The sequence below is a fragment of the Myotis yumanensis genome, unplaced genomic scaffold (assembly GCF_028538775.1).
Source record: "Myotis yumanensis isolate MYYU_CA2020_CCGP unplaced genomic scaffold, mMyoYum1.0.hap1 SCAF_3, whole genome shotgun sequence".
Lineage (NCBI taxonomy): Eukaryota > Metazoa > Chordata > Mammalia > Chiroptera > Vespertilionidae > Myotis > Myotis yumanensis.
The window spans coordinates 83,153,071-83,418,416 of record NW_027223754.1 but is presented as its reverse complement, the minus strand read 5'-3'; the positions used below and the strand labels follow the sequence as shown (position 1 = coordinate 83,418,416).

The 265,346-nt window shown below is 39.5% G+C and overlaps 2 protein-coding genes, 1 non-coding gene and 1 pseudogene across 5 annotated transcripts; 3 read left to right on the top strand and 1 right to left on the bottom strand.

Annotated features, from left to right (window-relative positions):
• The first annotated feature begins 29,268 nt into the window (after positions 1-29,268).
• Positions 29,269-139,405, top strand: EPSTI1 (epithelial stromal interaction 1). 2 transcript variants are annotated; one of them, XM_070407458.1, is made up of 12 exons: positions 29,270-29,521; positions 51,227-51,285; positions 53,422-53,505; positions 56,643-56,716; positions 57,380-57,463; positions 71,995-72,068; positions 96,382-96,475; positions 103,175-103,207; positions 105,744-105,827; positions 127,558-127,631; positions 132,217-132,316; positions 138,885-139,405. In XM_070407458.1, exons 1-12 carry the CDS (start codon positions 29,352-29,354, stop codon positions 138,891-138,893), a joined length of 939 nt encoding a protein of 312 aa, XP_070263559.1. In that variant the 5' UTR covers positions 29,270-29,351; the 3' UTR covers positions 138,894-139,405. The 2 variants fall into 2 exon arrangements, with proteins under 2 accessions (XP_070263560.1, XP_070263559.1); XM_070407459.1 differs by lacking the exon at positions 103,175-103,207 and having other exon boundaries at positions 29,269-29,521.
• On the top strand, positions 43,507-43,801 carry LOC139005051 (COX assembly mitochondrial protein homolog pseudogene; annotated as a pseudogene).
• Positions 139,406-164,282: 24,877 nt separating the features above from the next.
• LOC139007726 (U6 spliceosomal RNA) lies at positions 164,283-164,389 on the top strand. The gene has a single exon (XR_011470891.1). It is a non-coding gene; the product is annotated as a U6 spliceosomal RNA (small nuclear RNA).
• Positions 164,390-218,774: 54,385 nt separating this feature from the next.
• FAM216B (family with sequence similarity 216 member B) lies at positions 218,775-245,184 on the bottom strand. Of its 2 annotated transcripts, none has more exons than XM_070409017.1 (4): positions 245,093-245,184; positions 242,148-242,260; positions 234,051-234,171; positions 218,775-223,801 (listed from the first exon to the last, which is right to left on the bottom strand). In XM_070409017.1, exons 2-4 carry the CDS (start codon positions 242,244-242,246, stop codon positions 223,617-223,619), a joined length of 405 nt encoding a protein of 134 aa, XP_070265118.1. In that variant the 5' UTR covers positions 242,247-242,260; positions 245,093-245,184; the 3' UTR covers positions 218,775-223,616. The 2 variants fall into 2 exon arrangements, with proteins under 2 accessions (XP_070265118.1, XP_070265117.1); XM_070409016.1 differs by having other exon boundaries at positions 242,148-242,254.
• Positions 245,185-265,346: the final 20,162 nt, after the last annotated feature.

Below are 265,346 nucleotides of genomic sequence, written 5' to 3'. Positions count from 1 at the left end.
CTCGCAGCCCACAATTCCTTTCAAGGTGCACGAATTCATGCACTGGGCCCCTAGTAAAGTATAAGTGTTGGGGAGATTATGAAAATGAAATTAAATGTTTTGAAATGACTTGATAAAAGCAAAATTTTTTTTAAAGCTGCCAAATGGTGAACATGGGAAAAGAATCATAAAAACTGAGTGTGATTCTATACTGTTTACTTTTAAAATGTCTTGTTCCCCCTTTATTTTAAACAAACATTTAGAGGTTAGATTATTACTGAAAAAAATTCGAGGCAGAATGAATCAGAGGACACACACCAAAATAAAAGGCTCTTGGCCCTGCAGATATGCATAGATTCCATGAATAGCTATCTTGTATGTTTTTGTGGTATTAAAATGTCATAGGGGGCAGGGAAGATGGTGTCATTAGAAAAATGTCTAACAAAACTCCTTAGGTAGATGATAAAAACAAAAGTTTATGTGATGTTTAAAAAATAATGTTTAAAGTATGTATTATGATTCCAGTTTTAATTGTTTTTTTGTTTTCTTTTCTTTTGTTTTTATTAATCCAAAAACACTATCCTGGTCTGGTCAGAAAAGAGAGCGCTGCTGTATGACAAAGTGCAGAGGCACAAAGGAGAAGGGGTCTGAAAAGACCGAGGAAGGAGTCAGAGAAGATTGTACTCAGGTTGACCATGGCAGGATGAATACAAATTTGCTGGATTGGTAAGAATGAGTTAGGCTTGGGGGAGCAAGGTTTGAGAAATCATTGTATGTAAACAGGACTACCAGTAATTCAGTTTTACTAAAGCTTAAAGTATAAAGAAGACAATAAGGTTGGATAAGGGTAAACAGATAACCAGACAAAGGCCAGATATTGAACAGCTTTATTTAATAAGCAAAGGCATTTAGAATTTATCCTATAGATGAAGGCAAGACATTAAAAAATGTCAAATGTGATAGTGACATGATCAGATCTACATCCTAGGAAAGTCATTCTGGTAGTGAAATGGGAGTGATCGGCCAAAACTAAAGAAGGATCAGTAAGAAAGTTATTGCAATTCTCAGTGTGACCAGAATGAAAAGGTCCATTTACCTACATGTATCAAAGCCCAATAATACATGAACAAGAGTTTTCAGCCCGCCCCAAAAAAAGAATTAATTGAGGAGATGGCACCATGCCTGGAGTCACAGGTAAGCTAATGCCCAAAGACCTGGCTCCCCAGTGGCTTCTAGGGGATGGATTATACAGTATAGGAAAAAAATCATTAGTCATGTGACTAAAGGAGTAGGGTCATGATCTCTACTGATTGGTAGGGTAGTAGGTAATTGACTATTGTGTCTGGTCTTTATGTCAACTATAAAGTCTTTCTGTCTGATTTCTCAAAAGATCATTCTACTTTCCTCTGAAACTAAAGGACAACTGAGGCCAAGATGTTATCTTTAATTTGATTAAAAACTGTCTTGGTAGTCAATAGACCCAGAACCTTGCTTCTAAGGCTATTGGATGCTTACCAATATCTCATTGTCCTGAGGGCTCAATGATTAAGCAAGGGAGAGGGAGGTGGGTGAGTCAGGGTGCTGGGCAAGGCCAGTTTAAGTCAAAGGAAAAATAAATAAAAGGCCAGATTAAAGAAAACAAGGTTTCTTTGTATTACATCTGAGTGAGGGATGTTGAGGCCTAAATTAAGGCAGTGGCAGGGAATAGCAAGAATTAAGGCAGTGGCAGGGAATAACCGTTATTGGTTTCCTTTCCACACTCAGTTTCTCTTGGCTTCACCCAACAAGGAGCCAAGGACTGACTCTGTCCCCTATGGTCAGGGAGAGCCCTGATTGACAAAAGCCAACCAATGCATCCCATCATTCTAGGCTGGTGTTTGTTTTATGGATGGGCATTTACCCCTTCTGGAAAATTGGGTTTATAGGAAAGGTTTGCTGGGTGCTTCCGGGAAAACAGCTTCATCTCTCTTCAGCTGCACATGAACAGCTGAAGCTCTAATTGTGGTTGGCAGTCCTTTGGCAATCATGGTGACTGTTTAATTTATCATCCAAAACTAGGTCACATTTAAATGAAACATAATACTATAAATTATTATATTAGGGCAATAGATGTAACTGGGATTGCCCTAGCAAACCAGGATATATGGTGCTCCTAGTTAGAGAGATGGTCTTAGATAAAGCAAACACCATTGAAAGTCACAAAGGTATTTTAAATAAATTATGAAGTAAAAATTCCCATTTTAAAAATTTCCCTTTAGTTGTGTATTTAAAACTCTAAGCATTTCAAAAACAGTATAATGAACCCTCACACACCAAATCCAGATTCAACAATTGTCAAGATTCTGCAACAATTTTTCTATTTTTTAATGAGTATTTTAAAGCAAATGAAGATATCATGTCATTTCACTCTTAATAATTCAATGTGTTCCTACTAAATATGAACATTTTATATTACACCACTGTAGACCCTATTAAAAATAAAATTCAACTGAGTAAATGTGAAGATCTAATTTGCTTTACTAAGTGAGTAATAAATTGGGCAGCATCACATCTAGCAACTAGAAGGGTGCTCTGAGGGTTTGTACAACATGGAAGGTTTTCATAGGCAGACAGAGGGTGGGACTACAAAGTTAAAAGAGTGTATTTTTACTGACAACAATATCTTCCCTTAGGGGAAGGCAGGGGGTTTTATCAGGCAGATTACTTAATTCTCATGGATCAGGAAATTTCAGACGGAAATTGGTTTAAAATTCCACTCCCAAGTGAAGCAGAAATGCAATTAGGTTGATATCATGATCTTTTAGGACAAGTGAAGCCATTTGGGGCCTGTGGCTTTTCTTTTTAACATACCTTACAAAAAGTATTAATAATAACTTTTTGTGTTACTTAATAACCAAGTTCTTATCTAAATTTCTCTGATTGTTACAAAAATAAACTTAAATAATTGGTTTGTTCACATAGGATCCAAAGTCCACAAAATGGCAGTTGATGTTTATGTCATTTTAGTCTCATTTAATCACAAAAATTCCTTTCCCCACATTTATTCATGCCCTTAACTTGTTGAAGAAACTGTCACCCAATATTTAAGCTAGGTTTTAGTTGTGTTTTCTGTATTTGCAAAATAAGCATTCTAGAGACAGAGAAGAGATGGAAGTCAGGAGAGTGGGGTTATGGAAACCAAGGAAATTTCAAGAAGAATGGAATAGTGAAAAATGCCAGATACCTACAGATAAATCAAGTAAGATAAGGATAAAATATGCCCACTGAATTTGACACTGTTAATCTGAGCAAAAGGAGTTTCATCCTTACTAGGGAGAAAGTGATTATCACCCATCCCACATTCTAGAATATTCTAGAATATATTATTTTTTAAAAGATATAAGGAGAGCAGTATGTAATCCTATTTCTCCAGGTATAGTTATCAGAGCGTTTACACAGCAGGAAGAGAAGGAAAAACTAGCTAATTTGGATTTTATCATCAATCAGATGATTAGGTTTGGAAAATGACTATCTCACTTTTGGATATTCAGTAAAATGTTCATGAACTTGAAATAGGAAGACAGTGAAAATCTCTGCTTTCCCTTAATATTTCACTAAACTACCTACAATAAGGAAACACAGCTGATGAGTGGTTTCAGGCAGGACTTTATTTCTAATCTTACAGGAGATTTAAAAGACAAAGAAAGGAACTTAAAAGTCAATAGGGGATAAGCCAAAAAAAAAAAGTGTTCTCACCTTTAACTTCAACATGCATTTTCAGTTGCAGTTGCCTGACTGCCAATAGCTGGCAAGCTGGCTTTGGCCTATGTCAAAGGCAGTAAAGTAAGTGCCATTCATGGGGTTGTCATGGAAAATGGGTATCTACATTATGTAGATTTGCCTAACGGTCATCCAGAGCAGCATCTTCTGCTCAGGTGCCAGCTAGAGATAATCCCACGAAAGAAAAGCTGGCATCAGTACACACATGTGATTTTCTGGAGCCAATTTACATTTTGTGCTTTTGTCCATCTGAGCCAAAACAGCACAAACAATGCCAAACTCAGTTTTCTGATTATTTCCAGGCTGATTGAATCTGGCACATGACATGGTTTTATCTAATTAACCCACATGTGGTACAAAACAAAAACAAATTTGAAATGGAAAGCTCTTTCCATTATTGAAAGACTGAGGTGAATATATAATTATTTTGTCCTTGTTTCTCAGCCAAATTTATAGTTGAGAGAGCTCTTTTTCAATAGATAGCAAAACAAGTTTTGTATATTACCTGCCTATTTTAATTAACATGTATGTTTCATATTTTCCCAAATCCAGCCCTTCTCTTACTCTCTCTGCCGCAAAAGGGAAGAAAAATGTGTCAAAGACATGTTCCCCATTATAGTGTAGTAGGTAGTTAGGCATGATAGGCCAGGTGCAGGGAGTTACCGGGAGGGGGGGGGGGGGCGGGGAGTCCTGGGTGCCTAGCAACAGGCAAAACTGTAAACCCTTGCATGACCACTCCCTCAAGCATAAGCCCCTGGAAGATGATGTCTAGGCTACAGCTGTGTTTCAGTTCCAGGCCCATAGAAGCTGCACAATCAGATGGAGTGATGCCATGGCCAACATTAAGACCAATCAGTGGAGACAATGAGGGGGCACACCTGGAAAGCTGGTGAATTATATTGGGACTAGAGGCCCAGTGCACAAGGAGATAATAGACTAACTAGACCTTTAATTCTGATTGCCTTTCACCAACTGATTTATTAATTAATGCCTGCACCTTAACTCAACAAGGTCTGTTATCCATCTTAATACAAATGGAATCTGAAATGGCTGTAAACAATGGCCAACTATAATGGATGCAGAAGCCCAGGCCAAACTCCTATGGGATTCTTATTGCCACTCTCAGCTTTGGAAACTTTTAGATGGAAAATGAAACTTATGATTGTATTTTATTTTATTTATTTTTTAAATGACTGAGCCTTTTGTTTAGGCACTTTAAAAAATGTTTTCTTTTCTTTTTTTGAGAGAGAGAGAGAGAGAGAAAGAGAGATATCTATGTGAGAGAGAAACATCTCTCGGGTGCCTCCTTCACAACCCTTCTGGGGATCGAGCCCACAGCCAGAGGATGTGCCCTGACTGGGAATCAGACCTGCAACCTTTTGATGCATGGGAGGATGCTCAACCAACTGAGCCACACCGACCAGTGTGACATTGAATTTTAATAGCTCAGGCACCCTGGCTAAATCTTAAACTAAAACTCTTAATAGTTTAACTGGCTGGCATAGGAACTATTCTTAATAACATTCAGGTACTTCCACTGGGAAATAAATGGATCATATTAAAAAATAACAGTACATAGGAAACTCATCTCATTGTCAGTCATGAAAATCAAAGAGGTAAATGGTTATGCCCTCACTTTATGAAATTCTAAATTCACCAAAACCCGATCTATTTACCCCAATAAATAATAATACATGATACATGGGGGAAAGGGATGTTTTGTTGAGAAGGATTAAAGAATTTCTCTGTGATTGGTAAGTAACTTCTATTGTAATCGATAGTGCTGTAATTGGCTAGTTATTAATAATAGAATCGGAGCAAAGGAGAAGGCCAGACATTATAGGCATGTCATTTGGGCTTCACCAGGAAGCTGCAGCTTTGCGTTACCCAGGAACCACCAGCCTATTTATTCCTTGCAGAAATGCTGGGGGAAGGGATCCAACAAAGAGAAGATACACACATGCCCAGTAAAGTTGGGGTGACATAGAAAAGGTACTTATCTATCAATCACACCTGGGAACAGAGATGGGTGTGGCTAGAATGGGCATGGCCACTGCAAGCAGGCAAAAATTTAGGAATACACAATTTCCTAAACAAAGGAATCCTCTCTCTGTTGCTTTTGTTGCCCTTGACTCTTGGTTTGTGGGGCTCTTCTGCTCCTACTTCCTTGCAATCGTCTCTATGGCCCATAGCCATGTGGACCCCATATGCAATGGACTAATGGACTACAGCAGGGAAACACAAATTAATCTAGCCTGGTGCTGGACTGGATCCTGCTACAACATGGAAAGGAAACTCTGGACGCTGGCTCTGATTTTAGCTCTACTGAGGCCACAGCTACACTTCTTTTATGACTGGACTATGGGAAATAGGATTTTGGAAACCCAGGGGTATAATTCCACAGAAATAAAGCTTTCTGCTATATCTCATCCTCCAGTGGGGGCCTCCGGAAATGCTTATTCCAGCAGCACCTCAAGAATCCCACTTCCACAAGCAACTGTGGGAGACGAGCCCCTCTCCTATCCTGTAATATAATGACCCTAAATTTATATTAAATGCCACAGGAATATCATACAATATTGAGGTTATTGGTAAAGTAACTTTGAGGCTAATAAAACTTAAAACAGTATTAACACTGAAATCAAATGTACTGGCAGATTGAACTCAATCTTGTCCATAAAGTTATTTCTATGGAAACTGATTGGCCAGAACTTTTAGATCATGAAATAACTAAAATTCTTTTGTACATCGGGCAGAACCTATCATAAGGTACAGATGTCAACAGATGAAGGAGGAAAACACATTATTAGTTTGATAAAAAAAAAATATGATGATGTATGTGAAGGGTTCTTTATTTACTCCCCTTAAGCTCAGCCTTACTTAATATGTCACATTATGTTTCTAATTTATGTTATTGAACCACTGTTTTTATGCCTCTTTTGTTATGTAAATGCTATACTAGATGCATAAAGTAAAAAATTTACTTGGATGCATAGAGTAAAAAATGAACTTGCAACATGATAGCTCACAGTTTAGAAATGATCCAGATATTTTTAATAATGAAGGCCCATAGGACCTGACCACCTCCCATTTACCTATCCTTTCCCTTATGGGAAAATTGGCCCGTGGTCATAGTTTTGCCCCATCCCCAATGGTCCATTATTTCAACAAGACAAGACCGACACTGTGACTTCCTAGGAGGGAACCTTCCTATCACCATGGAACCACATTATCCAACTCTTTGGGGTGGCAAGAACCGCACCAGCTCTTAGACCAGTGGGGTCAGGCCAGACTTGGGTTCAGCAACCTTGGTACATACTTGAGTCTAGCTAGGAAAGAATTCAGAGCCAAGACTCAAACTATAGGAGAACATTTATTTGGAAAATCACAGAGGTAGAAGAAGTAATTCATAGAAGAAATGGGCTTAGGAAACAAGTTATAGAGGCAAAGGAAGGGCCCTTGGAGCTCAGAAGTGAGGAAGGTAAAGGTGAGGCTCCTGGGGGATGCGGGAAAGGGAAAGGTGTGGGAGTGCTCCCAGGAGGGAGAGTGAGTTGGGTCCTCTGTCCTAAGGGTTTTAAGGGTGAGATTTAGGGGAGGTCCCAGGGGAAGATGTCATTAGAATATTCAGCAGCTTTTCAGGTGTGTCCTTTCAGGGTCTGGGTTTCCACTGATTGATTCATCAGTGGCAGGGCAGGGGAGACCTTATTTAAGTAGCTGGTCCTGAGGTCAGCCTTGGCTTTGCTTGTCTGGGTTTTGTTTTTCTGGGCCTGGAGCTGAAAACACAACTGGGGCCCAGATGTCACTAGTATCTCTAGGGAGGAAAGTTCAGGGGGTTCAAACCTCATGACCAGGGATATGCTAGGGGAGGAAAGGTTACCCTGGAGATGAGGTCCCACCCTACAATTGTCCTTTGCTAGGCACACAGGCCTTTTTGCCCTTCTTTACCTGGCCCATTATCCTTGCTCTGCTCATGTCTGTCTGTCTGCCTACCACACAACCAAAAGGTTGCTCATCAATGAATCTTCAGATTGATTTATGACCAAATGGGCAAACTGTGAGCAAAAAAGGGGCTACCTGACAGACTTGACAAGTTCAGGGATAACTGGCTGTCATGGCCACCATGGGTGAAGAGGTCTGGGTTTAGTGTATGATAGAGTCTGGGCAGGTGGAAACTCAACCAGTGAATCTCTGTGGAGCCAAGGCTGAAGAGAGATGACCCACATGGTGAATAGATTGGTTAATATACGGGGGTTAATCAAATAAGTAAAAATCCTGGAGATAAGGAATCATTTTACACTAGAAATTATTGATTTTTGAAGGTAGGATATGAAAAAAGGGAGAATAGAAAAATGTGCTATTTTATCAGAATTAGTGTAAACTCATAGTTTTATATTTATATCAATTTCTATTTGTATAGGTTTTCTATTGCTATTGTGACAAATTATTGCAAACTTAGTGGCTTAAAATGACACCCATTTATGAGCTCATAGTTCTGTAGGTTAGTGTGGATGGAAAGGGGCCACATACGAAAACTTGACAAGCTCTAGGAAGGCCTGCATGGCAGCCTTACAAGCTCAGAGACCTAAATAACCACCTAAGATGGTCTAAAATAAAAACTTTTTAACTAAAAGCAGTTCATGGTGGGTAGTCATGTTCTAAGTCAGTATTTTTCCCTAACAAAAGTCAATCTTTACCCTAATTGAGTCTGTTTATTGTCTTTTTGCATCTACATAGCATACCTTTGGAATGTCAAAGTAATTTCCCTTTTTTGGGACTTCTCAAAGCACAGGTACAGCATCAGAGACCACAAATCCCTTCATTGTTATTGTTATCATGTTAATTGTTGACTGTTAACTATACTGTATTCACTTGTCTAAAAGAAGTGTATGTCTATCATTTTACTTTTTGTCCAATCCCAGAGGTTCCCCCCACCAATCTATCACCAATCACCAATAGATTTCATGTAACCCACTTATGTCTTCTTTTTTATTGTAAGATACACTAATAAAATTAAGTGCATGAGTGCCATTCTCTTGAGCTTAATCTCAATCCGTTGAGTTTTTGCTTTCCAGCAATTGTCATCAACTTGGCTCAAATAAACTCTTAAAAATTCTCTACAGGTTTGAATGTTTCTTACATTGATATTAGAAATCCAAGGAGCGCTGTCTGGGTTCTATTCTCAGAACTCTAGGTGTTGGTCAGGCTGGGCTTTTCATCTGGAGGTCCTGAGAAAGAATTGGCTTAATCCAGGTTGTTTGCAATTGTAGGACTGCAGTCTCTCTTTTCTTTCTGGCTGACAGCCAGGGCCATCCTTAGCTACTTGAGACCAGCTACATTTTTCAAAATATTGCCCTTCCATCTTCAAGCCAGGAACAGCATGTCAAACCTTGTGTTTCATGTCACTGACTTCCTTTCTGCTTTCTGTTAAAGAAAACTGTTTTTAAATGACTCACCTGTATAGACCAGGCTTACCTGAATAATCTTATTTTAAGGCAAATGACTTAGAACTTTAATTATATCTGTAAAATTCCTTCACAGCAGTACCTACATTAATGTTTGATTGACTAAAAGAGAACCAAGAATGTTAGGGAAACTATCTTCAGAATTCTATCTACTATACTATTTGTCAATGGACCAATATATATCTATATGAATACAGATAGAAGTAGATATAGATGTATGTGTTTGTGTATATATGTATATACATTTATTTCACACATACACACACACACACACACACACACACACACATATATCCTAAATATGTCTTCTGAAAGCCTAGAAGCAATGATACATCAGTAAAAAAAGAGCATATCTTGTACCAAATGTTGGTTTCTAGATACCAGTCCCCACTAAAATGAATCAGGGCTCCTGAGAGAAATGGACAATTCCATGGCTGAAGCAGGGAATGTACAAGATTAGCCTGGAACATCTTGTTATACCAGAAAAAAAGAAGTGCTATGTCCATATCTGTCATCCACATACCCATGGAAGACTTGCATGTGATTTCACTATATTTGTTATAGTCTGAATATTCGTGTCCCTCATGCACCCTCAACTCACATGTTGAAATTCTAACCCCAAAGATGATGGTATTGGTAGGTAGAACCTTTGGGAGGTACTTAGGTCATGAGGGTGGAGCCTTTATGAATGGCATTAGTGCCCTTTAATAAAAGATTCCACAGAACTCCTTAGCCCAGTCTGCCATTTGAGGACACACAATAAGTCTGTAACTCGGGGGAGGGCACTCACCAAACCTTGCAGACTTTCAGCCTCCCAAACTGTGACCAATAAATTTCTGCTGTTTTTAAGTCACGCAGTCTGTGGTATTTTGTTATAGTGTCTGAATGGACCAAGATGGCATCTTTTAATCGTTATCCCTATGCTGCATAAGTTTCCTTTAAAATGCCCAATGTGATTAAACAGAGCTAGGTAGTGGAGAGAGCAGTAGAGAGTCAGATGAATTAAATTTGAAGCCTATTTTGGAACTAACGAAACAGGTTAAAGTGCTTATCAATATGAGACACATAGTAGTAGCCCAGTAACTCTGTGTGTGTGTGTGTGTGTGTGTGTGTGTGTATGTGTGCATGCACATATGCATGTGAATAATTCTGAGTTGCTTACTTTACCTTTAAAATTCATAGATTATGTCAGGATAAATAATGAGATACCAACTGTAAAACTCCTTTTTAACCTCTCAATCCTCCTTTAGAGAACATTTATATTACCTGTGAAAATATCACCATTTCACAAATACATGCTACAATACTACTTGCAGATCCAAATTGTGGAGTATGCTATTGTTAACTTGTTAAATAATAACTATAAAAACTCTTTATAATTTCTAGTGTAAAATGATCACATTTGGTTCCGAAAACATGTAAAAGCAAATGGGTAGGACAGATTTACAGAGAAGGAAATTGAGGTTCAGAGGAGTTGAGTAGTTTGCTGAAGATCATGTAGCTAATAAGAAGAGACAATATGGATAACTTTCCTGTTTAAAATTCATACAATACCAGTGTTAGTCATCCCTTAGAACACAATTTAACATTCTGACCAGAATTAAACATCTGGTTTGAAGCACAGATTGTGATGGTGCCTGAGAACTAATCCACCTATTACTATTTATAACAGCATATATTTGCTTAATTTATTTTCCCAGTGGTTTAAAATTTGACCTTGGTATTTCAAAGCCCAGAAGCACATTTTTCTTGGATTAAATGCACCCTAAAAGGAAATAACAGCATGATGATCCAAGGCCTTTTGCCTCAGGGGAAAAAAAGCATTGCAGGAAAACACAACTACTAGGAAATGTGGAGTAAAAAACATTGTGTTTTCATTTGGGTATCCGTTTTGTTTTGTGGTCAGATTCTTTGTGAATATGTGAGGCTTTGAGAGAAAATATGTTGAATTGCTTTACCTAAATTGAGTCCCCAAACCTCTATCTAATACTGACATAGAACCTTTAGCATTTTACTTATTCTTCCTACATTATAGTCACGTTACTTTATGAAGAGCAAAATGGTGATGTGGGTTTGCCCTTCAAAATACTTTCATTTTTCACCACACTGTGTCACAAAACCCATTTTGTGGATGTGACATTCTTGCACTCCAGCAACAAGATTTGTGTGTGACTTCTCAGGGTCAACTGCATAGGGTACAAAAGGAACAATAGTCTGACAAAGCGACATACTAGAAATGTGTTTGGAAGGAGTTCTGAAAGCACTGTATAAACAGCTAGAAATTTCTTACATCAATAAGCCATTTTTATATTCTCACTTTTCCCACATCCTGAAAATTGTCAGGTATTAAATTCAGTACCATAGCCTAGGTTTGAGTGCATCCTGTGTGTATATTTCCTTATTCTTTGCTCACAAACTAGCTGATGATTTTTCTGCTATCCTCCACGATATCTACTGTATCACAAACTACAAAAAAGCCCAAATTGTCCTTCTGCTTGCGTACAGCCCGATGTTCTGAGAAATGACATACTAGATGCAATTTACAATATACAAAGAGTACACAGATGTCAAATTATATTGTACACATGAAATTTGTTAACCAATATTACCTCAATAAATATTAATTAATTAAAAATATGTTCAAGACCTCTTTATACTTTGTCTACTATTCACCCTTCTAAGATGTCATACTATTACAGGTTAGTAACTTCTCTTTAAAGCAGCTGTTCTCAACCTGTGGGTCGCGACCCCTTTGGGGATTGAAAGACCCTTTCACAGGGGTCACCTAAGACCATCGGAAAACACATATATAATTACATACTGTTTTTTGATTAATCACTATGCTTTAATTATGTTCAATTTGTAACAATGAAATTGGGGGTCACCACAACATGAGGAACTGTATTAAAGGGTTGCGGCATTAGGAAGGTTGAGAACCACTGCTCTAAAGTCTTCTTGAGCACAAAGCAAAGAGCTGCTCCTAAAGGGGCTAGTAAGGGTAACTTATTAATTGTAGTGTCTTTCATCTACAGTATTAAAATAATGTAGTGTTTTTTCATTTACAAGGCTGATTCTCAACCTTGGCTGGGCACTGCAATCCCTGGTAAGCGTTTAAAACTCCCAGTGTCCTGGCTGCACCCCAGACCAACTGAAACAGAATTCTGGAGCAAGACCTAAGCCTCAGGGATTCTAAAGCTCCCCAAGTGATTACAAAATATAGACAACACTGAGAATCATTGAGCTAGAATATAGAGAGCTGGATTACCAGCTGCTAGTCAACAGCTTTTCTACCTTGTCTAGGACCATGCTCCTGATGGACTTGAGATTTAGAGGTTCAGGTGAGTCTGTTTGTTCTTACACTCTCAGTGTTGACCCATGCCTCTGGGACATTGGGTTAGTTAGATAATATCCATGCATTCTTACTAGCTGACCAGCCCCAGCCTGGACCTGGAGTGATCAGGAAGATCATTCTAGTTACCTTTTAATGTCTTTTCTTCTCTTCTACCATAGTAATAAAACTACTTCTATAATTTAAAGCTAGGAACAGTGACACTCAAACTCTTTTCTACCTAAATTCACTTGCTAGTAATCTCATCCAATCACTTGGCTTTCAATACACTCTGTTGGCTGGTGAATTTAAAAATTTATATCTTCAGTCTGGATATCTTCCCTGAACCCATACTCATACTTCAAGAACTTAACCCTCAACTTGGATGTCTAGTAGACTTTTAAAACTTAACACATCCACAAGTGAACTCATGACAATACCTCCTCCTCAACACCCCGACCAGAAATCCCCCTTTCACAGTCTTCCCCAAGTTTTCTGATAGCAACTCCATCATTCCAGCTACTGATACCAAAAAACATTGACAACATCCTTGATTCCATAACTCATATCCAATCAGTTTTTGTTCATTCTACTTTCAAAATCCTGTCCATTATATTTTTAAAACCTATCAATTATCTAGAAATTTCTCACTACTTCTACTTCTGTCATGCTGTTTCAAGACACCATTATTTCCCATCTGGATTATTGCAATAGACTGTCAACTTGCTTCCCTTCTTCTCCCCTTGGTCTCAGTCTATTTTTCTTTTTGGACTTTAAATAAATAATTTTTTATTTTTAAATTATAGTGGATGTACAATATTATATTAGTTTCAGGTGTACAACCCAGTGATTAGACATCATATAACTTACTAAGTGATCATCCCAATAACCCACCTTATACCATACATACTTATTTCAATACTAGAGGCCGAGTGCATGGATTCATGCACCAGTAGGGTCCCTCGGCCTGGCCTGTGCCCTCTCACATTCCGGGATCCCACTGGTGCATGATCGGGGCTAGGGAGGGACCGCAGGAGGGTTCTAGGACGTGTCCGGCCCATCTTGCCCAATCCCGATAGGGGCTGATTAGGCCAATTGGGGCCGTCTCGCCCAGTCCTGATCAGGGCCCATCAGGGCTGGGGAGGGACTCTGGGAGGGCTCCAGGGTGTTTCTGGCCCATCTCACCCAGTCCTGATAGGCCAGACCCCAGCAGTAAGCTAACCTACCTGTCGGAGCATCTGCCCCCTAGTGGTCAGTGCACATCATAGCTACTGGTCAAATGGTCACTTAGACTTTTATATATAACTAGAGGCCCGGTGCACAAAAATTTGTGCACTCGGGGGAAGGGGGGGGTGGTCCGCAGCCTGGCCTGTGCCCTCTCACAGTCTGGGACCCCTCAGGGGATGACCACCTGCTGGCTTAGGTTCGCTCCCCGGGGGATTGGACCTAAGATGGCAATCAGACATCCCTCTGGCAGCCTGGCAGCCCTCGGGGGATGTCCACTTGCCAGCGGGGAGCAGGCCTAAACTGCAGTCAGACATCCTTAGCGCTGCTGAGGAGGCAGGAGAGGCTCCCACCACCACCACCGCTGTACTGGCAGCCATCAGCCTGGCTTGTGGCTGAGCAGAGCTCCTCCCATGTGAGAGCACCCTGACCACTGGGGGGCAGCTCCTGCATTGAGCGTCTGCCCCCTGGTGGTCAGTGTGTGTCATAGTGACCAGTCATTCCCAGTCTTTCTGCTGTTAGGGTCAGTTTGCATATTACCCTTTTACTATATAGGATAGAGGCCTGGTGCACGGGTGGGGGCTGGCTGGTTTGCCCTGAAGGGTGTCCCGGATCAGGGTGGGGGTCCCGCTTGGGTGCCTGGCCAGCCTGGATGAGGGGATGATGGCTGTTTGCAGCTGGTCACACCCCCTTCAGGGTGGGGGTCCCCACTGGAGTGCCTGGCCAGTCTGGGTGAGGGGCTGAGGGCCATTTTCAGGCTGGCAGGTGACTGAAGCTCCCAACCTCTCCTTTTTTCTTTTTTTTTTATTCTGGGATTTTATTTACCTTCTATGGCTGTCACTGGAACTGAGAGCTGGCTTTAGCTCTGAGGCTCGGCTCCAGCTCTGAGACCTCGGCTGCTGAAAGCAGGTATCTGGGTTTGTTTGGCTTCTATAATTGTAACACTGTTGCAGCTCCAGGTCTGAGGCCCGGCTGGCTGAAAGCAGGTTTCTGGGGTTTGTTTAGCTTCTATAATTGCAACATTGTTTCTTAGAGTGTAGCTCAGGGGCCGGCAGTGGCAGGTGGGGAACCTTGGCTTCCTCCATCACTGGAGCAAGCAAGCCTCCTGTTCGCTTCAGCTGCCTGGCTGCCGGCCGCCATCTTGGTTGGCAGTTAATTTGCATATTGCCCTGATTAGCCAATGGGAAGCATGTCGGAGGTACGGTTAATTACCATGTTTGTCCATTATTAGATAGGATGATTAGTAACCATACTAGAAGCCCAGTGCATGGATTCGTGCACCGATGGGGTCCCTCAGCCTGGCCAAAACTGGCTTTCCTGAGGGGTGCCAGATAGTGAGAGGGTGCAGGCAAGGCTGAGGGACCCCACCAGTGCATGATTGAGGCCACGGAGGGACCGTGGGAGGGCTCCAGGTTGTTTCTGGCCCATCTCACCCAGTCCTGATCAGCCAGACCCCAGCAGCAAGCTAACATACTGATTGGAGTGTCTGCCCCCTGGTGGTCAGTGCTCATCATAGTGACTGGTCCAATGGTCAAAGGGTCAGAGGGACAATTAGCATATTAGGCTTTTATATATATAGACTCCCTATGCTGTACTTTACATTCTGTGACTATTCTGCAGCTACCAATTTGTACTCCTTAATGTGTTGAGTAACACTCCCTCCACGTTCTGCGTGGAGTAGGGTTCGGTACCTGAAAGAGGAGCCGCACAGCAAATGAGAGAAAAAGACAGGAGATTATTTTGCAATATTGGGGGACCAGGCGGGCAAGTCCCAAAGGACTTCCACCCATGCTCAGGCTGCTCCAATCTTTTATTGATCTGGAGTAGCCCTTAGGGTAAGGAAGTTTCAATGACACACAGATCAGCAGACAATTTCCAGGAGTAGACAAAAGTATCTGATTAGCTCATCAATAGATTTCCGGGAGTATCTGATTAACAATAATCAACAAGGATCTACATAAGTATCTAAGGAATTAAGGGAACTAAGGTGGGGATGCTTCAACTATTATTACCTAAATTAACTGAGTGGTTCCTAGATTAACTGGGTGGTGCACAGTCCTGACCTTTGCTAGGACTTTCAATGGCTACTAGCTTTTGGGGAGGTCTCTGTCTAAACTCAGCTAGTGAAGACAATGAATGGACTCCGGCATTAATGCCTTCATCTTTTTCATCCATCCCCCAAGCCTGCTCCCATCTGGCAACCATCACAATGTTCTCTATATCTATGAGTTTGTTTCTGTTGTGCTTGTTAGTTTATTTTGTTTTTTTAGATTCCACATATAGGTGTAATCATATTGCATTTATCTTCCTCTGTCTGACTTATTTTACTCAGTACAAAACTCTCTAGGGCCTAGGCCCATTCACGTTGTTGCAGATAGCAAGATTTTATTCATTTTTATGGCTCAGTCATATTGCATTGTATATGTGCACCACTTCTTCTTACCCACTCATCTATTGATGGACACTTAGATTGCTTCTATAACTTGTCTATTGTAAATAATGCTGCAATGAACATATTGATGCATATGTTTCTTCTATTTCATGTTTATGTTTTTTTTTGCTAAATACCACAAGTGGAATTGTTGGATCCTTCTTTGTCTCTTACTATATAGCCTTTGTCTATTTTGTCTGGTATAAATATTGCTACCCCAAATTTGTTTGTTTTTTTTCACTTTCATAAAATACCTTTTCCCACTCCTTTAGTTTCAATCTGTGTGTCTTTCAATCCAAGTAAATCTCTTGTAGATTGCATATGTAAGGTTCTTGCTTTTTTGTTGTTGTTTGTTTTTAAATCTACTCAGCCTCCATATCTTTAGATTAGAACATTTAATCCATTTGCATTTAAAGTAATTGTTGATAGATATGTATTGATTGCCATTTGATTATTCATAGTTTTGATCTTTCTTTTTCCTAAAGAAGATCCATTAACATTCCATATAATACTGGTTTGGTGATGAACTTCTTTAACTTTTTTTTTTTGTCTGGGAAGCTCTTTATATGTTCTTTGATTCTAAATGATAGCTTTTCTTGGCAAAGTACTAGTAATCTTGGTTATATAGGCTCTTGCTTTTCATCATTTTGAATATTTTGTGCCAATCTCTTCTGGCCTTCTAAGTTTTTGTTGAGAAATCAGTGAAAGGAACTCCCTTGTAAGCAACTAACTGCTTTTTTTTTTTGAAGATTTTAAGATTCTCTCTGATTTAATTTTTTGTATGTTAATTATGATGTGTCTCGAAGTGAACCTCTTGAGTTCATCTTGTTTGGGACTCTTTGCGTGCGCTTCCTGGACTTGTATGTCTATTTCCTTCGCCAGGTTAGGGATGTTTTCTGTCATTGTTTTTTCAAATAGGTTTTCAATCTTTGCTCTCACTCTTCTCCTGATGTAAATGTTTGTACCCTTGAAATTGTCCCAGTGGTCCCTTATAGTGTCATTATTTGTTTGGATTCTTTTTTCTTTTTGCTGTACTGATTAGGTATTTTCTGCTTCCGTATCTTCCAAATCTCTAATTTGATCCTCTGCTTCATCTATTCAACTATTGATTCCATGAAATGTATTCTTTATTTCAATTCATGTATTCTTCATTTTTGACAGGTTCTTTTTTATGTTTTCTATCTTTGTTTTATATATATATATATATATATATATATATATATATACAATTTTATCTCAATTATACAAATGAAGTTAGGTGTGGGAAATTGAAATGAAACAGTATGGTAAAAATAGCAGAGAACTGAAAAATCTAAAAAGGAAGTGCACCTAAATCATGAAATTTGATGTTCACTAGTGTTTCATCTTCAGTTTTGATTGATACTTGATGCTTTCACATTTCAAAACTTACTTTGAAATCAGGATGACTATTCTGAAGAGATTTCAGCACCAGCATTAAGATTTGTACATTCAGCTGGTTTGCAATTATGTTTCCTATCTCTTTGTTGAAGTTCTTACTAAGTTATCCACTCTTCCCCTAAATTGATTGAGCATCCTTATTTTTTTTTTTTATATTTTAATAATTTTTATTTCTTAAAGTATTACAAAGAGTATTACATATGTCTCCTTTTTTCCCCCCCTTGACATTTCCCCGGCCCCTACCCCCCCGCCCCCCCCCCCCCCCCCCGCCCCGTGTCTTGTGTCCATTGGTTAATCTTATATGCATGCATATAAGTCCTTCAGTTGGTCTCTTAATCCCCCCCCGCAACCCTCCCCAGGCTTCCCACTGTAGTTTAACATTCTGTTCAATGTTGCTGATTGAGCATCCTTATAACCAGTGTTTTGAACTCTGCATCTGGTAGACTGTCTTGTATCTTGTCTTCATTTTGTTTAGTTCTTTCTCTGGAGTTTTGTCCTGTTTTTTTGTTTGTTTGTTTTTGTTTTTTCATTTGGGACATGTTTCTTTGTCTCCTCATTTTGTCAACCTCCCTGTGTTTGTTTCTATGTATTAGAACTGCTATGTCTCCCGGGCTTAAAGTGGCCTTATGTAGTAGGTGTCCTGTAGGCCCAATGGCAAAGCCTCTGATTACCAGAGCTGGTCACTCCAGATGAGTCCCCCAGTGGGGTATATACCCTCTCATTGTAGTTGAGCCTTGATTGCTGTTAGTACCTCAGTGGGAGTGTTTACCCCCAGACTGATTGGCTTCAAGGATTGGCTATGACTACCATGGAGGTTCAGATGTGTAAGGGCCGACAATAAAGAACAGGACTTACATTATTTGGGCTCTGGTATCTGGCATGAACTACAAAAAGAACTTCAGATGGCTGCTACTTGTGCTGGGCTTAGCGGTACCCAGGAGAAACAAAGCTGTGAAACAAAGCCATCTGCCACTAGTGCTGGATCTGGGGCCACTTAGAGAGTAGTATCGGGCATGCTGAGGACAGAGGCTGCTTGTTTTTATTTATTTGTTTGTTTTGGTGGTGTGTGTGTGTGTGTGTGTGTGTGTGAGTGTGTGTTTTCAACCACAGCTTATATTCAATACCATTCTGCACCAGTTTCAGATGTACATAAAATTGGTTGGACCATGAACTCTACAGAGTGTTCCCCAGCGGCCCCAAGCTCTCACCTAGCCCTGCTATCTTGACACTAATGACTATATTCTCCACACTGCAAATGGAATCTCTGTGGCTATTCTGCAACTACCAATTTGTACTGCTTAATCCCTTCACTATTTTCACCCAGTGCTCGAATTCCTTCCCATCTGACAGTGGTCAGTCTGTTCTCTATATTTATGAATCTGTTTCTACTTTGTTTGTTTATTTTGCTCATTAGTTTCCACATATAAGTAAAATCATATGACATTTGTTTTTCTCTGACTTGATTGGCTGCTTGTTTGAGAGATTTTAGGACAGTCTGAAGCATGAGTCAAGACAGGCCATTTGTATGGAAAAGCCACTGGAAATGGTTTGGGTAGGCCCATAACTTGGGTTGGGTGGGTCTCAGGGTGGGGCAAGTAGTGTGAGACAGGTTGATGGAGACTCAGATATGGTGTCAATCTGCTGGCTCAGTTGGGGAGGGCTCAGCAAAGGGACAATGCCAGCACTTCTAACTGGGAGAAAGCTGTCACCCTGATGCCAGATAATTCAACTCCTCCCCATATGTCCCCAGTGCTTTTTGAGCTGCTGTCCCAGAACTGGAGCTCTGAGCAAGTGACTCCAATTAAGTCTGTGCATGGGCCCTTTGAGAGAAATGCCTGATTCTCCAGCTACACATCATTTCACATAGCCACAATCCCTGCCAGTCTTTATAGCCAGAAGCTATGGGGACTTCTCTTTCTGAGAAGTCTGTTATTGGGCTGGGATCTCTCACTCCTTAGCAGGAACTTTCTCAATCAAGATACCTCTTCTGATTTTTAACTACCACACATGGGTGTGGAACTTGCCCATTGCATTTCTCTGCCCCGCTTACCAGTCTTGATGCAGCTGCTTCTTTATATCCGTAGTTGTAGAATTTTTTCAGCTAAATTTCAGGGACTCTGAATGATGGTTGTTCTGTAGTTTACTTGTAATTTCTATGTGGTTCTGGGAGGATTTGAGTACTGCATGTACCTACACTGCCATCTTGACCAGAACCTTCCTCAGTCTATTCAAAAGAGTCATTGGAGGCCACCTTGGAAGCCAGTTAACACAGTATGCCTCCTGGTCCTGAAAGATTCTTATCTCTCCCACATACAAATATACTAACCTCCTCCCAAGGCTCCATGAGTCTCATCCTATTAGAGCATCATCGAGGCTCCTCACATGTACTAGTAGTTCCCCCAGTATATGCAACATAAAATGGTGAGATATGCATAGGACAGCCAATATAGATACTATATTCAAAGGGGAAAAATGGGAGGCAAATAGGTGCCACTGTATAGCAATTCTGAAATCCATCAAGGTACAGACTGGCACTTCCTTGATTAGTACTCAAGGCATGGGAATAATTCTTTGTGGCATTTGGTTATGGATCTGGGCTCTAAGTTCTGCCCTTTGAGTCATTTTTCTCCTTTAATGAAAGGTAGCCTCTTTGTGCAGTTGTACAGTTTTCTAGACTGATTTCTGTCAGTGCAGATTTCTGTTTATTTTGTAACGTAGCATGCTTTTATTCCAAACTGGTGGTGTTTCTACAAATACAATTCTCTTAAAAAGTCTGAGGGTACTTTTATGAATCTCATTTGAGTTTTTTTATTGAATAAAACACACCTATACTTTTGTATACTTTGGGTTTCTGCTGACACTGTTGAAGGAAAGCTTCTAAAAATTTTATTCTTTGACTGAGTGATTCACTGAGATACTTATTTCCTTAGATCATTCTATGTTAACAAAAGAATTAGCAGTCACTTTTTTAGCTTCCTCTTTAGATAAGGCTTTCTTGATGGTGCTCTGAATTTATCTCTTCCAGGAGCCATTTTTTTAATTATTATTATTATTATTAGCATAGTTTGCCACTTAGAGAAGTTGGGAACTTTTAAGTGGAGTAAGTCTGGCTCTGCTTTAAAGAATAATCTTTCATTTAGGTTATCCCTCCCCTTTCACATTTTATTACATGCAGCAAGCGTAAATTAGGAAGGATCTTCATTCTGCCTGGAAATCTCTTTAGTTAGTTCACTCAGCTCATTAGGTACTCCTTTCCTCCCTTCCTTCCTTCCTTCCTTCCTTCCTTCCTTCCTTCCTTCCTTCCTTTCTTTTTCATTCTTCAAGTTATACTTTATTCTATTTTTTATGTGATTTTTAAAAAAGTTTTACTTTTTAAAAATTTTTTATTTTCAATTACAGTTTACATTCAATATTATTTTGTATTAGTAGGTATTTTTCTATTTTCTATATTACCATAGGTAGTGTTGCTAACACAGATCCCTTACTCTTCAGTTCCTGATAAAATTTTCTCTAGTCTTTCATGGGTAGCCCCCTCAAAGACTATTAGGTTTCTACTAACAACCTCTTTAATATTCTTAAACTTGTGTCAACATTCTCCTCAAAGTTCTTCCTGCTTCTGCCCTCTGATCAGTTCCAAAGCCAAGCCCATATTTCTTTTTTCAAAAAATATATATTTTTATTGATTTCAGAGAGAAAGGAAGAGTGAGAGAGAGATAGAAACATCAATGATGAAAGAGAATCATTGATTGGCTGCCTCTTGCACGGCTCCTACTGGAGATCAAGCCTACAACCTGGGCATGTGCCCTGACCAGGAATCGAACCAGGATCTCTTGACTCATACATAGGTCGATGCTCAACCACTGAGCCACAACGGTGGGTGCCCATATTTCTTTTTTGTTAGTCTGTACCACACTTCCAGGTTATAAAATCTTTCTTAGTTGTCTACTGCTACCTTATAGTTTACTCCAAATTTGGGGTAGGAAGCAAGAATCACTGGAGGTCATCTTGAAATCTGACTACCACAGAACTTGACAATATCTAACACACTACACATTGTACTTATTTACTTTGTTAATTACCCATCTAGAATGAAAGCTTCGTTGTGTCAGAGCTTTTTGAGGATTTATTCACTACTATAGCCCCAGTGCCTGGAACAGTGCCTGGTATATTCTAGGTATCCAATGAATATGTTTTAAATGACTGAATTAAGATTATATTTCTTGGCCTTTATGTAATTAGTTTGGCCATGTAAATTTTGACCAGTGAAATGTGATCAAAAGTGACGAGTGCAATCTCTAGGTTGTGCACTTAAAGAAAATGGACTTGTCTTCCAGCTTCCTTTTCTCCCTGCTCATTTGCTAGATTATTTATACATTAGGTGCAAATAAGGGAAACACCCTAGAGTAGTAACAATAACATATGGAAGCCTGAACCCTTGATACTATACAGTCACTATGCTAGCCATGGCCTGCATATGCCAGGACTGGTAACAGAGAAAATTTTCAAGCTGCTTAAACCACAGTTACTATGAGTCTCTGCCATTGTAGATTAGTTACACATATAGTTTAACTAGTATAAGTTACATAAGTGAGGGGGGCCTAAATAGAAATACAATAATACCTGAAAATAGCTCGAGAAACTAAAATAGTGGCCAACTAGTACCTAGAGAATAACAAATATAGGTCTCCTCATATATAATCTCACATTGTAGGGTATACTACAATTTATTCATCTGTTGCTGATAGGCATGTGAGTAGTTTCTAGTTTTACACTCCTATGAATTAATGCTCATATAAACATTATTGCACATGACTTAGTGGACACATTTACTGTGGATTGGCTGGATATGTAAAGGCTCAGCTTTAGAAGATTGTGCCCAACAGTTTTCCAAAAAGGCTGTACTACTTTACAAGCCCACTAGCAGACCACGGAATCTTACTTGTTTTCTTCTCTTTCACTTTATACATTCTGTTAAGTGTGTAAAGGTATCTCATTGTAATTTGCATTTCCCCCATGACAAATGAAGTGGAGCTCCTTTTTATATATTTATTAGCCACTTAAATATTTTTCTTTCTGTAAAGTTCTTGTCCAACCATTTTGCCCAGTTCAATTTATTTTTTTGAGTTTAAATAATAATGATTACTATATTGAGTATACCATGTTGGATATGTGGTACTAAGCAGTTTGTACTTAATGTATACAACAGTATTCGGTAGGTCTTATTACTCTTAATCCCATCTTACAGTTGAAGACTGAGCCCATGAAATGTTCAGTAATTCACCCAAATTCTCAGTTGTAAGTGGTAGAGCCAAGATCTAAACATGGGCCTATATGACAGCCTAAAGTTTGAATGGCAAACCCTTGGTAGAAAACATACAACTCACTCCCTTTCCATAGATTGCAAGTAACTTCATTATCTTAACAATTTTAAGGGATTCTCTTACTGGCACCGTAAGAAAAGTAGCCACATAGTTGGTGGGCTGCTGAGGACTACTCAGAAGAATCTAGAACTCTAGCCTATGGTGTCTGTGGGGAATTCCCACCCTAATCACACTCCTGGAGGCATTCAAAGGTCATGGGAATTTCAATATGACTCCTTCCCCAAGTCAAATGAAATAGAACCCAGGTTTTAGTAGTAGAAATGAAACTCTTGTCAGCTTCCAGAAGATATTAGGGTTGAAACAGTGTTCCAAAATGTCTATGGAGTGCTCAGTGCCTTCTAGTTATGCCCCCAAAAATCCCAGCTTCACTGGGGACTGAACTCCTAGGTATTTATATGTTGGTAGGTGGAACTATAAATATTGCGCTTTTTTCTATTCCGAAATGGATTTCAAGATAAAACACACTAAGGATACAACTCTGTAATGTTTTAGCAATTGAAAGCCAAGAGCTGCTGAAATTGAAGTTAAGAACTCTTTTAGGACAAATTTAAGTATTATTAGAAAACATATATAAAGCTCTCCCATTTCTTGGCATCAAGGTGCAATTTATGATCCACTTTCACATGTTATCTCATTTGGTGCTCACAGACCCCTACAGGGAAATTGGACAGGTGGTGTTATTATGATTAATATTTCCATCTCACAAATGAAGCCACCAAAGCTCAGAGAGTTTCAGTGGTTGCCTGAGCTCACAAAACTCTTAAATGGCTCTTCCAGGGCTCAAGGTCAGGTCAACTTTTTTCTTCTGCACCACTCATTCTCTTACATACCTGGTGACATTTAGAAAAGACTGAATGCTCACAAAAGAGTTGGCTTAGAGATAAAACATCAGAACAATTAGGAGTTTCCTAAGAGGGGAATTTTTGGAAAAGGCACAGTGGTTGGGTAAAACATGAGCAGCACTGAGGAGAGTTTCTGTTTGACTCATTTATCACCGCTAAAGAAACCATTCAGGGGAATCTGACAGTCTTCAGAAGTTTTTCCAAACTCAGGGGAAATTTCTTTTATCCCTGCAGCCAGCAGAGATCTGTGACAGCAACTCTGCAGTGCTAGAACCCAGAGATGGAAGCATCTGTCTATTCCTCAGATGTGAATTTACAAACAAAGAGATTGAGTCACCTTCCAGAGGATAGGAAGTATTGGAAGCACATTTCTACATTCCTCATGTCCCCAAGTGACAGTACACATTGTCATCAGAAAAATAGAGGGAACAAATGAACATCTTAAGTAGAATTCTTTATCCAATGCTATAAAACTTACTATTTTAGCACTATTAAAGAAAAAAATTCTAACCAAATTAGTGTTCGCTATTTATGAAAATTTGACAAAATCATTTGATCATGTAATTATGGAGAAGAATATTGGAATGTTAATGTTGATTTGATAGGTTTAGAAATTTTGACATACTGTTTTGGAAAATAATGCATGGCTGTTCATTGTGAAACTCGTAATAAATGAAAAGCATTCCAAATCCTGAATTTTTAAAAAAAAAAATATTTGTCAAAATCATCTTTCAAAATGTGAATTTGGACTCAGACCTAAATTCAAGTTCTGGTTCTGCCACTAATTTGTTAGACAATGCTGGCAAGTCACTTGACTTTGATAAGTTTTTGATTTTCCATGTCTAAGATGAGTAGCTAGCTAGATGAACTTAAACATGGATTTAAAGTAACCAGGTTCTGTCTGTTTCCCATTTCGGCTGTAGGGTCTGAAAGAGTGAGTGGCATGCCAAAACCGGTTTGGCTCAGTGGATAGAGCGTCAGCCTGCGGACTGAAAGGTCCCAGGTTCGATTCCTGTCAAGGGCATGTACCTGGGTTGCGGGCACATCCCCAGGGGGGGATGTGCAGGAGGCAGCTGATCGATGTTTCTCTCTCATCGATGTTTCTAACTCTCTATCTCTCTCCCCCTTCCTCTCTGTAAAAAATCAATAAAATATATTTTTTTTAAAAAAGAAAGAGTGAGTGGCATATGCTTATCATTCACTAAATATTTCTTGCATGAATTTAAGGTGACTTATAGTTATAGTATCCCAAGGTTTTATGTTATAAATTTGAAGAATTTCTAAAGAATATGAAATTTTTAAGATACAAATATGCATACACACACACACACAAACAATAAAATTAGACGATGTCAAGTATTAGGGGAATTTTACATTACTCCTTTGTTAGAAGAGGAAAAAAAGCTTTAAAATAACTGCTATCCTTAATCTGCTGGATTAGTCTAACTTTTCACTGCAGAATCAAATTTAAGGAGGCATGACTTAGAATTCTCAGAAACTGTTTTCATTGAGATATTTCATTCATACTAATGAAGGAGTAAATTAAGGCAAATAATATACATTTACTTCCTTGAAAGAAAAGACACACTTGGATATGTTAACCTTAGACCAAACTGATAAAAGGTTTTGTTTGTTTGTTTGTTTTTGCTTTGTTTGTTTGTTTATTTATTTATTTATTTATTTATTTTTATTTTAGCTTAGCTCACTGGGCTAGCTGAAATTGGTCATTGTTGTCCTGAATACACTGTAGCCATTTTCCATCAATGTCTCATTTTACACTTTCCTTTGCACACCTTTTTAAATCATTTTCTTTAAAAAAATGTTTTTATTGATTTTTAGAGAGAGAGGAAAGGAAAGACATAGAGAGAAATATCGATGAGGTATGGAGCCTGCAACCTGGGCATGTGCCCTGATCAAGAATTGAACCAGTGAACTCTTGGTTCATGGATTGACGCTCAACCACTGTACCACATTGGCCAGGCTTTGAATCCTTTTCTTTTCACTCAGCTTCCCTCTTCCTTAACCAAATTGTTTTTGCTCAGATTACACTCCTTTACCTAAAGGAATGAATACATGGTTAATTCTTAGAGGTACTTATAACTTAAAAGAAAACCATTTCCTAAACTAATCTCCAATTGACCAAATTTCAGCCAATTTAACAATCTCACTGGATGACAGGTGTTTCTCATATCCCATATAACATATAGGCAATAGTCTGCTACAGTGGCTCTTCAAACTTGTGAAGCCATGCAACTCCTGTTTTAAAAAAAAACAGGCAGTAGTCCAGTTGATAGAGGAGATTCAGATTAAAGTACTTTGGTGGAAGCAGGGGTGGGAATCCAGAACCTTCCCCACTCATCCTACTTCTTTCTCCAGCCATTGCTGTATAGTGCTCCCCCTCCCCACCACCCCAACAACCCTGGTAAAAGGCCAGCCCTTGCTCTCACATCAATGCACACACCAAGTGAGAGAATGGGTGAGTGATATATAAGTAGGCAACTTTCCAGCAGCCTAAAGGAGACTTTAGATGCGTACTGCAATAATAAATCACATTCACATTTTTTATCACTTTGAGAATGTGGTGAAAGGAGAAGTGAACAGAATAAGCAACTTAGGTTTTGCCTATTATTCTCTATTTCTATCTTATGTTTTCAAGTTTGGTGTATTACATGGTTGTGTTGTAAGATAAATATGGACAACTAAGTGTATTCCTGAAGTCAGTAATGCTATTACTAACTCCTTTAATATGAATGGTTTTCCCTTAATTTGGGTTTTCCCTTCCTAGTACTTTTAATTTAATCCAACCACTAAAACAATTGCTTTCTCCTCTGAAACAAAACTACCAGTGGTGTTTTCCCAGGGGTAAAGATTTTGAAGATGGCCTCCGGAAAGACCACCCAGATCCAGTTTTTTTTTACATTTCTCACCCTGCAGGCACCTCTAACCCAACAGTTTCCAAACCAAACTCTTTCACATTCACTCAAAACCTGTCCCTCCTCTTGGTTCTGCCAACGATCCATTCACAAAACTAAAACTTTAAAGGCGCCATAAAAACAGCACCATTAAATTACAGGGGCTCTAATATAGGCATATTATCTGTCAATCAGAATTTTTCACTTCAGCACTATTGATGTTTGGGGCAGGATGATTCTCTGTTGTGGGGGCTGCCCTATGCATTGTAGGTGTCTCACAGCACTCCCAGCAGTCTCCTCTAGGCTGCTGGAAAGTTACCCGCTTATATATCACTCACCCATTCTCTCACTTGGTGTGTGCATTGATGTGAGAGCACGGGCTAGCCTTCTACCAGGGTTCTTGGGGGGCGGGGAGGGGGGCGATATCCAGCAATGGCTGGGGAAAGAAGTAGGGTGAGTGGGGAAATAGGGTGAGTGAAGCAGCCTGACCTCCAATCCCTTCTAGGCTTCAGGATAGAAAATGCTTCCAGGCATTGTCAAATGTCTGCTGGAGACAAAATAAACTCTATTTGAGAACCACTAATGTGGATTGTGTCTTTATTCCTCACAATACCCAACAAAGGAAGTATTGTAACTTCATTCCACATTATAGAGATGTGGAAACTGGGTCTCTGAGAAATTAAGAGACTTAGCCTTGGTCATGTGTCTAGGATGTGGCAAAGCTGGGTCAAAGTACTGTACGAATGGTCTCCCCTTCCCTCTGGGCCTCTGTTGCTCAGTTCTCCTTTGCATCTATTTTTTTCTCCTTCTTTTCTTTTTTTAAAAAATTTAATTGTGTTAATTTTTCACTGGGGATGTCTTTATTTTGCCCCCTTCTTTCTATTTCCCTTAGCTCAGACCTGAATTTTTATTACCTAGATTATAATAACTGGGCTCTTATCTCCCAGATTTCAGTTTTAGTTTCATTCTCCCTTTTACATTGCTAGCAGATAGATATTATTACATAACTGCCCCATTGAAAACCTTCCCTGTCTTCCACAGTGCCTATAGCAGTGGTCTTAAAGGCAGTCCCGGCACCAGCAGCATCCCCTGGAATCTTGTTAGAAATGCAAATCCTTGGGCCTCATCCCAAACCTATTGAATCAAAAACTCAAGGGTTAGGGCCCAGAAGTCTCTTACAACACACCCTCCAGGTGGTTCTGATGCTTGTAAAAGTTTGAGAACCCCCGGCCTACTTGATAGAGCTCTAATGCCTTAGGTGCCATGCAAACCTTGGACTTCCTTCCTTCCTTCCTTCCTTCCTTCCTTCCTTCCTTCCTTCCTACACCCCCCCCCCCAACCCTGCCCCCTGTTCCTTGCCACTACCTTCCGTCCTCCTGTTCTACCCATGCATTTACCCTGCCTGTGCTTTAATTTCATTCTGTCACCAGCTGTCAAACATGTATTTCTATTCTAAGCACCATCATATAACAAGGCAATCCAGCTCCTGAATGGCTTGCAGGCTGGGCTGGGTGCTCCAGCTACCCTACTCACGTGGAGTTAGGTGTACATCCTGCCATTTTAAGCCACAAACCTCTGCCACTGTGTCTCCTTCCTGGTGAACTCCTATGTCTTTCATGGCTCATTCTCAAATGTCCATTTTTCTTGAATTACTCAGGCTAATCCCCAGTCTCCCTGAGCACTCACTAGCTTCACCACATCCTCTTGTTATTTCACTGTTCCCTGGTGGCATTAGCTTCTGTTTACCTGTCCCCTAGAATACAGGTTATGTGAGGGAAGAGCCTCCTCTCATCTGTGTATAGCCAGCTTTATGACCAGGGTGATCAATCCAGCACACATCAGAATTCTCTGAGAGCTTTGTAAAAATGCCTCAATGTCTACAGGTGCAGAATCTTGCAAATCCATATTTTAAAAAATCCCCACACCGTAGTTGAATCACTGCACAATGTCTTGCACAGAGCAGGTAGCGAATCAACATTTATTGATGTCTAATCAATTACTTAGCAAGCTTGCCTGGAGAATCATCTCTGCCTACCCCTCAGCTTGCTTCTCCCGTTGTGTGTTTTCTCTGCTTTTGATTTCAGTTTCCATTTCCTTTAACTTCCAAGTACTTGCACAACAACCAAAGAGCAGCCATCACTGATACAGGCAAATCTTTGCTTAGATGATTGTAAATATTGACCTAATCTCCGGCATCTGAAGGTCTGCAGTCTCAAATACCCAGCAGTAACCTCAAATTAGGGTTACCTGTTCAACAGTCCCTCAAGTACCTCTCAGGATTCTAGCCACCTTGCGGCTACTCACTCACAGAAGAGTTACCTTTATTATCCTCTCAGGTTGGTTGTGAGACTTTAACCAGGCTCCCCTGTAGAGGCCAAGTCAGCTCAAGTCAGCACCGGGGCGGGCGCGGCCAGAGCTGGTACCTGTGATAAGTAAGGTTGGGGGTGCCAGACTGGAGCACGAATTGGGAAGGAAATCCCCGGGGCGGGCGCAGTTTGCAGCTGGTAGCAAGAAATCGAAACTCAGCTGTTAAAACCGCTGCCCCTGCTCTTCGGAATCGCATCTCGAGACTCGCTTAGCGTCTCCTGCAGCGGGGCCGGCCGCGGACGGAGCCATGTACACCCACAGCAGGGCGTTGGGCACCTCCCCCGCCTCCCGCCCGGCCCGGGACCCCTCTGTGCGGCGTCGGGAGCCGGACCCGCTGCCAGGCCCGCGGCAGGTTTTGGAGGCGACTCCTCCGGAGACCCCTTCGCGGGACGGACCGGGGCAGGCGGACCAGAGGCTGTAAGTTTTACAACACCCCTTGGAGGGGCGGAGAGGGCAGGAGCCTGACCCCAAACTTACCCACCGCAGACACCTACCTTCTTCATCAGTACAGTTTGAAACCACAGGGGCCCAATAACAGGGTTTTTGAGAGAAAGGAAGTTCATTTGCCTAAACAAAAGCACATGTAAATGGAATGTGTGAGTTCTTTACATATTTATCTGAGCCCCTATTCCTTTCAAGACCAACAGTCTCCTGATTCTGGTGACTGGCTCCAGGATTGAAATACTGGGCGTGGAAAAACTGCCTTGGCTTCTTCCTAATTTCCAGGTAGATACTCGTTAGAAAAAAATGTCTTACTGTATCAAACATCGGTGCCCTAAATGCTGTCTCCACATCAGCTGCAAGGTCAGGGAGAAGGGGGCACGCGCCAGGGGTTGCTCCCAATGCTGCCTCCCAAGGAAACTCGCAGATAAACTAGCCACGTAGGACCAGAGGAGTTGAGGGAGAGAGTGCGGAAGTGAGTGCAGTTCCTGTCCCTGACATTGACAAGTGCTCTTCATATTTACTCTTGATCTTTGGTTCAGGGACTACAGTTGGTATCCTGGAAACATTTGTTATGCAAAGTGTCAGCGGTTCTCTCTTTCTGCCCAATAAAATGAGCTTCTGTAACTCAACAGTATGATTTGTAAAGACATTATTGCTTTTGAAGTGCTGCCTCTGTGAATTGGAATTGTCTGAATGGCTTCATTCCTAGTTCCCTCTTTTCATCAACTTCCAGTCACATGAAAGACAAATGCTGGTTGCTAAGGAACAATATATAACCTTATGACCAATACGCAGATTTTCTTTCATCCCTTAACTTTAGGGAGAATTCATAAGTACCAGGCTTTTAATATTATTCAGTTTAGGGTTAACCTTAGTTGAGGTAGATGAGCTAGGTGGTTTCAATGCGAGATTGCTACATTTTTCTCCTCAAATAGAAGCTCATTAATTTCAAGTAACCTACATCTCCTTAAGCTGTAGCATTTAATGTACCAGAGGTCATGGGCATTTAGTTTCAGGTTGATGGTAAACACCCTCTACATGCTTTGTTTTCTATTAAAAATCATCTACTTAGGTACAAAACAAATAAATATCCAGTAAAATATTGGGTGCTGATGGCCTTATATTCATTGAACATGTTTATCGACCAAGTGCTATGCTCTTATCCTGAGGTGCAGTGTTTGTGCCTTGTAAAAGCATACTGACTTGAAACACCCACCTACTCACATATAAATATAAATAAATAGATTTTAAGGTAGTCTCTTAAAATGATTCCTGAGGACCGTTACTAGTAGACTCCAAGGCAAGGCTGAGTTCTTGACTGTATTTGGATTTAAATAGTTGCAAGTATATTTACTAATTCACACTGGCTTTCCCACTTATTTTTAGTTGGTAATTTTATCTTGTCTTTAAATATAACAAGCTATCTACACAGAACTAAAGAGGAAAAAGTTCCCACAAACTTCTAATCCAAAATAATTTTTTACCCTTCCTTTCAGTAGTTTGCTTCTTTGTGAACATCTTACTCACTTATTCATAGCTACATAAGTATAAGACTAAGGCCTGGGTTTTTCTGGAAGGGATTTTTACCTTGCTTTACCCAATTCTCAGCAATAGGCTCTTGCCTGTGATCATAACATAGGCAGGTTCACTTCATTCGGATACTTGAACTACACCTGGAAGTGGCCTTTTGATGCTGTTGGAAGGAAAGACATACTGAAAATGAACCCATACTTTGGAATTTTACTAAACAGTTAACTTTAACACATGTATGTACAAATTCAGTTTACCTTAACATATTTGTAGCCTGCTTTATACTACAGGAGTTTAAGAACTGTAGAGAGTTAGAGATGAGCAGTATTAATAGCAAACACATGTTGTGCTTAGTATGTGAAAGTGCATGGCATATATTAACTCTTTCAGTCCTCACGGCAACCCTATAATAAGAGAGGATTTCTAACTCTGGATATTTAATTAAAAATATAGGGACAGATAACTACTCAGCAAAAGACAGGCACTAAGAAGCTTACAGTCTAACTGTTGGGGCAGACACTTTTCAGATAATTACATGAATAATTCTTTACATGTGTTATAAAGGAAATCCAGGGCCTGAGCTAGACTTGGGAGCAGGAGGTGATGTTTCAGTGGCAAGTCCACAGTATAATTAGGAGTTGTGTGGTTTTTTTCTTCTTCTTACAAATATGTCATTCCAACAACAAATAACTACAATTCAATTCAATCCTGACTCTAACTACTCAGGGTTAGAACAGATGCCACAAATTAAGGGTTTACTGTCCTAAGTCTGCCCCTACTTTAGGAGCAAGCCACAAATGGGGTCCCCAGGCTACCAACATTTCTTCCCAGCTGACTACAAATTTGGGGTTCTCATCACTTTTCTCTACCTCTAGGTTCAATAATTCACTAGAATGAATTACAGAAATCATGGAAACTACAATATTTATGATTACAGTTTTATTATAAAGCATATAATTCAGGAACAGTCAAATGGAAGAGATTCATGGGGCAAATATATGTACAGCTTCTATACCTTCTCGGTGTGGGTCACCCTCCTAGCACCTTGTGTGTTCAAGCTCCCCAAGCCTCATTTTTCATTCAAGAATTTTTATTCAGGCTCCACTGCAGCATGATTGATTGATTATATCACTGGATAGTGTGATTGAGCTCAATGCCCCAGGGGTGGAGGTGGGGTGGGGAGTGGACCTGGAACTTCTAACCGTTAAATCACGTTTGGTTTTTCTGGCAAACAGCTCCCATCCTGAAGCTATCTAGAGGCCCCCACCAGGAGTCATCTATTTCTTTAGCATATAATCCAGGCTTTTGTTAACGTAAAAAAAAAACCATTCAAACCCGTAAATAATTTTTGTGAGTGTATTTGAGTCAATCTGTTGACAATTGCTAGGAAGCAAAACATTGAGATAATGCTCCAGAGAATGACAGGTTACATCTATATTTATACATTGCAATCAAAGGAAGGATGTAGGTGGGTTACATGAAATCCATTGGTGATAGACTAGAGAGGCGAAAGAAAGCAAAGTGGGGGTGGGGGTAGGGGGCATGGGGGGAACCCCTGGGATTGGATAAAAAGTAAAATGATAGACACATACTTAGGTGGGTGCAGGAACAATTAACATGATAACAATGAAGGAATTTGTGGTATCTGTCCTGGAGTCCAGGCACATTAGGTTGTGCCCCAAGAGGTCCAGCAAAAGGGAAGTTACAAGTTACCCAGACATTTCAAGGGTATGTTATTTTAGATACAAAAAGACAGATAGGCTCAGTTAAGGTAAAGGTTGACCTTGTCAGTGAAGATCCCGGCCTAGGATGTTACTACTCACCATAACTGCTTTGAGTAAAGCTTAATTTCAGACCACCCTTTGTGGTTACTTTAGGGCTCTGAGTTTGCAAGACCGCCATGCAGGCCTTCCATGAGCCTGTCAGGTTAGCATGTGGCCCCTTTCGTCCACACTTTTATCATTTGTAATTCCAATGATTTTAGGAGCTCTATGCCAGAAACCAGGAACAAAGACTAAATATTTATTTATTTTTATTAACAACAGGAGTTTAAGTAGCTTCTGTGACATCCAGGGAAGCTTGCTATGCAGGTCCCCATCAAAAGGACTTACTGTGAAGGACATAGCCAATTGACAGCCTCTGCCGCCACCCTTTTGGATCCATTACACCGGTGGTTCTCAACCTTCCTAATGCCGCGACCCTTTAATACAGTTCCTCATGTTGTGGTGACCCCCAACCATAAAATTATTTTTGTTGCTACTTCATAACTGTAATTTTGCTACTGTTATGAATCGTAATGTAAATATCTGATATGCAAGACGTATTTTCATTGTTACAAATTGAACATAATTAAAGCATAGTGATTAATCACAAAAACAATATGTAATTATATACGTGTTTTCCGATGGTCCTAGGCAACCCCTGTGAAAGGGTCGTTCAACCCCCAAAGGGGTCGCGACCCACAGGTTGAGAACCGCTGCATTACACCCTTTGCTCTGAGAGCACACTTATTCTGCACTCTTCCCAGCCAGTGACTGAGCATTACAGGGTACTAGTGCAAGCCCATTCCTGCCCATGTGGAACTCCTCTATTGGTCAGCTTTTGCCAGAAGACTCACCATTGATGTACCCAACATCCTCAGAACTGTATAGCAGCAGTGTGAGGCTCTTCTCAATCTCCCCTCTCTCCTTTCATAGATATTAGACCTGCTCATGTTCTCAAGGCTTTCCCTGCCTGCTCCTGCTTATTACCCTTTTATCCTTCACAGGCACCCCCCTCCCCACTGAAAATCTCTCATGTCTAATCCCATCTTGATGTATTTTTGATGTCGGCTTCTGGGAGAACCCAAACAGACAGAGTCTTTAAGATGCACCTACCCCTGACCACACAGCTTCCACACTGTGTCTGATGGACTGCTTTATATGTGTACTGGGGAAACCCACTCCTTTTTCTCATTTCCTGCCTTGGAACTCGGGGGACATTCCCTAGCTTTCCTTAACTTCAGTACCTGTTTTTGGTTAATCCTCACCCGAGGATATTTTATCCCATAGATTTTTTAGAGAGAGTGGAAAGAAGGGGGAAAGAGAGAAACATTGATGTGAGAGAGAATCGACTGGTTGCCTCCTGCATGTGCCCTGACCAGGGCTGGGGATTGAGCCTCCAACTGAGGTAAGTGCTCTTGACTGGAATCGAACTGCTCTACCCACTGAGTAACCTAACTAGGGCCAACACTTCACACAGCTCATTGTGCTACTGGAAAGGAAATAACCCTGGTAACTAATACTCTAACCAATGAGCCACACAAGCCAGGGCTCTCATGGATGTTTCTATCTCTCCGTCTCCCTTCTTCACTCTCTAAAATCAATAAAAACATATTAAACTAGCCACATAAAATAGTCTTAAATAGAGTTCAAGCTTGTACAAATTTATGAGAGCCAATAAGAACCGTTTACTGTTTCTCCTTCACTGCAATGCTTCAGATTTCTCTACAGTCTCTTCATATGACTGAGAAAATAAGCTTTGCCTATAGATGCTAAATAGCATGAAAGCATCAGGTTATCCCTTTTCCCTGGGAATGGAGAGCTGAATAATGCCAATGTTCCCTTTAGTGCTCTGAAACAATAATACACAAGGAGAGAAACATCTGTGATTGATTCTGATGAGTACTCTTCTTCTTTTTTTTAAATCCTCACCTGAGGATATGTTTTCATGAATTTTCAGAGACAGGAAAGGAGAGAGAAAAAAACACACCCTGACCAGGGATTGAACCCACAACCTAGGTTATGTGCCCTGAGTTGAATCAAACCTGCAACCTTTTGGTTTAGGGGACAACACTCCAACCAACGAAGCTACCCGCCAGCTGAGGAGTACTCTTCTTGATGGCTCAATATCGGTGGCTATTCATTAGGGGGCTATTTAACCCAGTCTCCACGTAGGACTCATAAGCATTCAGGAAGTTTGTAAGATAACAGGTAGTATTTAACAATACTATTTAATGATTTTCTAACTTTATGATAGTGATATGGCTCAACGATTACCAGACTCTACTACCAAACTAATCAGTGGAGCTCTGCCTATTTAACTTATTTTTGAAATGAGAAATGCGACAAAGCATTGCGATACTTTGGTAGCATAGAGTGAATTAGCAGTGACCTGAAATAGTTAAACTGAGTACCTTGAAATGAGTTGCAACCTGAAAGAGTTAATCTGAGAGACTAAAACCAAAATAAGAATCAATAATGTAAACTTTTATGTCTGGAACTCTAAATCATGTGCTAGACCTTGTGCTAATCATATTATATACTATTTAAAATTTTTCTCTTCACAATAAAGACATTGTTACTTTTTAGATAAATAAACTGAGTTGTGAGAGATTAATTGATGTCCCAAGTCTCAGAACCAGCATTCAAACAGGAGTCTACCCACCACAGGCTGGATCCTGAACATGATGTAGAGCTGGAGAAAGGAGTGGAGTGCAACTAGTTAATTTCCTATCAATTATCATATGTTCACATCAAGAAAATAGAACTCCTATAGGCTAGGGGTACTATAGAAACAGTAATGTGACATTTGTTTACAGCTTTCAAATGATTTGGATAGAGAAGTAGTTTATAAGAGCAAATTTTCTGTGGGATTCTTGCTATATGTGATAAATTCTTGACATTTTTTTCTTTTTCTTCATTAAAAATAAATTTCTTTTTAGTGGGTTACTACCTACAGTTTGAAAAGCACAGTTCTATGCATGGCAGAAGACATTATTGGAGTGAATGGAAATAAAAGCCATTTTTGTTTGATTAGATCAAATTTACTTTCCTGTTTATGCGGGAGGGTAGAAATCATGGTCCTGCTTAGAATGAATTTCCAACTCTCTTGCACTAGATTCCGCTCCTCAGTATGGTATGAAATTGCAGCCTGCCAAGTCTTAGGGAGTAATCATTTTTATTCAAATATAATATCACCAAAAATGAGTGGGCATTTCTCAAAAAGCCTTTGACAGCTGAAACAGTGAAACAATAAATCAACAGGATGATGAAAGCTTGAAAACATGTAACACCTATAATAATCAGTAGATGTGTAGCAGAAATGAGAAAAAGAGAAACAGTTCAATTACACAGTAGGTTACTTACTTCAAAGTCAGTACAGTGCTGTAAGGTTATACATATTGTTAAGGTTAATTGCATCTATTCAGAATGTATTTAAATCTGAAACAAAAGCTTTACAGGAAAAAAAAATCAAAGGCAGAAGACCACATTTGAAGTGTCTGTTGTATATCAGAGAATCAACAGATGATGGTTCCTTTGTTCTGTAATGTTTGTAATCCCTCCACCCCCATATAAACACTTAAAAGGCAATCCATTACAGTCTTGAAAAACTGAAGACATCTGCCATCATTAAAACTCTAGGGCTAGTATTGCCCAGTGATTGTTTTACTATGGAACCAGTGAGAGCAGAAATTCTGTGCTACCTAATCTTGTAAGAAAATGTGAGCCCTAAATCTTTGAATATATTTTTCATTTCAAAATCTTTGGAATATTTTTTCTTGATTATAGAAGTGAAGTCATATCTGCTTGTTACAATCACTCAAACATTGTAAAAATAATATAAAGTCCCCTGTAATTCTAATCCTTAGAAATCAACACTTCGAATATTTTCATACAAAGACATTGTTGTTTTTAATGTGTAGGTTGTGCTTTTTGACTCTTTTATGCCAAGTAGGAAGTCTTAGGACCATTATACCCTTTGATTTCTACTGCCAATAGGAGGTGACAGGTATAAGAAGATATGTTCCCTTTCTAATCTTTATTTTAAAATGTGATTGCTCTCTATCATATAGGCAGATACTGATTTTTTACATTGGTTTATTATTTATTTGCACAAGGAAACAACTCTAGTTCTAATAGCAGAATCTTGGATAATATCTCCTATGTGGTACTATTTCCAAAAATGTTTAACCTAAATATTTAATTGTGTGGGAAATCATTTCTCAAATTCAGATTGTGAGGCATTTTATAAATTCTGTAAGACAATTTACCTGGTGTATTGATCAGGTATACACACACACACACACACACACACACATACATACTAGAGGCCCGGTGCACAAAAATTTGTCCACTTGGGGGGTCTCTCAGCCCGGCCTGTGCCCTCTTGCAGTCTGGGACCCCTCGCAGGATGTCCACCTGCTGGCTTAAGCCCGCTCCCCAAGGGATTGGGCCTAAGCTGGCAGTCAGACATCACTCTGGCAGCCCGGGAGCCCTCAGGGGATGTCCACTTGCCAGCAGGGAGCAGGCCTAAGCTGCAGTCGCAGTCGGAGATCCTTAGCACTGCTGAGGAGGCAGGAGAGGCTCCCACCATCACCGCTGTGCTGGCAGCCATCAGCCTGGCTTGTGGCTGAGCAGAGCTCCCCCTGTGGGAGTGCACTGACCACCAGGGGGCAGCTCCTGCATTGAGCATCTGCCCCCTGGTGGTCAGTGCGTGTCTTAGTGACCAGTCATTCCCAGTCGTTCTGCTGTTAGGGTCAATTTGCATATTACCCTTTTATTATATAGGATAGAGGGCTGGTGCATGGGTGGGGGCTGGCTGGTTTGCCCTGAAGGGTGTCCTGGATCAGGGTGGGGGTCCCGCTAGGGTGCCTGGCCAGCCTGGGTGAGAGGCTGATGGCTGTTTTCAGGCTGGCCACAGCCCCTTCAGGGTGGGGAGCCCTACTGAGATGCCTGGCCAGCCTGGGTGAGGGGCTGATGGCCATTTTTAGGCTGGCCACAGCCGCGGGCTGGAAGCAGGTATCTGGGATTTATTTATCTTCTATAATTGAAACTTTATAGCCTTGAACGGAGCTCAGGGCCAGCAGGGCAGGCAGGAAGCTTGGCTTCCTCCATTGCCGGGGGCAACCCAAGCCTCCTGTTTGCTCCAGCTCTGTGGCCGCCACCATCCTAGTAGGGTTAATTTGCATATTTGCTCCTGATTGGCTAATGGACTTGGCTGGTGGGCATGGCTTGTGGGCATAGCAGAGGTACGGTCAATTTGCATGTTTCTCTTTTATTAGAAAAAAAAATATATATATGATTTATTGTAGGGTGTTGGCTCAGTGATGGAGGCTAAGAAATCCCACAACCTGCCATCTGCAGGTGGAAGACCCAGGAAGGTGCAAGGCACAAGCTTGAAGGCATGAAAGCCAGAGAATGAAGGTGTCTCCCACTCCGAGTCTCAAGGCCCAAGAGCCTAGAGCAGTGGTCGGCAAACTCATTAGTCAACAGAGCCAAATATCAACAGTACAATGATTGAAATTTCTTTTGAGAGCCAAATTTTTTAAACTTAAACTATATAGGTAGGTACATTGTTATTAACTTAATTAGGGTACTCTTAAGGCTTAGGAAGAGTCACACTCAAGGGGCCAAAGAGCCGAATTTGGCTTGCGAGCAGCAGTTTGTCAACCACGGGCCTAGAGCACTGAGGGTGGGTGAGGATCTCTGTGTCAGCTCGACAGGCAGGCAGAATGGTTTCCACCTTCCTCTGCCTTTTATTTTTTCTATTCATGAAGGCCCTCAGTGGATTGGATGATGTCCACCCAAATTAGAGAGGGGCGTTTACTCAGTTTATCGGTTCAAATGGTTATACCTTCCAGGTAAATCCTCACAGACACATGTGACCCAGTTAAGTTGACATATAAAATTAATTATTACACCTGGACTCTTCAAAAATAAAAGTGATTAGACTGTAGGAGTCTAAAAGAATGCCAAACCATAGGAGTGTATATTTCATGATTGGATCTCGGATGCAATAGGAGTAGGGAAGAATATAAAAAATTGGAGCAAGTTAGAAATTTAAATATAGACTGAATACTAAAATTTCTGGGGTATGATAGTCCTATCATGTTTAAGGAGTACTGTTTGTTCCCAGGAGATATATGCTGAAGTATTTAGGGGTGATGTGTCATGACTCTGCAGCTTACAATCATATGGTTCAGAAAAAAAAACAAATGAAGAAGAGGAAAGAGAAAAAGCAATGTAACAAAACATTAACAATTGGTAAATATAGGTAATAGATATGGGTTTTTATTTTCCACAATATTTTAATTTTGCTTATAGGCTTAAAATTTAAGATTAAAAGGTGGGGGAAAGTAACTTAGATAATATCCTAATGTTCATGGTACCTCTCCCTCTTTTGCCATTATTCTTTTGGTATCTGGATAAGTTAAAAGAAGGCTTGTCATGTAGCTGTATATTTAAAATTTGTACAGTTTACCCTGGGATCAGAACTGTGCTATTTTTAAAAATATATATTTTTATTGACTTTTAGAGAGAGAGAGGAAGGGAGAGGGAGAGAGAAACATTAATTGCCTGCCTCTTGCACACCCCTCACTGGAGATTGAGCTCACAACCCGGGCATGTGTCCTGACCAGGAATCAAACTGACAACTTTTTGGTGCACATGGCAATGCCCAACCAACTAAGCCACACTGGCCAGGGCAGAATCATACTATTTTTTATAGTAGAAAACTGTTTAGTAATCTTTAATGAGATATTATTTATCAATACCATTTTGTTTCAGTGATTCTTATTACTCCTGGGACACAACAAAGAAAAGGAAAGAATCAGGAACCAGGATATAGATGTGAGAGTGAAGAGCCAGAACTAGGGATGTAAAAATATAATCTTAAAAACTATATATATATATATAAAACCCTAATATGCAAATAGACCAAATAGCTGAACAACCAAATAACTGGTCGTTATGATGTGCGTTGACCACCAGAGAGCACATGCAGAACATGGCGGGCATCAGCTGTGGCGGGATGGTGGAGCAAGGGTGCCAGACCAAGGCAGGGCGCCGGTTGCTGTCATCAGGGCAAGCCTCTGGTGGTTACTGAAAATTCTTTGCTCACGTGTGCCATGGTCCCACCTGGCACTCGCACCCACTGCCAGCACTGGAGCTGCCACTTGCACCTGCTACCATCGACTTCCCCACTCACACCTGCCATCAGTGGGGCCAGCACCATCAGCGCATGGGAGTGCGCGGCAGCGGGAGCAGGGCTGCTGGCAGACAAGAGACTGGGGGCTGCAGTGGGAGGGGTTGGGCAGGGGCATGGAGGATGGGCCAAGACCCACCACTGTGCCCACTGCAGCCTTGCAGCCCACAATTCCTTTCAAAGTGCGCGAATTCATGCACTGGGCCCCTAGTATTACATATATTGTAGAAGAAGCAGCAAAGGATTCAGTCATAGCATGAAAAAGGAATGTATTAAGTGATTCAGGACCAGGGTCTATATTGTATCTATAATAACAAAGGCGTAATATGCTAATTAGACTACCTCCCGGACATCATTCCAGATGTCCTTCTGGATGAAGCCGTGGTGGTGGGTGTTGAGGCAGAGGCAGTTAGGGGCTATCAGGCAGGCAGGCAGCGAGCAGTTAGGGGTGATCGGGCAGGTAGGCAGAGTGGTTAAGGGTGCTGAGGCAGGCATGCAGAATGGTTAGGGGCGATGAGGCAGGCAGTCAGAGTGGTTAGGTGCGATCAGGCAGGCAGGCAAGTGGTTAGGGGCGATGAGGCAGGCAGGTGAGTAGTTAGGGGTGATCAGGTAGGCAAGCAGTTAGGAGCCAGTGGTCCTGGATTGTGAGAGGGATGTTCGACTGCTGGTTTAGGCCTGATCCCTGCAGCAGTCGGACATCCCCTGAGGGGTCCCAGATTGCAAGAGGGTGCAGGACGGGCTGAGGGACACCCCTCCCCTGTGCATGAATTTCATGCACCAGGCCTCTCGTGTATAAAATAAGTTTATTAAGTTATATATGTTACATATAACGATTATAATTACATACAATAGAACTTATATCCTCAAATAGGTGTCTTAATAGCTAGCTGTATTTATTTGTTTTTCTCCTATAAAATAAGTCTGAAAATAGGTAGTCTAGGGCTGATATAGTACAATTGGTAGGCAACCATAATAGAACATTTATTTCCAAGCATTGTTTTAGTTTAAGAATTGAGGAATGTTAGGCATAAGAGCATAAATTGATTATGTAATCACATTGTCTCTGGTTTTGGAAATGTAAATAAGATATTTAAATGTAATCCATATTCCTGTAGAGGACTGATTTTAGAGGACTATTCGAGTTTTCTTTTAGATATTGTGCTGTGCAAAGCTTTGTGTTTTATACTTTGTACATCCTGCAAGATTGTTTATAATAGTTAACAATTGACACAACTGAAATGGTAAAGTGAATAATTATGTTATGATACATCTATGTCATGAAATATTATGGAGCCATTTAATATTAAGCTTGTTTCATGTATAATTGGGAAACCACTTATAAATGAAAGCAGAATACAGAATTGAACTTAAGATATGATTACAACTGTACAATAACTTGTACAGAATATAGGTTGGGCTGAAATGTACCCAAAAAAACTGTAATTGAGATCTCTAAGGGGTGGGATTATGAGTGACTTTTAAATGTTTTAAGAATATGCATTATTTTCAATGAGCTTATGTTTCTCAAAACTATGTTTTTACTAATTTCAGAGAGAGGAAGGGAGATGGAGAGAGAGATAGAAACATCAATGTTGAGAGAGAATCATCAGAATTATCAATCAGCTGCCTCCTGCATGCCCCTTATTAGGGATTGAGCCTGAAATCCAGGCATGTGTCCTGACCCCTGACTAGGAATTGAACCATGACCTCCTGGCTCATGAATTGACACTCAACTACTGAGCCACACCACTGGGTCATATGTTTCTTTTAAAATCAGAAATAAATGATGAATATCATTTTAAAATGTTCTATGTGAAAATTAGATATAATTTTCTATGTCTTGAAGTTCTGATTTTTTCCTTTAAGTTACAGATAAGATTGAGGAGCTTTGCTTTAAGTTATAGATAACCTTGAGGAGGCTATGATGTAATTTGCATACATAATTAGATCATAGCCTTTTAGTTATAATAAAAAAGAAAATGTATAGCCCAGGTTTTTATGGAAATGCCAATTTCCTTTTCATTCAGCTATCCTTAAAAAGAATGTTAATCTTGCCCTGACTGGTTTGGCTCAGTGGATACAGCATCAGCCTGCGGACTGAAGGGTCCCGGGTTCGATTCCGGTCAAGGGCTTGTAACTTGGTTGCGGGCACATCCCCAGTGGGGAGTGTTCAGGAGGCAGCTGATCGATCGTTGCTTCTAACTCTCTATCCTGCTCCCCTCCTCCCTGTAAAAAATCAATAAAATATATTTTTTAAAAAAGAATGTTAATCCTAAATATTCTGTTGGTAAAGACAGCCTTTCTTGGACTTCTTTCACTTTGATATGTCTTGCTGGGTATGCCAGGACTGCATCCCTGACCATTTATTTTTTATTATTATTATTTTTTACAGAGAGGAAGGGAGAGGAATAGAGAGTTAGAAACATCGATGAGAGAGAAACATCGATCAGCTGCCTCCTGCACACTCCCCAGTGGGGGTGTGCCCGCAGCCAAGGTACATGCCCTTGACCAGAATTGAACCCGGGACCCTTGAGTCCGCAGGCTGATGCTCTATCCACTGAGCCAAACCGGTTAGGGCTCCTGACCATTTTTTAATCTGAACAATTTCTCAGAGTTGTTATGCAGCTGGGAACTTTGAAAGATGCACCATACTATTCCCCAGGACAAGGACCAGTCTTGCTTACTTAGTTGATATATAAATGGCAGATCCCCAACTCAGTTTTCCTCAGCTGTAATGCAATCACAATGTTGCCCCCATAAGACTTGGGGCCAGAGGGAACAGATGTAAATATGCTGGTGTTCATGTTGCCTGCTATGCCGTGAGTATTAAGGTCCTTTGTTTCTGACCTAGGAGTCTCATGACTTCTGCCAGCATCCAGGTTAGTTTTTTGGGTTAAGATTATTTTGTCAGTAAGGTCAAATCAAATCCCCAGACCTATATTGATATATTTTGAAAATATGGATTTCTTATAGTTATTTATACTGAGGGAGCAAGTTTATGCATTTTGCAAGTATAACTATCAGTTGGACCCCATCTCTACTTCCATCATTGATTGGCTTCTGATGTCTAAAAGATGATGAATCTCTATAATATTGTATTTTATATACATTCTTTTTATCCTTAGAGTGAATCTTTCTTGCTTTCTTTTTTTCCATAGCTTTTATCACTTATGTGTTTTAAGTGAAGAAATTTGACATTGTTCAGGTCCATCCTGTAAAATTGTTCAGGCTGCTAACTGCACAAACTTGCTTGGCTAGGGTGGTAATTTGGAGCTGAAATACAGTTGACCCTTCAACAAGAAATCCACATACAACTTTTGACTCTATAGTCAGCCCTGTGCATTCATGGATTCAACCAATCATGGACCAAAAAAAAGTATTTTCGGCCTTCCTCTGTCACCGAGATGGCACTTGACCCGGTAGGATAAATCCTGAGAAGTGTGTTTGCTGGGTCACATGAGCAGCATCTCAGTCATGTCAAAAAATATATTTTTATACCTAAAATAATGAAAGAAAAGGCCTAAGAGAGATGTTCTGAAGAAGTTCAAGATTTGACCAAATGTTGCAAGGAATGTGAGATCCTATGGTAGTAAAATGTTGGAAAGAAATTCTGCATTGAAAGGATGTCTAATGGCTTACTGTAATGATCCTGCCTTTTATGGGGAATGCAAAATGGAATACCCTAAGGAAAGGGAAGAATTCAGAAAAACTGGAATTCCTAAGAAGAAAAGGCTATAGAAATGTCCAACAAGCATGTAGGCAAATATTTAAATGATAGATACCCAGTATCTCTGTTCATAGAAACTATAATTACCTAAAATAATGGACTCAAGGAAGTGTGCTTGCTTTATTCTAAATTATGAACATATTATTTTAATCTGAAATAAAGATTTTCTAGTTAAAGCAAAACAAAACAAAAAACAATGACAACAACAGTATTTTCAATTAGAGGTGGGATTCCATGCTTGGGAGTGCAAAAATACTGTTTTTTATCTGTGATTGGTTGAATCTGTGGATGCCAAGGGCTGACTGTTTTTATTGAAAAACAACAATAACAACAACCATATATAAGTTGACCCATGCAGTTCAAACCATTGTTGCTCAAGGTTCAACTGTATATACCAAACCATGTGTGCGACATATTTTTCTCATTTGTCTAAGTTTACTGTGTCTCATGAAGCCATGGACCTGCATAGGAGCCCTGGTATGGATATGTCTGTGTGTGTGGACTTCTTTCTAGTTTCCACAAAGGCACCCCATCTACAGAAGCTCTGATGACCTGATGATCCCTTGTTTATTTATCTTTTCCCTTTGAGTATCTATTCAGCTCTTGAACAGAAGCTGTGAGTTATAGAACTAACCAGCTTCATATCAGCCTCTTGGGTGTGCAGACAATGTTTTCGACTCTGTGCATTCTGAAACCAAAGAGCATTCACGAGTCTTTCCACACGGGTGGTGTGGAGTGCTGGATCAGGGCTAGTGTAACAGACTTAGGGGTCAAGGATGATTTACTCGGCCTGATCTTGTTATTTTATGTTTCTTTTGGGAATATGATGTGTTTATAAAAGAACTTTTGGAAGCTTGAGTGCTTCAGGTTTTGACTGATGCTGGCTAAAACAGTAAGGTTCAGATTCCTGCATTGAAGATCATTTAGTAAAAACCAATATGGAAAGCCTTATCTAGATAATAAGTCTCTATCCAGTACCTTTGATTAACCAAATCATTCTTTTTTACAATTTCATCCAAGGATAAGATTTTCTTAAACTATGAAAACCTCAAACCATTTGTGTATAGGACAGCAGACTATGTCTATTCGTCTGCTTGAAATTACGTTTGTAACAAATCTTCTACCTCTTTCTGAATTTTTGCTCTTGGCTATGTGTGTGTGTGTGTGTGTGTGTGTGTGTGTGTGTGTGTTTTAAGTCAACCAGTATTGTTCTTAATTAGAAATTTAAATTACATCTGCAGTTTCTACACACCAGGATATATATTTATGTAATACTATTAGACAGCCAGGATATTTTTCATAATTTCAACATGACATTTTTTCATAGAGTGCTTATTGATGAGGCTTCATAAAAATTGTGCAAGAATGTATGCAGGAGAAGCAGTTGTGTAGCTCAGGAGAGACCTCACAAAGAAAACATTTCTTGAATATATTTATTTATTTTTTTATGGTGCAGGAAAAAATTTTTTCTTTTGTGCTATTCTTTTATATGTTCTCCCTTAATATATGTCACTGATATGTGCTGTTGGAAAGTGAAAACAACCTTACAAATTGAGAAATTCCATTAAATTTCAATGAGGTAATTAAGGAAACTCATTTTCAAAGATATACATTTATTTCAGTAGCTTGAATGTTGCTTAATCAGGAAATGACCAGAATACTAAACACTGAAAGGTAGGTTGTGCTTGTGTAGATCAGTCGCTTCGAGAGTCAGACGGTTGAAAGGGATGACATGGAGGTTAAAACAGCAGAGGCCCTTGTTGTGGGTGGAAAATAATTGGCTGAAAGCATGAATAAGTTATATGTTATTCATGTCAAGGAAAAGCTAGGAGAAAAGGGATGAATATTTGTATCTACCAAGGCATTACGCTCTGCCATATGATATAAAAAAACAAAAAGCAGATCCTTAGATTTATGCTCTTCTTCCTATTGGAAGTAAGAGGAACAGAAGCTCAATTCATCGGCAGTGCTTTCTTCTGAATATTACCTTTTAGACTTGGCATTTTCAGCCAATAAAATATTACTAAGGCGGTTGCTAAGAAATTCACTAACATAAAACATTTATTACTAGGACCATTGTCCTTGATCTTGGGATTATATTTAAGTGCTTTCAATTAAAAACCTCTGATTTGTGGCTAGACAATTCTTTTCCTCTTTTCACAGCCCTCTACCATGTCTGGGTATCCGTAGCCTACACATTGGCCACAGATTGACCATAGTCCTATTTCTAAGACTAAAGATTCTAATATGATGTTATTAGACTTGAACTTAATCAGATTAGATATTGTAGAATGAAATCTTTAAAAAAACATATTAATTTTACTTCCCAAATCTTTTGCAAAATTTTTATGCCAGAGACCCATGGAGCTTGGAAAATTCTCTACGAAGCTGCTCTTAGCAAAGTCTTAGCAAACAAACTTTTTTTGCCATTTTTAGAGCCTATCTTTTAAGCCTCCATTTGCTATTCTTCTCTGCAGTGTTCTACCCCTCTGGGATCTCTGACTCTCCTCCACCTTGGATCTCTCACCACTTCTTTATCTCACTTTGATGGTTGTTTGGATATCCTTGTGGTGTGTTCTCGTGGTTTCATGAATTGTTCCTTGCTGGGGTCCAACCCCAGCAGGTCCAGGGGTCCCCAAAGGTGTGGACAGAGTCGGCGAAGAAGGAATGACACGGAGACAGCCTTCAGTTGATCAGCAGCCTAGTCAGGACCTCGAGCCAGGATCTCCAGCCAAGTTCTGGTTAGAATCTGATGTTTATTGTCTTGTTACATCTGTATTTATACCAGTTGATTTTAATCCTGTCAATTTCTATTGCAAAGGTTAGGGCATTTCTTATCTCCATTCCAGGGAGTAAAGATGATGTAGCTTAACTACCCACCTGGCACTTAATTAAGGGGTTGTATCCCCTCCCTAACCTCAGGGAAAAATCCCCACCTGGGGAAACAACCTTTCTCAGAGAGGTGACCTTGGTTAAAACACATGGCACTAAGGAGAGCAAACATATTAAGAACAATATGCTATATATGCCAGGTCCCTTGAAGCATATGCTGTGCAGATGTTTCTTTCCTGCAGCGACTGTGTCAAGCAGCAAGGATGGACCGGCTTCTGGCAGTTCCTGACTAAAGCATAAGCTCTGTTAAAGTGGTTGGTGTCTGTGTTTTGGTATTGTCCCTAACACGACAAATCTATAGGTGCTCAGTTAAATTAAGTACACTACTTTGTTTGGAAATCTATCAAGAGGCTGAAGTTGCCCTAACCGGTTTGGCTCAGTGGATAGAGCATCGGCCTGTGGACTCAAGGATCCTGAGTTCGATTCCGGTCAAGGGCATGTACCTTGGTTGCAGGCACATCCCCAATGGGGAGTGTGCAGGAGGCAGCTGATTGATGTTTCTCTCTCATCGATGTTTCTAACTCTCTATCCCTCTCCATTCCTCTCTGTAAAAAATCAATCAATATATATATATATATATATATATATATATATATATATATAAACGCGGCTGAAGTTATGCTTTCTATATTGAGCTGAAGAGTTAGCTGCAGACACCTAACTGGTCTGAGTCAAAAGTCCTGGGTTTGCACCTCTGCACTATTGCTTAAATAACCCATGATCTTTAACATATGTGTCCTTATCAGTGGTTTCTTCATCCCTAAAATCCCTTTTAGTGCAGATGTTCAAAGTCAGCTTGATTGATCTATAGCAGTGGTTCTCAAAGTGTGGTCCCTAGACTGAGAACACCAGCATGACCCAGAACTGTTAAAAATGCAAGTTATCAGACCCCACCCCAGACCTACTGAATCAGAAACTCTGCACTTTAACAAATCTTCCAGGTGATTCTGCTGTGCACTAAAGTTTAAGTATGACTGGTTTGCAGTATAGTCAAATCCCTGGTATGATGAGAAGCTCTGTACTACAATCTTAATGAACACTGAGGATTGTGCCATCATTTCATGGTTGGTGTGTAAATCCATTATGTCATGTTTCATCTTTAAGACTCTGCAGAATGGCTCACTTTTGTGTCATATTCAAGTCTGCAAGGTACTATCCACAGAATTGTAGCTCTCAGGCTCCTATAAAATGTTGGCAATTGAGGAGGGAAAAAGCTTTCTTAGGGTGAACAAAGAATATGCAGTGGACAAGGGATTAATTTTCAGCAGCAGCAGCAGCCTCCTAATTTTGTATTCATAACGTTGCATGTATGCTAGGCTACACATGCAACATCTGCTGATATACATTAGGTAATTGGGCATCCAGCAACCCCATTTGTATGCAAAGGTGGTTGCACACCTCCATTTACAAGTCTAAAATTAAAGCCCAGTTTGAAGCTGGCTGAAGGCTCGCTGCTAGGAACAGAAATAGATAAGGAAGAAATGACTTCCGTTAATCAGTGCTTTTGGCCTCTCCTGTTCAATCTTTGCTAATTTGTCCTTTGAAATTGTACATTCTGTGTTGGATAGAGAGACTTCTAAGATTATCTGTTTTTTGTTGTTTTTCTTTAAAGAAAACCTACATTTATAACTGGTTGTGTTTACACATAGCATTTTCCCTAACACTGTAACCACATGTATGCTACAGTCTGTTGCTGAGCTATATTTTTGCTATATGAACTACTCATGCCCTTGTGGAACCACATGGATCATCTCAAAGAAGAGACACCCAACACAGACTCACAGACTGGGTGTTGGCATAATTTCATTTTAATTCAGCCCACATCCGTCAAGTAGCTAGATTTTATTAGCGTTTTGCCAGAGGCTGGGCATAAACATATCAATCAAGCAGTTTCTGCCCTCAAAAGCTCACAATATTTTAACATCTTCTTGATATCCCAGAGTTGAATATTTTTGCATAAATGAAGTCTTCTCTGATAATCTCATGAATTGAAGTGACTCTTTACTTCTCTGAGCTCCTGATTATGCTCAGCCAGTGTCCCAAGAAGAATGAGGTATCCATGCCTGAAAGACTCAGAGCTCAAGCACAAGACTGTGGTCAGTGACCACTGAGATGGGTCATCAAGAAGAGATGGCTGCACTAATTCACACCCTTATGTTATTTACAGTAGCCAAGATTTGGAAGCAGTCCAAGTGCACATTAGAGGATCAGTGGGTAAAAAAGCTGTTGTACATTTACACAGTGGAATGCTACTTGGCAGTAAAAAAGAAGGAAATCTTACCTTTTGCAACAGCATGGATGGACCTGGAGAGTATTATGCTAAGCAAAATAAGCCAGTCACAGAAAGACAAGTATCATATGATTTCACTTATATGTGAAATCTAATGAATAAAACATACTAACAACAAACTAGTAACAGGCTTATAGATACATAGAACAGACAAACAGCTGTCAGAAGGGAGTTGAGTTGAAGGGCTCAGTAAAAAAGGTGAAGGGATTAAGCAAAAATTAAAAATGAAAAAATAAAACCCTCATAGACACAGACAATGATATGGTGATTACCAGAGGAAAAGGGGGTGAGGAGTGGTAGAAGATGATAAAGAGGGGGGATAAATGATGATAAAAGGAGACTTGACTTGGGGTGGTGAACACAATACAATATACAAATGGAGTATTATAAGATTGTACACTTGAAACCTATATAATTTTATTAACCAATGTCACCCCAATCTAATCTAATAAAAGAGAAACATGCAAATTGACCGCACCTCCACTAAGCCCCAAGCCAAGCCCACCAGCCAATCAGAGCGACTATATGCAAATTAACTCAACCAAGATGGCGGCCGGCAGCCACGAAGCTGGAGCGAACAAGAGGCTTGCTTGCCCCGGCGATGGAGGAAGTCAAGCCTCCCGCCTGCCCTGGTGGCTGCAGCCTCTGCTCAAGGCAACAAAGTTTCAATTATAGAAGATAAATAAATCCCAGATGCCTGCTTTTAGCCAGCCTCCACTGGGAGCTTGGGTGGCTGGGGGCCATGGCCAGCCTGAAAACGGACATCAGCCCTTCACCCAGGATGGCCACACCCTCATAGGGTGAGGGTCCCTGCTGGGGGGCTTGGCCAGCCTGCAAACGGCCCTCAGTCCCTCACCCAGGCTGGCCAGGCACCCCAGCGGGGCCCCACACCCTGAAGGGACTGTGGCCAGCCTGCAAACAGCCATCAGCCCCTTACCCAGGCTGGCCAGGCACCCCAGTGGGGACCCCCACCCTGAAGGGGTGTGGCCAGCCTGAAAATGGCCCTCAGCCCCTCACCCAGGCTGGCCAGGCAACCCAGCGGGACCCCCACCCTGATCCGGGACACCCTTTAGGGCAAACCAGCCGGCCCCCACCCATGCACCAGCCCTCTATCCTATATAATAAAAGGGTAATATGCAAATTGACCCTAACAGCAGAATGACTGGGAATGACTGGTCACTATGACACACACTGACCACCAGGGGGCAGATGCTCAATGCAGGAGCTGCCCCCTGGTGGTCAGTGTGCTCCCACAGCGGGAGCTCTGCTCAGCCACAAGCCAGGCTGATGGCTGCCAGTACAGCAGTGGTGGTGGGAGCCTCTCCTGCCTCCTCAGCAGCGCTAAGGATGTCTGACTGCAGCTTAGGCCTGCTCCCCACTGGCAAGTGGACATCCCCCGAGGGCTCCCAGGCTGCCAGAGGGATGTCTGACTGCCAGCTTAGGCCCAATGCCCTGGGGAGCGGGCCTAACCCAGCAGATGGACATCCTCCGAGGGGTCCCAGACTGGGAGAGGGCACAGGCCGGGCTGAGGAACCCCCCTGAGTGCACAAATTTTTGTGGACTGGGCCTCTAGTCATAATAATAAAAGGCCAGAGGCATCATGACCAAAATGACCAAACAACTGGTCACCATGAAGTGCATGGAGCACCTCTCGGTCCCTCCCCCATGGCCCACAGGCTCCAATCACAGCAAGGCTGGCAGCTGGTGGGCAGGCGGGGCAGCAGGTGGGTGGGACAGTAAGGCAGGCCTGGCAAGATGAGAACGGGTAGGTGGGGCACGAGCGTGGTAGGGTGGTGGGTGGGTGGGGCTGCATGATTTCGTGTGCTGGGCCTCTAGGAAATTCAATAAAAATAATGTTAAAAGAGATGGCTGCATTGCAAATGGCCCATATTCACAGTTTGTGGGAACAAAGAATGCATGAGTGTTTCTTTTACTCCCAATATGGGCCAGTCGTGTGGAAGAGGATGGCCATCTAAAGCCACCTCAAAGAGATTTGCTCATGAGCATCACCTAGAGGAGCGGTGGGTCCCTGCAAAAAGTTTACCAGGAGCCAACAGTGAAGCAGTCACTTGTCACTCTGCATTTGTTTTCCTTTGACAACTAGATTGTAAAGCTTCTGGAGAACAGACCTGGGTCTTAATAGGAAGAGTACCTTCCAAAGCACATATTTGATGGTGATGATAGTAAATAGTGTATCGGCAGGAAGAATGTTTGGTGGTTTATAGGCATTAGTAGTTTCTCATGATAATAAACAATTTTTCCCTCTTCATTCTAGCATAGGTGCCTACACCTTGATAGCACCAAATGAAAACCGAAGAAAGCAGATACAAAGGAGTATGTATATTTATTTAACATTCAGAAAGCTTCTCATGTTCTTATAGAGTATAATTGATTTGTTTTGGTCTAAAGTATTTTTATTTTCTGATTTGAATATACTCACTAGATCTCATCAATTTTTTTCTTTAACTTCAGCAGTTTTAATTCTACCTTTTAAAATTATATACTGTTAATGCTTCTAAACTTGTTTCTCTAGGCTAAAAGCAGAACTCATTGCATGATTATAAATCTTAGATTTCTGTTGAGCTTAAACTGTTTGCCAATAGACCTTTTTCTCGTTCCTGTAAAGTTGGGCTGACTGCAGATATTTTTATAGGACTACTAGAGGCCCGATGCATGAAATTCGAGCAAGAGTAGGCCTTTGCAGCCCTGGCTGCCTCTTGGCCCCTGCCCCCTGCCTGCACCCACCTTGGCCTGGCACTGCTTATGTCTGCCTCCACACAAGTTCCCTAGTTCCGTGGAGCCTCCTGATTGATTGCCCCCACCAATCACCCCCCAGCTGGTGGCCTGGGCCTCCCTCTGTGGGGCTATCATGGGTTGATGGCGGGCCCCCTGACCAATTGCATTGCACCCACCTTGGCTGGCCTGGCGCCAGTGCATGTCATAGCATGGTCTTCCGGAAGGTTGTCTAGATGATCTTTCTGCTGTTTGGTCGTTCGGTCGATTTGCATATTATGCTTTTATTATTATAGATGACTACTTTTGAGATAGACAAGTTATATACTTAAAATAATTATGTACTTGAAATAACTTGTCTCTTTCTTGATATGTTTTATCCCTTCATAATGAAATTATTTTTAAGCTTCTGTGCTCCCATACTTTTGTAACTATCACAGTCTACTCTGTTATTTTTATCTGTGTAAAGTAAGTATATTCAATTCACATTGCTTATAGGTTCTGCAACTTCAAGTGAAACAATGTATAATAAAACCAATTTTACCATAGGCTACTTGATATAAACAAAAGCTAAGTTCCTATGGCATCTCATCAACATTATAATAAAACAACATATTGGAGGACCTGCTGTACTTTAATTTTTTTTTTTTTTTTTTTTTTAGATTACCACATCTTTGAGGAAGGGACCACACTGTACTCATTTTTGTGGATATTAAGATATTTAATTGAATTGTACAGCAAAATAAATGCTGTCATTTAAAATTATAGCATTATACACTCGAGTTGGAAGGAGAACTAAAATTTAGTTCACAAGGAAGTTACGAAGCTTGTTCAAGTCAATTGTGGGACTATCTCCTTTATTAGATCTTTGTAGGAAATTTAATTTTATGATTAATGATGGACATAAGAGAACAACAGGAAAGCAAACAGCTCTCCTCCTGGTGGTAAAACTGGAGGTTTCCTTTTAATATTCAGTGCAGAATATGACAAATGCTGCTATGTAGTGAGTGGGCACTGCCAACAGTTGACCAACAGAATTCCAAATGTTTTGGCATCTCACAAGCGTTTGATTTAAATACTTAAGTCTCAGTGTGCTCCGGATTTTTGAGGTGTTTCAGAAAGTTTTTTCTCTAATAGTTAAAAAATGTTATAAATGGACATTTGGAACAATCAGGCCTAAGTGGAGATTCGGGCCTGCATTGGAAGTACTGAACTAGTATCTCTGGCGCCCCCTGCTGTCACTGAGTGTATTTTGGGGAATGAGCACTGCTCTCCCAAGTGCCAGAAACCAGAGCAGGGTTGCCCACCTGCAGTGCAGAGCTCTCACATTGTATAGTTGCAGTAAGATTTGGGAACACTTAAAATAAAGAATGTGGGCATCAGAATTACTTGGGAATATATATTTACCTATGCGTGAAAAGCTCTTATTGACATGATTATTCTAGTTTTGCACACATTCTCTAGAATGGGAAGAAAAAGGAAACTCTTTTATTTTAGTAGGAGTTCAGGTTCTTTTCCATATTTGAACCTCCTATGCAGAGACATTGCCACAGAGGTGGGCCCAGGGTGACTTCAAGGGGTTAGGACTGAGTGGTGTCTTCCTTTCCCGGATATCTCATCCACCCATACCTGCATGTATTTAATTGCCCTCTAATGGTTGTTTTTAATGCCCTAAAGGGATCAGTTTCCTTTTAACATTCTGATGATTGATGACTTTATATTTCTCACTTGACTTAGTTGCTGAGAAAGAGCTGGAGAACCTGGAGAAGTGGAAGGAGCAACATAGAGCGAAGCCAGTTAACCTGGTACCAAGGAGGCTAGGTAAGCAAGCAAAGTGGTCATCTGGATAGAGGAGGACAGGGCATGTATCAATCCTGTTAGCACCTTGCCTACGTCTTTCTTTCACTGTATCTTACAGGTGGTTGGGTCACTGTGCTTCTTATAATGGAGTGCATTTAAAATGGAAACAAATATGCAGATATATTGTTGTTTCTAATTTTCTGCAAGTAGCAAACATATGATGCCACACAGTTATGTGGGAATAAAGTGATGACTTATTTGCCAAACAATTTAGAGCCTCTTAGATGATCAACTCTGAAGAAATCTTACCTGGGGCGCTGCGTATGCCCCATCACAGCACTAGTCAGGATGGGAGTAAAAGCTATCACAAGCATATGAATCATGGCTCTTGATGCTAATGGGGAAAAATGAATGGAGAGTCAATTCCAAAACTAAGACAGGAGTGAGCTGGGGGCCCAGTGGTCGGTATAAAGGGAAGCATCACCTCTGTTTGTATTCTACAGATAGAGACCTTTGGGTCTCTGACACATGCTGCCAGTGTGATGAATTGTCTTGGCTGCCTTTGCCAGTGTTTGAATCTTCCAATGGGGAGGCCACCTAATGGGAATCATTCAGTCTGTTTTTCCTTTTCTTTTCTAGCATCAGCTAAGAACTTAAAGGGCTGGGTACAGTTTCCACAGACTTTGTTAATACAAATGTGTCAAGCAACACCATACCTCCACTATGTTTCATGAAAAGGGTTTATCTTAAGTGTATCCTGTAAACTGAATAAGCCAGATGTGAGAGGTACAACCGGGAAACAGCTTTGTCCTTCCTAAGTGATTCCCTCAACCCAGCTCTGTGGGACTAGTTTGTCCCTTTAATATTTGGATTAGATTAGCTCTTTTTGATCTTTCTCAACTAATAAAGTTGTTCAGCTAATTCTAGGCATAAAACAGTGTCATTTAAGTAATTAATCTTCAGTCCTAGCTACTGGGCAGAATTGTTACTAATAAAGATTAGAACTTCCTCCATGCTCAGCCCAGGTATATTTAGGGTAGAAAGATAGCAAAGGAAATGGGGTATATGGAATTTTTCTCTCCAGACTGCCCTGTTTCCATATTCTGACCCTTCCAGAGTCAAAGGGAGAAGGGGAGGGAAGGGTGCTAGGGGTCTATAGTACCCTGATCCTGGTTTCTTAGTCTTGGTATATGCTTACTATGCATCTCCTCCCCACCGCCCCGGGGTCCTTGGAGTTCTTCAGATACCCTCCTTGCCTTCGTTCGTATTTGACCTAGATTCCCCTGGTAGAGATGATATACTTTCCTGCTGTCACCGTGGCTTCACCATTGGCTCTTAGTAGGTAGTCTCTCTCTGTAGGGCTGCATTTGTTTCTCTAGATGGCTCACATGGGCAAGTCCCTTTAGGACAGCTTTAGATGAACATTCTCCTTCATGACAACTCAGATTGGGAGTACAAGAAACACAAACTCTGGGAAAACAGGCCATTTGCCATGCAGCCACCTCTTGTTGATGACCCATTGAGTAGACAACTGACAACAGCCTTTGGGCTCTGACTTTTCTAGGCATGGGTCCACTAGGTCCCTCAGTCTCTTGAGGAAATGCATTTAGATCATCAAGTGATTTTCATTCAACGTCTCTTGTTCATCTTTAAGTGAAGATTCCTCCTTCCCCAAAGACACAGAGAAGATGAAATCCACAAAGACATCCTCTGATTTCTACCTCCCTTTGACCTATTCAACCCTTTTTATAGGCTGAATGTAGTTGTTACTACAAGTTTTCTAAACTTGTTCAGTTACCTCCTTGAAGATCCTGCTTAGGTATCCAAGTACCTTGTTTTGGATTTTGGAATGGTTGGCTACTATTGTCTTCAGACCTTAGCTAAGAAAGGACAGAATCTCATTTTTGACATATCTAGAAATTGCCACAGATATCTGTGTGGAAAGAGGCTAGGGGGTAGGAAAAAAAAGTTCCAGAGTGTATTAAACTTTATGATGATTTTTGAACAAAACCTGTAAATGCTTTGTATACATCTGACTATCTTCATTTATTTTTATTCTCAGCTCTTCCCCTATTCCTCTACTCTTTAAAATATTGGAATAGTTTGAGGAGATTCTGAAAGTGGCTGAAACATTATATAAAAGCTTTAATAGCCCTCACTTTTTTTTTTGTGGCCCTCACTTTTTCTTTCCCTTTCTTCCATCCCCCACAACAGAGATGAAAGGGCCCAAACCAAACAGGCTTTATATATCTTTTGGGACTCAGATGAGAAGTCCCTATGGTGTCTTTATCAGTTCAATTATAAAAACTATGGTGATGCAATTTGTTTTAATGTGTCTTCTGTGAGAGGGAATCAGAGAACTGACACGTTTAGTGACAAAAACACCAGAGAATTATTTCAAAGGGATTTTTCTAATACACATACCATACTTGCATAAACACTAAGAAATCCCTAAATAGCAATTCTTACTAGTAGATGATTATCAAGCTGCATTCTGGCCCCTAATTATTTTAGGTTTAAAGAGGGAGCAGGCAAATAATCTAACATTCATATATTTTTCATGAATACCTACAGAAAGAACAATAAATAGTATAGATTGACAATCAATTACAAATAATAATATTTCTACTGTACTTTTAAAAACTGGGTTATAAAGACCCCATATTTGTTTAGTGGCAAGAGCCCTGAGGGTTTCCTGAGTGTTGCCACTTGAATCAGGACAATCGGGTCAGAAGAAGAAAAGCAAGTGAAGCATCATTGATAATAATCCTTATCATGGTTAAGAAATGGTCATACTTAAGCAGAAGGAATGTTCTAGAATTTCCAAAACAAGCAGTATTTCTTATTATTTAGTATGGAGTTTGCGGCATGATTTCCATCTAAAGGAAAACTTGAATATTGACACAAGTGGAAAACTCAAGTAGGATTGTCCTGTTCTTTTAGGGATATGGTCTATCTGTCTAGCTCTGTCTATCTTTTAAGTGATGGCCATTATTTAATGTCTTATTAAGAAAACTGGTTATGTCCTTATTTCTAGAGGTATAAAAATGTTAAAGAAACTCATTGTGTAGTCATATCATGTATTAATTAGTTTTTGATGGCTGACATTTCAGGTTAACATTCAAGTTTCAACTTTGTGACTTTTTTTTTTTCCTTAGGTGGAAGCCAATCAGAGGCTGAAGTGAGGCAGAAACAACAACTCCAACTGATGCAATCTAAATACCAGCAAAAGGTCAGAATTCATCTCTTTTAGTTTAATTTTGGCAAGGAATTTGAGCACCAGCACTTTCTAGTAACTATGAAATAACACAGTAACTTACCAGAAACATAAAACCTTTCAAGCAATTGCAAAAGGGAACTCTCAAAGGCGAAGAAATCAGGAGCTGAAGAGAGATATATCTAGAATTTCCATCCAAGCCATACATTAGTCAGCAGCACCCCTGGTTCAGGGATTTTTTCCCTAGTTTAACTCTACTATGTTTTGAATATTTTGCTTTCAACAACATGGATTTGTTTACCGGATAGCAGTCATGAAAGTATTAAAAAAAGAAAATATTTAAGGTGCTTAGTGATTTTTTACAAGGCACGTCATGAGTTTTATAATCAGGGAAAATTATCTGCCCACTCTTTTTCCTCCCCAACCCAGATTGGGGGATGGTGGATGGGAGAAGACAGACGGAGACCAAGGAAGAAATACAAAGAGAAATTTCATAGGCAGGAGAAGTAGCCTGGCCAGTCTCTGTGCTCTAAGCACTTGAAATACCAACCTATAATCATGGTGAGGTAGAGCACAAACAATACTGTAATTTGCCTTTCATCATAATTTTGTGTTCCAGAGATTCAGACTGAAAAATAGTAACTGTTTTTTGTCCTCTGTAATCTCAATACATTTTAGCTAAAAAGAGAAGAATCTATAAGAATCAAGAAGGAAGCTGAAGAAGCTGAAATCCAAAAAATGAAGGCAATTCAGAGAGAGAAGGTAAGATAGTGGAGATGATTAGTTAATGTTGACTGAGGGTATTTTATGTGCCAGGTTCTCTTCTAGACATGGTCATGTATAAACTCATTTAATCCTCCCAATACGGTAATCCTACGAAGTACACATTATTCTTATTAGCCAAGTTCACAAATGAGGAAACTGACACAGCGAGGGTAGATAATTTGCCCAGGGCTCACAGCTGGTAAATAGAAGTAGGATTCAAATCCAGGCTGATGGGCCTCAGAGCTAGAGTTCTTAGTCACAACACTATCTTGACTCTCAGGCAAGTGATCAAAGTAGTCACTGTATATTTGGCTATAAGCAAAGCAGTTAGTAATAATGGCAATTAGCGGTGGACAACCATATTTATATCCAAACTAGAGGCCTGGTGCATGAATTCGTGCACAGGTGGGGTCCCTCGGCCAGGCCAGTGATCAGGGCCGATCGGGACCAGCCGGGAGCAGGGGGTGTCGGGAGGGGACACGGGAGATTGACTGGCTGTGGGAGGTTGGCTGTGGGAGCGCACTGACCATCAGGGGGTAGCTCCTGCATTGAGAAGATGCCCCCTGGTGGTCAGTGCGCATCATAGCTAATGGTTGCTTATGCTTTTATATATATAGATACTTTTCCAGGGTGAATGCAAAATAGGTGAACATACTCTCTTACTGATAGAAGAGAAAGTGTACATTTGCATTTCAGTATTAGGGATATGATCCAAACCTCAAAGTGTTTTTAGTGTTGATACTTATTCTGGGTTTGGGGAAATAAACCTCCTAAACATGTTCATTTGCTAGAGAAGAAGGAAGAATGTAGTGTTATTCTCCCTTACCCCTGTCTCCTACTCTCATTCCTCACAAAGCCCTAAGCTGTAGTAGGTTTTAAGTGCTGAAGGTTTAGGGGAAAGGGGTTGACTCATGATACTGACTACCAAGTATGACACCTGCTGCAGGTGTAAGTCATGGAAGCACAAGTGCTATTCCTGCTGTGTGTGTCTCTCTCCCCTCCTTCTTTTCTCTTTTTCTTTTAAAGATTGAGTGTTGGTCAAGATCTAAACCTGGTTACCAAACAATAAATATTTTTACCAGTTAGAGTTCATGAAGCCAAAAGCTGATGACTAAGAGAATGTGTGAGAGAATATGAGCCTTTTCTTCCCCTGAGTACCTTCTACCTGCTGGGGAGCAGACTGAGTTTTTCTTGGAAGTGTCCTGTTGTGCTATGTGACCTTGAGCATGCTGTACCCCTCCCTCAACTATTCCTGTAAAATGAGTCTATAAGTCCCACCTCCTCTTCTCCCAAGGCCCAGTAGCATCTGTAGATTTTTATGCTATATCTGTAGAGGTGTTGGCGCTGGGGAGGAGATAAGACTGGACTTATGCATGTGGAACTGTAGTGAAATGCTGGAGGTATAAGAAAAAACATATAGGAACTTGGTTTACAAAATTTGATTCAGTAATCTATTTCCAACTGATCAGCCATTATACCTTCACTGAAAAAATCTTTATTACAATAACATTTTTAACCCATCTTTCTCTCTTTCTACTTCTCTATTTCCTACTCTTTCTTTTTTTTATCCAACTCCCCTCCCCAATTTCCTCCTTCAAAGGAAGGTTCACACATTGGTCTTGTGCTTGTAGAGGAGTGTCCCCTCACATAGAACAAGTCTATGTGTATTGCAGGCAGAACTAAAAAATCATTAAATCATTACCTGGAACTGAATGAAGAGGTATGCAGATCCTGAAGAATTATTGTGTTGCAACCTCTTAACCTAAAAGTCATTTATTAGTTGTCATTTAATATCCAGAACTGACTGGCTTGTGGGTCATTTATAGCTCATTTCTTCACGGCTCAAGTAATATATACAATTTAGAAATGTTAGTGGCTGAAATGGTTTCCTTTAAAATTGAGTAAAAGCAGCATTTTCCTACTTCCAAGTTATACCATAACACTAGCTGTCCAGCAATCACTAACTATAGAAATTTTAATTGGGTTGGCTTTTATAATATGACTAGAGGCCCAGTGCACAAAAATTTGTGCACTCGGGGGGGGGGGGGGTCCCCCAGCCCGGCCTGTGCCCTCTCGCAGTCTGGGACCCCTCGGGAGATAATGACCTGCTGGCTTAGACCTGCTTCCGGGTGGTAGAGGGCAGGCCCAATACCTAGGCGCAGCCCCTGGTCAGGCTCAGAGCAGGGCCGATTGGGGAGTTGGGGCGCCGCCCCGTCATGCACAGAGCAGGGCGGATCGGGAGGTTGCCATGCCACCCTTAGTCACGCTCAGGGTAGGGCCGATTGGGGGGTTGGTGCACTGCCCCCTGTCACACTCAAGGCAGGGTTGATGGGGAGGTTGCGGTGCCACCCCCTGTCATGCACAGAGCAGGGCCGATCAGGGGGTTGGGGTGCTGCCCCCTGTCACGCACAGAGCAGGGCCCATCAGGGGTATTGGGGCTCCATACCCTGTCACGCACAGAGCAGGGCCAATCAGGGGGTTGAGGAGCTCCCCGCTGTCACTCACAGAGTAGGGCCGATAGGGGAGTTGGGGCACCGCCCCCTGTCACACACAGAGCAGGGCAGATCAGGGGGTTGGGGCGCTGCACCCTGTCACACTCAGGGCAGGGCCAATGGGGAGGTTATGGCTCTACCCTGTCACACACAGAGCAAGGCCCGTGGAGGGGGGTTGGGGCGCCACCTTCTATCACCCACAGAGCAGGGCTGATCAGGGGGTTGGTGCGCTGTACCCTGTCAAACACAGAGGCGCAGGGCAATCAGGGGGTTGGGGAGCTCCCCCCTATCAGGCACAGAGCAGGGCTGATCAGGGGGTTGGGGTGCCTTCCCCTGTCATGAACAGAGCAGGGTGGATAGGGAGGTTGTGGCCCCGCCCCCTGTCACACACAGAGCAGGATGGATAGGGAGGTTGTGGCCCCGCCCCCTGTCACACACAGAGCCACAGGGCGATCAGGGGGTTTGGGCACTGCCCCCTGTCACGCTGATCCCAGTGCCGGGAGCCTCGCTGTTCTGCTGATCCCGGTGCTGGGAGGCATATTACCCTTTTATTATATAGGATAGAGGCCGGGTGCACGGGTGGGAGCCGGCTGGTTTGCCCTGAAGGGTGTCCTGGATCAGGGTGGGGGTCGCCACTGGGGTGCCTGGCCAGTCTGGGTGAGGGGCTGAGGGCTGTTTTCCCGAAGCGAGTGACTGAAGCTTCCAACCGCTCCTTGTTCTCTCTCTTTTTTTTTTATTCTGGGCCAGCTTTAGCTCTGAGGCCTCGCAGCTGAAAACATTGATACAATGTTGCTAAAGCCCAGCTGAATGAAAGACAGTTTCTGGGGTTTTGTTTATTTTCTTATTTGCAACATAGTACATAGTTGCTTAGAGTTGTAGCTCAGAGGCCGGAAAGTGAGGCGGGGAACGTTGGAGTCCGCAGTCACTGCAGCAAGCAAGCCTCATGTTCGCTTCCAGCTGCCTGGCTGCCGGCCGCCATCTTGGCTGACAGTTAATTTGCATATACTCACTGATTAGCCAATGAAAAGGGTAGCGGTCGTACGCTAATTACCATGTTTCTCTTTTATTAGTGTAGACTAGAGGCCCAGTTGAAATTTGTGCACTAGGGGTTGTCCCTCAGCCCAGCCTGCACCCTCTCCAATCTGGGACCCCTCGGGGGACATCCCTCTCACAATCCAGGACTACTGGCTCCTAAGTACTCGCCTGTCTGCCTGTCTGATTACCCCTAACCACTCTGCCTGCCAGCCTGATCAACCCCTAACCACTCCCCTGCCGGCCTGATTGACACCTAACTGCTCCCCTGCAGGCCTGATTGCCCCCAACTGCCCTCCCCTGCCTGCCATCTTGTGACAATGTGGGGGCGCCCATCTTGTGACGACATGGGGGCAGCCATATTTTGACAATGTGGGGGTGGCCATCTTGAGATGTGAGGGCATGAGGGTTAATTTGCATATTACCTCTTTATTATATAGGATAACTGTAATAATTATTAGTATAAATTTGCCTGAAAGTGTGAGAAGGGAAGACAAGAGTTGATATATATGTTCTTTCCATTCAAAATGTGGTCCCAACTAGCAGCACTGGCATCATTAGTGAGAAATGCAGAATCTTGAGCCCCACCCCAGACCCTCTGACTCAGGACCTGCACTTTCACAGGCTCTCCAGCTGATCCTCATGCACATAAACATTTGGGGAGCATTAATCTAAACTACCTTACAAGAGAATGAGCAGCACACCCGGTCCTTGCACAGACTTGATTTCCTGGCTAATTGGCCTAGTGTTTCCTGTTGTATATAAATCTGTGGCTTTCATACTAAATGTGAGCCTATTCAGAAGCTTGCCTCAGATGAAAGAAAAATGGACATTAGCCATCTAGAAATGGCGTACTTCACATTGCCATGTGAAAATGGCCAAGGGAAGTGATAATGGCTGTACTTACGGAGCATTTGTTTTTAAAAATGCACAAAAACACACTCCTGGACACCAGCCTGCAAAATACTGTCCTCCTCCCCTGGCAAATGGCTGCTGTGCAGGAACTCTGAGCCAAGTAGAATCCAAGAAGCCCATGGCCACCTAAAAGCCTCTAGCTTGGCCTCAGGTCTTCAACCCCTTCCATTCCTCCTGGGTCTCTTTCTGATTGGTCAGCATCTGTGAGCGAATGAGGGGAGAGTAAACTGCAGTCTTTGCCAACACATGTGGGTGTTCTTTGGTCCTTAATAAGCACAGGGGTGTGATTGGCAGCCAGATCTTTAGCAAGTGGGCCCAGGTAGGTGGGGCCCAGGAGAAGTTAATTCTAAGGGTGAAGGGGGGACTTGCAGAGACGCTAGTATGCTTCAGTCAAACGTGTGTTCCCTAAACTAGAGTATGCTGGTGCTATGTAGTCTTCCCAGGTGTGCTGGAGCCTCCTCGTTCTGGTTCAAGAGAGTGGATGGTTACATTCTCAGAAGTTTTTTGAACTAGTTGGCTTTATGTTGGGAGCTTGAAACTAACCATGTGGGAGTATTTTCACCATGGAAAACAGTAAATAACTTTTCTCAGACTTTCATAATGCTCACAATCCACCTGCCTTCCTCCTCCCTGCTAGAGCCAGTTGTTAAGTTTATCAGCACACCACTGCTTAGTCCTAAATGAAACAAGTTCTCTCTACCCTCCCCTACCACCCACATTTCAAAGCCAAGCCTCAGAGAGCTAAGGAGGGCAAGGATTTTGTGAAGTATCTGCCACATTATGTGTCTAATACTTATTTATTTAACAATAGATTTAACCCATGTGGTAGGCAGGATATGGCCCCCTTCCTGTCCCTCCACATTCTGATCCCTGGAACCTAGGACTGTGTCATGTTTCATGGCAAAAGGGGATTAAGTTTGCAGGTGGAATTAATTTTGATAATTGACTTACCTTCAAATAGGGAGAGTATCCTGCATTATCTAGATAGGTACAATGTAACCACCAGGGTCCTTAAATTGGAAGAGGGAGGCAGATGATTGAGAGCATGGAAGGATGGGAGCAGGAGACAGGTTTAGCCTGCCATTGCTGGCTCTGAAGAGGGAGGGAGAGTCTCTCTAAGAAGGTGGAAAAGGCAAGGAAACAGATTCTCCTCCAGAAGGAAGGCAGACCTGCTGGCAGCTTGATTTTAGCCCAGTGAGACCCATTTTGGACTTCTGACCTCTAGAACTGTATGATATTAATAATGTCTGTTACTTTAAGGCACTGTTTGTGGTGAATTGTTCTAGCAGCAATAGGAAGTTAATACAACTCGTGTGGTTTTATAATGATGTATTAATGTCTCTTCCTGGAAATCTGTAAAGCAGAGAAAATATCTCTAAAATATTTAGAGCATCACAGTGGAAGAAAGTTATTAAAAATAATAAAACGGCAGCATACCAGATGCAACTGCTTTCTTTGCCACTGGATTTTACAGCACAAGTAGACGAGTTTTCATAAATCCTCGCAGCAGTGTTTCACTGGAATTTAGTGCTGTGGGAGTGAACCTCCACCATGCTTTCCCCTCATGATCACACTCATTTTTCTCAACTTTTATATTGCCCACAAACTTAAAAGTGAAAATCTTTCAATTCTATGTAAAAGACACTCCCTACCTCCTGGGTTCATCTTATTCTGCCTTCAAGCTACTTGTGCTTGAAATAATATTATAAAGTGCTATATGGTTTACAAATACTTTCCCTTAATTCTCCAAACCTCTTGGGGTATCATAACCTCAGAAAGGGCAAGAAAACAGGGAGAGATCTGAGTGGCATCCAAAGCCTTTCCTTGCTCTTTCCAATAAACCATGAAGTCATAAAGCTGATAAAATTATTTGGAGCACTGGAGGTCACAGTGTTTTATGCAGACAGTAGGAACTGTTATTATTTTTAATGTTATAAAGTGAAGTGGGAACTCACCAGGAAAAAATAAGGTGTACATATCAGATGCAGAGATGCATGCATATACATATTTTTAAGGAACCACATTTGCTACTTATGTCTAGGAAACTAGTAGTCACAAGGGCTAAAGTTTTAAGAACAATTTTAGGGGTAAAACTCACATTTAGAAAATTATTTTAACATTGTTTTTATAAACTAGGAAAACCAGCAGTTCCCAGCAATATGGTTCCTACATCATGTATTCCTTTGTGGTGTGTTGGTGTGGACATTAAGCCTCTGGTTGTTGAAATGCTGGAGGACTCCATGAATTAACCTCATAAAGTTGGGATGTTAACATCTCTAAAATGCTGATGTAGTACTAAGAGGGCAAGCTGTTAGCTTCTCTGTGCTTCACTTTCCTTATCTGTACAATGGGTATAATAATAATAATAATAATAATAATAGGTATATAATAATAATAATATAACAATGGGACCAGTTGGCTTAAAGGATACAATGACTAGCACTTAGTAAACACTCAATGAGGGTGCTCTAACCTAATTAATTATGCCTGTGAAGATCCCACTTCTAGGAATAAATCCCAAAAAACTAGAAACATCAATCAGAAAGGATATATGCACCCCTATGTTCATAGCAGCACAATTTACAATAGCTAATATTTGGAAACATTCTAAGTGCCCATCAGCAGATGAGTAGATTAGAAAACTGTGGTACATCCACACAATGGAATAGTACGCTGCTGTAAAAAGGAAGGCATTCCTACCATTTGCAACAGCATGGATGGACCTGGAGAGCATTATGCTAAGTGAAATAAGCCAGTCAGAGAAAGATAAATACCACATGATCTCACTCATTTGTGGAATATAGTGAACAACATAAACTGATGAACAAAAACAGATCCAGAACCCTAAGTGGTTTGGCTCAGTGGATAGAGCGTCAGCCTGTGGACTGAAGGGTCCCTGGTTCAATTCCGGTCAAGGGCATGTACCTTGGTTGCAGGCACATCCCCAGTAGGGGGTGTGCAGGAGGCAGCTGATCGGTGTTTCTCTCTCATCAATGTTTCTAACTCTCTATTCCTCTCCCTTCCTCTCTGTAAAACATCAATAAAAATATATTTTTTAAAAAAGAAAAAAACAGATCCAGAAATAGAGAAGCATAGATCAGACTGTCAAACCTCAGAGGGAAGGCAGGAGAGGGTGGGGGGAAGGGGGAGAGATCAACCAAAGGACTTGTGTGCATGCATATAAGCCTAACCAATGGACACAGACACTGGGGGGGAGGGGGGGGGGCGTGAGGGCACAAGGTGGGGGGGCAATGGGAGGGGGGAATAAGGACACATATGTAATACCTTAATCAATAAAGAAAAAAAGTAAAAAGGAAAAAAACCCAGTGGTACATCTACACAGTGGAATACTATGCTGCTATAAAAAAGAAAAAAAACTCTTACCATTTGCAACAGCATGGATGGACCTGGAGAGCATTATGCCAAGTGAAATAAGCCAGTCGGAGAACAATAAATATCACATGATCTCACTCATTTGTGGAATATAGTGAACAACATAATCTGATGAACAAAAATAGATCCAGAGACAGAGAAGCATTGAACAGACTGTCAAACCTCAGAGGAAAGGCAGGGGAGGGTGTGGGGAAGGGTTAGAGATCAACCAAAGGACTTGTATTGCATGCATATAAGCCTAACCAATGGACACAGATAGTAGGGGGGCAAGGGCACGTGTTGGAGGAGGGGGCAGCTGGGGAGAGGTCAATGGGGGAAAAGGAGACATATGTAATACTTTCAACAATAAAAATTTTAAATTACAAAAAAGAAGTGGTTTAACACTATAGCAGTTGACTTTAGTATATCAACCTCTTATGTTGAACCTCATGTGAATTAATTGGCTCAAGTTTTTCATTTCCACCAAGCTCATGTGAATAAGGTTGCTGGAGAAAAGAAACAAATAAACAAAATACTCATGGATTTTTAATTTTTTTTCCACACCAACTTCTAAGCTTCCTTTTCAGCTAGGTCTTTAACAATGCCTAATGCCTGACATTTTTCCTTTGCAGTTTAGGCTCATTTCTAATTACCAAGGTTTTCCTCCCTTTTTAAAAATCCTCTTTTTTCATGTTCATCTCATCCATCTGCCCTTCCATCTTCTCAGGAACCTTGCTGCTCTATCAGTTAAGCCCCCCTTTTCCCTGTCACTTTCTTATTTTTTTAAAATTTATTTTTGGAATCTCAGAATAATTCAAATCTCTCATCTTTAAAACAAAGTGTTTCTTTCTATTCTGGTTTGATTTCAACTCCTCCATCCCAATCACCAAGGCTCAACTTCTGAAAGCTTCTCTACCACATGTGGTTTCCATCTGCCAGTCTGTGGACTGACCCTAACAGTCACTGTTAGTGTTCCCAGGTGATGCTAAGCTTAGCTGGCTCAGGAACTCAGCTTCTTTGAGTCTTCACCTTTACTTCTTCCTTGGTGGGCTGAATTTGCCTTCTGTCTCTAGTACTTCATTGGTATTGATCTAGTCAAGATCACCAATGGTGCTCTTAATTGAAAAACCCAATGAAAACTCTTTAATTTCCTAACATATTTAAACTCTTTGTAATATTGTAATTATAAAATACTCTGTACTTTAAATTCCACCCCTCTAAAATGCTTCTGGATCCTTTTCTTTCACTTGTTTTTCTACTATTGATGTTCCACCAGGTCCATCCCTTGATCTTCTCTAATGTACCTGTGCCTATGCCACCCTATCCTTAAGTGGAAATCCCTACATTTCCACATACAAGGATTTAGTTATTGCTTGTGCTGATGATTTCTGAACTCCATATCTTCAGGCCAAACCATATTCTTGAATCCCAGGACCAGATATTTTACTGGATGCTTGATATTTCTCTCTAGTTGTTCCATAAGTATATCTCAAATCCAATAGCTTTAAAACTGACTTCATATATTCACTCTGATGCTCTTAAATGATATTCATCTGATACTATTCCCTTTCCTTTACTCATCTTATATTAATACTAGAGGCCTGGGGTCCCTCGGCCTGGCCTGTGGGGATTGGGCTGAAACTAGCTCTCTGACATCCCCCGAGGGGTCCCAGATTGCAAGAGGGCAGTTCTCAAGTGACACACCCTGGAATTGGGCTCCCTCTTCTCTGGTTCTGGGTGCGTCCCCCGAGAACTGCAGCTGCCAAATCACCGCAACTCGGCAGCTCCTGTGTTGAGCATCTGCCCCTGGTGGTCAGTGTGCATTATAGCTACCGGTTGGAGTGTCTTCCCTCTGGTGGTCATTGCACGTCATAGCTACCGGTTGGATGGTCGAATGGTTGGACGGTCGCTTAGGCTTTTATATATATAGATAGTCATACTTTATATTATTTCATTTTTTCCCTCATGTTGTTTCTATCTCCTACATTTTTTTTTCAGAGTTTGTCCTTTCTTTCCTATCCCGACTGCCTTAATCTGGGACTCATTATTTATGGCCTGGATTACTGTGAAAGTCATTCTACTGGTTTTTATATTTGTGGTCCATTCTCTGTGATGCTTTCAGAGCGAGCTGCTTAGTTTCCTGCTTAAAATAACATAATGGCTTATCTGCCTTTAATGAAGTCCAGACATTTTTTTACTTGGCATACAAATCCCTTTATAATTATCCATTTTTACTTTCTCAACCTTATCTTTCACCCATCTCATTACAAAAACCTTTAAATTTATCCAGGAGTACCTTGGAGTTCCCTGAACTGGCATATTCTCTCGTGCATTTGTACATTGAAAATACTATAAACCAGTGGTTCTCAACTTTCTGGTTCTTTAAATACAGTTCCTCATGTTGTGACCCAACCATAAAATTATTTTTGTTGCTACTTCATAACTGTAATGTTGCTACTGTTATGAATCATAATGTAAATATCGATATGCAGGATGGTCTTAGGCGACCCCTTTGAAAGGGTCGTTCAACCACCAAAGGGGTCGTGACCCACAGGTTGAGAACCGCTGCCTGTGGGACTGCCCTTTTTCTATTCAGGGCCACTCCCAGCCCAGCATTGCCTTTGTGCAAATTAGAAGTGATCCCCATTCAGACAGTCAGGTCTGCAGGTGCTCAGATTGGTGATAGAAGGCACCTTTGTGAAAAATAGAAAGACACCTCTGCTGCACTGAAGCACCCCATACTGTGGTGCTAGATGTGGTGAGCATAAAGCTGCCTCTTTTTCAGCCTTTCCAACCCTCTCCACTTGGCCCCCTCAGGCAGTGTGTAACCCATACAATAGAGTACAGTAGCCCTACTCCCATCATCCCCTTCTCTTGGAAAGCTCTTGTTTGTTTAAGATTGGTCTCTATCAAGAATATCTAGCTTTCATTAGACCCATGGTTCTCACCCTCTTATCCTATATAATAAAAGGCTAATATGCAATCGACCAAACAGTGGAATGATCGGTCACTATGACGTGCACTGACCACCAGGGGGCAGACGCTCAACGCAGGAGCTGCCCCCTAGTGGTCAGTGTGCTCCCACAGGGGGAGCACCACTCAGCCAGAAGCAGGCTCACGGCTGGTGAGCACAGCGGCAGTGGCGGGAGCCTCTCCTGCCTCCACAGCAGCGCTAAGGACCACTTGGGGGATTTCCGCCTGCTGGCTTAGGCCCACTCCCCATCAGTTGGACATCCCCCGAGGGGTCCAGGACTGGGCAGAGGTGCAAGCTGGGCAGAGGTTCCACCCCATGCACGAATGTTGTGACCCGGGCCTCTAGTATGATCATAAGTCCCTTGGGAAATCAGAAGGAGGCTATGAGCCCACTCTGTAAAAATGAGCATACTCCTAACCCACAGTTCATCCATGAATCTGAGGTTAGAAAGCATATTCCGAGTGTTATTCAACTACATAGTAGTCCAGCATGGGGTCTGCTACTTAGTAGGCACTGAAAGAATGTTTTGGGAACTGTTGAAAGCATTTCCCGATGACCCACTTTTGTGCTTTTTCTATGTGTTTGTATTATATTATTTGTAAACCTCTATCTTCTCATGTATTTTACATACTGCCATCATTGCTTTCTTGTCTATGTCCCCAGCTGACTTCTGAAATTTTTCAGAGTAAGTGCTGTTCTGTTCATATCTGCATTCCCAGCATCTAACATAGTATAGGAATATATTAGGCATTTGGTAAGTGTTTGTTGAGATCCAGAGATATTAAATGACTTAAGGTCACTCCGTCAGTGATAATGAACCTAAAGCTGATTCCATAATTTTTTCTTCTGGATCTCATGTTCTTAGATATTTTACATTTCTGCATTTGTGTATATATGTGTAAATATTTTTGGGTGATTCCTTAACTCATTGTAAAACTGAAAGAAATAAACAGTCTAATTAAGTCCGAGTATTTGGGTACCTGTACATTGGTAGGTATTGTATACAATTTTTCAAATACTTCAGTATTTTGCAAAATACTTCTCCTATAAACTTCTGAGGAGTAAACAGATCTTTGTTGGATGGAATTTAGCTACTGTTTTTTTTTGTGTGTGTGTGAGATGAATTCAATGATAATCTATTAATGAAGAGATTAAACAATTTTTAAATTTCTGATTTAGCTAAAGGAACCCAGCCTTGGTCTCTAGATTCTTGTGGTTCTTCTTCACTATTCTCAAAGTAGCATTACTAATACTGGTTTAATCAATACTACTGCTTGCTTGATGTCTTTTACCTTTCCCCCGCCCTCAGAGATGTAGGAAGTTCATCACAATTGACCACTTTGGGTTTCATGAGTCAGGACTTTTTTATAGATTGGGATCATATTTATTTGGTTTTATAATTCTCTATTAGTTTTTTTCCTAGAACTATGTTTCATTAATAATCCAATTGCCTTGTATCGTAATTGATTTGTATTGGCTGTAGTAAGTTTCCTTTGTTTTTTTTCTGAAACTGAAATCATCCACTTCACCTTTCAAAATGGGACTAGTAAATTGTTCTGCGTGAATGAAGAGTTTTATGGAAATGAACAATATGAATATTTCTACCTCTTTGAAAGGTAAAGCCAAACTGACATTGAGGTTTGGAAGTGATGATTTCTATCAGTTCCCTTTTCCAGGTCCTCCTGCTGGGCAAACCCAACTCTTTATATTAAAGCAAACACAGCTGCTCACGTCTCCCTTGGATTCAGTAAGAGATCAACCGAAGGACTTGTATGCACCCATATAACCATAACTAATGGACATAAGACACTGGGGGGTAAGGGAGGGCAGGGGCTTGTCAAGGGCGGGGGGGAAAAAAGGACACTTATGTAATACCCTTTGTAATACTTTAAGCGAAAGAAAAAAAAAATAAAGTTCAAATCAAAATCTAAAAAAAAAAATAAAAAATAAAAAAAAAATAAATTGTCTAGCAACACATTAAAAAAAAAAAAAAAAACTTCAAGTCTCTCCTGTGTTAGAGAACTTGTTTCAACTCCCTATTAACTTTGTTGTCTAGGAATTTTACTTGTTCATAGGCAAGATATTTTTTTAAAGACAGTTGTGTCATAGCAAACAAAAAAACACCAGTTCTTAGTTATTTAAGTTGGATTAAAAAATGTCAGAGCCATAGTGACAGTAATATCAAATATGAAGTTCTTTGTTTCTAGACTCTCTAAGCAGCCACTTTATTTATTTACTAAGGGGCCCAGTACACGAATTTGTGCACCTTGAAAGGAACTGTGGGTTGTGAGGCAGCGGTAGGCACAGGGGCGGGTCTTGGCCCATCTTCTGCGCCCCTGTCTGGCTCCTCCTGCTGTAGCCCCCCATCCTCTGTCTGCTGGCAGCCCCATTCCCTCCACCGCCGCTCTCATTCACTGAAGGTGCTGGCCCTGCTCACACCTGCTGACTGCACAGAGCTACTGAGGCAACGCCAGCAGTGGTTGCGAGCGGCGCCGGCACCGTCAGCAGGTGTGAGTGGCGGCCATTGCCCCGATCACCCCTCAGGAGCAGCGGGAGGTAGAGAAGCCCTCAGGGATGATCAGGGCTGGCAGCTGCTGCTCACACCCGCTGATGGTGCCGAGCGATTGGGACCGCCACCGGGCACTGGCAGTGGTTGTGAGCAGCGGCTCCGGTGCTGGCAGCGGGTGCGAGCACCAGGTGGGACTGCAGCATGGGAGCAAAGAATTTTCAGTAACCACCAGAGGCTCATCCCGATGACAGCAACTGGTGCCTGCCTTGGTCTGGCACCCCTGCTCACCTGCTCCACCATCCCACCATGGCCGACACCCGCCATGTTCCATGCACGCCCCCTGGTGGCCAGCGCACATCATAGCGATCAGTTGTTCGGTTGTTCCAGTTGTTCTGCGGTTCGGTCTATTTGCGTATTAGCCTTTTATTATATAGGATTTATTTATTTACTTATTTATTTATTTTTGTTTAATTTTTTTATTGATATCAGAGATAAGGGGGAAGAAGAGAGAGATAGAAACATCAATGATGAGAGAGAATCATTGATCGGCTGCCTCCTGCACACTCCACACTGGGGATCAAGCCTGCAACCCAGGCATGTGCCCTGATTGGGAATCAAACTGTGGCCTCCTGGTTCATAGGTTGATGCTGAACTAGTGAGCCACACTGGCCAGGTACCAAACAACCAGTTTATAAAAAGAGAATTCGTTTCTATTCAAGTGATGGCTTTTTAATGGCATTTTTCTGTTGATCTCTCAGCAGCTTTAAGTGTCTGATTCTAAGTCAGAATGGAGTTGGGTTGGCTCACTGAAAATCTTTTTCTGAATGTGTTAGTATATGTAAATGTTGTCTGAACTATTTAACCATTTATTATAATTTTAATTTAACATAGTTGGTGTGGAAATTTCATGTTTCCCTTAGAACATTTTAAAAACACTGCTTAAAATATAAATGTTGTTGTCATTTAAACTAAGGAATAAAAATTTGAAATACTGATTGTGTGATTATACCAATCAGGTTGAAAGAGGGGGAGCCAATGAAAGAACTGGTTTCTCCTGGCTTTCGGTGTAGTACCCACGGGCCGTGAGAGGGATGCCATCTTGGAAGCCCTGGTAGTACCGTATTAGACTATTGAGGCCGCTAAAGCCTAATGATTTTGGCCACTGGGTAACGTGAACACCATGATTCTGTTTAAGTTTCTCTAATAGATTACATTTTTATATTTATAATTTCAGAGCAAAAAACTAGAGGAGAAAAAAAGACTTCAAGAAAACCTCAGAAGAGAAGCATTTAGAGAGCATCAGCAATAGTAAGTTTATGCTTTCAGAGCTTTGTACCTTTATGACCGTATTATTCATTCTGCTAGGTGGTGGTAACTGTTCAAAACATCTGGTATTTGATTATTGGCTGTTATATTAATTACGTAATTGAACTTCTTCATTATGTAAGTGAGGTCCTAAGGTTGGAAATATCTATACTCACCAAGGTATTTTTTAGTAGTCATTTGATTAGAAATATTTCTGTTAACTCTAAGGAATTCTTCATTATAAATAACTTGGAGGGCTTTATTTTTTGGTGACTTGGGGTACTTCTGATTATATTGAATTCTAAGACACTGACATAAGGAAGCAGGTGTTTGAAAAAAAGTACCAACACAGAATCTAAACTAACTAGGCATTTATCTGATAGATTGAGGACTACTATACATGGGTATTTTTGTAGACAAGAATTGAGAAATTAATTAGCAAATTATTGGCAAAACTGCCAATTGGTGGTCATACACTAAGGTACTTTTTCCAGTGTGATTTGTGAATAACAGCAGCTAACACGTACAGGACAACTAACTACTGTGCTGTATGATGTAGATAATCCACTCTATTATATAGGCTTTAAAGATAAGCTTGTATGCTACCTCTATGTAGTTAGGTTACCTGCATACTGCTTAAAAGAGTAGACAAAACCAAAGGAACATATTTCCTTTGGTTAATTCCAAATGTGGTAGAATTCAAACCAAGCTGATCTGGGTTCAAAGTCCTAGTGCTATTTCCAAGATATGACCCTGGACAAAACTACTAAACCTCTTTGAACTTCATTTGAAAAAAAATTAAACAGGTTTGATAATCTCCCTACATAGGCCTGTGAGGATTAAATAAAATATCTTCTATAAAGGGCATAAAAGTGCCTGAATATTTTAGGGACTTGAAACTTTTTATAGAGGTCCTTGTTGAATGGGATCAGACAACTTTGATTTTGCCAGGACTGTGCAGAGATTTTTGGCCCATGAGACCTAGTCATTGGCCTCGCACACTTTTACATGGATTGCTCTCTGACTCCCTCCTCTCTTCTCTTCCCATCATTGTACCTCCTTTGCAGAATTTAAGGTTATTCTGGTGTTGGGGTGAGCATATATAACACCCTAAATCATGCTGCTCTTATAAGTACAGCGTGTTCTTGTTTTCTCATTTCATTGAAATTATTCTGCCTCTACGGTAAGCAGCTCCTCCTCGTTTTAAGACTCAAGAGGTAGGAACTGGGAAAGAACTTTGTCAGTGTTTCACTTGGCCCCTAAGCAAGTTAGGTACTTGGCCTCTACTACCCAGGCTAGAAAATGAACGGGGGATGAAATGGGGTTGGGTGGAAGTACTAATGAATGACATTATCTTCTCTAAGTTAAAATAGGCATTGCCGCCTTAGCCGGTTTGGCTCAGTGGATAGAGTGTCGGCCTGCAGACTGAAAGGTCCCAGGTTCGATTCCAGTCAAGGGCACATGCCTGGGTTGCGGGCTCAATCCTCAGTGGGGGGCGTGCAGAAGGCAGCCAATCAATGATTCTCTCTCATCATTGATATTTCTATCTCTCTCTTCCCCTCCCTTCCTCTCTGAAATCAATAAAAATGTATTTAAAAAAATAAAAAATAAAATAAAATAGGCATTGTCCTCATTTGAGACATAGAATTCACACCTTGTCTTTCCCTATTCTTCTTCTAAGGTAGTTATGTGGGTTGAGGGAGCTGGTAGAAAGCTAAACACCAGAAATTCTCTTAGAGAGATGGCAGAAGAGAGGCAGTAAATGAAGGGCTCTATTACTGAGCTTTATTTATGGGTAGAGAATAGATGAGAGTTGTAGCCTAGAGATACAATAAGAACAAATATATTTATCCTGTGGCATCCTAGTTTTACACTAGAAAAAGGGGAGGTCTGCTTACCAACGTGGGGTTGTAGGTAAGGACTGGGAAGTTGAATGAGTCCTTTTCCTAGAGAGTTTTAACATGGTAAGGTGAAGGATGAGCGATAGTTCCAAAGGACATGGAGATTGTGCCACCCAATTCCTTTCTTTCATAGCCCTCCAGCTTCTTGAATTTGTGTTTTACTGAATGCCAGAGATCAATCATCCTTTTTCTTTGAAGAAAAATGTTATACCTGCAGCTGCCTCACAACCATCAGTGGAGCTGAATTCAATTACACGCACATTTCACTCTTGATCTTTCTTCTGCTTATTGTGAAAGTCCCAGTTAACCAGGGAAAAGAGAAGTTGGCTAAAAATGTGAAGTATCTCAAATTGATTTTTAAAGCCTATTGAGAAACACAAGAAGTGTATATTTATGTTTTTAAAGAGTATTTTTAACTACCTTTGACATTAAAAAGACCAATAGTTCATGAAAGGAATGACCATTATAATAACTAAAAATTTGTCTAAGAGAGCTGTTAGAATTTTAATAGTGCAAAGATTTCACCAGGCTGTTCTTCATCTTCCTCCCACCTTCCTACCCCAAAATTAGATTCTCATAAAACTGTCAAATCAAAAAACACAAAATAGAAACACAAGTAAGAAATTCTTTCAAACTAGTCAATACCTCATGTCCTTACCATTTTCAGGATGCTGTGATATGTGGTTCAAATAGCAAACAAGGAACGTTTCTGTTGTTGTCCTTGTTTCTCTGTAGAGAAGGGTGATCATGGACTTGAGCAGACTGTAAATCCAAGTTGCTAGCGAAAAAGCTCATGATGGCATCTTGGGGCACCACCATGGGAATCTTAATGTGCTCTTTCTTAACACCTTGTTCCTGACTTCGTTCATTTGCTTCTGATTATTTTTAGTGTTGTCAATTATTTAGCTAACAGGCAGAAAACTAGGCTTTTATTGACATCCAAAGGGACTCTCCTGAGTGTAATAATGAAGGCAGTTTATTGAATGCCTGTGAGGTTGCTTTCTAATTGTATGCATTAATCTGCCCAGGCAAGCTGGCTGAAAATACCCCAGCAGATTGCACGTGCAGATGGAGCACACAGGATGGTTTTTATGAAAAGACCTCTGGAATGTACTTCTGCAGTACTCTCCTTTCCTTAAAAATCAAATGACTGTGAAAATTTCAATTGGCAGCTGAGAAGAGACCAGATTAATGGTGCATTAAGTCTGCTACTGTGGCTGGGACAGACTCAAATTTCACAATTTAGCGTTAGTTCTAGGATTCGTGAGCCTGAAAGTGAAGGGTAGAAATCGACATTTAACCTTGGTGTAGTTTTCACTATTATTTTTACTCTCTGTATATATTTACTACTTATAAAAAGTCAAATGTGGTACTTTTGAGGATGGCCTTTTCTATTATCAGTATTACTAGATTTGAGGTTTTGAAGCAACAGTTAATGAAACTTTTGTTGTGGATCTTTTTTATATCAAGGGAGGATATTGTGATTTAGGTTATTTAAAACATTAAGTAAAACCTTAGCATTAAAAGTTTTAAATGGAATTTATATTGAGGATTAGAGTCATCTTTTAATCATTTTTTGATGGATGTAGAAAAAGTTTAAATTTTGAGCCTATTTAACCAATAGTGGGGTCTCAGGTAGGATTTGTGGGGGGGTAGTCAGATGCATTTTGTGTGTGAGTGTTAGGAAAAACAATGTTTTCTTAGGGATTTGCTGAAAACATGAGAATTGTGCATCTTTTAAACATTTAAAATCTTAATTCACATCTAATAACCATTAAATGTAATAGGTTATACATTTGTGTAGTTTTTTTGCAAGTATAAAGTACTGCCCTGGGCAGGTGGCTCAATTAGTTGGAGCATTGTCCCATGCACCAAAAAGTTGTGGGTTGGATTCCTGGTCAAGGCACATACTAGGTTGCGGGTTTCATCCCCGGTCAGGGTGCATGTGAGATCCTTGGGTGAGGTGTTTTTTTTTTGTTTTTGTTTTTTTTTGTGCTTGGCTTAGTTAATTTAAATAAGCAAAGTAATAATAAGCTGCTGCTGTATCATTGGGGACCTGTGGAGTGTCAGGTGTACTATGCATAACATATATATTTTTCATTCGATTTTTAGATTAGCCCTACTAGGGCTATATCATCTTTATTTTACAGGTAGAGGATTGGGTAATTTAAATTGCTCAAAGTCACAGAGACAGTAAGCAATGTAGCCAAATCTTGGTCTAGAGATGTGAAGGGTTAGGGAAGATAGGTAATACCATCTGCCCAGGGTGGGGTGATAAGCACTGTAGCCACATGAGGGACCTGGGAGAAGACTTTAGGGTAGGTCAGTGCAGAGAGGAAAAACTTGGGCAAAGTTGACTTCTGTGTCTTCCTACCAAGATCTAAATTTTATCTAGCCAAAGGAAAACTGAGGAAGCATGTCTTTTCTGATTTTCCTTATGTGTGAATGACATCCTCTTCCAGGTCCAACACTGGGTTAGTACCACAACTAAACTTACTTGTAGGATACATGGGTTTTTGTGACCTCCCTGCCTATACTCTACTCCTAGGTACAGTTTCCAATATTTCTAGGGGAGAAGCTCAGTTCTTAAAAGCCAAGTTTGGAAAAATCTTGGAATCGAGCTCATTTCAAAATAGTTCCTATTTCTAAACCAAGTGCCCCCTTGTGCTGAGCCTGTGGATTGTAATGTGGGAAGTTTTTGCCATTGGAGCCATGCATTTCTTTTATTTCCATTTGAATAATAGTGTGATTAATTCCTAGGAGGCACATCTTCATCTATTTTAGTTTCTTAGAGCAGAGGAGCTAGACAGGTCTGCTGAATATGCATAACTAGGCCTCAAGTTTGCCTTCTAGTATGCTCACAAACTTCTAATGCCTTTCATGGGAGCTTCCAAAAGACACTTAAGGGCTAAATTGATCCCTTATCCATATGGTAGGCTTAAATCCAACCTCACATTTTATAATCCAAGTAAGGTGAATCAAAAGTCATGCTTTTCATAACTATCTTATGCTAATGAAGTGAACTAACTTATAGATACAAGAATTTTCTATTTTGCTCAGTATAAGACCGAACATTTTATGGGAAATCTTATCTGAGAGAGTCTCTGCCTCCTGAATGTTAAATCATGTTGATGGTAAGATCGTATCAAAATTTTCACCCACTCTCAGTCTTCCTGCTGATGTCTTAGTGCACCTGACCTCATTTTCATTCTGCTGCCACCACCTTCACATAGGTATTTATCACATGCCACTGCATTGTCGCTTCTGTGTCCTCGTCATCCTTTGGACTACGGGAACAGAGTCAGAACTGTCATTGCCAAGAATCTCCTCCTCTCTTCTCTTGATTGTCTTAAATGTTTTTTCAGATTTCATTTCCTAAAGCACAACTTTGGTCATGTCCCTACCCTACTCTAAAAGCCTCGATTATTTTCCATTTCCCATAAAATGAATTCTCAATGCCTTAGCCACACGTGGGCCACCTTAGTAAGAAGATGTATTAGAAATGACTGATAAGAAAGAGCTGGCCCTGGGTCAGGTGATGTGGAGGGAGGGTTTGAGGCAGCAGGGCTTTGCTCAGGAAGCAAGGGTAATTCTCTTTTGGTATCTTAATCAATCTTACCTAAAGGGAGGGGGAAGACGTGAGTGAGATTAATTCTGTAATTGATACAGAGGCAGTAGTCACTCATATTAGTCAGAATTTTGGGGTGTTTGTTCACTATTGTGGTTAAGAAAGGTTCATGGTTTGTTTGTTTTTTGCTCAGACATGTGATGGAATAGTCTTATTTTTCTCATGACCCATCACAGTCACAGAGTAACCTCTTTGGATGTTGCTATTGTATGAAATTACTTTCAACAGGAGAGCACGAGGGCCAAGCTCTGAGTGCCTGGCTGTCAGGGATTGTTTCTGTCTTTCTCAGTATGTAGTGAATAAATGGTAAAAGATAAAAGTTTATTTCAAAATCATTTCACTTAATTATCTCATCACTGGAACCTGGTATCAGTGCTACCCTCTTGGGAGGGCAGATCTGGGATTAGACTGCCTATCTGGGTTCAAACTTTAACCTCTCTGCTTACTAGTTGAAGAACATTATTTAACTTCCGTGAACCTTCATTTCCTCTTGTTTAGCATGGGGTGAGGCTAGAAATTGTTGCCAGTGCAAAAGAAGGTTAATCAGTATAATCCACGTTAGAAATCTAGCATAGTGCTTGGAGGACAAAGTGAAGCAAAGTATGAAGGGACCCAAACAGGCCAGCAGAGCAAGAAGTGAGAGAGAGCGATCAGCTGCCTCTGGCCCTTGCCCCCAAGGATAGAGCCTCAGAACTTGTGGACACAAGATCATTCACTAAGAAGGCCCCGGGGCACTAACAGTGCTCCTGATAAACACACTATCCCTGGGGAAATATGTTTCCCCCTCCCCCCAACACAAGCTATCTGCATCACCACGTTTATCAGTTGTATGTGAGTTCTAAGATCCTTACTGAAAAACAAACAAACAAAAATACCACAAAAGGAACTCTGGTCAAACAAATAATGCATCCAAGAAGGAGGAGGAGATAACATACCAGAACAATTCTGAACAAAAAAGACAGGGACAGTTCTGGCCAGTGTTGCTCAGAGGTTGGAGCATCTGCCTGCACACTGAAGTATGGAGGGTATGATTCCAGGTCCAGGGCACCTACCTGGGTGGCAGATTTCATCCCCAGCCCAGGTTGGGGTGCACACAGGAAGCAACCAATCGATGTGTCTCTCTTTTTCTCTCTCTCCCTCCTTGCCTCTTTTTCACTCTCTCCAAAAATTAGTAGAAAAAATATCCTTGAGTGAGGATTAACAACAACAAAAAAAATAGTGATTAAAAAAAGAAAGACAGCAACATTTATGGTCAAGCATATGATTGTTTTATATATATTTTTTTTAAAAAATTAAGAATCAAGATTAGGTCAAATTAAAATCATGAAAGATTTTAGTCCTAGAAGAGGCAGAAGGAAGAGAGTGGCATAGGAAGTAAATATTTGTTTCTTTGCATGAGTGAATGCTTGTAAATTGTAGATATTGATATAAAAACATATATAATTATATATTTTTATGTTTAATTATATATGTACAAACAGGATATATAAAATAAAGACTTTAGGAGAAAAAATACAACAAATGGCCGTAACCGGTTTGGCTCAGTGGATAGAGCCTCGGCCTGCGGACTGAAAGGTCCCAGGTTTGATTCCGGTCAAGGGCATGTACCTTGGTTGCGGGCACATCCCCAGTAGGGGGTGTGCAGGAGGCAGCTGATCGATATTTCTCTCTCATCGATGTTTCTAACTCTCTGTCCTTCTCCTTTCCTCTCTGTAAAAAATCAATAAAATATATTTAAAAAAAATACAACAAATGAAAATTTGATCATTACAACATAGGCAACAAGATGGGTGGACTTTTTATACACAATAGTCAACAATCACATAAAAGGCACATAGGCTAGATTTCCTTGTTAAAAGAAAAGCTCTTAATTGCATTAAAGAAAACTAGCTATATGCATAGAAAATAAAAATCTAGCTATAAGCTATGATAGGAGTTATCTATAAAACAAAATAGTTGAAAATAAAGGTATGGGCCCTATGTTCATAGCAGTGCTATTTACAATAGCTAAGATCTGGAAACAGGCCAAGTGCTCAATAGTAGATGAATGGATAAAAAAAGCTGTGGTACATTAACACCATAGAATACTATGTAGCAGTAAAAGACAGTCAGAGAAAGAGAAGTATCACATGATGTCACTCATATGTGGACAAAATACACTGATGAGCAAAATAGATCCAGAGACACTGAAGCATGGGACAGACTGTGGAACCTCAGAGGGAAGGCTGGTGTGGGTGGGTAGGAAGAGATCAACCGAAGAACTTGTGTGCATATATATGCATAACCCATGGACACAAATAATAGTGTGGGGAAGGTGGGATAGATGGGGTCAAAGGGAAAGAAGGGGACATATGTAATACTTTCAATAATAAAGATTAAAAATAATAAGTAACACACTAAAAAAATATGGAAAATATACCCATAAATGCTAACAAAAGGAGGCAGATGTAGCAATATTAATGAGACAAAATTGAATTCAAGATGAAAAGCAATAGGAGAAAGGATATTTTATGTAGATAAAATATATAATCCAAAAGATAATGTGAATTATAAATCTTTATCAATATAGATTTGAAATATATAAAACAAAACTGCTGAAGTCTATAAATAGATGGGTTTGCCAGATTTCCCTTTTATTTAACTAATTCTTCATAGAAATAAATAGATTTAATGAATTAAAAGGAACTGCTTAAGGAATATGTGATTTGAATAACAATAACTCCACAGTATTAGGTAGACACAGTTACAGTGTTGTAACCAGTATGTGAAAATGCATATTCCTTACAAATTCTGACTTAACTACCATACTACCATTGGCCATAACTAAGTCCTCAGACTCTCTTTAAATCCCAGAAAAAAGCCCAAATCCTAGAAAGTCACCAATCTTAAGAAAAATGTAATAAAATTAAATATTAAGCAATAAGAAATTTTAAACTCTATACACTTAAAATATTTTTTTGAATTACTTTCTGAAATGAGCTTTAGGGTAAAAAAATTGAAACCAAAAATTAAATTACAAATTACTTTGATATAAAATAATATAAAATTTAAAATATCCCATGCTAAAATGATAAACTGTGGCTATAAAGTGATTTACAAAAAGTAGGTTTTTAAAGTATTTAGTAAAAATGAAAATAAAAGAACAAAGCACTTTACTAAAATAGAATTATAACCATAAAATAAATAAAAATAAATAAGAGAAAGGAATAAATACAGAAAAATTTTAAAACATGATGAAATAGAAACATTTTTATGATCTATAAATTAAACTAAGCTTTTTGTTTCTTTGTTTGTTTTGAAAATTCTGATAGAAGAGACAAATTTTGATTTATCTGAGTAAGGGTTAGAGAAGAATTCCAAAGACACAAAAGGAAGCATAATCAAAATTCTGGAAGAAAAAAATACTATGCTCATTTCTAACTGTTTAATTAGGAAATGTGGGTGCAAAAATTATTTCCTGGAAAAATATATATGACTAGACTTGAAGTCTGATTAGAATAAAAACTATAAATGGAAGAGAAAATGTAGTTTGACCTTACCTAAAAAAGATGCTAGACCAGTTGGTTTTATCAGTGAGTTCTACCAAACCTTCAAAGAAAGTGATAGATTTTGTTTGAAATCATAAAGAAGGCAGCTTTCCAGTGCTTGCTGTTACTCATCCTGATTTTTAGATAGATAATTAGAGACAGTTTCTATTTCTAAGAAAGAAATAAAGAATTAAATATTGAAAAAGAAGAAAGAAGTGCCTCTGATTTTCTATCTAAAACCATCCCCAAGGGATCAACTAAAGAATTATTAAAACTAATACAAATAATTCAACTAACATGAATTAATCTCAAATTATATTCAGACATTTCTGTCTTTCCTATATGCCATAAAAAGTCCATTATGAAATGTAATTGAAAGAAAAATTTTATTTTCAATAACCATCCACACTATAAGACAGGTGCATATAAGTCTAATACATAGATGCATATAAAAGAAAATACCTAAAAGAAGATGAAAATAAATATATACCATCTATTTACTATAAAGGGTGGATCAAATCAAGGATGATATTTCCCTTCTTATTAATGTTTACATTAAACAGGACTTCTTGTGGAATTTGATAAACCAATTTTAAAGAGAAAATATTCAAAAATAGACAAACTTAAACATGAAAAATTGAAGTGACATGAGAGAGGCTTGTTGTACTAGGTATTATATATATACACAGTATAAAGATATGATAGTAACAAAGTGTTCTTGGCATTGTAATAAGTAGATTTATTAAATGAGAGTCTATAAACAGATCCCAAAATGGGAATTTAGTATTTAAGTTATTGATAAAAGGTCAAATCCATTTCAAAAGGACTGACAATTTGACAAGTTGTATTGAGTCAACACAATCAAATATAATGAAAAACGTGTAGAAATTTTTTGCTAAGCCTTATATATAACTCAGAAGCCATAAAGAAAAAGTACAGATTTGACTATAGAATAATTTAGAATAGACATCACAGTGAACAAGGGTACAAGTAAGTGATTGACTAGGAGAAAATATTTGCCTCAAAAGTAATAGACAAAGGCTTAATTTCACATAGAACTTTTACAAATTAATAAGAAAAAGACAACTCTAGAAAACTTGGCAAAGGGCTTGAAAAAGCAGTTAAGAGAGAATAAATATAAATCAATAAAAATATTCAGCCTCACCAATTACCAGAGAAACACAAATACAATTTTTATTTCTTTACACTGACAAAAACACAAATGAGTTGGTAATAGTTAGCAATAGGAAATATGGTTTCATTTATTCAACAATGAGCACCTGGCATGTGGTTAGCACTGCATTAGCTTAGTAGGTTCTAGGTGTGTGTTGTGAATAGAGAAAACATGGCTCCATGATCAAATGTGGAAATTCTGATAATAAACAAGCTAACAAAGAAATACATAGCATAACAGACTATAATAATTCCTATGAGGAAGCATAGTGGTAGAGATCAAGAATAATGGGACCGGGAAGGGAGAATCTCCTTAGCATGATAGGGAAGTCCTAACTCTGAGAAAATGGCATTTGCACTGAAGATAGAAGCATGAGAAGGGACCAACCATGCTGAGAATCAAGGAAGGGAGCACTGGGCAGAGGCACCAGAGGGAAGCTGGTGCCGGCAGCCAGGGGAAGAAAGGCCTACTCTTGCATGAATTTTGTGCATCGGCCCTCTAATATTTCATAATCTGAAAGAAAGTTGGCATATGTGAGTTGAAGTGGAAAAAGAAAAGAGAAAACATGAAGTTGACAAGTTAGAAAGGTGTCAGACATCATTCAGGCTGTGGCGCAGGGTTGAGCCTGGATTTTATTCAAGCCACAAGGATAAACCTTCAGAAGCTTTTTATTCTTTTAAAAGAAATGATTTCTCTGTTTTACTGTGTTGAGAATAGGTTTGAGGAGACAAAAATGAAAATGGAGGAGCCAGTACAGGCATAGCTTGTTTTATTGTGTTTTGCTTCATTGCATTTCACATATATTGTGTTTTCATCAACATTCAGGCAAGACCCTCCACCAACAAAAAGATTACAACTTGCTGAAGATGATGGTTAGCATTCTTTAGGAATAAAGCATTTTTTAATCCAGGTAGGCACTTGTTTTATTTTTTAATCCTCACCTGAGGATATGTTTTTATTGATTTTTAGAGAGAGAGAAAAGGAGAGAGAGGAAACATCGATGTGAGAGAGGAACATCATCAGTTGCCTTCTATACACACCCCTACCAGGGATCTAACCTACAACCTAGGTATGTGCCCTGACCAGAAATCAAACCCATAATCTTTGGTACACAGACAATGGCCCAACCAACTGAGCCACTGGTCCAGGGCTGCACATTTAAAAAAAATATTTTTATTGATTTCAGAGAGGAATGGAGAGGGAGAGAGATAGAAACATCAATGATGAGAAAGAATCATTGATGGGCTGCCTCCTACATGACACCACTGGGGATAGAGCCCAAAACCTGGGCATGTGCCCTGACTGGGAATTGAACCATGACCTCCTGATTCCTCGGTCGACATCCAACCACTGAGCTACACCGGCTCAGCTGGCTGAAAATTTTTTTATACATAATGCTATTGCACACTTAATAATCTGCAGTATAATGTAAACATAACTTTTATAAGCACTTGAGAGCCAAAAAAGTTTGCCTAACTCACTTTATTGTGGTGGTTTGGAACCAAACTCACAATATCTCTAAGGTATGCCTGTACAAACATCCCTGCGGTAGTCAGGTAAGAGTTGGCGGTAGTTCAGATTAGCAGTGATGGCGAACCTTTTGAGCTCAGCATGTCAGCATTTTGAAAAACCCTAACTTAACTCTGGTGCCGTGTCACATATAGAAATTTTTTGATATTTGCAACCATAGTAAAACAAAGATTTATATTTTTGATATTTATTTTATATATTTAAATGCCATTTAACAAAGAAAAATCAACCAAAAAAATGAGTTTGCGTGTCACCTCTGACACGCGTGTCATAGGTTCACCATCACTGGATTAGGGCAATGTCAATGCAGAGAAGAGTAATACAGCAGCCTCTCCTTATCTTCAGTTTTGCTTTCCTGCAATTTTGGAACCATGGTCCAAATTTTCAGAAATAAACAATTTGTAAGTTTTAAATTGCACACCATTCTGAGTAGTGGGATGAAATTTGGTATTATCCTGTTTCATTTGGCCTTAGATGTGAATCATCCCTTTGTCCAGCATATTCATGCTGATTATGTTACCTGCCCATTAATCACGTAATAGCTGTATAGATGATCAGAGAGAGACCACATTCATGTAACTTTTATTATACTATAGTATATGTTATAATAGTTCTATTTTATTATTAGTCATTGTTTTTTAATCTTTTACTGTGTCTAATTTATAAGTTAAACTTTATTGCAGGTATGTATGTTTAGGAAAAAACATAGTATGTGTGAAGTTGATAGTATCCATAGCTTCAGGCATCCATTGAGGATCTTGGAATATCCCCCATGGATAAGGGGGGGGGGGGGCGCTACTGTGTATGTTGCATGAAAATCAGTAAGACATTTTTGAGGATGAGGAAGAAGGAAGAATCACAGATAACTCTTAAATTTCTGACTTGATGTATTGGATGTATAATGGTGCCATGTGCTGAGATGAGGACTATTAGAAGATCAAGTTTTGGGAAGAAAAATATCAAAGGTTTGCCCTTGTCAGTTGGTTGGGCATCTTCCCGTACACCAAAAGGTTGCTGGTTGCTGGTTCCATTCCCAGTCAGGGTACATGCCCGGGTTATGAGTAGAAGGTGTGCAGGAGGCACCCAATCATGTTATGCTCTCACATTGATATTTCTCTCTTCTCTCTTCCTCTCTCTCTCAAAATCAATAAACTATTCTTTTAAAAAAGAAACATATCAAAAATTTGCTTTTTAACATGCTACATTTGAGATGCCTGGGAGATAGCAAATGGGAAGTTGTACATATGAATTTGGTGCTTGGGTGAGTAGGTAAGTAGGAGGTAGAAGTTTAGAAATTATGAGCATGTAAATATAAAGCCATGAAAATGAATAAAATCACTTAAGATGTGGTACATATATACAATGGAGTATTACTTAGCCATAAAAAGAATAAATCTTGCCATTTGGGACAATATAAGTATTATAGTAAATAAAATAAGTCAGACAGAAAAAGACAAATATCATAGTATTTTGCTTATATGTATCATCTAAAAACAAAATAAATGAATGAAACAGAAACAAACTTATAGATACAGAGAACAAACTGATGGTTGCCAGATAGGAGGGAGGTTGAGGGAATGGGTAAAATTGATGAAAGGGATTAATAAGTACAAATTGCCAGTTATAAAAATAGTAATGGGAATATAGTCAATATAGTACAACACAGGGAATATAGTCAATATATTGTAAATCCTACGTATTATGTCAGATGGGTGCTATACTTATTATGGTGATCATGTCATAAGGTGTATACTTGGCTAATCACTATACTGTATACCTGAAACTAATACGATATTGTATATTAGCTATAGTTGTTATGCCCAGATTTCAAGATTCCCAAGAAACCACATCAGGGAGCCAGCCAATCCGATGCAAAAGCATAAGAATCTGTATTTCAAGCTAGCTTGAGCTCTCCATCCACCAGACTCACTGACACATCGGCTAGCCAAGTGGCCAAGAGACGGAACCCTGCCTAGAGACGGGTTTTAAAGGGGGGGGTTGGAGTAAGGGGAGGAGAAAGGACTGTGCTCTGCCGATTGGCCAGGCGCAAGTCGATGTCTTGTTCCTGGGTGTGGCTAGCAGAGTCTTAGACTTCCGGGAAGAACCTTCTTGCCAAGTACGTGGCCAAGGTAAGATGGAGGACGTATCCCTTACCCTGGGGCAAGATGGAGGGCGTAGCCTTTACCCTGGGGCAAGGTGGAGGGCCTAGCCCTCGCCCTTTCAATAGTTAAAATTTTTTTTTTTAATATTTAAAAAAGAAAAAAGAAGTTGTGAATTTAAGAGACCCACCAAGTACAGAGGAGTTCTACAAATTAGAGTTTAGATAGATATGAAAGAACAACTGAGAGGTAGGGTAAATGAAGAGTGTGGTGTCTGGAAATCAAGACAGATGTGTTTCCAAAATTAGAGATGAGTCAATTCTCCATGGCCACTGAAAGGTCATAGGAGAAGAGGACCAGTGAATATAGCTGTAAGGATGTCATTTGTGATCCTGACAGGAATAACTTGGGTATGATGGTGGGGATGGAACCTTATTAGAACAGATTCAGAAGTAGAAGGAGATATGAAAATAGAGATGGCATTTATCAACTAACTATTGTTTTTTTTTTTTTTTTTTTTTTTTTTTTTTTTAAATATATTTTACTGATTTTTCACAGAGAGGAAGGGAGAGAGATAGACAGTTAGAAACATCGATGGGAGAGAAACATCGACCAGCTGCCTCCTGCACATCTCCCACGGGGGGATGTGCCCGCAACCCAGGTACATGCCCTTGACCGGAATCGAACCCGGGACCCTTCAGTCCGCAGGCCAACGCTCTATCCACTGAGCCAAACCGGTCCTGGCGACTAACTATTGTTTTAAGTAATCTGAGAAGGTGGGCAATGAAATGAGGCAGCAGCTGGATGGGGTTGTGGGATCAAGGGAATTTTCTTTTCTTTTTTTTTTACTTTTTTCAATTGAATTTATTGGGGTGACATTGGTTAATAAAATTATATATGTTCAGGTACAATTCTATAATACATTATCTGTATATTGTATTATGTGTTCACCACCCAAAATCAAGAAGGCAGAGTTTTCTTAAACTGGGCGTGCATGGTACTGATAGAAATAAATCAGTAGAGGAGGGAGAGGCTGGATAGAATGGAAATGGCAGAAGTAATAAAGACCTTGAAAAGATATATGTGTATAGGTTCCTGCCCATATGCAATCAATGGATTAGCTAACGGTTAAAAGGAGATCACTTCCTGTATGAGAAGTACTTTAAGTGAGGAAGTACTCTTTTATACTTGTGTTTTTAAAAGAAAATGGATGCAGAAACAGGGAGACTTGAAGACTTGGTTTGGGGAAGATAAAAGACCACGCTTTCGTTGTTCTCACTGAAGTATGAGGGGATTGTCAGATGAGAGTACATTGTCAGGTGGAACAGATAAGATATTGAGTAGAATTCACAAGTGAAATAGAATGTAATTATTGGGTGAAGCTGGAGTTCATGAATTTCATGTGAAAACAATTTGCCACACTACTTCTCCACCCACCTTCATACCTATCGTGCCAAACTGCTGCTACGTTATTTTCCCCAAGTTTGATTCACTTGCTCTGGGGCAAACCCAGAGGAGGCAGACAATTGACTTTATCTGTGTTTTTTTTTCCCCAGGCAAATATGATAGAGAGAGAGAAAGGAGGGAGAGAATTGAAGGCATTTGTAAAGGAAAGATTGTGAGAATGGACTATGCTATCTAAATTGTACAATGAGTAAAGAAAGGTGGGAAAGAGGAGGAAACAATGGTTTGGAAAATTGTTGTGGTGAGGTGTTTGTGCAAAGAACACGAATGCTAGAAAGTTCTGTCCAAGAGAAGGATTTTTCACTTTATATTTTGCAGGGAGGACATTTGTTAAAGACAGTAAAGTCTATGGTGTGACCTCTAGGAGTGTGGCTCAGGCAAAGTGAAGAGCTATTGAAGATGAGGATATCAGGAAATAGCCTAGGGCTGAGAGGCGGGAGGAGGTGGAACATATCCCTGTTGATGACTGTAAAGATAGAGGGGAAGGTCTTAAACAAAGGAGCAGTAGTTGACCAGATGGGTGGGAGATGACAATAGCAAAGAGGATGGTGCATCTGACGTCTGGATGTTACAGGAACATACATTTTTTGCAGGTGATGGGGGAACAAGTAATGATGTAGAAGCAGCATGGGGAGCAAATAGGATGTCTGCTTCACCTGTAGGCACTGAGGAATATGTGTAGTGTGAGAAGAAAATAGCTCCTTTTAGGGAACTATTTTAAGGAGATTTTTCTCTTTTACTTTTGGAATAATTTTCCGCTTAGAGAAAAGTTGCTAAATAGTACAGTGTTTTCCAGTAAACTTTTCACCTAGCTTCCCCTAATGCTATTATCTTATGTAACCATAGTACAATTATAAAAACCAGGAAATTATCATTGGTAAAACATTGTAAACTACAGGCTTTATTAGAATTTCGCCAATTTCTCCCCAGAGCTCTTTTCCTATTTCAGGATCCAATTCAGGAGCACATAATATATGTAGTGGCCATGACTCAGTCTCCTCCAATTTATGACATTTTTTCCTCATCTTCTGATCTTTTGTGACCTTGACACTCTGGTTAGTTACTTTGCAGAATGTACCTCAAATTCAGGTTTGTCTAATGTGTTCTCATGATTAGATTGAGGTTTAAAATTTCAGAACACTAAGAAGTGATTCTGTGTCCTCAGCATCATATCAGAGGGTACGTGATGTTAATATCCTTATTACTGGTGATGTTAGCTTCGTTTGGTTAAGGCACTCTACTGTAAAATTTTTGTTTTTCCCTTTGTAATTGATACTTTGTAATTGGGGAAGATACTTTAAGACTATTATTATTATTCTAATATCCTGTTATCCTCAAACTTTTCTCCACGGATATTAGCATCCATAAGATCTTGCCTGCAACAATTTTTATCTTAGAGTTTGCCTAATAGTGATTTTGTATATTAGGAAGACTTTCTGAAATGAGATTGGGATATAGAATTGTTGGCTCTTTTCATATCAAGAGTTTGCTGTCCCTGTGGAAGAATTTGGGAGGGTAGATGAGGGTGTGGACTACAGATTAGCAAATGTATGAGGTGGTACACAATAGAGAGACAGTGATGATGGGTGAGGTGGGCCACTTGGAGGTGACTGAGATAAGCAGAAATGTGTGGGACAGGATGGGATTAATACTCAGAGGAGGCAGGCTGTGGTTCTGAATTGTACTTTCATACAGTTAATTTTTGGTGAGAATATAAATTTGTATAGAACAGCTTGGCACTCACTGTCATGCATAGCTTAAACATATGTATATATTTATAAGTACGTCTACTAGAAGACAATTCTACTTATAGATGTATATCCTAGAAAATTACTCATACATGTGCACAAAGATGTATGTACCAGAATATTTTTTGGAAACAATATAACTATACATTAGTAGGAGTGTTTTAAATATATTATTTTTATCCATATTATAGAATGCTATACAGCTGCCAAATCAATAAGGTAGCTTACAGGATAATGTGGGAAAATCTCAAGGATATTGTTAAATAAAAAAGCAGTTTTGCAGAACCAAAAAATTATGGTATGTCAGGTATGAAAAAAATTCTATTAGGCTAGAAAAGGCTGTGGTTTAAAAAGAAATACATTGAATTTTAACTAACTTAAAGAGCAAGAAGTTTATGTCTTTCTTGTGGGATGGTCCAAGAACAGTGTTTGAGCCAGCAGCTGGCTTTCTCTCCTCCCCAGGCAATAAGCAACTTAAAGTGCAAGTAACTTCCAAGCTCATTTTAGGAGCTGCCACCAGACAGAAGGAGGGAACAGCTTTAAGAATCATGTGTAAGTTACTGATGTGTGTCACTTCAGGGTTGGCTTATACTTCTGCTTACATTTCATTAGCTAGAATTTAGATAGGAGGCCACATATAATTGCAAGGGAGGCTGGGAAGTGTAGTCTAGTTATATGTCCAGGAAGTTGAAAAACACATTTTGGAGAACAGTCTCTGCTTTACCTTATTTACTTCTGTCCCCATTCCAAAGTGAAACACCATTCATCATTCTAAATAGATTCTTGACAATTAATGGAAGACAGTCTGGAGGAATACATACCTGACAAGTCATGGTATTCACCTCTGGGGAAAGGAGGAAGGTTGAGAGGGATGTTAGTAGAACTTTTACTTTTTATTCTTTACACTTTCCTATTCCTATTTTCTGGCTCCATAATTATATTTAGGAATTACTTTTGTGATTAAAAATTACAGCATTAAAGACCAATTAAACAAGGGGGAAATAATTATTTAAAGTACTATGATTAACTATACAACTTAGCTCTCCCAATGTTACTACCTCACATTTATGTCTTGTTTCATACCTCTCATTCTTGTGATCTTTTAAATGGAACTCATGTATCTATTCATTTTCTCTCACCTTGCTAATTAAGGTCTTTTGTTCACATCCAGTATATGAAACTGACATAGGCAAAGTAGTACCTATTTAGATTATTCTATAACATGTATTTTAAAATACAAAGCAGAGACTGAGGAAATTATTTTTTACCTGCATGAATGCATGTGCAAGTGTAAGAAGGGTTATTGTTCACCTAAACCTTATGGTGGCAAAGTTCATGTTTGTGAAGCTATGCAAAATACAGGAAGAATGTACTGTTTGATAATACTTACACGGAAGATTCCTAAGACATGCTGAGGTTTTGTTTTGAAATGTGTTGTAGGATAAGAATTATTCATAAATCAGAACAATGTGGACCTGAGGTACTTATGCATATTAAATATCCATATGTACTACCATAATAGTTCTCAAGATCGCCAGGAGTGCTTTTAAGAAGCATTCCCAGATCCCACTGTAGACATTGAATTAGAAAGACCAAGTCTGGAGTCCGGTAATATCTAAGAAGCGCCACCGATGATTCTCATGCTGCCAGCCCCCCACAGGTCTTCCTCCTGGTGTTTTGGACATTATTGTTCTTTGGGACCCAGAATGGCATATGCTGAGCCTTACGCTAGTAAACACCACAGTTATTATTAGTGAGGTTAAATATCATTTCACATGGTTATTGCTCATGAGAAGCAATTAAGTATAGTGATCAAAAGCATGGACTCTGGGGCCAGTCTGCCCAGATCTGATCCTGGCTGTGACATTTAATTTACTATCTGTATTGTATGATTTTGAGCATTATATTAGTACCCTCACAAGGTTGTCATGAAGTTAACATATATAATGTGATTATAACAGGCTTGACACATAATAAGCGCTATACACATCCTAAGCTATTATTGTTGTTGTGTTTTTTTTATTAAATCTTTATTGTTCAGATTATTACATTTATTCCTCTTTTTTTCCCCCCATCATAACTCCCCTCCTTCCAGCTCCCACCCCACCCTCCGCCCTCACTCCCCACCCACTGTCCTCATCCATAGGTGCACGATTTTTGTCCAGTCTCTTCCCGCATCTCCCACACCCCTTTTCCCCCCAAGAATAGTCAGTCCATTCCCTTTCTATGCCCCTGATTCTATTATAATCAGCAGTTCATTCTGTACATCAGATTATTTATTCACTTGATTCTTAGATTCACTTGTTGATAGATGCATGTTTGTTGTTCATAATTTGTATCTTTACCTTTTTCTTCTTCTTCCTCTTCTTAAAGGATACCTTTCAGCATTTCATATAATACTGGTTTGGTGGTGATGAACTCCTTTAGCTTTTCCTTATCTGTGAAGCTCTTTATCTGACCTTCAATTCTGAATGATAGCTTTGCTGGATAAAGTAATCTTGGTTGTAGGTTCTTGGTACTCATCACTTTGAATATTTCTTGCCACTCCCTTCTGGCCTGCAAAGTTTCTGTTGAGAAATCAGCTGACAGTCGTATGAGTATTCCCTTGTAGGTAACTGAGTTTCTTTCTCTTGCTGCTTTTAAGATTCTCTCTTTGTCTTTTGCTCTTGGCATTTTAATGATGATGTGTCTTGGTGTGGTCCTCTTTGGATTCCTTTTGTTTGGGGTTCTCTGTGCTTCCTGGACCTGTAAGTCTATTTCTTTCACCAGGTGGGGGAAGTTTTCTGTCATGATTTCTTCAAATAGGTTTTCAATATCTTGCTCTCTCTCATCTTCTGGTACCCCTATAATTCTGATGTTGGTACGCTTGAAGCTGTCCCAGAGGCTCCTTACACTATCTTCGTATTTTGGGGTTCTTTTTTCATTTTGCTTTTCCGGTTGGGTGTTTTTTGCTTCTTCGCATTTCAAATCTTTGACTTGGTTCTTGCGCTCCTCTGGTCTGCTGTTGGGAGTCTGTATAATATTCTTTATTTCAGTCAGTGTATGCTTACTTTCTAGATGGTCCTTAATCACACCATCGAGGGTCTCATTAGATTTCCTGTACATCTCATCAAGTTTATCAACAGAATCTAGAAGCCTCTTGAGAGACCTCAAAAGTGTGGTTCTGAACTCAATATCCTCCCTTGATAATTTTGTCCCGTTTCTTTGTCTCCGCATTTTTTACGCTTTCTTGGTATACCCCCTAGTGGTCTTTGTGCGCAGTCTTGTTGTAGCTAAGCCTTGATTGTTGTAGTTAATACTAGAGGGATTTGACCTCCAGGCCGACTGGCTGTGATCTGTTGTTGTTTTTATTACTGCTAGTAATTGGGCTTCTTCCTCTGTGAATTAGGTTTCTATCTTTCGCCCACTTTTCTATTGGGTCATCTTTTTCTAATTAATTTATTAGCTCTTTGTATATTGTTCACATTAATAATTTTATTATTTTTATTTGTTTATAAATATTTTGGGGGGTTTTGCATCTCATAGTGTCCTACCATTTCTTTTCATGTATTAATACAAATATTTTCATGCAGTTATAAACTATAAATGAAATGATATTCTTTAGTGATTGAAATAAATATGAAATATGCTATTAGCTGATATACATAAACCAGTATAGCAACTATCTCTTCAATACTAGAAACCAACCTTGCTTATCTTTTCCTTTTTTAAAAATGAATATAAAGAATATGTAATTAAGAAATGCACAAGCCTGGACATGCAGAAATAAAATCACCTGCTCACAGACAGGTGGCCTTTGGGCCCACATTTGACCTACAGAGTTTTTTTGTTTGTTTGTTTGTTTGTTTTTGTGTGTGTGTGTGTGTGTGTTTTGTTTGTTTGTTTTTGTTTTTTGCTTGGCACAGTGTTAGCCCACAGTGTTTCAAAAATTTTTGTATTAATTGCCAACCTATTTCACATTAAAAGTTGTTAGCATTTTTATTCTACCTACAAAAACTAGGATCTGGCAATGCCGGCTGTGTCCCCATGGGGCAGTGACAGCCTGGAGCTGAGTAGCAGATGACCCCTTTCTAGGGAAGATCATGCTCTAGTTTGTCAAAATCCTCTCTTCTCTCTCTGGTCTCTCCAACACTGACCTGAGTGGCAGCTGCTATTTATCATTGAGTCCGAGCTCCTGTGCTCACTCCTGGCCCACTTCACTCCCTTTTGTCACCTGGCTACACCCTGCAGACTTCTGAGTCACTTGAGATGAAAGAAGGTAAAAATGCCCCATCTACTCCTAACAAGACAGAAGTACCAGGGTTTGTAACTGGCTTTTTTTTTTTCCTCAGATAAGGAGCTTTTCTAATTACGACTGTTTAGCTTTAACATTTTTATTAGAATGTTTTTATGTGCCCGGTTGTGGTGCAAAGTTGCCAGATAAACAGAGCAGCTAGAGAAAGGTGCTTAGCCCTGAGGTGTAGAGTGTGGCAGGTGCCTGACTCATAACCTCCTAAAGGTCTAAGTTAATTTTTTATTCCTTCTTGAACACTAAAACCCTAATGTTCTTTTCTAACCACAAAAAATAGCCTCATAGGAATTGTCTTTTGTAATTCTGTGCTAGTCAAATGATCCACAGACACACAGTCCACACTCTGTGGCCTTTTCTATATTTTTTGTCCTTTCAAAAGGTCAAATTTTTTTTCATTGATGATTCTCCATTAACAGATTTTACATCTTATGGAATACTAGAGGCCCGGTGCACGGATGAGGGGATAACGACACATATGTAATACCTTAATCAATAAAGAAAACAAAAGAAATTTTTTAAAAAAATCACATTTTCTTCTTGGAAAAAAAACAAACAAAAAACACCAAACATAATCACAAAACTTCTCACACTTAGAAAAAGTCAACAATTCCTTAATATCATTAAATATTTAAATGTCTAAAAGTCATATATATATATATGACTTTAAAGTTCGTGCTGGGGTTATCTCTTTCACAGGCAGCCAGTGGGGGAAAACGTATGGAGGTGCATGCCTGGGAAGTTTACAGTTATTTGGTCCTGGAAGTGGTGGTGTGCATCACTTCCTTTCACTTTCCATTGGTCAACACTCAACCACCTGACACTGTACTAATAGTAGAACAATACCAGTTAGTTTGGTAACTTGGAACTTGTCTTGTTTGCATAGTTACTTACTTGGGAGCAATCCACATTCTCCAGAGACTTCTCACGTTTCTGTGACAGTCCTGTGGCCCTGTCATTGTGATTTAATCTTGTGGCACAAGTGGGGCGGTGACATTGGCACAAGGGCCAACCTGGTGGTTAGATACCCAGCAAGCTTCGTGCTGGAATTGGCAGATAAAATGCAACTGTCAGAACACAGCGCAGGGCTGCCAGTCAGCTTGATCTGATGTTTCTTCCTTGCTTGTCATGGTGTTTCTTTTTCACTGCTTTCTCCTCTGGTTTGCACTCAGCTAAGGATATTCAGAAATCTCATCCAAACTTGTAGCAACTCTCTTCTCTTTATACTTTTGACTGATGATTTCATAAAGCTCCAGACACTGGGGCAGCTCCCAGACTCTGAGACTTCATTAGTCTCCTTGTCTATTCTTGGCAAGATAAGCAATCCTAGACAAATAGGAAGGCTGCGTGTCTCAACTGCCGAAGACTTATGTTTGTTAGGGTTATGTACATTATTGAACTTTGAGCTCTTTCTTTCCCAGCTCAAGCTTCTGAACTTGTTCAAATGACATGCTCTACTGAAATAATTATTTGAAATGATGTTGGCATCTCTGTTTAATTTCTAATTCCTTGTTTTGATTTTCACCCCACTAAATATCATTTATTTTTGCCAGGCCTTTTGTGTTTTCTCTGATGTCTATGCCCTAAGTGCTTGGTGAATTGGATCTTAGCATTAGACCTAAAATATTAGGGGAAAGTGAGGGATACCAGAAGGAAGGAAGCAGATAGGGAGCAGGCAGGAAGGATCTGATGCACAAAAATCAGGCCTTGATGAGATATTTGGTTGCGAATATGGAATAGAGGGGTAACAAATCCCATAGATAACATGGGGAAGGGACAAAGGAATGTAAATAAATCAATGGTAGGTAGAATGGTAGGTAGGATCAATGGCCGGTTATGGAAGTAAGGGCCAGGGAACAATTCTAGTATTCTATGTGTGATGTACATGAGAGGCAAAATCAGGGTGATGGTTTGTATTTTCTCCCCATTACCATTGATCCCCTCTATGCCCTCTTCCACTTCCACGCATTCACCCCTCAAACCCTCCCTCCCCTAATCACCACACTGTTGTTCATATCCATGAGTTTTCTCTGTCTTTTTTTCTTTTTTGCTATATCTCTTTCCCCACCTCCAGCCCCTGAGCTGTCTGCCCGCTCTCAATGTATGAGTATGTCTCTATTTTGCTTTGTTTCGTTTATTCATTAGCTTCCACATGTAAGTGAAATCATATGGTATTTGTTTTCTCTGACCAGCTTATTTCGTTGAGCATAATGTTTTCCAGGTCCATCCATGCTGTCAAAGAACCTCTCACTTACTCTGAGGACATGTCTAGGCCAATCTTTCATGTCAGAAATGCAGACCAGAACCACAGCACTTCTTACAAATCAAATGCAAGTGTGTGTGTGTGTGTGTGTGTGTGTGCGCGCGCATGTGTGTGTGCGCGCGCGCGTGTGTAAACAGAGGATCTATTTCTGCTTTCAGAATCCCAAAGAGGTCCATGATCGATAAATGGCTAGGAGTTACTGGATTAGAGGGTCTGTGTATCCTGAAAGTAGTTAAAACCATGCTGGAAATGAGATGACCAGGGAAAAGAAGGTGAAGGGCTCATGTAAAACCAGTGTGAAATGAGATATTATGAGGGATTAATGTTTCATTTTATAGTGAAGTCTGAGTGTCAAGCTTTAAATGTGCAGATAGGAAATTAGGGCCCCGTACTTTAGAATCTGAGAGAGCATTTATTTCCATGTCAAAGTACAGGAAGTAGAAAAATAAAATCATAGGTTCAGAATCTATTCCTATAGGTTCAGTTTTAGGACTTATACTTTTCAAACTAATGTTCTTCAACAATGCAGTTTTGTAATAGCATTTTGTTTCGATTTTCTACTGCACTCAAACTGTTCTACCTATGACACTTTTAGGCATCACCTAATAAAGCCTAGGCTAGTTTCCAAAGGCACAATAAATAATGATATCTCTATTTTTATGAAGACACTAACACTGACTTCTGTTTCTGCTAGCAAAACTGCTGAGTTCTTGAGCAGACTGGAGACAGAGTTGCCAAACAGAAGTACCTATCCAACTGCTTGCCATAACCTACAATCTTCAGCTTGGGTAAGTGGAATGCCATGCAGGGTGCTGTCTGGCATGGCAAAAGAGGCATTTAGTGAATGAAGATTAAGAGCATAGAATGACCTGTGAAACATAGAATATTGGCCTAATCTGAAACTTCAATTGTTGCAAGAAAACAGTGCACTTATTACCTATACTATGGGCACCTGGACTAAGTATACATCAGCCTTATAAAAACCTTTGATCTCACCCAGTCATCCAATCATCTATCCACCTCTCAAAGTTTTTTGTTTTGTTTATATAAGATCTACTGAGTGTCTACAAGTTCTGCCTAGAAGGACCTTTGTCAGGTGAAGGAGAAAATCATAGAATGCAAAGTAGTGAGTGTAGAGCATATAACAATTAGAAAGCTGAAGTTTTAAGATAAGTCAATAAAGTGAAGAGTCATTCCAGGTGTCAAGTGAAATTAATCCAAACAGAAGCAAGAATTAAGGTATAATATCAAGAAAAGGCATGGTTGTGTTAGGGAAGAGGAGTTTTGTGTAGCTGCAGTCTACGAGAGTACAAGTCTAGAAGAGCTGCAGTCTAGCAGGCTGGGGAGGTAGGCAGGGGCCATGAGCAGAGTTTCTCCACAGTGGCATTCTGGGTGGGATGGTTCATTGTGTGAGCTGTCTTGGATACTACAGGATGTTCAGCATTCCTGAACCCTAGGCACAAAATACTACTACCATCCCCTAGACATTGAGACATCCAGAAATGCCCCACACAGGAAGCTGGTGGTACTCCTGGTGGAACACCACTGCAGAAACATTCATGTCACATTGGAGAACTTGGATCTCATTCCATGAGGCCTAAGCTTTAAACAAGGAGGGTTCAAGGTCATGTACTTTAGCTGAATCATACTGGTAACCATGTGAAGGATGGATCTAGAGGAATAGGAAGGCAGAGAGGCCTCTGAGACTCTTCTGTATTAGTCTAGATGAGGAATGATGAAGACTTGAAGTAGAGTGGTGGGTGAGAGGATGGAGATGAGAGTGAAGTCAGAGAACTGCTTAGCAGGTGAAATTGGCAGGGCTTGGGTATTGACTGGCTAATTGTGGACAACAAAGTAAGTGTAATTAAGGATGAGTCTGGGAAAGGGTTATAGTTCAAAGAAAAGATGGGTTTAAGTTTTAAAAGGTCATCGTTTCCGGAATTTGGGCAGGTAAACAATGCATTATTAGAGAAACCTGATCTTCATCTTCTCACCCACCCCCTTTCTGGTTAGTGACCACATTTTAAAAAATGCCAGGGAACACATTATGACACTCCTTGGGAAAAGGCCATTTTACTCTTACTCATTAACCTTTAAGTGTTTGATTATTTATTTTTTTTCTGTTGCTAATGTGATGTTTCAAAGTGCAAATTTGCTAGTGTGGGCTCCTCAAGTCATATCAAATCTGTCGTCCTCTCCCCTCATTGCAGGGCTCTGGAGGAGAGGGCTCAGAGGCTGTGGGTAGTAGAGTTAAATCCTGTGGAAGGGCAGTCGTTGACATCTGTCCAGACACCCTGTGGCAGTGAGGCAGGGGAGGGAAAACAGGAGTGTGGAGCCTTACCAAGTGGATGTTTAGCTGCGAGGATGGTCTTGGTTTCGGAGCTTCCTGACCCCTGTGGTTTGAAACACCTGGCGGAACTGTGTGTGCTTGTTCTGTTGATTTTGGCTCAATTCTTCAATTTAACAAGAGCATCCTGAATTTTAAAACTGTTGTCCAAAGTATCAGTAATGTTTTGTCATCCAGAGCCTCATGTTTTGTGTATTGATGAGTGCATTAGTCACACGGTCCTGAGAAAATTGTCTTTCTTATGCTATTTACAAGTGGATCTGTCATGGGCAGGTAGGAATTTAATACATTACTATAGAATTATGTCAGGGAAAAAGACTGCAAGAAAATTCCTTTAGATGTTATACAAGAGAATTTCAGACAAAAGATTGCACAGTAAATTGTTTCCAGGCTCTGATTTGATGTTCCCTTCTTCCTCCTCTTCTAAAGAGAATAATAATTGTTAAAACTCTCATCCTGTTGTTCCACTGTCCAGTGGCCTCTATATCTTTAAAGATAAAGTCAAAATACCGTAACTTAATCAAACAGCCCTACCTGCTTTCTGCTCTCTTCCCCTCCAACCCTGCTCTCTCTGCAGTCCTAAAATCTAGGTCTTTTTCACTCCTGGTATGGTCCATGGTCCATGGGCATCACCTGGAGCTTATAGAAATCTAGACAAATCTCAAGCCCCACTGCAGACCTAAATCAGAACCTGCATTGTTAACATGGTCTGTGGGTGACTTGTGTGCACATTAATGCTTGAGGAGCACTTTCTCAATCACTTATGTCTTTATGGCCATATATTTTCACTACTTTAAACACTAAATGAAGCTTGGTTACTTTAATTTTTATCCATGTGTCACGTTCTTTAAAAAGTCAACACTTAAGGGTATATTGCCCCTGTTAGGCCTTCAATTCCACTTTCACTCCAACACTTTAAACTCTGTATTAATTTCCAATTGCTTATAAAATAAGTCAAGAAATTTAATGTGAGGCATGGTGACTATAGTGAATACTCTGTCATATATTTGAAAGTTGCTAAAGAATAGATCTTGAAAGTTCACATCACAAGAAGATGTTTTATAACAATGTATGGCGACAGATGGATGTGAATTAGACTTACTGTGGTGATTATTTCCCAATATATACAAATATTGAATTATTATGTTGTAGACCTGAAACTAATATGATGTGATATGTCAATTATAACTCAATAAAAATTTTTACATTGTTGCGGTAACAAATTACTGTATCTTAGTGGCTAAAAAACAACACACATTTATAGTGACAGTCCTGGAGTCAGAAGTCAGAAATGAGTAGGGATCATTGTCAGCAGGGCAGGTTCCTTTGGCAGCTCTAGCCGGGAATCTGGTCCGTGCCTTTTCCAGCTTCTCTTGGTCACCACCATCCTTTGGCTCCTCCGCATGTGGCTTCCTCACTCTGATCTCTGCTTCCATTCCCACATCACCTGCTCTGCACTCTTTGACTTTGCTTTCCTCTTAAAGGGCCCTTGGATTCTATTGGGCCCACCTGGATCATCCAAGCTCATCTCATCTCAAGACCCATAATTTCTGCAAATTCCCTTTTGCCATAGAAGGTAATATTCACAGCTTCCAGGGATTAGAACATGGACATTACTCATCCCACCATACTCCCCTAGCTGTTTCTTTTGTTATTTGACTCTCTATATCTGTTAATGTGTATATTGCTATCTCACGACTAACCAATTTTCTGTCTTAATAATAATTTATTTCCCCATTCATGTGTTTCCTTATTATGACAATGTAAATATATTCTCGCTGCCAGGCCAGTTACATTTTCTCTTTTTAAAAATTTCGCTTTATCTTTGCATTTTCTTAGTTTCCTTTGAACATTTGAATACTTTCCTTCAGTTCTTGTTCTGAAACTTTCCTTTCATAGAATTCTCAGCCTTGCCTGCACATTGGAATCACCTGGGGGGCTTTAAAATTCACTGACGTGTTGGTCATACCCTCAGAGATTCTGTTGCTCTGTGGCCCTGACTTCAGGGCTTTTAAAGTTCCCCAGGTGATTCTAATGTGCAGCCAATGATAAGAATCACTGCTTTAAAGTCATCTGGGGCAGCAGTCGCCAACCTGTGATCCATGGACCACTGGCGGTCTGTGAGATCCGAAAGGTGGGCAACCGCTGATCTGAGGAGTTACTGCTATTGCTTTCCTATGTTGGGTCCCCCGATGTCTGGGTCTCATCTACATTCTTGCTTTATTTTGTTTGTTTTGGTGGAGTATATTATTTAGTATCTTCTTAAGAGAAGATGCATGTTCAGGTCCTTGCACGTCTGAAATTATCTTTATTCACCCCTCATTCTTAGCTTGCAATTTTCTGGTAAGAATTCCATATTGGAAATAGTTTTCCTTCAGAATTTTGAAGGCATTGCTCTTCTAACCTTGAGTATTAGTTCCTGGGAACTCCAAGGCCATCCCAATATCAGTCCTCATAAGCAGGCTTTCCCCTACTTTTCCTGGAAATACTTTAATATCTTATTTTTATCTGGTATTCTGCAATTTCATAGGGATATGTCTTAGCGCGGGATCATTTTTATTCCTTTTAAAGAATAAAGGAAACTCATTTCTAGTTCTGAACGATTTCCTTGTGTTATTTCTTTGATTTATTTATCTTCATTTTCTCTTAATGGAATTTTTATTATTCAAAACCTAGGCCTCCTAGATTTATCTTCTAACATTTTGTAAAAAATATCTTTCTCCTCTAATTTATCTTTGACTAATCCCTCCTCCTCTTCTTGGCAATATTGAGTTAGAAAAAACCCCAGTTCTTTCTCTTCCTTGTGTCTCATTTGCTCTTACACCACCATACTCTCAACGCTTCTGACCCCAGATGTGTAGGTTTTTTCTCTCACAATAAGCAATGCTGGGACACCAGCTAGGTGCCCTACAATTAAACTCAACTGTGACACTACCTACCTGGATATAGTGTCAGTTCCCACAGGTTAAGGGCTCAGTCCTACAAGCCTACCTCCCCTTCAGGTGCCAGTTGCAACTAGTAGGTCCCCAGGTTCCTCACAACTCTGGTCCAGCATGGCTACAAATGGGAGGTTCCTTGGGCTTGCTTAATTTGCTACTGCAGCTTGCAGAACTCCGGGTAACACATTGTCCTGTTAATTAAGGATATAATAAAAATAAACAGCCCGATGAAGAGATACATAGGAAAGGTCTGGGAGGGTCCTGAACACAGGAGCTTCGGTCCCCATGGAGTTGGGGTGTGGCTACCCTCCTGGTATATGGATATGTTCGCCTACCTAGAAGTTCCCCGAATCCCCGTGCTTTTGAGATTTTTAGAGAGGCTTCCCCACATAGGCATTCCCAATTTAGTAGCTCCATATCCAGCTCCTCTGCCGTCTCTTAAGGACAGGGGGAGGTGGGACTGAAGATTCCAAGCTTCTAATTATGGCTTGGTTTCTCTGGTGACCAGCCTCCATCCGGGAGCCCTCCCAGAGTTGCCTCATTAGAACAAAAGATGCTCCTACTGCTCTTATCACTTAGAAAACTATAATGATTTTAGGAACTCTGTTTAAGAAATTTGGAGCAGATACAAGAAAATACATGTGAGATAAGAAAAAATATATTATCTTCTAAATATTTTACTGGTTTGTCTTTTGTGGAGGGAGAGGAGATATTTTTAATTGCCAAGAGCTTCTTTTTTCTGCATTGCTATTTAAAAATAATATTTTCTTGTTTCATGGATAAAATATCCACTTTCTGCCTCTCAGAGGAAAGTGCAGAGAGCATGAGAGGCTCACTGCTCAGTATGCTGGATTTCACAGAATCATTTCATTCTCAACGGGGTATCTGACCACTGCTGCCTCTGTTCCAGGCCTGCCTTGCTTAGTTTATGCAGAGAATACACTTTTGATTTCCTTTCAGGATTGGGAGAATTAGTACATGAATTTTCAGGTGGGAGCAGGCATAGGCATCTTCCCAGCATCCTTCAACCTTCCCTAATAACTGGTCCAGATACTGGCTTCTCACATTGATCTATGGAGAAGACTGGCTCCTTATGGGTGTCCTCTATCCCTGGCCAGCAAGTCTTCAGGCATGCTCTCTTCCTCTCTTAGTCACTTACCATTTCTCCATCTACTCTGTCTTTATCGATTGTTGTCTGGGAATACAGCTGTCTCTCAGTTTTTAAAGATAGAGTTTGTTTGTTTTATTTCCTCGTCTGTTTAGGGTAATTTTTGAGAGAAGAAAGGAGCATAAACATTTTCATTCCACCATCTTGAAATAGGAATTTAATGCTTATCATGGGGTGAATTGTTTCTTCTTCACCCCCAAATTTAAATTTAAAACCTTCAGCACCTCAGAATGTGACATAATTTGGATATTGGGCCTTTACAGTGGTAATCAAGTAAAAGTGAGGTCATGAGGGTGGGTTCTAATTCAATAGTAGAGGTGTCCTTATAAAAGGAGAAATTTGGCCACGGAGACGGACACAGAGGGAAGATAATGTAAAGGACACAGGGAGAAGACACATCTCCAAGCCAAAGGGAGAGGCCTAGATCCTTACCTCATGCAACCAACCTTGCAGATACCTTGATTTTGGACTTCCAGCCTCTAAAACTGTGAGACACCAAATTTTTATTGTTTAAGCTACCCAGACTATGATACTTTGTTATGGCAGCCCTAGAAAACCAATGCAATGTTATTTTCCATTTGTTGAAATTACCTTCCCCCCACTTAGTCTTATTCTAATTCACTCTTTAAGACACAACTTAGTGTCATCTACTTTGAGAAGGTGCCCTTGATCCAGTTTAATTAAATGTCCTTCTTTATAGCTTCCTCTTTCACAATACCTATCATGATGTACTATAATGACTGATCTTGTCTGACTTCCACCTTGAGGTCTGGGATTATGTCTTAACCATAGTGCTTGCACATACGAGGGTTAAATATTGTTTACTGAATACCTATATTATAAGCATAGCTTTGGGAGAGGATGAGTCAAACTGTGTATTGTAGTTGAGTAACAAAAATTTAAGTTTTAATATTACGTTAAATTCATATTTAATGTTAGAAAAAATATCTGAATACAATGATATAGAAATTTCTGGGATTTAAAACTAAGAAAAATAGTAATCAAAACTGATTCCTCCCTTGTTTTTGAACAGAAACTCCCTGTCCTGCCTAGGGATCACAGCTGGGTAAGCATGCATGAGGATTACAAGTAACTTTGAAGTCTTCATAGTTAAGGTGCCAGGTGACTTCCCAGTTTTAAATGACACTTTATGTGTCTAACCATTTTTTTTTTTCTGAATCCAAAACCAGGAGCCATATTCTGGTAAATGAACAAGTGGTTAAGTGTGTTTTTTTGTTTATTTTAAATATATTTTTATTGATTTTTGAAGGGAGAGGAAGAGGGAGGGATAGAGAGATAGAAACATCAATGAAAGAGGAACATCATGCATTGGCTGCCTCCTGAGTGCACCCCTACTGGGGATTGAGCACACAACCTGGGGAATGTGCCCTGGCCGGAAATCAAACCGACAACCTCTTATCGGTGCTCAACCACTGAGCCACACCAGCTGGGCATCAATGGTTAAGTTTGAAAGGAAGGTATACAAACAGAATTTAGGTTTCCCACTCAAATCATAATATCTGTTTTAACTAAATATTTTACTCCTTCTTTTAATCTCTTGAGTAGATGTACTCCCTTACCCCTCCCCCCAGCCCTTTTAGGTTTTCTGTGGAATATTTGTGATGAAGACTAGCTTTCGCTAAAAAGAAGAACCACTCCCACCTTCTGTCTTATCACAGTCCCCTTGTGTTTAGAAGATATACAAGAGAAAGTCATAGGATGTTTGCCCATCTAATGTAGCAGGGTTTGCATATACAAGGGCTTTCTGAACACATCCAGAGCTCCACTATTCTAATTAGTAGTGTTTTAGGTGATACAATCCCTCTCTGGCAAGTATGTCTTCTTATTTGATGCAATATAGGTTCTATAGTGACAGAAATGGGCAAATGAATTAAGAAGTGCTTGAGAAAAATTATGGTAAGAGGAAAGGGGGGCCCAGCCTACATAAGCTTTATGGATTGTTAGTCCAAAGAACAAGTCCTGAAATCTGCAGCCTGCTGCCATGATGCTGCTGGTGCTTTTATGAGAAAAATGAAATTTCCTGCATATTGGCTAACCAGGCTGGCCTCTCTGCCTTACAGAGGCTGGGCTACAAATCAGTGTGTGAGAGAGAAAGTATATGACCAGTGAACAGACAGAATACTTGATATCTCATAACTTCCAGAGTACATGGTCTCTATGCCAGTGTGTGGAAGCCTGGCATGGTGGGTCAGTGGGACTAAAGACATCCTGCCGTGTGTGCTGGCTCTCCTAAGGCTCCCCAGGGGTCCTAATTCAGCCAGATTTATGACTTCTGTGCTCCTTAACAGGCCTTGTTTTTCTGCTCAGAAACAGAAATATGCTTCAGGTACAGACTGGGGATGCAAAGACTTAGAAAGAAATGCATCTCTGGAATCCTGTGGTAGCAGTTACCAGTTGACAGGCTTTTTAACAGGATCCATTAATGAACAGTAGACATGTCAGTGCTTCTAAACTCAGTGTCACTATTGCTTGTCTCTGATATTAACTAATCAGCTGGTTGGAATATTCTTAAAAAATATTTAACTTTCCTCTATTTCAAAGCCTTCTCATTAGAAAAATTGTACACTATGTCGACTATCTCTGTGGGGATGTATGTATATATGTATGTATTTATTTTGCATGGGGTAATTTTGAGAAATAGAAGTTTAGTTTGAGCTGAGGAAAGTCATAGGGAATAGGCTAGAGAGGATAATTGGAAGCCATCTGATCGTAACATGAATGCCAGACCAAAGAGGTTAGACAGCCGTGAGTTGTAAGTCTCTTAAAGGGGTAATATTTACTTTTGACCGTGACTAAGAATTCGACAAGAAGGCTGTGCCCCAACCTCTGTTGCTCAAAAAGAAAAATGGTCCCTTATCTTTGCATCTAGTTACATTTCATGGTGGACAATTTCTCTCCTTTTTTTCATTCCCTTAGTAGTAGCAGTTTTCAGGAAAAGTGGCCCAACACAGTTCATGGTTAGCAGTTCTAAAGAAGCAATACAGATTTTTTTTTTATTTCTGCAACAACTTCTTCTCCCTCAACTTTCTAACAGGAAGGTGTAGCATTATTCACTTTCACAAAAGTGTTCTCCATGATTTATTAGCTGAGTTTCACAACTGTTCATTGAGAAAGCGAATTTGCCACTTTGAAACTTTAAATAAATTATTTTCTTTTACATTCTTTTTCTATCTCCCTTTCACCCTTGCAACTTTCTTTTTTTAATTTTTATTAAATTTATTGGGGTGACATTGGTTAAAAAGGTTATGTAGGTTTCAAGTGTAGATTTCTACCTGACATCATCTATATATTGCATTGTGTGCCCACCACCTAAAGTCAAATTTGAGGGGATATTTTTAAAACCCAAATTAAACAAGTATTTAGATCATATTATAAAATGTGCTTATACTAGCATTCTTTTTTATATATCCCAAGGGACATCTTCAGACACATGCATAAATAATTCAGTAGTTAAGTCTGTATGAAGAGTTTGCTGTATGCTTAGTACAGAGGTTGAGTTATTAAAACCAGATCCATGGTAGGCAGACTAGTATATTGTGGCGATGCTGTTTCTTCTGAATTTCCCCCCTATATCTTTATAGGCCAGAAGACAGGCTTATAAGGATTCTCTAAAGGAAGAAGAAAATCAAAAACTACAGAGGATGAAGGAAGAACAACATCAGAAGGTATTCTTAAGACTCTACTGGTCATTGCTAATTATTATTGACTTCTGACAATAGATCATTTCAAAGGGTTCCTGAACAGAAATATTTATATACATGAAAATCTTGAAAAATAACACAATCATTAATACTGAAAGGTGGATGTGGGGATGTTTTAAGAGTATGGTGGTGTGGTGGTGTGGTGGCTAATTCTAGTAAAAACTATCAGGATACTTTATCTCACAGGGCTACAGTGTGTCTGCTATAATTGGTACCAGCAGTTCATGGAGATGATGGAACACTTGTGAAATTCTCACTTACAGAACATCACCAATGACACTGACATTTTAAAAAAAAGATTTTAGAAAGAGAGGAAAGGGGCGGGGGGAGAGAAAACAACAACATCAATGTGAGAGAAAAACATTGATCTGCATGCGCCCTAACTGGGGATCAAACTCACAACCTAGATATGTGGCCTGACTAGAAATTGAACCTGGAAACTTTTGCTGTATGGGATGACACTCTAACCTACTGAACCACACTAGCTAGGGCAATACTGACAGTTTTTAAACTGAAGATATACATATGGTATTACAAATAGTGTCCAGATAATGTTGTAATGCACAACAGAGTGGGTATACACATTCATGAAAATGGCTTGAATATTCACTTAAAATGCACATATAATAAAACATAAAGATACTCTACACATGTATACAAATATGTGAGGCAGTCCAAAATTTTTGAGCCATAGGAATAAAGGGCAATGAATGCAGAAATTCCTAAGAAGAGTGCTGGAAAGGGCAATCCTCATTAGAATATGAAATCTCTGGCATGGTCACTGGAAACATTCAGTGTTCGGACTTGATGGTCAAACCTGCCTTTGATACATAGGCTTTGATAGGGCCAACAGCTCCTCTGCATGGGCTCAGAAGGACGAGGAATATCAGTGGTGAACTCCAAGGTGCCACTGCATTCCAGATCCTTTAAAAAAGCAAAATAAATTATTCAGCTAGTTGGAGACCATTATCTTCCCCATAATTCTTATTTTCCAACTTTTATTCTTACCATATTGGTGATTGGTATATCCTATCACTTCTTCCAGGATATCTCTCAAATCCATTTCTTCGATTTTACAATGAACTTGGATTCCTATTTTGATTTCCTTGATTTGGTTTAATTTGTTTCCATCCTTGTATCTTTACCACACAAAGTAATTTATTATAGTAATTGTGTGTGAAAATCACATTATGAAATAGACTATATGTACTAATTATTGTTGCTATAATTTGACTCCTTCCGACAATGATCAATCCCTTACTCAATCGGTTTCACCCACCTCTTTTGTGTCACTGACCTCATTTGTGCATGGTACGCAGTAATTAAATTGTTGAAAGAATAATGTAAATTGTAAATTTAGCTTCTATATAAGCTATGAAGAAACCATAAAACTTTTTAATTCCCTGATTTTTTTAAAAAACACAAACATATTTTTCTTTTGACAAAGGTCATATTGAAATGCACAATAAAATAAGCAACATTATAGTAATACTAGAGGCCCGGTGCACAGATTCATGCACCCAAGGAGTCCCTTGGTCTGGCCTGCAGGGATTGGCCTGAAACCAACTCTCTGACATCCCCTGAGGGGTCCTAGATTGTGAGAGGGCAGTTCTCAGGTGATGCACCCCAGAATTGGGCTCCCTCCTCTCTGGTTCCAGGTGCATCACCCAAGAACTGCAGCTGCCAAGTCACTGCAGCTCAGCAGCTCCTGTGTTGAGCATCTGTCCCCTGTTGGTCAGTGCACGTAATAGCTACTGGTCGGCTGGTCTCTTAGGCTTTTATATATATAGATATAAATTCTAGTAGTTAGCAAGTGAAAGCTAACTAATATTTTCAGTGTCTGTCAAGTGATACAAAAGTGTTCATCTGTTTCTATAATCTTTTAACTTAGTAACAAGTTCTGAAGTTGGAACAGAGGAGAGTGTTATAAAGTCAGTGTACATATGATTTATTTTAAAGTAACTTCTAGTGAATTTTAAATAGTGTTTTTTATACAGTTTGGTGTATATTTTTGGAATGTGAAAACCATTAAAAATAGAACATTTTATAAAGAGAATGCTCAACAGATTAGAAAATTAGATTTGGGATTTAATTTTCAGGTTGAACAATTATTTTAAACAATAAAAATTAAACTTTTTATTTCTTAATCTTGTTTTTTCTTCTGCAGTTAGACAAATATTGATACATACATATTTTTCTGGTTATTGATTGAACATATATTTTTCTTTGACATAAACTGTTTCTTTACTTACTGTTGCTTTCAGTAAAATGAATAATGTTAGCACATAGATAATTTCATCATAAGGGATTTAAATAACAGTAGAATGCATAAGGGTATTCATCATATTTTTGTTCAATCTGTTGTTAAAAAATGTTCACTAAAGGTGTTCCCTGATTGGTACAATCTGTCATTCCTTATCACATCAATGATTTAGCTTAAAAAATTATGAAAAATCATGTCTATGGTAAGAAGATATAGAAAACAACACATTTATATCATTGCATCTATTCATTTGTCTGTTCATCCCATTCATTTAACAAATATTTATTGAATCCCTGCTCTGGAGTAACTTGTAAATAGATCATCTAGGGTAAGTTGAGGTTACAGCACATTAATTTGGTTCTCTATGTCCCTTACTTTCACATTTTTCCATTACTCTAATCTCTGGGGACAGTAGATTAGCTTAAGCTTATATGTGATTAAGTTGCCTCTTCTAGAAATTTATTTATAATTACCCTTTTCCGAGAGAGAAAAAAAATGGTGGAGGCTTAGACGGACGTGTTGGTGCTTTGTCCCGGAGCAGATAAGGGCGAGCAGCTGAAACGGGTAACAGTCAGCCCAATCAAGCTAAGGAGGCTCAGCTGAGAGACAGTTTGCAGCCAGGAAAGACAGAGAATTCCTAAAAAATGGGGATGGTTAGAGATTGAGGCTGAAACCTCCCCCTGGGCGCCAGCGCAGCAGCGAGACCGCGCCATCTTGTGTAGCTGTTATCCGCATCCAGAGATCGGCTACTAACCCGGAGGCAACGACTCTAAAGCAGCGCGACTGCAAGAGCCCAGAGGAGACCTGCATCCCTCCACGGAAAGCAGATTCAAGCAACAGCGGCCTCCTGATCACCACACGCTCTGCCTGGGGAACAGTTGCTGTGTGTGAAGCCTCCCTCCACCAGCCAGAAGAGCCACCACAGCTGTGAACAGCACCCACCAGAGGCTCTGCTATCAACAGAGGAGCCGCTGCTACCACAACCGCCCAAGGAGCAACCACAGCCCGAGGAGCCACTGCCCCCCAGGGAGCAGCCATTGCCACCCAGGGTCCAGCCACTGAACAACTCAACAACTAGTCATGTCAGTGAGATCAAACATGGGTAGACAAAGAAACCCCCAAAGGAAAGAAAAGGAGGACTCGCCAGAAAAGCAGCTAAGTGAGACAGAGATATGCAACATGACGGAAAAAGAATTCAGAATAAGGTTCCTAGAGTACATGCACCAGATGTTCAAGAAGCAAGAAGAAACAGATGAAAAAATCAACTACTTATACAAGAAGCTAGAAGAAACAGATGAAAAAATCAACAACTTAAGTAAGTCCCAAGAAGAAATGAAGAGCGACATAGCTGCAATATAATTACCCTTTTCCCTCTATACCTTCAACATATTTTTATCCACTGACTGATACTTGTATTTTTCTAACTAATATGCTCACTCTTGCTATTTTAAAATGAAGAAACCAACAAACCCCTTTCTTGATTCTGTTATTCTCACATACATATATCACCTATTCTATTTCCACCAAAGTAATAAAAATAAAGACAAAGGCAATCTTACTGTAATCATATCTTTATTACCTACTTCATCCTTAATTCTTTATGTTCTGGTTTATATTCACTGAAAAATCTGGTTTATATTCTTACTAGAACAACTCTCTAAAGATAAAATCCCTTCTGAACATTCAATTCAGTGGACTTTTCGGACTCCCTGTAACTCTGTGACAGTATCTAACACCACTTTAAAGCTTTCCTTTCCTGGCTTTTTATACTCCATTATTTTGATTGAATCACCTCAGAATAATCTATTTCTGTATTCATTCACCTATCCATCCATTCATTCATTCTATCAACAAACATATATTGAACTCCCATTATATGTGCTGAGCCTTGTGTAGGATGCTAGAGCTTCAATTAAGAACAGATAGTCTCCATATACAAAAATTAACTCAAAATGGATCAAAGACCTAATTATAAGACCTGAAACAATCCTATATAATAAAACCCTAATATGCAAATCAACCAAAAGACAGGAAGGTGGGCATAATGACCGGTTGCTATGATGCGCACTGACCACCAAGAGGGAGGCGATCTGCGGCAGTGATTGGGGGCAGGGCCGGCCAGGGGCAGCACCAGGCCGCCAGCCAAGGCAGGTGCCAACCAGGTCCCCCCTCCCCCTCCCGATCACCCCACCTGCCGGTCTCTTCACAGATCGGCACTGATCGCCGTCCAGGCCTAGTGACCCTACCCTATATATTGGGAACAGTCTCTTAGATTTAAAAATTAAAACCTGACAATGCTATTCTAACACTGAAAAAACAGGATGATGCAGTGATGACATGCATGGACTCTGGCTTGCACATTTTGTGCTCAGCCCTTATTCTGACACTTACAACTGTGTGACAAAGCCAGTTACCTAATTTCTCTCTGCTTCAGTTTTTCCACCCATAAGATGGGGAAAATGGTACTACTGCCTCAGAAGGATCATGTTATGTACTACTTTTTATAATCAGGGCAAAAAAATGTAGCTGCCCTTACAACAGCAAGATGTCTTTCACCTGTATGTAAAGTATGGTCACTAGTGCATGCAGCATCCTGGATTGAGAGAGGGATGTCCGACTGCTGGTTAGGCACATGCTAGGCTGAGGAATCCCTCCCAACCCCTGGGTTTGTGCACCGGGCTTCTAGTAACCTATATAAAAAAAAAACATAGGTACTAAACTTATAAACCTTGGTTGTAGAGAAGATTTTATGAATTTGACCCTAAAGGCAAGGGAAATAAAGGCCAAAATAAATGAATGGGATTATATCAAACTAAAAAGCTTCTACACAGCAAAAGAAACTACCAACAAAATAAAAAGGCAACCAACCAAATAGGAGAAGATATTTGCAAAAAACAGCTCTGAAAAGGGGTTCAATATCCAAAATACAGGGTGGGGCCAAAGTAGATTTTGAATGCAAATAATACAATAATAGTACAAGAATAAATTCTGTGTTTTGCATACTCAGAATTGTAAACGTACACCCTGCCACACCCTGTATATAAAGAACACATACAACTCAACACCAAACAAACAGATGGCTTGAGAACTTTGAACAGACACTTCTCCCAAGAAGACATACAAATGGCCAACAGATATATTAAAATATGCTCAACTTCACTAACTATTAGGGAAATGCTAATCAAAAACTACAATGAAATACAACCTCACACCTGTTAGAATGGCTGTTATTAACAAGCAAGTAATAAGTGTTAGAAAGGTCTAATAAACTACCTAACACTACAACTAAAAAGAATTAGAAAGAGAACTACAAGAAAGCCCAGAGTAAGTAGAAGGAAAGAAATAATAAAGATCAGAGTAGAAATACTTTACATGGAAACAAAAATAACACAAGCCCAGTTGGTGTTGCTCAGTGGTTGAGCAACAACCTATGAAACAGGAGGTCATGGTTTGATTCCCAGTCAGGACACATGCCTGGGTTAGGCTCCATCCCCAGTGGGAGGCATCGAGGAGGCAGTTGATCAATAATTCTCTCTCATCATTGTTATTTCTACCTCTCTCTCTCTTCTTCCTCTCTGAAATCAACAAAAATACATATATATAAAAACAATACAAAAGATTAATAAATCCAAGAACTGGTTCTTTGAAAAGATAAACAAAATTGATGAACCTTTAGCCAGATCCATCAAGAAAAAGAGAGAGGACCCAAATAAATAAAATTAGAAATGAAATAGGTGAGGTTACAACTGACAGCACAGAAATACAAAGGCTTGTAAGAAAATACTTTGAATGACTATATGCCAATAAGCTGGACAACCTGGATGAAATTGACAAATTCCTAGAAAAATACAATCTTTCAAAACTAAATCAGGAAGAACCAGAAAGCCTGAATAGGCCAATAAAAATTGATGAAATTGAAGCAGTAATTAAAAAACAAACAAACCTCCCAGCAAACAAAAGTCCTGGTCCAGATGGCTTCACGAGGGAGTTTTGCCAAACATTCAAATAACTAACACCTATCCTCCTCAAACTATTCCAAAAAATCCAAGAAAAAGGAATACTTCCAAGATATTTTCACAAATCCAGTATTATCCTAATCCCAAAACCAGATTATTGCAGGCCAATATTCCTGATTAACCCAGATGCTAAAATCTTCAACAAAATATATTAAAAAGGCCATGTTCCATGACCAAGTGGGATTTATTCCAGGAATGAAAGGCTGGTATAATATTCCCAAATCAATAAATATGATACATCACATAAATAAATTGAAAGACAAAAATCATATGGTCATATTAATAGATACAGAAAAAGCATTTGACAAAATCCAACACACATTTTAAATTAAAACTCTCAGCAAAGTGGGAATAGAGGGGTCATACCTCAACATAATAAAGGTCATCTATGACAATCCTACAGCCAACATCATACTCAATGGGCAAAAACTAAGACCGTTTTCCCCTAAGAACAGGAACAAGATACTGATGTCTGCTTTCACCACTCTTTTTCAACATAGTACTGGAAATCCACAGTGATCAGACAAGAAGAAAAAATAAAAGGCATCCAAATTGGAAAGGAGAAGTAAAATTGTCATTATCCATAGATGACATGATATTATACATATAAAACCCTAAAGACTCCACCAAAAACTACTAGATTTAATAAATGAATTTGGCAATGGAGCAGGATACAAAATTAACACAATTTTTATACACCAATAACAATCTTTCAGGAAGAGAAACTTAAAAAATCTCATTTACCACTGCAACAAAAGTTAAGATACTTAGGAATAAAATTAAACAAGGAGCTAAAAGCCCTTTATTAGGAAAACTACAGAAGGTTGAAAAAGAGGTAGAAGATATAAACAAGTGGAGGAATACCCCATGATCATTGATTGTTAGAATTAACATCATTAAAATGTCCATACTGTCCAAAGTAATCTATAGATTCAATGCAATCCTATTAAAATACCAATGGCATATTTCAGATATCTAGAACAAATACTTCAAAAACTTATATGGAACCAAAAAAAAAAAAAAAAGACTCTGAATAGCTGCAGCAATCTTGAGAAATAAGAACAAAATACCAGATATCAAGCTATACTACAAAACCACTGTACTCAAAATAGCCTGGTATTGGCACAAGAACAGGCATATTGATCACTGGAACAGAACAGAGACCCCAGAAATTGATCCAAGCCATTACGCTAAATTAATATTTGACAATGGAGGCAAGAGCATACCATGTAGTAAAGACAGTCTCTTCAATAAATGGTGTTGTCCAACTTACACCATACACAAGAATAAACTTAAAATGGATAAAGGACTTAAATGTAAGACAGGAAACCATAAAAATTCTAGAAGAATACAAAGGCAACAAAATCTCAGACATATGCCAAAACAATTTCTTCACTGATACAGCTCCTAGGGCAGTTGAAACTAAAGAGAAAATGAACAAATGGGACTACATCAAAATAAAAAGCTTCTGCACAGCAAAAGAAACCATCAACAAAACAACAAGAAAACCCACCTCGTGGGAAAACATATTTGCCAACGTCATATCTGATAAGGGCTTAATCTCCAAAATTTATAGGGAACTCATACAACTTAACAAAAAGAAGATAAACAATCCAATCAAAAAATGGGCAAAGGATCTAAATAGACACCTTCCAAAAGAGGACATTCAGAAAGCCAAGAGACATATGAAAACATGCTCAAAGTCACTAATCATCCGAGAGATGCAAATCAAAACAACAATGAGGTACCATCTCACACCTGTCAGAATGGCCATCATCAACAAATCAACAAACGACAAGTGCTGGAGAGGTTGTGGAGAAAAAGGAACACTTGTGCACTGCTGGTGGGAATGCAGACTGGTGCAGCCACTATGGAAGGCAGTATGGAGGTTCCTCAAAAAATTGGAAATGGAACTCCCATTTGACCCTGTGATCCCACTTCTAGGAATATATCCCAAGAAACCAGAAACACCAATCAGAAAGGATATATGCACCCCGATGTTCATAGCAGCACAATTCACCATAGCTAAGATCTGGAAGCAGCCTAAGTGCCCATCAGTAGATGAATGGATTAGAAAACTGTGGTACATCTACACGATGGAATACTATGCTGCTGTTAAAAAGAAGGAACTCTTACCATTTGCAACAGCATGGATGGAACTGGAGAGCATTATGCTAAGTGAAACAAGCCAGTCAATGAAGGAAAAATACCACATGATCTCACTCTTTCATGGATAATTAAGACCATTACAAACTTTTGAACAATAATAGATACAGAGGCAGAGCTGCCTCAAACTGATTGTCGGACTGCAGTGGGAAGACCAGGGAGGGTTGGGGGACTGGAGGGAGGGGAGTAAGAGATCAACCGAAGGACTTGTATGCATCCATATAACCATAACTAATGGACATAAGACACTGGGGGGTAAGGGAGGGCAGGGGCTTGTTTAGGGCGGGGGGGGGGGGGGGGGAAAGGACACTTATGTAATTCCCTTTGTAATACTTTTAGCGAAAAAAAAATATATATACATATAACATATTGTAGAATTGTATACCTAAAAACTATGTAATTTTATACCAATTATCATGCCAATAAGTTCAATAAAAAAATAGAGATGATGAAAAAAAAAAAACCAAAAAAAAAAACAAACCCCCCCCCAAAAAAAAACACAGAACTTAATAAGCATAACCAATGGACATAAGACACTGGGGGGTAGGGGAGGCCAGGGGATAGTCAAGGGCGGGGGGGGGGGCGGGGAGAAGGAAAGGTATGTAATACTCTTTGTAATACTTTAAGCAATAAAACAATAAACAAACAAACAAACACAGAAGTTGGCTGGAGATACTGGCAAGAGAACCTGGCTATGATGATCACCTGAACGCTGCCTCAGTGTCATTCCTTCTTCGCCGACTCCGTCAAAAAAAAATAAATAAATAAAATAAAATAAAAAATAAAAATAAAAAAATAAATGGTGTTGTATGATACCTGAGAAAAAAGAAACTAGACCACCAACTTACACCATACAAAAAAATAAACTCAAAATAAATAAAAGACTTAAATGTAAGTCACAAAATCATAAAAATCCTAGAAGAAAACATGGAAAGCAAAATATCAGATATCTCATGTAGCAAAATTTTCTAAGACACATCACCCAGGGCATGAGAAACAAAGGAAAAATAAACAAATGGGACTGCATCAAATTAAAAAGCTTCTGCACAGCAAAAAAAAAAAAAAAACCAACAACAAACAAACCAAAAGAAAACACAAAAACAAAAAAAACAAACAACAATAACAAAAAAAACAGCATCAAAATGAAAAGGGAACCCACTCTATGGGAGATCATATTTGGCAATGATACATCTGATAAGGGGTTAATTTTCAAAATATATAAAATACTCACACAACTCAACATAAGGAAGACAAACAACCCAATTAATAAATGGGCAAAGGACCTGAATAGACACTTCTCCAAAGAGGACATACAGATGGCCAAGAGATATGAAAAAATGCTCAGCATCTCTAATTATCAGAGTGATCCAAATTAGAACAACAATGAGATACCACCTCATACCTGCCAGAATGGCTATCATCAATAAATCAACAAACAACAAGAGCTGGTGAGGATGTGGTAAAAAAGGAACCTTAGTACAGTCGGTAAGAATGCAGACTTTGTTCATAGCAGTGCAATTTACAATAGCTAAGATCTGGACACTGCCCAAGTGCCCATCAGTAGATGAGTGGATAAAAAACCATGATACTTTTACACAATGGATTACTATGCAGCTGTAAAAAAGAAGGATCTCTTACCCTTTGAGACAGCATGGAGGGACCTGGAGCGTATTATGCTAAGTGAAATAAGCCAGTTACTGAAAGACAAGCATCACATGATCTCACTTATATGTGGAATCTAATGAACAAAATAAACTGATGAACAAAATAGATTCAGAGACATTGAACCATGGAACAGACTGATGTGTTTCAGAGGAAAAGGGTTGTGGGGTGCAGGGGGCCAGGAAGAGATTAACTAACAAACCTGTATGCATAACCCATGAACAGACACTAGTGCAGTGAAGGCCTAGGGAGGGTGCAAGAGTGAGGTAGAGGGGGTCAATGGAGACGGGGGAGAGGGACATCTGTAATACTTTCAACAATAAAAATAAATTTAAAAAATAAGAAAGACAAGTGTTGGAAAGGTTGTGGAGAAAAGGGAGCCCTCATTCAATGCTGGTTGGAATGTAAACTGGTACAGAATAGAGTTACTGGAATAAGAATAGAGTTGCTACCCTGGCCAGTGTTGATCAGGATGAGAGCATAAGCCCATGAACTGAGGGGTCTCGGATTCAATTCCAAGTCAAGGGCAGGTACCTGGGTTGCACATTCCATCCCAGGCCCCTATTGGGGCTTGTGCAGGAGGCAACCAATAGATGTGTCTCTCTCGCATCAATGTTTCTCTCTCTCTATCTATCTCTCTGTCTCTCTCTCTCCTTTCCTCTCTCTCTTCCACTCTCTCTAAAAAACAAACAAACAAAAAACAATGGAAAAAATATCCTAGGGTGAGGATTAACAACAACATAAGAATAGAGTTACCATATGACACAGCAACCCCTCTTCTGGGTATCTACTGAAAAATTTGAAAACATTTATTTGCAAAGATATATGCACCCCTGTGTTCATTGCAGCATTATTTACCGTGGCCAAGACATGGAGACAACAAAAGTGTCCTTCACTAGACAATTGGATAAAGAAGATATGGTTCATATATAATGAAATACTACTCAGCCATAAGGAAAGATTAAATACTGCCATTTGTAACAACATAGGTGGATCTTGAGAATAACATGCTAAATGAAATAAGTCAGACAAAAAAGTTAGGAACCATATGATTTCACTCATATGTAGGATATAAAACTGAAAGCAACAAATGAACAAACAAAAAAATTAAATAAACAAAAAGTCATAGACACAGACAATACAGTGGTTACCAGAGGGAAAGGGGTTTGGGAGTTAGTGAAGGGTAAAGGGGGTCAAGTATATGGGAATAAAAGATGATTTGACTTTGGGTGGTGGGCATATAATGCAATATATAGATCATATATCATAGAAATGTGCACTTAAAACCTATATAATCTTATTAACCAATGTCAGTCCAATAAATTTAATTTAAAAAAATAAAAACAAACAACCAAAATAGAGGAGGTTCCTGCCCTTCTGAAGTTTACTTTTTAATGGAGGATAGAGACAATTAAAAGGAGATGAAATAAAACATTGCACTTTTAATTTCATAGCAATTAATCACTTTGCAATAATTCTGCAAAAGAAATAAATTGTGTCTTGTGATAACTTTAGAGTAGTGTATAAAATATTGTAGGTTGCCTAGCTTTCTCCTAAAATCCTAATTTTTTATTCATGTATCCACCCTAGTTAGCATGACCTGTGTTTCAGAGAAGACAGACACCACCCAAGTCCCAGGGATCCAATCCCAAATGGTTTAACCTTCCATTGGAATTCCAGTTTTCTTGACTGTGATTGGTTCAGCCATGATAAGGAAAGTAATTCCAACCAATGAAACTTATTGGAAGCCTGCCCTTTCAGTACAAATTTTCATGAATATGAAATATACTACTTTTCCCATTTAAAGATTTTCAGCTGGATTTCTTCTTGTCTTTCTATTTTATCTGACTCCAGGATTTTCACCGCTAGCTTATTTTATTAGAATGTATCTGACAATTTTTATTTCCATCACTTAATTTTAACCTCTCTGTGTCACTTGGCTTAAATTAAATTTCAAGTGCAAAAATGGCTGATTTTTTTTTACCTCATTTTACAGTCTCTTAATAGGTAAATTTTATAAAGTCTCATTTATTGTTACTACCAGTATATTTACACATATTCTTGCTACATAATTTACTTTTTAACTATGTATTTTGGTTTTTGTTTTCTTGACTCCTTGAATTTTCTCTGTTCCATTTATTTTCTTTTGCTATTTTCTCTCACCTCACCTCCTCATGATAATAAATTTCAGTGTTTTTGTTTTTAATCTTGTATGACCTACTTAATCTCAAAATAAATATTTCCAGTTCCAGAAAATTTCTATTTTCTTTTTACATTTCTTCCTGTATATTGTCTCTGGTCCCCATTTCTGGGATGGGTATCAAATAGACTTTGGAAATTGTAGATCTGTTTTCTGTATCTCTTCATTGTTTTTCTTACACTTCCTGTTTCCTTGGATTTTTCATTACATTCTGGGAGAAACCTGTAGATAGATCATCCTGCTTACTAAATAATTTCATATATTCTCATCCATCTTATTTGGCACATGTATTGAATTTGTTTATTTACCATGATTGCTGATTTACTTTTTCATAGCAATGTTCTGCATTATGAGTTCAATATTCATCCTGATTTCTTTATTCATAGTAATTATACAGACATTACATTTTCTATTTACTGTTTCCATTTTAAGTTTTATCTCTCATGGTTTTCTTTTTTGCTGTTGTTGTTTTAATTTATCTTTATTGTTGAAATTATTACAATTTTCTCCTTTGGGTTTTTTTCCCATTGACCCCCTCCACTCCGCACCTGCCCCTCCCAAGTCTTCACCACACTATTGTCTGTGTCCATGGGCTATGAATATGTGCTTATAAGTTTCCCAGTTAATCTCCCCACCCTCCATGCCCTCTGAAATTTGTCAGTCTGTGTCATGGTTGTATGTCTCTGGATCTATTTTGTTCATCCATTTATTTTGTTCGTTAGATTCCACATATGAGTGATAATCATGTTCTCATGGTTTTCTTAAATGTTTGGTGATTCTTGGTTATTGTCTAATAGTTCTTTGGGCGTTCTGCTAAGTGAGGTATGCAAGAGCTTGTCTTCTGGATGTGGCAGCCTCTTGTTTTCCTGTAGTCACTAGGTTCCTGGGACACTGTCCTCTTTCTCTGAGCACAGACATCCCTTCTCCATTCATTGTTCACCTTGTGGGCCATGTCAGTGCTCTCTCACGTGTAGTGTAGAGTGAAGAGAGCCCACTGCTAAACTGCTTTCAATGAAGTTCTCCAGCTGATCATCTCAAAACCCACATCTTTTGGAGCTCATTTGGAAGCACTGCTAACTCAGCAGCAGTTTATCCCACATATTTGTTTCTCGGTACAATTTGTCCTGTCTCCTTTCTAACTTTCAGGGATTAAAAAAAAACTTCTGGTAGGCTGATTCCACTCACTGGTTTTTGCATGGTTATTGATTTTATATAGTCATTTGAAAAATATAAATAAGCCAAAAAATAAAAAATATTATAGAATTCATAACAAATTATTGTGAGGGCACCTTATGAAGAATGTGTGCAAAGCTGTAGTCTGAGACATTGTATTCAGAAAGATCATAATTTTAAATCCAATCAGTACTAAAAAAAGAAATGGATTAAATATCCAGTCCAAGAATTTAGAACAGGAACAACAAACAGTTACTGAAGGAAGTAATTAAGATAAGAACAGAAATTAATAACAAAACTTCAAAAAACAGCTGTTATAAAAATCCAACAGTTTGTTTTTTGATAAGGTCAACAAAATGAGCAAGTCACTGGCAATTCTAATTAATAAGAGATTAATAAAAATGCAAATACACAACATTAGAAATGAGGGACTGAAACCATAGATATATTTAACTCTATATGACTATAGATAATACTATGCTAACAAGTTAAATATGTGAATTAAGTAAATTATTTTATAAGAACATATAAAACTCTAAAATAACTCAAATAATTAAAATATATAAAAACAAATAAAAATGCAAGTAATTTCTAAAGTTTTCTGAGAATTACGTTTCCCTAACACACTAAACTTGGGTCATTTTACAGTCAAGTTCATTGGAATTTACAAGGAACAGATTTTTTTCCTATGTTTTACAAATTGTTTTAGGGGGAGGAAAAGACAATATAATTTAGAATCAATATTATTTAGCTATCATCGCCATGATGTCACAACCAGATAAAGGGAGAAACTTATAGAGAATAACATAAAAAAATTAATTAATGGTACTTTTCTCTTAATTTATCATAGTAAAGTAAGGTTTATTCTAGGAATGCAAAGATCACTAACTATATAACTTCTTATATCTTATCATTGCAATAAGATAGGTCATGAGAGAAAAAAGTATTTGACTACCTCTTTAATTGTAAGAAAAGATTTTGGTAAATTTTAACCTGTACTATCAATTTTAAAAAACTAGTGAATTAGGAATAAAAACTTTTCTTAGCATTCATATAGTCTTCCAATCCAATAACCAACAGTGGACTCAGTGGTGAAACTAGAACAGTGACCAACACAAGACTAACTGCAGCCCCTCCGCACAGCCAGGATTGTTCTGGAAATTCAAACTCTCAAAATTATTTGATGAAAAAACTCTTTTCAGCTAAAAAAAAAATCTCTTAATATAAAATGGAACAAAGTTGAGGAAATGTTTTAGCCAACTTGATAAGGTAAAAATTAAAAAGGAGCTTTTCTAGTTATTGGAACTAAGTATAGTTATCTATGGATGAGAGCCATTCGCTTGCACAATCCAAGAGAATCAACTGAAAAGTGATTAGAACAAATGGAGTTAAATAAGCAGGAGTTGGTTATAAAATATATATTCAAAAATCAACAACTTTCTCACATATCAGCAAAAATTAATTAGACAATATAATGGGATAGAAAGATCTCATGAAAAAGCCACTATGTAAAAATTTGCCTAAAACAAAAGAAAACAAAACCCCTGAAGTTTCCTGCAATCCATGACTGTCAATTTGAATAAAGTAGAGATGGATGATGCACCAGAGTGGTAAAATTCAATATTGTAATTACTGCAGTTCTATCCAAATTAACTTGTGAGTTTAATGCAAATCCAATAAAAATTTCAATAGAATTTGAGGCAATTTGAAAAAATCTTTCTACATTTCAACTGGGAGAATAATCATGAGATTATAAACAAGAGGCGTTTGAAAAATATGGATAATAATTTGTGTGTTTGCTGGGGCGAACAGACCTGACATGATTAGCTATTAAAGTATTTCACACTTCCTTGTACTGCTTCTGGTGAGAGGTGAACTGAAGGGCTTTTGACAACATCAAATTCTGAAGCATTTCTTAAAAGTATTAGATCTTAAAGATGTATGTTTATTCTGAGGAAATAATGAGGCATCACATAAGATGCATGTACAAGGTGGTTTATTTTTTAAAATGATAGTAAATGGAAAGTTTGAAACCATTTGGTCAGCAATAGAGGATTTAAAGATGACATGTAGAATATTGTGCAGCAATTAATGCCGTGTTTTAGTGACATGGGAATATGCTCACCTATATTAAAATGAAAAAATAAAATAAAAATTCTGAGGGAGTTTGGAAATCTACCTCTTCTTACTGAACTGGTATAAATTACTTCATCTCTAAGCTTCATTTGTATGTCTGATAGTGATGTTATTACCTCATGACATCACTTCTAGGGTTATATGAGAGAAAGTATGGGTAGAATTTCTACTAATGCCTAGCACATGGTAGCTCTGTAGATATGACCTGAAGTGATGGTAAAGTATAATCTATGTGTATAAATTAAGACATAAAGGAAATTTGATGACATGTTAAAGAGCTTATCTCTGGGTAGAGAGTTTTTAATGAGTGATTACTGTTTTCTTTTATAGTTCTTATACTTTATACATTTTCCATGATGAATGATTTTTATAAGAAAAAAATTTTCTTTAAATAAGAAAGTTAATAGGATATATTTCTGGGTGCTATATATAGAACTGTATGATTCAATGATTGTTGAAGCTGGAACTCTACTTCCCTTTATATTGTAACTAGAGGCCTGATGCACGAAATTCATGCAAAGGGCTCAGCCCTCGCAGCTGTAGTGGCTTGCCTCAGCCCTTGCAGCCCGGCTTCATCCAGAAGGTCATCTGGATTGTCATCCAGAAGGTTGTTTGGCCATCTGGCCTAATTAGCATTTTATGCTTTTATTATTATTTTTTAAATATATATTTTATTGATTTTTTTACAGAGAATAAGGGAGAGGGATAGAGAGTTAGAAACATCGATGAGAGAGAAACATCGATCAGCTGCCTCCTGCACACTCCCCACTGGGGATGTGCCCACAACTAAGGTACATTGCCTTGACCAGAATCGAACCCGGGACCCTTCAGTCTGCAGGCCGACGCTCTATCCACTGAGCCAAACCAGTTAGGGCTATGCTTTTATTATTATAGATGACAGAACTAACAATAACAGGAGGGAAGTATCCTATATAATAAAAGGCTAATATGCAAATTGACCAAACAGCAGAATGACCGGTTGCTATGATGCGCACTAATCACCAGAGGGCAGGCTCTCAACACAAGAGCTGCCCCCTGGTGGTCCGTGTGTTTCCACAGGGGGAGCACCACTCAGACAGAAGCCAGCCTCTCCCGCCCCCTGGGGGAGTGGGCCTAAGCCGGCAGGAGGACATCTCCCGAGGGGTCCTGGACCGTGAGAGGGTGCAGGCCCGGCTGAGGGACCCCTCTCCCCCAGGGTATGAATGTTGTCTACTGGGCCTCTAGTATATTATAGATGCTAATTTTGACTCCCCTACTTTACCCATTAGTATTTATTTTCTTTGATTTGGTAGATCTTCTCAATTTGGGAGGTAGTTTCTAATTTTTCTCATAGCCAAAGACACCTTTGTCCTTCTGAGTGAAGGCATTACTGTGGGGAGCAGCAGAACCTAGACTTCTCCAAACTGTCTCCTCTCCCCTCAAAACTCTCCTCTATTTAAAAAAACAACAACAAAACATTCAAAGGAGGAGTTCTTTAACTCCCTGTCTCCACCGTCCTTTTCCCCTTGTTGAGTTGAGAGGACATCCTCTCCTGGGAGAAGTGTGTCCTTCCCGGGTGATGACACTTTCGTGCTTACATAAAGCATCAAGCTGAACCGTATCAGAACACGCCTCGCTGGGATTCAGACATAATTGTAAAATGACCCTATCCTGGTCTTCAATTATTGCACCACAGCCTTGCTGTGGAGCATGCCTTTCACTCTAGCCTCATCTGGTTTCTCAAGCGTCCAGCCCTGCACACACCTGTCTGTTGTATATTTAACCTTTGGGTAAATGGGAACACAGAAGCGATTTCTACAACTTCTATCAGGAAATGGTGACCCCTTTACTTCTTGCTGTCAGCTGGGGCCCCAGCACTGACTCTTGGTACTCACCTGCAGCTCCCCTGCACAGCTGCCTCTCCTCTGGCGAGGGCAGCCTCGTGGGGCACACACAGGCGGCAGCAGCAGTTGCAGTGTTGTCCTCATTTACCACGTACTACTGGCCAATGTTTACAGGAAGGTCTGTGTTTGGCATCTCCAGGATGATATTCTGTTTATCAAATTAAGTACTCTCTTTGAGTGGCACCCTTTCTGAAGGTAGGGAGTTGTGTAGAGCAGTGAGAAGACTTTCTTTCTTCTGGAAGTCTTCAGGGGCACACTTAAAATATCAAACAACACCCAAAAACATTTGCTCTTTATTTCTCTTGTTTGACTTCCTTCATATTTCTATGTCACACTGCTTGAAATTGTGTTCAGCAATGCATTTCTTTCTGTCTTGTATCGTGGTTGTTTCTGGGTCCGTCTCCCTCACTGAACTGTGATTTCCTTCAGGGTGGAGTTGTGTGTATTTGCATCTGTACCTTTAGCATGAACCTAGGTGTCTGAAAATGACTGGTGCTTATCAAGTGTGTGTAGAATGGGAAAGGACTTGACAGTGTCTCAGATGCTGTGTGTCATGACTCTCCTGCTCAGAGCATTTTGATTTTCTTAATGTCCAAAGCTCAGTCCTTGGAACAGAAACAACTTATTTTGTGTCTGTCCAACCAGGTAGTGCAGTTCTGTATGAGAATCCAGTAAATGAACCAGAAATATGCTCATAAGGCATGCGAATGCATCTGTAGAGGCAATTCAGCAGAACAAATCCATTAGTTGAAATTATTCTTCATGGTACCAAACGAAAGCCACCCTGTCCCTAGTAAATGTGCTTTGCTAGTTGTAGATTAATAATCCTGAGTGCAGCAGATCCACAGCTTCTCCTCCTGCCGTCTGGAGCAATGTTCTTGCATGATGAGGACGCATCAGCTCCCCATCCGCATTTCTCTCCTGCCCTGGGTGTTTTCCTCGCACCCGCCCTTGGCCTCTGTCAGAGGGTACTACTGCACGCTTCTCTCTCCCGTCCTCTTTTTTCCTCCCTGACACTTCTTAGCATCATAATGCAGTGCTCTGCTCTTTTACATCTTTAAGTATTAAAAACAATCCTTGTTAGGATTTTTAAACAGAGGAAAGCATAAAGAAACAGAAATGGTGTCCCACACAGATAAACCTCTGTTGATGATATGAGGAACTACTATATTCATGTGGTTTCAAGAGATAAATTGATATATGATGTTTACACTTCCTACCCTGCCCATCTACCCTCCATGTTTCTCTCCCCAGTGGTAATTCCAGTTAATATGTTAGGTGTGTTTTCCCATAAAAATGTTTTAAATATGCACACCAACATTAAACTTGAAATGGATTTATGTGTATCTTTTCTGTTTTCATAAAACGATCCCAAGAAAGCTGCTCTGAATCTATCTGTTATCATTTAATATATTGTATATTATTTATATGTCTCTATTGCTGCCTCCTCTCTCCCCATCTACCTTATTTTTATAACCGATGCATAGTATCCCAGTGTGTGGATGGTCTAAGTTATTGCACCAGTTCCTTATTAATGGGTTTTATGACTTGTACTTGAATTTTTACTATTTTAATAGTACAACTGTGATGGTATTTATAGAGAGATCTTTGAACACTTCTTCAAAGGATGTGTACATTTTACATGTTGATGTTATTGCTATATTGTCCTCCAAAAACTAAATTAGTTTTTACTACCTTAGATACTCCCCCAAAGTGCTTGAATGTACCTGATTATCAGAGAGGAAGGGAGAGGGAGAGAGAGATAGAAACATCAGTGGTAAGAATCATTGATTAGCTGCCTTCTACATGTCTCCTACTGGGGATTGAACCAGCAACTGGGACATGTGCACTAACCTGCTGGTTCATAGGTCAATGATCAATCACTGAGACATACTGGCCAAGCTGAACTGCTTCTTTAAATTTTTTTAAAAATTGATTTTAGATGGAGGAAAGGGGAGAGAGAGAGAAAGAGAGATAGAAAGAGAGAGAGATATGGGTTGCTTCTGGCACACACCTCCAACCAAGGAACAACCTGAAACCTAGGTATGTGTCCTGACCAGGAATTGAACCTGTGACCTTCTGGTGGCTGGGACCACCAATTGAGCCACACCATCCAGGGCTGTGAACTGCTTCTTCCTATCCTTTGGCTCTTATTGGTTCATATGGGGTCTTTCGCCACCTCCTTAGACCTTTCTTGAGCCTCTATCTAAAATAGTAACTGAGCCACTGAGCCTCACGTGGCTGGGTTGATTGACACATCTTCCAGTACAGGGAAAAGGTTGTGGGCTTAATTCCCGGTCAGGGCACATACCTAGGTTGCTGGTTTGATCTCTCGTGGGATGTGTGCAACCGATAGATGTTTTTCTCTCACATCGATGTTTCCCTCTCTCACCTCCTACCTCTAATCAATAAACATCCTCTGATGAGGATAAGAAAGAAAGAAAGGCATAAGCCAATAAGAACAAGCAGTTCAGGAGACTGCCATAAAGAAAATATATCAGCAATTTTGGAAGCTGAAACCTAGAGAAGGAAAAGTCAGAACTCATTTGCAAGAAGTAATCCCAAGGCAAGTCAGGAATTATAGGCACCTGGTACTTCTGATAGCTGGCATTGAAAAGAGGAGGGTGAATTGGAAGTCTAAAAGAGGAGCTCCTCCCCACCACATTGTAAGTTTAAAAAATAATAGAGAGAGAATTATAAGGGTGAGGAAGGAGTATGGTGGTCTACTGGGAGGGAAAGTTGGGGTTAGGATGGAGGTAGTAATAGAGCCATAAATCTTCCTCCATAGTAGGAAGTCAAAAGATAATACAATTGAAAAATAAGAGATAGAAGAATATGCATGCAATTAAAGAGATAATTGAACATGAAACCAACCACAGTACTGAAGTGATTGTGGGGACCAGGGGGAGGACTGTAGTAGTACTGTAACCTGGCAGACTTTTAAAACTATGTACATATATTATAGTGACAGAAATTAAGATGAAAGAGTGTTTAAGCTACTGTGAAAAAGTGAGTCTCCCTAGGACAAGAGTTGGCATTTGGTATTTAGTGAATGTGTGTGGAATGGTTGAATGAATATCATTCAATTATTTAGAAAACTCTCTAATTTTCCCTTATTGTTGGTGACATATTGGAATTAGAATTAAATAATCTACTTTAAGGATTGATGAGTAATGTATTTGTAATATCACAATATAAGAAACCAGTTTTTATTTTATTTTGGGAGCTATAGAACTTTAGAAGATCTTTGAATAAAGTTTTAAAAAATGTAAATTTCGACTTTGAATTTATTTTATACTTTTCATCAAGGAAATTTTGGAGGTTAAAATATACGTGTTGGTATATGTTTATCAAAACATGGCAGTATTTTCTATACCAGACAATCTCTCTGGCTCGGGCACTAGCATAGGACAGGAGCTTATAACCCTTCCCTTTGTCTTTTTCTTTGAAATGAGGTTAAAACTCAGTCTAACTCGTGGTAGGTAGTTGAGTATTAGAGAAACCCTGGCACCTAGTTCTTTGGATTAATACTGTAAACATAGTAACTGAGTTTGGAAGTTGTACCTCTTTCAAAAGGATAATCAGAATGTCAGAAGCTAGAGATTAAGTTGTAGTAAGGTGATCTCCTTTTCAAAGCACAGTATCTCCTGCCGAAAGTTCAAAGTTCTGCTAATATTAGAAGTAACTTGTCAATGATAGGTTGAATGATTATTCTCTAGGATGGAAAACATTTTACTAATGGAATTGCACTATAGAATTGAATCCAATATTTATTTGTAAGTTCCTTTGGATTTGTTGGGAAAGAGATGCTAGAGAAATGACCAATAAATAGTATTGTGTGGCATTATTTAAGGAACAAATTTGATTTCTTACTTGGTAAGACACAGGTAAGTTTGACTCACATTGTGATTCCCTCTGTGTGTTTTTTAATATCTTGATCTAATATCTCAAACATGCACATTTGGCTTTTTAATCTCACTATTTTACAATTGGAGAGCTATTGTTTGATTAAAGCATAATTATTTTTTGCTACCTAGTCATATAAGAAAATACTTTCACATGGAAATGGTACTTAAATAAAAGTTTCAAAAATGAAATATTGCATCTGCTAAGGTTAAACATGTAATTGATTTGGCTGTCTTCTGTGTAACCAAGTGAATTGAAAACCATATTTTAAAACTTTTCTTGTTCCTAGAGTGAATTACTGGAATTTAAGCGACAACAACAGGAGGAAGAAAGAATCAGAACCCAGCAGGATGAGCACAGGAGGTATAAATGGCTCATAGCGTAGCATCTTTGGTTAAAAACATTACCTATAAATTGCTTGCAATGTTTTAGGCAAGCACTATAGTAATATTGAATGCAGTTTTGAAATGCATATTATCTTTTATTCGAGGATGACAGCTGCTACACATTTGTGTGCGTACACATACAATACCCATTTTTTTCTGGATAGGTGGCATACATTTACACTAGAAAGCTGAATTGTGCTCTCAAGCTATATGTTTATTTAGATTATATTTCATTTGCTTGCCATGGAAGAAAGTATATTTTTTGAGATGATGCATGGCCATTTGTAGTATTGGTGGTGAAATACCCATCCTTGAATACAAAAGCTTGGGCAGAAACGGCCATAAAGTTGTTTTATATTGACTAACATATTAGGAAAAAACTTAAAATAGAACCAGTAAGGACTTTTTAATAGTGTAGGTATTCTCTATTCAGTACCCATTAAAATATCATGTTGGTGTTGGGACAGTGTTATAGCCACCATATCTGTCATTATTATGTTAGGATTTTCCTGAGGGGCACTTGGGTTATTGGAGTTTATTGCAGTGAGCTTGTGTGTCTTGGAATAACTTAATGCAAAGGCTCTCATGATTTAAAGGAGTAAATTCTTCTTTTGAAATTTAGTAGCTTCTTTTATATGTTTAAATTCCCCCTACCACTAAGGTGTATTTTTAATTGTGGCAGTTTCATTTTGTAAATGAGACTTTAAAAGGTATTAATAGAAGCTCCCAATACTGTAGCCACTGTGGATGGTGCGCCTATCCTTTTGACTGGATTATGTTGCTTCTATCGTACAGTCAAAATAATTGTAAAATGTCAAATGTGAATCCATGCATTCTCCTCTGCTTATAATAAGACATCAAAACTCTGATATATTGGTTAGACTATTTTGTTGGGTAAGGGGACACCATTACTGCTGCCTATTTTTATAAAATAGGCCACAAATTAGTTTAGTCTTTTATAGGTTAATCTCATTTTTCTCTTTAAACATCTTTCTATTAAAAAACCTGATATTATATAACACCAGTTGTTAGTATAACCAGTTATTTTTTTTGGATTTTTGAGGATTAATTGGGTTGTAAAGCTTTAAGCATCTTAAAGATAGCAGTATGTCACATTAATAAATGCTGTTGCTAAGAAATTAATCTTCAATAGGCATCCAGTAAAAATGCAAGTTATTTGATTAGAGGTGGAAAGGATTACTCTTTTTTGTTATCGGAACCTTGATCCTCATTCTTTAGGTTTAGTTCCATACCGCTGACTACTTAAATATTGGGGGGTATTCATTTTCTACATCTTATTTTCTCTTTCAATTGATTCCAGTTAAGTGTGGATCCAAATTCAATCCATGAAGAAATATCTCTGAATAATAAACTTAATAATCAGTTTAGAAATAATTGATCGAGTCTTTAACCACATTTTTAAAATATTCTGAATCAGTTTCTGAAAATAGTTGATATTAATTTTGTCTTTTAGAGTTTACAGTGAGCTTTTCCATGTTATCATATGAAAATACTCACTCAGTAATGTCTTTATGAATAAAATAGCTGTGCTCATTCCTGCTGTGGAGAGCAACACAAGCTGCATGGTCTGTGTGGAGGGGACATGTTAGCTTTTCTCCATGGGCATTCATTCTATTCGAGTAAAAAAGACAATGTGCTTTCTACTGTTTAGAAGTTCACAAAGCCAAAACTCAGGCCTGACTTTTATAATAGAAAGCTTGTGGGATTCCTCACAGGCTTTCAATGAATCCTGTCATGATTGAGCTTGAGTGCACCTACCTGCATCTGATTCAGTGTAACTTTTTGAGTAAGAGAGGGAAGTTTAAACTCCAGAGAGAAAAGACGGAGACCGTGGAGGTCAAGGACTTGAAAGGAACTGGACTGTAAGCTGAAAACTGGAATAAACTGAATTGATTTATTGAAACTTGAACCATCCTTGAATAACATTTTTTTAATCAAAATTAACCCTTAGAAGAAAATCTAGAGCATGAGTTTGAGAGCAATAAAATGTATGCACTTTCTAACATTAGTAAATAAAAATATATATTGGTACTTTTTTTTCCTATTTGAATTCTCAATAGAAATTGAGAAAAATAATATCTTTACCACCCATGATCTCTGGTTGACCGCCTCTGCTGTCCTAGTAATGGGTGCTCAATTGCATCACTTTGCATGGATGACAAGCCATCAGTCTGCACAGTGCTTGAGCGAATTGAGAGCAGTGGACAGTGAGCAGTTTTGCAGCCTGACTTCACCACCATTGGTAGTTTCATGATGCATCTGCAGCCACAGAAGCAGGCATAGATGAGGACCATGCACCTGGATAAATTATTCATTTACCTTTTACATATTAGAGCATGTGAAAGCTTTGTTCTCAGCACTGGGAATAGACTAAGCAAGGCAGAGGTCCCTGACTGCTTGGAAATTACAATCTGGAGGAAAGAAATAGAAGTCAATAATTTAACAGTAAGATTACTTTACACAATGATGCATACCCTGAGGACCACACCATAGTGTGATGTTGGAGAGATTGGAGGTGATAATTCCTCAAAAGAGAGGGACATCACAGGACAAGAGCTAGTCATGTGGAGACAAAACATATGGATGCCCCATATTTAGGCATAGGAGCAAATGCAAAGGTCCTAAAGGGATGAGCTTGGACTTTTTGAGTCCCCAATCACTGGAAGAGAATAATGTAAAATAGGGTAGAAAACATAGGCAGGAGCCAGAAGATACAAGATTTTGTAAGCCAGTGATTTTATTCTAAAACTAATGGAAAGTAATGGGAGGGTTTTAAGCAAAAGGAAGGCATGATCCCTTTTATGATTTAGTAAGCTGGTTATATGGAGAATGGATCACAGAGGGCAGGAGTAGACGCAGAAGCAGGGTGAGAGAGGATAGTGGTTTGGACTAGAATGGTGGTCATGGAAGAAATGGGTGAATTCCGGATGTGTTTAGTGGGTAGAGCCAACAGTACTTACAGTGGTTTGGATATGGGATGGGATGGGGATGTTGACGGAAAGCCCATCTTTGTTACTGGCAAAAAGGCTGGATAAAAACAATCCTAGGTTCCTGCGCAGGCCAGAATACCATTGGTTGTGTTGTTTAAAGGGGAGCAGGGGAAGCTTTCATTTTCTTAATATGCGCGTCTCCAGCTCAGTAAGATACTGTTCAATCTGCGTGCTGAGAGGTCCTGTAAAGGTGATTTAAACTTGAGCTCTGCAGTGAGCCAGGCTTTCCAGAATATGTCACTTGGGTAGATATTATGGTGAAAGGAAAAAACTTTTCTAGTAACCAAGATGTAACCAGTGCTTAGTGTGACTTGAAGTTGTTGAGAAAAAAGCAACCTAATAATCCAGAGATCCAACTGAGTCAACATGCAGTTGGCATTTTAGCTAGTTAGCCCTGAGCAAGCAGAGACAAGTAACCCTCCCCCACCCACCCCAAAAGCCCAGCCTCTGACTTTGCCACCCAGCAGTCATCATCTTCAAAGTTTCCAAACCTCCCACAGTCATGGACTTACAGCCACCCACCATGTCCACATTCTCCTAATCTTCATGATGGAAAAGGAGGTTAATGTGATGGGCCAATTTGCCTTTCCTCCCATAAATGTGTATTGAGTAGCTGCTGTGCATCAGGCATTGTGTTGCTAACAAGAAGCTCATAGTCTTAATGACACTATTCCTCAGTAATTTGCTGACAAGGGTACCTGTCACAATGTTTCTCCAGCCATCACCTCCCTGATTCAACTCATCCATACCAAGGCAACTCAGAACAGGCTGTTGTCTTTAATTTACTTTTTTTTTAATTAAAAATTTTGTTAATTAAATTTTTTAGTAGAGCAGGAATATCCAAGTCCATGACACAAATATTTAGAATGATTATTTATAAAGTGAACAACCAGGTAACCAGCTCCAGAAATAGAATATAACTATTACCCTACAGTTAACTTATATTCTGACCTTTATAGAAACCACTTGCCTTTCTTCATGATTTTGCCTCCTATGTGTTAAATTTAATTTCTGGAATTGGTTGCTGCAAGTATGTCTGAACATCGGCGAAAGATGTACCCATTCCCTCTTGAAAGTTCAGGTTCCCCCTTTCCCATACACTTGTCCCATTTTTCTTCTATTTTTCACTTGTGGGATTTACGTTAGCAAGACTGACAATGGGGTAAGGGCATGTGGGAGGGATGTCTGTCTTACAACAATAGTGTCGCAGAGCTATTTTTGATTTCTCTTCATGTTTTAGTTGTTGTGAGTTCTATCTTTCCTCAGTCTCTGGGGCCAAGAAAGATCTTGATGAACTGGTAGAAGATGGACCAGTGGAACTGAAATTAAGAACTGTGTCCCTCTGGCCTGAGCCACAACTGGCACCAGGTCCAGCAAAGGGCTGTTAACAGCATGGCATGTGGTTAATGTGAAAAGAAGTTTCTGTAGATTTCTTCTAGCTGAAGGGAGGAAGCAATCCCCATAGGCAGTCATACAGCACAATAGGCTCTCAAAAATCGCTCAACCCTGCAGCAGGCTTTTTACTTACACACATTTTTCATTGTTTTAAAGGGTAAATAATGCTTTTCTGGACCGACTCCAAGGCAGAAGTCAACCAGGTGGCCTGGAGCACTTTGGAGGCTATTGGAATATGAATGGTGGTAACAGCTGGGTGAGTTTTTCGTTTTCTCTTTAAAAATATCTTTCAAATTTGAAGGATAAAAACAGTGAGAATTTTAAAAATATGCTGTGGCCTTCTCCCCAGATATTTTTTTGTGCACTGTTCAGCTGTGTGATGGGCAGTCAGCCAGGGTGATTGCTGTAAATTCCACAATAGCCTCCGAGAGAGGGAGAAAGTCCTGACTTCAGCTCTGGCCAATTACAATAAAAAATGACACCTGCCTTGTTCTCACCCTGATTGCCTGGACTTCAGGCTTTTTATCACCCTTGGCCCAGACCCACAACACAAACAAATGAACTTTTTGTCTCAGGAAGATTTTAACTGAAATATGGTTATACAAATAGTAAGCATTCTTCAGTAATACAGTTTTTTCAGTGAAACTAGCATATCAAAGAAACTAAAGTTTATTTTTTCACTGTAAAATGATGTTTTTAAAAACCCTACAGCAAAAGGCACTTTTTGAAAATGAAATGTCCTTATAGATTTCTGTGAAGAAAACCTTGCCACTTGTAATATGTATTTAATGTGTTTTGTGTGCACCATATATTATTGAACCAGCACCAGGACTTTGGAATGCTGGACTACATATGTTTATGGGGTTTACAATGTGTATAGAACCAAAACTAACTACGCTAGGCTTTACAAGTACAATTTAATCGAAGCCCAGGTACATATGTATCTATTTTTTTTTTTAAAAAGGAACAGATAGAAATCCTTAAACTGGTAAAATACAGCAAAATAATCAAGTGCTTGCTGTAATGAGGTGACCCACGGAGACGACCACCAGGACTCAGATCAAAATTTAGGAGCCTTTATTAAGCTGGCCAGCAACTACAGTTACAGCACCCTGCCGAAGCAGGGGCTGAACTGCAGTGCTAACTGCAGGAGTTACAGCATTTTTATTTGCAAAATCCATAAAGTTACAAAACCTTAGTTCCTGACAGTACAGCATCATTACAGTGACTACCTTCCTATCTATGTGTTCTAGGAACAGAGAGCACAGCATGCTGGGAAGGGGCCATGAGACCATATCTCAAGGCCTGGCCTGATGTCAGCACATTCCTATCTATGTGTTTTAGGAACAGAAAGCACAGAGCGCCCCGTCTGGCCCAAGCGCCAGATATGCAGCCCAGCACACTTGCTGACTTGGAAACTCTAGAGAAAAATCCCTCTTTAATAAATACCTGATGGACAAAAGATCATTTTGAAAAGATAAGCTGTTAGGAATGTTACACACATGTTTTCTTAAAAAGCATCTAGTAGTTAAAATTGATAGATAGATTTCACAAATGTATATATAGTGAAGAGAACTGAAATCAGGCAAATTTGCAGAGAATGCATAGTGGATGTATCTATTTACCCATAATGTATGCTCATGTGTATCACTGTAGCATTCAGAAAAGAGGTAATATGGAAGAGAGAAAATAATCTAAACACACTGTTTTTGCATCATGTGTTGCAATTTACAAATTATTGACTTCTACAAATATGTGAGTAGGAATCATGTGGAAAATGGGGCACAGTGAGTTTAAGACATTATCCACGTTCATGGAATTTATGTTATGAAACGTGATTGAAACTCAGATTTTGGATAGGACTTAGAAACTTGCTGCAGATTTTCTCCTCTGCTCAACCATTCCCCACATTTAGAAAGAACCTAGAAAAATAGCTGAGATTGAGGGGAAGATGATGGGAAAGTAAATTAATACTGCATGGGCTGCTGCTAAGAGAATAAGCATTGGGCTTACCAATGACTATTGGTAGGCCTTCTGTAAGTGAGCTATGAACCTTTGCTTAAGTTCCTCACTGATTAAAAAGCTAGGAACACACCCTGGTCGGTGTTGCTCAGTGGTGGAGTGCCGACCCACGAGGAAGGGTTATGTGTTTGATTCCAGTCAAGGGCATGTACCTGGGTTACAGGTTTGTTCCCCAGTCCCGGTTGGGGCACATGGATGTTTTTTTAGTGGGGCAGGCATGTCCAAGTCCAAAATGGTTATTGGCTCTTCCCACATCTGAAAGAAATGTGACAGAAAGGTGAGAACTTCCTCAGGCTCCCAGCTCTAACTCCACATCTATCACCACCTGGATGCCTGCCCTTCCTTTGGACCAGTTTCTGTCTTCTCCACTGTCTGGGGGACAGTCATCAGGTGTTCCATCTTAACCAAAAAATTTCCATCAGCATAAAACACTAATAAATTATATTGTTATCACCTTTCCTCTTGATATTTCTTTGTTCCCCTTTAAAGCAAAACTTTAAGAGGTGTCTATTATTGCTGCCTCTAATTTCTCTCCTCCCACTTCTCTCATATATACTCTAATCAGGTTTTTTAAAAAATATATATTTTATTGATTTTTTACAGAGAAGAAGGGAAAGGGATAGAGAGTTAGAAACATCAATGAGAGAGAAACATTGATCAGCTGCCTCCTGCACGCCCCCTCCTGGGGATGTGCCCGCAACCAAGGTACATGCCCTTGACGGGAATTGAACCTGGGACCCCTGGGTCTGCAGGCTGACGCTCTATCCACTGAGCCAAACCGGTCAGGGCTCCAATCAGGTTTTAGACCAGCTGTGGGCAAATTAAGGCCCGTGGGCAAATTAAGGCCCGTTTGAAATGAATAAAATTTAAAAAAAAAGACCGTACCCTTTTATGTAATGATGTTTACTTTGAATTTATATTAGTTCACACAAACACTCCATCTATGCTTTTGTTCCAGCCCTCCAGTCCAGTTTAAGAACCCATTGTGGCCCTCGAGTCAAAAAGTTTGCCCACCCCTGTTTTAGACTTTACCAGTCCAACAAAAATGCTCTTGTCATGGTCATTAACAATGTCCACATTGCAAAATTCAATGTTTATTTCTCAAACTTTATTTTTTGACCTGTCAGCATCATTCGTCATGGTGAATCACTTCCTCCTTTTTTGAAACTTTCTTTACTTGGCTTCTGGGACCCTGTGCTCTCCTGGGTTCCTACCTATTTCATCAGCCAAATCTTTCATTCTCCTTTGCTGAATTCTTGCATCTTTTTGTCCTCTCAACATTGGAGTGCCTCAGGGATCTACTGTAGACCACCTTCTGAACTTTATGTTTATTTACTATCTTGGTGGCCTCATTTATTTTCATAATATTACATATACTACATGCTTATTACTCCCAAATTTTAATTTCCAGCCTACACCTCTTCCTTCAAACTCTAGTCTTGTATATCCATTTATTTACCCAACATCTCTACTTGCATATCTAATATATATTTCAACCTTAACATATCTAAAACTTAACATTTAATCCCTTTACCTTAATGTTCTATTGGCACTTTTTTCTGTTTGCATAATGGTGCAGCCCATTTCTCATATCCCCCCCACAGATGATACAGCAGGAAATATTCTTGAATCTTCCTTCAAAATATATCCAATCCAACAGCTTCTCATCACTTTCACCACTATCATCCTGCTTCCAACCTCTACCCATGCTCATCTAGATTCTTGAAATAGTCTCTCGGTGGTTTCATTGCTTCCACATTTCACTATCTAGAGTCTGTTCTCTATATGAGAATGACCCCTTTGAAAAAGATCAGATCCCGTCACTCTTCTGCTTAAAGCTCTCCAATGGCTCCCATGACTCTCCAAATATCTTGGAATAAAAGCCAAAGTCCTTAGAGGAACCTACCAGGTGCTACATGATCTAGACTCCACTTTACCCTCTGGGGCTCTCGTACGCTGCCTTTCCTCATTCTTCCTAGGCAGGCTTCCTTCTTGCTGTTCTTTGAAAAGTTGAGGACCTGGTTCTCTCACCTAATGGCCTTCACACTGGCTGTTACCGCTCCACTCTTCTCCAAAGTATCCATATTAATTGTTCTCCTTCAAGTATTTTCTTGAATTCCACCTCAGTGAGGATTCTTTATTCATTTATTTAGTGCTGCCACCTGTGCCTTTACACCTATTTTTCCCATAGCATTCTGTAATTTCTAACATAATTTTCCAACATCATTAATTTATATGTTTTGTTGGATATTTACTCTTACTCTCTCCCTGTGGTAATTTATGTTCCATATGCCATCAGAGCAGGGCCCTTTGGTTGTATTCCAAACATAAAACAGTGACTAGAACTTACCGCATGTGCAAGGAAACAGGTGGCTGTGATTGAGGGTCAACAAAACAACAAAGATTTTGAACTAAATGATGTGATATACTAAATTGCATTTTAAAAAGCTATGTATTAAACATTTGATGAAATAAATGTTGGATTTAAGACAATGAGCCAAAACAAGAGACAATGCCGACCAAGCAGATTTGAAAAAAGAACAAAACAACTTTTAGGAACAAAAAACATAGTCTTTGAAATTAAAGCACTCAGTGAACTTATCATAATAAAGGGAAAACAAATTAAGAAATAAACCATAATACTATTTCTCATCTATTATTTGGCAACCCCCCCCTCCTCCCCAAATGAAAGTTTGACAATATATTCTGTTCTCTCACACATTGTTGGTGCAAATTCAAAATGATGCAAACACTGTGCAGGTTGATTTATTACTGTCTTCCCATAAAATAGACATATTATAGCAGTTCTACTAAATTTTCTAAGAACAGATGATTTAAAATGTCTGAAAAGATTTTTCAGATAAATGAAAAGGAGGAAATATTCCCCAAAATGATTAAGCAGGTAAATGTAACTTTCAATCAAATTCTGGCAAAGACTATATAGGAAAAAAATTATAGAACAGTCTCACTTATAAACATGGATTTAAAAAATCACAAAATTTCGATGGATTCAATAGTGAAGTTTTTAAAAGGGATAATATGCCCTTATCAAATTGAATTTATTAAAAAATGCAAACTTAGCTTATCATAAACAACTAAACAATATAAAAATAAAATAAACAACAAAAATTCACCTCATAAATTAGAAAAAACACCATATAATCATTCACATCAATAGTTACTGAGAAAGCATTTGATAAATTTCAATACTTATTGTGGTAAAAACTTCAAGAAAACTAGGAATGAAAAAAAATTTTTTAACCCATAAGTCACCAAAAATCTATAATAAAGTATATCAATAATATTTTTGTATCATACTAAGGATTGAAAAAGTTTATAAATCACAGATGATACAGAATATTGACACTGATAATATCCATTGATCTTATTTAGATTTTCCCAGTTTTACTTTGTTGTGTGTGTCTCTGTGTGTGTGTGTACTTAGTTCTATCACATATGTAGGTCCCTGTATCCACCAGAGTAGGGAAGATTCTAAACAATTCTATCAACACAATAATCTTTCTCAATATTAGCATTTTATAACCACACTTATCTCCTTTTTTAGAATGAGTACCCATACACAACCCATACAGAACTACAAGACTGTCTTCATTTCTAAAATTTATCATTTCAAAAATATTAATATAAATGGAACCATATAGACCAGTGATGGCGAACCTTTTGAGCTCGGCCTGTCAGCATTTTGAAAAACCCTAACTTAACTCTGGTGCCGTGTCACATATAGAAATTTTTTGATATTTGCAACCATAGTAAAACAAAGACTTATATTTTTGATATTTATTTTATATATTTAAATGCCATTTAACAAAGAAAAATCAACCAAAAAAATGAGTTTGCGTGTCACCTCTGACACGCGTGTCATAGGTTCCCCATCACTGATATAGACACTTAAGCAGTAGGCCTCTGATAAATGTATGTTAGTAGACCAATTGATCTTTATTTTGAAATATTTTAAAATTTAAATCACATTCTTCTCACATTACTTAATATATATTTATTATTTGATAATTTAAAATTCCTCTTGTATTAAGAAATGCACTTTTTTTTTGAGTTCTCTATTAGTATTCATGATACACCTAGGGTGGGACATTTGAAGAAACACTTCAAGTGATCTTTTCTCTGATACCAGTAGGTGAGACCCTTTTGAATATGATAAAAATTCTAAATCCTTTGCCTTCAAGGACAGTTGAGTATTTGCCATGACCTATGAGACAACCTGAGATTTTAGTGTCCCAGAGTGTTAGAACAGTGCTAGTCTGAATCCCAGCTATAACTTGGTCCAACTCTCTGGATGGCTTGGTGGAGATTTCTTGACCTTTGCACATAGTTGGCAGGGAGGGGACTCATTTAATCAATCCCCTTTCTCAAAGTCTTCTTAGAAGTCACCTTCCTACTGCCTAATACCATGCAAATATACTCCATATTTTTCCATTTAAATTGCTCTGCTCCACACTATTAATCCTGTCCTTGCTGTAACTGGAGGTGGGTGACAATGTTTGTGAACATTATTATTTGGACCCATGTTAGCCAGCCTATCTCTAAGAACAGAGACGATGAGCTATCACTCAACAAGTCATTACATTGTTGACAGAGACTATTTTGTGAATTGGATGAACGGGACTCTAAAATTAAGTCATTTCATTGGGACTTTAAATCATTAACAAATAGTCACCTAAGCCTGATGTAGTAAGAGTGTTCTTCGTAGGAACTTTGTTGTGGTTTACAAAGGCTTTGAATTTTGTTTTGCTGCTTGTAGTAATTTTGTTTTCTTTTTCTTTCAGGATTTATGAGAAATGTTTACTTACATCCAACCTTTGTCAACTGACCTTGAAAACTGCCATGAGATGCTTTTTTAGAACTCAGTTTTATTCACCTTCAGTGCTTTTACCTCGACTTCAACTGCCCACCCACACAGCTGAGCTGCCGGGATGACAGGGTCTCCCTGTCATTGTTTATGTGTGTTTGCAGGAGCTGATTATTGAACTCATATTTAATCTCTACTGTCAGTGAAATGTTACAGTATTTTTCTAATTGGTTTTGCCTCTTATTGGAAGTATAATTACAGCAATGTTAATAAGAGAGAAAATGAGAGGATCATTTGATGCTTTCAGGTTACTGGGAGCTATGGGTGGGTGCTGTATGCTTGTCTCTCTAAGCAGCTAATTCTCAGATCAGGTTTGGGGAAGCTTTGGCATCTTTTTGGATTTTAATCCCTACTTTCTTAATTCACTGTATAAATATGAATAAAAGACAAAAATAAATCTTTTAATCTCTTTTAAACAAATTTATAAATAAATTTTGAACTACCTTTGCATACATGGTTTGGTTTGCTTTTATTTTTAATGAAAAGCTCTTGAGTTTTTCTCTCTTGAGGGGTCTCACTTTTATATTCTCCTTTATAATCCATATAGATAAAATATAATACTGTAATCACTATGAGATCGGCTTTGGTCTTGAGCTATTTACTAATAACTGTTCCTCTGGTTTTTCAGAGTGGGATAGTTAATTTCTTGAAAGGCCAATGTTTTTCTAAAAAGCAACTAGACAAAAATGTTGACACCACATGTATGGTATTTTGGACACTTGTCTTTGCTGTTTGCAACCTATTTTCTATTGCTTAGTCAGCTTTAAAAAAAATCTTTATTGTTGAAAGTATTTCATATGTCCCCCTTTTTCTCCCATTGACCCCTTTTGGCCCACCTGCCCCGGGCCTTCACCACCCTACGTCTGTGTCCATGGGTTATGCATATGTGCATGCAAGTTCTTTGGTTGTTCACCTCCCACTCACCCACCCTCCCCTACCTTCCCTCTGAGATTCCACAGTCTGTTCCATGCTTCTGTGTCTCTGGATCTATTTTGTTCATCAGTTTATGTTGTTCATTAAATTCCACATGTGAGTGAGATCATGTGATACTTGTCTTTCTCTGACTTTCAGTCAGCTTTTTTATCCTACTTTACAACCTTGAACCAGTTTGTAGACCCTTAAAGTACAAAACCCCAAGAATATTGATTTTCCATGCTGTATACTCCAGCCCCCTCCATATTATATAGAGAAAACATTGCATTAAGTCTTGGAATGAAGGTTGGATAAATGAATAATTTTTGCAGCTGGATAACTAATAATACTTTGCAGCATTAAGAGATCTTTTGTGTTTCCAATTGCTCTGTTGAAATTATCTTTCCATATCTCTGTATTCAGGGAAACATTGGGACTTCAGATTCTTGGGCCAAGACTAGGGGGCGGGGAGCTCTCAGAAACAGGGCAAGTTATAGAAAGGACCACGTTCGGTGGGAGTGGTGGTGGCAGAGGACAGATGGTTCACAGCTAGTTTTTCTGGAGTAAATAATGCAGATGCCCGTGGTTTCCCTCTCTCCTGCCAGCTGAAGCCACGTTAGTGCTGTTGACACTAATATCAAATGTTTGGTCCATTTGAAATCCTTGCCAATTCCTTATCCTGGGTTGGAAGCGCCTCCTAACTGATTATAAATGTGTGACTGTTGTGGGCATTTTACTGTTGTGGCGTGTGGCCATCTCAGTCCTGCACCTGCCAATCTGGCTGCCTCACAAGCCACTGTGGTGTTCAGGTGTTTGTGTCTAGGCTCAGCATTCCTTACTTACTGCTGTTTTCCTGTGTGCCACCAGGAACTATGTAAGGGAAAGGGATGCTTTCTTATTTCGGGGGCTCTTGGGAAAGTTGGAGTCAATTTCTCTTCCACCACCTGCTATATCCTGCGTTCCCTAACGAAGATATTTTGTTCAGGTATCCTTTTTCATTTTTAGAAACAGTTACATTGTGCTTCTATGGAGAATTATGACTTCATGGCCAAAATTATCTAGAATGTGAATGGGGTTGTAAACATCTTCCTTGAATAATTCTCTGTGTAGGTGAAAGTAACCAGAAAAGAATCAAGAGTTTTTTTGTGTGTGTAAGGGAGTGGACCATTTTGTTTTTCACATTTCATCTGCCCTGTTGAATCACTTAAAATAAAATTTGACTTGAGGGTAGCTCTATATAGGAACCCCTAATTCCAGTCACTATCTATCTCTATGCTTTTAAAGTTCTTTCTTTTTCTGAAAAAGAAAATATAAGCAAGACACATTGTTACAAAAGTAATAGCTGTTTGTTATAGAAACTTAGACACAATGATAAATAATTAAAAGAAAAAACTAGTGATTTTTTCATTTTTTTCTGTAGACAATCAGCATTAATATTTTGGTATGCATTCTAGATATTTTTCTATCTGTATGTGTGTCAAAAACCCTGCAATAAAAATCATTATATACACTTTCTACTGATCAGATGAGGACAAACACCTAGAATTAGAACTTATAGTTCTAATTGAAAACCTGTTTAGAGGAATTTTGATATATATAGTCAAATTACTTCCTAAAAGATGTCACCAATATCTATTACCACCATAAGTATGCCATATACTCTCCCCAATACTATTAGTGGCTATGCTGAGTAAAAATTGTCATTTGGAGAGATTAGAAATACATAACCATAGAGATAGTGAATATAAGCTTAATCTTAATTTCTAGGATATTAAACAGATGGGTCATGATTAGTTGGACCTTTTCCTGTGAAAGGGTGTGTTTGGAAGTGTGGCTGCCAGAGGAGGTAGCAGAGATGTGTTAGAACCGCTAAAAGGGATAAGAAAATAGTAAAATTGTGGGTTTATTTGTTTATTTATTTTTTACTTAGTGAGCTGGAGCATATAGTAGCTAGCTCTTTGCCGACGTGCATGAAATAAGATTGAAGTACCAGTAATCTGTAATTCATGTATATGATGAAAAAGTATGCCTTTCAGTTACTGTAGGATTACAGAGAAAGTCTGTTAGGCATTTCTTTCAGGAAGCGGCTCTGTGTTGAAACGCTTCCCTTTTTAAATATTTCATTGTTTAACAATGAAGTTTAAAACGGATCATAAAAAGAGAATTTACTTTCTCTCATAATTATATGCCCAAAGTAAGGGTTTTCATAGGCATAGCAAGACAAATGGAGGGAAATTGTATTACATTGATTGCCATGCCATTGTGCCACCTAATGGGGCAGAGGACACCGGGAGACCTGTGCTGCGACAGTCACATCCCCCAGGAGGCTGATTATTACAAGCCCCTTGCTTTGCTGCTCAGAGCTGGATGCAAGTGCCCACCCCCTCCCTCCTATATCCTCCCCCACAGAGCACTGCCTATAGCTGTGCTGTATGATTTGTTCAGTCATCAGAGGGAAGGCATTTTATTCTACACAAAATGTTATATGAGTGATCAACATTGGATTATGAACTGATTAGACATTTTAATTTGTATATTTTAGAAACCATAATAGTTCCAAAAAGGAGCAGAAATTGTGCTTTAATAATGAGATAGAACAGATAAGAGAGAAATATTTGAAATCAGACATTATGAACTAGGAAAAATCAGAAATAAAAATTTAAACATAATATTTTTATTCTTCTCTGTTTTGAATATGCACTATGGAGGCACAAAGATAAGTGGCACAGTTCCTGTCCTTAGGGAACAGAGCGATCAGGATTGCAATAAACAATCCCTATATCTCAATGGATGGTAATGTTTGTATCTTGCTTATGCCACACATCACACACAGATCAGCAGAAAATTCTGCTTATCCTTGTCGCTCAAGAACCCAGGCTGATGGGTGCGCAGTTTCTTCTTGTGTTTTCCATATAGCAAGGGGGGAAGATAGTGGCAGTTTCTTGCACTGGATGATTAAATGCTTTCACCTTGGAAATGGCACATGCTATTTCTGTTTATATTTTATTGGCCAGGACAAATCACATGACTATCTCTCACTATAAAGGGAAATAGAATTCTACAATGTTCCCAGAAGAGAATTGCAATATTTGTAAATAGCCCTAAGGACTACCCCCAAGAATGTACTTCTAGGTTAAAGAATCAAGACACAGGCACATAAAAGCTTAAGATTAAAGATGCACATATAAACGCAAACAATAGTAGAAGCCCAGTTCAGTTCAAAATTTATTAAAGGGATAACATATCCCAGCCACTGTGCTAGGCATGGAGACTATAAAGATGTAAAAATCAGCCACAAAAGAATTCTATTTTAAGATAGGGATATACACAGAGATAACTTAGGAAAGATATGACATAGGAACTGTGCAAAGCAATGAGGTAAGAAATGTAAAACACAGACTGATCACATGGGGCTTTGGGCCATATCAAGTAGCTTGGACCTTTGAAGGGTTTGAGCAGGGAATGGACCTGATTAGATTTTTGTTTTAAATAAATCGTGAGTGATCCATGGAAGATGGATCTAAGGAAGGCAGGGCCAGAGACAGAGCAGCTAGTTAGAGGTGATCACATCAGTCCTAGTGACCCAAGGTGAGAGTTCTAAGCGAGAGTGTTGAGTGGAGATGGGGAGAACAGAATGAGCATGTAGAGTTCTTAGGATATAACAAAGCAGGACTTTTATAAGTGACTGAATATAGATGGAGAGTGACATGTCAGATATGAGTTTCATATTTCTAGCCTGGCTGAGTGTATTGATGGTGATGTGACCACAGAGACAAAGTTTGTGGCATTTCAAAGAAAGGGGAGCCCTGGTGTGGTCAATAAAGAGTTTCAAAGACTATTGATATAAACTCAGGAAAAGTGAAATAGGTTATCTCTGGGCATCCTCTGATCTAACCAGAGTGAGAATGCAGATTCGTGTCTCATGTACTACTGGACCAGTCCAATGTCGAAAGTGGCGAGTGTCAGAGGCTGTGGCCTGCTGAGATGGAATTTAGTTTGCAGGAGTTTGTTAGGAAGTGCTCTTGGGATCACCAGCTCTGGAAGGAAAAGGAGGAGGAGAACTGTGCAGAAGGAGAAGCTAGCCTGTGAGGCAGCCTCGACACAGGCCAACTCCACAGGGAACTCGGAAGCTTGGCAAGGGGGCCAGACCTTTGTGCCTCCACATATACCAGTCATTGGACATAGGTACACTGGAAAGAGGTTGGAGCATGGTTGAGATGACACTTTATCTGAAGTGATTCTGATGAGAGTTGACAGCTGGGGTTTCCTGCCAGAAGCCTTTCTGGGCAGCTGGGAGACAAGTCCTTCAGTCCTGATGGGGCTCTGAGCGTCACATTACAGCAGCACACTTCTACTTCCTGTAGAAGTCTATTAAGTCCATCCTAGCTAACTCTAATGCCATGCATATCATCATCATCATCATCATCATCGTAACAATAAAATAATACATGACTTAAAGATTTTTGAATAAATACTGAAAAAATTAAGAGCTCAGACAACAGGTATAAACGAAGACTGCCTCCAGGCAAATCAGAAAAAAAAAGATCACCCTCTGGATAGTGGCTTTCAAGGCAAGATTTCTAGGAAAAAAGAACAACTTACATTTGATGGCCCTGAAGGTAAGATGCTGATTCAGTAATCTTTTGAGCTGACTTACTTGAATTTTCACTTGGGCTTCACTCAAATGCCAAAGGATTTAAGTCGATTGTTTAACCCATTTTTTTTCTAGAGTGTAGTTTGGCAGTGCTGTTTTATTTTCCAGTGTCTTCTTTCAAGTTCAGCAGACTGCATTTAATCACTGTGCCTGCTGCCCTGTCCTGATCTCTCAGCAGACCCCCCTGCCATCCAGGGCTCTCTGGCTGCAGGTTCCAGCATGCTCCATGCCTGATTATTTGGCTCCCACACTGCACACAGCCATGCTTTTTTTTTTTTTTTTAGCTGTGAGCAGAGAATTTTTCACAATTATAAAACAAAGAAACTCACCCACACCAGTCCTCACGAAGAGCCCAGGGAGCTCAAGCTATTCCAAATGGCTACAAGAGAGGCTGCTGCCTTTTTTTTTTTTTTTTTCATTATGAACTCAAACCAGGGTTGAGAGGAGGTTAACATACCTTTATTTAGCTTTCAATCATCATCACAGCTGGCTCACAGTGCTATGGACTTGTGAGGGAGGGAGACATAGAAGGAGCTCTGCACTAGTCATCAGCCCCTCTTAGCCCCTGTCATGGATTCTCCATGGATCAGGGCTCATTTGTCTTACCAGTCCTACCACCCAGGAGAGCGTCCAGTTCATAGTGGGTGTTCAGAAGTGTGTGCTTTTGTTTTAGGAATGTTCTCCTCTGCTGAATATGTGGCAGGATAGTAATAAGCTAGGAAAATTCCTGGACAAGTGGAATGGGGAAACTGAGACAAGAAAATTAAATAAGGCCAAACAGTTTGGGCAGCTTATAGCCAGCCTGTGAATCACAAGGCCTTAACTTCCCCAGGCAAGGTACTTGAGAGCAAATGGTTTATACCTCTCCTCACTAATCAGGGAATACATAGCTTAAATCACCCTGGCCTGGGAAAATAGAGAACAAAGACCCCATTAATGCCAATTGTGCCAGCTAAACCGAAGGACAGATGAAGTCTGGGGAACAAATAACAAAAAAACCAAAAACATTTGGATGGTATCACTTGAGGCAGGGGATACTAGGCAGGACAAATACCTGCTAGGGCAGGAGGAGGGGAAGGCAGAAAAAAAGAGGGAGTTTATCTCACCAACTGAACAAAAAAGTCAGCAGTCTTGGGATCTTCCAAGATAAAATCACCAGATGTTCCCAGAATTTATGAGAAAGTTCTGGGAAAAGCCACAACAATGTAAAAGAGATACCTTGAAATCTAATCTATCCAGCAGGGGAACCTTGAAACCTTTGGCGGGGGGGGGGGGGGGGGGGGGGGGGGGAGGCGGGGGGAAGGGGGAAGGGGGAGGAGTATAAAACCCTTAAACCCCCACCTGGCAGGACACTCAGACTAGCTATGTTGCCCACTTGTTCTTTATGCCAAGTGTATTCTTTTCAATCCTCACCCAATGATGTTGTTTTCCATTGATTTTTAGACAGAGCAGAACAGAGAGACGAGAGAGGGAGAGAGAGAGAGAGAGAGAGAGAGAGAGAGAGAGAGAGAGAGAGAGAGAAAAACATTGATATGAGAGAGACACATCAATTGGTTGCCTCCTGCATGCACCAGGGGCCAGGAATCGAACCTGCAACCAAGATACGTGCTCTTGATCGGGAATCAAACTTGCAACCCTTTGGTCTGTGGGCTGATGCTCTAACCACTGCTCACCAACCAAGGAATAACAAGTTTATTCTTAGTAAATTCACTTGTTTTGCTTCAACTGCTGCTTTCTTTCACTTGTCTGAACTTTTTTTTGAGACTGTGACAAGACCTGAGAGGGGAGAGCCCCCTTCAATTCTGATGGCTCTCTGATAAGAGATATAGCTTGTATAAAGAAAGAATAAAATAGGTGTGGAAAGGCTAAGGAGTTATAAATGTTTTTCATCCCACACTGCACATTCCTCTACCCCCATCACCCAAAGCACAATACCCTTTTTCTAACATTGTATCTTGCAACCTAGTGGAAATCTCCCATCATCATGTATCTACCTTAGGGGAATATTCTGTCTAAATTTGTTTGGACATGTATTCATACTTGGACCAAAATGTATAGAGTCCTGTAATTAAGAAGACCTAACTATTGCCTTTTCACAATTCTCTACTTCTTGTCATCCTGTGAGATGTATGTTGAATATTTTTTTCTGTTCTTCATGTTTCTTAATCCATCCTGCATAATTTACATTTCTTTGTAGTTGATTGTGCTGCATTTTGTGTGTTTTTAAAATATATTTGTAGTTTACTAATTTTCTCTTGAGCTGGTTACATCTGCTATAACCTACTTATTGAACTTTTAAATTTTTAATGAAAAATTTTTTGAAATAATTTATTAAAATGTAAACTTGTCCCTAAAACATTTTGCTGTGTTAAAAAACACATCAAATAACATGAATATTACCCTCTTAGCAAATTTTTAAGTATTAGCATTGTTAACTACAGGCACAAGTTGTATAGCATATACAACTAGAACTATTTTATCTTGCATAACTGAAATTCTATGCCCAGGGAATAGTAATTCCCTATTTCTTCTCTCCACATAGAAGCAGCCACTATTCTACTTTCCACTTCTCTGATTTTGAAAACTTTAGATATCTCATATAAGTGGAATTATGTAGTATATGTGTTTTGGTGACTGGCTTATTTCACTTAGCATTATGACCCCAAGGTTCATCCATGCTGTAGCAGATGACAGGATTTCCTTCCTTTGAAATACCATTGTAGATATATACCACATTTTCTTTATTCATTCACCTGTTGTTGGGACACTTAGGTTGTTTCCACCTATTGACCATTGTGCATAATATTTCTGGGGATAAGGACACATATGTAATAACTTAATCAATAAAGAAATTTAAAAAAAATAAAAAATTTAAAAAAATAAGGACAATCCAAGTCCAAGAGAGAGAGAGAGAGAGAAGATATCTTGAGATCCTGATTTCCTTTATTTTTTAAATAAATACCAGAAATGGTATTTCTGGATACTTTGATATGCTGGTTCTTTTGGTACTACTATTTTTAATATTTTGAAGAGACTATACTGTTTTTCACAGTGACTACACCAAATTACATTTCTTCCAATAGTGCATAGGGTTCCAATTTCTCAACATCCTTGCCAATGCTTCTATTTTCTGTTATTTTGTGTGTGGGTTTTTTTTTTTAGAATGTCCATTTTAACAGGTTTGAGGTGATACCTCATTGTGGCTTGATTTGCATTTCTTCAATGATTAGCAACGTTGAACATCTTTTCATATGCCTGTAGGTATTTATATGCCACCTTGGGAGAAGTGTCTACTTTAAGTCCTTTGCCCACTTTTAAATTAGGTTATTTGTTTTCTGCTATTGAATTGTGGATGTTTGTTAATATTTTGGACATTAAGTTCTTATTAGTTAGATGGTTTACAAATAGCTTTTCCCATTCTGTGGCTTGCGTTTTTACTCTGTTGATTGTTTCCTTTCTGTGCAGATTTTTAGTTACATGTAATCCTACATCTATTTTTCCTTTTGTTGCCAAATCCAAGAAATCATTGTTAACACAAATGTTATAAATATTTTCTGTATGTTTTCTTCTAGGAGTTTTATCATTTCAGGTCTTATATTTAAGTCTGTAATCCATTTTGTGTTTATTTGTGTGCATGGTGTAATATAAGAGTCTACTTTTATTATTTTGCATGTGGATATGCCATTTCCCCAGCACCATTTTTTGAAGATACTATCCTTTCTTCATTGTATAGTCTTGACACCTTTATCAAAGATCATATGACCACATATGCATGGGTTTATTTCTGAGATTTCTATTTTGTGTCTTTATGCCAGTGCCATACTATTTTGATTACTGTAGCTTTGTAATATGTCTTAAAGTCAGAAATGTGAGGCTTCCCACTTCATTCTTTCTCAAAATTGTCTTGGAATAATAATTTTTAAAATGTGTTTTGTTTTAATTTTTCTTCTTTTTCTAGTGCCCAGCCCTTTTCTTTTAGTTTCTATTCTTATTTTATAATCTCTTTAGGACTTTTTTATTAACTACTCTAGAACTTGTGGTGTTAAACCTACTGATGATTATTTCTACTGATTTTCTTTCAAGTGGTTTCATTCCTTGTGTGGTTTGTAATATTTTACTGTAAGTTCCTGTTTAACTGGAGTTGGTTTTTCTATGTAAGCCATGCACTTCTTTGTAGCTCAGTTTTGCATATATTTGCTTGAGCTTCAGGGATTCACTAGTACTAAAGCAGTTTTTATAATCTCTTAATTTGCATTTGTTATACTCATTGGGCATTGTAGCTTCTGATATCATATCTGTGTGGGGTTTCAATTTCATGAAAAATTAAACTCATTTTCCACACAGATTCCCAGCAATCTGCAAACTTTCTATTTATTCCATCCCCTGAGTTGTGGATGGAGTTTTTCTTGTCCTCTTTATCCGACAGGAAAGTCCTTTCAGGAATTTGACTCTATGCAGATTCATATTTTCAGCTTCCTGCCTCATACTGCCCCAGAGCCTTATCTCCTTTCCTACCTGCAAGGCAGAGTCCCTGCCCTTAGCATCCAGGGTTGATATTGACACCTGTGAACCATCTCATCAGATGTCAAAATTACCACTCTCTGAGTTCTTTCCATCATCCTGGTTTCTTATGGTTTTTCTCCATTCTTTGTTCTCTGCTTCTTTCCTTTTTTCCTTCCATCCCTTCCTTCCTTCTTCCTAGTTGACCATGTATTCTGTATTATTGCTCTATGCTTCCACCTAGCATTCATGTGTTTTTTTCTTTCTTTAAAATTTATCTTTATTGTTGAAAGTATTACAGATGTCTCTTTTCCCCTCCATTGACCCTCTCCACTCCGATCCCCCCCACCCATGGCCTTCACTGCACAAATTGTCTATGTCCATGGGTTATGCATATATGCATATAAGTTCTTTGGTTAACCTCTTCCTGCCCCCCTCACTCCTTCCACCTGAGATTCATCAGTCTGTTCCATTCTTCTATGTCTCGATCTATTTTGTTCATCACTTTATTTTTTTATTAGATTCCATTTTAGTGAGATCATGTGATATTTGTCTTTCTCTGACTGGTTTATTTCACTTAGCATAATACTCTCCAAGTGCATCCATGCTATCTCAAAGGATAAGAGGTCCTTATTTTTTATAGCTGCATAGTATTCTATTGTGTAAATATGCCACATCTTTTTTATTTACTCATCTGCTGATGGGCACTTGGGCACTGCTATGAACATAGGGGTGCATATATATTTTCTTATTGGTGTTTCAGGATTCTTAGTATTTTCAATATAAGCAATGGTATCTATGTGTGGTGGTGATGGTGGTAGAAGGATTCAAATGAATTTAGTTCATGTTTCCCAAGAAATTAGAGTGATATTTTAAAAATGAAATAGATCTTGTCACTCCTCAGGTTAAAGTTTGCCAATATTTTGCTATTGCACTTAGATAAAATAAATTCCAAGCTCCTTACTTTGGTTTAAAATATTCTATATGAGTTGATTCTTATCTCCCTTTGTAACCAGAGTTCAAGGTACATTCCACTTCATTCAAGTCAGTCTTTTTTCTTGCCTGACAGTCATTGTCCTAACTGTTCCTTCTGCATAGAATTCTGGTCCCTAGATTTTTGCATGGACATCTCCATCCAGACATCAAAATAACAAAATCAAAACCTTCCTAAAAAATGGTTTCCTTGACTGCTCCTTCCCTCTCATATCACCCCATTTCACAGTCTTCATGACACTTATCAGTATGTTAATTACTACTTTTAATTTACACGTTTATCTCTTTATTGTTAACTAGAGGCCTGATGCATGAAATTCCTGCAAGAGTAGGCTTTCCTTCCCCTGGCTGTCAACACCAGGTTCCCTCTGGCACCCGGGACCTGGGCTTTCCCCCAGCCACCGGCAGGCACCCAGGACCCAGCTTTGTTTGGAAGGACGGAAGGACTTCCAGAAGGATGTCTGGTCTAATTAGCACATTACGCTTTTATTATTATAGATTAGAAAGCCAGTCTAAGTGATTGCTGCTGCAGAAGGAAAGAAATAATCAAGGATGAATCCTAGATCTAGAGCTTGAGCAAGTGAATAGGAAGAAAATCAAGAGTTCTGTATTAAAAATGCTTATGTTTGAGATTCCATTCTTCATCCTGAGGGATAAATCAAGAAAGAAGTTGGTATAAAAGTCTGGAACTTAAGCACAAGTTAGGGACAGAGATATAAGTTTGAACATCATTAGCATATAGATAATATTTAAAACCATATGAATAGATGATGTTACCCAGGGCAATACAGAGTGTTGCTAGAAAAGAGAAGGTAATACATATTCTGAAACAATTAATTGGTGTGGTGTTGTCAGGGAACGCCATTCAATAGTTTATTTGATTAGCTTAACTCTTGCTTTTGTCAGACAGAGGTTTGCTGCACAGAATCTCTAGTGATGAAATTTCAGAGCAGGAGAAATAAACTTCCTCCACTCTCTCTCCAACAAGACTTGATTTCCCCAAACAAATGTACACAAGGATTTCATGAATATTGATTCTTTCGTTCTTTTCCATAGAGATGGATGTGAGGGGTTCTAACAGAGATGACACGTGGGTATTATTCAATACAAACAGTTATGTTAGAAATCTTTGGGAAGCTTTTTCTTGGCAGTCTCCCTGAAGGCTACTGGGAAGGTCCAAAAGAGAATTTTCTTCCCTCTTTAGTTTGGGGAGAATAAATTATTGAGCAACTTATTTGTACTTCAGAGGAGCAGGGCAATATTGTTAAATTTCTTCAGACAATTTAGTTCAAGGTGGGAATTAGGGGCTCAGATGTTTTGAGATATGCGATAAGATTGAAAAACAATCAGCTGTGGTCCTGGTAATAGAATGAACAGGCTCTCTGTCTGCTTTGGCTTCCTTGAGCCACAGATCACCACCTCACTTTTAAATCTAACTTGCGTACTGTTCTTGTTGTCTTCTACACTTATTTAGGCTATAAAAGGTTTGTCTAGAGATATAATTTTTGTGTGCAGATTATGTGACTGTCACTGTGCAATATATCCTTGCCTTTGCTTTATGATTTCAGTCTAAACAAAATTAAAGGTTCATAATCACCCTTATTCAGGAAGCAATGATGGGTATCTTAAAATTTATATTTTAATTAATCTTTTGTCAAGAATAGGACTGAAATTCCAAATGAGGTGCATTTTCTATAATGCATGTAGTGCCCCATCCTGAAATAACGATTGTTTTTGTCATTATGATATCCTGGGAAGACTATTGGAAATTAAACAATAAAAAACATGTGTTTGTACATGACATTTCATTTTTGGATAACCAGCAACCACAATTCCCAGGCATTGGGATTAGTGTATTCATCTCCATAGGTTTCCAGAAATGAAATGAAATGTCACCTAAGCAGTAGACACACTTCATTGCTATTACACCCCAAACTTTCCTCCAGTAAAATATTTTATTAAAATTAAATGAAAAACCAAAACCTGCACCATGGTTGTTCAAGCAGATTTAATAGGCTTTAGGATAGAGCACACCCCTGACAATTCTTCAGTGGATATTTTATTATGCACAAGACAGTTGTTTGAAGAATATTATATGATTTTTTCCTCATCTTTTGGCTGTGTGTTGGATCAATTAAATTGCACCTTATAAATTTCTGCTTAAAATATCTGAGAAATGGCTTTTGTTTTTACTTATAGGTGCAGTATGTACTTCCTAAAAATATTTTCCCACTCACTAAATCATCCTCTTCTTTCTTATCTAGTTGTTCATTTAGCAAATATTTATTTATGTGCTGTGTCTCTGTGTCCATTCTTACGGTGACTATTGTGAGCAAGACAGTCAAGGTCTCTAGGCCCTTCTGGAGTTTATAATTTAGCCAAATTGACAGATAACAACAAAAACAATAGCAACAACAGTACCTTCTCATACTTATTAAATGCTTACTATTTGCCAGATACTGTTCTAAGTGAGATTATATATTAAATAATTTAACCATTACAATAAGATGTGAGGTCTTATGAGATAGGTTCCATTATTATCCCCACTGTACGGAAAAGGAAACGGAGGCACAGGGAAGTTTAAAATATATTACCCAAGGTTACATAGCTAGGAAGTGGTACAACAACATAATGAGTGTTGTGATGTGGGATATTGTAAAAACAGAAAGTAGAGGCTCCTAAATTGGTGTCTTAGTCAGCTGGGGTTGCTATAACAAAATACTAGAGACTGAGTGGCTTAGGCAATAGACTTTTGTCATTGTGTCCTCACATATGAGGAGAGAGCAAAATCTCTGGTGTCTCTTTGTACAAGGGCACTAATCTCATCATGAGGGTTCCCTCCTCATGACCTCATTTAAACCCAGTTACCTCCCAAAGGCCCCATCTCCAAATAACATCACATTGGAGGCTTCAACATTTGAATGGTGGGGGAGAGGGCGATAATTCAGTCTATAACACCCAGTTTTAGAAATTTTCCAGGTCAAGGATTACAAAGCCCTTTCTAGATCAGAAATAATAACTAATGAATATGAATGAGACTTTGGAAAAATATATCTCTACTATATCCCAACAGCATCACAATAGATTATTATGTGACCATAAGCTTTTTAAGTCCTTTAAGTCTTGGTTTTCTCATCAATAATTTGGGAGGAAAGTTATACTGTTATACTTACGTATATATAGCATTTTTAGATGAGAATGGTCTATATTTCCATAAATGAATGCATATATGAATGGTGATGTGTTCATATGTGTTTGGGGGATGGGTCAGCAACCTTTTTGGCATATTATATGTGCAGCACTTTATTTTCAAAAGCACTCTGTAAAGTAGATGTATATTATCTTATCTGATCTCATTTTTACATGTGTAGAAATTGAGGCCCAGAGGTCAAGTTTCTTCTCCAGGGTCATGCAGTTGGTATGTGGCCAGGCAAGGTAAGGATTCCTGGGTCAGTGCTTTCCAACTCTTTGGTGCCAATAATGCCTGTTCTGTCTGATATGTGGGCTCTGAGAAAGATAGTTATTCTCTGCCATATGCTCAGCTGACATTTCATTTTGTTTCCTTGCCATCCATGACTACAGCACAGTGGGGCATGTTTCAGTGCATTTTTGAAGTATTGATCTCCAGTCAGTCCCATTCCAAATGCTACCACACACCCATTTCTATTTGCTCCACTTCAGCTCATGACATGATGCTACCCAAAGCTCCTGGTTTGTTCTTGCTCAGCTACTGTACAGATTTGCATTACTTTACTATAGTTACCAAGGCTACTGCTAGGAAAAAAGCTGAGTTTTAGAAATGTGAGGAGATTTTGCTTTTTTAAAAAAAACTTGAAAACAATCTGCTTTATACATGTAGAAATGCATGCATTTATATTATTTCATGTAAATCCACACATTGGGTCATATCAAAATGCCTTTTTTAAGTGAAATATTTTTCTTTATTTAATTATCTACTATTTCCCCACCCATATCACTCTCCACCCCTAGCTAGTGCATGTTTCTAATCTAGAATGTGCCCTTTGAAATAATTCTCAGTGCTCATAAAGTCATATGTAAACATACATATATGTATATATATGTTACATAGGTATATGTGATATATGTATGTGTGTGTGTATTTTACAAAAACAGATCATTGTTTTACAAAACTATGTTCATATTATTACTGTTTTTCAGTGTATACTTTACTTCATCTTGCTTTTTTCACTCGATAAGAAATCATGGAATTGCTCCAGGTCAACTAGCAGAACTCTAATTTATTCTTTTATTATGTTTACATTAAAAATGGAATATTGAAAACATATACAAAGCTGAAAAAAATAATATGATGTGGAGGGCATGGCTATAGGGTTAAGCCTGGGACTGACCTGTTGGCAAAGCCACAAACAAGTCCCAGCTTAGAGGGCACAGTCCTCTTAGCATAATTAGGCTTGACCTTATGACGCTCCCTAGATCTTATCTGGGTAGCTACAAAACAAGTGAAACTCACAAGAACATTGTAACTATGGTGACCACTACCTTGTTTACCTCTGGCTATAAAATAAAGGCTCAGCTTGCTGTCTGGATCTCTGTCTGTGGAAGATCCACCTAGACCCAGCTTATTCTCTCTGTCTTTTCTTCATATTTCATACCCCCCCCCCCCCCCCGCCCCTGCCCCTCAGGCTTGCCGAACCCTTGGCTGAGCTGGCTCGGCACAATCATGAATCACTATTACCCATCACCTGCTTTAACAATTATAGGCATTCTGTCAATCTTCTTTCATCTGTTCCACCCGGCTTTTTAAAATTTTTCATCTATTTTTTGCTGGAGTATTTTTTAAACAAGAAGTTTTTTTAAACAATAAGGCAATTGACTTGAAGGAAAAACTATCTAGAATTCATTTCTTTTAGAGTAATTTATCCCAACCTACATGCAATCGCTACATTCAAAAAAGTTATAAAACTGTCCTTGTTTTTATAATGATAAATGAAAAGCATTAAAATTCTCCAAAAGGATGTGAGGACCTGGCACCTCTCTTGTGAAGTTGTGAAGTGGCAGCCGAGGAGGGACTGAGTGCTCACCTACAAAAAGCCCAAGGAAGGAGTCAAGACTGAGAACAACAATCATATTAATTTGAAGGCGGCGGGCAGGATGGTTCCTGGTGCAGCTGAAGATGGAGAGGCATGCAGCTCTTAGCAAACTAATGAAAGCCTATTGTGAAGGGCAGGGTCTGTCCATGAGGCAGGTCAGATTCTGATTTGACGGGCAGCCAATCACTGACACAGACACACCTGTGCAGCTGGAAATGAGGTGAAGATCCCGCTGGTGAGTTCCATAATCAGACAGCAGGTGTCTACTAAAAGGGGAACCTGCTACTTACCCAGAACTCTGTTCCTCCAGGCCAAGAAGAATTCCCAGTTAGAAAACCACCATTTGGCTTCACAAGCGCAGACAGTATAGTTTTCTCTATTCTTTCATTTCCTCCTTCCCCTTTCCTTTATTGTACATTAGGTACAGTGGGGCCTTGACTTACGAGTTTAATTCGTTCTGAGACCGAGCTCGTTAAGGAGCTCGTTAACTCAAATTACTCTATCAACTCAATGCAAAAAATCTGCCGAGAGACAGCTGGTATCTCAAAAAACTCGTTAGTCGGGACACTCGTAAGTCAAGGCCCCACTGTACGCTATGTGCACAAGCATTTTCATTTTTTAAACTAAATGACTAGTGGTATATTTTGATGGACATCAAATGGAGATGGGAAGGGGGAAAACACTGGTTTTGTAAAAATGGTCATTTTCCCCATGGTGGCATGCTCATGCAGCTCTTACCTTTATTTTCCCAGTAAGTTATTTTGTTGGAATATGTAAAGCAAATCCCAGACTTCATGTTATTTTTATCCAGTAACCACTTCAGTATGTATCGCTAACAGATAGAGATTTTAAAAAACATAACCGTAATACCATTATCACTTCTAACAAAATTTTTGATAGTTCTTTAAAATCATGTAATATCTTGTCCATATTCAAATCCCATTGATTGCCTCAAAAATGTCTTTTTTATGGTTGGTTTGTTTTATGATGATTCAAATGCCAAACATTGCATTTTCCTGATAAGGCTTATAAGTCCCTTTTAAATTTACAGATTTGAATGCCTTTTAAATGTCTCTATTTATTAAAGACACTAGGTTATTTTCCTTGTAGAATTTCCCACCTTGTAGATTTGGCTTATTGTATCCTTATGGTGTCATTTCACACATTCTCTACCCCGTGTTTTCTTTACATACTCAGTTGAATATAGAAGATTGACTGGGTTCAGGTTCAATTCTTTTAGCAAGAGTATTCACTAGCTGCTATTGTGTATTTCCTTTTGCATCACCTTGGGAAAAACTGAACATTAGTTTGCCCACTTTTAGTGACACTGAGATTGATCAGTGGGTTGAGGTATGGTCAGTTTCATTTCCTCAATATAAACTTCCCCATCAACATTTCCCTAATGGTTTAGCATTCAGTATTGGACATAATCTACATTGATTATTTCACTCAGAGTTGAAAAATGATAATTTTATTAATCTATTATTGCTCTGCATTTATTAGCTAGAATTCTTCGATGAAGAACTCTCCCTTGTCCATCAATGGTAATCCCGAAAAGCAGTTTGTATAGGAAAGGCAGAATAAAGGCTTGATTCTTTTCTTTTCTTTTGTCAATTTTCTGAATAATGAATTGGTGCTGTAATAGCACCCAGTAATAATCAATTACATTTTTGGACTCATAGATTTTTATATCTGTGCTTTAGTTTATTGAAGTTATTGTGTGATTTGATGCCTAAAAGGCCCCATCCTTGGCCAATGGAAACCTCTTAGACTTTTGTCTTCTTTTGACAAAATCCCAGTAGTTTCATCTGCTTTCTGGCACAATAAGACACACTTGACTTACCCAGTACATTTTTTTACACCAGACCTAGATTGAATTGTTTCTCCAAGGAGGAATGGTCCCTTTAATTGGGAAATGATGTTTAGAGAGCATAATCTTGATTTTGGAAGTTAATTTATTATCTTTTTATGGCTGTATGGTACTCTATGACATTCCATGATATATTTAACTATTCTCCATTACTGGCATTCACTTTACTCCCAATTTTGCCAGATTCTGCCTTTCACTTGTAAAGGCATATAGAAGAAATGAGAAAATTGTTCACCAACATGCTATGGCCCTTGTTTTACTAACAGATATTGTAAGATTAAAAAGCAGGATAGTTGGAACTCTTAATAGAAATGTTGATAACTCAACAGTTCTTGGGCATTATGTGAGGACAAAAGGAAAATAAAACTCCTTCAGATAGATCTACAATTTCTCCTCTGCTTCCTGGAGATGATCTTTAACAAATGAAAAGCTGAATCTCTTCCCTCCTTTCATCCCTTGGTTGGAGAAGAATTTTCCTTCTCTCCCTTGATGATCTTAGTGGAAACTTATTTTCTAAAGATGCTTCTGGCAAAGGGATGCACACTAGCTCTCCAAGGCATGTAGCAGCTTGGACCTCTCATCCATTCTATATAAGTGTGGATAGAGGTGCAGCTGTGTGCCATATTGGTAGCACATTTTATTCTCACAGAGGGCATTCTGGCTTTCTTGATTCTATATTTCATTTCTTTGCCAATCATCAGATGGGTGCAATAGAGGAAACAAAATTTATGGAGATCTTTCAGCTCTGTGAGTAGCAATAACCATTTCTGGCTGGCTACAAAGTTCCCCAGATGCACCATGCTATATATAACCCTGACTTCCTAGTTCATTGTAAATTCAAAACACTATATAAACTCTGCAAACTTCTCAGTATCTACATAAAAAGCTCCTAGTAACACTCTTTAAGTTGATAATGATTATAAACTTTACAAAAAACTTTTACTGTAGTGCAATACATATTAGAGAAAAGTATGCATAAGTGTACAGCTTGATGAATTTCTACAAACTGAACACATATAACCAGCATTTGGATCAATCCTATATAATAATAGAGGAATATGCAAATTAGCCAGGATGCCCTTCATGACTGCTCAGCAGGAGGCATGCACAACAGGAGCAGGTGGGCGGGGACTGCCATCACCAGGAGGGCCTCCACCCGGCCTGCCTGGGGCAGCCCCTAGTGGAGGCGGCCCCCTGTGGTCCAACCCCAAGGCCACCTGGCCCAGGGGCAGCCCCTGGTGGAGGCGCCCCAGTGCTGCCCGGCCCAGAGGCCTCCTGGCCAGGGGCGCCCCCTGGCGCAGGCGGCCACCAGCGGAGGTGGCCACCAGCGGAGGCGAGTTGCAGGCCTACTGTGCTGCCCAGCCTGGAGGCCGCCTGGCCAGGGTTGGCCCGGCTCTGCTATCTTTAGTTTGTGGTTTCCAAGGAATCAGCCAGAAGGGATGATAAATCCTCCGCACACAACTCAGCCAGCGCCTATCTAGCCTATCTAAGCGACGGCTTCGTTTAAATCCAGCGTTTCCCACAGTGAATGACCCCAACCCTCCCTGGATCAGGCAGGTTACTGTGGAGTGCAATCTCCACACAATACAATGGGGGCCCCAGTTTTGTTCCTGGCCATCTCATGCACGTTGGCTCGGGGCAGCGAGCAACTCTGGCGAGCAAGCAGAAGGAAACCATGTCTGGCAGTCACTCCCCTGACACCCGCTTCAACATGTAAGAAGAATCAAATAAACCAATACAAACACCCCCCCACACACACACACCCCCAGAGATCCGGGACTGAGGGGCCTCCCGCCCAGGCATTGCATACCTGCTTCCCACCCACTTCATCCAAATGGACAGGTTAGGGGGTTAAGGGGAGGAGGAGGAATCTCGCAGGAAGGGGATCCCCGGCACCCGCACCCCTGCCCTCCCTCCAGACCTGATCTCTGGGAGCACAGGGCCTGACCCCGCCCCCAGCAGATTTGCATATCCCAGACCCTCCGGTGCTTCCAGGCACTGGGCATTCCCACATCTTCCCTGCCTCCCAGCCGCTGACCCTCACTGTCTTCTACCCCAGAAGCACTCTGTCCTCCCCAGCTTTCAGTCTTTATAGCCTAAATGCATGGCGGGCATAGTTGCTTCTCCATGGATTTTATTTGATAAGAACCCAGCAAAGTCGCTTAGCAAATGAGCTGCTCAGACTTCATCAGGGACAATGAATGACACACCTTACTTGGCTTTGATAGCACAGCAATCTTATTCTTTTATTTTTATAAAATAGATTTTTATTGATTTCAGAGAGGAAGGGAGAGGAAGAGAGATAGAAACATCAATGATGAGAGAGAATCATTGATTGGCTGCCTCCTGCATGCACCCCACTGGGGATGGAGCCCACAACCCAGGCATGTGCCCTTGACCAGAATTGAACCTGGGACCCTTCAGTCCTCAGGCTGAAGCTCTAGCCACCGAGCCAAACCAGCTAGGGCAAGCAATCTTATTCTTAAAGACTTGATTTTTGTCATAAACAAGTGCATTTGAATCATATCAAACCAATATACATTTTTTTAATGAAATGTCTCTTCATTTCTACTAATGCAATTTTACCTTAAAGCTTATGTTGTATAATCTATACTAATAAAAGGTTAATATGCTAATTAAACTGGACGTCTTCCAGACATCCATCGGACATCCTTCTGCACAAAGCCACAGTGGGGGGCTGAAGCAGAGGTGGTTAGGGGTGACCAGACTGGCAGGGGAAGGCAGTTAAGGGCAACCAGGACAGCAGGCAGAGGCGGCTAGGGGTGGTCAATCAGGCAGGCAGGTGAGCAGTTAGGAGCCAGCGGTCCCGGATTGAGAGAGGGATATCCCCCGAGGGGTCCAGGATTGGAGAGGGTGCAGGCCAGGCTGAGGGACACCCCCTCGCACAAATTTCGTGCACCAGGCCTCTAGTAAACATATTATAAGCACCCCAGAAGCATCTTTGTTATTGATTGATTTTTTAATGTGTTAAAAAACTTTAATCTTTTAAATTATTTTTTTAAATTTTTTCTTTATTGATTAAGGTATTACATATGTGTCTTTATCTCCCTTTGCCTCCCCACCCCCACACTCATGCCCTCATGCCCACTAACTGTGTCCATTGGTTATGCTTATATGCATGCATACAAGTCCTTTGGTTGATCTCTTACCCTTACCCCCACCCTCCCCTATCTTCCCTCTGAGGTTTGACGGTCTGATTGATGCTTCTCTGTCTCTGGATATGTTTTTGTTCATCAGTTTATGTTGTTCATTATATTCCACAAATCACTGAGATCATGTGATATTTATCTTACTCTAACTGGCTTATTTTGCTTAGCATAATGCTCTCCAGTTCCATCCATGCTGTTGCAAATGGTAAGAATTCCTTCTTTTTTACAGCAGCATAGTATTCCATTGTATAGATGTACCACAGTTTTTTAATCCACTTATCTGCTGATGGGCACTTAGGCTGTTTCCAAATCTTAGCTATGGTAAATTGGGCTGCTATGAACTTAGGGGTGCATGTATCCTTTCTGATTGGTGTTTCTAGTTTCTTGGGATATATTCTTAGAAGTGGGATCACTGGGTCAAACGAGAGTTCTATTTTAGTTTTTTAAGGAAACTCCATACTGTTCTCCACAGTGACTGCACCAGTCTGCATTCCCACCAGCAGTGCACAAGGATTCCTCTTTTTCTCTGCATCCTTGCCAGCACTTGTCATTTGTTGATTTGTTGATGATAACTATTCTGACAGGTGTGAGATGGTACCTCATTGTCGTTTTGATTTGCATCTCTTGGGTGTTTAGTGACTTTGAGCATTTTTTCATATGTCTCTTGGCCTTCCTTATATCCTCTTTTTAAAAGTATCTATTTAGGTCCGTTGTCCATTTTTTGATTGGGTTGTTTATCTTTCTTTTGTTAAGTTTGATGAGTTCCCTGTACTAAATGTTGGAGATTAAACCCTTATTGGCGATTTACTCCAGGGATGCAAGGATGGTACAATATCCACAAATCAATTAATGTAATACATCACATAAACAAATTGAGAGATAAAAGTCACATAGTCATATCAATTGATTCAGAAAACACATTTGACAAAATCCAACACCCTTTCCTGATAAAAACCCTCAGCAAAATGAGAATAGAGGGATCATACCTCAACATAATAAAAGCCTTATATGACAAACCTTTAGCCAACATCATACTCAATGGGCAAAAACTAACACCATTTCCCCTAAGAACAGGAACAAGACAGGGAAGCCCACTCTCACCACTCTTGTTCAACATAGTACTGGAAGTTCTAGTCATAGCAATTAGACAAGAAGAAGAAATAAAAGGTATCCAATTTGGAAAAGAAGATGTAAAATTGTCATTGTTTGCAGATGACATAATACTGTGCATGGAAAATCCTAAAGACTCCATCAAAAAATTATTAGACTTAGTAAATGAATTCAGCAATGTATCAGGATACAAAATTAATGCCAAGAAATCTATGGCATTTTTATTGATTGATTTTTGAGAAAGAGAGAGAGAGACATTGATTTGTTCCTCCACTCATTAATGCATTCATTGGCTGCTTCTTATATGTGCCCTGATCCAGGATCAAACCTGCAACTTTGGTATATTGGGATAATGCTCTAACCCAGTGGTCGGCAAACTCATTAGTCAACAGAGCCAAATATCAACAGTACAACAATTGAAATTTCTTTTGAGAGCCAAATTTTTTAAACTTAAACTATATAGGTAGGTACATTGTTATTAACTTAATTAGGGTACTCCTAAGCTGGCCTTTGCGAAAAACGTCCTCAATCTGATTGAGGTACATTCGCTGAGGTTGACCCTTTCCAACTCTCCCATCCACACTCGTCTTCTATACTTGTTTCGTCTATCTTTTGCCACCCGTGCGCGATTTGCAGATGCTACTAGCACTAACCACTGCACAATGAGACTGCTGACTGACCGGCTCACTCAGCTGGTGCATGAATCGCGCACACCTCCCCCGCGCTGCGTTTCCTGTCGCCCAACCAACCGACACCCCCCACTTCTTCTAATGCCACTTCTTCAAAATAGACTCGCCCAGGCCGAAAACCAACTTCTGCACATGGGCCACGAAGTTTCAATTGCACTGTACTGCGTGCCCGCAAGTGGTATTTTGTGGAAGAGTCACACTCAAGGGGCCAAAGAGCCTCATGTGGCTCTCGAGCCGCAGTTTGCCGACCACTGCTCTAACCAACTGAGGTACCTGGTCAGGGCCCCAGAAGCCTCTTGATGCTCCTTTCAGTGTCTCCTCTTCTATCTCCAAAGACAACTACTATCACTCTTTTGCATCTGGCTTAGTTCTCTAAACATTTCTGACATCTAGCCATATGAATATGTGTAATTGTAGGTTGTATATTCTAATTGTCTTATAGGATTATATTGTGTGTCTCTGCTACAAGTTATTTATTCATTCTCTGTTGATGAGAATTTGGGTAGTTTTGGGCTCTTACAAGTAATGTTGCTATCAACATTCTAGTACATGCCTTTGCTGTGCAAACACGTGGATTTCTGTTGGATATACACCTAGAAATGGATTTATGGTCATAGTGTATGCAGTATGCTATGCTTTATTAGATAATGCCAAGTAGTTTTCCAAAGTGAAAATAAAATAAGATTGTACCAATTCAAATACCCACCAGTAGGTATTAAACCTCACCAATACTTGATATTTTTCGTTTATATGTATATACTTTTGAGTTGAAAGATGTACAGAGTGGACTTTCTCATACCAGCCTCTAGGTTCTGTCTAATCTATCTATCTATCTATCTATCTATCTATCTATCTATCTATCTATCATCTATCTATCTAGATTAGACTGGCCTTCTGGCAACATCCTAATTTACTTCATTGATGATAGAGAATGAATCAGATGGATGCATACAGATTTACATATAATCATGGAGAAGAAGCCTATGAGTTCAGTGACTTTGGAGTAGTCAACTGTTTACTCCTGATGTTTATTATCATATACATTTTATAACAAAAATAAAGACAGTAAAAAAATATCATTCACAATCCATAACTGTGGATCATGCATATCACTAATAAATTTTCAGTTCCCTTGTTCACAAACATATCTAAATTTTATATGGTTGTAATCATAATGTATACATAATTTCATATTGTGCTTTTTTAACTGATGTTATATCTATAACTCTGTCTCATATTGTTTCAATATTTCTTTATTATATTTTTAGGTTGTTTCCAAAGTTTTACTCTTCTAGAGAGGTCTGTACAAAATATCTTCACCAACTTACCTTTCCTTTTACTTAAAAAAATAATCTTTTAGTCAAGTCTCTTTCCACCACCATTTATCACCCTTTTGCCCTCTTCCACCACCCCCATCTCCCTTTCCCTCTAGCAATCACCATAGGTTTTTTTTTTGCTTAATCCCTTTACTTTTTTCACCCAGCCCCCCAACCCCCTACCCCCGACAGCTGTCAGCCTGTTCTCTGTATCTATGAATCTGTTTCTATTTTGTTCATCAGTTTATTTTGTTCATTAGATTCCACATATAAGTGAAATCATATGGCATACATGTATGCCTTCCTGTAACTGGCTTATTTCACTTAGCATAATACTCTCCAGGTCCATCCAAGCTGTTGCAAAAAGTAAGATTTCCTTCTTTTTTATGGCCAAGTAGTATTCCATTGTGTAAATGTACCACAACCTTTTTATCCACTCATCTACTGATGGACTTTTGGGCTGCTTCCAAATCTTGGCTATTGTAAATAATGCTACAAGGAATAGAGAGGTGCATATATCTTTCAAATTAGTGTTTTGTGTTTCTTTGGATATATTCCTAGAAGTGGAATCACTGGCTCATAAGACAGTTTTATTTTTAATTTTTTGAGGAAACTCTAAACTGTTTTCCACAGTGCCCTAATTTTGGGGTACTGAATGCACAATGCAGTATGCAAATGATGTGTTATGAAGATATACACTTGAAACCTGTATGCTTTTATTAAAAATGTCACCCCAATAAATTAAATTTAAAAAGGAAAAAAAATAGAAACAAAATTTACCTTGAAGATACACCTTCATCAGTACAAAAATACATATGAACAAGGTACATCACTGTTTGTAATGAAAAAATACTGAGGAAAAACACTCAGAGGTGATTGGTTGCATAAACTACGATACATTCACACAATGACATACCATGCAACTATAAATAAAAACTAAAGAATATGTGAAAAAAACATAAAATAAAAAATTAATCATTTAGTTTAAATTTCTAAGAGTGTGATTACTGAGTAGAAAATTTATGGCTTGTGCTCGCTTTGGCAGCACATATACTAAAATTGGAACGATACAGAGAAGATTAGCATGGCCCCTGCGCAAGGATGACACGCAAATTCGTGAAGCGTTCCATATTTAAAAAGAAAAAGAAAGAAAATTTATGGCTCACTTTTTGGCTCTTAATTTATCATGTATCTTTCTTCCTGAAAGGTTTTCCACCATTTATACCAGTGGAATCCACTTCTTGAAAAACACAAGAGCTTAGATTTACTTACAACAACAAATACTTTGTTAGTTCATGAACAAATAAAATATATAGCACATAATAAAACTAAATTCCTTGCATTTGGAAGATTTAAAAGCTCGTTATTAGTTTTATTTGTACCAAATCTGGAATCCAAGTTTCTACCAGAAGGTCAATAGATAAAAAAATAGTGCTACAACCATACAATGGAATAGTATTTAGCAATTAAAAGGAAGGAATCGTTGACAGATGTGACAACATAGATGAATCACAGTATAATTATGCTGAGTGAAAGAAACCAGTCAAAAAAGATTAGTTACTGTGTGATTCCACCACACATATAAGACTTTATAAAATAAGAACTAATCATAGTGATAGAAAGCAATTCAGTGGTTTTTTGGGGACATGAGGTGGGGGTGGGGAGGAGCAAGAAGGAGGGATTACAAAGGAGCACCTGGAAATTTATTGGGGTGATGGATATATTTACTATCTTGATTGTGGTGATAATTTCATGAGTATATACATATGTTAAAACTTAACATTTACACTGCAAATATGTGCAGTTTATTATATATAATTATACCTCAAGCTGATTCAAAAAGTAAGATGTCTTGCCCAATATTTCCTTGAAGATCAATGAGGAGCATGAGTTGCTATTAATTTATTATTATTATGTATTATTGTCAGTTTAAAGGACACAATTAAACCCATTATACAACATAATAATAGCAAAACAAAGCAACTCATGTCTCTCATTTTTTATCCCCCCAAAACATATGTTCAAGTCCTAACCCCCAATGACTATGAATGTGATCTTATTTGAAAACATGGACTTTGCAAATGTAATCAATTTAAGATGAAGTCATTCTGGAATAGCTTTGGCCCCAAATCAGATTATTGGTGTTTTTATAAGAGAGGAGGATGCACAAACAAGACACATAGAGAGAACTCCATGTGCAGATGGAGGCAGAGTTTGGAGTGATGTCGCTACAAGCCAAAGCACACCAAGGACTGTTGGGAACCACCAGAAGCTAGGAAGAGGCCAGGGAGGATTCTTCCCTAGAGCTTTCAGAGTGGGGATGGGGGTGGACTTGCTGACACCTAGATTTCAGACTTATAGCCTCTAGAACTGTGAGAGAATAAATGTGTTTTTTGAAATTACCAGAAGTGATCATTTGTTACATCAAGCCTTTGGGAACTAATGTTCTTTTATCATTTAGTTTACTGTGATTTTTTTTTAAAGTAGGTAATACCTAGGGAAAAATGCAAGGTAGAAAATTTGTATTAAAAAAAATGGACTCGCTTTTGTTCTCTCCTTGTTTCTGACTGCTGTCCTGAAGCCAATATGTTAACATCACGATTTTATGTTAATATAGAAACATAGTTGTTATCAAAGTGTTATCTGTGGATGCTTGGTGATTCCTGAGATATCCCAATGGGTCTGTGAGGTCAAAATTATCCTAAATTTTGCTTTTCTTTTCACTGTTTTAACATTTGCAGTGAGAGTGCAAAAGCAATGGTAGGTAAAACTGTTGACATCTTAGCAAAAATCAAGGCAGTATCACCAACTGCACTGGTAGCCATTTTATTCTTGAGTACATGTCTTTTTAACAATCTATGTTATGAGATGGGAAGTACAAATACAGTCTTTCTGTTATATACAAAAGTGCAAAAAAAAACTCACAACACCTGTATGGTTGAGTTATGAACTGAACCAGCAGCTTTTCCCATGAATATCATTTTTATTTGATAGACAGGTTATTCAGATTATTCAGACTTGAATAATTGGCAACATGCCTTTTCACGCCCAGAGATCTCTTTCAAAGACAATAATCTTAGAGATTCTGTTTTCTTTACCAAGAATGACATGTCCTGTAAAAGTTTAAGCACAGGTCAGGCTCAGGAAGTCATAGGGATTCGTTTAAGACATGGTAGAAACCAGGCTCGCTTACCTTCCCACTACCTTCCCATTCCACTAAAAAAGACAGATGGCTATCCATATTTCATGCATCCTCTCCTTGAATCAGAGTTAATGCTGCAAAAGAAAGAAATTCCAGGTAGAAAAACTGTCAAGTCAGATATTACACAGCTACTTAATTTTTATTTTGTAATTTTCACAATCTGAGCAACCAAGTAGAATACATAAAGGAGACACTGGAAATGTGGCATAATAAAATTCATTTGATCAGGAATACAGGCATCCATGTTCTTATCTCCAGCTTAGCTTTTATTTTTTATTTTTTTCTCTCTCTTTCAGTTTTAATGTCAACTGTCTTCTGGGTTCAGCACTCACTTTGACAAAAGCTACATTTAGTTGCAAATTGAAACATGGTGCATAGCTGCTATGATTAAGGAATTCAGAATCTTATCAAATATATAGTGCCTTGAGGGCAAAAGGAAATGCTGAGGGAAAAACATTTCAATATTGCAATGTACAGATGAATGCCTGAAGTAAATATTAACTGTTATTTCTGCAAACTTTCCCACTGTTTCATATACTTCATTTCCCCGCATTTGTGAATCTACAACATATTTGGGCAACATTATGGGGTTTCTGCTCATGATGAGTCTTCTCTGCAGGCGCTGGGTCAGTGTTTGCAGCTCAGCTGGCTGGTTCCAGAGTAGAGAGCTCCTCTGATTTGATTCCACCCCAGGCAATGAAGGATTTTCAAGGTTTTCCTCTTAATATTTGGCTTTACTTGATAATCCTAGAGCATGCTGGGAAATCTCAGCAAGAGAAAAAATTTAGTAACAACAGGGAGGCCTGCTTGGAGAGTTGTGGGTAAGTATGACAACTTGTGAGTATAACTACTAATGGCTCTTAAATATTCTGCTTTTCATAAGGTTTTCCTTTTTTTAAAAAAAAGTATGCAGGCTTTGGAGGACAGGGGTTTTTAGAAAATGCAGTCATCCCCAGAAAGACAAATGCATGATTGAGTCATTTTCCAAGAGAGAAGCCTCTAGTCAGTAAGGTATGTAGAGCCATATGGTCTAGTTTGCAATTTAGAATTTCAAAATACAGGAGTTGGCAAAGGGTTACATGGGTTTTGGCCTCACATTTTTATCACCATTTTTCTTTCATATTTGTTGAGCATTGACATAGGGCTTGGCAGATGCAGGATAGACAGCATGCTATCTACCTCTGATCAACATTGGAGAAAGGACTCAATTCAGAAATAAGCTTTGCAGCCCAGAAGGTGGCTAAATCCCAAAAGCTTGAAGGATTTTATTGTGCAAACCAATTTCTCATGTGTTTTCATTTTTATTGTTTCTCCTTTTTTGTTGTTTGTCATTGTTTATATATGATCACTAAGACTGTCTTGGAAATGTTAGCAAAATGCAAGATTCTTATTTGGTCTGGGTGCTCCAAATGTGAACTGGCACCAAAGAGGCAGTGGTGAGGATGGGCCTTTGCACTGTGCACTGGGAGAGAGATTTCACTGACTGGGTAATAAGACTTTGAGGGAGTCTGTACTTAGAAACAGCCTTTCTGAACATGCAGCAAGTATGTGAGGTAGCTGCTCTGGACATGGAGGGAATCCAGCCAGAGGTGATCTGTGTACAACATGTCCCATAGAAGTATAAGAAGGCTTCCTCATGATCTTGTACACATAGGGCTAACGGATGTGACAGCTAGAATGACTTGGGGAGCTCTATCTGCTGGAAATAACTTCACCTTAACTTAACTGAATTCAGTTTACTTTATTAGGTTCTTATTAAGAAAATTGCATGAGGCTTGAATGTAATTAATTCTTGTGATTTAGATAATATTAGCCTCATTTTAAATTTTAGGAAAGAGAATTATGACAGTAAGTGGTTTATCCAAGTTCATACAATTGATTCTTCTTGCCAGGTTATCTTCCTTTTGAAAACAGAGATGACTTTCTGTAACAACAGCAAATCAATCTCTAGCCCTGATTAGTGAGTCTATAGCTTTCTTTTTTTAAAAACATAATTTTTTTCTAGAGTGTTTTTAGGTTCACCACAAAATTGAAAGGATACAGAGATTTGCCACATTCATCCTACCTCTCACACATGCATAGCGTCCTCCATTGTTAACATACCCTCCAGAGTGGTACATTTGTTACAATTGATGAATCTACATTAACACATCATTATCACTCGAAGTCCATAGTTTACACTAGGGTTCACTGTTGGTATGGTACTTTCTATGGGTTTGGACAAATGTATTATGATACAGATCCATTTTTATGGTATCATATAGAGTACTTTCACTGCTCTAAAAATCTTTTGTGCCCTAGCTGGTTTGGCTCACTGGATAGAGCGTTGGCCTGTGGACTGAAGGGTCTCAGGTTCGATTCAGGTCAAGGCCATGTACTTTGGTTGCCGGCACATCCCCAGTAGAGGGTGTGCAAGAGGCAGCTGGTCGATGCTTCTCTCTCATTGATGTTTCTAACTCTCTATCCCTCTCCCTTCCTCTCTGTAAAAAAAAAATCAATAAAATATATATTTAAAAATCTTTTGTGCCCTTCTTATTCATCTCTTCCTACTGCCTTCCCCATTCCACACCTGGCAACCATGATCCGTCTCCATTGTTTTACCTTTTCTAGAATGTCATATAGTTGGAATCATGAGATGTATCCTTTTCAGATTGACTACTTCCGCTTAGTAATAGGCTTTTAAGGCTCACCCATATCTTTCCATGACTTCATTTCTTTTTAGTGTTAAATAATATCCCATTGTCTGGATATATCACAGTTTATTTTTCCATTCACCTACTGAAGAACATCTTGGTTGCTTCCAAGTTTTAGCAGCCTTGAACAAAGCTGCTATAAACATCCACATACAGGTTTTTGGTGGACTTAAGTTTTAAACTCCATTGGGAGCACAGTTGATGGATCTTATGGTGAGACTATGTTTAGTTTTATAAGAAACCGCCAAACTGTCTTCCAAAATGGCTGTACCACTTTGCATTCCCACCAGCAACTAATGAGAGTTTCTGTTACTTCACATTCTCACCAACATTTGGTGTTGTCACTTTAAGATTTTGGCTGCTCTAAAATTTGTTTAGTGATTTCACTGTTGTTTTAATTTTCATTTCTCTGATGACATATGATGTGAAATATCTTTTTGTATGCTTATTTGTCATCTGTATATCTTCTTTGCTGAAGTGTCTATTAAGGTCTTTGCTCATTTTTTAATTGGTTTGTTCATTCTCTTGTTGTTGAGTTTTAAGAATTTTTAAAATAAATTTTGGATAACAGTTCTTTTTGTTGTTGTTAATCCTCACCCAATTCATTGATTTTTAGGGAGAGTGGAAGAGACAAGAAAAGACAGAGAGAAACATCGATGTGTTTAGGGACCAGAACAGAACTCAGGATCCTTTGGTCTGCAGGCCGATGCTCTATCCACTGGGCAAAAACAGCTAGGGCTGGATAACAGTTCTTTATCAGATATGTCTTTTGCAACTATTGTCTCTGTGGCTTGTTTCCTCATTCTGTTGACACAGAGCAGTTTTAAATTATAATTTTATTTCTTTGTTTTTAAGGGATTGATTTTCTAATTCCTTAAGTTGGACTCAGTTTATTTATATTCAGCCTTTCTTTTTCTCTAATAAAATTACTTATGACTACAAATGTTACTTCAAGTACCTCAAATTTTGATAGGTATTATTTTTTTTAATTGTTTTAAATTTTTGATACAGTTTCTTCATTGACTAACGAATTATTTAGAAGTATATTTTAATTTTTTAAATACTTGGACTTTAAAAATGTTTCTATCATTGATTTCTCATTTAATATTAAAATCAGAGAATGTAGATTATGATAGAATTCTTTGTAATTTATTTAGACTTTCCCTATGTGGTCAGTTTTCATAGATAGTTTGTGTACACTTGAACAGAATATTTATTCTCTAGCTATGTTCCATAAACATATGAATATGTTTAGTAATATGTATATGAATGTAGGAATTATTAATTGTATTCTTCAAATATTCTATAGACTTACTGATTCTTTGCTTGCTTCATCTCTAAATTACTGAGTGTCTTAAAATCTACTATGGTTGTTAATTTTCCCCTTTCATTCTATAACTTTTTGTTGTATATATGTGAAGGTATTTTATTGTGTGCAAACAGTTTTATAATTTTTACAGTTATCTGGAGAAATAACTTTTTATTAATATGTATAAGCCCTCTCAATTAATATAATGATTTTCCCCCTAAAAGCTTATTTTTGGTTTGATATTATTTTAACTACACCATATTTTTTGTTTAGTACATGCTTAATGTGTAATTTTTCTATACTTTTAATTTTTCTGTGGATTTTTGTTTTAGATGTTACATTTGTAAATTTTGTTTTAAAAGTGACTATTTAAAAATTATAGTTTAACATTTTTTTTTTATTTTTTAGTTGGGCAATTGAATCCATTTTCATATACTTAGATCTATATTTTTTTGGTCCTTTTTTGTGATTTTTGTTTGACCAAACTCATTTTGTGTAGTAATAAGTTTGAGCTTTTCCCCTTAAGGCAGTGGTTCTCAACCTTGGCTGCACATTAGAATCACCTGGGAATCTTTTTAAAATCCTGATTTCTGGGCTTCATCCTCCAGAAATTCTGTTTCTTTGTTATGGGGTGGGGCCAAAACATTAGTAACAAAGAAACAGAATTTCTGGAGGATGAGGCCCAGAAATCAGGATTTTAAAAAGATTCCCAGGTGATTCTAATGTGCAGCCAAGGTTGAGACCCACTGCCTTAAGGTAACTATAAATTATCAAGGTGTTTTAACTAGAAACCATCTCTGTTTTCAAAATGAAGATAACCTGTCAAGAAGAATCAATTGTATTAAACTGAACACAGTTTATTTTAACCTACACAGTAGGTTATTTTTACCTTCATTTTACATCTGAGGAAACTGAGCCAGATTGGTTGGTTGTCTGGTTTTGGGTCACAGAGCTATTGTGTGGCAAACATTAGATTTGAATCACAATCTTCTGAAATTGGACTCCAAGTCCACTATTCTTTCATGCTTCCATCTTGTCTACAGGATAAAGAGGTTCTATAATCTATGATGGAGTTGGAGATGACAGAAAAGATCAAAGGAGGAAGGGGACTCTTAGGAGGAACAAGAAAGGTGCACTGAGGTCAGAATTTTTATTGCCTTTAAAAGGGAGTTGAATGAACTTTTGAAACTAAACAACTTTTTGCATTGTTTTGTTTCTTTGATGTGATTTACTCATCAGGAAGTGATGTTTGCCACACTTTAAGTGGCATTTAAACACAATAAATTTTTGTATTAGTCATGGTATTTCATCTATGATGAATTGAAAGTTTCACAAAACCATAATTTGGGACAGAAGTGAGTGGTAATTTTGTCAGTTTTCTTGATAAGTAGAGAGATGAGAAGAATATTGTTGAACAAGTCTGACAATGAGAAGACCTAAGCACAAGTCTACATCAATGATTCACAAAAGACTCGTTTGGCAAGAATTTCTTGAGAATTTTCTTAGGGTCACTGAAGCTAGTTTTGGTAATGAGTTTAAAATTTGAGGGGAAGCAATGGCTTGCTTAAATGAAACTTTGAGCATTAATTGTCTAGAGAATGTGTGAGTAAGGGGTAGGGAGGAAATTGCAATTATTTGGGGGGATAGAAGAACCTATAAATTCAAACAGCCTGATTTTTCTTATGGATTCTATGAAATTTCAAGATAATCTTTCCTTCCACCTTAGCTCACTTCAGCAGCTTTCTAGACCCAGTGTTATGTTCCATTGTCCACGATGTAAAACTTTCCCAGTTGTGTGGAGGCTTCTGATAAGAGCTCTGAGCTTGAACATACCCTGAGATTCACATTAAGGTGGCTTCAGTCTCCTAGTTTTTCAAGTGTAGGTGATTAATGTTTCGATAGAGTAAGCTGCAAAATCGGTTTTCAAATTGAAATGTACATATTTTAAAAGTAAAAATCCTTTTAAATTGGCAAAATCTGCAATTCTAGGTCCTAAATGAAAAGGCTGAATTTCACTGTGTTTCACAGGTAATCTAAGTTACCAAAATAGGATGCTGATTGTTGATGTCCCTTCTGTTGTAGGATCACCTCTATTTTATATTAGGACTAGTGTACCAGTGCACAAAATTCGTGTACTGGGGGGGCAGTGTCCCCCAGCCTGGCCTGTGCCCTATCACAGTGCGGGAGCCCCATGATCAATCGCCCCAAAGAGGTAGGCCCCGCCCACCCATCCGGGGCTCCTCGATGGATTGCCCCAAAGAGGTAGGCCAGAGCCTCGGACCCCCAGGCCTCTGTGCCACATGGGGACCCGCCAGACCCACCTCCCCTGTGCCGTGCAGAGTCCCGGGACCCACAGGCCTGGCCGCGCGGAGCTGGGAGGAGGTGGGACTCCCAGGCAGGCTCTGTGCCATGCACACATCATCAAGCCAGCCCCACCAACCTGCACATGCCCACTGTGCACGCAACCATCTTGTGATGGTGTGAGGGCATCACATGTGAAGGCGTGACAACTACTTAGCCTTTTATTAGTAAGGATGGGAAGAGGGTATGGTCTGTGAGATATATCAGTTAAAAGATATTGCTTTTAACTGGTCTTCTATTCTTGTTCTGGCTAATTTATGTACATATTGCCATTGGAATAATTTTTAAGTCAGTTGAATCTTACAGATAAAGTGATAACTTTATAGTTTGTATTAAAAACTATTTCCCAGTCCAATCCCAACCTGTCATTCTGATCTCACCTCCAGTCCTTCATTGCTACCTCCAAACACCCCATTCACACACACAGGAAGTTTTAGCCACACATGGTATCTGCTCGCTCTTCTTTTGCACCTGCTATTGACACTGCATGAAATACTCAGGACTCTGTTTCTAACTTTATGATCTCAAGACCCAGATTAAGTATCATGTTTTCTTTTGAGCCATATGGAACCTACCTCCTATAGCTGCTCCCTCCTCTGGCTCCCAAAGCACATTAGAAATTCATCATTTGATGGAATTTACCAATCATAGCCTTGTATTACATAAGTTCAAAATATTGCAGCAGTGAACACTCACAAGAATAGCTACACAGGGATTAACGTTTCTTTTTCAGTTTACCGTCATTGCTTTTGTCACTTCCAATCTTGCTTCTACTTAGCTCTGGGGTGAAAAGAACAAAGAATAGAATTACTGACGGGGAGCCATAGACTTAAGTAAATAAGGGAGAAGGTAAAGATGACTAGTACTAAGGAGTTCCAGCAAGGAGAACAGGGGTTGTCTATCTGGGCCTGCTGTTCTCAAGTGGCCACCTGTATCCAGGGGATGCACAGAAAGTAGGCGTATGTGAACCAAAGATTCCCAGCATAAAACACAGTGTGCTTAAGTCTAAGAAAAACCAGGATTATATTAAGCATGTGAAAAAACAATAACCTTCCCCAAGTGTTGATATTTCTACAAACCTCACATTAAAAGATTCATTCAGTTTTTACTTAAAATTTGTATAAGTGTAGCAATCTGCTAACCAAAAATTTTTTAAAATATATTTTATTGATTTTTTACAGAGAGGAAGGAAGAGGGATAGAGAATTAGAAACATCAATGAGAGAGAAACATCGATCAGCTGCCTCCTGCACACCTCCTACTGGGGATGTGCCCACAACCAAGGTAAATGCCCTTGACTGGAATCGAACCTGGGACCCTTCAGTCCACAGGCTGATGCTCTATCCACTGAGCCAGACCGGCTAGGGCAAATCAAAATTTTTAAAAGATGAGCTGGTCAAGGCTATAGAGTAGTCTGGTAATAATAGTAACAGCTGCCATTTTTTTCCAATGTCTATTAAATCCCAAGCACCGTGAGGGATGCTTCACAATTATATTTTATTTTTATATATTTCATTTTATTTAATCCGCACCAAACACTGGTAAGAATTTAGAACTGATGCCCAAGCTGCAAAATAACTTGTTCAATGTCACCCAGTTTGTGAGTAGAGTGAAAATTAGAATTCCAGTCTTTCTGCCTCCAGGCACATGCTCATTCTATCATACTAGGTTGCCTCACCCAGTAACTTCTGAGAAATATCATCTGTGAAGAAATAAAGAGGCTCTCAAAAGCTGGACCTGCAAACAAACACCTATAACTCAACAGCAAACAATTCTACTAGTTAAAGAAAATGTATTTCAGAAGTCAATTTGGCATCCCTAAACACAAGCCTACCACACAGAATAACTGCAAACATACTTGAAATAAATGATCCGATGTAGTTATCTCTTGAGGGTTTTCCATCCCTGTCCAGCCCTACAGGAGCCTCTGACATCAGGCCAAGGGCACCATGTGAAAGTTGTGACCTGACACCTGTGCACGACTCTATCCCATATCACACTCTTCTCTCTGTTTCTCTTGACTTCCTGTTTCCTGTCCCTGTGCCTGGTCACAGCATTCCATGTACAACTTTCTTTATTGCATTCTAACACACTTCACTCGCTGCCTTACACAGGGATCTATGCCATCTTGGCATAGACTTGGTGATTCCCCTGACCTCTAGTTGGCAGTGCAGACCCAGATGACCTGGACAGATATGCCTGTAATCTGTTTATCTGAGAGTGATTGGAAGACTTCTTCTATCCAGATTACATTGGCTTATAAAATATTTGAGTTGAATGAATCAGGACCTTTGGTGAGCGGGGCCTTGCAATCTGCACTTGAACCAGCTTTCTCACTGATTCTCATGTGACCAGGGTTTTATAAGTACTGCCCTAATTTTGATGTGATCCCTAGGCAACCCTGTCATTTTTGCTTTCCTCTGCATGACACCCCACATGAGAGGACTCCTGGCCTGACCCAAATACACCATTACTCTGTTCCATTAGTGTGTTTAGCTGCAGGTTGTTTATATTGCTTGGGCCTTTTAGAAAATGATATACTGAGAGTGACCGCCTACCCTTTGCAATCAAAAATGTAATTTTTTTCTTTACTTCAAATATAACCTATGTTTCCCCAAAGCCTCACTTGTTTGTGGGTACAAATAAACCACACCTACCTAATACAAGACCTCAATTCCCTGCAAAATTCTCCCTGAGTATTTCTGAGCGGGTTGGGAGGTGCCTTGCAGGTGCTCTCAACCCCGTGTCTCCACGCTGTGCTGCTGGTCAATATGTGTAGCTTTTGAAGCCATTTAGGCTATGCCTCTGCATGAATCTAAGGCTGGTGGCCTCCCTGTAGACTAGAGATCTCCCTCTGCTCTCATAGCCTCAAACCCTCGGGAAACTAGGAGCGGGGCGGTGCCCCCAGGCATCCTGACCATGATGGAGCCACTCTGTGCTTGGCATAGAGGTGAGGAGGATGCTGTTTGCCTTCACTCTGTGTTGTATTTATTTTTTCCATCTAAGCATCACTTTTACTCTCCTGGGTCCTCAAAGTCCCTTATGAAACCATTTCATTCTATTTTTGAGTGTAGCTCCTCTCTCCAACAACCCAGACAAACACTAGCCTGTATTTCTAGCCCAGACACATCCCTGAATGCCCAGTAGTAAACTGTATACCCTAAACAAAACCTCTGTGAAAAATCTACTCCTTATAGCCCCTCTTACAAGCTCATCACACATCTCAATCATGTCTGAATTAGTGTTAAGTTAGGTTAGGACTCTTCCCGCTACCCAACACGCATGTGCTATGTTTCTGATTCCCACGATTCCAGTTTGAGAGCCACTATAAAGAATACCCTGTGAATAGCTTTAAACAAACTTAGAGTGTAGGATAGGCTGTCAGAGTGAGAGAGCCCAAACCATACTGATCCTGCACAAGTACTTATTTTCCCTTTACAATAGGACAACTGATATTTAATTGGAGGATATGAAAAAAGAGAGAGAACTGAACCACAAGCAGAATTCAGCATTCTAAATGGAACACATTCTTCCCCACCTTCTTGTTCTTTTACCATACAGTGCCAGCTGTCACCAAAAACTGTTTCTAAACCAATTACCTTTTCCTTATCAGAAGGGAGGATAAAATCTTAACAAAGGAACAGATGAGTGCATTGCCATCGGTTCTCATGATTCCATAACTGCTTTAGAAAGGAAGTTGCATCTTTGCAGAATTATTATCAATCAGCCTTTATTGCTTCAGCTTTCTTTATTGCATTCTAACACACAAAGTAATGAAAACATATAATAAAGAGAATAAAACACGCAATGCATCACTGTGCAGATATTGCAATCATAGCAAATCCAATGTAAATGCCCTATGGGGAATACTTGAGCCTTCCAATACATTGCTAATAGTTTGCATGATACTACATCACATTATTTATCTACTAAACCTGTCATGCTCTGCTAAATATCATGCCAACACCAACCCCAAATAGCACTGCTTCTTCCCATCCTCCAAACGGAAGGCATATTTCTTTGCTGTCACTAGTTTTAATGTTTTCAAAGAGTCGCTCCAGCTCCTGAATAATTAATGCATAACGATTGCTAAGCTACGGGTAGTTTACTATTCTAGCCCCTCTGGTCTTTGCAATGTTGCTTGCTTTAATATGCACTTCGAATTGGAACCAAGAGGTAGTAAAAGTCATTAAGACAGCATGAAGCTCAGTCAATAATGATTTACAGAGTTTAAAAGCATCTCGAATTTTTCATTCTTGGCTCTCAAGCCCCATCTGCTGCTCATTTCTGACTTGGTCTCCCTTTTGCCAATGCTTCTCTGATGACAGGGTTTCCACTTACTTAAAAGTGTCAACACTCAAGAGTTCAGATTAAGTATACACTTCCTCTGCAGTATTTCCAACTCTGGAAGAACATTGGCAATGACTAAATACATTTGGAATATTTTTTGTCAAATATACACGTCAAGCAGCTTCACGATCTCACACAGTATGGGTACTTATAGTAAATTTTAAATAATAATAGTTACAAGGGTGATTTACCCTAAGGACCATAGAAGGGACTTAAAAAGCTAGCTGAGAGGGCTTTAGAGAGAAGGAACAGGAACTTTCTCATGTTGAGGATGCAGAGTAAGAACATGAAGACTGGTGCTGCTATGTGCTGTTTGTGGTTTCTGCTCAATGAGATTCCTACAGATCAACTCAGACTTTAATGATCCCCATGTGCTATAAGCTGTTCCATCTCAAATGGCAGAGATGGGTTATTTTAGTGCCCTTGCCTGTGACCTGGAATGATCAAGTGCTCCAGAAATATCTAATGAGAAGACATGCTATGGCAGGGTAAATTCCCCTTGGGTGGGCATCAGAAACGAACTGATGCTTTGTTGCTTCTAGAAGGCCAATGACTCAAACTTTATTCTCCTGTTGTTTGGTCTGGGGATGAACATACATTATGCAATAGAAAATTGGTCAAAATATGTATGGGATGGTGGTAAATAAAATAATATGTTGTAAACACCATGCCATGTTAACCAAATTAACCATTTACAGCTTAATTGCTCAGTATCTTCTCTTGTAGAATATTATGTCTTTCCCTTCCTTTGGGAGTCCCTCAAATGTCCCCACTAAATAAAAAAATTAGAAATAAATATATGAAGGCCTTGAATCTAGTTCAAAAGATTGAAAAAAGATCTGAATTTGCTTATGGTAGAAGATATTGTTAATTCTTTAAGGTGGTTCAGAAAAGTGAACCCTGGTGACCTATATGTTAGCATAAGACTGAAAGGTCAAACTTTCTATTTCCTCTTCACCCAGCAGACCAAACCTTATGTACTGTAATTGGTGCTTTGCCCTTTCCAGCTCTTTAAACTGTTGCTAGATCTGGCATTGGGTTAAATGAATGAGACCCCTGTCATTGGTAGAGTAAATGGAAGTGAGACTAAATGTGTGCATTGCTCCATAACTGCGATTGGTTTGCTAATGAATCATTTGTCAGAGAAGGACGAGGTGGAAGAGAAATATCTGCAGAATGACCTAAGAAGCCCCCACAGTATGCTTGTAATTAAATAACAGTCTGAATATCAAAATCCCTGAGTACTTTGGAGAAACAAGACACGGACTACAAATCAGCATCACTTTTTATGACAGATTCAAGAACCCCATTGAGTCAGACTCCTCCACAGATTACAATGTGCAGTTCGACCACTGGATGCATTGTTGGTCTAATGGTTGGTTGCTGATTGCTATAATACAAGAGTTGGGGTGAAGGTATTCAGGGAATCTCAGGGGAGGACACAAAATGCTTTGGTTCTGCCCTAGGGACTCTCCTTACCCCATTGCTCTACCCCTCCAGGTGGCAGGGCCTCACTCTCTTTCCAGTTGTTTGTGGTTACTTTTCCTTGTGACTCAAGCCATTGAAGGGGTGTGTGTGTGTGTGTGTGTGTGTGTGTGTATGGGGTGGGGGTGGGGGAAGTTACTACCCATATCAGGTGGTTTGAATGGAACTGAGAAAAGGTCAAATGAGCTTCACTCCTGCTTGTCAGCTATGACCTGAGTGCTGGCTCTGCCGCCATGAAGCTCCCAGGTGGTAAAGCCAGACAGCCTCTCAATGGTCCCCCATTTCTGCACAGCTCTCTCCTCTTCCTTTCTCCCAAGAATTGAAATCATTTCCTGGACTGAGTGACACAGATACTGTTTTTCCAGATTTGTACCTACACTTTAGCTTGTCAAATAGGAGCGGTATCTTTAACCCTATTGTTCTCTCTCCTCTGCTTTAATACTTGAAAGCCTTAAGTTGGAGGAGACACCTTGTGGAGCATATGAAGAAATTCCAAGGAGGGAGAAAGTTGATGTAGAAGGGAGATTAAACACAGTTAAAAGTAAAAATAATGTTATTCTGCTATAATTATTACTAGATATGCAAATAACTCTCTAAAGTTTGTGTGACCATGGGTAAGTCATTTAACCTCTCTGTACCTCCTTTTTTGTCATTTGAAACAGGTATAACAATTGCACCTAACTCCTAACATTTTGAGTGTTGAAAGATGTAATACATATAAAGTACCTCATGTAGTCCTGGGCATGTCACATAGAGATTGTTAGGTCGCCGAAGGAGGAACGCACGAGGCCAGAGTGATGAGGGATTATGAATTTATTTGATCATCCACACACCAGGTGGCTGAGCCTGGATGGCTCCAGCACTCAGTGAGGGGAGTCCGCAGCTTTTAAAAGACTTTGGGAGGGATTTTTCTGGGCGGAGACTTCTTTATGCATACCCGGAGGGGAGAGAATGGAATGTGGTCACCACAAGTGAAATGTGGTCTTCAGCAAAGGGAATGTCCATAGTGAAATAACCTGAAAAGCCAGTTCCTTGGATAAGGTATCAACTCAATTGCTCCATCAAACCTAACAGAGATATGCTTAATGTAAAGGAGTGAGCCATTCTTACCACTATAGAGGGCTGTAAAATTAATATAACTTCCAAAGGCTCCTAGTCATGGTCAGGGATCAGGTCATATTCTTTTTTTAAAAAAAATATTTTATTGATTTTTTACAGAGAGGAAGGGAAAAGGATAGAGAGTTAGAAACATCGATGAGAGAGAAACATTGACCAGCTGCCTCCTGCACACCCCACACTGGGGATGTGCCCACAACCAAGGTACATGCCCTTGACCAGAATCGAACCTGGGACCCTTCAGTCCGCAGGCCAACGCTCTATCCACTGAGCCAAACCGGTTACGGCAGGTCATATTCTGCGAAACAGAATATGGGATTTAATATTAGGATTTAAAGTCAGAGGACCTGGATTTGAATCCTGGTTGAATCTCTTACTATTACTTGACTTTAGACCAATTTACCCAATATGTTTGTTTCCTGTGCTGAACAAATTATCACAGACTCTGTGGCTTAAAACAACAGAAATTTATTCTACAATTCTAGAGGCTAAAAGTTCCAAATCTGTTACGCTGACCCCAAATTAAGCTGTCAATAGGGCTGCGCTTCTCTGAAAGCTCTAGGGGAGAATCTGCTTCTTGCCTCTTCCAGCTTCTGGTGGCTACTGGTATTTCTTTTTTTTCTTTTTAAAAAATATGTTTTTATTGACCTTTTTAAAGAGAGAGAGAAAGGGAGAGGAAGAGAGAGAAAAAAACATCAATGTAGGAGAGAAACATCATTGGTTGCCTCATGCATGCACCCTGACCAGGTATGCAACCTGGATATGTTCCTTGACCAGAAATTGAACCAGCAACCTTTTGGCACACCAAATGATGCTCAAGCAACTGAACCACAATGGCCAGGACACTGCCGGCATTTCTTGGTTTGTGGCTGCAACACTCCAATTTCTGGCTCCATGATCACATTGCTTCTTCGTGTGTGTGTGTGTGTGTGTGTGTGTGTGTGTAACCTCCCTCTGCTTCCAGTTTATAAGAACCTTTGTGATTGTATTTAGAGCCCACTGGATAATCCAGAATAATCTCTCCATCTCGCACCCTTAATTTAATCACATCTACAAACATGCTTTTTCCTTATAAGGTAACATTTATAGGTTCCAGGGATTAGGACCTGATATTTTTGCAAGGCCCTTACTCTGCCTGATACCCCTGACTTCTATTAATGTAGCTATTTCATCTGTAAAATGGGAATAATTATACCTAACTCACAGGTTATTGAGAGGATTTATTCTGTAATGTGAAAATTCCTTATTAAGGCTAATGTGCTATACAATAACTGTTGAGAGAGATTTTCAAAAACCCATTTAGACTGTCGGAGCTGCAATATGCATCCCATGGTCCTGTGGCAAGGTGTAGCACACAGTCTTATGTCTTCAAAATGGTGTCAGGAAAAAGTTGATAATCATAAGAAGCTGTCAGCTTTTGCTCATTTCAAATACCACAGGCCTACTTTTTACTGGATACTCGTCTGAGGAATGAAATGACAAAGATAAAAAAGCCATGACCCTGAGGAACTCGATTCCTGATATATACCATTTTGTGTGCACAGACATAGAGTTTGGGTACCTTGTGATAGGTGGAATGATAGGATGATGCTGTGGTATGGAGTGGGCATGGAGGAGGCTGGGGCTTCTCCTCTTTATGGGCGGAAGCACAGGGAACACTCATCTTGTCTATAGATCTGGTCCCCCTGGGTTGCTTCATAGTCACAAGTCAAACAGATCATTCCTATGCCCTTTGGCTCTTGGATTTTGGAAGGGAATGGATGGCAATGTTGTGGAATGGGGTAAAGGCATGGACTTTGCTGCTTGACTTTTCTCCAAAGCTTGGGGGTCGCAGAAAGTTGTATTAAGGAGATGCTTTCAATATAGCACAAAGAGCCCAGGAAGGCTCTCTGTTCTCTTCTTCCACTTTCCAATTTAAACATGCCTGAATATTTAATCGTTAAACCAAATAAATTATGAAATACCCAGTGACAGCTGGTGGGTTTGATGGAGCTGGCCCTGGAAATAGATTTGTAATTCTGTTGTGTTGATGGGAAGGAAGATGTTGATCAGTATGTTCCTAATTCATTTTCATGCTAGCAAAGGCTGCAGCCTCATGATTTCCTGTCAGATCCCTTGTTCAGCTTGCAATAGAGGTAGGCATGGAAATGTGTCATTCATACCTATTGGGAATAAATGTTGTTTTCTCTCCCAAATGTATTGTTTCAGCACTCTAATTATTATACGAGAGCTGACAATTAGAGTTCTGGTTTCAGAGAAGCTGATAAATTATGCGGATCCTATTGAACAGACAGGGCATATTTATCAAAAGATAACAATTCCTGGCAGAATATTCAAAAATAGCAACTGATTGGCTCAGCCAAGGAGTTTTAAAGACACTTGAAAGAGGATGGTGTTTGGGGGAAGCCTCCATTGAAGAGGTGGGCCCAGAGCTGAGAGTGTTGGCAGTCCCAGGAACATAGTAAGAGTGGCAGGAATGTTGCTGATGTGCTTAGGGCAGTGATTTTCAACTGGAGTGCCACAAGAATTTTTAAAACATGCAATACCTGACTATTTAATCAGGAGCTCTGACCTCTTTTTTCCTTAGATAGTCAAATAAAAAAAAATGACAAGAGCCAATGCAACAATAACTTTCCAATGTGAATGTGGTTTTGAACCATAAATATGTAGGTCATAAAATAGAGTTGAATCTTATTAGTCATGTTGCATAATAAGGTTGTGTCTGATTGGTTAATTCTTGGTACCAGAAATCCTTATATACAAGTATAGGCACCCAATTTTTAAAAAATTCAATTTGGAGCAAAAAGTGTAGTTAATTACTTTTTTTGTAAATCAATCAATTTGAATATTTTTTGCCAACCCTTTGATTGGCCTGCAATATTTCTGTTGAGAAATCAGCTGACAGTTTTATGGGTGCTCCCTTGTACATAACTAACTGTTTTTCTTTGGCTGTTTTTAAGATTCTCTCTTTGTCTTTAACTCTTGGAATTTTAATTGTGATGTGTCTTGGTCTGGGCCTCTTTGGGTTCATTTTGTTTGGGACTCTGTTTCCTGGACTTGTATATTTATTTCCTGCACCAGGTTAGGGAAATTTTCTGTCATTATTTTTTCAAATAGGATTTCAATTTCTTGCTCTCTGTCATGTTGATATGCTTGAACTTGTCCCAGAAGCTCCTTACACTATTCTCATTTTTTTGCATTCTTTTTTTTAATGTTCTGATTAGCCATTTTCTTTTTCCTCATTTATTCCAAATTGTTGATTTGATTCTCTGCTTCATCTACTCAACTGTTAATTCCGTGTAACTTATTCTTCTTTCAGTTAGTGTTTCCTTCATTTCTGACTGGATCTTTTTAAAATGGTTTCTATGTCATTTTTTATGCAGTTTAAGTTCTCACTAAGCTCCTTGAGCATCCTTAGAGCCATTGTTTTGAACTCCAAATCTGGTAGTTTGCTTGCTGACATTTCACTTAGTTCTTTTCCTAGAGATTTCTCCTGTTCTTCCACTTGAGAACTGTTTCTTTGTCTCCAAATTGTTGTTGCTTCCCTGTGTTTGTTTCTATATATTAGGTAGAGCCACTACATCTCCCAAACTTGATAGAGTGGCCTTATGTGGTAGGTGTTTTGTAGGGCCCAGTAACACAGCCTCCCCAGTCACCTGAGCTGGGCACTTCAGGTGCGACCCCTGTGTGGGCCATGTGCACTATTCTGTTGTATTTGAGCCTTGGTTGCTGTTAGCACATCACTGGGAGGGATTTATTCCCAGGACAATCAGCTGTAAGGACCAGCTATGACTACAGTAAAGGTGCTGCTGTGGAGGGGCTGATCTTATGGAGCAGGCCTTGCTTCATGGGGCTTTGGTTCCCACCGAGTCTGCCCCTTGAATATGTTGCTCATGGAAGGGGTAGGGTTGTAATCTTTTGTAATCTTTTTTGAAGCTGTCCACTGGGTGCACTGGCTCTGGGGGCTCCTGGAGGTGCAAGGTTAAGCACCACTTGTGCTTTGCCTGGGGCCATTGAGCTCAAGCCACAGAACAATCTGTAGATGGCTGCTACTTGTGTTGAGCTTGGAGGTGCCCTGGAGATGCCAAGCTGCTAACAAAAGCCAGCCACTGCTAGTGCTGGGCCTGGGGCTACTTAGCAAGAGGTACACAGAGGCCAGATGCTGCTTGTTTGAGATATTTTAGGAAAGTCCAGAGCATGAGGCAAAGCAGGCCAATTATATGGAAAAGCCACTAAAAATGGCTTGGGTGGGCCAGAATGTTGGGTGGGGCAGGGTCTCAGGCAATCATCAGGGTGGGGCCAACAGTGCTAACCAGGTTGATTGAGACTCAGACATGGTGCTTGCCTGCTGGCTCTGCAGGGACTGGGCTCAGTAAAGGATCAATGGTCTCTGCCAGGACTTCTGTCTGGAATAAAACTGCCCCTCCAGCCTTCACTCTGATGCCAGACAATTTAGTTCCTTTCTACATGCCCCTGGCTCCTTTCAAGCTGCTGTCTCAGCACTGGATCTCAGGGCAAGTGAGTCTGAGTAAATCCTTGCATGGCCCCTTTAAGAGGAACTGCCTGGGACTTCAGCAGCACTCTGTCTCACTCAGCCATAATCACCATGGTTTTTACAACCAGAAGTTTTGGCAACTTCTCTTCCTGGCAACAGAACCCTGGGCTAGGAGTTCTGATGTGGGACCAGGACACCTTGCTGCTTAGGGGGGACCTCCACAGCCAAGATATTCCTCCTGATTTTTATCTGTCACATGTGGGTGTGGAATCAGCCTGTTTTCAGTCTCTGCCTTTCCTAACAGTCTCAATGTGGCTTCTTCTTTACTATGAATACATAGTTGTAGCACTTCTATTCAGATAGATTTCAAGTGGTTATGAATTATGGTTATTCTGTAATTTAGTTGTAATTTTGATGTGGTTGTGGAAGGTTTCAAGTACCATGGTTACCTCTGCCACCATCTTGACCAGAACTTAAGGGTATTTCAAAAACTTGCATTATATATTCTTTATTTGATTATTATTTCATATGAAACTAGAGGCCAGGTGCATGAAATTCATGCACTCAGGCGGGGGGGCCGTCCCTCAGCCTGAGCATCCTTAGCGCTGCTGCGGAGGTAAGAAAGGCTCCTGCAACCGCCGCTGTGCTCACCAGCCATGAGCCCAGCTCAGGGCATCTAGCTGAGCAGCGCTCCCCCTGTGGGAGCACACTGACCACCAGGGGGCAGTTCCTGCATTGAGCGTATGCTCCCTGGTGGTCAGTGCACGTCATAGCAACTGGTTGTTCTGCCATTTGGTCAATTTGCATATTAGCCTTTTATTATATAGGATTGGCATAGGTCAAATAGAGCTGTTTATTCTTTTTGCTTACTCTTGTTTATGGTGGCCTATTTCCTCATATTTTGTAATGCTTTTTAAAAATTGAATTTATTGAAGTAACATTGGTTAACAAAATTATACAGGTTTCAGGTGCACATTTCCACAACCCATCATCTGTACACTGTATTGTGTGTTCACCACCCCAAGTCAAATATCTTTCCATCACCAATTATCCCTCTTATACCTTCTTCCACTTACCCCATCACTCCAATAATTCTTAATCTGTAAAAATCCAAAGAAGTCTAGTCTGAGTGACTCTGGGGCATTTCCTATCTGTGAGCATTCAAAGTTAATTTGTCTCCATGACTCTTACTTTTTCTCTGATTTATCCTTCAATTATCTAATTTTTTCTTAAACTATTTCTACCCTTCTATTACACCTATACATTAAGTTAATTTCACCTCTAGAATTCTCTTTCTTTTTCATTTTTGAGTTCTCTGCTGAAGTTCTCAATCTCATCTTCTTAAACATATTAAGTATAATTATTTTAAAATAACTCTGATAATTCCATTATGATTTCACTATTGACCTGTTTATATTACATTTTATTTCCCTTTAATTTGGTTCACATTATCTGTCTTTGTGTGTGCTGGTTATATTTTATTTAGCACTAATCTTTACTTATAAAAATTACAGAAATAATTTGAGGCCTAGGGTAATTTTATCTTCCCCCAGAGAAGATCTACATTGGTTTCTGGCAGGACAGCAGGGATGTTAGCCATCCCAGACCACCCTGATTCAATTTCAGAGTTTCAGATGACTCAATGCTGGGCTTAAATCCATATGAGGTCCAGTTTATTCTTAAGTCATCTTTATTTGCAGAGTCTATTCATTTTGTGAATATACAAGTCCCCTCATTTGGTTCCCAGACTCCAATAAATATGTTTCTACCCCACAAGGTTGTCAGAGCTCTACTCATCTTCTCAGCTGTGTCTTTTTTTTTTTTTTAATATTATTTTATTGATTTTTTACAGAGAGGAAGGGAGAGAGATAGAGAGTTAGAAACATCGATGAGAGAGAAACATCGATCAGCTGCCTCCTGCACATCCCCCACTGGGGATGTGCCCGCAACCCAGGTACATGCCCTTGACCGGAATCGAACCTGGGACCTTTCAGTCCGCAGGCCGAAGCTCTATCCACTGAGCCAAACCGGTTTCGGCGAGCTGTGTCTTTTAATAGCAGCAGATAGCCCTAAAGAGAAAGCATCTCCAAATGTATGCCTCACTTAGTGGGGTTTCTGTTTTCTCCAGACCTTACTATTTAATTCCTCATTGCCCGGTAAGTTCTCTGAATACTTTTAGCATATATGCATTATATGTTTTCAAATTTTCTAATTGTCCTCAGTGGGAGAGTTGGTTTTAATGACCTACTCTGTCATTATCAAAAGGAATTTTTTTTACTTTAAAACTTGTTTTAAGGTCTACAGGAAATGTTTTCTGCCAACTTATTATGTATTTGAACTCATAATAACTAAAGTAATGTTAATATTAGTCCTAAGATGGACAGAGGATGAAATAATGTCTAATGGTCTGAACAATTAGCAAATTAAGAAGCCACCAATAGGTAGCTACATGAAATCTGTAGAGAATTCTAAGAAATTTCTGAACAAAATGAAACAAACATTTTAAAGAAAAGAGATAAACATGAACATAACAAAAGACATCAATAAATTTTCTGAAGAACAACATAAAACCAAGATAAAATTACAATAAACTTTCAATTTTTAAAAATATTAGTACTGTTGAAAACTCCTAGGGTTAATACTGGATAAAACTTTAAAATGATAGTACAACTAACTGTAACTTTGGAAGTGTAATTTTAGCAAACTTTTTTCCAAGAGAATTTCTTAATTTTTTGCTAAAATCTGTTCCAGATTTTCCACCAGTTCTCCATCAATATTGGTGGTTATCTGATATGCTAGTCTACTTTGTCTGCTTTTGTCTGGCTACTGATTCCCTTAAGTGTATTTTTATATAAATATGATATAATATATATATGTGTACTGATATAAATATAATGTGCATTTTTATAAATAAATTAATTGCATTATATATAAATACTCTATATAAGTATTTTATATAAATACTATAAGTACATAGTATTTATATAAAATGCAATTTTAAAAAATATATATATACGTATGCATATACATATATATTTTATTTGCATATCTATATTTAACTATAATTTCCTCAAAAGTTGAATCAGATTGTGAGCTTTCTAGCTCAGCTTACAATTAGTAGGAGGTAGTAGAAGGCACAGCAATGCTATTCCTGTGGACCATCAGTCAACAAACTGACCTTGGAGAGGAAGCTTCCTTACAGTTGGGTCTCCTTGGATCACAAGTATAAAGATGGGAGTCATTTGGCCCACCTGCAATTTTCCCTTCCAGTTCCACTGGAAACGGAGTCACAGGCCACCAGCAGCTAAGATATCTCAGAGAACTATAAAATATCAGACTTAGACCTTGGAATGAAAGAGAAGGAAGCCCTTGAGACCATGTTTAATTATTTCGCTCTCATCAGAGAAGTGGAGTTTAATGCCAGCTCTCTGCCCCAGACTTCCTGGGAGCATCCTCAGCCTCAGCGGCACTCCTTCGGCTCTGGCTGCTTTCTTACTTCGCAAGGGGAGTTTTTCTGAAGTCCCTTTCTTTTCAGAATCCTATTCTCTTTTGTGAGTCTATTTTTATGGTCCCAGCACTTTATCTCTTCATAAAATGTGAAGAACACTGGTGTTCTTCATTTTCCAACAATATGATAATGATGATGACAGCAACAATAATGACAATAACAATAGCTGGATCTATTTATTGAGCACTTAATAAATGGCACCTATATCACCATATGGCTTATATATACTGCTTCATTTAACTCCTTTAAAAATTTATAAAATGGTTTTTATTTCCCTTTATGACTATGAAAATTGAGGCTTAAGAAGGTAAGGATCTGTAGTTAGTAAGTAGCAGTGCTAGAATTTTAACCATTTTAACCTTTCAAAGAACACCTCTTCTTATTATTCTGGTACATTTTCCAAGTGAAAATTATGTACATATGTTGTGATAAATAATTTTTTACTTATATATTTATTTTTGTAATAGTATTTCAAGTAACACACTTAGTATTATATTTAACTAACCATTTAAAGAATCAAAGCCCAAAATGTAAAGATAATCTTAAAAATTTAGCATCCATTATTGCAAGACTTTCAATTTCTTCTCTACAACTAACTAGCTACAGAAACTTGAGAAAAATACATGACATTTCCAAAGGTCTGTTTCTCAAATGTATAATGAATGGAATGAGTTGGATTGTCTCTCTCTTCTTGAAATCAAAGATTTTTTGCATTTAAAAAATCATTTAAGTCAAATGACTTTCAAAAACACATTTTAAGAAAGTTATATTTTAATCTCTTTACTCAAGTAGAACTGCCCCCTTTATTTTTAAGTCATATTTTAAATACATATAGAGTGCTTTAAACAAGATACAAATTTTCTTATATAGATAACATTCAATTTTGGATGTTGGGGAAAATGTGTGTGGCAGACACTATTAGCTGCTTTCTTTCTATCTATTTATTCGCCTTTTTACCTCATGACAGAAACTTATTTATTTATTATTTATTTACTTATATATAATTAACATATAACTCGGTGTAAGTTTAAGGTGTACAAGACGTGGTTTGATACGTTATATATTGCAATATGATTGTCACTATAGCATTAGCTAACAGCTTCATCACATCATGCAATTATTATTTCTTTTTTGTGGTAAGAACAATTAATATCTAGTTGCTTAGCAACTCTCAAGTATATGATGCAGTATTGTTAACTATAAACACAATGCTGTGCATTAGATCCCCAGAGCTTATCTTCTAACTGTAAATTTGTACCCTTTGACCCCATGTCCCCAATTCCCCCACCCCTCAGGCCCTGGTAACCACCATTCTGCTCTCCATTAATAAAATGAATTTACTTCAGCATGGCAATGTGCCCAGCTATAAATTTTAGCTTCATCATCACACATCAAAGGGATGAGCATGTGGCATACTAGTACTGGGCAATAAAATCTAAAGTGACACTTTCTGGGAAGAGTTTGCTTTCCTGATTTAGATACCTCTCATTCTTCCTTCCTCCTCCTTGAAATGCTGACGCAGGTTTACGGAGCAGCAGCCATCTTGCAACAAGTAGACAAAAGCTACATGCTAAGAATGGCCGGGCAAAAAGAAAGAAGTCCGATCCTGATGGCAGTGCTGACAGGATAGTCGACTTCCAGATTTTTCTGTTACATGAGTGAATAAACCACCATATTCTAAGTCATCAATATAGGGTTTTACTGCCAAATGAGTTCATAACTGTTAAAGCAGGTATTTATTTTAGTCTACAACCTTAGAATGAAATATGAAGTACATTCCTTTTTTGTTCTCAATCAGATTTAATCTGCTCTGAGTGTCCACCTACCTGGTGGGTGGGAAATTCATCCTGTCATTTTTGTGATTCTCTTTTTGTCCTTTCAATAACTCCAGACATATGGGGCACTTAAAAACACAAACATGGGCAAAAAGCCAAATCCTTAGTCCACAGTGTCTACACTCACTCAACATTTATTTAGTTGAGTGAGTGTATTTGACAAGAGCTATATAAAGAAAGGGAATACACAATGAATATACCTTTAGCTACAAATGTGTTGTTGAGTACTTGTCTCCAGGCAGATTTGGAGATACCCACCATACCCACAGACTTACTCCCAGAATTCTTGGCCCTGGATCTCCTCACCAAGGTGTAGAGCCCTGGATTCAGGCATCCTTCAGTCTCTAATCTGGGCACTAATCTGGGTCTCCGCCACTAGTGGAAATATATAAAATTATATCCCTATACTTGTTCTCAGGACTCTTAACCTTCTCTGGGTTCTAGAAGTTTCTGCTTGGTCCAAGTCAAACAGTCTCTACCACTCCTCCCTCTATAGAAGTAGCACACTCAATTCTTAACATAATAGCAAACGTTTTTGTGCTATCCCACACAAAACTGTGGAAACTGAGGCACAGATGTCAAAGCTAACATCACTCAGCTAGTAAGTATCAATCGTAGAATCTGGGTGCAGATGGCCTGGCTTTAGTCCCTCCTCCTAACCACTATAATGTGCTACTCTCTGCCTGTAACACAAAACTTCACTTCTGCTCAGCCCTGGATATGAGCAGACATGCCCAACTCTTAAAAATACATCATACCTTTTTCCTGGGTGCAATAGAAGAAGGGGTATTAACTCTCAGTATTTTTTGTAAGAACTTAGTCTGTTATGGAGCAAATAAAAAAGAATATGTTGCTTTTAAAAAATGTGTTAACTTAAGCTCCCTGTGTCTTAGTTTTCTCATATTAAATTGGGATTAAACTATGACTTTGCCTCTATATTTTACCTCATCAATATTCAGTGGCAGGATAAAGAAAGTATTGTCTAAGAAGGTGTTTGAAATCTTCAGAAAAACCGGTGATGTTATAAAAAGAAAATTGATACAACAGCCGATACCATAACTGGTAAAAGATGCTCCATATTCAGTTCTTAGTAAAATATATTTCAATCTAGAAGAAAATGGGGATTCTGCCAACTGTTATTAGTGCTCGCCTGCCTCTTAATTGAAGCACACTCTTGGAAAATGTTGTATATATAATGGAGAAATATTATGCATTCAGCATAAGAATAAATATTTTTGAGTGGGTTAGACCCAGGGATTTTTTCAGTCATTCCACCATCTTTCTGGTTTATCAGCTCCTTTCTCTTTGCTAAGCAGTAACGGTAATGCATACATTTGCCTTTTCCAGTAAATCATCCTTTTATAATTTGGCTTTCTTTCAATCTCAGATTCCCATCAGAAGGGTTTTACCTCGAGGCATATTGCAACCAATTTCCCTCATAATTAATGCCATATCTGCCTCAGAGTCCATTTCAGCTCCCGAATGAAAATTGATGAGGCAGCCAACCACAAGTAAGGCTCACATACCACTGATTAAACTATCAGTCTAGTTTCTAGGCTATCACATTATAGTGCTGGATCATAACCAGAGGGTGAATTTTCTGATCTTTTGCAATGTATATTGCTCATAGTAAGTGTCCATAAATTGCCATTAGCAGATGAGGAGAGGGATTGTATATATCCCCTCTCAAATTCTACCAGAAAGACTAATGATTAAAGAGGTTTGTGTTACAGGGACTAAGATTGCACAGCACATGAAAAAAAAAATGTGTCTAGACTTGATAAAATGAGCCACAAACTGTGACAAGAACCTCTAGGAAAAAAAACTACCACTTAGGTGTTTATTTCTCATTCAGGTGGAGTGTAGATAGCTGAATCAGATAGCTGCATAGCTCTTAGCAAACATGGGGACCAAATTGTCTCTCCACTAGCCTTCAATTTCAGAGGTCAGAAAAGGAATGGGATTGAAGGTTGATATATGAGTAACTATTCACCAAATGGTGAGATCAGCCTTCATTCACTCATTTATTTCATTCATTAATTCACCCACTCACTTAACATTTATTTACCTATTTTCCAGTCACTGTGTGAAGAATGGGTACACAATGAAAAAGATATCAGCTCTGTCCTGGTGGAGCTGGTCCTTGTAGTGGAGGGGTGGCAGGGGATAGATAAGTAAGCAGATTATTCAATACAGGGTATTAAATGCTATAGGAGAAGTAAGCATGTGGTACTAGTCACGTACCCAGGGGAGTGTGTGTGTGTGTGTGTGTAGGGGAGAGAGGAGGTGGTGGTTGTGAAGGTTTCCTAGAGGATTCACTAGAACGCTCAATAGATGAAGATAGGTAGCCAGGTAAGAATCAGGGCAGGACAGGGCATTCAGGCAGTGAAAGCAGTTTAAGCCAAGTGAGTGGAGAGAGAGCATGACTTGTTTGCTAACTTTGAAAAGTTAATCAGGGCTGCAGCAAGGTGTGAGGAGAGTTTTGTCAAGGAAAAATAAAGACTAGAGGAAGGCTGCCAAATGTTCTTCCCTAAAAGGTGGGAACAGAGTGGAAATGGGTGCAATTATGAAAACATATGTGCAAGTGTGAGTACATATATAAATCTATCCTCCTATATAATAATAGAGAAACATGGTAATTAACCGTAACTTCACTACCCTTCCCATTGGCTAATCAGCGAGATATGCAAATTAACAGCCAACCAAGATGGCGGCCGGCAGCCAGGCAGCTTGAAGCGAACAGGAGACTTGCTTGCTTCAGTGACGGAGGAAGCCAAGGTTCCCCGCCTGCCGCTGCCGGCCTCTGAGCTTGCAGTTTAAGAAACATTGTTGCAATTATAGAAGCTAAGAAACCCCCAGAAACCTGCTTTCAGCCAGCTGGACCTCAGAGCTGGAGTTGAAACAGTGTTTCATTTATAGAACCCAAACAAACCAGAACCTGCTTTCAGCAGCCGAGGTCTCAGAGCTGCAGCCAAGCCTCAGAGCTAAAGCAGGCTCTCAGTTCCAGTGACAGCCATAGAAGGTAAATAAATCCAAGAATAAAAAAAAAAAAAGAAAAAAAGGGGAGGTTTGGAGCTTCAGTCACCCGCCAGCCTGAAAATGGCCCTCAGCCTGGCCAGGCACTCCAGGGGGGATGCCCACCCTGAAGGGGGTGTGATCAGCTGGAAACAGCCATCATCCCCTCACCCAGGCTGGCCAGGCACCCCAGTGGGGACCCCCACCCTGAAGGGGGTGTGACCAGATGCAAACAGCCATCATCCTCTCACCCAGGCTGGCCAGGCACCCCAGTGGGGACCCCCACCCTGAAGGGGGTGTGACCAGCTGCAAACAGCCATCATCCCCTCATCCAGGCTGGCCAGGCACCCAAGTGGGAACCCCCATCCTGACCCAGGACACCCTTCAGGGCAAACCAGCTGGCCCCCACCCGTGCACCAGGCCTCTATCCTATATAGTAAAAGGGTAATATGCCTCCCAGCACCAGAATCAGCAGAGCCACGAGGCCTCCCGGCACCGGGATCAGCAGAGCAGCGAGGCCTCCTGGCACCAGGATCAGCGGAGCCACAAGGCCTCCCAGCACTGGGATCAGTGGAGCCACGAGGCCTCCTGGCCCCTGGATCAGCGTGACAGGGGGCAGCACCCAAACCCCCTGATCACCCTGAGGCTCTGTGTGTGACACGGGGCGGGGCCACAACCTCCCTATCCACCATGCTCTGTTCATGACAGGGGAAGGTGCCCCAATCCCCTGATCGGCCCTGCTCTGTGCCTGATAGGGGGGAGCTCCCCAAACCCCTGATCATCCCTGTTCTGTGTGTGACAGGGTGCGGCACACCAACCCCCCCCCCCCCCCCCGCCATGGGCCCTGCTCTGTGTGTGACAGGGTACGGAGCCCCAACCCTCCTGATGGGCCCTGCTCTGTGCATGACAGGGGGTGGTGTGACAACCTCCCCATCGACCCTGCCTTGAGTGTTACAGAGGGCGGCTCCCCAACCCCCCAATTGGCCCTGCTCTGAGCCCAACCAGGGGCTGCACCTAGGGATTGGGCCTGCCCTCTGTAACCCGGGAGCAGGCCTAAGCCAGCAGGTCGTTATCTCCTGAAGGGTCCCAGACTGTGAGAGGGCACAAGTGAGGCTGAGGGACACCCCCCCCCCCCCCCCCCCCGCCGCCAGTGCACAAATTTTTGTGCACCGGGCCTCTAGTCTACACTAATAAAAGAGAAACATGGTAATTAGCGTACGACCGCTACCCTTCCCATTGGCTAATCAGCATATCCTTATGCAAATTAACTGTCAGCCAAGATGGTGGCTGGCAGCTATGCACTGAAGCAAACAGGGAGGCTTGCTTGCTCCAGTGACTGCAGACTCCAACGTTCCCAGCCTCACTTGCCGGCCTCTCAGCTGCAACTCTCAGCAATTATGTTGCAAATATAGAAGCCAAACAAAACCCCAGAAACCGGCTTTCAGTCAGCCAGCCGGACTGCAACATTGTATCAATGTTTTCAGCAGCGAGGCCTCAGAGCTAAAGCTGGCCCAGAATAAAAAAAAAAAAAAAAGGAGCGGTTGGGAGCTCTAGTCAACCCACCAGCCTGAAAACAGCCTTCAGCCCCTCACCCAGACTGGCCAGGCACCCCAGTGGGGACCCCCACGCTGATCCAGGACACCCTTCAGGACAAACCAGCCGGCCCCCACCTGTGCACCAGGCCTCTATTCTATATAGTAAAAGGGTAATATGCCTCCCAGCACCGGATCAGCAGAGCAGCGAGGCCTCCTGGCACCAGGATCAGCGGAGCCACGAGGCCTCCCAGCACTGGGATCAGTGGAGCCACGAGGCCTCCTGGCCCCTGGATCAGCGTGACAGGGGGCAGCACCCAAACCCCCTGATCACCCTGAGGCTCTGTGTGTGACACGGGGCGGGGCCACAACCTCCCTATCCACCATGCTCTGTTCATGACAGGGGAAGGTGCCCCAATCCCCTGATCGGCCCTGCTCTGTGCCTGATAGGGGGGAGCTCCCCAAACCCCTGATCATCCCTGTTCTGTGTGTGACAGGGTGCGGCACACCAACCCCCCCCCCCCCCCCGCCATGGGCCCTGCTCTGTGTGTGACAGGGTACGGAGCCCCAACCCTCCTGATGGGCCCTGCTCTGTGCATGACAGGGGGTGGTGTGACAACCTCCCCATCGACCCTGCCTTGAGTGTTACAGAGGGCGGCTCCCCAACCCCCCAATTGGCCCTGCTCTGAGCCCAACCAGGGGCTGCACCTAGGGATTGGGCCTGCCCTCTGTAACCCGGGAGCAGGCCTAAGCCAGCAGGTCGTTATCTCCTGAAGGGTCCCAGACTGTGAGAGGGCACAAGTGAGGCTGAGGGACACCCCCCCCCCCCCCCCCCCGCCGCCAGTGCACAAATTTTTGTGCACCGGGCCTCTAGTCTACACTAATAAAAGAGAAACATGGTAATTAGCGTACGACCGCTACCCTTCCCATTGGCTAATCAGCATATCCTTATGCAAATTAACTGTCAGCCAAGATGGTGGCTGGCAGCTATGCACTGAAGCAAACAGGGAGGCTTGCTTGCTCCAGTGACTGCAGACTCCAACGTTCCCAGCCTCACTTGCCGGCCTCTCAGCTGCAACTCTCAGCAATTATGTTGCAAATATAGAAGCCAAACAAAACCCCAGAAACCGGCTTTCAGTCAGCCAGCCGGACTGCAACATTGTATCAATGTTTTCAGCAGCGAGGCCTCAGAGCTAAAGCTGGCCCAGAATAAAAAAAAAAAAAAAAGGAGTGGTTGGGAGCTCTAGTCAACCCACCAGCCTGAAAACAGCCTTCAGCCCCTCACCCAGACTGGCCAGGCACCCCAGTGGGGACCCCCACGCTGATCCAGGACACCCTTCAGGACAAACCAGCCGGCCCCCACCTGTGCACCAGGCCTCTATTCTATATAGTAAAAGGGTAATATGCCTCCCAGCACCGGATCAGCAGAGCAGTGAGACCTCCTGGCACCGGGATCAGCGTGACAGGGGGCAGTGCCCAAACCCCCTGATCGCCCTGCGGCTCTGTGTGTGAAAGGGGGCGGGGCCACAACCTCCCTATCCGCCCTGCTCTGTTCATGACAGGGGAAGGCACCCCAACCCCCTGATCAGCCTTGCTCTGTGCATGACAGGGGGTGGCGCTGAAACCTCCCCATTGACCCTGCCTTGAGTGAGACAGGGGTCGGTGCCCTAACCCCCCAATCGGCCCTACCCTGAGCCTGACCAGGGGATGCTCCTAGGGATTGGGCGTGCCCTCTGCCACCTGGAAGCAGGCCTAAGCCAGCAGGTCGTTATCTCCCGTGGGGTCCCAGACTTCGAGAGGGCACAGGCCGGGCTGGGGGACCCCCCTCCCCTCCGAGTGCACAAATTTTTGTGCACCAGGCCTCTAGTATATATATAAAAGGCTAAGAGACCATCTGACCAGCCAACCAGCTGACCGGCCAGTAGGTATGATGCGCATTGACCACGGGGGGCAGACACTCAACACAGGAGCTGCCGAGCTGCAGTGACTTGGCAGTGGCAGTTCTTGGGTGACACACCCCAGAAACAGAGAGGAGGGAGCCTGATTCCAGGGTGCATCACCCAAGAACTGCCCTCTCGCAATCTGGGACCCCTGTGGGAATGTCAGAGAGCCAGTTTTGGCCCAATCACTGCAAGCTGGGCCGAGAGACCCCACCTGCCGGAGAGACCCTACTCACTCCTCAGATGCCCTTTGAGCTGCAGTGCCACCCCAGGTGCAGCCAGCCAGGGAGGGACTGCAGGAAGTTGGCTCCAGGGCGTGACTGGCCCTTCTTGCCCAGTCCAGCCCTGCGGCTACTTTCTAATTAATTTCCTTTCAATTTGCAGGAATCCATGCACTGGGGCACTAGTATATTGATAAAGGTATTACATATTTCATTAGTAATGTGTGCATGTGGAGTACGTCTCCTCTGACATATTTATTATTTTTTTAATTTTTTATTTAATATATTTTATTGATTCTTTTAGAGAAAGTAAGAGAAAGGGATAGAGAAATAGAAACTTCACATTGATGAGAGAGAAACATTGATCAGCTGCCTCCAGCCTGCAACCTGGGCATGTGCTCTGGTGGGACTCAAACCCTGATCTCCTGGTTCATGTACCAATGCTCAACCACTGAGCAACACCAGCCGAGCTTGACACATTTTTTAAAAAGCAATTTTAAAGATTAAATTCAGGACAACAGCAGCTATAAAACCTACCCCCAAGGGACTGTTTTTTACACTCTCAAGCAGAATGCTTTATGTCCAATTTGATCTGACTTTGTTTTATCTCACTAATATCTATAGGCAGTCTCTGAAGTAGTAGTAGAGCTGATACAAAAAATCTCAGAGCTCTTTCCTATTAAAGAACAACCTGCACTTAGTGGGGGCTTAAATCACTTTGATTTACTGAATTAAGAAGTTGATCTGCCCACCTTTCAAAGACTTGGCCATCTGGTCCAATTTTTCAGCTGCCCAGAACCACTGAATAACACAGCTTTTAGATTGTTGTCATGATCCCAAGGAGGGACCACATGTGACCAGCTTGTCAGGAATGCCCCACAGAATCAGTGGATTAAATTTTAATTAAATTTAAAAATATATAGGCTAAACAAATGGCTAAGTACTATTGGCTATGCTCACACTTTTTAATAAGCTAATATGTTTTCATAATTCGTCTTAGGTAACAAAACTATTTGTTTCAAAAATGGTAAGGTAATTTTCTAGCTATTATAATTCCTCAAACTAACTGATGACGATGACAGGAGTTACATGCCCAAGACAAATCCTAAGAGGAACACAAACAGAATCAAATGGAGGGATTTGGCTTCACCCAAGTTCCTCTGAACTAGAAATTTCTAAAGGTGTTTTGAGTGGCATACTGCTCTGTGTGCAGTTTTTAACTTCAAGGACATCAAAGTGTTGGAAGAGATTCAAAGAAGGATAATAAAACCCTTATGGGGCTGCCTTATGAAAGTGGGCTCGCCGCCTGAGAGAACAGAGCTGTTGAGTCAGCCCTTGCTGAGGAAGCAGTCACACTAGGACAACACCCTATCCATGGGACAAAGGCTTAGACCATTATTCATTGTCCTGGCTGACCTTGAGGCAGCCAGCCTGCCTTTGAGGGGCATGCTCAGAGCACAGAGACCTGCAGTGTGGTTTCTTCAAAGAGGGTTTAACTGCCCGTTTGCCCTGGACTTCGCCTGCTCCTTCCTTCCCATTTGGCCCTCAAACAATTGTAAGAGGAGGGAAGTCTCAGGATCTAGATCCTGATCGAGAGTAGATTAATGACTGCCATGACCGCTTCAGGACAGCGTGTACCTTCCCATATGCAGTGGATCCCAGACCACCTGCTGAGAAGGAGAAAGCTGAACTCTTCACAACAGCTGAGTCCATCACTACAAGATTTCAAAGCTCCAGGTTTTTTTCTTTCATTTTTATGTGTAAACTTTCCTTGATGTATTTGTTCCTCTGCATTCAACCAGCCACCAAGTCCTATTGCTTTGTTTCTTCTCCTAACTTACAGAAACAATTAGGCCAGGACTGGCAAAAGCTCCCCAGTACAGTTCCAAATTTATCATCTTTCCCTCATATGCATGAAGCTCCTCTTCATGGACCAAATTATAACAACTTCTCTTTACATTTGGAGCATTTCTCAAAATGACCTCCATCTGCCATCTCAATCTGACCTTTCTTTATGCCTCACAGTTACCCTGCAGTCTATCCTAATTAAGTGTCTTACCGCTCCCCAAAGCATCCCAGTTCTATTTCCCCTTGAAACTAACAGCAAGGGGAAAAGAGGTGTTAACAAATGAAATTTTCATATGAAGTTACCCCCAAATGGGCCTAGTGGTCATTTCATAAACTTGAGCTTTTAATATTTGCTTCTTTCACTGGGTGATTATTTTTACATTGTGAAGAAATGTTTCCTGAGTTCCACTCTTAAGAGCAAATGTCAGAATGGGAGTAAAGACCTTGACACCAGGTCCTGGACCCTGACACAGATGATATGAACGTAAAGAGATGGGAAATAAGACGGGAATCTACATTCATTGAATTCCCACTATGAGCCAGGCACTGAGCTAATGGTCCTGTGCATGTTCTCTCATTCAGTCCTCAAAGGCACTCTATGAAGTGCACTTTAGTAACCCTTTGTTGGGCTCATGCCTCAGGGCACCCAGAGAATAAATGGTGAGGGCAAGACTGAAACTGAGTGTCCTATGACTTTGGTTAAATGTAGTTTTAAATCCTAGTGCTCTCTCTCTCTCTCTCTCTCTCTCTTTCTCTCTCATATCTATGTATATAAAAACCAAATATGCTAAGTGTCTGACTGATTGGTGGACCGTTCAGTTGACCAGTCGACCAGTCACTATGACATACACTGACCACCAGGGGCAGACACTCCGACCAGTAGGTTAGTTTATTGCTGGGGTCCAGCCGATCGGGGAACAGGACTGGGGAGATGGGCCAGACATGCCCTGGAGCCCTCCCATTGTCCCTCTCTGGCCTCTAAAAATATTTCTTCTAATTAATTTCCTTTCAATGTGCACAAATTCGTGCACTGGGCCTCTAATATATATATATTTGATACCTAGCCTTTCCCCTAGATAATCAACAACCCCCTCTAGGCAGCAGAAGACAGTGACCCCCACCTGATTAACAGTCATAAAGTCCAGATTTCTGGCAGACTAAGGAGAACATCTTGACCTTAGTTATATTTCAACTCCTGAACCCAAAGGTGGAATGACCCCTTGGTTACTTTCCCATGAGACCCAACAAAGGGATATTGGAAAAGATCTCAGTGCTGTCCTCAAGACCTGAACAAATGATTTATTACCCTTACCTCACTTCCCACCAATAAACTCCCAGCACAATCCAGAACCCCCAACCCACCGTGTCTTGTAATTTTGTCTTAAATAATCTATAAATTACATGCCATTGGAGAATTTGGCTTTTAGTACTAACTTCCCAGTCTGGATTGGCCAATTCAACTTTAAACTGTTTTTTCTTTGTGTGCACAGGCAGACAGACCAAAAATACATTGAGATCCCAGTGACAAGGTCATACCTGGATCTACCTGGCCCCTAAGCTCATGCCTTTTCCATTATGTCACATTCCTTTTCAAGGACATAGAAAGTATGGGTGAGAGCAGTGTGGGAAGAAACAAAAGAATTTGTCAGTGCTAATCCAAAAAGTACTATATCTTCTTCACTGACCTCTGCTTTATTTCTTTATTTTTAAAGAGGATAATGACCAGAAAAATGAGTTAAGAGAAATTTACAGGTTCTACTTCATACCCATTTTTCTTAAATATCTCAGTCACTAGAAAAGAAACTATTTAAAAATCTTGTTCTTGATCTTTCTCAGGACAGATCATTAAGAACTTTTCTAGATTTCCAGTATTTTTATACTTTGTTTATTAGAATGTATGGATATTTTCTGTGTTTTATAATTTTATGATTACAAGTAAATTTTTAGTAATAAAAATTAACATCACCAAATGAAGCCCTTTTATGCATCCAAAGATGAATTTTAGGGGGGCAACTTACAGTCTTAGTAAGCCCTTGCCTTTTCCCATTTTAACAAGGAACCAAAAGAACTTAGAGTATTTGTTCAAACATAGGTTAGATCTGATGGCTCAGTATTTCCTTCAGGAATTAAAGATACTTCAGATGCATGTGCTAGTATTTTTCCTCATTTTTTTTAAAATTCAACTTTATTGTTGAAAGTATTACAGATGTCCCTCTTTTTTCCCCCAATGACCCCCTCCACCCCACTCCTGCCTCCTCCCCAGGCTTTCACCACACTTCCATGTTTCTTTATCCCACCCCACCTAAAAAAAACTTAGCTAGCAAAGGTTATATTTATCAAGTTCTGTGAGTGCCAATCCCAAGAAGTATTGGGAAAGCGTATTTGTGGAGAGAATGAGAGACAGCAAGGTTAAGGTGGGAGTGACATGGACAAGGGAAATTGAATGAGCCCAAGTAATTAAGGGTGAATCATAAGAAGCAGAACCTGTAATAGCAGAAAGCAGAGATTATGAGGAACAAGAAGACACTCCAAGTTAAAGATGCAACTCAATAAGGATAAGAATTAATTATATGTGAGCATTGAGTTTAGGGGCAAGCTGACTTATAAATCTGAATGGCTTCTGAGGTTGGCATCACTGGATCATAGCAAAGTACCAGAAACCATGCTTAAAATGATAAGGCGGAACTACTGAGAATATTTTAAACTATGAATGTATTACATGTAAATCTGCAAAAAAGTATCATAAACTTTAGAAGGATTTTAATAAAATATAGTTGATATTTAGATTTTACCAATGAACCTGTAAACATTCAGCTTTTTGCAAGTATAACCAGTTCCTAACTAAAGCATAGCCCAAAAGATCACTTACCACATTTCCAAAGGCACCAAACTGAAAGCAGGGCCACGTTCAGTGAAAGGAAATAGATTCCTGTTGCTAGATCATAGGATCCATGGGGCAAGGGTGCAGATGGTGTGAAACTATAAGGCTCAGGGAGCCACTGAAGGCATTTAAGCAAGAGTGTGCCTTGAGTAGATATGTGTCTACAATGTCATTTTGACAAGATAGCATAGAAATTTGCACTGGGAGAAGAATTAACAGCAGGGTAAGGTTAGTTAGGCACTTATCTCAGATGCAAAATTTAAGGGATACCAAAATCTCTAATAATCAAGATAAATAATATTTTAATGGGATGTTCTTAAAAATCAAAATTAGGGCAAAAATTCATGAAATAAAAAATCAAACTTTTAAGTTAAGAGAATCAGCAGTGACCTTGAACACAACCAGGGGAGGTTGGACAAATCAGAGGAAGGATTCAGAGGAAGGATTAGGTGACCAATATAATGTGCTGAAACAGTGAGGGGGGGCGGTCAAGGACAAAGCCCACATTTATGACTCATATGACACCGTCATCATCCGGGAATTCAGAGAAGTAGGTGAGGGCTATGAGTTTGTCACACGCAAGGTGTACATGGGCTATCAAATGGAGAAAATCCAACCAATGACTGGAAATATGGGCTGATATTTGGCAGAAGTCTGGGCTGGCTGTAGTGAGAGGGGCTTTCTCTCATGCAGATGCTATTGGAAGCTGAGTGTGTAGGTGAGCCTGCCAAGGAAGCAGGTGTATGGACAGAAGAGAGAGATGATGTTACTGAACATAATAATAAAAACCCATAGTAACATGTAGTGAAGCTTACTATGTGCTAGCCACTCTGCTGAGCTGTTTACAAATATTATCTAAAGAAATCTTTACAACAACTCTAAAAGATCTATGCTATTGTTATCCTCATTTTACCAATGAGAAAATGAGCATCTAGAAAGGTGAAATAAGCCATTTTGAGATCAGCAAGTTAATAGCAGAGCCAAGACTTTAACTCAGGAAATCTGAAGAGAAGAAGGAGGCAGCTTGGCTCTGAAGAGCAAGGACTAAGATTTTAATTCCCACTTCATGGTTTATAAGCTGTGCAGTTTTGGCCGACATGCTAATCATCCAGGAGTCTCTGTTTCCTCATCTGTAAATGGGATAACAAAGGCTACTTCATGGGGTTGATGGGAAGGGAGTCAGGAAATGTCAAGTGCCTGATGCATAGTAGATGCTCAGCATGAGCTGGTAAGCATTGCAATCCTTCAGAACATGCCAGGTCATGCAGATATTTAAAGGACCTTAGTAAAGAGGAGTTGAAAAGGAGAATAAAATGAATAGGTAAAAGCACAGCCAGGAGAGATGGAGTCAAAGGGAGGAAGGGAGTTTGGCAGGCCAGTGCTTGTCAGTCACTGATGTCCTCAGCAGAAGCAGTAGGATTAGTGGGGTGGGGGAGGACTTTAAATGATGGTGAGGAAGTAGAACGAATGAGCTAATGAACTAATGAACTAATCCCATGGATTAGACTTTGGGGAGTAGCTCTAAGTCTTTCCTCTGCTCACTCACTTTCTTGGCTCTGACGCTAGGTTCTGAAGGGAAGGAAAAGGAGAGACATTGGGTGAAAGAGACACGGAGGTCAGGAAAGGGACTCTCTTCACCCAAAAAACATCCCATGATGAAAGAAATTGGAGCATTTCTCCCCACTGAGAGGGTAAGTTCATGGAAAGTGAAAGAAAACATCAAGCTTAAAAATAATGTCTTTCCACTTAATATTTGAGCATGTTAAAAAATGCTTTTATATCCAATCTGACATGGAGCCTGTGGAGTAGATTAGGCAGGTAGAATCTTCAATTTATAGATATTAAAATGAAGACTTGGGAGATTAGAGATAAATTCAAAAATTGTCAATGTGGAGAGATTAACAGACTCCTTCTTCACACCAACTGGTGTGCAAAAATAAGCTGATTCTCTAGGTTAGCCATGAGAGGGGCTGTGTTCATAAGAGAGTGTTGCTAGTTGGGTGCCATGTAGTTGAGAATCCATGGGATGGAGGAAGTGAGTGAGCAGAGGAGAGACTTGTAGCTACTCCCCAAACAAAGTCTAATCCATGCGAGAGATGTCTGAAAAGGATTGTAAAGTTTAACGTTCCATTAAGGTTACTCTAAGACTTGAATTTTCTTACAACATTGAGAGTAGATTACAATAGTTTGTACTGTTTTGGCTTTTCTGAAGCCCTGGTCACAGGGGGCAGAGTATTCGAATTACAGCAGGCATCTAGATGGTAGCATCTGACCTAAACCCAGGTCTTCTGATGCAGAGCCAGCATCCTGTCCACCAATCCACATGGCTTTTGCTTGCAGGTAGGACTCTCAGTTTCCAGAAATAGAATAAAAATTTTTTTGTTTCTTTGTTTGTTTTAATTGTGAGGATTCTGATCTCATCTCCACTGAGGATCACAAAGAAAGCTTCCAGAGAGGCATAAGGTTAGGGACAATTTGCATAATATTGGTCAGTTGGGGAAAGGCTTTATTTCATTAGATTTATTTAATAATCGTTGAGGGCTGGATTTCATGCAGAACTTGGAGGGGATTGTACAGAGAAACTAAAAATAGGCTTAACTTAACTTGTTCCTTGAGGTGCCCTAAACCTGAAGCTATTTATGCAAGAACAGAATTAGATTCATCAACATGTACGTGATTCTCCCTTTGAAAAGTATGTTAACCATTTTATGTAAGACATGGCATTTCATGCAGGTTCACTTATTTGCATATTTGTTATTTTATTTGCATGTATTTTACTGTGCTGTGCTCTGAAAATACATTCACTTATTTCTATTCCCTTTTTAAAATTCCTTACACCCTCTACAGTCCTTTGATACTGTAGACCAAATATTAAGGAAAACATCCTTGTTAAAAAGAAAGACAATAATGGAACTTATATATCCAATCTACCAATAAGACTGTTTTTTCTTCCTTTAGAAACTTGGTGTGGTGAAGGCCTGGGGCCGGCAGGTAGGGGAGGGTAGACTAGTAGGGGTCAATGCAGGAAAAAGAGGGCATGTGTAATACTTTCAACAATAAAGATTTTAAAAAAATACCACTGGTGGATATCTTTCCCTCTATTTCCCTTTTCTATTTCCACTGTATCTGGCCTTTTCCACCTCTAATTGATCTCTTGGACTTCACTCAAAATCATCCAGTTCAATCTATCCCCTGTGTCCTGAGTACTTTCCATAACATACCACTTGCTTAATGTTCAGTGGCTTCATAATGATGTAATAGCACTTTTATATTATTAGGTTCCTCATATTCTGTCAGTATTTATCACCTTCTCCACTTTACCACTAAAATTAAATGTTTTTTCCAACTCTGCTGCTCCTCTTCTTCCATTTTCTAAGAAGTATCATGTCCTCACCAGCTTACTTCCTTGTTGGGACAATGAGAAACATCAAGGAGGATAGGGAATGTATCAGAAGGGCTGGAGATTTTCTATTTTATTTTTCTCTTGTGGAAAAGAATAAAGAACAAGAATGGAATGAAGCAGGGAGGGAGAAGAAAGACGGGATTTTGAGAAAGGTTGAAGTTTTAGAGAAAGTCGTAAAAGTTAATAGAGCTGGGCTGAGGCCAGATTCTGGGAGAGGAAGTCTAACTATTAAAGGAAAAATAAGGGAGAAGCTGGGTAAAGCAGTTTGAGTATTGGATTGACTGCTTTAACAGTGACTAAAATACCAGTGGTATAAAAAAGATGAAAGGCTTATTTCTCTCACAAAAAAGTCTGGATTGAAAGCAGTCCAGGAGGATAAGGTTGCTCTATGAAAGTGAAAGGGGGTCTAGGTTTCTTTTTATCTTGTTGTTTCCAGAGGATTGTCCTTGTCTGTGTGATCAAAGTTGGTTTATTGCTTTACATCTATGTTCTAACCCAAGCAGTGGTTCTCAACCTTCCTAATGCTGCTATCCTTTAATACAGTTCCTCATGTTGTGGTGACCCCCAACCATAAAATTATTTTCGTTGCTACTTCATAACTGTAATTTTGCTACTGTTATGAATCGTAATGTAAATATCTGATATGCAGGATGTATTTTCATTGTTCATGACCCACAGGTTGAGAACCACTGCTGAGAGGGAGGAAAGAAAAAGCGAGGGTGCTGAGTTTTAAGAGCAGAGACTATGAACTGTGCACAATACTATGTTTATATTCCATTTGCCAGAACACTGTGGCCATACCTAGCTGCAAGGGAGGCTGTGTAATGTAGTCTCTAGGTGGGAAGTCCTGTGTCAGCCACAACTTGAGGGAATATGTTACTGAAAGAAAGAAGGGAACACTATAAACTGAGGGAAAATTAGTTTCTGCACTCATAGTTAAATACCATAGTTAAATAATCAGAAATCCCAAATAAGTAAGCTTGAGTAGATTTATGCAGTTTGAGGGCTAATCTGAGTTCAGATTGCAGAAGTAAAGTGTGTTGGTTTTTGAGGAAAGGAAGAGAATAGCAAAGGAAAGTGTAGGGGAGTGACTGTATATTGGATATGATTGACTCTAACGTTCACTACTCTGGCCCATAAGTGTGTGTCAGCAGATGTTTTCTGTAAAGAGTCAGTTTGCAAATATTGTAGCCTTTGTGGGCCATATAGTCTCTTCTGAATCGATTCAACTCTGCTGTTGGAGCATAAAAGCAGCCTAAACAATATGTAAGCAAATAGTGTGGTTATTTCCCAATAAAATGTTATTTTTAAAAAACAGGCTGTGGGCCAGATTTGACTTTGATAACCCTGTTGTAGTCTCTTGACTTAGAAGTACAGTCCTCTTGCCCTGCCTGTGTGGCTCAGTGGTTGAGTGTCAACCCATGAACCATGAGGTCATGGTTTGATTCCTAGTCAGGGCACATGCCCTAGTTGTGGCTGGATATCCAGTAGGGGGAGTGTAGGAAGCAGCCTATCAATGATTCTTTCTCATCACTGATGTTTCTTTCCCTCTGTCTCTCTCTCTCTGAAATCAATAAAAAACATATATTTTTTTAAAAGTACAGTCCTCTGAATCTAATATCTGACCTCCCTAGGCATAACATTTCCATCTACCATTCACTAATCAATTAATTTAACTGAGTGTGTTCTATGCTAAGCACACCAATACAAAGGAAAGTGGAACATAGTGTCTGAAATATAGGGAAGTTATTTTATGAAGGAGATATACACAGAAGTAATTTCAAAGCATCATGGTCATTTCTATACTAGATATGTGGGTCAGATTCTATAGGAATACAAGGGAAGGCATGGTAAAATCAGCCTAGGGGTCAGGAAGCTCAAAGGTGAGGCTTATAGTGGGGCCTGAGGATGAATAGAAGATGCCTGATTCACCAAAGAGGGGAGGGAACATAAGGGGAGGAAACATTATGTGCATAAAAATGGGAAACGAGAGAGTTTGGAACACTATAAGTGTTCAAGGAGGAAGGAGGTAAATGCTTAGAAGTTAGATCATAAAAGTCCACTAATAAGTCATTCTAAAGAATTTTGTTTTATCTTTTAAGTAGTGAAGAACCACTGAGAAAAAATTGAATCGACAGTGACATTATCAGAGTTGAGCATTAGAGAGATCCCTCCTGCCAAAATGTGTACCACTGATGAGAGGGGAGTGAAACTAGATCAGGGAAGCCAGTAAGAATTATCATATGCTTAGGTGAGGGGGAAGAAGGGCCTGAAATTAGTTATCAGTGGTGGGAACTGAAAGAAAGAAATGAACTCAAGATTTTTATGAGTAGAGGGGACACAAATTATTGATTTATTGGAAGCAAGTTGTGTAAGAAGAAGGAAGAATTCAGTATGACATCCAGGATTCTGACTTGGGTAACCAAGTGCATGAGGGCACTTATCAAGACATGGTAGGGAATACAGAGGACTAGGTTTGAAGAATTTGATATGCTTTTGATATGCACTTGACATGCCTGTCGAAAATCCAAGTGGAGTCTACTATGCGGATGGATGCTTATATCTGTTGCTTGGGAGAGAATCAGGATTAATACTGCAGATCTAATCAACTAAGATGCTTCAGAGGTAATTATTTACACTTGGTTACATTCTGAAAAACACAAGTTACAAGACCAAAGTGGGAAATACATAAATAAGGGGAAATTCAAAATATGGGGTGAGATATGAAATCAAACCCAAATCTGCCTATATTAACAGTAGACTTCAAATTTTACCCTGAAATTTCTTGTGACCAACACAAAGAATGAGAGAGTTGCTTGAGTAATGCTATCTATAGGATAAACAATTACTATTTAGGAGAAACCAGTTGGTCTTGGTACTAAAATTTGACTTTCCTGTGAGCAACTTCTTCAACAACATCCCCATAAAAAAATAAAAGGACTTTCACTGGGGTTTTTTTTTCCCCTTTGGCTCTCAAAAGGGTCACACTGAAACAAAGTTGAACAAGGGCAGTTTTATTTGGTTCAGTCATTCCCAAGTCACCTGTCAGCTGCATAAAGTCCCTGGGTCAATTAACTCCAAGGGCTGTGCAGAGAGAGATCTGAACCCGGCAGACATTCTGGTTCCCAGGGCAGGCAACACCAAGAAAATAATGGCCTTACATACTGCTGTCTTAAAAGACAATTTTTCTTCTCTTATTTTATGGATCTTACTTAACTTTTTTCTTTATATGTAGACATATAAGAGATTTCTCTGAAGCAGGTTAACAATTTAGTGAAGGCATGTTTAAGGTCACTAGATTTAGGCCAGAGAAAGCTTTTCTTGTTCAAAATGTTACAAAGAGATCGGCAGAACACCGTTGCGATGAGCCATTATGTGGAACATGGGAGTGGACTTGTGCTGAGCCTTTATCACCCAGGAATGTTGCCGTCACTGAGAAAAGGTGAGTGAACAGAGTGTGGAACAGAAGAGGAGCAGCTACTAAATGAGGACACATGTTTGTCAATTTTCTTCTCAGAAGAGCATCTCTCAAGAGTATGCTTCATCATCTTGACTATAAAGATTTTATTCTTGACATCTAACAATTAGATTACCTATGCACACTGAGAATATTCTTCATGTATTGCAGTGACCTGTGTGCTTATAATTATTCCTCAACCTTTTATAATTGGGAAATCCTGGGAACTGAGCTGGTGAAGGGAAACAAAGGAGTTGGATGGGTATAAACAGAAAATGATGCTGAGGTTGGGACATAGGAATGTAACAGAGATTTACTCCACTCACATCTGACTTAGATGCCATTCTTTCCTCATAGCATTTTTATTTCCATTTATTAAAAAAATTATAAACTTACATCTAGAATTATGTTAAAGTCTTTTCATAAACTAAATAGACAGAAAGAAAAGTGATCAAAACATAAATATGTGGTATTACAAATTGTTATGAGCAAACACTTAGGAACTACCACACAAAGAAATAAGATATTGACAGAATTCCATAAACATCCCCTACATACCCACATGTCCCTTTTTATCACTAGCTCCTCCATCCCAGGGTAGTCATGAATGGTAGTCACTATGCATCCCTAAATACTGATATTTTAAATTTTCCATGAAAAGAATCAGATATATTTGATTTTTTTCCACTCAATGTTATGTTTTTATAATTTATCTGTGGTGTTGTAGGCTATAATTCATCCATTTTCATTGCTGTGCAATATCCCACTTCTGAATAAACCCAAATTATTTCATTACTGATGGATATTTGGGTTGTTTCCAGTTTGGAGCTCCCCTTACCCCTTAGCGTATCACTCCTATTGCTCTCCTTTTGTCATGTATTTTTCAAAATTTAGTAATATTGGAAAGAGGAGACAATGTTTATTTTAATTACGGAGAGTCATTACAAAAGTTTTCTGGAAAATTACCTTCAACAAACTTATTTGACCAAACTTACTTTGATTAAGTGTGTGATTATATATATATATATATATATATATATATATATACACATACATATATATATATATATATATATATATATATATATATGACAGTAAGTAATAAAACACTAAAACATACTCAGTATTAATTGTTCTGTTACCACAATTATACATTTAAAACTCAACGAGTTAGCTAACATTAATATAAGCATACAATATCAAGCATTGTATGCTAATCCTCCCAAAGCTCCACATAGTAAGAACCATTATTATCATCATTTTGTAGATGAGGACACTAAGGCACAGAGCTGGAGTCCTTTACATGCACCCACATAGCTTTTTAGTGCTGTATCTAGAATTCAATACAGATGATCAGACTCCATAATTATGCTATAAACTATTGCATAAAATACCTTTTAAAAAATATGTGTTTAGTGATTTCAGAGAGAAGAAGGTCTGAGAGAGAGAGGTAGAAACATCAATGATGAGAATCATTGATTGGCTGCTTCCTGTACACCTCCTACTGGCAATCAAGCCTGAAACCCTGGCATGTGTCCTGATCTGGAATCAACTGGAAACCTCTTGGTTCCTGAAGTACCTTAACTAAAAACAAACATGGGGGGGAGGGGTGTCGGAGGGGGGGCAGGGAGGAGGTAGAACTTACACTTCTGATCAGGTTATTTTTGCAAGATCATATAATGTTTAGTTCTGATTTAAAAAACTGTCATGTCTCTACAGCCACAAAAATCCATGTTAGGGCAAAAGAAGGATTTGTAGGTGGACTCCTCTGCAGCTTGTTAAGACTCTTTATTTTTTGTTCCCCCACTGGACTGAGTCCTGTACAGGTAGAGGGGCTATGCAAGATGAACTCATTGAGCAAACTACAGCCACAATTCCCCACCACCTGTGGAAAAGGTCGCCTTGAGCTTGGTCAGGCAGTCAGAGACACAAAGCTGCAAGGTAAACAGCAAAGACAACCTAAGTAGAGGCGTTTCACTTCATACCAAATCTTCAGTGTCTTTCATCGGACCTGCCTCCTCAGCAGCATGCAAGAAATGCCTGGTGAATGAATTGGAAGAAAAATATGAAACCTGTTTGACTGGTTTACAAAATTGAATCTTTTTGCTGTTATTGAGAATAATTAGAATGTCATTCTGAGCAACATTCTGCTTTCCATGTTTCCCTCCTCTTCGGTAATATTTTATTTTTTGGACCCTTCTGTGGGCATGCTCATAAACAGTGCTGTGCATGGTGATCTCTGCCAAAATGTTTGTTGCGGGGGTACAGACACAGCCATGAATGTGTGGTGTTGCGTTCTTGCCTCCAAAAGCATAGGCAGCCAATTATCTCCTCTCTTTTCTTCAATTGAATATCTTGTTCAAAAGAGTACTGTTAATATGATTTATCACAATAAACAGCATGGTTCCTGCTTTAATTGATTTATCTTTTTCTCCATATAAAAATGTCTATCTCTGTTCTGCACCAACTTTTATTATTCTGTCCCTCGTCCTCCATATCTTTGGTGGCTTTGATAATTTCTACAGGAATTAGATTTTTTTTATACAGCCTGCATCTTAAATCATTTTTTTCACTTTAAAGTGCTGACTATAATTATCCCTTACATTTACTGAAATTAGCATGGGTTTTAAACCATTCGTCAAAAAAAGAAGAGGCTTTAAAAAAAAGCCTTCTGCTTTTCTTTGTGGATGAAAGAGTTGACATTTTGCTAAGAGATTTTTATCTAACTTTAATTCTCTAGCTTTAATGTATTCTTCACAGTTATAAATGGAATGGTTTGTCCTAAATGGAAGTGCGTCTATAGTAGCATAGCTATATCCAGTCTTTAAAATGGATCATTTCATTTCACACATTCCATAGACTCTTGAATTTCACCTTTACTCATTTCAACTTCTTTACTAAAAATGACTCTATTGCTCCAAATTTCTACAGCAATGGATTGGATATGTGTGATTGTAGTAGCAATTGTTCATAAGGACATATTTTATAACATGTACTAATAGAGTAATAAAATATATTGCAATAACAATATGCTCTGCCTGGTAAAATTTCATCATGAGACTCCATTAACACATTCAGCTGGTGTCAGCTTTTGAAAATGCCTTTTATTGTGGTGGAAGGGAAATACTCTTTATAAATGAATGGAGAAAATGGGATTCAAATAGGAATTTCTAGGAAGATCAAGTAAAATTTTTAAAAATACAGAAACATGAATGGATACTGACCAAGCATTTTTGACTTTGCTCGAAACTCTGGATCCATTCTGCAACTTCCTATACTCTCATAACAGTCTTTCACCCCTGACAGTCTAGCTGCTGCCCTTTTGCCTGAGTGACACTGCTTTTGATTGGCAACCCCAATGACTATATCTTTTTTTTTTAAATATATTTTATTGATTTTTTACAGAGAGGAAGGGAGAGAGATAGAGAGTTAGAAACATCAATGAGAGAGAAACATCGATCAGCTGCCTCCTGCACATCTCCTACTGGGGATGTGCCCGCAACCCAGGTACATGCCCTTGACTGGAATCGAACCTGGGACCTTTCAGTCGGCAGGCCGACGCTCTATCCACCAAGCCAAACCGGTTTCGGCCCCAATGACTATATCTTAATCTTAATTTTCCTCCTGTAGTCATTAGCCCTTTCTTTTCGTCAATTTCCCTCTTTTCTTGACCCCTGCAAGGCTGGCTCTCCTACCTGCCTGAATGATCTCTTTCTAGCAGGCTGCTCTCTTCATGGGCTCCATGCTTCACAGTCTGCCCATCCCTCAGGCTCTATTCCCGGCTCTGTTCTTGCACCCCTCTCCTCCCTTTCCTTAGGAATCTCCTCGCCTCTTCACCACATCTGGGGCCCACCTTTTCCTCCATGCCCATGCCTGTGAAATGCAGAGATCTCAGCCTTAACTTGTCTAAAAGTAGGACAATATTTCACAGTCCCCAGATCAGCTCTTCTGAGGGCCATTTGCCCTGTGCTTTTTACTAGGTTCCCTCTGTGATCCCTTGGTTTCTTCTGTCTTATCAAGTAAGATCCTTTTGTCACCAGGTCTTTTACTTTTGTTCCCTGCATTTCATTTCTGAGTTCAGTCCTCCCATTTCTGTTCCTGTAATATTGGAACAGACTTTTGAATTGTTTCCTCATTCGTAACCTCTTCTCTGACTCATCCTGCTCAGTGTCAATGTAAGAAGCATCCAAACCTGCAGAGAATATTTATGAATTTATTTGAGCAAAACTGACAGTTGCCTGAAAGCAACATTTCAATGGATTGAGAAAATGCTCTGTAGAATGGCAGTTTTGCAATTTATTTTATACACTAGAATCAAAGGAGGAGATGAAAGGGAGATTACATGAAATGCATTGGTGGTAGATTAGGGAGGTAGGAGAAAGCAAAGCAGGGAAATCTCTGGGATTGGATAAAAAGTAAAATTGAGAGATACATAGTTCTTTTACATTGGTGGGTACAAGATAGTTGACAATTACCACTTACGGCACATAGAGGTGGCGTTTGGGGAATAAGATAACAATGCCGCATTCTGTGGTCTTGTGCTCTGGTGGGAGATTGTTCTCGCAGCAGTTGGAAAAAGTAGGTTACTCTGACATTCCAAGAGTATGTTATCTTAGATGGAAAAAGATAGTAGACAGGCTTAATTAAGGTAAAGATGGACACTTGTCAAGGAAGCTAAAGGCCCAGAATGTGACTACTCACCATGACTTGCTTTTTAGTTAGGAATTTTTATGTTTAGACCGTTTATGTGGTTACTTTTGGTTTCTGAGTTTATAGTAGCCACCATGTGGGCCTCCTCAAGCTTGCCAGGTTGAGTATGTGGTCCCTTTTTTGCCCACATTAGTATTGAAAATGGGTCCTCCTAACATGCTCTCAGGCCAAGCTCCTACTAAAAACAGCTCCAGTGATATCCTATTATCTACCAATGAAAGTTTATTCAAGTTTATTCATGACCAAGCTATTATTTATCCTTAGACTTATTTCTCATTACTTGTGCCAATATACTCTACATACACATTATTGCTTGTAAACATAATAGTTAATAAATATTATTCCCACTAGTTCTCAGATACTGCAAATATGTGAACATATGAATGACTAAATAGCATGAGAAGAATCACTTAATATAGCCCATCTCACCATGAGATACTTAATCATAAAATTACAATCTCTCTCTCTCTCTCTCTCTCTATATATATATATATAAAACCCTAATATGCAAATAGACCAAATGGCAGAACAACCGAACAACCAGTTGCTATGACGTGCACTGACCCCTGGGGGTGTGCACAAAACATGGCAGGCAGTGGCAGCAGGTGGCAGAGCACATAATATGGTGGGCATATTAGTGGGGGTGCCAGACCAAGGCGGGGCACCAGTCGCTGTCATTGGGGTGAGCCTCTGGTGGTTACACAAAATTCTTTGTTTCCATGCAGTCCCTCTGGGCACTTGCACCTGCTGCCGGCACTGGCCCCAGTCACACCCGCTGATGGCACCGAGTGATCGGGGCCAGGGTTAGGCAGAGGCATTGAGGATGGGATGAGACCTGCCCTTGTGCCCACCACAGCCTCGCAGCCCACAGTTCCTTTCAAGGTACACAAATTTGTACAATGGGCTCTAGTTTTAAAATAATATATAAGGTTTTAAAAAAGTTCTTTGTTTCAACTAGTGGAACCTCAGTTCTCGAACTTGATTCATTCTAGAAGGCTGTTTGAACATGAAAACATTTTTTTCTTATTAGAAATAATGTAAATTGAATTAATCAGTTCCAGACCTTCAAATGATTCCCTGTTTTAATCTTTCTTATACAGAGTATATATCTAATCTATAAATAAACACTTTAAAAACAAAAAGGACATGAAATATAAGTGGAAATTTAACAAAAAGTAATAAAATATATAGTAAAAAAATGAAAAATTAATAAAAATAATAAGCAGCAACAAAAATATGAAAATATTCACAGCACAATATCCTGAGATGTTAACAGTGGTAAACTGAAGCATACTTCCATATTCTCTCCTTTGTTGCCTGAGAGATTTGTGACTGATTATGCAGGCATCAGCATGAAAAGATTGTCGGGTACAGAAGTGAATTGTTTGAGATGGGAGATGTTCGAGAAACGAGGTTTACCTATATATTAGTTGTCTTAAAAATTAAGCTAAATTCTAACGTGAATTTCTTTTTTAGGTGTATGCCTATGATATCGTGATTTATAATAAGAAACATATTTGGTAGAAGCTCTGTTTCTAGCAGAGCTCCTAAAACCCTTGGAATTTATGGTGATGAGAGTGATAAAGGTGTTTTTGCCTATGTTAATGACATGATTTGGGAAAGCACTTACGGGGCTAGTGGAGCCAGCCAAGTGATTAGAGCACTGGAACTGGGAGTTTCCACACCCCCCCCCCCCCCCCCACTGTCTTCTTCCTGAAGGAGGGAAGAGGGGCTGAAGATTGAGTCCAATCACCAATGGCCAGTGATTTAATCAGTCATGCCTGCTAAAGGAGGCCTCCATAAAAACCAAAAAAGAGCCCTAACCGGTTTGGCTCAGTGGATAGAGCATTGGCCTGTGGACTCAAGGGTCCCAGGTTCGATTCTGGTCAAGGGCATGTACCTTGGTTGCGGGCACATCCCCAGTGGGGAGTGTGCAGGAGGCAGCTGATCGATGTTTCTCTCTCATCGATATTTCTAACTCTCTATCCCTCTCCCTTCCTCTCTGTAAAAAATCAATAAAATATATTTTAAAAACAACAACAAAAACAAACAAACAAACAAAAAAAAGACACGGTTTGGAGACTTTCCAGGGTAGGTTGGTGAACACATAGATGTAGGGATATCTGAAGAGGACGTGGAAGCTCTGAACCCCTTCCCATATACCTTGCTCTACACATCTCTTCAATATGACTGTTGTGGATTATATTCTTTTATAATAAACCAATAAGCTAGTAAATTTTGCTGAGTTCTGTGAGCTGCTATAGTAAATTAATCGAACACAGAAAGTGGGTGATTTATAGCCAGTTGTCCGGAAGCACAGGTAACAACCGGGGCTTGCAATTGGCATCTTCAGTGGGGACAAGTCTCGTGGGACGACACCCTTAACCTGGGAATCTGATGGTAACTCTAAGCAGATAGTGTTAGAATTGAGTTACATTTTCTGGTGTCCAAGAATTGCTTGGTGAAGAGAAAACACCCACACACATTAGAACTGCAAGCAGAATCAGAACACCCTTCTGCTTTTTGTAGAAAAGAACCTGACAGTTTGAACCTCAACACCTGACTTTCTCTTCCCAAAATTAAAGGTCATTTAACTTTTTTATTTTATCTCCTTGTCTGGCTTCATGCATTTCTTGGCCGACATTTTCATCATCCTGGTCACAATGCATTTGACATACCTCTCAGCTTTTTAAGCTCTCCAACCCTTTTGTTAGGAAATGGAGCCACATTTACTCCCTGCCTTTCACACACCATCTGATTCACCAGTAGCCTCCCCCCTCTTCTCCAACCCCTTTTTCTCTGCCCAAGTTTAGATGTGCTTCTACACACCCCCTAACTTATGGGCCTTTGCCTTCTGATCTTTCCTTATTTACATAAATATACAACACAACACATACTATAACAGCTTATTATATTTAAATAAGTATAGATAAGAGTTCAATTTTATTTGACACTGGAAATAAAAGTTTTGTTTGGCATCAGAAATAAATGTAGACAGCCCTCAAATCTGGACCCAACCCAGATATGCTTGTCCCTGGGCCAGGTGCTTTCCCCATATATCTTGTGAAGCATTTTTGTCTTCCCAATTCTTCTCTGTATTTTTTTTTTAAGATTTTTAATTGATTTTTTGAGAGAGATGAAGGGAGAGGGAGAGAGAGAAACATGTGAGAGGAAAACATTCATCGGCTGCTTCCTGCACACCCCCTACTAGGGATCGAGCCCCAAACCCAGCATGTGCCCTGGCCGGGAATCAAACCTGCAACCGCTAGTGCACAGGACGACTCCCAACCAGCTGAGCCACACGGGCCATGACTTTTCTCTGTCTTTTATGCCTGTTCTAGTCTGAGTCTTCCCATCAACATCTCTGAGTGTCTGACAAATAAATACATAAAAATAGAAAGCACATGCTCCTCCACCAGGCTGAAGCTCTCTTAGGGCTGAGCTCTCACTGCTTGCTATGATTTTTCTTTTCTTATACAAGCTGGGCTTCGGAAACATCACAGACTTTCAATGGTAACTTGTTAAGTCATTTTGATCATCCTTCCAGACTCATTACATTATTTCTAAAGTAGGAAATTTCTTTCTCTAGAACTCTCTGTTTATAAACAGGTACTCATCTCCTCTCAGGTCTGCCAAGCATCGTGAGCCAGGGGAAGCTTGGGAACTCCCACCATGTTCCATCTGAATGTTTGGCTCGGTTACAGTTGGGTAATTACCTCTGACCCTACTCCTAAGCTGTGATTTCCAGTAGCTATACTAGTAGGGATTTTCTCTACTTCTGACCTGATTGAATTCACTGTGTAACTGGTGTAGTGTGATAGCCCTAATGTGGAGAAAATATGGGGAAATTCTCTGGAGGTAGACAGGGATTGATTTCCAACATAGGGATTGATTACACTTCAGGCAACCGACTGTAATTTAGAGGGAAAGCAGAGTCAATGAGGCCAATGTAATGGTTTCCTCTACAAGCACTGATGTAATTAGTAACCGATTTTAATTGAAAAGGTGCAGAAACTCTTGGACATGTTCCTATCACTTTCATCACAAACTAGGAAATGGGAGGGAAAAGCAAGCCAGGATTCATTTTGGTGAAATTGTAATGTATAGTTAGTAATACCAAGTCTAGGAAAAATAAATCATTTTAGTAGATTCAAGTACTGTTTTAACAAATCATTGGTTTGACCTAGCTTGGAATAAGAACAATAAGCAGTATATTTACATGGGTTATTGAACATTATTAAGGAGATACTTCTTCTACCCCAATAACCACTCCATCATGACGTCTTTGCTCCAAAATTTTGGCCAAAGTTGCCAAACAGAAATTCATCTTATTAGGGTTAAAGCATCATGACTACTGAATCATTCCTTAAATGCAAATGGTTGTCACACTTTAGAAAATGCAAGTATCACCTGGGATGCTACCCCTCAGATTCTAGTGCCCTGGGTCTAGGAGGGGACCCAATAGCTTGCATTTTCCTTAAGCATCCTCAGTGAACCTGATATATGAATTGTATTTTGATAGATATTGCTCTCTATATATAGATTATATATGAACTAGATATCAATTATTAAATGTTTTAGGCTTATCTGAAATAATTTTCCCCCAACAGCTGTTGGAGGATTGGAACACAAAAGAACTAAGTTTCAAAAGAGGGTTATGGCAAGGAGAATGTGTTCAGCATGGGACAGGTGTCTGAGAAGACAGGCTCAGACTGGGTATTGAGGCAGGGAGCCCGGACAAGGTGATTAGAAGTCAGCATAAGGAGTTGGATGCTTGTGGCAGACAGCAAGACAAGACTAAATTGCAGGAATGAGGTATCTAGGGAGGGACTGCATTGGGTTCACTCTCAAAGTCATGCAATAATGAGTGTTTCCTTCCTTTTTGCACCCTAGGTGCCTTACTCTTCTTACCTTAGTTGTGACTTTGGTAGATAGCTTCTGAAATGGCTCCCAATGATCCCCACCTTCTGCTATTTATTCCCTTGGGAAATCCACTACTGTTGTGTGTGGGTTGGACCTAGTGACTTGTTTCTAATGAGTAGAACATAGCAAAGATGATGGATGTCACTTCCAAGATTAAGTTATGAAAAGCTGTGACTTTCACCTCTCTCTATCTCTCTTTTGATTTCTAACTTTGATGAAGCCAATCCCCATGTATGAGCTGCCCTATTGAGAGGCCTATGTGGCAGGGAACTGAAGGTGACCACCAGACAACAGCCAGTAAGGCACTGGACACTTAGTCCAATAGTCCCCAAGGAACTAAATTCTGCCAACAAGCGTAAGAGTGAGCGTGGAAATGGATTCTTCTCTATTTGAATCTACAGATGAGACCACCGTAATCAAGCTGACATTTTGACTGTGGTCTATAAGAAACCTTGAGTCAGAAGCCCCAGCTAAGCCATGCTCAGATTCCTGACCACAGAAACTGTGAGACAGTCAACATTGTTTTAAGTCACTAAGTTTCAGAGGAACATTTTATGCAACAATAGATAACTAATACAATACATAGAGATTTTTTGGGGGGTGTGGGGAATAGTTATCTGTTGGTTGTGAGAAGTTACAAAGGACATACTGAACCCACATAACAGCTCTGTGCAGGGATGGTTCCTCCTGCAGACGCTATTTCTTTTCTTCTTCACCTCTTTAAAATCCTTCCTCCCCCCACCAAAATAAGCTAGACAATTGCCTTATCAAGGTTGATTACTAAATTTTGAAAATTCTGTTAAATTTCCAAGATTATTGCCATTGAAACCCCCAGTTTATCATGATAACCTTCCCTGAAATTTGCCATGGTTCCAAGTAAGGTGACTATAATTAATAGTGGCAATATTTTTCACCCATCCAAGTTTACTCCTGCTCAGCAGCCACAGTCACTAGAATACAAAAAAAAAGGAAAGGAAAGAAATGTCTGATATTGCAAGGATGTGGAATAACTAGAACTTTATAATTGCTAGTGGGAATGCAAAATGGTGTGGCCACTTTGGAAAACACTAAAGCAGTATCTTATAAAGTTAAACCTAAATCTACCATATGAGTCAATAATTGTACTTCTAGGTATCTATCTAAGAGAAATAAAAACTTCAGACAAATGCTTACATTAAAATGTTTATAGCAGCTTTATCAGTAATAGTCCAAATTTAGACAACCCAAATGTTCATCAATTAGTAAGTGGATAAGCAAACTATGGTCTATCTATACAATGAAGTGCTACTTGGCAATGAAAAGGAACAAACTACTAATACAGGGTGGGGCAAAAGTAGGCTTACTGTTATACATACGCAAAACAGAATTTATTCTTATATTTATCAATTATTGTATTATTTTCCACATGAACAACCATAAATTTACTTTTGCCCTACCCTGTATATGCAACATGATAAACCACAATAGTGTTATGATGGGTGAGAGAAGCAAGACATAAAAGACTATATAATGTTGTTTCAATTATGTAAAATTCTAGAAAGGCAAAACTATAAGTGATAGAAAGAAAATCAGGGATTTCCCTGGGAGAAGAATATTTTCTACACAAGGACACAAAGAAATTTTTTGAGTAATGGAAACATTCTATATCATGATCGTGGTAGTGGTGACATGACTATACACATTTGACAAGACTCACTGAACTTTAGTTAAGTACATTTGTTGCATATAAATTATAACTCAATAAAATTGTATGAAAAATAAAAATGCTAAGTGGCCAAATAAAATAAAGAATTGCAGTAAAGTTCTACTTCTTGTTTTTGTAATCACGATATCCACTATTCATTTCAAATATATTATTTAAATGCAAGAATATATAGTACCACAATGGTTGGAGATCTGTGAGCTGATGGTGTATAGGTTGGGAGTTCCCAGAATTACTTTCCATAAAGAATAAAATATAGACTATTAAAATTCAATAGTAACCTCCACATTTGTTTAGAACTTGAACCAACAAAATATTTTGGGTAAAGGAGTATTTTATCACTGATATTATTTGGAATCATTGCTGGCTTGTGGAGATGACCAACTTTTAGCTTTATTATTGTTTTTAAATTATTGGCAGACAATGCACCCCTATGGTCTGCAACTGAGATGAACTACTCCTGTCACCTGTTCTTGATAAATTACTGGTAATTTTCATCAATAGCTCTGACTTCCTGGAACCCTGTAATAATATCACAAACTCAGATGACAGTTTGAATTGCAGAGTCTTTGAACATTTTATTATTATTCAACCAGTTTTATTGATTAACTACCACAGACCAGACACTATTCCAGGTTCTAGTAATTTCAAGTGAAATGGTCACTGATCTCCAGAACTTTCTGATGATGTCTATTGACATTGTGAAAGCAAGCAATATAGTCTCCAATAAATCAAAGCAGTAGATTTTTCTAAAAGTAACAGGCTGTCCTCGGTTCCCATTGATCATCTTTCTCAGTGTCTCACATGAGCATCTTTCTTCTGGCACCATAATCAATCATATTCTTTATAAGTTTTGGTCTGGGGCTTAAGAGGAAGGGTGTTATCTTTTCTGATGGGAGAGTCAACAGGTGGAACTTTCTGGGCCAACTTAGATCTATTTGTCCTTCTTATGGGCCTGTGACATTCACCTGCCAATTAGCTTTTAAATCTTCTATCAGAAAGAAGTTGCTTCTGAGATTTGGGATTCAGGGATGCAGCTCAGAATCATAAGTGACCTCCTTGATATCCTGCATCACTAGCTAAAGTTTACACAGCAAATATCTGTGACAATAATAAAAAAGTCTAAGATAAAAGTGCATGCAAGAAGTTTAAAGGGATAAAAGCCCCATCATGGAAAGAATGGGAGGTCAGAATGGGCCAATTTTGGTATGGCACCACCTCTGTTCCTTAGGAGGGCTGCCTTACAGCTCACCCTGTGCCATTTGATATTTTGTCCTTTTAAGTCTACCTAATGATTCTTAACTTAGAATTGTAAAGCTATTAGAGTGTCTGAGTCAGGGCCAGCATATGTAGAAGTCAAGACAATTTTTTTTTAATTTATCGTTATTATTAAAAGTATTACAGATGTTTCACCCTTACCCCCCCAGGCCTTCACTGCACTACTGTCTGTGTCTATGGGTTATGCATACATACATATAAGCTCGTTGGTTAATCCCTTCCTGCTCTCCCCATCCCCCTTCCTTCTGAGAAGAACATTCTTTATGATTAAGTGAATGAACCTAGTGAGGTCAGCATTGGCTTTCCCACATCTTACTGTCAGACTTGAAGTTGGCCAACCATCCTCTTGTTTTTCCTAAAGAAAACTCAGATAAGGTCTCAGAACCAGTATTAGAAGTTTTAAGAATCTCATGACAACTTTTGTATTTTCTATGTTAATGGTTACAGAGAGATGGTCATGATCATCAGTGAGGTTTGATGTAGTCCCATTTGTTTATTCTGTTTGTTTGTTTTTCTTGTCCTAGGAGACATATCAGAAAAAATGTTGCTATGAGAAATGTCCTAGATTTAACTGCCTATGCTTACTTCTAGGATTTTTATGGATTAGAGTCTTACATTTAAGTCTTTAATCCATTATGAGTTTATTCTTATGTGTGGTGTAAGAAGGTGGTCCAGATTTATTTTTGCAGGTACCTGTCCAATGTCCCCAGTTCCATTTATTGAATAAACTGTCATTGCCCCATTGTATGTTCTTGCCTCCCTTCTCAAATATTAATTGACCATAAAGGCATGGGTTTATTTCTGGGCTGTCTATTCTGTTCCATTGATCTGTATGTCTGTTTTCATGCCAGTGCCATGCTGTTTTGATTACTATGGCATTGTAGTACAATCTGATATCAAGTAGCATAATTCCTCTAACTTTGTTCTTTCTCCAGAGTGCTGTGGTCTTTTGTGGTTCCATAGACATTTTTGGAATATTTTTCTAGTCCTGTGAAATATGTCATTGATATCTTGATAGGAATTGTATTGAATCCATAGATTGCTTTAAGTAGTATGCACATCTTAATGATGTTAATTCTTTTTATTCATGAACACAGTATATACTTTCACTTATTTGTATCTTCTTTAATTTAATTCTTCATTGTCTTATAGTTTTCCACATATAGGTCTTTGATATCCTTGGTTAATTTTATTCCTAGGAGTGCTTTTTTATACAATTGTAAATGGGGTTGTTTTCCTTTCTGATAGTTCAATATTGATGTATACAAATGCAACTGATTTGTAGATATTTATTTTGTATCCTGCTACTTTACTGAATTCATTTGCCAACTCTAGTAGTTTTTTGGTGGAATCTTTGGAGTTCTCTACATAAGTATCATGTCAGTTTTGCTTCTCCATTTCTGATTTAGATGCCTTGTCTGACAGCGAGCTAGGACTATGTTTAATAAGAGTGGTGAAAGCAGACACCCTTGTCTATTCAATTTTAGATTTTGCCCATTGAGTATGGTGTTGGCTGTGGGTTTGTCATATATGGCCTATATTATGTTGAGGTATGTTCCCTCTCTACCCACTTTGATGAGTGTTTTTATCATAGATGGGTACTAAATTTTATAAAACGCTTTTCTGCTCCTATTGATATGATCAAGTTATTTTTATCCTTCATTTTGTTTAAGTGGCATATCACATTATTGATTTGTGGCGATTGTTCTTGATTCTCCAGAATAAATCCCACTTGATCATGGCATATGATCATTTTAATGTATTGCTGGATCTGGTTTGCTAATATTTTATTAAGGATTTTAGCATCTATGTTCATGAGGTATATGGCCTATAATTTTTTTTTCTTTGTGGTGTCTTTATCTGGTTTTGGGATTAGGATAACACTGGCTTCATAGAATCAGCTTGGGAGTCTTCCCTCTTCTTGAACTTTTTGGAATAGTTTGAGAAGAATAGATGTTAGTACTTAAATGTTTGGAAAAATTTACCTGTGAAGTCCAGGACTTTTTTTAAATTACTGTTTTGATTTTTTAAAGTTGTAGTTGTATTATTCAGATTTTATAATTCTTCCTGAGTCAATTTTGGAAGTTTGTATGTTTCTATGAATTTACCCATTTCATCCAGATTGTCCAATTTATTGGCATATAGTTGTTCATAATATTTTCTTACAATCTTTTGCATTTTTGTGGTATCAGATGTTACTTTTCCTCTTTCATTTCTGATTTATTTATTTGGGTCCTCTTTTTTCTTAATGAGTCTGGTTAAGGGTTTGTCAGTTTTGCTTATCTTTTCAAAGAATCAGTTGTTATCTCACTTCTTGCTTGTTTGTATAGTCTTATGTGCTTTATTTAATTAAAACCATCAAGGCTGTGGAAAAATTAGACTTAAAATTTGTGTTTTGGAGTTATTCCTTTTTCTGTGTGAGTGTATCTTGATTCGCATGGAGGAGATGTGTGCCTGAATTCTCTTACTCATGCGAAGGTCAATTACAGCATATAGAATGAACCCAGATGTAGCAGGTTGATAAGTCTAAGTTTCAAGATAACTCTAAGGGATTGTTGAGTCCAGAAAATTTGGGGCCAAGTTGATTGCTGTTGCTTGACGGGGAAGAAGAGAGACATGGAAATGCACAGTCCAGTTGTGGCTGTGAAGATATGGCTTCGGAAGCCCTGCATGCTCAGCGCTAACTCTGTGTTGTTTGGGTATTTTCAATACGTGCAGTGGGTAGCTTTCAGGGATGGTCACCCAGTGATAGAAGATCTGGCACCTTCTGATGACTTTCCCCCTTTCACTGTTCTTGAGACTTCTCTGGGAGGTTCTAATTCAAAAGAAGCTTTTACTGTTAAGCTTCAAAAGTCATTTTACTCTATAAATTATATGTGGAGTGAAAGGCTTATTTACTCTTAGCTCCATTAAACCTCTCAACTTTTTCTCACTGGTAAAATTTATGTGCATGGAAGAAAGATTATTTTTATTTGTGGTTTTGTATTACAAGTTTTTATTTATGCTCATTCAACAAATACACACTAAGCACTCACTAGATGCCAGGGGTACATGAGCAAACTGCCTGTTACAGCCGTGAAAAGCCATGGTTCCCAAAGGATCAGAGCTTTGCACTTTTGGTCCTGGGTGGAACCTCAGACACAGGGAGTGCTGATAGACATGTTCTTGTCATGACCGAAGCCCTTCCGGAGATGGTTCTTGGAGGAGCTCCCTTGGCCGAGGCTTTCCTGGTTGAATCTCTAAGTACAGCAGCACAAGCCAAGGCCTCCTTTTGAGTTATATAACCTGGAGGGGGCAGGAAGGGAAGTGAGAGAAACTCTAAGGTCAACAATTTCAAAACACAAATAAGCAAACAACACTGCAAATATTCACAGATTCACAAAATGATATATGTACCCCTAAGCTCAGTGCAGCATTATTCACAGTGGCCAAGACTTGAAAACAGCCAAAGTGCCCTGCGATAGAAGACTAGACAAAGAAGATGTACTATATATACACAATGGAATACTACTCAGCCATAAGAAAGGATGAAATAGAGTCATTTACAACAAAATGGATGGGCCTTGAGAACATTATGCGAAATGAAATGTCAGACAAAAAAAGCTAAGTACTATATGATTTCACTCATATGTGAAATATAAAACTGAAACTTATGAACACAAACAGCAGTGTGGTGGTTGTCAGGGGGGGAGTGGGGAGAAAAGGGTCCAAATATGAGATGACAGGAGAAGATTTGACTTTGGGTGGTGGGGATATGGCCCTATGTACAGATTTTGTAAATTAGTGATCCACACATGAAACCTATATGTTCATGATGACTAATGTCACCCCAATAAAATTTAATTAAAAACAAAAACACTAACCCCTTTCAGATGTACCATTGTTGAATATGTTCTCCCACACAATGAGTTTTCTTTTCATTTTGTTGATGGTTTCCTTTGCTATGTAGAAGCTTTTAATTTTGATGTAGTCCCATTTTTTTTAATTTTTCCCTTTGTTTCCCTTGCCCTAGAGGACGTATTGGTGTAAAAACTGCTACATGAGATGTCTGAGATTTTACCAACTATGTTTTCTACTAGGATTTTTATAGTTTCACAACTTACATTTAAGTCTTTTATCCATTTTGAGTTTATTCCTGTGCATGGTGTAAGTTAGTGGTCTAGTTTCTTTTTTCTTTCTTTCCTTTTTTTTTTTTTTTTTGCATGTACCTGTCTAATTTTCCCAAAACCATTTTTGAAGAAATTATCTATTCTCCATTGTATGCTCTTGCCTCCTTGGTCAAATATTAATTGACTGTATTGGTGTGAGTTAATTTCTGGGGTCTCTGATTTATATGCCTGTTCTTTTCCCAATACCAGGCTGCTTTGATTATTTATGCCTTTGTAGTATAACTTGATATCTGATATTGTGATCCCTCCAACTTTGTTTTTCTTTCCCAAGAATGCTGAGGCTATTTAGGGTCCTTTTTGGTTCAATATAAATTTTTGGGATATTTGTTCTAGATCTGTGAAATATGCTATCAGTATTTTAATAGGGATTACATTGAATCTGTAGATTACTTTGGGTAGTACCCATATTTTAACAATGTTAAAAATTCATTCTGCAAACCACCCACACAATCATCTGGCTAAGACCACTTTTAATAATGCTTTTAAAATATTTTAATGTAGATGGAAATTTTAAAAATCTGGAGTAGCAATGCTTATATTGAACAAAATAAACTTTAAAACAGGTTACATAAGAGATAAGGAAGGTTACTACGTAATGATAGAAGTAGAAATCCAACAAGACAATATAATCTTGTAAACATTTATGCACCCAACATATGACCACCTAAATATATAAAGCAAATCTTGATGGACATAAAAGGAGAAATCAATGGTCATAGTAAAAAACGTTAGCAATCTGATATCAATGGATAGATCTTCCAGAAAAAAACCAACAAGGAAACAGTGGCCTTAACAGTCACACTAGATCAGATGGATTGAATAGATATCTTCAGAGCATTTCACCCCAAGGCAGCAGAATATACATTCTTTTCAAGTGCACATGGAGCGTATTATACGATAGACCACATGTTAGGACACAAAACAAGTCTCAATACATTTAAAAAGATTGAAATCATATCAAGCATCTTTTCTGACCATAGTGGTATGAAACTAAAAATCAATCACAGGAAAAAAACAAAAACACACACACACACAAAACCACACCTGAAAAACACACGAAGACATGGAGGCTAAATAACATGTTACTAAACAATGAACAGATTAACCATGAGATTAAGGAAGAATATCTTTTGATTTTGAAACAAATAAAATTGAGAACACAACAACCCAAAATCTATGGGTCACAGCAAAAGTATTTTTAAGAGGGACATTCTTAGCAATATGGGCCTACCTGAACAAGAAAAATCTCAAAAAATTATAACTTTACACTTAAAGGAACTAGAGAAAGAACAACTAACAAAGTCCAAAGTGAGTAGAAGGGACAAATTTATAAAGACCAGAGAAGAAATAAACAAAATTGAGAAAAAAACAAACAAAAACCAACAACTTTAAAGATCAAGGGAACCAAGAGCTGGTTCTTTGAAAAGATAAGATTGACACACCTTTAACCAGACTCATGAAGAAAAAAAGAGAGAGGGCCCAAACAAATAAATAAATAAATCAGAAATGAAAGAGGAGAAGTAACAACTGATTCCACAGGGATTGTAAGAAAATATTACGAATAACTATATGCCAACAAATTGGACAATTTGGATGAAATGGTGAAATTCCTAGAAACATACAAACTTCTAAAAGTGACTCAGGAAGAATCAGAAAATCTGAATTAACCAGTGACAACTAAAAAAATCAAGGAATAATATAAAACAAACAAACTCTTTAAACAAAAGTCCTGGGCTGAATGGTTTCACAGGTAAATTTTCCCAAATATTCAAGAAGAACTAACATCTATTCTTCTCAAACTATTCCAAAAAGTTCAAGAAGAAGGAAGACTCTCAAGCTGATTCAATGAAGCCAGTGTTATCTTAGTTCCAAAACCAGATAAAGACACCACAAAGAAAAATATTATATAGGCCAATATATCTCATGAACATAGATGCTAAAATCCTCAACAAAATATTAGCAAACCAGATCCAGCTATACATCAAAATGATCAGACAGCATTATCAAGTGGGATTTATTTTAGAGAGTCAAGTTTGGTACAATATCCACAAATCAATAATGTGATATGCTACATAAACAAAATGAAGGATAAAAACAACTTGATCATATCAATAGATGGAGAAAAACATTTTATAAAATCCAGTACCCATCTATGATAAAAACTCTCATCAAAGTGGGAAGAGAGGGAAAATACCTCAACATAATAAAGGCCACATATGACAAACACACAGCTAACATCATACTTAACAGGTAAAACTAAAAGCATTTCACTTAAAAATGGGAAAAAAACAGGATGTCTGCTTTCACCACTCTTATTCAACATAGTACTAGAAGTCATAGCCACAGCTCTCAGAAAGTAGAAGAAATCACAGGCATTCAAATTAGAATGGAAGAAGTAAAACTCTCATTATTTGCAGAAGACATGATACTCTATATAGAGAACCTTAAAGATTCTACTTAAAAATGATTAGAGTTCATAAATGAATTCAGTAAAGTAGCAGAATACAAAATAAATATCCAGAAATCAGTTCCATTTGTATACACCACTAATGAGCTATCAAAAAGGGAAACAAAGAAAATAACTCCATTTACAATTGCATCAAAGAAATACCTAGGAATAAACTTAACCAAGGACGTAAAACACTTGTAATGAAGAATAAAATTGAAGAAAATATAAGTAAGTGGGAGCATATACCATTACATGAATAAAAAGAATTAACATAATTAAAATGTTCATACTACCCAAAACAATCTATAGATTCAATACAATTCCTATCAAGATACCAATGACATATATCACAGAACTGGATAAGAAATTCCAAAAATGTATATGGAACCACAAAAGAAAAAAACGAATAGCCACAGCAACCTGGAGAAAAAAAAAAAGAACAAAATTGGAGGAATCATGCCACCTGATATGACTATACTACAATGCCATCTTAATCAAACAGCATGGTACTGGCTTGAAATCAGACATATAGATCAACAGAACAGAATAGAGTGCCGAGAAATAAACCCAAACCTTTATGGTCAATTAACATTTGAAAAAGGAAGCAAGAACATACAATGGGGTAAAGACAGTTTATTCAATAATCGGTGTTGGGAAATTGGACAGATACACGCAAAAGAAATGAAACTAGACCACCTTCCTTCACCACACACAAAAATAAACTCAAAATGGATTAAAGACTTAAATATAAGACTAGAAATTATAAAAATCCTAGAAGAAAACATAGGCAGAAAAATCTTATATATTTCTCATAGCATTATTTTTCCAGCATATCTCCTTGGGTAAGAGAAACAAAAATAAAAATAAATTAATGGGACTATATCACTTTTGCACAGCAGAGGAAAGCATCTACAGCATGAAAAGACTACCCACTAAAGGGGAGAACATACTCAACAATGATACATCTGATAAGGGGTTAATATCCCCCCAACACAAACAAACCAATTTTAAAAATTGGCAAAGGACCTAAATAGACACTTTAAGGAGGACATACAGATAGCCAATAGACATATGAAAAGTTGCTCAAGTCATTATCATCATACAAATGCAAATTAAAAGGAAATGAGATTACCTCACATATGTCAGAATGGCTATCATCAATAAATCAACAAAAATTGTTGGTGAGGATGTGGAGAAAAGGGAACCCTCAGACACTGTTGGTGAGAATGCAGATTGGTGCAGCTACTGTGGAAAGCAGTGTGGAGTTACATTAAAACTTGAACTGCCTTGTTACAGAAAAACCGGACAAGAACCAAACTACGCTCTGAGAGTTTGGAGTTACACTTTATTCACCGAGGTGGGCTTAGGGAAATGAATCCAAATTCTAAGCAAAGCTACCAGCAGAACTTCCCTTTTTATGGAAGAGCCAGCCCTTTGTGTGCTTGCTGGTGGCGGCCTTGAAAACTACATAGTTCTATCCAATTAAAAAATGCACCTGGCATGGCATTGGGTGTATCCAGTCTCTGGCCTACAAGGTCAGACAGCTAAGTTTATCTCCCCCATTATTCAAGCAGGCTAGAAAGCAAAGTTATTTTTTTCAGAATAAGAGGCCTTCCAAAGAATAGCGGAGAATTCCAAACAGTAGTTTTACAGAATAGGGGTTTTCCTTCACAGCCTTATGACCCAGTGATTCCATTTTTCAGAATATAGCTAAAGAAACCCAAAACACTAATATGAAAAAATATATGCATCCCTGTGTTCATTGCAGTGTTATTTACAATAGCCAAGTTTTGCAAACAGCCCAAGTGTCCATCAAGACTACTTGTTGGTAAAAAAGAAGGAAATCTTGCCCTTTGCAACATCATGGATGGACCTGGAGAGTATTATGCTAAGTGAAATAAGCTAGTCAGAGAAAACAAATACCATATGATTTCATTTATATGGAATCTAATGAATAAAACAAACAAACATACAAACAAACAAAATAGAGACTCATAGATACAGAGAACAGACTTACAGCTGTCAGAAGGGAGGGTGGTTTGGGGTCTGGGTAAAAAAGTTGGAGTTAAATGAAAGACAAACAAACAAACAAAAACCTCATAGACACAGACAACAGTTTGGTGACTACCACAGGGAAAGGTGGTGGTGGGAGGTATGAGAGGATAAAGTGGGGATAAATGGTAATGGAAAAAGACATGCCTTTAAGTGGTGAACACACAATACAATATACAGATGACGTATATAAATTTTTTAACCAACGTAACCCAAACATTTTTCAATAAAAAATAAAAAATAATAAATTAACTAAATGATAATGCTTTTTTTAATAATTAAATCTTTATTGTTCAGATTATTACATTTGTTCCTCTATTTTCCCCCCATAACTCCCCTCCTCCCAGTTCCCACCCCACCCTCCGCCCTCACTCCCCACCCACTGTCCTCATCCATAGGTGCATGATTTTTGTCCAGTCTCTTCCCACATCTCCCACACCCCTTTCCCCCCAAGCATAGTCAGTCCATTCCCTTTCTATGTCCCTGATTCTATTATAATCAGCAGTTCGTTCTGTTCATCAGATTATTTATTCACTTGATTCTTAGATTCACTTGTTGATAGATGCGTATTTGTTGTTCACAATTTGTATCTTTACCTTTTTCTTCTTCTTCCTCTTCTTAAAGGATACCTTTCAGCATTTCATATAATACTGGTTTGGTGGTGATGAACTCCTTTAGCTTTTCCTTATCTGTGAAGCTCTTTATCTGATCTTCAATTCTGAATGATAGCTTTGCTGGATAAAGTACTCTTGGTTGTAGGTTCTTGGTATTCATCACTTTGAATATTTCTTGCCACTCCCTTCTGGCCTGCAAAGTTTCTGTTGAGAAATCAGCTGACAGTCGTATGGGTATTCCCTTGTAGGTAACTGAGTTTCTTTCTCTTGCTGCTTTTAAGATTCTCTCTTTGTCTTTTGCTCTTGGCATTTTAATTATGATGTGTCTTGGTGTGGTCCTCTTTGGATTCCTTTTGTTTGGGGTTCTCTGCTCTTCCTGGACTTGTAAGTCTATTTCTTTCACCAAGTAGGGGAAGTTTTCTGCCATTATTTCTTCAAATAGGTTTTTAATATCTTGCTCTCTCTCATCTTCTGGCACCCCTATAATTCTGATGTTGGTATGCTTGTAGTTGTCCCAGAGGCTCCTTAGACTATCTTCACACTTTCGGATTCTTTTTTCATATTGCTTTTCCGGTTGGGTGTTTTTTGCTTCTTCGCATTTCAAATCTTTGACTTGATTCTTGTGCTCCTCTGGTCTGCTGTTGGGAGTCTGTATAATATTCTTTATGTCAGTCAGTGTATGCTTACTTTCTAGTTGGTCCTTTATCACACCATTGATAGTCTCATTAGATTTCCTGTACATCTCATCAAGTTTATCGACAGACTCTAGAAGCCTCTTGAGAGACCTCAAAAGTGTGGTTTTGAATTCTATATCCAGTCGCCTGCTTTCCTCCGGTTCTGTGCTTTGTGGTCTGTTTCTTTGTCTTGGCATTTTTTTATGCTTCGCTGTGTCAATAGAGTGGCTTTCCGTGTTAAGTGTCCCAATTACCTGAGGTAGACACTCTTGGTGCACCCCCTTGTGGTCTCTGTGAGCAGTCTTGTTGTAGTCAAGCCTTAATTGTTGTAGGTAATTACTACTTGACCTCCAGGCCAACTGGCTGTGAGAATCAGCTGTGTTTGCAGTGGGAGAACTTCTGTCCTCTAGGGAGGTGCTAATCTAGCCTTTGCCTGAGGCTATCCGGCAAATGGCTCTGTGCAGGGCTTGGGGGGGGGGGCGGGTCCCACGGGATCAACAGGGCGGAGGAGGGAGCAGTTATGGCTGCTCTCAGTTCGTCCCCAGGGGCTCTGCCTCTCTGTCCCAGCAACCGCTGCAAACCTCGGAGGGACCGAAGCCAGACAGTCCCGCTTCTCCCGTTTGAGTCTGGGTACCTAGAGACTTGCCCAGATCTGGAGCTCAGAGTCTGAGGCTCCCTCCGGATTGAAAACGACAACCGCGCCCTCAGCCACCAGCCCGCGCTGCGCGTACTCCGCACCTTAGTATTTTACTTCAGCACTGCGCCTCCTCTGATTCTTGGTTGCTCCTAGTTGTAGAACTTCCACTCAGCCAGACTTCCTGTGGTTCTGGATGATGTCCGTTCCGTCTTTTAGTTGTATTTTTGAAGTGGTTGTTTGAGGCAGCAAACTCCAGTGTTAACCTATGCCGCCATCTTGGTTTCTCCTCAGTAGCTGCTTTTAACAGAGTAGCTTCTTTCAACACAGCAGCTGCTTTCTACACAGTAGCTGCTCTCTACACATGTGTGACTGGTCCTCATAAGTACATTATGGCCGATAATGCTTTTTAAAAATGCAGATTTCTAGTTCTACTCCAAAGACCTTTCAAATCAGAAACTTAGAAAGTTAGACCTGAAGTTTGCATTTTAATAACATACAGAGGTGAAGTTTACATGCAGTAAACTTTGAATATTCTGCCTCTCAGTTCACTGGCTTTTGAGTAGTTTTACTATGCAAACAAAAGTACTAGATGATGTTTCAGCAATGCTTCTAACAATCATAAGGACCAGCTGAATCCTGGCTCTGCCATTTATTACCCGGGTCAAATTTTTTAACTTATCTATGTCTCAATATTCTCTTCTGTAAAATGTGGGTAATAACGGCATCTACCATGAAAACATGTTTAAGTTTTAAACAAGATAATACATGCAAAGTGCTTAGAATAGTAATTGGTACATAGGAAGTCCTAAAAACAGATAGCTACTCTTACTGTTTTTGTTATTAAATCACTTGGAAAAAAAAAACACATCTTTTTCTTTTGTGCAAATATAGAAACAACAGTATAACTAGATGTGCTAATGTCAAGTGAGTAGTTTTGTTAGCGGCACCCCAAACACCAGGAAAGGTGTTATGGGACAGGCCCCTGAATTGAAGGGAGGGAGCTGTCCCCTCCTGGGTTCTTGTCTTCTGGTATGAGTTCAAATGAGTGACTCCAGATTAATTGTGTTAAAGTGAATTTATTAAGAAAGTAAAGCATGCAAATTTATTAAAGAAGTAAGGCAAGCATAACTATCATCTGGCATGAAGCACAGATGGATTCTCAGCTAATCTGAGGAGTGAGTATGGTGGGGAAGGGAGATGTCTGCCTTATATACTTTTCTCTCTATAGATTTTAAATTTCCTCTGCTAGATATACAGGTATAGGTTAACTCTGAAGGTCTCTTTCCCATTTACTTTGTTATGGCTTTCCCAGGATGTATGAGAAACTTGGTAATTAAATCCTCTGAGGCTGCTGGCTTTTCTGTTTAAACAGTGAGATGAGATAAGACTGCATTCTTTCTTCCCCCTCCTCCTTCCTCTTGGCTTTTAGTTAGTTTCAGAGTGATTTAAGCTATGTATTCTCTAGGTGCATTAAGATTCCTCTTCCTCTTTCCCCTCTCCTTCCCCCTCCTTTCTTAATTCTTTTAGTTAGTGAGGAGGGGTGTTTAGCTATTTTCTCTCAAGTGTCCTTGGTTGGGGAAGATAATGACTTGTTATTTACAATCTACCTGCAAACCTCCCAAACTGTTGGGCCTTTTGTAATATTCTTGTCTCAGTTTCCCTATTCCACTTGCTTAAGAATTTTCTTAGCTTCTCACTATCCTGTAACCGTTTAGAATAAATAAATAAACAAACAAACAAAACTCTATGGGAGTTAGGAGAAGAGTGTAATAGAGGGGAGCTGAAGACAAAATATTTTTGAGAAGAAAAGAGATTTAACAGCAATTACACCTTTCTGTGGGTTGTTGTTTATGATCTATAAGGTCTTTCACAACCATTATTTCACTTGTGCTTATAAAATCCCATGAGGTTCATAGAAGAGGAGAGACAGTGGAGCAGAGGGACGACAATGCATGAGTTTGTAGGTGATCGTCCTAACTGACATGTGCTCTCTGGGTGATCTTGATCAAGTTTTGTAACCAGCGGAGCTACAGTTTCCCACAACTGTAAAGTGGGAATAAAATGAGAAAGTACATGTAGAGCTCCAAGCACAATATCTGGAACATGGTAAATGCTCAACAATATAAATATTCCTGTTTTGAGTAAACCAAGTCACTGAATTTATGCAACCAGCAAGGGACTGAGCTATGGTTTAAGCCTACCAGTGGTCGGCAAACTCATTAATCAACAGAGCCAAATATCAACAGTACAACGATTGAAATTTCTTTTGAGAGCCAAATTTTTTAAACTTAAACTATATAGGTAGGTACATTGTTATTAACTTAATTAGGGTACTCCTAAGGCTTAGGAAAAGCCACACTCAAGGGGCCAAAGAGCTGCATGTGGCTCGCAAGCCGCAGTTTGCTGACCAAGGATAGACTATCTGCCTGAGGCTATGGCTGTTTCTACTAGGTCAAGTTCCTATAAATCTCAGAGAACTATCATCTTATAATAATCCATCCTCTTTTAACCCTCTTAATTTACCCATAGAAACTTGCTTTCTATTGTCAGGGATAACTTTTTGTAAACCATATTGGTAAAATAGCTCGCTGGAAGAGAATGTGCTACTTGAAATTTTTTCAGGAAACTTGACTTCTGGCTGCAGTGTACTAGTCCAGTGATGGCGAACCTTTTGAGCTCGGCGTGTCAGCATTTTGAAAAACCCTAACTTAACTCTGGTGCCTTGTCACATATACAAATTTTTTGATATTTGCGACCATAGTGAAACAAAGACTTATATTTTTGATTTTTATTTTATATATTTAAATGCCATTTAACAAAGAAAAATCAACCAAAAAAATGAGTTCGTGTGTCACCTCTGACACGCGTGTCATAGGTTCGCCATCACTGTACTAGTCCCTTCCTGAGGTGCGTGGTGCAGGTCAAGTAGTTAAACTCACCAAGCAGCTGCTGGTGCTGAAGGGTGTGAATATAGCGGGTCTTCAGGGCCTCCCACTGGGGCCTGGAGTTGTAAATCTTCATGATGCTGTAAAAGTAGCGCTGCTGCCCGCGGGTCAGGTCCTGTCAACGCCCAGCAGGTGATTTTGATGAGTTGGTGGAGTTTATAGAATTAGGAGTTGATGTATGCAAAGCTGACTTTCCTTCAAATAAGATGCCTCTCTCTCTCTTTCTCTCACTCTCACCATATATATATAAAACAATGGGAAAAATAGGAATTGGGTAGTTTCCTTCCTTAGTTTAATTAAACAATCTTCCACTGGCCTGTGTAAGGGTGAAATGCCTAAGTAAGATTCTAGTAAGTAGGTCAAAATGTTGGGCTGAGGAAGTTTCAAGGATTTTTTTAGTTTGAATTCATTTATTATAGTCCTTTTTGAGGAAGGTAGGCTATGAGAATCTACACAGGTCCTGAAGTATGCCAGACCTCTGGATGGGTAAAAGGAGAACTTTCCGCTGAGAGTTGTCAGTGAGCAGGGGAAATAAGCAGATGAAGAGATGGGCAATGTGATAAGGGTTCAACAGGAAGAAAACAAACTCTGCCTGCAGCAGTCAAGGAAACTTTCTAAATGAGATGATTGACATATCTAGTCTTCAGCGTGAGTAGGAAGTCCTCAAAGGGACCAGAGTCCTGGTTCTAAAAGTCATCACCATCACCTGGTACTTGTTAGAAATGCAGGTTCTCAGGCCCCACCCCAGACCTAAAGATTCAGAAATTCTGGGGGTGGGGCCCAGCACTCTGACTTTAACAAGTCCTCTGAGTAATTTTGATACATGCACACTAATATTTGAGAACCACTGACTAGAAGAAAATGAAGGGCTAATTAGAAGGAGAGAGTGGTACAATTTTTCTTATAGGACACAATATATCTGGATATGCTGGGAAGCAGACTTTCCCTTTACTTCAGTTAGAACATGGAGTCTGAGATGGAAAAGGCTGTAGAGTTTGGCAGGGGAAGATCATGGAAAACTTTTATGCTTCATTATTACCTTTTAAAAAAAATGAGGAACCGTTGAAGGTCTTATTTAAGGCAGTGGCTCTCAACAGAAGTAATTTTGACCCTCAAGAGACATTTGGCAATGTTGGGAAATTTTTGGTTGTCACAAATGGTGAGAGGGAGGAGAGATGCTACTGGCATTCGTTGAGTAGAGGCCAGGGATGCTGTTGAACATCCTAAGTGCATGAGACAGCCTCCAGCTCTTATGACAAAAAATTATCCAACCCAAAATGTCACACCTTAAGCTGATCAGATTTGCATTTTAGAAAGATCATTCTGGCCCTGCTGTGGAGAATGAGTTTAAAGGAGGACAGACCATTGGCATGGAGACCATTAAGAAGGCTGCCACATATGCTAGGGAGGAACAAAATAGGCCTGGGCATCAATTACTATTATACACCTAATATTTCTTACATACTTATTATATGCAGATGGGAAAACTGAGATAGAGGCATCAACATTCTAGAAAAACCAAGATAAAATAAGTTCACCCAGACCAAAAAAGTTCAAAACAATGACAGAATTTTAAAAACTAGTTGATAATGATGTAATAAATCCAAACATAAGATAATTATTTATAAAAATAAAGTGACTTTTATCAATTAGAAATTTTATATGGAGTTGAAATATTTGTTAGAAAATTTGTATGCAGTCAGTTTTGTTTTGTTTTAGGTCCAGAGTGAAAGTAGCAAAACCAAGTACTTCACAATTTGAGACTTCATTTTAACTTTACAGTTTCTAAATTAGGTGTTTTACAAGATAATATATTTGAAGAAGAAAATGGGGGGCTTCGGAAAATGGCGGAGGCTTAGACGGACGTGTTGGTGCTTTGTCCCGGAGCAGATAGGGGCGAGCAGCTGAAACGGGTAACAATCAGCCCGATCAAGCTGGGGAGGTTCAGCTGAGAGACGGTCTGCAGCCAGGAAAGACAGAGAACTCCTAAAAGATGCGGATGGTTAGAGATTGAGGCTGAAACTTCCCCCTGGGCGCCAGCGCAGCGGCGAGACCGCGCCATCTTGGGAAGCGGTTACCGGCATCCAGAGATCGGCTACTAACCCGGAGGCAACGACTCGCAAGCAGCGCGACTGCAAGAGGCCAGAGGAGACCTGCACCCCTCCACGGAAAGCAGATTCAAGCAACAGCGGCCTCCTGATCACCACACGCTCTGCCTGGGGAACAGTTGCTGTGTGTGAAGCCTCCCTCCACCAGCCAGAAGAGCCACCACAACTGTGAACAGCACCCACCAGAGGCTCTGCTATCAACAGAGGAGCCACTGCTACCACAACCGCCCAAGGAGCAACCACAGCCCGAGGAGCCACTGCCACCCAGGGAGCAGCCACTGCCACCCAGGGTCCAGCCACTGAACGACTCAACAACTAGTCATGTCAGTGAGATCAAACATGGGTAGACAAAGAAACCCCCAAAGGAAAGAAAAGGAGGACTTGCCAGAAAAGCAGCTAAGTGAGACAGAGATATGCAACATGACAGAAAAAGAATTCAGAATAAGGTTCCTAGAGTACATGCACCAGATGTTCAAGAAGCAAGAAGAAACAGATGAAAAACTCAACTACTTATGCAAGAAGCTAGAAGAAACAGATGAAAAAATCAACAACTTAAGTAAGTCCCAAGAAGAAATGAAGAGCGACATAACTGCAATAAAAAACACCATTGAAAGTATCAACAGTAGACTGGGAGAAGCGGAGGACCGAATTAGTGAATTAGAAGACAAGGAAGCAAAACACACTCAAACTGTACTGCAAATGGAGAAAAAACTTAAAAGACAGGAGGAGAGCCTAAGGGAACTTTGGGACAACATGAAACGAAACAACATACGAATAATAGGGGTGCCAGAACAACAGAAAGATGAACATGGATTAGAAAACCTATTCGAAGAAATAATATCAGAAAACTTCCCTGAGGTGGGGAAGAAAAAAGTCACACAAGCCCAGAGAGTCCCAAACAAGGTGAACCCGAAAAGACCCACACCAAGACACATCATAATTACCATGGCAAATGTTCAGGATAAAGAGAGAATCTTACAGGCTGCAAGAGAGAGACAGAAAGTAACATACAAGGGAGCTCCCATTAGATTAGCAAATGATTTCTCAACAGAAACACATCAGGCCAGAAAAGAATGGACGGAAATCTACAAAGTGATGCAAAGCAAAGGACTGAATCCAAGAATACTCTATCCAGCAAGGCTATCATTCAAAATTGAAGGGGAAATAAGAAGCTTCACAGACAAAAAAGGGCTAAGGGAGTTTATCACCACCAAGCCAGCCATGCAAGAAATGCTAAAGGGACTGGTGTAAAAAGAAGAAATATCAAGTTCAGAAAGAAAACAGCCACACACACACAAAAAGAAATGGCTACAAACAAGTACCTTTCAATAATAACTTTAAATGTAAATGGACTAAATGCTCCAACCAAAAGACATCGAGTGGCTGAATGGATAAAAAAACATGACCCATACATCTGCTGTCTACAAGAGACCCACCTCATTAGAAGGGACTCACACAGACTGAAAGTGAAGGGATGGAAAAATATCTTTCATGCAAATGGAAAGGAAAAGAAAGCTGGGGTAGCAATACTTATATCTGACAAAATACATCTCAAAGTGAAGGCCATAACCAGAGATAAGGAAGGCCACTTCATAATACTAAAGGGATCAATACAACAAGAAGATATAACCCTGATAAACATATATGCACCCAATGCAGGAGCACCCACATACATAAGAAAACTTCTGGAAGATATCAGGGGAGAGATCGACAATAATACAATCATAGTAGGGGACTTTAATACACCACTGACATCACTGGATAAATCCGCTAGACAAACAATCAGCAAAGAAACAATCAGCAAAGCAATCCTAAATGACTCACTAGATCAGATGGAGTTAATTGACATCTTCAGAACACTTCACCCCACAGCTGTGGAATATACATTCCTCTCAGGTGCTCATGGGACATATTCAAAAATAGACCACATATTGGGTCACAAGCAAAGTCTCCACAAATTCAAGAAGATTGAAATCATAAAAAGCATCTTCTCAGACCACGATGGCATAATGTTAGAAATAAACCACAATAAAAACAACCCAAAATACTCAAACACTTGGAAGCTGAATAACATGTTATTAAATATTGATTGGGTTACCTATGACATCAAAGAAGAAATTAAAAACATCCTGGACACTAATGACAATGAAAACACAACAATCCAAAACCTCTGGGACACAATGAAAGCAGTCCTGAGAGGGAAGTTTATAGCTCTACAGGCCTATCTCAAAAAACAAGAAAAAATGGTAGTTAACCATCTAACTCTACAACTCAAAGAATTAGAAAGAGAGCAACAAGAAAACCCCAGAGTGAGCAGAAGGAAGGAGATAATAAAGATTAGAGCAGAAATCAATGAAATCGAGACCAAAAAAACAATACAGAAAATCAATGAAACCAAGAGCTGGTTCTTTGAAAGGATAAACAAGATTGACAAACCCCTAGCCAGGCTCACCAAGAAGCAAAGAGAGAGGTCCCAAATAAACCAAATCAGAAATGATAGAGGCGAAATAACAACAGACCCCACAGAAATACAAATGATTGTTAAACAATACTACGGGCAACTCTACTCCAACAAACTAGACAACCTGGAGGAAATGGACAAATTCCTAGAAAAATACAACATTCCAAAACTCAATCAGGAAGAATCTAAAATCCTCAATAGGCCAATAACTATGGAAGAAATTGAAGCAGTCATCAGAAAGCTTCCAGCAAACAAAAGCCCAGGGCCAGACGGCTTCACAGGGGAGTTCTACCAAACATTCAAGGAAGAACTAAAACCTACCCTCCTCAGACTACTACAAAAAATTCAAGAGGAAGGAACACTTCCAAGCTCATTCTATGAAGCCAGCATCACCCTAATACCAAAACCAGGTAAAGACATCACAATGAAAGAGAATTACAGGCCAATATCCCTCATGAACATAGATGCCAAAATCCTCAACAAAATCTTAGCAAATCGGATCCAGCAGTACATCAGAAGGATCATACACCATGACCAAGTAGGATTTATCCCAGAGATGCAAGGATGGTACAACATCCGTAAATCAATAAATGTGATACATCACATAAACAAATTGAAAGAAAAAAACCACATGGTCATATCAATTGATGCAGAAAAAGCATTCAACAAAATCCAACACCCATTTTTGATAAAAACTCTCAGAAAGGTGGGAATAGAAGGATCATACCTCAACATAATAAAAGCCATATATGACAGGCCCACAGCCAACATCATACTCAATGGTCAAAAACTAACACCATTTCCCCTAAGAACAGGAACAAGACAGGGATGCCCACTCTCATCACTCCTGTTCAACATAGTACTGGAAATATTAGCCATTGCAATTAGGCAAGAAGAAGAAATAAAAGGCATCCAAATTGGAAAAGAGGAAGTAAAACTGTCCTTATTTGCAGATGACATGATATTATACATACAAAACCCTAGAGACTCCATCAAAAAGCTACTAGACTTAATACATGAATTTGGCAATGTAGCAGGATACAAAATTAACCCCAAGAAATCTGAGGCATTTCTATACACCAATAGTGATCTTTCAGAAAGAAAGATTATAAAAACAATCCCATTTACCATCGCACCAAAAAAATTAAGATACCTAGGAATAAACCTAACTAAAGAGGTTAAAGACCTCTACTCAGAAAACTACAGGACATTGAAAAAAGAGATAGAGGAAGACATAAACAGATGGAAGAACATACCATGTTCTTGGATTGGTAGAATCAACATCATTAAAATGTCCATACTACCCAAAGCAATCTATAAATTCAACGCACTTCCCATTGAAATACCAATGGCCTTCTTCAAAGATCTAGAAAGAACTCTCCAAAAATTCATCTGGAATAAAAAAAGACCCCGAATAGCTGCAGCGATCCTGAGAAAGAACAAAGTAGGTGGGATCTCAATGCCGGATATCAAGCTGTATTACAAAGCCACTGTTCTCAAAACTGCCTGGTACTGGCACAAGAACAGACATATAGATTAGTGGAATAGAATAGAGAGTCCAGAAATTAGCCCGAACCAATATGCTCAATTAATTTTTGACAAAGGAGGCATGAACATACAATGGAGCCAAGATAGTCTCTTCAATAAATGGTGTTGGGAAAATTGGACAGATATATGCAAGAAAATGAAACTAGACCACCAACTTACACCATATACAAGAATAAACTCAAAATGGATAAAGGACTTAAATGTATGACAGGAAACCATAAAAATTCTAGAAGAATCCAAAGGCAACAAAATCTCAGACTTATGCCAAAACAATTTCTTCACTGATACAGCTCCTAGGGCAGTTGAAACTAAAGAGAAACTGAACAAATGGGACTACATCAAAATAAAAAGCTTCTGCACAGCAAAAGAAACCATCAACAAAACAACAAGAAAACCCACCTCATGGGAAAACATATTTGCCAACGTCATATCTGATAAGGGCTTAATCTCCAAAATTTATAGGGAACTCATACAACTTAACAAAAAGAAGATAAACAATCCAATCAAAAAATGGGCAAAGGATCTAAATAGACACCTTTCAAAAGAGGACATTCAGAAAGCCAAGACACATATGAAAACATGCTCAAAGTCACTAATCATCGGAGAGATGCAAATCAAAACAACAATGAGGTACCATCTCACACCTGTCAGAATGGCCATCATCAACAAATCAACAAACGACAAGTGGTGGAGAGGATGTGGAGAAAAAGGAACACTTGTGCACTGCTGGTGGGAATGCAGACTGGTGCAGCCACTATGGAAGGCAGTGTGGGGGTTCCTCAAAAAATTGGAAATGGAACTCCCTTTTGACCCTGTGATCCCACTTCTAGGAATATATCCCAAGAAACCAGAAACACCAATCAGAAAGGATATATGCACCCCGATGTTCATAGCAGCACAATTCACCATAGCTAAGATCTGGAAACAGCCTAAGTGCCCATCAGTAGATGAATGGATTAGAAAGCTGTGGTACATCTACACGATGGAATACTATGCTGCTGTTAAAAAGAAGGAACTCCTACCATTTGCAACAGCATGGATGGAACTGGAGAGCATTATGCTAAGTGAAACAAGCCAGTCAATGAAGGAAAAATACCACATGATCTCACTCATTCATGGATAATTAAGACCATTACAAACTTTTGAACAATAATATATACAGTGGCAGAGCTGCCTCAAACTGATTGTCGGACTGCAGTGGGAAGGCCAGGGAGGGTTGGGGGACAGGAGGGAGGGGAGTAAGAGATCAACCGAAGGACTTGTATGCACCCATATAACCATAACTAATGGACATAAGACACTGGGGGGTATGGGAGGGCAGGGGCTTGTCAAGGGCGGGGGGGAAAAAAGGACACTTATGTAATACCCTTTGTAATACTTTAAGCGAAAAAAAAAAAAAAAAAAAAAGAAAATGGGTTCCTAATTTAGCCTTTTTAAATGATTGACAACAATATAAGATGAAAAACCCAGGCCAATTTCAAGAGCAAACTCCAAAATGCAATGGAAGTTTCCATTATATAAAGATAAAACCTTAAAAGTTATGGTTTTATTTAATAAGATGAAAAAGTCTACTTATTTTTCTTACTAGAACTATCAACTTCCAAAATAAGAAGTAACAGTAACTTTCTGATATTCTTATTCTGTTGCTTAATCCTCCTTAAGGACATGGCAGAGAACTGAAATGTTTACCAAGAGTATTTATGAGAATGGCTTTAACTAATTTTGAAAGGAACTAACATGGCTTTCTTGCTAGGAGCAAGAATGTAGTCAACCAGAGAGTTTCCCATCACTGGATGGGTGTTGGGTTAGATTTCCACACTCATTTATTCTCTCACATGTACTGTCAACATGCTCTGAAGGCCTACATTGGGCTCAATGTTCTCCTAAATGCTAGGTAAACAAAGACATGGAAATTCCTCAAGCCTTGAAAGAGATAGAGACAAGGTCTAGTCATCTGTGAATAACATGCTGTACCTTCATTAATGAAGTGTCAAAGGCAGAGGGAGGGACTCGAATGCAAGGAATCTGTGGAACTTTCTGAAGCTTTTGCTGTCTTTTCCATTTTTCTCCCATTCTTTATCCTGTAACTCCAAGGAACAAAAAAGCATAGCATAAAACTGCACTCGTTTAACCAATTTTGAGAATGTACCTAAGTAAATAAGAAAGTAAATAAATAAATAAATAAATATTATGTATTTCAAAGGATAAGAAATTTCTCACATGTTTCAAAGTAAGGGACCTCATCAGTCTGCTTTAGTTCTGTGCTTTTCCCTATTCTCATTCTTTTATATATGTATATATATATTTTTAATTGACTTTTTGAGAGAGAGGGAAAGGGGAGAGAGAGAGAAATATTGATTTGTTGTTCCACTTATTTATGCATTTGTTGGTTGATTTTGGTATGTGCCCTGACCGGTGATCAGGGATCGAATGCACAAAATTAGCATATTGGGATGATACTCTAACCAACTGAACTACCAGCCAGGGCTACATTCTCATACCTTTTTTTATGGGAGGACTAATTCAGAGCCTTATGTTTCTCTGCTTAACTATGTTTGAAGCAAGTGGATTCTAGAGCCATACCATGTCAGAGTAGTTACTTCTTGAAATTTTCAAATAATATTTTCTCTGATTCTAAAATTAATGAATGTTATTATGGAAAATTCATAAATAATTAAAATTTGAAGAAAATAACATCATCTATTATCTAACTGTTTATAACTACTGTTGGCATTTGATATCCTTTTATGAATTTTTCTGGGTACATTGTGTGATTTTAGAAAAGGGCGATCATACCCTATGTGTTATGCACTTTCCCAGCACTTTAATTATCCTTTAAAATATGATTCTTAGCCCGGCCAGTGTGGCTCAGTGGTTGAGCATCAACCTATGAACCAGGAGGTCACACTTCGATTCCTGGTCAGAGCACATGCCCAGGTTGTGGGCTTAGTCCCCAGTAGGGGGCATGTAGGAAGCAGCCAATCAATGATTCTTCTCATCATTGATGTTTCTATCTCTCTCCCTCTCTGAAATCAATAAAAATATAGTTTAAAAAATAAAAATCAATAAAATATGGTTTTTAGTGGTAGTATAGTATACCTTTATATCATTCTCCATTTCTTGCAGATTTAGATTTGCAATTTTATAGCATCACTAGAGGCCCAGTGTATGAAATTCATGCACCGGGAGTGGGGGGTCCCCTCAGCTCAGCCTGCACCCTCTCCAATCCGGGACTGCTGGCTCCTAACTGCTCACCTGCCTGCCTGCCTGATTGCCCCTAACTGCCCCCCTTGCCAGCCTGATCACCGCTAACTGCCTCTGCCTACCGGCCTGATCACCCAGAACTGTCCCTCTGCCAGCCTGGTCACCCCTCACTGCCCCCCCCTTCTGGCCTGGTCTCCCCCAACTGCCCCCCCTTCTGGCCTGGTCTCCCCAAACTCCCCCCCCCTGCTGCCAGCCTAATTGCCCCTACCTACCCTCCCCTGCTTGCCTGATCACCCCTATCTGCCCCCCTTGCCAGCCTGATCACTGCTAACTACCTCTGCCTACCGGCCTGATCACCCAGAACTGCCCCTCTGCTGGCCTAATTGCCTCTAGCTGGCCCCCCTGCCTGCCTGGTCACCCCTAACTGTCCCTCTCCCAGCCTGGTCACCCCTCACTGCCCCCCCTTCTGGCCTGGTCTCCCCCCCCTGCTGTTGGCCTAATTGCCCCTACCTTCCCTCCCCTGCTGGCCTGATCACCCCTAACTGCCCCCCTGCCAACCTGGTCACCCCCAACTTCTCCCCCCCACTTGCCTGGTAGCCCCCCTGCCCCCCTGCAGGCCTGGTTGTCCCTCACTGCCCACCCCTGCTGGCCTGGTCGCCCCTCACTGCCCCGCCCCCCCCCCCCCCCCCCCCCCCCCGCTGGCCTGGTCACCCCACGCGGCCTGCTGTTCAGTCGTTGTGTGAGGGTATCACAACCAATTTGCATATTACCCTTTTGTTAGTATAGATACTAAAAAGCAGTTATTAAACCAGGCAACATTATTTGCCACTTGCCTGACAAAGATACAAAATGAAGTCACACCTGCTTATGATTAAGTCTCCTTTCCATGTAATTTAGGATTTAGAATCTGAGGAGTATATAATAATTAAAAAGTTAACAATTAAAGAAGAATAGACATATTGGACTATGGTTGTTGAGGCACAGAATGGAAACCCTGAGCATTTCCCCTCTCTTTACAATTTTGCCCTTGGCAACAATACCTACCTCCTCAGGTTGTTTGATTAACTGAGATCGTGACTATAAAACATTCTCCCTATCCTCTCCTCCCCTCCCCTCCCCCCTCCTCTCCTCTCCTCTCCTCACATGTGCACACATGACTACACACTTAAGAAGTATTTTAACATGTCAGAAAACTCTGGCTCTGAGTTCACAGAGCTCAGGCTCAGATATTCCAAAAGAGAAATGTATAAGGAAAACATTAGTCAGCATCTCCTTGTAACTTGTTTCCATGATAAGAACTTATAAATTAAACTATAAATATTTTATTTACTACTGTTTTTCTTCAGCATGCACTCCGGAAACCATGCCAACTAAGATATACACTTTTAATATTCTTTCTACACTCTTTCCTGTACTCAAATCATCTCAATATCCCTTCTCCCATTTTCCAGATCTGTAGAGCAAAGCATAAACATTTTTCTAAGCTTGAAAGATTTCTCCTTTTCTTAAATGGCATAAGAAAATGACTGATGATATTTCTCATGGCAAAAATTTATGTGTCCTTTTCTTGAACTATTGCTGAGAAAATCCATCTTACCTATTCAAATAGTCTGTAACTGAATAAGTTTGTTTAAAATGCTTGGGAATTCAGGAGGAAAAAGTTACAAAATAACATATCTGAAACAAAAAGACATGTTTGCTTAAAAGGAACTTACCCTGTATTGTAGTCTCCCCCTTTTTAAAAGCTTTTATTCATATTCCACGTAATTTTTTGCAAGGTCCCTTTCTTCTTGCAGTGGTGGGGGTGAAAATTCAATCTGTTGATAAGCCAATATCCAAGCAACATCATGTGATGAAACAAAGAGCTGGGGGAATTTGGCCTCATGCCTTTTTCTGCTTCTGGACAACATTAAACTACACAGTTTAATCTTTTTCCTTCCAAATTTAGTGTCCAATCAAGTGTCAACTTCTAAATGTACCATATCTGTACTATATGCAGACATAGGGGTGGAAAGTTAATGGATACAGAGAGGCTGAATGTTAAAGGTCAAGTAATCCATTGGAACAATAAGCAATTACAGGAATATTTCCCAGATTTGGAGTTGGTAGCCCTTACACACATTGCTCAGAATAATGAAGGAACATAAATATAGAGGTGCAGGCATTAATTTGACTGTGGTAAGCTATGGAATTGTCACATACTACAAGATAATGTTTCTTTCTTAATTTTTGGAAAAGTATGATATTTTCCATATTTGAACTTAGAGTCTACATTTGATGATAGTGAATCTATGGCACAAGATTCTTTTTTTAAAAATATATTTTATTGATTTTTTTACAGGGAGGAAGGGAGAGGGATAGAGAGTTAGAAACATCAATGAGAGAGAAACATCGATCAGCTGCCTCCTGCACACCCCCCACTGGGGACGTGCCTGCAACCAAGGCACATGCCCCAGACTGGAACCGAACCGGGGACCCCTCAGTCCACAGGCTGACGCTCTATCCACTGAGCCAAACCAGTCAGGGCTGGCACAAGATTCTTGCCACACTGATGTTTTCAGCAAAAGTCACACATTTTAACCTGATTCATGAGAACAATCCTATTTTTTCCTCTGGGCTAGCATTATTACTACAGACTTTCTTTCTTGAGAATGCTCTTTCTTAATGCCAGCTGTATCTGCAAAGATAAAAAGTCCTTAGGGAAAATAGAAGAAAAAATACCAAAATAAAATCACAAATTAAAAATTCTTGGAGGTTAAGAGGAAGAAAAACACAGGGAGATATGAGTTATGAATTACAAAGCTTAAAGAATAAAGGACTCAACAGACACACAAAGTTTGCATTTTTAAAATTATTTAAATGCAAATTTTCTGGGGAATAAACATAACTCAAACAAGAGTCTATAAATGCCAATAACTACCACAAAACCTCTCATTGTATATGAGAGGTTGGTGATTCTCTCCCAAGAGATAAAGAAAAGTTGAATGTAGAATCGACATTGTCAATTGAGTATTCCTTGAATGTTTTTCCAGCATATGATGAAATGCCTTCTGGGGTATAACATACTAGTATATGCTCACTGTTACTCACACATTCTAATTCATAACACCATGCATCAATCTTTGCCCAATCAGAAAAGCAGAAACAGATCTAGGTGTTCAATAGAGAGGGGATTTGATGTAAGGAATCTGCTACAAAAATTATTGGAATGGGCTAGAGGAGCAAAACAAGAAAGATTAGCTGATGCAAAGATTGGCAATTACACTCAAGTGTGATCTCACCTAGAGCTGGAAAACAAAAGGGAAAATGATTTACCCAGAGTCTATAAACACTGTGTCTCTGAGGCTGCTTCTGTTGGGACACTGCTGCCTGAGCAGCAACTCAGGACCTGCTAGTCACCATCCACCCTTGCTTCTACATTCTTTCCAAAACTGCTAATGTTACAGTTGTGATACCACTGTCACTGCCCCTGCTGCTGCTATTGCTGATGTGCTTGATGGTGCTGCCACTGCCACAGATACAAGCAGAAACCATGAAAATGGCTTCTTCTTGCAACCAGGTTTCCATTCCCTATCTCCCAGTGGATACCAGCTGGCGAGGGATTTTGCAAAATGTATCTTGCAGCCTTCCCACTACTATGGTAAAAAGCTGAGAGATAATGAGTACTATCCAACACATGGGGAAACCATCAACTAAAATCTGAGAGGTACATCTGAGACCTATGAAGTCAGGCAGAAGACCGAAGGAGTTAAACACGCAGTTAATATTTACTTATACCACTGAAGTTTGGAATTTTATAAGACAATACAAAATAAAAGATAATTAACTAACTCTATAGATGTTGTCAAAGAATGAAATATGCATTTTTGGATAATAGCTTGATTTAATAATGATAAAACAACGTATATCATCAGTTTTAAACAAAATAAATTGTCCTCATAAAAAGTTGCTATCTAGACTTTTCAAAAGAATTAAGAAAATAGAATAGAAAGACCCATCACCTAATTACTATAGAGAATAAAATGTTAACTATTAGTGGAAAAGGTACATACTATTTTATAGTTGAAACATTGGTAAAGCAATGGGATCCAATGTTTAAAACATGGGTAATAAAATGTTTTCATAGACTAGCAGAGTAAATGTAATCTTATGGGCATTAGCAAGTGAGGAAGAGACAGCCATGATAGGAATTCAAAATGAGGTTAAACCCTAATTCAAAGAAACTTAGAATATGAGGCATAGCATTACAGTACACCATGGGGATGAATTCTTCTCTTGAAAACCATGGGTCCAGTGAAAAAGATGAAGCAATCGAGAGTACAGATTGCTCATTTCAAAATAGTACAGTATAGGGAATGTAGTCAAAAATATTGTAATAATTATGCATGGTGCCAGGTAGATCCTGGAAATACCAGGAGGAACACTTTGTAATGAAGCATCCATATTATATAAAACTGCTGTTTAAAATTTTGACCCTGCTATTCTGGCTTCTGTCTTAAACAAAAAGGAAAATAAGATTACTCCCATTCTAGAGAGGCCGGAAACTATGCCCCAGACAGAGTTGTCAGTGCTGACACCAGGCCAGGCCTTGAGATATGGTCTCATGGCCCCTTCCCAAGCACGCAGGCCTTCTTTCTCAGAAGGCCCGGAAGTCTCATTCCAAATTTGGTAGAGAAAGGATTGGAAAAAGTATAAATAAAGAGTTTCCTCCATGTTGGGGGCTCAGACTTTGAAAGAGACATTTTTCCCTGGGCCTGTGCAGAATTTAATAATAAAATGTAACTCCCTTTCTCTAAGCGTGGCTTGATTTTTCTCCGGTCTTCTGCAACAGTAAAGTTTATGATTGTCTAACTAATAAAAATAATATTGAATATAAACTATAATTGAAATTAAAAACAAAAATCATGAACCCAAGAGAAAATTATCTGCTCATATCCTCCTCCAGGATCTCCTTAGCTTCAGAACTTTCCATGGGGATAATTCTGCCAAGCTCAGCCCTTGACTACTCCAAGCTCTCAGAGGGCCTCAGTGAACAATAATGAAGGGAAGAAAGTGTCCATTCCCACTCTGTGTTGCTGTTTATCACATGGACTCCGGAGTATCTCCACTCAGAGTCTTGCATAGTCTTTGTTGGACTCTATCATAGCGCTACATAGTCCATTGGCCTCTATCTTGTTTGATGGAAGGTTGGAGTAGGGTTGATTAGTCTTTGATTATCCTGTTTTTCCCCCTCCAATCTCCTCACAGAAAACGCCTATTTCTTCAAGATCCTAAAACAAAAGTTCTCACATATACCTATACCTTAGTAATTACTAGTCTCAAAAACAAGAAAAAGTAGACCTCCAATTTGGTCTCTAAAAGCCACTTCAGCGAGTGGAAACTATTTTGGACACTTAGAAGCAGTGATTATCAGCAAAGAAAAAGCTATATATGGTCATACTGGTATATAGGGGTGGGCAAAAATAGGCTTACAATTGTTCATATGGAAAATAAAACAATAATAAATAAAATACAAGAATAAACTCTTTCATGTACTCACAACTGTAAACCTACTTTTGCCCACCCCTATATATGCTAAGGACTTTGGAAAAAGAGATCTAAAAAAAAGGTCAGGATTTCAAAAAATTTAAAGTGGAGTATAACTAAGGAGGAAATGTCCAGAGGTTTAATTTTTGACTCTATAACCCTAAATAAACTCTATGGAAGAAAGAGGTAAGATAACAAAAAGGAACTAAAGTAGGTACACTGAGAGTTCACATACAATTCTAGACTTGAGGCCAGGGTATTTTTAAACATTGTAAGAATTTAGAAAAATGTATTTTTCATTAGGAATTAGCAACAGTTTTCTAAAAACAGATCCTATGCATAGCTATTAAGTAGTAGAGCCAGGACTCAAACCCATGGTTACCTGAAGTCTGTGATTTCTCCTTTAGGACTCTGGAACTGAAAGGGAACTCAAGCAAAAAATAATCTACACTAATAAAAGAGAAACATGGTAATTAGTGTACGACCGCTACCCTTCCCATTGGCTAATCAGCATATCCTTATGCAAATTAACTGTCAGCCAAGATGGCGGCCAGCAGCCATGCACTGAAGCGAGCAGGGAGGCTTGCTTGCTCCAGTGACTGCGGACTCCAACGTTCCCCGCCTAACTTGCCAGCCTCTCAGCTGCAACAATAATTTTCATAAGCAACTATGTACTATGTTGCAAATATAGAAGCTAAACAAAACCCCAGAAACCGGCTTTCAGTCAGCCCCGGACCGCAACATTGTATCTATGTTTTCAGCAGCGAGGCCTCAGAGCTAAAGCTGGGCCTTTATAAAAAAAAAAGAAGAAGAAAACAAGGAGCAGTTGGAAGCTTCAGTCACTCACCAGCCAGAAAACAGCCCTCAGCCCCTCACCCAGACTGGCCAGGCACCCCAGTGGGGACCCCCACCATGATCCAGGACACCCTTCAGGGCAAACCAGCCAGCCCCCAACCATGCACCAGGCCTCTATTCTATATAGTAAAAGGGTAATATGCCTCCCGGCACCGGGATCAGTGTGACAGGGGGCAGCGCCCAAACCCCCTGATCGCCCTGCGGCTTTGTGTGTGACAGGGGAAGGCGCCCCAACCCCCTGATCAGCCCTGCTCTGTGCCTGATAGGGGGGAGCTCCCCAATCCCCTGATTGCCCTGCGGCTCTGTGTTTGACAGGGTGCAGCGCACCAACCCCCTGATCAGCCCTGCTCTGTGTGTGACAGGGTGCGGCGCCCCAACCCCCTTTCCCCCAAGGGCCCTGCTCTGTGTGTGACAGGGTAGAGCCATAACCTCTCCATCTGCCCTGCCCCGAGTGTGACAGTAGCGGTGCTCCAACCCCCTGATCAGCCCTGCTCTGTGGGTAATAGAGGGTGGCGCCCCAACCCCCCTCCACGGGCCTTGTTCTGTGTGTGACAGGGTAGAGCCATAACCTCCCCATTGGCCCTGCCCTGAGTGTGACAGGGTGCAGCGCCCCAACCCCTTGATCCGCCCTGCTCTGTGTGTGACAGGGTACGGAGCCCCAACCCCCCTGATGGGCCCTGCTCTGTGAGTGACAGGGGTCAGCGCCCCAACCCCCTTATTGGCCCTGCTCTGTGCATGACAGGGGGTGGCGCCGCAACCTCCCCATTGACCCTGCCTTGAGTGTGACAGGGGGCGGTTCCCCAACTCCCCAATCGGCCCTACCCTGAGCGTGACTGAGGGTGGCATCGCAACCTCCCGATCCGCCCTGCTCTGTGCATGATGGGGTGGCCCCCCAACTCCCCAATTGGCCCTGCTCTGAGCCTGACCAGGGGCTGCACTTAGGGATTGGGCCTGCCCTCTGCCACCCAGGAGCAGGCCTAAGCCAGCAGGTTGTTATCTCCCGAGGGGTCCCAGACTGCGAGAGGGCACAGGCCGGGCCGGGGGCCCCCCCTCCCCCACCCGAAATGCATAAATTTTTGTGCACTGGGCCTCTAGTTGCTATATAAAAAAGTATCCCTCCTATGTGGATAATAGCTACAAATAGACAAAATTCATACATCTTGAATCCTTCTGTCCTTGGGGTATGTTTTGTTCCCATCTGAAATACTGATTAGTGAAAGGGGAGGCTTCTGTTTCACAAAGACTTATAGTCATAATTCTGAAGCAGGATATTAGTCATTAATTAAACAGGATATTAGCAAGATAACAAGTCACTGACCTTCTAATAAGGCTCCAGGGAAGGCTCCTTGCAAATGTGCATCTAGCAGGCCAGTTCCATCAGTCCTCAAAGCTGCCCTGGCATTTTGAATTCACAGAGGATATGGGTCTGAAGCTTAGGTCCTTGCCAATGAAAATACTTTCCCTATGCATTCTGATTTTTTTAAAAAGGGGATTCAATAAAAATACCATCTTCCACTAGACAATGGATTAGCAATATAACTTCAACAATGCTTTGAAGCACATATTATGACTATCTTTGTTCTGCCTATGAGGAAATGGAGGCAAAAGGCTGTTAAACAACCTACACACATTCCCGTGCCTGAGAAGTGGTAGAACTTGAACCTGAACCAGGAATCTCCTCGGCATCTGTGCTTTTAGTGACACTACTTTATCCCTGAAGTGAGGAGTTAGTGGAAAGGGCTTTTCTCACCTCCTTTTCCCTTTTGCACAGGAATATCACTTTTATATATTTTTTGGCCCAGACATGGTAAGGAGACAGGGAGGGTCATAAGAATCCATGAAGGATGGAAAAATAGAAAAGGTTAAAGAAGTAACCTCTGTTGCACATGGAATATTTCAAGGAAGATTGTAAACCTACTTTTCCCTACCCCTGTATAGGGGTGAAGGGAATGAAGCTCCATGCCCATCAGTGTGGATATGGGGTCTACAGTTCCTGGGAAGGATATCCTAAATGCTTGGGTATCCGTTGAATTAGCAGGTTATGCTGACTGAATGAATCAGAAAACTAACAAACAATATAATATGTAACATCTGGTAACTAACCAGAAATAATTCTTGGAATTGTCAAATATGTTAACTTATATTATAAAAACCAAAATCTTAGAGTTAAGTCATTCTAGGTTTCAATGTTGGTATATATCACATAGGACACATTCAGTTGCATATTACAGAGATGCCAAACAAATCATGGTTTAAACAAATAGCATTTATTCTTGTCACTTTCACTAAGTGAAGCAAGATGGTGGTGGCATTGGGTCAGTGACTCTGGGATGGTGTCTCTTGGTCTTCTTCTCATGGTCATAAGCTGGCTACTTCAATCAAAGTCAAGATGTGGCACTAAGCCGAGAGTTTATCTTCATGCACCTTTCCCTTAGCAGACAGGAACACTTTCTCCCAGATGTTACTCAGCTGCTTTTAACTAATATTTCATAGGCAAAGCATATCAGTTAGTCACTGCTATTACTGCTGAACAAACAACCACAAATCAACTCAGGGACATACAGTAATACACATTTACTTCTCCTTCATATATTTTCAGGTCAGCTGGGATGACGGCCCTGTTATAGGCTGCAAGTTGGCAGGTCAGGCAGGAAAGCTTCTCCTGTATCTCTCATTGTTAAGAGACCTGAGCTACCCAAGGGCATATATCACTGTGGCCAAGGTCAGAAGCTCCCAGAGAGGGAAGCCTTGGCATGGAATTGGCACACTCTTACTTCTGCTACCTTCCAAGTCCAAAATCAATGGGGCAGGAAAGGATATTCTCTTCAGGGAGATCATGAGGAAGGAGTAAATATTAGCTGAAAGGTAATATAATCTACCACAAAAGGATTGGATCTAGGCCAACTTCTAGACCAAGGACAAGGCTGACCTTCTGGGAAGCTAAAGGATATTTATCCAATCTTAAATTTGGAGAGCTGCTATCCAGAAAGAGATAAAAGGCTTTAGATAGGTCAGGAACAGTGACAACAGGATCTGCTGTAAGGTGGGGATTTTATCCAGAAGGAATTTTTATATAGTTCTATTTACCTCTTATGCTATCAAAACATTAAGATGTAGTGTATTTAAACAGATAATTATCTTTTTATGCTTCACACCTCAAGGGACAGGGAATAAGATGAGAAAGAGAACTACTATTTATTATGTGTCTAATATGTGCTAGAAACTGTGCTAGGAAGCTAGACTATTTTATTTAATTTTAATAATGTTTTGAGATAAATATTGTTATAACAGTTTTATGAAGGAAAAAATTGAGGCTTTGAGAAGTAAGTTGACAATTTATATATTATACAAGGTAGAGGCAAGATTTAATATAAGTTTGTCTGAAACTAAGGCATTTTTAAAAAACTGAATACACTAGCATTTTATTTTTATTGAATTTATTGGGGTGACATTGGTTAATAAAATTATATAGATTTCAAGTGTACAATTCTATAATACATCCTTTGTGAATTGCATTGTGTATTCACTACCCAAAATCAAATCTCTTTCTGTCACCATTTACCCGCCCCCCCCCCCCCACCCTTTGCCCTCTTCCACCTCCCCTAACACCCTTTCCCTTTGGGAATCACCATCCTGTTGTCTGTGTCTGAATTTTTATTACACTGCTTAATTCGTTCACCTTTTTTACCTAATCCCCCTAACTCTACCCCTCTGGCAGCTGTCAATCTATTCTTTCTATCTAGGAGTCTATTTCTATTCTGTTCATTAGATACCACTTACAAGTGACATCATATATTTGTCATTCTCTGACTGGCTTATTTTACTTAGCATAATATTCTCCAGGTCCATCCATGTTGCTGCAAAAGGTGTGATTATCTTCTTTTTTTTTATAGCTGAGAAGTATTTCATTGTGTATATGTACCATATCTACTCATCTAGTGATGCACACTTGGGCTGCTTCCAAATTTGGGGTATTGTAAATAACACTGTAATGAGCATAGAGGTGCATATATTCTTTCAAACTAGTGTTTCAGGTTTCTTCTGATACATTCCCACAAGTGCAATTGCTGGGTCAAAAGGCAGCTCCATTTTTAATTTTTTGAGGAAACTCCATACTGTTTTTCCAAAGTGGCTGCACCAATCTGTATTCCCACCAACAGTACATGAGGGTTCCCTTTTCTCCACATCCTCACCAACATTTGTTGTTTGTTGATTTATTGATGATAGCCATTCTGATAGGTGTGAAATGATATCTCACTATAATTTTTATTTGCATTTGTCAGCTGATTAGTGACACAAATCATCCTTTCATATGTCTATTGGGCATCTGTCTGTCTTTTATGGAGAAGTGTCTATTCAGATCTTTGCCATTTGTGTGTGTTGAGTTGTCTGAGTTCTTTATAAATTTGGGATATTAACCCCTTATCATATGTATCATTGGCAAATATGTTCTCCCATTCAGTGTGTTGTCTTTTAATTTTATTGATGGTTCCCTGTGTTGTGCAAAAACATTTTAGTTTGATGCCTGCCGGCAGCCAGAGGGAAGCTTGGGTCCCAGGTGCCAGAGGGAAGCTGGTGCCAACAACCAGGGGAAGGAAGGCCTATTCTTGCATGAATTTTGTGCATCGGGCCTCTAGTCTATATATATATAAATCCCAGTGACTGGAATGACAGAATGAATTAAACAACTGGAACAACTGGAACAACCAGTGGCTATAATCCGGGCTCCAATCAGCCCCCTGATCTGGGCCCCAATCACCGCCCCCTCAAGCTAGCCCCACCCCTGTTTGGCCCCTAACACCTGATCGGCCAGCCAACTGTCCTTGGGCCCTCCCCCCAACTGGCCTGGCCTGATGTGCCCCCCTCGGGGCAGGCTGGCCGTACCCTACCTGTGCACAAATTTGTGCACCAGGCCTTTAGTTGGTATATAAAGATGAAACTGATTTCTGGATATTTATTTTGTATCCTGCTATTTTACTGAATTCATTTATCAGCTCTAGTAGTCTTTTGGTGGAATCTTTGGGGTTCTCTATATACAGTATCATGTCATCTACAAACTAGAGGCCTTGTGCATGAAATTCATGCATGGGAGGGGGTGTCCCTCAACCTGGCCTGCACCCTCTCCAATCTGGAACATCCCTCTCACAATCCGGGACAACTGGCTCCTAACCGTTTGCCTGATTGCCCCTAACTGCTTCTGCCTGCCAGCCTGATTGCCCCCTAACCACTCCCCTGCTAGCCTGATTGATGCTGCTTAACTGCTCCCTTGCCAGCCTGATCACCCCCAACTGCCCTCTCCTGCTGGCCTGATCTCCCCCAACTGCCCTCTCCTGCTGGCCTGATCTCCCACCACTGCCCTCTCCTGCTGACCTGATCTCCCACAACTACCCACCCCTGCCACGACCTGCCTCCTCCACTGGGACCCACCTCCTCTGCGCGAGGCAGCGAACTGCTCTGACCGGCCTCCTCTGTGCTGTACAGAACCACAGGACTCCCAGGCCTCACTGAGCAGAGCAGCCACCGGCCTCCATCTCAGTTGTGTGTGTGGCCATCTTGTGGTGGCCATCTTGTGATGACATCACACAAGCCACCTAGCCTTTTATTAAATAGGATAATGAGAGTTTTACTTCCTCTTTTCCAATTTGGATACCTTTTATTATTTCTTCGTGTCTCATTGCTGTGATTAGGACTTCCAGTACTATGTTGAATAAAAGTGGTAAAAGTGGATATCCCTGTTTTGTTCCTGATCTTAAGGGAAACAATTTTTAGTTTTTTCCCATGAATATGATGTTGGCTGTGGGTTTTCATATATGGCTTTAGTATTTTGAGGTATGATCCCTCTATTTCTACTTGGCTGAGTGTTTTTATCATAAATGGGTGCTGGATTTTATCAAGTGCTTTTTCTGCACCTATTGATATTATTATCCTTCATTATGTTTATGTCGTTTATCACATTTATTGATTTATGCACATTCTACCATCCTTGCATCCCTGGAATAAATCCCACTTGATCATGGTATATGATATTTTAAATGTTTTCTGGATCCAGTTCGCTAATATTTTGTTGAGAATTTTAGCATCTATGTTCATTACGGATATAATTTCTTTTCTTTATAGTGTATTTATCTGGTTTTGGAATAAGGATAATGCTGGCCTCACAAAGATAAGCTTGGGAGTCTTCCCTCCTCTAGAATTTTTTGGAATAGTTTGAGAAGGATAGGTCTTAATTTCTTTGAATTTTTATTGAAATTCACCTGTGAAGGCATCCAATTCAGGACTTTCTTTTGTTGGGAGGTGTTTTTTTGTTCTTTTTATTATTGCTTCATTTTCTCTAGTTGTAATCTGTCTATTTAGATTCTCTGATTCTTCTTGATTCAGTTTTGGGATATAGTATGCTTCTAGGAATTTATCCATTTCTTCCAGATTGTCTAATCTCTTCCATATAGTTGTTCACATTTTCTTACGATCCTTTGTATTTCATTGATGTCTCTTGTTACTTCTCTTTCATTTTTTATTTTATTTACTTGGAGCCTCTCCCTTTTTTTCTTGATGAGTCTGATTAAATATAGGTCGATCTTATTTATCTATTCAAAGAACCAACTCTTGGTTTCATTGATCTTTTGTATTATTTTTTTTAGACTCGTATTTATTTATGCTCTGATCTCTATTTTTTCCCTTCTATTCACTTTGGGCTTTGTTTTTTCTTTTTCTAGTTCCTTAAAGTACAAAATTTGATTGTTTATTTTAAAATTTTATTGTTTCTTAAGGTAGGCCTGTAATGCTATGAATTTCCCTCTTAAAAATCCTTTTGCTGTGTCCCATAGATTTGGGGTTATCGTGTTCTCATTTTCATTTGTTTCAAGTTATGTTTTTACTTCTTCCTTACTCTCATTTTTACTCTGTTTATTGTTTAGTAACATGTTATTTAGCCTCCATGTTTTTTTCTTGTGATTGATTTCTAGTTTCATACCATTATGGTCAGAGAAGATGCTTGATATGACTTCAGTCTTCTTAAGTTTACTGAACCATGCTTTGTGTTCTAATAAATGGTCTATCCCAGAAAATGTTTCATGTGTACTTGAAAATAATATATATTCTGCTGCTTCGTCATGAAATATTCTCAAGATATCAACTAAGAACTTGTGTATCAAGTTCTATCACTTAAGGTTGGTGTTTTCTTGATGATTTCCTGTCTGGAATATCTATCTATTGATATCAATGGAATATTAAAATTCCCTAATATGACTGTATTATAGTTGATCTTTCCTTTTATGTCTATCAAGATTTGCTATATATATATTTATGTGCTCCTTAGTTGGATGCATAATTGTTTACAAGGATTATATCCTCTTTTTGAAGTGATCTGTTTATCATTATGTAGTGTCCTTCTTTGTCTCTTATTACATACTAGAGGCCCAGTGCACAAAATTTGTGCACTCGGGGAGGGGGGGGTGTGTCCCTCAGCCCGGCTTGTGCCATCTCGCAGTCTGGGACCCCTCGGGGGATGACCACCTGCTGGCTTAGGCCTGCTCCCCAGGGGATTGGGCCTAAGCTGGCAATCAGACATCCCTCTGGCAGCCTGGCAGCCCTCGGAGGATGTCCACTTGCCAGCAGGGAGCAGGCCTAAACTGCAGTCGGACATCCTAAACACTGCTGAGGAGGCAGGAGAGGCTCCCACCACCACTGCTGTACTGGCAGCCATCAGCCTGGCTTGTGGCTGAGCAGAGCTCCCCCATGTGGGAGTGCACTGACCACCAGAGCGCAGCTCCTTCATTGAGCGTCTGCCCCCTGGTGGTCAGTGTGTGTCATAGTGACCAGTCATTCCCAGTCTTTCTGCTCTTAGGGTCAGTTTGCATATTACCCTTTTACTATATAGGATAAAGGCCTGGTGCACAGGTGGGGGCCGGCTGGTTTGCCCTGAAGGGTGTCCCGAATCAGGGTGGGGGTCCCACTTGGCTGCCTGGCCAGCCTGGGTGAGGGGCTGATGGCTGTTTGCAGCTAGCCATACCCCCTTTAGGGTGGGGGTCCCCACTGGGGTGCCTGGAAAGTCTGGGTGAGGGGCTGAGGGCCGTTTTCAGGCTGGCCAAGCCCCCCGGTGATGGAAGCTCCCAGCCTCTCCTTTTTTTCTTTTTCTTTTTTTTCTGGGATTTATTTACCTTCCATAATTGAAACTTTGTTGCCTTCAGTGGAACTCAGCGCTGGCTCCTGCTCACTCCAGCTCCGTGGCCAACTCCTGCTGAAAGTAGGTATCTGGGGTTTATTTATCTTCTATAATTGAAACTTTGTTGCCTTCAGTGGAGCTCAGAGCTGGCCAGGAAGCTTGGCTTCCTCCATCACTGGAGCAACCAAGCCTCCTGCTCATTTCAGCTCTGTGGCTGCCGGCCACCATCTTGGTTGGGTTAATTTGCATATAGTCGCTCTGATTGGCTGGTGGGCATGGCTTAAGGCATAGCGAAGATACAGTCAATTTGCATGTTTGTCTTTTATTAGATTAGATTGGGGTGACATTGGTTAATATGAACATACAGGTTTCAGGTATGGGTTTCTATGTTACAAGATCTATATGTTATCCTATTTGCCCACCACTCAAAGTTAGATCTTCTCCCATCACCTTATATTAGGACCTCCTTTACACTCCCCATCCCCTTACCTCTTGCAACCACCTCACTGCTATTTGTGTTCATGAATTTCAGTTGTATATCTCACATATGAATGAAATCAGATGGTTCTTAGCTTCTTTTGACTGACTTATTTCACTCAGCATAATAGTCTCAAGATCCATCCATGTTATTGCAAATGGTAGTATTTCATCCTTTCTTATTGTGTATATATACAACAGTTCTCTATCTAGGACACTTTGAAAAAGACACTCTATCTTTATCCAGTCCTCTATCACAGGACACTTTGAGAAAGACACGACAAAATGGAAAAATATCCTGTGCTCATGGATTGGAAGAACCAACATAGTTAAAATGGATATGTTACCCAAAGCAATATACAGATTTAATGCAATTCCCATGAGAATCACAATGTCATTTTTTAAAGAAATAGAACAAGAAATTATCAAATCTGTATGGAACCACAAAAGACCCTGAATAGCCAAAGCAATCCTAAGAAAAAAGAACAAAGCTGGAGGAATCACACCACCTGACTTCAAATTATACTAAGAGCTGCAATAATCAATACAGCATGGTATTTGTAGAGAAATAGACACACAGATCAATGGAACAGAATAGAGAGCCCAGCTATAAAGTCACATGAGTATGTGACAGATAATTTTTAATAAAGAATCCAGAAACACAGTGAGTAAAGATAGTCTCATCAATAAATGGTGCTGGGAAAATTGGAAAGCTACATGCAAAAGAATGAAACTGGATTTCAGTTTGCCCCCATGTACGAAATTAATTCAAAATGGATCAAAGACCTACATCTAAGACCCGAAACAATAAGTTACATGGAAGAAATATAGGTACCAAACTTTAGGACCTTGGTTATAGAGAACATTTTATGGACTTGACTACCCAAGGCAAGGGAAGTAAAGGCAAAAATAAATGAATGGGACTATATCATCACTTTTAATATTTCATGCCAATCCCTTCTGGCCTGAAATGTTAGTGTTGAGAAGTCAGGTGACAATCTATGGGAGGAGCTCCCTTATAGGTAACTAATTGTCTTTCTTTTGTAGCTTTCATGATTTTTTAAAAATGTGTCTTTAACCTTTGCCATTTTAATTATGATGTGTCTTGGTATGGGCCTCTTTGGGTTCATCTTGTTTGGGACTCTGGGCTTCCTGGACTTGTGTGTCTTTTTTCTTCACTAGGTTGGGGAAGTTTTATGTCACTATGTCATCTTATTTTATTTTATTTTTTTTCTTTATTGTTTACATATGTGTCCTTACTCCCCCTTTTTGCCCCCCTACCCCCCTCATTTTGCCCTCACCCCCCTGGTGTCTGTGTCCATTGGTTAGGCTTATATGCATGAATACAAGTCCTTTGGTTGATCTCTCCCCCTTACCCTCACCCTAGTTTTCTGTCATTATATCTTCAAATAGGTTCTTGATCTTTGGTTGTCTCTCTCCTCTTCTGGTAGCCCTATAATGTTGCTCTTCATGTTGTGCCAGAAAAATCTTAAGTTTCTCATTTTTAAAACGTTTTTTTCTGCTCTGATTGGGTGTTTTCCACTATTTTGTCTTCAAAATTGCTGATTCAATGATCTGCTTCATTCAACCTACTGCTTATTCCTTCTCATGTATTCTTCATTACCGATATTGTATTCTTTATTTCTGACTGGTCATTTTTAATGGTTTCTTTGTCTTTTTTATGCTTGCTATCTCTGTTGAAGATCTCACTAAGTTTCTTGAGCATTCATACAACCATTTATTTTTTAAAAATTCTATATATGGTAAATTGCCTGTCTCTATTTCATTTGGCTCTTTTGCTGGAGATTTCTTCTGTTCTTTCATTGGTGGCATGTTTCTTTGTTTCCTCATTCTGGCTGCCTCTTTGTGTTTGTTTCTAGGTAGATCTTCTATGTCCCTCAGTCTTGGCAGGGTGGCCTTATGTAGTAGGTGTCCTCCAGTACCCAGTGGTGCAGTCTCCTTGATCACCTGAGTTGGATGCTCCAGAAATGTCCCTTGTGAGGGTTATGTGAGCCCTCCTGTTGGATTTGAGTCTTGGTTGCTATTGCCCTATTCATGCGTGGGATTGACTCTCATGTTAGCTTACTGTGAGGATCAACCCTGACCTCAGTATATGAGCTACAGGTGCTGAGCACACTAAATGGAATTTGCTTCAGCAGAGTCCCAGCCTAAGTCAGGGACCATCTTCTACTTGTGAGGCTAATTGGATCCTTCTCTGATATTGTCTATAGCTGGCCACTTGGTGTGATGGTTCTGAGGCCTCTTGGGTGGACTCTAGTGCAGGTCAGTGTTAGATGCTGCTTGAAACTAAGGCTTTTATTTTGTATATTGTACTTTGATTTTTTTAGTACATTTTGTTCAGATTGTTTAAGAGCTATTTCTAAAATATCTAAAATATCCCTTCTCATAGAAGAAACTTAATTATCCTCAGACAGGATAATTTTTTATATGTGTGAAATTAACAATTCTGTCTCTCTAAGTCATTTCCTCTACAGATTAAAAATAGTTCCTTCAGAAATTTTTATTATATGTGTAAGCTCTGTAATAGTTCAATTTTTCAAAAGGCTGCCAGATAGTCAGATGTAGAAGAAGTCTTAGCTAAAACAACCAAGACAAACAGCCTGCTGATTACTCTTATAATCAGTCTATGTAATATTTAATTAAAGCATGTAATTACAATAACAAGTACAATAAAATAAAGAGGTTTGGGAGTATACCCACAGTAGGAAACATATAGTACAACTGAGAATACCATTAGTTAATCAAGATACTTCAAAAAAATGAAATTAGATTATAGTCCTTTGACAAATGTTTCCCAGAATCACTAGTAATGGCCTAAGGAAAATCCCTTGCAGCCCAAAGTAGATGTAGTACAGTTGCTCCTCAATTAATGATGGAGTTACTTCTGGATAACCTGGTAGTGAGTAGAAAATATTGTTAAGAAGAAAATGCATTTAATATATCTAACCTATTGAACATCATAGCTTAGCTTTGCCTACTTTCAACATGCTCAGAATACTTACATTAGCCTACAGTTGGGCAAAATTTTCTAACACAATGAATGCACAGTAGAATATCGGTTGTTCACCCTCATGGTTGCATGGCTGACTGGGAACTGTGGCTCACTGCCACTGCTCAGCAGCGCAGCCATAGCATATGGCTAGCTCAGGAAAAAATAGAAATCCAAAGTACAGTTTCTCTATAGAATTTATATTGCTTTCACACCATCATAATGTTCAAAAGTCACTACTTGAACCATTATAAATCAGGGACCACCTATAGATTGAAATCCATTTTGCACTTGAATTCCCTACCAGGTTGTTGCTTATTTTTCTTCTTTTCCACTTTTGCTGGGTCTTCTTCTGCTACTGTGTCCTTTATTGAGCCCTTCAAATATTTATCAGTTATGCAATATAAACCCGAAGAAGAGTAGCTTAATGAATCACAGCTTTATTTTTCTCACAGGTTACAAGAAAAAGCTTTTTAATCCTTGCTTACTTTTCTTGTGTTACTGCATTTGGATCTAGTAATCCTATTCCAAACAGCTCAGTTGGTGAAGCGAATCTGCAAATCTTTTATGATGTTGCCTCTTACAGTTGCCCCTCCATCTTCTTTCTAGCACTCTGCTCTTTAACTATTGTCACAATCATCAAAACTCTGGCTTTCTGCTCCATTTAATGTTGGAGATTAGGCCTGTGAGCATCATCTTTAGCCCTTCCAAATGCACAGGTAATGGTACTATCTCTGGTTTGATAGTTTGTGTACACTTGGGAGCCAAGCTCCATAATTAGTTTGAGATCAAGTTAAAGACTATAAAGCCCAGAGATGAAAATTTCAGATTCTTGAATCAGAAAAACTTGGGTTTGCAGAATAGTTCCACAATATTCTATCTGCACAATACTAGGGTTTTTGTTGTTGTTGTGATAGAATGTTGTTTTTAAAACATTAAATAAGATAATGAAGCTTGAGATATAGCTAGTGCTTGATCCACGGTAAACTTGCATAGCGCTTAAGTGTCAAACTCAAGTGTAAGAATTTTACATGTATTATCTTGTCTAATCCTCATATCAACCCCATGAGCTAAATATTATTAGTCCTATTTGGTAGATAATCTGAGACGTAAAGAGGTTTAATGGCTTCATCAGTCACATAGCTATATAGTCATGTAGCTATTAAGTGGTAACCTCGGGATTTAAACACAGATTAGTTACTTCAGAGTTTGTCCTGCTTACCACATGCAATGCTGCCTCTATATTGGTAGCTTTTACTATGAGTGTTATTGCTCTTACCTGCATAATCTTCATAGAGGGAAGAAGGAAAAAGACTGATGTTCCTTTTTTTTGCATGAGGTCATTTTTTCTTCTTTCCTTTACCACCAAGTTACACTCTCCTTTTATCTCTCCTGTGCAGAAGACAAATCATACACTCTTCCTTCTGCTTTGCTACTCATGCCCATCTCCCCCCTTCACCCTCCCTCACTAGAAACTGACTCTGTCACTCTATACCAGGCTCCTTGTGGTTTCTAAACTTCCTAACTCTCACTATGCAGTTATGGACTACCTTAGTTTGTCATCAGCCTTTAAAAACATTTCTGCTTGAACTAGATACCATGTGAACGATCAGAGTAGACTCTAATAAGCCTAGTTACTTCCTATAACCTGACTGTTATACTTCTTTTTATATTTCCCTAAAGAGTGTTGATTCCCTTAGAAGTATAGTGAAAAAAAATAAAGGACAGCAGATATTTGGAGATCTGGGTTGAGGGTGAGTTGTAACTTTAAATAGCATGGTCAAGGTACCTCACTGAACCAACATCCTTTGAGCAAAGACTTGAAGGAAGTGGAAAGTGAGCCAACCTTTCATTATTGACATTCATTATAATCTCTTCTTCCATTTTGTATGCATAGGCTCTTATGTTCTGAATCAATTTAGAAAAAAAAAGTGTTACACTTTATCCCTCCAATATTCCATTAACAACCTGCCCCCCCACCCCCCCACCCCAGGCTTCTCTCAACTTTTTTTTTAGTCAGGGTCTAAGATCTACTGTGTTCAAGTCATAATTTCAGCTATACAATGATTCTTTCTTGGCACATAGTAGGCACTTAACAAATATTTAGTAAATGAATCAATAAATGAACAAAGGCCACTAGCTCATAATAGAAGGTGGAAACTGATTTTGTTTTATTTATCTATGTTTTAAAATATATTTGTATTGATTTTAGAAAGGATAGGAGAGGGAGAGAGAGATAGAAAATCAATGATGAGAATCATTGATCGGCTGCTTCCTGTACACCCCACACTGGGGATCGAGCCTGCAACCCAGGCATATGCCCTGATCAGGAATTGAACCATGACCTCCTGGTTCATGGTTGATGCTCAACCACTGAGCCATGCTGGCTAGGCATGGAAACTGATTTTGAAGACTCCAGGTATATATTCCCTTGAATGGAATCATTTGAAGAAGCCCTTATGCAAGTCTTGAAGGCAGACTGGAAGAATAGCAGGTGGTGGATTTGTTATTTGGGGCTGAAGTTTTCCTTATACTGTGCCTTGAGAACTGCCTTTCGCTAGATAGCCATAGAGTAGCTCACTCCAGGAGCTGCCCCTGAACTTGGGAAAACTGTGTACTCAGACATTGATTCTGTGAGAATAGGAAGTGGAAAAATCAACCTTGAGGTATTTTTTCCATTTAGCTTTTAATCTTCTGAGTGGGCTCTGCTGACTTTCACCACAAAACAAACAGCAAGCAGTTTTTCCCAGGGTCCCACATCTTGGGCGGGCTAAACGCAAAAGGCCTTTGCCAAAGTCCCTGCACTGAGTGTGCTGTTTTTAAGGAAAGAAAAACAGAAATTCACAAACCATGAAATTCTGACATAACATGTAGGAAAACTTTCTGGGCCATAATTTTTCCTTGGTTTGAAATATGCAAATGTGGAAATCAAATGTAATCTATATTTGTAAACATAGGTAATGAACAAAAGAAGCTTAGGAGATGGGTGACGTTATGTTATAGTTTATTGTCCCACTTTGGACACTTTTGACAGTGAAAGGGTCTCTATTAATCATCACACTGGGAAAACAGGCATAATCCAAAACTTTCTCAGACAAATCAGCATATATGGTGACCCTTTGTAGAAGAAAAGTACTGTGAAAAAAAGTGTACAGAGAAGTATTGTTAAAATTTAATATTTCCCTCTACCGTCCATTTTACACACCTTTGATACTGTTATCCCTGTTCATAGAATCACCAAATCATAGAATTTTGAGACTTAAATTGGGATTTCAGGTCATCTACTAGCCCATGGACTAGCAGCCCATGGACTAGCAACATTGGCATGATCTGGAAACTGTTAAGAAATGCAGAATCTTAGACCCCCACTCAGACCTATTGAATCAGAATCTGCATTTTAAAAGATCCCAAGGAGACTCATATTCATATGAAAGTTTGAGGAGCACCAATTAAAGCCTTTTTACTAATACAGTAGATCCTCAAATAATGTGATTTTGTTCACTAATTGCATCGTTATAACATTGATGAGATGCCATAGGAACTTAACTCTTTGATTTCATTATTTGTTGTTTCACTTAAAATCACAAAACGTATTGACAAGATTAAATGAAGACTTCTGTAAAGAAACTGAGGCTCCGGAAGGTTAAAAATGTTCATATAAGTCCACTGGTTATATATATATCCAGGACAATATATTCAATCTTTTTACCAAGCTGGTTTTCCTTCCAATAAGCAATGGTTCTTTCCTGTCTGAAAAGCCCAGATTCTGGCAGAGCAGACTGAATTCTAGTCCTGGTTTCACCTCAGATTTAGAAAAGTCACTGCATTCAGTTTCCTCATCAGTAAAATGAGGGAATTTAATTATATTGGCCACTAAGTTTCCCTTCATGTTCTGAAGTTCCATAATTCTGTGAATGGCCAAACATCTGGGAAGCCTAAA

Bases quoted from the DNA above. Each gene is read 5' to 3' on its own strand.
- EPSTI1 (XM_070407458.1), top strand. From the start codon at position 29,352: ATGTACACCCACAGCAGGGCGTTGGGCACCTCCCCCGCCTCCCGCCCG. The intron at 29,522-51,226 runs GTAAGTTTTACA...TCTTCATTCTAG, and splicing joins GGGCAGGCGGACCAGAGGCT to CATAGGTGCCTACACCTTGA. The intron at 105,828-127,557 runs GTATTCTTAAGA...TCTTGTTCCTAG, and splicing joins AGGAAGAACAACATCAGAAG to AGTGAATTACTGGAATTTAA.
- FAM216B (XM_070409017.1), bottom strand. From the start codon at position 242,246: ATGGGAGAAAAATGGAAAAGACAGCAAAAGCTTCAGAAAGTTCCACAG. The intron at 234,172-242,147 runs GTACAGCATGTT...GGGCGTTGACAG, and splicing joins TTGACACTTCATTAATGAAG to GACCTGACCCGCGGGCAGCA. The intron at 223,802-234,050 runs GTGAGTTTAACT...TGCCCCCTCCAG, and splicing joins TCAGCACCAGCAGCTGCTTG to GTTATATAACTCAAAAGGAG.